At 42.9% G+C, this 234734-nt stretch overlaps 3 protein-coding genes and 1 long non-coding RNA gene across 12 annotated transcripts; 1 reads left to right on the top strand and 3 right to left on the bottom strand.

Moving 5' to 3' along the window:
- Window positions 1-34651: 34651 nt before the first annotated feature.
- LOC133213740 (uncharacterized) lies at window positions 34652-37129 on the bottom strand. Its single transcript, XR_009725866.1, has 2 exons — window positions 37020-37129; window positions 34652-35825 (listed from the first exon to the last, which is right to left on the bottom strand). It is a non-coding gene; the product is annotated as an uncharacterized LOC133213740 (long non-coding RNA).
- NAA30 (N-alpha-acetyltransferase 30, NatC catalytic subunit) lies at window positions 37055-56923 on the top strand. Of its 7 annotated transcripts, none has more exons than XM_061356138.1 (5): window positions 37055-37179; window positions 37470-38384; window positions 45938-46061; window positions 48094-48149; window positions 55056-56923. In XM_061356138.1, exons 2-5 carry the CDS (start codon window positions 37473-37475, stop codon window positions 55191-55193), a joined length of 1230 nt encoding a protein of 409 aa, XP_061212122.1. In that variant the 5' UTR covers window positions 37055-37179; window positions 37470-37472; the 3' UTR covers window positions 55194-56923. The 7 variants fall into 7 exon arrangements, with proteins under 7 accessions (XP_061212122.1, XP_061212140.1, XP_061212151.1 ...); XM_061356156.1 differs by lacking the exon at window positions 55056-56923 and adding an exon at window positions 49607-51250; XM_061356146.1 differs by having other exon boundaries at window positions 37115-37199.
- An 18660-nt stretch (window positions 56924-75583) lies between these two features.
- On the bottom strand, window positions 75584-87130 carry CCDC198 (coiled-coil domain containing 198). 2 transcript variants are annotated; one of them, XM_061356268.1, is made up of 6 exons: window positions 86791-87130; window positions 84269-84345; window positions 80496-80582; window positions 78125-78223; window positions 77498-77663; window positions 75584-76288 (listed from the first exon to the last, which is right to left on the bottom strand). In XM_061356268.1, exons 1-6 carry the CDS (start codon window positions 87005-87007, stop codon window positions 76080-76082), a joined length of 855 nt encoding a protein of 284 aa, XP_061212252.1. In that variant the 5' UTR covers window positions 87008-87130; the 3' UTR covers window positions 75584-76079. The 2 variants fall into 2 exon arrangements, with proteins under 2 accessions (XP_061212252.1, XP_061212259.1); XM_061356275.1 differs by lacking the exon at window positions 80496-80582.
- Window positions 87131-93486: 6356 nt separating this feature from the next.
- SLC35F4 (solute carrier family 35 member F4) lies at window positions 93487-215749 on the bottom strand. 2 transcript variants are annotated; one of them, XM_061356249.1, is made up of 8 exons: window positions 215632-215749; window positions 118757-118945; window positions 114300-114594; window positions 106596-106815; window positions 99249-99374; window positions 97217-97409; window positions 95419-95508; window positions 93487-94431 (listed from the first exon to the last, which is right to left on the bottom strand). In XM_061356249.1, exons 1-8 carry the CDS (start codon window positions 215732-215734, stop codon window positions 94190-94192), a joined length of 1458 nt encoding a protein of 485 aa, XP_061212233.1. In that variant the 5' UTR covers window positions 215735-215749; the 3' UTR covers window positions 93487-94189. The 2 variants fall into 2 exon arrangements, with proteins under 2 accessions (XP_061212233.1, XP_061212239.1); XM_061356255.1 differs by lacking the exon at window positions 118757-118945.
- Between the last annotated feature and the right edge of the window lie 18985 nt (window positions 215750-234734).

The raw sequence follows: 234734 nt of genomic DNA on the forward strand, positions 1-234734 counted from the left end.
CCAGCAGCAGGTCCACCTTGGAGCTGTCTGGCTCTATGGGACATGGAAGAAGCTTCTATCACCTTCTCACAGAAGCCACCCCTGTAGCCCCCCCCATTACCAAAACCTTGCAAGGCAAACCCAGTACAGCATCCCAAGTTACTCAGGTGCAGGGAACAGAGAACAGAGCTTCAATTCCGACTCCAACTGACACCAGTGCTAAAGATCCCTTGGGCACAAGTAGGACCCTGTATGGGCCCATTGCAGGCCACTTAGATAGGTGCATCTCCTTGATTATCTAATTTTTTTCTTCCTTATTTCTGCAAATCTCATGTTGCCCTAAGATGCACTGATCTGCCAGTTTTTGCAGGAATAAGATGGTGATTCATGCAGGGGAATAGGATCTGATAAAAAAAAAGGCTCTGTCCTAAAAATACAAATTCTTTCTCTTGTGAGCAACCTGGCAATAAAGCCACTGTCTCTCTCCACCTATACCCAGACCTGACCACAGTTTCATTGCTTACTGCAGCCCTCCAGGAGACAGGATGACTAGTACCATGCTCCCAAGAGACTTTCAGAAGAAACCAGAATCCTTGGAACTTGAGCTTCTTATGGATCTGCTGAGTGTACAGCCCCAGCAGTCCGTCCCAAGTCAATGGGTTAGAGAGGAGCTGGAAAAAAAAGAGGAACTGTGCTTCTCCCAGGGGAAAGATGACCCACTGTACCCCAAACACCCACAAAGGGCCTTAGAGGCTCTTCCAAAACACTTCCCATTGCTTCCCATAACACACCTGTTTGCTTACATGGCTCATCCTCAACAAATCAAGCCAAATCCTGATGTGGAGATCTCAGCCCTCATGGAGTTTTTTTCAAGGACCCACAACCCACAACAAAACTTAAAATCAGGTATTTTAAGGCAATGGTCTGCCTCCTTTTCTCCTTGCTTTCATGGAGCCTCCTAGAAACCTGATTGAGCTCTGGATAATTTTTTGAAAGCCTGATGGCAACTGTAGCAACATGTAACAGCAAAGAACTAAACCCAACCCATTTTCTCCCCAGTGCAATCAGATGGTCTCTTTTGATTTTCTCTAGAAACATATCTCTTTGGGATCTTCTTTTTCCTTCTTTTTTTTTTTTTTTTTTTTTTTCTAAGTCAAAGTCTGTTTCCCGTTTGGTAGGTGACCTGTTTAATGTTTTCCCTGTGTCTGGGAACTCCTTAGTGTAATTAGTGACCTTTGAACTCCACAACTAATCCTGAGCTATTTTGTATTCCTTACTCATCTTTAAGGCTGGACCTTTCTTTTCTTTTGAGTCCGCTGCCACAATTAAAGAAGAAACAGCTGCATTTCAAAGGGATTCCAATTCCAGAAGCTTAATCGTGATTGACATGTTCTTATTCTAAGCTATAAGAAACTCTAAGAGTCCTTTCTTGGGTTAAAACTTCAATCATTTTCTAAAAAATTATCTCAATATGGATTTTATTCATTTTCTTTGATAACCATTCTTTGCATTTTTTTTTAACTTGAAAGATGCTTTGAGTTTGTGATGAATATGAACTGCACCCACTGAAAGAATGAATGGTGTCAGGCGCAGGCTAGATGCAGAAGTGGCTAAATTCCATTTATTGTCAAAATCTGATTATGAAACCTGACGTCCGCCATATAGCTTGACATCCTTCCATATGCCCGAAAGGTAGGAGAGGTGGAAGTGCTTGCAAATGAACCCCTGGAAGGCTGCGGAGGGAGACGACATAAAGCGCTCTCCAGAAATCTACATTTTTTAACTGTTTTTCACAGTTTTTATACCACAGATTAAAAAGCCATTGCCTTCCAGCCCTGGAAGAGCCCTATCTGTCTCTTCGAGAAATGAATTCTCCATGAAAAGTCACAGCAAAAACAACTGCCATAAACTAGGGATAATTCCTATGGCTTTAAATCACTGCCACAGCTGCACAACAAACCCCAAACAAGGCTGCAGTGCTTAAATCTCTTTCAAGGACTGATCATAGAAAATGATGGCAGCCTGTTGGGTCCCGTTATTTAATTATCTCAGTCTCACTTACATTTGAATTCAGCGTGACCTCCAAAAGATGGGCTTAAAAAGAAAAAAAAAAAAAGGGAAAAGCCTGAAAATCTGTTTGTGTGCATGTTTGCACAGATCCACATGCATGGTGGGCACGCACATCCACGGGCATTACTTGCAGACGCCAGTATAAACCTGTACAAAATGATCCCAAAGAGCCCTTGGTAAGGCAGCCGGCAAGACCTGGTGTTTCTAAGACAAAGGTCAAATAAAAAAAGGATGTTAATAAACAGCTCTCTGGTTTAAAGGGACTTCTTCTTTTTTTTTTTTTTTTTTTTTTTTAAGGATTACATCTTAAATTCCAACAAATCAGATTTAGGAGTTACTGAAAGTGAAATTGATCCATCCCTCAGCCAAACTTTGCTATACTTTCCTGTTCTGACATCATTTAGATAGTTAGCTGTATTATCAGATTAAAACCCATTGTACAGGGCTGCTGAAAGGAAAAGGAGCCAAAAGCTAAACACTGCCTGAATTCTGAACCTTTTAACCTGGTTGAAGTACGTTGGTCCCTGTTATGCAAATACCTTCAATCCTCTGCTAAGTTCAGTGGAAATAATTTTCTTGAATGACAGGTTTATTCAGCAAGGATTCAGTTGGCGATTAATCCCCCTTTGATCTAAGGTATTTCACTTAACTACCAGTTACCTCGTCCTGACAAAGTGCAACCGAGATTAGGGAGATCACTAGAACACGACCAGGGTGTGCGTTTATTTTCCCTAACTGTTCAAAGCAAAGCACCAAGAATGCAATCTATTTTCAACATTTGAAGATGGAAAGTCCTGTCTCCTAAGTTAGAAAGTCAATTGAATACCAAATAGTGTTTGGTCCTAATGGAACGGGACAAGTGGCTGAAACATCGTCTTCAAACCCAAGATATTCCCACTGGCTGTGATTTTTGCTGTGACCTATCCCCAAGCCCTGTTTTCCAGGCAGGTTTTCCCTTGCTCTTACAAAGATGCCTCTTTATTTCAGATTAGCACATGGCACGTGTAAGATCTCTGAAACATTTCAGGCAAGTGATCTGTGGCTGTCTGATATCTGAAGTAATATTTTTTTTTAATTTTTTATTATTCATTCATCAATATGTTGTCTTTTTGCTGAATTATGACATCATTTTGTAGAAACGTAAACTGCAAAATAATGCAGCGACTCAGATGGCACCATGGAAGTGCGGTCCTGATCTGGGGCTTAGCTGGGTCAGCCCGTAAGAAGCTGATTACGGGATTGGGCATAAAGCTGTATTTTGTTATTGCAAGTGGAAAGGTGGAACAATGTCATTTGTGGGATTATTTTTTTTTAAGTGTCTCCCAGGATTTCCACTCTAAACTCTCTGATTTTAAGGGAGTTTTTGGATGTAAATATGCCTGGGAGAGGGGAGAGAAATTATTTTATTTAACTTTACCCGTGCTGAGATATTAGGCAGGTACTTAAATAAATTCCTTGTCCACAGAATCTCTTAAAATCAACATCCTAAAGTGAAACCATGTATATATGTCCTTGAAGAATCAGGGCTGTATTTGGGCATTTCTATGATCCACAGGCAACATTTAAACAACCCTTCAGTTGTGTTACTGGCTTTTCCTTCCCCCCCCCCCCTTATGTTAAATACTTTGAGTTTTAAAAAGCTGCTCTGAAGGGTGAATCCTTCCATGTGAAGGGGCTGTAGCCTGCAATGTGGTGCCTTCCACCCTGGTTGTATCCCCTCCCCATTTACTCCCATTTCCAATGAAAATTCCCAAAGCATTTCCTTGTGGGACTTCTTCCCCCCAAAGGCTCATTGAAGGCCCCCATCGCACTTGATCAGGTCAGTAATACACAAACTAAGAAGGATTTGCACTCGAGACAGTAACAGCTTCTTAAGAGCCATTACAGTGTAGTGGGTTTAAGAAAGAAATCCCTTTTAAGAAATGCCAAAATCTGGAGTAATGTGATAGTCTGTAAAGCTTTAGTATCTTTCTGGTAGATATAATGTTACATGTACTTACAATTTGGTAAAAATAAAAAGGGAGGATTTAAAAACATATTCCATATTTACTGTATTGACTATATGAGCTCTGCAATGAGCCAGTGAAGGAAAGAAACTGAGCTTTGAAAATTAGCCCAACCGTTTTGTGCCTAATGTTATAGCACAACAAATATGACACAACAGCCAGAAGCAATCAAAGCAAAGACCCGTAAGCCCCATGCTGATTTCTGTACTGCCTCACTGGTGATACATAGTTGATGACTCGATTTAGCTAATGATTACGTTAAATTATTTAGGAAAATTGGGTTGTATTTATAGAGATACAGAAAATGGTTCAACTGCATTACTTGTGTTTTAAGCAAAAAGAAAAATGTGGAGGAGGTGTTATTTCTTTGCAGTTGTTGTGTGAATCTGTGTTCATGTATATACAGTGTATAGGTATATAAGTATGTCTTATAAATAAGATGGGATATATCTTAAGGCAAAATATCTGAATGGCATTTATCAGCTTTGTTTGCTGTTTTTCCCAAATTGAGCAGTAGGAAACTGATCAAGTACATAGTATAAGATGATATTATTTTCCAATTACATTAAAAGCTATTTCCTAATTAATCATAGTAATCTGTTGCTTAATTTCTTAAGAAATAGAGTTTTGTTCAAAACCAGAAGGCATCTTCAACAACCCCAGAGTGTGGATAATTTATCTTTTCAGACCTCAGCAGCGTTTCTAGAGAGCAAATACCTTAAACCACTGCACAGAGCTCTGTTTTAAATGTAATGTGCAATAGGTCAACCTCCTAATTTCAATAAAGGGCAGAGATATATTAATAAGGGAAGAACTTTCTTCACTTCAGCAATGCTGCAGTTTTCACAAAAAAGGCTGATATTCTTCGAAGGCCTTTTCTGCCCTCCGGTGGTGGCACTAAACCAGCGCTTCAGCTGCAAAAACCTTCCTTTCAGGAAGAGATGGGTGGCTTCTTTCTTGTCGTTTATTTTATGTTGCTTATATATGTCGTGTGGGCTAACCAGCAGGTCACTGCTTCACTGGTGCAGCTGGCTGCTGTACCTTATATCGTATGAGCCTTGCAAACTACTTTGCTCTGCTGCCTTGGATTCAGCCATCTTGGTCTTCACCCTTTTTCTTTTATTCTTCCATTTACATAGAGTCTGGCTAGGGGTAGCTTAACTTTGGGGATGGAAGAGGATGGGGAATGACTTTGTTACCAAATTTTGGCATTTGCAAATACTTAGGCTCACTCTCAGATTAATGTCACAGCATCTTCCATCTCGTTTGAGCCCAGAGCAGTCCTGGGGCACAGTATCCCTGGGATGATGGTCCAGGTTGGCAGAGGTACATCATTCTGGGAAAACCTCTGATAAATATGACGAGCTATACAAAACTTGGAAATAGAGGCAGGATTATATTTACAAATTGCTATGAAATCACTTTGCCACTTGAAGAACTTCTACAAGGTTTCTTCCATTTTTCAGACACCACACTTGCAAGACTTGAGAGCACAACGTTATGTGCCTTTCACCCCTAAACCTCATTAAAAATGTAATAGCAAGCATTAACTATGATTTTTATTTCCATTTATCTACTTTTTGGCAGGTAAGTTGTGTCCATACTTAACACTCAGCTTAGCTGAAAAGCAGTAGAAACAAGGTCAGACTCCAGTCGGTATTATTGTATTTTTGACACCAGTTGGTGAGCTGAGAATGCAGACTAAGCAATTAGCAAAACAATGCTTTGCATTGCTAAAATAGACACACTTGACCTCAAGCTGCAGAACAAACAAGCAGCATGAAACAACAGCAATCCATTCCTACAAAACCACTTTTTAAATCACTGCACTCCCAATCCTTGCTATAATGCATCAATTATGCTTCTCAATCTCATTTGTTTGTCCAGGGAGTAGGCTGGAGGATAACTGGTGCCAGATGAAGGGAGTTTTATTGTCCGACAGAGTTGAGAAGAGATTCGGAGGCTATCACCACGGGAATAAGTCATCTCTAGACATTTCTTCGCCTTCTCTACAGGTGCACGTATCTGTTTCTGCAGCCGAAGGGAGCTGCTTTCCTACATGAAATCGTAGATCCTCAGGCAAGCTCCTGGTGGCACTTCTAATTCAATTAACTTACTCACTGGAACTACCAGAGAAACTAAATATGACGAGAACAAGAGGAGAAGCTGGGCCAAATTAACAGGATGAGATCCTTTTACAGGCTGGCCAGCAATCCTGATCAGCAGCCCTGAAAAGCAAATTGGAACAAGCAAATTGCTGTTGAAAAATTCTTTCAGCACTCGGCTGTTGCTACTCAGCCAGTCATTGCCGGGAGTCAGAGGTTGAAAAATCCCAGGTTGGTGCTGACAATGGAGGCATTATTATGACAAACATTTACATTTTATTTATTGAAGTGTTGGAGGTAGATTAGTCTCATCTTCAACTGCTCTGGGTGGACTGCATCAATTGTGAAGGAAGACTAGCAGAAACAAGCATTTTATTGTTGGGGGGGGGGGGAATCATTATTTCCCACTCCCAGCCTAATGAATGGAAACTCAGATTTTGAAGATTACACTCAGGAGAGAGCTTTCATCCTCCAAGACTCCTTCTTTTTAGGAAAAAGCACAGTACAGGGGATTTTTCCTTATTCCAAATCAAGTTTTCTTGAAAAATAATGTAATTTTATGCATATATGGCTGACTGGACATGTGCTTTATGCAAAAGTCCTCCTGCTTTCCTTCATGGAGACCAGGGTACACAGCAAACCATCCATTCAAAGTGTCCAATCAAAGTTTTATACAGATGCAAACTAGTGTGTGGATATTGTTTAAGTGGTTGTGTAATTGAATATAGTGATCACATATGCATGGGATATTTGTTAGCTTGTAAAAATAATTGCATGCTCATAGCTGCAATTTCCACTGAACCTTTTGACTTTAAATAAGCAGTGGAAAAAGCAAAGGGAGGGGAAGCTGAGTTGGGGAAGTGGAGACAAGTAGCAAATCATAGGCACATCATGAAACATCCTTCTTCTGACTTACATCCTAAATTTTATTTTATAGATAATAAAGCACCGATGCATCTGTAGAATAAAATGCTGGGGGAAAGAAAAGGGAAACATGCCCAGTTAGAGACCAAGTGATGGTTCCAACTGGAAGAAAAATTACAGCAATTAAAGAAATTAAAGAAAACTTACAGCAATTAAAGAAATTAAAGAAAACTTACAGCAACTAAAGGTGTAAGTTCCTGTCCTTTGTGGCAGTGCTGGCTCTGATGCTAATGGGATTTTTGTTTCTGGGGAGCCCCCTGTCCTTGGATGACCAAGCGGGGGGCACTATCCCATCCCCCCCCAACCCCCCCCCCCCCCCCCAGTCTGATGTAAAAAGCTTGGTGCCTGCTGCTGTAAAGGAACAACATTCTTCACCTCAGCTCTCATGTGACGGAGCACACAGCACACAGCAGCTCTGGTGCAGATGTTTTTTGCAGTAATGACCTGAAATCCAGCTCTGTCCTTGTCAATTATTTGGGAAAAATAAGCCCCAAATCCTTTTACTCTCTCCTGCTGCTTTTGCCTGCTGGCACTAGCCAGGGGTGCACTTGTTCAGGGGAGGATTTTTTCAATTTTTCCATGATTTCCTTCTCTTCTCCTTGACATCTGGGGGCAGAGTCTGGGAAGAAAAGATGAGAGTGAGGGCAGCAGCCAGTCCTTGGGTAGGATTTGTGTGCCGGGTGCTCTTGCCAAGTGAGGCTGCTGGTGACCTACATGTGCAGGCCCTGCCTTTCTCTAGAAAGCTGAGTCTCCATTGGTTTTCTTCCCCAACAGGAGAAGCCACACTTGTCTAGCCTAACTTGGTGTGCGGTCATGGTGTCAGGCAGAGGCTATGGCAACACAGTCATGAAGGCTAAGAGCATTTTGGGAGTGACCTTTTACCTGTATGTCCCAAAGAGGAGCACTCCATGGGCCACAGCATCTCTTCTGCACCACACTCCAGAAGAAGTCCCAGAGCAATCCAGGAAGTGTATCTGACTGTAAAGACATGTGTGTTCACTCTGTCTCCCCTACGCAGAAAAGCCTCGAACAAGCTACAGCAACCCCAACCTATGCTGGAGGTTTGATGCTGCACTCAGCCAGCCCTAAGAGCTGAAATGATAACCAAGATCTGTCTCGATCTCCAAGCTGCACCACATTGAATTCCAATGAGACCACTCTGGTCAGCAAAGCTACTGTTGCAAGACTTGCATGCCCACAAGGAAGTTTTGCTTTGTTTTCCTTCTGATGGCCAAAACTGGCATAAAATATCCTTTCTGTCACTGGCCTTCCATGTTCCCTTTTCCCCTCCTGTGTCTAGGAGTTGGTGTATCCCCAAAGCAAGGACGACCTTTGCTTTGTGTCTTGCAAAACACTACCAGCAAGTTTCACAAAAACACAACCTAAACAGCTTCCTCAATCAAAAATCTACAAATGCTCCTGTCAAAGTCCTGCTAAATTGTATTCTGCACTGGAACTTGGAGCATCATCATGCACTACGGAACTACGGAGAGGAAAGATGTCCACTGGTTTTCTTTTGCAAAAGCATAATCTTTTATGGAAGTAATTTTTCCACCTGTTTTAGACTGGATTAGCAATAAGTCTTTATTTATTCCCAGGGAAGAGGTGTAGGATCCCTTGTAAGCCTAATGCAACCCTAGCAGTGTCATCAGTGAGATTATTGACACCTAGTTCAAAGAGTAAGGTTACTATATTAAATTCTTTGCACCATTTTAATTCCAGTGACTTTATTTAAAGCATTTTCTATCATTTTTATTTCAACTTATTTTTAGCCTTTTTTCACTGTCAAATGTATTGAAGCTGACATAATTATTGCTCTGACTTCCCCAAAGGCATGTATTTACCTACTTGTTAAAAGCCTTTTTCCATGCTGCCATGCTGTTGCTGTGACAAGATGACTTTGAAGGCACAGTAGGTAAAATAATACTGTATATTGCACAGCGACCCCAACAACAAAATGTTAATTTAACCAATAAAGTAACCACATAGTAATTATAATAATCACTATTCCTTATCTCTTAGCAGGGCTAAAAGTGGAATTCAGATTTGCCATGTAGTGCTTGTCAGCACTAAAACTACTACACAAATCACTCAGAGCAGTGAAGTTTTTAGTACCACCACTGACAGAAAGTGAGGAAAGGATTCTCTGGAGGAGACTGGTGTGGTCTCATAGCCATCATCTTCCTCCACCAGCTCCCTCTTGCTACAGCTTTCTATTCTGCTGAGATTTTCTTTGTCAATGAATGGGATATTTGGGAAGACATATGAGATTTTTCCATCTTAGTACTTTGCCAGCTGCTATTAATGTATCCCTCTGCTCCATAGTATGAGGAGTCAAGTAAAAGAGCCCTTTCTAAAGCAATCAAATCCAAGGTATTAACCCTGAGGAACAGGTGAAGAGCAAAACCATCACCCCACAGAGCAAGGGGACCAATCAGTTTGGCCAAGCCCAGCTGATTTCACTTGGACCTACACTTCCTCATGTTCTGTTCTGGGCCTGCAATGCTAGGCCATGGTCATCCTCACCATCCAGACTGGGACAGATTTGGGTAGCATATGGCTTCTTTTACAGGTTTTCATCTTCCTTCCGTCAAAATTGAGGTTCAAGAGCAGCAGTGCTCAGGCAGTTCTCACTCCTGTAGCAAGTCATCCAGGACTGTGACAGCACGTACTCTCTGATGAGGTCTTTGGAAATGAGCCATAGGATTTAGCTATCATTCTTTTCTGCTTCTAAACCTCTCTTCTGGCTTAAAAAGTCCAATTCTTACTGATTCTCCAAGTTCCCCTGATTCTCATTTCCAATGTCACATAAATAAAAGGATGCCAAGTTCTCTTTTAGATTCAGAAACGAGTTACTGAAAACAGTAAATTTGTAGCAATGACAAACATTTAGGAAGGCAGGGAGCTTACAGTGGGAAAGAAAAGGAAAGAGAGATGGAGAGCCTTTCTGTGTTTGTAGGCATGGGAAAGGGATATGACAATGCTGCAAAAACTGTCCCTGTCATTTCACTGAGCAGCAAGATAGAAAAACGGTGGTTCAATGTAGCTTGAGGGATTATGATCTAAAGCTCTACAAGGGAATTAGTATGTCTTAATCCATGGCTGCTCCCCAAAATGGCAAGGCAGGAACCATCTCAGGGTGGTTATCTCAGCCCCAATGAGAAAGAGTCTGGCACTGCAGATCTCACTTCTTGGAGTGGCAGCAAAAGGGCTACTGGCCCCAGCCTGTGCCCATTGTCCCACATAGTGCAGGGAAACCCACAAGCAGACTCAAGAGGTCCAGGGAATGGGCTGTGATTGGGAACTGAGTCCAGCTCAAGTGAAAGGGGCTCATTTCCTGCCCTTACAATCCTGTTCCATGGCAAAGATGGGATGGTCCAGCTGAGCATTAGCTCAGCCTTCAGCAAGGGCAAGTTCAAAAGCCTGTGCTGGGAGAGTGCCACAAACCATTCTGAGATGTAGGGCAAGACTTCTAGTGCAAATAGATTTGCATAGAGTGGACAGGAGACAGCTGCATGCAGAAGACCTTATAGATCTGTCACCACAGTGCCAAGCCTGGACTAATATCTGCTCCTGCTCCAGGTTGTGGCTCCCAGATTGAAGATGCTCACAGCCCTATCAGACAGGAGGCCCTGTTGTACAGGGGCAAATTTGTCTCTCTGAGGGTTTGGATCTGTAAGCGATCTCAGGAAAGTCACAACATCCTCTACAGAGGGGCTTTATGAGGACAACTATGTTACAGGCTGAGCGGCATTGAAATACATTAGCGCCATGAGCCTGTGTGAGGTCTGAAAACAGATTTTTCCCTTCTCACATTTTATGGGATGTGGAAATAGAGCCAATTCACATCCCAGGACAAATACCCCAGCCAGATGCCAATCTGGCTTCTGACTGTGATCCTCAAGCTAATACTAACTTGTCACAGAGGCAACATCAGAGATTAAAAATGTGAAGAGAGGGCCTAAGTCCATGGTAGTGCAGGCTTTAAAATTTGCTCCAGAATTTTTGAAGTAAAAGTCGATCTATGACCTTACAACACACCTGAGGAATCACCATTAAAAATCAGCATACCTAACGCTTGCTACAGGCAGACTTTCAAGATACTACAGTCTTTCCCTTGTCTTAAAAAGCCATTGAAACAACAGTATTTCAGGTAGCATGGTGCAGTCAATCTTGGTAAATATCGAACTGCAGTCCTTAAATTGACCAAATCAGCCCACAAGAAATGATGCAGCTCTTGGTGGGGCTAATAGATGCTGTAAGCCATGGCTCATGTTGTCCTTTTGCAATATTAGCCAAATCCAGCAATATATTTCTTATATTTCCCATTGCTACTTCCAAAGGTGATCTTCCTTCTCCTTCAGCGATATTGCAGGGGCTGGACACCAGAATATTACCTGCAGTTAATCCATCTTTTCCTTTGGCTAATGAAGAAATGTACCAGTAATTCTTTCCTCTGTGTTAAAAGAGAGGGGCTTAAGCCACCTCCGCATGCTTTCTCGTCACCTCAGCGTACCAAAAAGCATTTAACACCAAATCTGCAACACGTATGGCATTTCCCAGGTCTCAGTGGTGAGAAACCTTAATTGTCACCAGCAAATGCCACATTGTATGTTCAGGGGACTAATGGTGAGAAAATGTAACCATGCCTCTTTCTAACTTTCTCATCAGATTAGAGGCATGTACATCACAGGGGTTAATTGTCAGAAACTTTAATTGTTACCCTATGACTCCTGCTTCCCTTGTGTGTTAGTGGCACGCAGTCAGGGCTAATAGTGAGAAAATTTGATTGTAGCTCTACCACACTCTCTTCATTAGGCTAATGGAACATTTTCCTCTCATTTTCTCCCTAGGGTAGCTGTGGGAGTGCTACCTTATAATTGTTGCTCTTACTGTAATTGGCAGTAGTAGGAGGATGTATAATCTCATTGTCTTTCCTGTGCAGTGGTAGATTTATTTATGACCTATTGACAATTCCCAGCCAGCAGCTGCAGCGCAGTGAGTATTGCATTAGCCTTTCCCCCCAGCAAAGGGAAGACTACACAAAGGCTGTTATTAACTAGAAAGAACATGAACTCAAGATGTCCCACAGGACCAAATGTTAACATCACTAACAGCAAACAAAGGAGTTGCTGACCCTGAAGATAAATTGGTATCTTATTCCCAGGAATAAAAACAACCTTTGTGGATTCTCATGGTTTCTGTCATGCCTTGTCTCACCTGCAAAATACAAATGGTTAAATTCATCTGCAGAGCTGTTTCAGCTCACTAACACCAAAGATGGACCAGGCTGTCTTCAGGCAGATGCCACGCCACCCTGCACTATAGTTTGGTGAGAAAATGAGATCTTGATTCAGCAGACCCTGTAAGTGAGAGGGGATATTCCAGCCTCACTTAGCAAAGCGCATAAAGGCGTGCTTAATTTTCAGTTCCTGCTTTGGGATTTTGCTGAACAGGGACCTAAATTGGTTTGGCATGAATAAACCTGGTCCTTCTTTCCAAATGTGATTGTTGGGATCCAGAAGCAGCTTGTAGGTCACAGCTGCTGTTGACAGGTTGCTGAAAGACACAGCTTTCCTGTGGGTGACACCCTGTAAGAGCCTATTTCCATCTGAACTTGTCAGTGATCTTACTTATGTCTCCATGTCCTTCCTACCCAGAAGTTGCTGGTCCTCCTGTCTCCAGCTCCAGAGGAAGGCTCTTTGTATATACTCACAGACCAGCATTTTTTGTAGCAGCAGCCTCAGACCTTTAACAAAGCTGGGGTCAGGGCAAGTTGTGAAGCTCTTCAGGCTGGAGGACCATCCTCCTGCAACAGCCTGTGGACAGGCACTTATCTAACAGGCCAGTAGACCCAGGATCAGTCCCTGAGCCAGTGTTAAACTGTGTTGCAGGAGATACTGTGCTATACTTATGCTTCATAAGCAAGGTGGAAGAAACAAATAAAGCTAAGTAATGGTGTCAGTCAGTGGAGGATCAGAACTTGAATGAAGCTAATACAGACCCCTACCATTATCTGGTCCTCAGTGGGTGAACTGATTCTCCTTTTTCCACCTCTCATTCTCAAGGCTGAGGCAATCAAAGCAACATCTGGAAAATCCCTGTGTCTCAAACTAGGGAATACGTGAAAAGCAAATCTCTCCCCTCCATGTTACTAGCTTTGTTTATTTATTTTTCCATATTCTCTCCACTTTTCAAAAAAGCAAAGAAGAGAACAAATGAAAAAAAAAAAAGAGAGAGAAATAAAAAAAAAACCCAAATTCACTGGCTATGCACAAAGAAAAAGAAGAGGGAGGAAACCACAAGATATTTGCATCCTGATCACGCATTCATGCTTATGACAAGAGTCCAGGTCTATCTGTGCTCTTGGCTTTTCCCAGCCCAGGAAAAGCAGGTTCAGAGCTGATCAAGGGTATTTCCTAGAGGCAGGGTTTTCTCTCACGGGAGGCATTTGCCAGCTGTGCCTCAGAATTTGACCCAGGTAATGAACTTTGCCATTTGCCATGTCGCATGTGAAAGGTATTATGAGAGCCAAACCAGCTTTCCTTTGCTGCTGAACTGCTTTCAGTCTGGAGGGATTGTCTTAGGAAGGCCTTTAACAGTGCAAGCTGTATCACCCACCCTGACATATTTGGAACAGTTCATGGTGGAAGCTCGCCCAAGAAAGGCTGGGATTTTCAAAGGGAACATTGTATATTTGGATAGGATTGGAGATGCCGCCCATCCAGAGATAGAGATGTTGGGCACAGGATTGCCCGTCTTCTGCTGGAGCCTAGCATTAACATAGTGGGAAAACAAAGCATGTAGATGCTCTGCAGGAGTGAAAGCTTGGATTGTCCCATGCGAATGGGAGCTATGGTGGCCCTGAGGAGTCATAGCCTGAAAACATGTTTTCAAAGAGAAACAGGCACATGGCCCATCCAGGAGGAGATGAATGCAGAGCCCATGGTCTTTGCAAACCCCCTTTTTGAACCTTCCATAACCTGACAATGGGACCACCTTGACATATTTCTGGAATCCCACCACCAATCCCACTCCTTGCTCTTTGTCCATGCTCAGGTCCTGAAGTTGACTACTTGCCCTTCCCACCACCATAATAGGGTCCAGTTTTCCCAGTCTGAGCCTCACTGGGTGCCAGTAGAAGTTTGCTTGCACAAGAGGGAAAAAACAGTCCTTATCAGCATGGAATCAGCCCCTACTAATGGCAGCATACACATATTGATAGACATGATGGATTTTTGGTGTCAGGAGAGTGGTTTTGCTTATCTTTCACTGCACACAGATGAGCTTATTAAAGCAAAGTAGGTCAGGTATATGATATAACAGTATGATATATGTAAAAGGAACTGGGAGGTGTTCATTGTGCTGAGGCACTCCACTCCTGACGGATTATTCCTCTTCATAGAAAAAGACTCGACCAGAGCAAAATCTCCCCAATAAAGCCAATCAAAAGCTCCCCACTAACTTCAGTGAGACCAGGATTTCAGCATCATTCACTGTTTTTTGCAGATATTTTAACGAGGCCAAAAAGAGGAATTATTCTTTCTAGATAGTATGGAAAAAAAAAAAAAAATAAAGGCTTGGGTTTTGGCTTTGGTTTTTGTTTGTTTTTTTTAATTAAAAAAAGAAGAAGCCTGTAAATAAAAGGCAGAGCACAGTAATGACTTCAGGAGGAGCATGAGTTTGTTTCCACAAGCTGTAACAGATCATGTCATAATTGCTGTTGCTCTACCAGACCCAGCCTAGCAAACCTGAGATGAGCCAGATGCCCATGTGTTTCAGACTCACACCTGAGAAAAAAAAATAAAAATAACAGGCTTCTGAATCCAGGAAAAATGATTTTGGAGTACGTGAGACTTGTCTGCATTGTGAGCCTCATTCTTCCTGGCACAGCGGCAGAGACATAAGAAACCATATCTGTCCCCTCATCCAGCTGAGGAATAAACAGGTTTACTACTCCTCCATTCTCAGCTGCATCCTCTTCCTGTCCTGCCTGGCCAGAGCATGGATGCTCATATAAGCCTGAAGGCCAGATAGATCCCAGAGCTTCATTTCACTTCGTCGATAAAAGATTCAAGTCTCATTTGGGTATTAGCTAACCCTGACATCTCACTGAGGGCAGCTGGAAGTGGTATCTCCTGCAACTGCTGTTAGATCCAGCAGAAGATGTCTGCTGCCAGCCAGCAGAGATAATCTCCCTCATGCGTGCTTCCCAGCAACACACGCTATCCAACGTTGTCAAATCCATCTGGTTTGCGTGACTGCCTCTTTCTCAATCAGCAGCTTATTTAGAAAAGTCAGTTTGCTAATTGAGAAAAGTTTAATGAATTTTTGGTGTATGAAAGAAAAAAAAAAAAAAACCAAAAGATTACCTTATAATACCAATGTTTCAATTTGAAAAATTCATTACATTTATGTATTGTGTTTTCATGGAAATACCTCTGCCAAAATGTATTATGAAAGAATACAATATTATGGTTCGTGGTTCATGTGGTATCTGAAAAGAATAATTGTATAACGAGTAAAAACAAAGTAAATGTTCCTCTTGAGGTTGTACAATAGAAAACTGAATTAAAACTATCCAGGCTCAAAAACGCAAATAGGCCATGTTTCCCATCAGCAAGACAATAAAAAAAATAATATTCAGAAACCCACCAGGAGACTTGTGTTCAGCTCTGGGGCGCCCAACACAAGAAGGATGTGGACATGTTGGAGCAAGCCCAGAGGAGACCGTGAAGATGCTCAGAGAACTGTAGCACCTCTGCTGTGCAGACAGGCTGAGAGAGCCTTGTTCAGCCTGGAGAAGAGAAGGCTCCAGAGACTTTATAGCAGTTTCCAGTGCCTAAAAGGGCCAACAAGAAAGCTGGAGAGGGGCTTTTTACAGGGGCGTGTTGAGATAGGACAAGGGAGAATGGTTTTAAACTGAAAAAGGGGAGATTTACATTAGATATTAGGAAGATTCGTCTCTGTGAGGGTGCTGAGGCACTGGCACAGGCTGCCCAGAGAAGCTGTGGCTGCCCCATCCCTGGCAGTGTTCAAGGCCAGGTTGGATGGGGGTTGAAGCAACCTGGACTAGTGAGAGGTGTCTCTGCCCATGGCAGAGGATGGAACTGGATGAGCTTTAAGGTCCCTTCCAACTCAAACCATTCTATTATACGTAGAATGATTCTACATATTATCTATGATTCTATGATATTATGATCCAGGGTCTCTCAGATTTTCTGACAGTATCATCACAAGGCACCAGTCCAGTCTTTGTTCAAGCCACTTCTCTGTAACAGCATCCTACAGCTTCACCAAACAATTCAGGGCTAGTTTAGATTTGGATAGCTTATTTCTGGGGGGTGATTTTTAGATTTAACTTTCTCAAATGATCTCTCTAGTGTCAGGGCAGAATGGGAGCAAGATAATACAGGGAAACAACCCCAGAGTCCCTTGGAGAACAACCTGCTGTTGAAGGATGCCTTTGAATGTATTTGCAGCAGATAACTGGCATTGATAATTCAGAGAGGAGAGCTGGGGAAATGGTCTTGAGCCTGTCCTGCAATCATCAGGTCTGAAATGGAGCAGAACTAAGGTACTCCAAATATGCCCTCTGCTCTGGAAACTGCTGCATCTCAGCCTAGCTCCAGCAGCATCTTCCAGGAACAGTGGAATTCAGTGACCCTTCTTTCCATGTGACAAATGATACAGCACCAGGGCAGGACAGTTTGTCCTGTTTACCTGCACAGCTCCTCAGCCCAGACCCAGGAGGGAGAGCTGAGGGAAAGACTTGGAAATGATATAAACTCCCCTCTAAAAGAACAGCAAAGTCATGCCCAGCACCAAGCAGCCAGTGGAAATGGCCACTTGCTGGGGAAGTGCAGGTCCTTCAAACCCCCAGGGCTTATTTGTGGTTATCTGCAAAATACAGATAGGAAGCAACCAGCAGTACTTCCAAGTAGGAATAATGATGAACTAACAGCAATTAAGTCCCAGTTATTTCTCATTTATATATCTCTTTTTCATGTATACATGTAGCTCAGACTGGAAGCATAAGACAGCTTTTCTCACTGATATTGCAGGGAACCCCATCTTTACTACACAGGCTGCTCTGAAAAGCCACAGGTGACACCAAACAGGTCAGAAGGAGGGAGTTCTCCTGACCCTAGGAATTCCCAAAAAGTAGGGGAAAAGGAAGCTTTTTCTCAGACTACAGAGAACGCAGTGTGGTCACTGATGCTGTGTCTCTGAGGGACTCCAGGACCTCAGACCATGCACATCATGGAGACTCCTGGATGGGATCTGCATGTCCTGACAGTGAAGGAATAGAATCCCACAAAACCAAACCAAACCAAACTGACCCAAAAAATACATACACAAAAGCCACAAACAAAACCCCAACACCCCAAAACCACAAAAAATGACCAAAACCCACAAAAAAACACAAACCAAACACCCTCCCCCCCAAAAAAGAAAAAAACAACAACAACAAAAAAAAAACCAAACCCAAAACAACAGAACAACAACAACAACAAAAAAACAACAAAGCACGAAGCAAGGGTGGGGAGGGGAGGGCAGGACAATCGAATTCCAACACCACTTTGGGACTTTCCAGTCTTCGCAGCCAAGTGCCAACAGCTTTTTCGTCACTTGGTACCACCAGGGCTGATGGGCTTCACCCAGGCTGCCTCCTCTCACAAACCCACAGAAAGCAGAGAAGATGCAGGACAGCCAGGACAACTGCCATGGTCACAGGGTACAAGATGGAGAGCATCCAGAGCTGCTCACCTGGGGAGGAGGAGGAGGCACAGCTGCCTGTTCCCAAGATAAATAAAGTCATCCATGAAGTCCTCTATGGGGTAACATGAATCTCAAACATTTAATGAAGTGGGGACCCTCATCCCTCAGTCCAGTAGCTGAGGTATCCCTTTTCCTGGCACCAGGCTCATTCCTGCAGAAGGGCTAATATCTGCAGTGCTAAATTACTAACCATCGCGAGGCACAAACCGTGCTCTGAGCGGAAGTTGGGTAAAAGCACTGATGCAGGTTGTTAAAGCATTTGGGGGGCTATCGCAATAGCCTCCATCATTATGGATGCAGCGGCTGAAGTGTATTAGCTGGTGCCTTCTCGGTGGGGCGAGTTCGGCACCTGCTGCCAGCCTTGGCCTGGAACAGGCAGAACAAACCACAACACCAACCCGGCTCCTGTGGGCTGCTGCGTGCGGAAATGGCCTCACTTAACTGTGCACTAGCTCTCTTCAACCACAAGAGTGTGCCTGGACTACAGTTTTGGGAAACGTTAGCAGTTTCCTATGATGTTAAAACCTTTCTTCATCTGTAGCAGAAGGGTCCTGCTCTACTCTCCTACCCACATGGGATCTCCAAAACCACTGTTGCCTTCCCTGGAAGACACTTCGAGCTGCCTAGCCCCAACTATTACTGCTCCCAGCAACTTGTCCTCCTCTTAGTAAGCATCAGCCATGACACTTTATAGGCTTGAAGAGCTAGGATTTTGAAGCAAGCACTGTCTTTTGCTACATGTTTGGGTAAGAGGTTTCTGCCTCAAGGGCATTTTTTATTTTCAGGCATATAGCACTGGGCATCAGTAATGTTCCTTAAAGCTGTAAACTCCGGAGACGAGTCCCTGTACCTGCAGGGTGGGATACTTCCCACCAGTCTTTAAGGGGTGTCCTAACTGCTAACTTCATCTGAGCTGGTTACTCAAGTTCTTTATTATAATTAGGCATTTCTAGGGCAAGACCCCTGTGAACTGCTTCAGTCAGTAGCTGTAGGATGAGCATGGACTACAGGATCAAAAAGCGTATGTTTTAGGCCATGAAAAGGGAGCCAAGGGTGACCAGTCCAGCTCTAGGTGCTGGCACGTGTAGATGCTGTTTGGTCAGCAAACCTCACCTCCGCTGTCTGAGTATGATACATATTTCTATGACACTTAGAAACATAGAATCATAGAATAGTTAGGGTTGGAAAGGACCTTAAGATCATCAAGTTCCAAACCCCCTGCCATGGGCAGGGACACCTCACACTAAACCATCTCACCCAAGGCTCTGTCCAACATGGCCTTGAACAATGCCAGGGATGGAGCATTCACAAGCCCCCTGGGCAACCCATTCCAGTGCCTCACCACCCTAACAGAAAATAATTTCCTCCTTATATCCAATCTAAACTTCCCCTGTTTAAGTTTTAACCCATTACCCCTTGTCCTATCACTACAGTCCCTAATGAAGAGTCCATCCCCAGCATCCCTATAGGCCCCGTTCAGATACTGGAAGGCTGCTATGAGGTCTCCATGCAGCCTTCCCTTCTCCAGGCTGAACAGCCCCAACTTCTTAGCCAATCTTCATACGAGAGGTGCTCCAGTCCCCTGATCATCCTCGTGGCCCTCCTCTAGACTTGTTCCAACAGTTTCATGTCCTTTTTATGTTGAGGACACCAGAACTGCACACAATACTCCAAGTGAGGTCTGACGAGAGAAGAGTAAAGGAGCAGGATTACCTCCATCAACCTGCTGGTCACGCTCCTTTTGATGCAGCCTAGGATATGGTTGGCTTTCTGGGCTGCAAGTGCACACTGAAGCCGGCTCATGTTCATTTCCTCATCGACCAGCACCTCCAAGTCCTTCTCCGCAGGGCTGCTCTGAATCTCTTCTCTGCCCAACCTGTAGCTGTGCCTGGGGTTGCTCCGACCCACGTGTAGGACCTTGCACTTGGCATGGTTAAACTTCATGAGGTTGGCATCAGCCCACCTCACAAGCGTGTTGAGGTCCCTCTGGATGGCATTCCTTCCCTCCAGCGTATCAGTCAAACATCACAGCTTGGTGTCATCGGCAAACTTGCTGAGGGCTCACTCAATCCCACTGTCCTTGTCAGCGACGAAGATGTTAAACAAGACCGGTCCCAACACGGATCCCTGAGGGACACCACTTGTTACTGGTCTCCAGCTGGACATTGAGCCATTGACCACAACTCTTTGTGTGCGGCCATCCAGCCAGTTCTTTATCCACTGAGTGGTCCATCTATCAAATTGATGTCTCTCCAATTTAGAGACAAGGATGTCATGTGGGACAGTGTCGAACACTTTACACAAGTCCAGGTAGATGACATCAACTGCTCTACCCCTGTCCATCAGTTCCGTAGCCCCATCATAGAAGTCCACCAAATTGGTCAGGCAGGATTTCCCCTTAGTGAAGCCATGCTGGCTATCACAAGGCAGTTGTTGTTTTTCATGTGCCTTAGCATGCCTTCCAGGAGAATCTGCTGCAAGATTTTGTCAGGCACAGAGGTGAGACTGATGGGTCTATAATTCCCCAGGTCATCCATTTTCCCCTTCTTGAAAATGGGGGTTATATTTCCCTTTTTCCAGTCATCGGGAACTTCACCTGACTGCCATGATTTTTCAAATATGATGGCCAGCGGCTTAGCAACTTCATTTGCCAGCTCCTTCGGGACCCGCGGATGGATTTCATCAGGACCCACGGACTTGCGCATGTTCAGATTTTTAAGATGGTCTCGAACCAGTTCCTCTCCTACGGTGGGCCCAAGGTCTTCATTTTCACAGTCCCTGCATCTGCCTTCTAAGACTTGGGTGGTGTGGTCAGAGCCTTTGCCAGTGAAGACCAAGGCAAAGAAGTCATTCAGAACCTCAGCCTTCTCCAAATCCTGTGTAGCTAGTTCTCCTGAGAGCTTCCTGAGGGGTCCTATGTTTTCCCTAGTCTGTTTTTTATTTGCTATGTACCTGTAGAATCCCTTCCTGTTATCCTTAACATCCCTAGCCAAGTTTAATTCTACTGGGCCTTAGCTTTCCTAACCTGGTCCCTAGTTTCCCGGACAACAACCCTGTACTCTTCCCAGGCCGCCTGTCCTTGCTTCCACCTTTTATAATCCTCTTTTTTAATTTGAATTTTCCTCAGCAAAAAAAAAAAACTTGGGGAAAAGGTACCACCTGGGTGATTATTTTATGGGACACCAAACTGATTTGGAAATTCACTCCTGCACTTTGAGACCTGCTTTTCATGCAGGACTGTTCATATCCATATACCACTCACTCATCTGGGAATGACTGCTCTGAACATGGCTTGATCTCAAATAATTTGAGCATCAACTCCAGTTCCTTACTGCAAGTGCTCTTCTTTCCAGTATCCTCTTAATCAGCTTGTGCTGATTATTGCCAGAAGTAGGAGGTGGTGGAGCAGTGAGTCAGTGCTGCAATGGCTTCATGTTCTGCACAGATGGGCAGCCTTCTGCAGCCAATACCAGCTGCAAGGCCCAACACATAGGCAAAAAGTGCTTGTCTGCAGGGGCTTCAGAGTAAAACTCTGTGCCTTTAAATTCACAGTGACATGCCTACCAGACTGATGAAAGTGATTGCTGACCTCCACAATGTTGAGAGTTCTCACAGCACCCATATGGTGGGCTCACACTGAGGATCTGAGGTCTGCTTTGGAGCTGAACGCTCACACATCCATGGGTATTTGGATGGAGTTGTTTGGGAACCACTGTAGGAATCAAGACAAGCTGCCAAATCTTGGCCATGGTGCAAAGCCGACCTCCCTCAAAGCAAAAATGATGGGGAAGATGGATTTGGGTTGGCAGTAGCTCCCTGTCATTTTCCATTTGCAAATGAAGACCAAACTCTGGCAGCAGTTGCCATCTGCATCAGCCTACTTGGAAGCAGCCATTTCTCTGCATGGGGTCCAGGCAAAATAAAACAGCCAACATGAAACATTTGATTCAAAAACTGCTCACAGTGTACCAGGAGCAAAATGACATATTGTGCCTCTGAAGGCCAGAGCACCTCCTGGTCCACTGTCTAAGCTGTCCAAAATGGGACTGGTGGCCTGCCCTATCTGTTCATTTATCTTGACATCACCTTTTCTTACTCATATAGGTGGGAAGACTGAACATAATACACATGCTATGAAAACATAAGAGCAGAGAGTGTTTCAGAAGCTACCTGGTTATTTCATCAGCAGTGGTTTCCTGGCGCTTCATCTACTTGGCTTCTCACATAAGCTCATTTTGAAGAGCTTTTTGTTGCATTAACTCAAGAGAGTCGTTTCTGCAGGCCTTTCATGAGGGGAGGTGGCTGACAGCCTCTATGCATGCACTGAAATGTTTTCTCCCTGTGCTTTGGGGGGCAGCATATTTGGGGAACATATTCTGACCAGGCTTCCCAGCCCCAGTCTGATTCTGCCTTCTCTTTCTCTGCCTAGTGCATTACTTACTTTCTTGAGTTTTGCTGTGAATTGAATTCTTGTTTCCATAGAATTATCAATACTGCCACCCAGATTTCTTTTCTGAGCAGGTAACAGCCGTTAACATCTACTGTTGCATATATACAGTTAGTTTTTTTTTCCAGGCTTATTATTTGGTACTTATCAGCACAGAATTTTCCTGGAGTTCACCCTACAGTCACTAGGTATTGGTATCTATTCTCTTTCCTTGACACAAATCTTTAACTTTGACTATCTCACATAATTGTGTACTACCATCAAGATGGGGCACCTCAGAAACCCCATTTCTTTCTCGTCAGCTCATTAATAGTTTGCCTAGACCTTTAGAGGACCCTGCTTGATAACCTCTCTGTGGTGAAAAATGGTCATTATCTCTATTATCTTTCCTCTTTTCATCTGATAGTAATTCTTGACAGGGCTACCCTCTTACCCCATGAAAATGTCTTCTTAAAAAGAATATTGCAATAAACCTGCTAAAAGCTTTCTGTGGTGACTGATCTTCCCCAGTCTCCAATATTCCCAAGTATCCTAGCATAATATTAGATGATATGTCTTGCCAATTTGCCTGCTGCAGAAAGAAGACCTGACAGTCTGTGGTTGCCAGGACACCCCTTGCATCACCCAGAATCATAACCACACCGAATCAGACTGATTCAAATCACACTTGTGTTTTATCTTGTCCCCAGCACTGGCTGAAGTCAACATCTAGGAAAAATACAGAAACAGGGTGAGCATTAAGTAATGTTTCCTCTGCTACTATCTCAGTCTCCAATAATTTGACCCTTTGGGAACTTCCTGAGCCAAAGGTGCTCAGAGATGGCTAGAAACACTCAGTTGATGCTTTTCTCTGGCCTCTTGGACCCACATAAATCACTGTCATTCACAGTTCCACATTATCTACAGCTTTGTACTACCCCCCTGAGATATATATATATATATATATATATATCTACCTTGTCGATATTCATAAAAGAACCAGAACTGGGATACTTAAGATGGAGTGAGTCATACATTTACACCATGACATAACAATGTTAAAATCTGGTGCCACATTTACCACTTTCCATTCCTCTGCTAAGCATCACTGTGTTCAGGAGATTTTTTTTAGTTACATTTCTGATGCTTATTTTTTCTCTTTATAAGATTCAAATTCAGGAAGTTTGACATTTTCTACCCCAAATGTTTCAGAGGATGCTGGAAAACATCCAGTACTCATTTTATCACTTTATTTTTTGGCCAGATTTCAGTGCAGCCTTTTTGCTTTTGTGCAGAATGAAAAGATCATACAACAGGTTGGTTTTTCATATGCTTTATTGCTTTAAACAATTAGTTTGATTTAGGCTCCTCTTGTGTTTTCTTTTCACAGCCTTTACAATCAATATGTTTACTAGCAAATGAAGACATCATGAATATATGTGTGTATTAGAAGATAAATGCAGAAATTACATTTTGAATTCATTGACATGAAGCATTCACCCCCACAACACAATTTTGAGAGTTTAATCAAGAAACAAAAACTTGTGAACCCAAACAAAACATCTTGACTTTCTCATTTCAATTGCTAAATACTCACCCAGGCTGCACATGAATGAATTATCAACCCAAAATTATGTGCATACATTATTTGGCAAACAAGTCTGAGTAATGAACAAATGTGGGTGAATTGCGGTGTTGAGGAAGAGAAAGTGAGGAATGATTCATGCAACCACCTACTCGTTATGGCAGATTCCCTAGGCTCAAATTAAGTAATAATCAAGGACCCTACAGCTCTGTGGCTGGGGCGAGCTTGGATGCGCTGTGAGCCTGCAGACACAGGATTTGAGAGCTTCTGCATTGCTGGGCCCACATCCTCCAGCACCCAACGCTCATTCACAGCACTGAAGTGCCTGGCCAGTTCTGATACAGACATTCGGTCACCCCCCACGCATCAGGAAATTGCAATTCCTGATCTCGCTTCAAAATACTCTCATGTGTCTCTGTGCCAAAAAATGGTCAATACACAGCCTAAGTCAGACTGACTGCTACCTTGTATTATAAGAGGGTTATCCCACCAGCACAGGTAAAACCTCTCGTGTCATATCCAAGTTTTAGTACTTATGGTGGATACAGAACACACCCTGATGCCTCAGGAGTATAGCTCCTGCAAACTCCACTTTTGGCACATCCCACAGGATAAACCCAGATGAGGACTTGTTTGTGGGAAGCCCTGTCTTCCAGCCTTTGACAGAAAGGGCCACTCTAAATACCCACCCATAAGCCTCCACATTGCTAAACAATGAAGCAGAGGGAGGCAGGGCTTTCACTGCTGTTCCCAGGACATCAGCCTGAACCCTCCCTCCAGTCAACCCACAGTGACACAACCCACAGGCTCAAGCAGTCCCACCATTCTGCCACCCCACCACCACCTACGAAGCTCTTCCCTGTGCTCTCCTAATGGATCTAAAGAGTCTTTGATAATGGGCTTCCCAGTAAGTGGGTTATATTGCAGAATAAATTATCCCTTGCTCTGCTATCTGCTGCGGGATGACTTCCTGCTAAGCCAAGGAGCAAGAAGCACTATTATTGTTATGCATATCCGCAGAGCAGAATAGCCATTACATGCAAGTGTGAAAATGATGCACAGACCAAATCAGATCCAAATCTGTATTGCCAGTTGTGATTACATAAAATGTTTTGGAGTGATTTAGGAGATCTCTACCTCTTGAATAAGGCTGTCTTCTAACCATTTATACAAAGGCATGTTCTTTTTCCATGCAGAATTATTGGTCACTTGAACTTTGAGACTTGCATGGCATTTCTGAAAACCTTGTTCTTGGTGAAGGATCCTGACAAACTTGTACACAGCTTATACTGTGAGTGTGACCTCTAACAAACAGCTGCTCTCCATCCAACCATGCCCACAGCCACACCTCCTCCCTCCTGAACCAACACAACACACAAAGTTCAGGTTCATCGCTTTTCAGCTGCTCTTTGGCCTCACCAAGCATTTCTTCCATAGTTCTGGTGTCTTGGGGAGAAGTGCTGCGCTAGCTGTGTTAGATGGTTTACTCTGTGAATGCACAAAACAAAGCTGGCATCCAGAGACTACCCAGGAAGACAAGGATCAACAAAACATCTTCTCTCCTGAAGCTTTTCTGTAAAACACCTCTCCAGTCAGACTTCTGGCTCCTTAGTCTTCTGCTGAATTACAGGGTGCAATGCACAATGTAGTAGAAGGCAGTATGTGGAGGTTTTCTGTGCAAACACAGGAGTATATAGTTTATTAGCATGGGCGAAATTGAGTTATGTTCTCCTTTTGTGTGTCTTCCTCACATTTTTGGGGTCTGCCCCTGAAAGGCTTTGGCTTTGGTTTTGGCTGATTCAGTCCTTAGATAACATAGATTCTATGTTCAAAGTACTGTGAATAATGTAGAAGCTACTATCCCCATTTTAAAGGAGGAGAGAAAGAAAAGCAGCAGATTAAAACAAGCAGTCATGTAGAGGACAAAGAGCTTAACTCTGTACAAGTTCACTGTTGGTAAATTTATCCTTAAATGTTCTCTGTTTGCTGCAAAGGCTGTAGCTGTTGGTTAGGTTTTTTTTCCAATGCATAACTTTTAAATCAAGACTGGAATTGTAAAAGTTTTGTCCAGAGTTGTGAAAGAGCATCAGTGAAAGATCAGAGTAAAAGCATTTAAAATGGGATTGAGTGTGCCCTCAGCAGGTTTGCCGATGACACCAAGCTGTGTGGTTTGGTTGATATGCTGGAGGGAAGGAATGCCATCCAGAGGGACCTCGACACGCTTTTGAGGTGGGCTGATGCCAACCTCATGAAGTTTAACCATGCCAAGTGCAAGGTCCTACACCTGGGTCGGAGCAATCCCAGGCACAGCTACAGGTTGGGCAGAGAAGAGATTCAGAGCAGCTCTGTGGAGAAGGACTTGGGGGTGCTGGTCGATGAGGAAATGAACATGAGCCAGCTTCAGTGTGCGCTTGCAGCCCAGAAAGCCAACCGTACCCTGGGCCGCATCAAAAGGAGCGTGACCAGCAGGTCGAAGGAGGTGATCCCGCCCCTTTACTCTGCTCTCGTCAGACCTCACTTGGAGTATTGTGTGCAGTTCTGGTGTCCTCAACATAAAAAGGACATGGAACTGTTGGAACAAGTCCAGAGGAGGGCCATGAAGACGATCAGGGGACAGGAGCACCTCTCGTATGAAGACAGGCTGAGAAAGTTGGGACTGTTCAGCCTGGAGAAGAGAAGGCTGCATGGAGACCTCATAGCAGCCTTCCAGTATCTGAAGGGCGCCTATACGGATGCTGGGGAGGGACTCTTCATTAGGGACTGTAGTGATAGGACAAGGGGTAATGGGTTAAAACTTAAACAGGGGAAGTTTAGATTGGATATAAGGAGGAAATTCTTTCCTGTTAGTGTGGTGAGGCACTGGAATGGGTTGCCCAGGGGGGTTGTGAATGCTCCATCCCTGGCAGTGTTGAAGGCCAGGTTGGACGAGGCCTTGGGTGAGATGGTTTAGTGTGAGGTGTCCCTGTCTATGACAGTGGGGTTGGAACTTGAAGATCTTAAGGTCCTTTCCAACCCTAACTATTCTATGATTCTATTCTATGATTTAGAGCATCAAGAGTCCTGTTATTTTCCTTTCAGGGAAAATCTACAGCAAAAAGAGGTTAAACATTCAGCTAAATCTGAATTTTGGTTCTGCTGACCATCAAAACAAATGTAGAAGTGAGATTCACAGGCAACTTCCACTCCAGCCATCCTCCTCCAGATGTTCCTGATTTCCTGAGTATCAGTAGCAGGTGGTACAGGAGATACCGCCATGGTTCAATTGGAGGATATTTTTGAAAGCATTAAAAATTTTCCTTGAACTATTCTGAGCACTGCAGGCAGCACTTTTTTGCCCCAGAAAGGAATGTGGAAACTTGTATTTCCTCACTAAAAGCAAAATACCACTGCCTATCTCTGGCCCTCCATGAGCCGACTAAGCCTCAGTGTAGAATAGGCAGTATGAGTTGAATTCTTGCCCTGGGGAAATCAGAGCTGAGTTATTGTTCAGTAGCATTAGGATTTCATTCAGTGTGAATGGGAGAATAATCAAGGCAAAACTATGAGATCCCAGCCAGCAATATATTTAAACCCACATCTAAGCTTAAGGTCATGAACAGTTGCAAATCAAATACAAGTACTGCATGTACTGGTCTGAAGCAAATAAAAATGGCTTTATGCATGTACAGTAATAAATTTTAAGAAGGATGATTTTTTAAGCTACCTAATTCCCTGCAACATTTTGGAGTTTCTGTTTCTAGTTATCTGAAATACATACACCATGATGAAGAGAGAGTGATAAGATCAGCATTGCTGCAATTCGGTGTGGAACAAGTGGGTGTTTCACTTCCCATCCCAGCTATTCTCCCTCTCTGCCCCCTGAGGGAGTCCTGTTGAAGGGTAAATTTGCCCGTATAGTGTCATATAAGAGAAGTAAGCAACAGTTTCATAAGCCACTTTACACTGAATAATTTTTTTAACACTCATTGTAATGTAACTTTAATGTAATTAAATTAGCAGTCACAAAATACTTTGCTAGTTCAGTTCCCGGCAGCCTGCCAGTGAAGTTAATATAATGAGTGATATGGTGTTAGTTTCCCATTAGATACATGTGACAGTGATGTAAAATCCACTTTTGACAATAAAAGGTTATTATATTGCTGGAATTTTAATTAAAACACAGTATGAAAAGACCTCAAGAACCTTCCCTCATTTATTCACGTGTAACAAAGCAGGATCAGCTGTGTGTTTTTGTTCTTAAAAGCTTTCCACGATAACCCTCTCTAGGAGCCCACTGAGAGATTTCGTTATCTGCACAGTTAACACTTTTCAGAATTCTTTCATTCAGTACTTCATGTCCACCATGTACCTGAAGGAAAGGCGATGGTGTCCAATGTTAGCTGATTCTTTCATAAGCTGAAGAAACCCCAGCATGCTCAATTTTTCATCACATATCCTGTTTCAAGCCCTCCACTCATTGTTGTGTGCTATTCTGCACGCTTCTAAATTAGCCCCCTTGTTGGAGAAAAGCCCAAAGCTGGGCTCCAGCTGGTGCTTCCTGACAGCTAAGGGGAAAGACTGATCTTGGTGCTCTTTTCCAAAGAGCTCCAGCTGTTCCCCAGTTCTACAGCATGTATTTGTGTAGCTGTTTGCTCCTGCCTAAGCCTAGCATCATGTTCTCATCCTTAGCAAAGTGTATTTCTGTATTTCTCATGATCCTTCACAACTCTGGCCCTGTCTTTGCAGCCCATACTTGCATGGCTTTGCCTCCAAATATAAAAAAAAAAAAAAATAAATTCTTCCTAAATCACTAAAATACGGAATAATACAGTAGATCTCACAGAATGCCTCTTACACTTCACTGGTGAGCAACTGAGAATTATTCTCTGAAACACTTTGCACTCAGCCCTTCATAACTTCATATATACCACATTTCCTTGGCTTTCTTATGACAGTGTCCCATCAAAAGTCTAACTAATGTCCAGACTTACAACTTGCACTGATTCTCCTCTGTCTCAAAGCCTCTTTCCCTGACATGTAAGCAAATGAGATTGGTTTGACATGATTTGTTCTTGACAAATCCATGTTGACTGCCACTAATCTCCTTGTTTTCTCTCAAATGCTTACAAATTATTTGAGTATTTGTTCCAGGTTTTTTCAGGAAATTGAAGATAATCTGGTGTGTCTATAATTCCCAGCTCCTCCCTCCAACCTTCCACTTCTTTAATAAGTTTCCATCTCCACCTTCTACATCCTCCACAGTTATTAAAGGTACTTACTCCACCAAATATTTCACATCATAGGCAGTCCATCAGCAGAAGAAAACTAGCAAGTAGCAGAGGACCTTCTAAAACATTAGCATACTTTAATGACTGATATGCTGACTGATATTTTAAATAGCTTTAGGTATATTATTACTGAGTTTTTCAAAGACTGTAGTTCTGGTCTGTTTCTAACGTACAGCTTTCAGCAAGCTCACTTAAAAAGAGAGTCACATGATTTTTTAATATGCTGTAACTACACTCTCCTTTTGCTTCACAGATATAAACCAAACCAAACTGAAGTGGTCAAACTGAGCCTAAAACTTTTGATAGGTGTTATCGCAAGAAAGCCTGCCTGAATTTCCTCCCAGTGTGCTCCTGTCATCCCAGTAAGCGGGATGGGTCAGAGTGGGTGGGTAACCAGTTCGTGAAAGAGGATCAACATATTGACTTCCTCAAGTGAAAATACCTTCTTGTGCAATATGGAGAGCACCAAGCAATGCTGGAAGGAGCAACCAGTTGGATGAGAAAGCCAACCATGCGTAATTCTCACAGAACTTTCCCTTCTGTGTCTGTTTTCAGCTGAGATCTTAGCTACTGACTTGAGCTTTACAGCTGTACATTGAGCTGCTTTCCCGTAATCACGTTTGTAGCTCCCCCGTGAACCTTTCCCTCTCTGCTCCTTTTTGATAAAGGGTTGTGAAGAGAAAAGCTGTCTCCAGCTATTCGCAGTGCAGCACATAATTTTAAATTAATAATTCCCCATTAGCCTCACAGGCCAGATGCTAGGTATAGTGGCATCAATCCTCCCCCATAAAATAATCTCCAAATAAACATCTCTGCCCTTAAGTACATATTCAATAGGTTTCTAAGCACACATCAAACCGGGGTTCAACAGAAAGGCAGGGGAGATTCCCTCTGCTCTTGCCATTGTTTCTTCCAACACTAGGGAGGGTGCTGGTCCTCATAACATTGAGAGAAGTGAGAAGAACCTTGGCAGAGTAGCAAAGACAGAAACTCTTCCAGAAAAGCTCCTTATTAGAAGGAACATTCATAAATGAGGCTACGGTAACACCTTTTACTCCTTCTGCTGAATCATGATTTCTTCCTGCCATTGACAGCAGCAGAGGAAACAGAAGTCAGTTCCCAGTTAGACATCAGACATACATGATTTCACCTGTATTAGGGTAAAAAGGAAAAAAAGAAGGAAAAGAAAAAAGAAAAGGAAAAGGAAAAAGAAAAGGAAAATAAAAAGGAGGGGGAAAGGAAAAGGAAAAGGGAAAAGGAAAAGGAAAAGGAAAAAGGAAAAGGAGAGGAGAAGGAAGGGGAGGGGAAGGCAGGGAAGGGAAGGGGAAAAGTTAAGACCAATAAATTAAATAAATATTGTCCTGATTGACTGATCCCTTACAGGTATCTGGGCTTGGTTTTGTTTTGTTTTAACCTGACAAACCTCTCTCCTTGTCATTTCACACTTGGTTTCAACGTAGCTACAAAGGTGGAGATGGCAATTCTGCTGCTGTACGGATCTTGACACTGCAAGTCCTGAGAAAAATGCTATCCTCCCAGGGACTGCTGTCAGAAGAGATGCAGTAACTTCTGTGATTTCCTCTCGTAGAACCAACTTGGTTTGCGACACAGGGTCACTGCTGCGGGAATTGCAGAGACGCTGGAGTGCTGTACAACACTACCCCCTTGTGATTTCTCTTGTTACAACACTTTCTTAACCGCATTTTTTCCAGACTGACTATTTCACATGGAAGATTCCCTCAGAGCACGAATCCTACTATTAAACAGCCTCTTTCCCCAGTGAGAACTGAACAGTACTATTTGATACATACACAAACATTTTGGTTTTATTGAATACCTCTTTTCCTGTTCCTATAACCTTGTATAATTATTGTATGATTCTGTATTTGCTGTTTCAGGAACTTGAACAGATCTGGTGTTTACACCTCTGCCAGCACATGTTGCATTTCCTCTCTAAATGCAGAGTTCAGTGCAGAAATTTCAGACTTGCATGTACATCTTTTCTATCATCTTGCATTTATTTGAGCTGCAGAAGACCAAAGCCAAGCTGCTTTAGTTGATTGACAGCATCTTTGCCCACACAGTTCATGGCTGGGCTCTGAAGAGATCACAGCTCAGCTACAGCAGCTGATGAAGCCCTGGGGAGATGCCAGTTCAGCTTCTGACCCAGTACAGGTGCACAAGTACAGCATCAAAAGTGCTAAAGCTGTGGACATTTAGCAGCAGCACTGCTTGAGCTGGGTTCACAAATCTCCACATACCAGGCACTTACTCATACCCTACCTCTACTCTTCAAGCATCACTAACAAGACATGGAAATCAGCACAGAGATCCCTGATCTCCATCGTGAGGTGCAGGCGTTCTCTTATACCCAGCTGTCAAAAACCAGCAAAGTTGGATGCTAGTCCAGAAGGTAAGGGGAGGCAGGGTCTAACGTAACAGCAACAGCAAGGCGTACTGGGTGCAAAAGGTGAGGACAGCAGGGCAGCCTCACTGCCAAAGGCACAGCCATCAGTACCCAACAGACATGCTTTTGTGACAGTGATCAGGTTCAGCTGAGAGTCCAGATCACTAGGCAAGTCCATGGCAAAGTTGCAAGAACAAGCAGCCACAGTCATGCTGGTCAGCCATTGACTGCGCTATCTCAAACCTGTCCCTGAGCCCAAATGGGCAAACCCCTGGGAAGGGGGATGTCCCCAGGACAGTAACACTGATGAGGCCTATGAAAAACTCTCCTTTGTCTACTTGAAAACTCAGATTAAAAAAAAACTAAATTATTTTTGACTTGGACAAGTGGAAATGAAAAAGTTTTATTGTTGCTTTGCTGCTGAACTCAAGAGTTTAACAAACACAGTCACTGTTACATGCTGGTTAACTTTTAAAAAGCATCATTGCTGATTAGTGAAGAACAATGGAGAATGTTTTAGTTGAAGGAACTCTACTTCCATGTCAAACACTCATGTCAAAATACTTCCCCTTCTTTGAAAAGAAAAAAAAATAAAAAGAATGCTTCTTTGTTAAGCATTGACCTACTGCTACAGTTTATTGCCCAGATTAAATGCAACTCTAAGGAATCTAAGGAATAAAATTACCTAAAGCTATTTTTTTTTTTTTTTAAGGTGCCAGTTCTGGTTCAGAATGGCTGTTTAAAAAGCAGCTGTTGTTATAATAAAGACAAGAAATAAGACAACTAACAGGCATAGTGGCCATAGGACACCTTCCACCTAACTTCAGAGAGTGATGGTGGGGGTATCTATCTGAGATTAAAGTAATTATGCTGAAGTCCCTTTATTTAATGGGATGATGACACTTCCAAAGCACAATTCACCTGACTTTCTTTAGAAATCTACTTTAGGATGAGCTTAATCCCAATACAGAAGTGCCTTTTTCTCCCCCTTAACATTAAGAGGAATCAAAGGCACCAGCTTAGAGGTGTCTGTCTTACTGTCCTGGGTTTAGCAGTAGCAGTAATTTTTCTCTTTCTTGGTAGCTGGTGCAGTGCTGTGTTTTGACTTTCGGGCTGGGAACAGAGCTGATAAAAATGATGTTTTGGTTTGGCCAAGGACTTTGTGAGCCTCATGCTCTGCCAGGGAGGAGGGAAGCTGGGAGGAAGCAGAGACAGGACACCTGACCCAAACTGACCAAAGAGGTATTCCATACCACAGCACGTCATACCCAGGAGGTAAATGGGAGAGTTACCCAGAAGGGCTAGGGAACTGCAGGGTTGGAGGAGGTATCGGTCGGTGCTTGGTCAGGCTGGGGGGGGATGAGTTATCGGTCACCTGGTGAAGAGGTGTTGTATTCTCTTTCCTTGTTATTTCCTTTATCATTACTATTATTGGTGGTAGCAGTAGTGATTTGTGTTATACCTTAGTTACTAAACTGTTCTTATCTCAACCCGTGGGAGTGGCATTCTTTCTGATTCTCCTCTCTGTCCCTCCAGGAGCAGGGGGAGGGCAAGAAGGGGGGGGCGGGGGGGGAATGAAAAGCTGTCTGGCTGGGGTTAAACCACGACACTTACCTATATCTACCTTTGGTTAAATAGATTCTAGCTACGGACAGTGAACTGTTAAAATCAACATCAGAACTAGTACTTTCTCAGTTTGGAAGTAGTTCAACAGGTACTGGAAGTGGAATACAAAATCTTACTAGTGTGTTAGAGAGCACACAAGAGAGGCTTTTTTCCAATGTACCTGTCACGTTATTGTAGGTAACACAGTGCTTTTATGCTAAGTCAGATCATCTTCACCCTCTCTAACGTTTGCTGGCACTGGATCATCTTCTTAACACAGATATCACCCTAACATATGGCTCAGACACTCTCAATCACACTGCTGCAACACGACAAATGAGAGCAGAATTTCAGTCATCCCTACACGGATGAGACATTTGTTTGTTCTTTCTGTTTGAGCTACCCAAAAGCAGTGAACTTAACAGCACTGCCAGTGGCAGAACAGTCCCAATCAGGTCCTCAGGTGTTCTTTGGTGCCTGAAAAAACACAGAACCCCATTGAAGCCTTGAACAAAACTATGTATGCAAACAACTTTGCAGAGCAGATAGATGCATCTAAAAACAGATCTGCAGAGCAATTGCAGGACACATAAAGCCAGCATGAATAGAGGTAATATGCATTAATCTTGCTGAATGAAGCTTCAGAAAGCTCCAATTTATGGAGCTTTTTAGCTCCATAAATCTAAAAGGATCGAGACTCATTTAATTCTCAAAATTTAAGTATTTCCGTCATGAATTACTTTGACTAAAAACCTTATAATTCACTCACTTTCAATCAGGTATTTTACTCTTTCCCTACTTTACTTCAGAAGTCAGCAATTCGTAAGTGGAAAACTGTAACCACACAGCCTATTTTCTTCCTAATTAAACAGTCCTAATTAAAGGACATGCAGAGTAGTTGCTGGATTTTCCTTTTAATTCCAGACCTGTCACTTACTTGAAAAATAACTGTAGCAAATAAAAATGAGCAAGTCTTACAACAGTCCTGCAAAGTTTTCATGTAAGAAAAGGAAAAACCCACTATGCTGGATTTTGAGGGGCCATGCATGTGTGTTAATAGTTGCGGCTGTTCAGCCTAAAGAGAAGGCTGCATGAAGACCTCATAGCAGCCTTCCAATATCTGAAAGAGGCCTGCAAGGGTGCAACAGAGGGACTCGCCATCAGGGACTGTAGCACTAGGGAAAAAGGTAATGCATTCTAACTGAAACAGTTTCAGCTTAGATGTAAGGAAGAAGTTCTTTACTGTGAGGGTGGTGAGGCACTGGTACAGCTTGCCCAAAGAAGTGATAAATACTCCCATCTCTGGCAGTGCTCAAGGCCAGAATGGACAGAGCCTTGGGTGACATTGTCTAGGGTGAGGCGACCCTGCCCACGGCAGAGGGGTTGGAACTAGATTATTTTAAGGTCCTTTCCATGAATCTCTCATTCTGTGGAGCTGACCATCAAGCAGAGCCCCAGAACCCTTTCCACAGCGCACACCCTCACAGACACAGTGTTTGCATGTTACACAAGAGATTTATTGGCATCTTTGCACAGGGGAAAGCTCCCAGAGGGAATGGACCCTATTAAAGAGGAAGGTCAGTCACTTTCCAAGCAGTAACATTGTGGCCACAGCCAGTGAGAGGAGAAAGCAGGGAGCAAGTCATCTTTGTCACTGCTGTAGTCGTCAACGGCTGCTATCTCAAAACCACTGAGAAGAGAATGCTGCTGCTCTTGGCAGAGGTCCACTGTACAAGGTTCTTCCTTTCCTTGCAGTGTCCTGCACTCTGTCCTTCATCTCCCTCCTGCATGAGGTGGTCCTCATCCGTCCTCAGCTATGAACACTGCAAACACAGCTGTGTGTATGAAGACCACCTTCAATGCTCCTAGAAGAGCTGTGTTGTAAGCTGATGTTATAGTTCCGCAAACTCATGCACTGTCTGCTCATGGGCAGCCAGATCCTGTACCAGATACTGGAAGAGGTTGAATGTCTTGGCTCTTTGCAAGGCTGGGGGCAAGACAATCTCCCCAGGAATCTTCTCATTCCCAAAGAAGAAGTGACTGGCTTCAGCCCACAGAGGGGCTCCAGGCACATGAGCTGCCAGCAGATAGGGTCATCTTCCTGGGGACTCCAGCAATCAGAGGTGCTGCCCCCCTGATGGTTGGTGCCAGCTCCAGGAAGAAACCCTTTGTCAAGAAACTAGACCACTGGCAAGCAACAAGAAGGTTTTCCACCAGTGCCTCCACTAACTCACTCTGGTTTCACAGTTTGTCCACTGACCGTTTGCTGTGCATTGTAACATACATGTCCAAATCTGTTGCCTCAGCAGCATCTTTTTCTTCACCGTCTTCCTCCTCTTTGCTGCTGCTGCCCACCTCATGGCCCCTTTTCCTAAGCCACCAGCAGAGCCAATCAGGAGGAGCAGGATGCCAGCAATCAACCAGAACTGCCAGGTCCACAAGACAGCAAAGAGCAGGGCTCTCCAGGTCACACGATCCTGCTCCTTGCTCCTCTGCTCCTGGATCTTCTGCTCCAGCTCTTGCAGCATCAGAGCCATCTCCTCCATAAGCATCTCCAAACACTGCTGCATGTGGTCATGTGTGGCTTCACCCAGATCATCACAGACCATGAGCATGTTCGAGAATATGCTTTGCAGAACCCAGAGTAAGAGCTTTGTGTGAGCCATGGCCTGCAGGAAAGAGAAGGAATTCAGAGGGGCTGGGAGGGAGGGAAAGAGGAAGGGAGCTGGTGGCGGGGTGAGTGGGCACAGGAGCCACAGATAGCTGGGGACAGGCAGGAGAGGGAACGAGGCAGCTGGGAGGCAGCAAGGCCTGCACCCAGGATCGGTGGCAGCAGCAGTGTGCCCTGTGAGCCTCCATGATGCAGGGTGGACACCCACCTCCAGGGGACCACGTTTCTGCCTCGGCCCTTGTCCAGCCCAGCCTCCCCCCTGCGTGTACACTCACCAATGGCCCAGGTATACAGGGATGCTGGAAAGGGCCTCCTCATCAGCCAATAGGACAAGTGGGAATGCATTCAAACTAAAACAGAGGAAGTTCAGGTTAGATACGAGGAAGCTCTTTGCTTTGGGGTGGTGAAGCACTGGAAGAGGTTGCCCAAAAGTGGTAGATGTTCCATCCCTGGCAGTGTTCAGAGTGAGGGTGAAGAGCCTTGGGCAACATGGTTTAGTGTGAAGTGTTCCTGCCCACACCAGGTGGGTTAGAACTGGACAATCTTAATGTCCTGTCCAACCCAAACCATTCTGTGATTCTATGATTATTGCTGAGGCATCTACTAGTGTGTTCTTAAAACAGAGATTATTTAATGCACAACACCAGAGATACCTTTGTGTTTACTTCTTTCAGCCTTGCCAAGTTTCTGCTGTTATCAGTTGCACAAGAGAATCTAAGGCCTGCCTTTGCCTATTCAGATGAGGAACCACGACTCACACTGCTTTTGAAAGCAAGAGCCGCAACTCCTGCACTTTCCTCTGACCTGCAAGAGTCACCAGAACACTGCTGGCATTGTTCTTGTGGGCAGCACCTCTGTCCAGCTGGGAATGGGTTGATCAAAGCACAAACACCGATGGAAGCGTCTCCTGGGGTGTGAGGGCAGGAGAGGCAGCAAAGGTAGGCGTTCGAGGGCAACGGTGCAGCTGCCGTAGTATTCATAGATTCAACCGGTGAAACCTGCGTTCACCAGCACCGGGGCTGCGGCCTAGGGCGGGCGGAACCCAAGGCCCAAGCCGGACCCCAGTGCCGGTTTCACCCGGGCAGGCTGCGAGCCCCGCAGCACCCGCAGGAGCGGATGCCGCTGAGCCGCGCAGGCTGGGCGGCCGCACGCTGAGGGGCAGCGCTGCCAGCTCCATGTTCCGCCCGCGTACTCCGCGCGGTCGCCCCGCCGTCGCTAAGCCTCACCGCCAAGGGAGGAAGTGTCGTAACATCTGACAGGAAACTTGGCCGCGTGTTACGGCAGCGGCGGCCGCGCTTGGCGGCCGCTGGATGAGCGGAGAGTGGGAGCCGCGGCGCTGAGGAGACGCGGGGGTGAGTGGCCGTGGGGGCAGGTGGGGAGGTCGCGGGGCGGCGGGTGGTCGCCCGGGGCTCATGAGGGACTGGGGAAAGGCCTTTGCAGCGGTGGCGGGGGGAGCGGGGCAGCAGGCAGAGGCGGCGGCGGGGCGGCGAGGCGGGGCCCGGGCACCGTTTCTGCCTTTGTTCGCGCCCCCCCCCCCAACCCCCGTCTCGACTGTGGCCCATGAGGCCGCCGCTTTCTCTTCTCGGCCCCGTCTCGTCTGATGCCCTCCTCCTCGGTGAGTTTGTGTCGGTCTCTCCCGTAGGATATGGCCGAGGTACCGCCGGGGCCTAGCAGCGTACTCTCCCCCCAGGGGGACACGCTCTCCCCCTTCCCCGGAGGAGGAGGAGGAGGGGGGACTGCTTCCTCCTCCTCTTACACCTTTTCTGCTGCCGCCGCCGCCTGTACCGGGGCCCAGGACGAGGAGGCCGAAGAGGAGGAGGAAGAGGAGGGACCCGCGGGCGGACTGGAGCAACAGCGAGGAGGAGGAGAAGGAGGCACCGACGGAGGCAAAGGGGGGCAGCAGCACCGCCACCACCATCATCATCCCCCGCACCACAACCACCAGCTCAACGGCCTCATCAGCCCCGAGCTGCGGCATCTGCGGGCCTCCCTCAAGGGCAAGATCCTCAGCTCGGAGGCAGGGGTAGCTCCGGAGGGGCTGGAGAACAAGCGAGCCAGCAAAACAATGGGCTCTGGACAGCAGCAGCAATCATCACCCCCAACCACAGCACCGTGCTCATCCTCCCTTACCAACCACCTCCCTCCTCAGGGAAGGACTGCACCCTCTCCTCCTCCTTCTCCTCCAGCAGCAGCAGCAGCAAGAGAGGACAGTAGCCAGCCTGCCGCCACAACTACGACTGCTGCTAAGACTGCAGCCGACAGTGGACTGGCAGAAGGGACTGGCTTGGAGGAGGAAGAGCAGGAGGAGGGGAATAAAGGAGGGGAGCAGGAGGAGGCCCTGCTGCTACTCTCCGGGTCCTTAGCAGCAGCTTGTAGTTTGAAAGGCTCGGAAACGGACTCTCAGCCCGAGGAGGACATAACGATACGATACGTCCAATATGAGTCAGAGCTGCAGATGCCCGATATCATGAGACTGATCACCAAAGATCTGTCTGAACCCTACTCCATTTACACATATAGGTATTTTATCCACAACTGGCCACAACTTTGCTTTTTGGTAAGTGCCAGAGGGGGAAGGGAGGGAAGGAATTGGGAGTGGTTTGGAGCTGGGTGGGAGAGGATTGAAAGGTTGACATTTGTGGAAATGCTTCTAATAATCTTTGTGGGTAAGGCCAAGCTTTTTTTGACCTACTGAAGTTTCTTTGTGACTTGTGCATGTATAAGTAAAGCATGCACCTAAAGTTCCTAAGTTGTTAGTTTTAGGTGGTAAGGAAAGGATTTGAGACCAGGGTTAGGATCCAGGAATTCAAGGCTTCTAGTCTTGGTTTTGACATTGACTTTTGTGACCTTTGGTATCTCATTGTATCGTTCTTTCACAGTTCTGAGGTGTGTATTTCAAAAAGAAAGTACTTGGTCTACTAGTGTCTTATGTTGCCTAGTAAATCTTGCACAGTAGTTCTAAAACAGACTTGAGTATGGCTAATATAAATGCTCAGTAATACATGGAGGAACATTGTGAAAGGTTTTGTAGGCTTTTTGATCTGTGACCTTACTTTGTAAAGAGACAAGTACAACTGTATTGCTTTTTACAGGTGAAAGTGTATGCAGCATTCAGAAATTCTTGTGCTGCTTAGATTGTCTTGCTGTACTAACAATGTGTTTAGTTTTATATTCTTCCTATTGCACTATTGTAAAGACTGATCTGGCTGTCACCCTGTCTTCCTAAGTATTTAACAAATCTCATGGAAGATCTCGTGTCTCAGTTCAAAAGCATGCTTTCAGGATGATAATCCATCCAGAGGTATATAAAACTGAGTATGAATTGACCTGAGGAGTACACATGCACAGTGGGAGTTCAGCTGTGTTTGATTTATTCATAGAAAAATGTAGATCTGCAAAACAGAACATTTATGGGAGTGTGTGACACTTACTTGCTGTGGTAAATGATGAAGTCTTCTCTCTTGATGTTTTAATCAAGGCTGGACACCTTGCTGAAAGGTATGATTTAGCCAGAACCAAACCACTCTTCAATTCAGGAGCATCTCTGTGAAATTTTAATAGGATATGAATACAGGAGGTGAGGCTAATGGAATCCATCTGGCCTTAAACTTCCTGAATGTTCTTGGTTTAGGGTTGGGTATAATTTATAGCAGGAATTCTATGATTAATGGGAGGATTTTCAGAACTGTGCCTCTTAAAACCCTGAAGAGGGAATATAGTAGGATTATAGTAAGTTGAGCAAAGCATTACCTTCCAGAACAAAATAGGAGTACAAAAATATTTGCAAACACTGTTTGATGCAAAGTCATGTTTGCCATTATAAAGATGCCAATCAGAGCAGAATGGTATTTTTTTAAGCATAGAGCTATGTGTGACTGATTTACCTCTATTGAAAATAAATGCTTTTGAGCAACAAATGTTCATACTTTCCTCATCAAGTGTGTTGCTGGTAAAGTCGAGGTAATGTTGGATACAGTTAGATCACAATGCATTTTCTTAGATATTAAATCTTTAGGGGTTTTTTGTCAGGGAGTAACTTGAGAATTTTGTAAGGAAACCGCAATGTCAACTTGTTTGATAGAGCAATGTATCAGAAGTGCATTCAAAGAATAAGGTGTCACTCAAAGAAAAGAAGGTATCTTTAAGCTTATTTTGTAGTGACAGCTTCTCTTAGTTTGGTTTGGTATTTTTATTATTGTTGTGTTTTGGGGGAGTTTGTGGTTTTTGTTTTTTTTTGATACCCTTGATGAATCAACAAAGCTTTACTTGAATTCTGTATTTGCCCCCCCTTTTTTTTTTAAGGGTGGAACAATGTACAGTACATAAAACTGTAGAGAAGAATATGTGACTATGAATGACTAAAGCTAGCTGATTGTTATTACTTAATAATTTGAAGGTCTTGCCATACGTTGAGTCAAATTTGATGGACTTTTGTGACTGGTTTTGGTATTTTTAAGGTTTGTTTTTTAGAGATTGTCTTGAAGACTTTCTGTTCTATAAAATTTAATTATTCGTGCTGCTAATGGATTCCTGAACTTCTACTGTTTAATAAGTCTCTTTAAAATATTTATCTTCCGTCAGGGACTGCATATTCCAATTAGCAAGAACAGTGGCAGGATACTGAGCAGAAGCATAGTGCCTGGTCTCACAGAATCATTTTTCTTTAGTGCCTTGTGTCCTCAAACCCTTCTGGTTCCAGGTTTTGATTGCTTTTTGGGAGAGGGGTTACACTGCAATTTTGATTGCTTTTGAAAAATATATCTGTAGGGATCCAGCTAATTCCTTTACTGAATTTCATCATCACCATTTTTAAAATCCTCCAGTGTATGCTCACGTATCTTCACTGCACTGTCATGGGCTCCTTTCACCTTCTCAGCATGTGAGGGGAAAATTCTAACACCATTTAAATTGAAGATGGGATGTGTAATTTCTGTAAATGATCACCAGTTGTTCCTTGCTGACGTTTATTCACTAAGCCTCTTAAACACCATAATTTTCCTATCTAGCATTTTGGCTACCTGACAATGCGGAGCTGTTTTCTGAGGGCATTGTGAACATTATTCCTGGCAATGATTATCTCATGGGTTTGAAACTTGCTGAGTTTTGGCTTGCCTTCTCAAGGTGCACTATTGCTAGAGCAACAGAAAGGGCTGCTTGCATTTCCTTTTTGTTCAACTACCTCTTGTGTTTCTCTGATTTGGGAAGTTAACACAGCCCTCCCACAACCAACACATATTTATGAGTATGTGCATGTATGTATTTTAGGGTCAGGTTTTTGTTCATTTAGGGCTCCAAATAAATTCCTAGCAGGATGTCACGGTGCAAGATACGAGAATGCACAACTGGAGGGAAAGCACAGTACCAACCCTTACTTTTTAGTTACTCCCGTGTTCTGCTGTATCAAACTGCATCCTAACTACACTCAAGTTCATATTCACTTTAAAAGCACCTGCAGATACTAGGAATCTTCAAAACCTCTTCATTTTAACATAAAATTCATCCAAACTGTCTTCCTCGCTTTATGGTAACGAGTTGGGAATACTTGATGATCAGTTCTGATATGTTACACTGCAGCATTACTGACTGAGATGTTGCAAGGTAAAAACCTTATTTGTAAACTGCAACTGTCTACTTAAACTCCGGTTTCACCTGTCTTTGGAAAAGCAGGTTTGTGCTGTGTGCTAGGTATGGGCGCTCTTTAAGTGGCCAGTTTTTACTTATTCTCTGGAGCTCAGTCAGCCCAGTTTCTCTTCTATGCTAACGACTCTTCTGTCAAAAAATGATCCCGGAAAAGGGGATGTTTTGTTTTACATGAAGCATTTTCAAGCCTCACTACAACTTTGTCCCCATATGGATTGTGAACACTTTCTAAAAATTGTAGCTTCCTTTTAAAGTGCTTTGTGGCTTCTAGTCCTGTCAGCATTGAAGTTCTGAAACTTCCATTTAAAACTGATACCTTAAATGTTTCAGAAACTTGTTTTCAAAATACTTTACCGTGGGAGAGGTGAGCTTAGGAAACCTTGCTCTGTGCCAAAGTTCGGGTAAGACAGGACGTAGTAAAAGCAGAGTTCTGGCGGAGTGTTGTAACCTTTCCTGTCATTCACAGTGCTGCACCACTTGACTACCTTTTAAGAAAAAAGTCCGTGCTTCTGGGTTCATAACTTTGCCACTAGCCATAGCAGCATTTATAATTTAAGCTTTCACAAGTTTTAAAGTAACCTATTAATACCATATAAGTGGTTTTAGATGTGTTATAATCCTAAATGACTGCAGTTAAGATCTTGTTTTATACTAATGCTTTTTTTCTTTTTTTCTTTTTTTTTTTTTTTTAATTGGATTTTCTGCAAGAGTAAGTATACTTCATGTTGAAATTAAGACTTGTAAGACATTGCCCCTGTTTTTCAGTTGAGGAAAACTTGGGACATAAAAGAACCAGAAAAGTTAGGAAACTGAGAAGTCTTCCTAGCCTCATGGCAGCCATAGGAAGAAATTCTGTAATATCCGTCCTCAATTTGCAAACTCTCTCTGTATTCCAGTTTCCTCTCAAGAGTGATTGTGGTTTCAGACACAGGCTTGCTGTGCTGCTTCTCACTGTCAGCAGCTTTGTGAAAACTTAAGCCATTGCAGTATGAATATTGAGTACATATGAGTATTGAGTGTGTAACAACAGCTAGTGTAGTTTTCTGGCAGTGCCCTAACATGGGAAGGAATTACTTGTGTCCAGTTTCATAGAGTGGAATCAGAGAAACGTAGTGATTTGCTCAGTATTCTAAAGAGCTCTGACTGAAGTGCCAGACTTTAGCTTAAAACCATTAGCCTAAATGTATCTTCTAATGGCATTCAGTAATATGATCACTAAATGTAAGCCAAAGGATTCATACAGAGCTGTTTCTGTGATACTTTGGAACGGATTTTGGTGCATCTGTGAAAGAGCTGTGTTGCAGTAGTGCAGGTTCTACTGCATTTGAATTGCAAAATATTTCAGGAGTGAGTTGATTGTTTCAATATTCTTCAAATGGGAACAAATGTCACAGGGCCTGGGTATTCAATGCATACTCAGACTGTGGCTGACAGACTTAATGCCATCTTTGCTAATTAAATTAATGCCAGTTGTTTAATTTTGTGAAAAGTGCTGTTCTTGCTGATTTGCAGACATTTCTGTGCTAAGTTTTCTGGTAATGGTTGCCATAGAAAGATATTAAAATCTAGTTTGTGTTAAGTATTTAAATTTACTCATAAGAACAAAGTTGATGCAAATATTGGGTTTGAATTCATATATTTTAATCCTGCTAATGACCTACAATTGAAGTAAATCTTCTAGTACTCCATGGGGCTTATAATACATAATAGTAACTTGGACTGGATTCTGTTTGTAGGAACTTGTATGTTTAGAAGTACTGTCATATACCTGAAATGAAAATTTGGCCCACAGTTGTCTTTTCACAAATGGTGGTGTGTGGGAATTATGTTTTTCCTTCCAACTCTCACTATTTCGGTAGGTTTTTTGGTTTTGTTCTTATTTACACAGTTTAACCTTTTCCAGGGAATTAAATTACAAGCATTGCAGAGAAGTTGTGGGGCCAGAGAAGCTGTGGCTGCTTCATCCCTGGCAGAGTTCAAGGCCAGGCTGGATGGGCTTTGAGCAACCTGGTCTAGTGGAAGGTGTGCCTGCCTGTGGCAGGGGGGTTGGAATTGGTGAGCTTTAAGGCCCCTTCCAACCTGAACTGTTTGATGATTTTAGTTTAATTTCCAGCATTGGATGAGGTTGGAGAGATGGAGAAAGAAGAGGAAAGGGAATACAATGCCTCAAATTGAGGTGGAAATCCAACACTCCTTCTGTAAGCAGAACACCTTAGATTAACTGGCAGATTTACCTTCCTAAAGACAGAGTAACACATTTAAGTACTTGGAGAACTGGTAACAAAGTCATGCTTCACTTAGCTCTCTGCAGCAGTGGTAATACCATTGGGTATTTGCTTCTTTGATCATAAACATAATTCTTTGCTGTCTCGCTTTCTAATTACATGATTCATGAACACAGCTTTTCAGAAAAGTGCCCTAAAGAAGAAAGAGCACAGATACACAATGTCTAGAATGTCACTACGCTTGAACTGTGTAAAAAATATATCTTAAAAATATTCCTTATGGCTGTTACGACCAACAACTTGCACGTGTTCACTGCAGGGCAAAGTATAACTACAGCGTGCTAGTTGGTGGTGTGCGTTTTTTTTTGTGTTTTTTCTTTTTTTAGTGAGGCCTAAGATTACATCTAGGCACTCTGCATAATTATAGCAATGTTACAAAGAGTCTTTCTGATGACACTCTTTATTTAACTCGCTGGTTTTCTCAGGTCTGAGCTGAGATACAAAACTTGCCTTTAGCTGACACTTTACCTGCACAGCTTTAGTATAAGTACAGCTTTTCTTTTCTATGGAATGAACTGTGTTGTAGAATAAATGAAGGACTGTTCAGAGGCTGTATTTCAGTCCATTTAGATAATGCTACAGTTTTTGTTCATTGTTTTAAAAAAATACTGGTTTAGACTGTTCAGGATTGTTCTTGGATACCACTAAAAGTGTGGTTTTCTGCCAAATAAAAACTTAACAATAATTATATTTGACTGATGAGCTTAAACCGTGTTGGAAGTCGTGCTAAAATCTTGCTGTATCATAGCTTCTGAAATGCATCTCGTATGTTTGGGGCTTCTTCATTTCATCTTTGCTACAGCTTCTGGCTGGCAGCTAACCCACCAGCTAATAACCCACCATCCAGGTAGAGGTGCCAGAAGACATTATTCTTCTTGGAATGAAAAAACTGTATCCAAAGTATAATCTGCATGAATTAATCTTCTATCTGTAGAGCCTTAGCCTACAAGCTGTGTACAAAAAGGTTCAGGTGGTTGGAGGCTTACGGAGTGTAAATCACAGATTTTGGAGAAGCAAGTGCTGGGTTCACAGGTGGGCTGCACTGAAGTCTGGCAGTGTGGGCTCTGGCAGGTCCTTTCCATTTGATGTGTGTTAACTGTTGTAAATTTGGATTATTCAGAAGTGCCTGTGCTAGCACATGCTTGTGCCAATCATATGCTGTAGCCCTGGTTTAGTTGCTACTCTTGAGCCCAAGGCTAGTTTCCCCCTGCCGATAGAGGTCTATCAAAATATGTGGATCCATTTATACACCTATACTTACAATTATGAGTTTCCTTTTTATCTCTTGTCAGTCTTTCCTGAACTAACAGTAATTAATTCTCCCCTTGGATGCTGTCGTACTCTTCAGCATTATTCAGTTTTAGTGCTGCGGGTTATAATGTCATTAATCTGATTCTGCCTAACCCTTCAGTTAACACATGACTCAGTTTTTCTTACACTTTTTCTCTAATATATTTCATGGTAAAAGTTTGGTGAACACAGTGGTTGTGCAAGTGGTTTGATAAGTGTTTATTTTTTCTCAGTTTCGGAATGACTATATCTCCTTGACCATGCTTTTTGTAACAATACTATTGGGATCAACTGTCAGTACATAACTCTTAAAGAAGGAAATCTCTGAACAGTTAAAATGTGTGACATTAACTCTGCTTTTTTGTTTGTTCTTTGGGTGTCATATGACTGAAAATGACAGTTTCCAAATCTTAAATGTAGCAACATTTTTCTGTGATCCTTTGTGGCCTTGACATTAAAACCAGACAAAAATTAAGCATTTTATCTACCACAGCCCTTGTAGATGAAAATTTAGGAATGGACTTTTCTTCCTCTGCAGCAGTCCATGTGAAAGGATGATTTATGCCTTAACTTGATATTTTTATTTCCTCCCCCTTCTTTCCTATCACATGTGTTTTTGCTTGTAGACTTTATGGATTAATAATGTGGTTTTCTCCAGGACAATTCATTGGATGTTAATTGACTTGTAACTTTATTTAAATATAATAAAGAAATGAGTCCCTTAACCTTATTTATACTTTTGGAGATGTTTTAAAAGTTTATTTAGTAATTTTTTTTTTATTGCTTTATGCAAATGTTGTGTGTGGCTGTTTCACTTAAAATGAACTGGTTTACTACTTTTGGTAGCACTGTAGATCACAAACTGAGAATGCATACGTGTATGTTTGTCTTTAAGGCCATGGTAGGTGAGGAGTGTGTAGGTGCCATCGTCTGCAAGCTGGATATGCACAAAAAGATGTTCCGCAGAGGTTATATAGCCATGTTAGCAGTGGATTCCAAATACAGAAGAAAAGGAATTGGTAAGAATAGCCTTTTTTGTTACTTCTTACTTACATTCTGTAGTTGGGATAAATGCAGCTGTCGTAAAGGTTTAAGCAGAACTGAACTTCTAGATGTGGTGGGTTTTGTTATCCCTGCCTTACTTGACCGCAGTGGCTCCCCAGTGGCATTATTTTATTAAAATAACCTAAAATGCTCTATGAGATTTACATGTGGAATACAGTTAAGCTTAAACAGAAAGGCAGTTAGAAGCCCCTTACCTCTGTTACCACTGTCAAATAACAGCAGTGGGAATTGCTTTGCTTTTTGTTGTGTGCCTTCATCACTGTATTATGTTGTGCTCAGTCTATCTTTTTTCAGTGGACTTATCCCCTGGCTTTCCCCTATCAATTATGCATATATTGCCCATTGGGGAGAATGTATGTAGCTCATTGTTGTATTAATAAGTGAAGAAAAATAGTTGTGTATTGCTAGTTGAATGACTGAAACAGAGATCTGTTTTGTTGAGAAATTCCATGATAAAAGAAATCGCTTTTGGTAGGGAGTTTGCCTTTCCTCATTAATCAGTTTTACCCTGATGAAGGGATTTTTCTTCTAACACCAGCTATCCTAGTTGGCTTAATTAAAGATCTGTTCTTATGGAACTTATTTTTTTGTGTGTGTGTGTTGGTTATTGAGAAACTACATTTTGTAACTTTTTTTTTTTTTTAATTTAAAATTTAGACGTCTTCTTCAAAACTTAGAAATGTGTTTCACCACTCATTCACTCTGAACAGCTCATACTTTTGTGATTAAAGACAGAAAATTACTTGAAATGGAAAAATGTGGTGAGGCATTGCAGAATGGTACTGTTACGTTTGTTCTCTTCAAAACCCCCCTGATAAAACTCCAAGAAACATGAAGCATTGCATGTTACCATGACTGTTCAAATATGTGTGGATTGTTTTGTTGCAATTCAAAAGCCATTGTTAGTTTCTTCAGTGGAGCAGAGGGAAGAGGATGCTGAGAAATCACTGTCCTTTCCTTTTAGCTGAATCATGAAGGAGCCTGCCATAATTTAAATGCAGATGCTTGGATTCATAAGTAATTAGGAACTAATACTGTCATTATGAAAATCTCTGCAAGATTTTCCCCTAGTTTTAGTTAGTTCATTATTTTAGAATTACATAAATAGACTTTAAAGGCTTGCTTTATTAGCGTTCTGTATGTTGACTTTTTCCTACATTTGCTGCCTTGCTGTTTCTCCATGTATGCTATTAATCTGAAGATTTGTTATAAATGTAGTACAGTGTTGTCATACATTTAATGAATATCCTGATTGATTAAGGTTCTGAAAATATTTTAAAATGTTCTCTAGATTCCTTGGTGTTTTTTTTTTCCTTAGTCGCCTTATAAAAGTGAGGATTATGCAATTTTATGCAATTTAATTCAACGTCATTTTTTTTGTAATAACTTTGAAATCAACTTACAGTTTCACCCCAGTTCTACAGACAGGGATATTACATTTGTAGGAGTGTTGTGAAACAGATAAAAAATAATGATAAAGAATTAAATTAATGCTTGAATGAGGGGAAGGGATGGGCTTCAACCATACTATTGGATACTAGCAAATCCAAATGGGAGTGAGCCACAAGAAAAGTGGTTTCAAAAGCTCTGTTACTAATAGAAGTATTTGGTTTAGTAAGAGGAAATTCCCTTGGACGCTGAATGTCCTTCAAGTACGTGCCAGCAGATTTTGACTTTAAATGCAACGAAAAGGAATGAATCACATCTTGGAAGGCTATATATAACACCATGTTAAACATAGAAGCCTGTTTCTAATATTCTTGTGTTAGAAATATCTTGTGCTTAAGCTGAGTCTCTGGGTAACTTTATGGATTATTTTAATGTTCAAACTTGAGACTGCAACTTGACTTCAACTTCTTTCTTTCTTTCTTTTTTTCCTCCTTGCTTTCCCCAGATAACATGTTGTGTAGGTAGCACACATTAGTCGTATATAAACTAGCATCTTTTGCACTGCAGCTCTTGCACTTACTGAAATCTATATTTCAGGTACAAACTTGGTTAAGAAAGCTATTTATGCTATGGTTGAAGGAGATTGTGATGAGGTAAGATTTTATAATCAAGAACTTTCATAATGTAAATGGTTTGCATTCTCCTATATGTGGATTAAATTCACCAGTTTTTCTTCTACAGGGCGTTTTTAGGTAGGAAATGGGTTGCTAAGAAGCTCTTTCGTTTATGATAAAAGGAAAAATAACTCCAAAAAGGCATGTGGCACAAATGGGGAGAAGGATTTTCTAAATTTATCATAAGTGCTTAAATTCAGTGTTTCATATTTTGTTTTACTTTGTGATGCTGCCTCAGCCTTTGGTTGCAAGCACATTTCCCTCCAAAGACTCTAGTCTAGGGTGCTAATGACCAGTGTAACTTAACCTGTTGTGTGTAATATTTCCGTACTTTCAGAGTACACAAAGATACTGGAATAGTACATGCCGTAGTATTGCGGAATGTGCTTTTATCACAGCAACTCATCAGGCTGTTCTGACAGTGCATAACTATGTTACATAGCACCAACAGAACTCTGTAATGATTCAGTACCTCAGTGAAAACTTGGAAGGAAAGTGAGTGACTGGCTGTCAGACTTTCTTTGTACTGTGTATTGTTACTCTTTCCTTTTAGCAGATTACAGTCCCTACTGTTTACGGCTTGCTTTATTTGGGTTTGATTTTTTTGATTATTTTTTTTTAAACTTGTCTGTTTGAGGGGTTTTGTTTGCTTTTTTTTGGTCTTTTTTTTTTTTGGTTGTTTTGTTGTGGGTTTTTGGTGGTTTGTTTTTTTTTTTTTTGTTTGATGGGGTGGTTGTTTGGGGTTTTTTGTTACTGATACATATATAAAAATATAAAAAGCAGCTAAACTGTCCTTATATGTCATGTTTAACCTGTGAGGAATGCTCCTTATATCCATGCTTCTTTGACTGTCCTTCTTAGCCAGTTGTCTGCCCCTTCAACTTCCATCTCATTGGTACAATGCATCTGTTACTTGTTCCTGATAGATGATTGCTGTGTCATTTCCGTGTGTCATGATTAATCATTCTTTGATCTCGCTGTTACATTGTTTCAGCTTCTCCCTTAATTGTCCTACTGCAGTGTGGCAAAGTTTCTTGTGTAAAACTACAGGTTTTGTCACAGGATTTCTGGCACATACTCATTATTTTTCTGCTTTGTTGTGTTACACCTCTTGCAGCACCCCTGCATGTGCTCTCACTTCATTGTTTGAGATACATGTTCTTCTCTTCAAATTTTTTCATGCCTGTGCTTATTGGTGTCTTTTTATGTTTTTCTCTCTCCCTGCCCCCCCCCCCCGGCCAGTTTTTGTTGTACTAGGGCAGTATAGCGTAATCTGATAGTTCTGCAATTCTTTAAGTTCTTTGCTTTGGCTTCTTGCTTCTCTCATCATATGTAATATGCTTTGCTCTAATCTGTTTTACTACTTGCTACACTGAACTAATAAAAAAAAATAAGTGGGTTTTTTTTTTTTATATTTTTTTGGGGGGGGGGTGTAGGTTCTTACCCCACCCCCCCAAACTTTTCACTGTGGCCTTGAATTAATTTGCCATTGCTAGAGTATTCATGATTTAAAATATTAAAGAAATTGAGGAATAGTATCACACTGTTCACACTGCAGCCGGAGAATCGAAATGTAATTGCCTACTGTTGTTAGAGTAGTGGCAGAACCAGCTATTTCTATTCAAGCTATCAAAGTTGCAATAATTATGATATGATTTATGACTGTATATGTAGTACTCGCATAACTTAATTTCTGAATTGGACTAACAGGTATGCACATAGTGATCTCTCCTGCATCATCTTCTACAGCTGTAATATTTGTCAAAAGAGCCCTTCTTACTGTTTTTTATCTTTGGAAAAATTAAATAAATGTCATAAGGATTGCAGGCTAGTCCGCAGTGAGACCTCATTAACTCTTAGTCACAGATTTTCATCTATGGTGCTGTATAAATGCTTTGTACTAAGAGCAGAGGGCATTTTTCAGAGACTCTTGCTGTCCCACTTTCATCAGAGGTGCTACAATTCAAGCTCCTTAAAGTGTGCGCTGGACGGGTACAGGCATGTTTCAAAGACTGTGTAACTTTGTCGGATGATGATTCCAAACTAATTATGCCTTGCTTCTTGGGGGCTTTTGCATCAGCTGAGCCTGGTGCTGGCACAGCATTTTGAAACAGGAGCCCGTTACACCCAGGCAACATGGAGCACAAGCAGAGTATTTTTCCAACTTTCTACAACAGTTAGCAGAGGCATACCCTCATTGATTTTATATATTTTTGCTGTTTTTATGTACAGCTTATCTACAGCCAAACAGCCAATGTTTTCATGATTTGTTTTTGTTGCCACCAAATGTAGGCTTCTTCCAGATATATATGGTACAAAATAACAATGTTGTTTGCTTAGTACCATGTAGTGGATTGCTGAGTTTTCAGTCATGACCAGAATCTGAAAAATCAAACTAGCCAGCTATAAAAAGTCTGGCTCTGTCTGTTTGGCTCTGTCCAATGGAGCCAAAACATTTGCTTCACCAGATTTTAGAATTTGTTGGGAGAAGAGTTTCTGGCAGTCTAATTGATGCCTAGAGCTGATCAAACATGAAGAAGTGCATCACAGCAATATGTCTTTCTGAGGTGTGTAAATAGTTTAATCGTCTCTGCTACTGTTAAGATATTTTTCTGCATCGCTTAATAAACTCAGAAACATGATGAAAATAATAAGATGCTGCTACTTGATAGAAGATGACCTGGAATTAAAAAAAAAAAAGTTTGCTGCTTTTTGAAACTTTTGTGGAATTGGACTAAAAACGTGAATATGCAGCTGTGGGTATCATCAAAATTTCCAAAGGCTGCTTGGAAACTATTTTCTTCAATCTAATTATGGAATAGGTGCAGTAAATGTATGTAATAATTTGTGGTATATAATCTGATAAGTGCTTTGTTTGGTGTGTTACTTTTCAAAGTAACATTGATTGGACATTTTGAGGTATCGGCATTAAGTCCTGAAAAATAAAGTATTTATACAACACCATAGATAAAAATCTAGAAAATTCAGTACCGATGTGCTGGCATTTCAACGTATGCTGCAATATTTTAGTGGTTTAGGATATATTTTCTTCCTGTAAACTATTTTTGTGGGAATAAACTAAGCCAAGTGATTTTCAGTGCAAGCTTCTGTGGTTAGCCAGCTGCCAAAGAGATGGTTTATGCTATATGCCATCCTTCAAAGACAGGAGGCGTAATCCTTCCTTCCGGGTTGTTTCCCAGCTTGAGGAAGCTGGGGTAAGTAAAGAAGTGAATTGGCTGGAATGGAATTTGCATGGAGGGTAGGAGCTGGCCATGGCTTACATTAGAATAGAAACAAGGGAAGTGATCTGATGTTGGGGGGATGGGGTATGTTTGAACTAGAAATAACCTTCAAGCCTGAAGAAAGTGCTCAACAGCATGCTTTGAGCTGGAGTGTCTGGGGTATAGCATTACAAAACTTGAGGTGTCTTTGCCTTTTTTTTTTTTTTTTTTAACCTTGGCTTTCTCAGGTATTTGTTAATGAATTCTAATACTTGGGGTACTGAACTGGAGGTTTTAAGATTATAATGACCTGAGTTTCCAGTAAGTCACAAGGATGAAGAATATGGGCTGGTTGCATGGAAAATACGAACTACAGAAATAGATCAGGTGAAGGTGAATAGTTTTGCTCCCATGTATTTTTCCTATAGTTTTGCAAGTTGGATTCAGGTTGAGTTTTGTACATTTGCTTAGCTTTTACTGACAAGCAGTTTTTAAAAATTGTAGTGCTTAAGACCTTCACATGGAACTATTCCATACCTTAATCACAATTAGAAAGGAGGAGTTACTCATTCAGGTTTTCTGTCTGTAGCAAATGATTGCTTACAGTTCATTCACTTTGTATTGCTGAAATAATGTGCCATGTAACTGGTAACTCAAATAAGACTCCACAAAGTGGAACTTTTGAGAGCTGTTTTAAGCAAAAGTATGGAATGTGAAAAGGAATTGCAACTTCTCATGAGAATATCCACTGAAACGTCAGAGTGATTTGAAGTGGGTTTGTTTTGTTTTTTTTTTTTTTTTGACCACCCCAGTAGGTGTGTCATTTTAATTCAGTACCATACTAGTAAAAATGACATGTATATTTCAATATAATCCTATTTGAGATAAAATGTTAGGTTTATGAAATTTAAGACTTAAGAGAAAGTAACAGCCTTCAGAAAGTTGCGACTTGTGCAGAAAATGCAGTTAAACCCAGTCAGGCTTTTGCTGTTCTCCAGGGGAGGATATGATTGTGTTATTAGGGGATTTAAGAGGCATATATGTACAACAAAATAGACCCTATGAGACCAGAAATAAATACAATAATTGAGGGTTTGGAGCTTGATTGAAGATCTCGTGCAGGTAGAGGTGCATCCTTTACAAAATGAAGCTAATGAAATTTGGTTAAAATGTGACTGTTTCCTTTTTAGATACTAGAAACATGTCTTTAGACCTTTGAGATAAGAGCAGTATGTTGAGATCAGGGAATTACTTTTCATTCTGCTAAGTCTTCATTAGAAATACAAGAGGAAATCTCTTGCATTTGCTTTTAAGACGAGCATAGACTCAGGAAGTAGGATTCCAGCAAACCTGAATTTCAACATTTGACCACTCCCTTGAATTCAATGATCTGCAGTTTTGGAAGTCTTTTAGCATTGCAAAGTATTTGAGCTTGCAGTCGGATATACACTTGTTATATCACTCTGACAGGTTACTAAACTTAAGAGAGTGAATGCCATTTGTAGCTAAGAGTTCAAATAATAGTCTCCTGCACTGTAGATTTACATGGGTCAGATTTCCTCTTTGGCGTAGTGCTTTGTTTTAATTTGAATTAAGTTGTACAATGTGCACAATTGTGTAGGAAACAGCACTTTTCAGGAAAAATGCTGCACTTCCATAATTTGTTATAAATTGTTACCATTTAAATGGATTAAGGATGTTAAGAGTACTTGATCAAGTCACAAGACTTGATGGTAGTATTCTGTGGAGGGCCGGAGAAAGAAATTCAATCCCTAATTCTTGCCATAAGACTAAGAATTGAATTAGGTTGTCCTAAGTGTGCAGGTACAACGGAGTGTCCTGCTGTAACTTGAGAACTCTGACTATTAATATTTTAATGTGTGACTCTTAGTTCCTTTTCAGAAAATGAACTACTTCTAAGTCTTACATTGTTCATTGGGTTTTTAACTCCAGGTTTACTATTCTTTCAACATTCTTACACTGAGAAGTGCAGGGAGAATTACCTATTGGAATGTGGCTAGAGTGGCTTGAAACTTGAGTAATGCTCAAATATATACATTAAATGGATTTTAAATCTTCTTGAAGGTGACCAGTCTAACTGATGACTGCCTGCCTCTTTTACATTGGCTTAGCCACTCCCCAGGCTGCAGAAAACAAACCTGATGAGGAGAAAAGGGAAAGATTTTCTACCACGTAGCTTGAAGTAGCTCTGCAATGAACTTAGTGAGATGGCCAAATTGGTGAGGGGGAATGGAAGTGTGCACCTGAAGGTAGTAGGGCCAGGGTCCATGAAGTAGGTTGACTTTAAACTGCTCTACAAATACACACTAATATTTTGTTCCTGGTTTTAGGAGTGTGTGTGGAGGGATGTTAACCAGTTTTCCTCCTTCTAATTGAAAGAGAAGGTTGTCCTGGGTTGTAAGATGGAATAGATGACTTTTTTGGACTCAGGGAGCCTTACATATGTAGTCCTGACTACACAGAGTGGGTATCTCTGTGTAAAAATAGTTGTTAGTGGACTTAAAACCAGCAGTAATCACTGGTTTGTTGCAGAAGTTGCTTAGGCTGTATTTTCATTATATGTTCTTTCTGCGCTGTCCATCAGCTCATGTTTAATACCTGAATGTAGTGTCATGGGACTGTATGTAGTCTAGTCAGCTTATTAGTTCAGCCTGGGTTCTTGCGCAACCATGATTTGTCTTTAATAGCAGAATCATTAAGTAACTGCATTGGACAACAATGAAGAGGCAAAACAAGGTTTTGTCATTTGGAGTGGGTGCACAGCTTACCAGTTAACAGCAGAGCTCTGTTCAGTGCATGTGGAGAAACGAGGAGAAAAGAATGCAGAGGAACAGTTCCGCAGTTCTGTAATTAACTTCTTGTTAACACCAGTGTAGGGTTTTTGCCTGTACTTGAGACTTCTGGGACAATTTTGAATCTTTACTTAATTTGGCTACTCTTATACTTCGGTTTGGTCTGAGCTATTTGTGGTAGGTCTTCCTGCAACTAGGGTCTTACCAGCATGGGGAGGGGAAAAATGGGAAAAGGTGCTTTTTCTTCCTGGTGTGCACTCTGATTTGGGTTTGGGATGCTTGTGTTGAGCACAGCTATTGGTTGCAAACGTTGGGTCTGACAGCTAGTCCTAGAATGCTGAAGCTTATATCTGGGTCTGTATCTATTGAATTAGAGGTCACAGATATTAAATGAGTAAACAAGATCTCATGTGCCAAGTTCTTGTGACATGTAAAGGTTTAATTTCTCATTCAAAATCTGAAGTATGTTTTGGACCCTAACATGTTTGGTAGATTGGTTTTGATTTGGGATTTTTTGAGGGGGAGGTGTTGGGAGGTGGGGCTTATTGGTTGGTTGGTAATTAGGCATTAGGTAATGAGTTGAGATACTATTTACAGCAAAGAACTAAAATCTTGATACAAATGAGTAGTTGTTTACAGCTACAATTGTTGATGCACTACTTTTTTTTTACTGTGGGAATGGAGAGGGGTTGCTTCAATAAGTTGATTCCACTCATAACTAATAAATGTACCCTTAAATAAAAACCTTGAAATTAGTTGAGTAATTATGTGATTGCAACTGGTTTCTAATATGATAACTCATTTTTCTTCTTTCTTCTTGTTTGTTTTTTTTTTTTCTTTCTCCCTCAAAGGTTGTATTGGAAACAGAAATCACAAATAAGTCTGCTTTGAAACTTTATGAAAACCTTGGTTTTGTGCGAGACAAGAGGCTGTTCAGATACTATTTAAATGGAGTTGATGCACTGCGTCTTAAACTATGGCTGCGTTAAAAGAAACCATCAAATCAAGAAACTGACGTCCCAACAGCGCAGGGTTGTCCTTTGCATGCAATGCAATTTGTACAAAATTGCTTTGCAGGTGGACTTAGTAGTTTTCATACAGCTCTTAATCTGTCAGTGTCTCATTGAGTGTCGCACATATTTGTTGCACTTTGGCATGGCGCATTTGTTCAGAATTAAAATCGATTGTTTCTGACTTTGAGTTCTTTTGGTACCAGCAAGATGTGCCAGTTGATAACCAACAAATTTTCATTCATTTGCAAGTCTACTGACTGTATTACATACGCAGTGAACATTTTATCAAAGAACCTGTATGTGGAACATGACTTCTGGTTCCAGAAAAAAGCCAATGTAGATTGTAAAATTCTATGAGTATACTAACATTTCATACAAAAATTGCCATAGTTTTCTGGGAAAAGGCTTCAATTTTAGGTTTTATTTTTCAATATTGAATTTTCCATTCTTAAATATTGGTACCTCAGTGATTAGTGAATGAAAAAATGTATTGTAGGGTGGGGTGTGTGTTACAATGAGTAACAGTAACAATTAAATTGCGTCTGCCAGTGCCTGTATAGATAAGTATATTTGTCTTCACCTCTTAAGTTTGGAGTGCATGCTTTTATTCTTTTACTTTCTTCAACTGTCTTTGCAAGAAAATTTCTGCTTTTATTTAAATTCTGGATTTGATAATAAATTATTTCAGATTTTTATAATTTGGATACTTCTCCCAAATTAGGGTTGGGAAGACCCTTCTTTTGTTATAGCAAGAAGTGTAAGCTATTTTGAAAACCTTGAGTAGCTGCTAAAAGAGAACCTGATGTTGCCAGTAAATCTCTGCTGGTCTTGGATGCACTTTTTTCATTAAAAGAGTGAGGGACTTTTGAAAGAATATATAGAAAATTAATGTAAATTGGTATGATTTTATTTAATCAAAATTATTGCTAGAAGCTCAGAAAAACAGCTGTTTTAAGATAGTTGGAACAAATTTTTTTCAGATTCAGAGTGCTTTGCTTCACTGTTCTAAAATGCTTCACTCTTGGTCTTGGAAATAAATTTCAAGCTGTATTGTATGCATTTTTAACTGCTCTAATTTTCTCTAAGCTTTCATGAGCTAAATTATTGGGGGATTTTCACCCTCTAAAATCAAAGCAGAGGGGAAGGACTTCTCTCTTTCTGACATTTGCTCTTGCTCTGTTTTTCTCTATTTTTCTCTTTTCCTTTCTGAAATTGGGCTTACATAGGTTTTACCAACACCCATCAATATTTTCAGTAATTACAGTGTCTAGGCTTTCTTGTTCAGTGTAATTATACAGCCCAGTTCTATGAATGAGTTGGAATTTTTCACTTCGGAAAGCAAAAAAAGGTATTAATTGACTTGTGGAAACACCTATGTAACCTGTGAAAAGGATGAACTCTCAGTGAATCTGCTTTTTTGTAGCTGAGCGTACTCTTCAGATTTGCCTTACTACACTTTTTTTTAATTATTATTATTTTTGAGGTTTGGTTTGAGTCATGGGGTTTTTTTGCTAATTACTGTACACTTAAAAACAAAACCAACAGAACCCCTACCTCCAGTAACATTTGGAAAAGAGCCCTGTGCAGGAAAACTTGCTTTAGAGGGACGCCTTATTTTGCACAGACCGGTTGCACATGGTGATGGACATTTCTTACCACGTACAAATCATGAGTTGTATTTGAAAATAAAAGATTTTTAATGGAAATTGGCCCTTCTGAGTTTCTGATTGCAGACACCATTTATTCTTTTGAGGGGGCTTGTATTCCTCTGTAAAGAAAACATGCTTTAAATGGTGCCCAAGAGAAAATACAATAAACTGGAGACTGCTATTCACAGAACGTGTTGAGTTCAGGATAAAACCCGTATGTTGCCACTGCTGACTTGTGACGTGCTAAAACCTTTTGTTCATGTCATCCCGATCGCCAGGTTTGCCAGTTTTTCTGGGTGGCTTTTCAGGAGGTATTGTTCATAGTTCAGACTTAATTGTCAGTAATGTTAAATCAATCAAAACAGACTTCTGTTCACCATGTTCCAGGTGGAACCATGGCTGCTTTGGCTTGCTTGATCTAAGGGGGCAGATCAGGGAGGTTTCTTACCTTATTAACAGCTGTTGGAATCCTGTCGCACATTGCAAAGGAGGCAAGCTTGTGTGTCTGCTGATGTTTAAAAACTGAAAAGCCGGACAGGCAAGTTTTCTATGGGTTAATATTTAAGCCATGGGTGTCTTCAGATTCAAAAGTTAACTTAAAAGTTAGCTGAAATCACTTTTCACAAAGGCACTGCCAAAATCATTACTTCTAACCAAACTTCAAATACAATTCTGTTTGTTTGTTGTAAGAAGTAATTGTCGCTGTGCATGTTTTGAAAATACTGCGCAAAATAGGTGCATGTTTCTTTTAAAAGAGCACGTTACCTGAAAGGTTCTAATATTGCTGCTGTGTAACACACAGTTCACAATGGGAGATTCTGAAGCTGTATGTGTTGGTTCATATTAAAAGAAACAGATTTATTCTCTGTGTTGCTTGGGGTTTGGATATCAAGTGAGAAGCTTTGAATTTGCAAAGAGATGAAAATAGATTGAAAGTTGATGAAAAGAGATGAAAAGTTGTTGGTTTTTTTTCTCATGTCTGTTGCTAAAACACAGTTCTTTCACCCTCGCCTTTTGCATTGACAAATCTTAACTAAGGAGTTGATCACTTTTATATTTAAATTTGCCCCAATGTTACTGTTGCAGACATGTCAGTATGGATGTTTGTATTGTTTTTTAAGAAATGATCAGGTTCATCACCTTCAAGAAAATAGGCATAACCTAATTGGCATTGCATAGTACGTCGCAAACTGTTTTTCAGGGCACTGCAAGACATCACTAAAACTGAGTGCTATGTTACAAAAATTTCAGGTCTTGTGTAAACATTACAACCTATATTGGAGTTCAGGTAATCAGGTGGGCATCTGAAAATATCAAGTGTATCTCAAAATACTGGACTGCTGTTTTGAGTGGATTATGCTCTTCTATCCCTTTATCATTTTTGATGAGAACAAAAACAGTGGGGTAATGAAATGTACAAGCTGTCTAAATACAATGCAGTCAAATAAATGGTTGTTTATTTCCTTTTTAGTGGGAATTTCTAATGATTGTTTTATTTTGTCTACAAAATATGAATTCATGCTTATTCTTGAGAGAGAAATGGAGGAAAAAAAAATTGCAAGAGTTGTTTACTGCTGCTTGATTTTCATTTCCAGGCCTGTGTTGGAAGCATCTTGAATAGCTTTTACGTAAATATCAGTGTCATAGGTTAGTGGTTTTTTCCATGTCTATTAAGTTAAGACTAATGCACTCGTTCTGGGCTTCCCTGGGAGATAAGAGTGGGGTTTCTTTTATACTTAAGTTGTAATAAGCAAGAGTTCAGAATTGCTTTGCCTTCCTTGCAGATCTGACAACTATATCTCTTAAAAGTCTATGGCGGAGTCTACAGATTTTTTTTTTTTAAATCCTGTATGTTCTGTTCCCTCTACAGTTACATTTAGGCTCCTAAGATTTCCTGGGACTTTGCCAGCAAGCACTGTGCCTCTTCGGCTGTGGGTTTATAAGAGGTATGCAGATGACTGAGAGTTGTAACCAACTTCTGCTAAAAGTTGCTGGTCGCCTGCCAGCAGCACCAGTTCTTTTGTTCTTCCAGCTTTTTTTCTGATTCCTTACAGCTAGGGTACCTAAATACTAGAGTTCATTGCAAATTAAGGCTTCACAAATGTTTTACCACTTCTTACATTTCTTTCTATTTATCCCAGCAGCAGGAAGTGTCGTACATAAATGGAAATTTCTTTCCAGCTTCAGGAACTGAATGCGGAGTGTTGCCTGTAACTTTTTACATAGTCATAAATAACCCTGATGCTTTTTTTTTACTCCACCAATTCCTCCAAGTACTGAATTCCGTGAAGATAAGGGTTAAATTATTTTTCTTGTCTTGCACTGCAGTGTATTTATAGCCCTTGTATATTTACCTAGTATTACATGGGCTGAAATAGATTTGGAGAAGCCTAACATTTCTTTTAATGTGAAATTATAAGAAATATTTTTCTCACAGGGAGTCTAGACTATACAAGACTGGTTAGGTAATACTTTTAGAAATCTGTGGTTTATGTGTTGCCCACCGATGCACACTTTAAACGTGTAATTTCTTTAAATAGGCAGTGCAGAGGGATCCCGAGCTATGACTTGTACGAGGAAAAGAGGAATGTCAATTACATTTGCAGAAAGGTGTTTGGTAAAGAAGTGTTTTTTCTCCTTCTCTTGCTGTCCAGCTCCCTGTGGGACATGGGACTGTGACTACATTTTACTCTTGATCATCACCCTTCATTTTAAGTCTTAAGGGTGGTAGGGTAAAGAAAAGTGACATACGAAAGAGTTTAGAATAGATGAAATATTGATCTTCTTTACTTGATGTCCTCCACAGGAGGACAGTCCCCCTGCAGTGAAGTCTTTGTGAGCCCTCTACGAAGGAAGTTGTGGATGCTTGCAGTTCCTGTGAATTTGGGGAGTGAGGATCTTTTGAGGAGGGCTAAGTATATAAACCATGGGAGGCTCAGGAAGCTTCAGGAGCTGAAAATCCTCAACAGCTGGGAGACCATCCTTCCTTTTCCTAAGGCATCTCCTTGTGGCAACTCTTCCTGTATTCCTATAATATGGCCAATGCTTGAGGTTGGAGACTGGACTGAATGGACTCCTGGTCTAAGCCAAGGTGCCAGTGTGGGACAGAGCAATACTACCACAGCTGGGGAGCTGGCCAGCTCACAGGGACTGCTTTCACTCTGCAGGCATTAGAGGCTGAAAAGGCTCTTGATTTGTAGACTTTGGATCTGGGGCTCTATAGGACAAGTGGTGCTTTTGTGCAGTATTCTTTTGCTCTAATACAGTCCCAGGAAAGGTGCCCTGGCTATAAGTAGAATTTTCTATGTGTTTTTGTACCATGCCAGGGTTCTTTCCTCCTGCCAGCAGAGATGAATGCAACACCCCATTAACAGCCAAGAAGTGCTTTCTCGCCTTGAATTTTTCTCAAGTGTGCCTTGCTAAAAGATGATCTTGCACCTTGCTAGGATTGCATTTGGTGCAGTCCACTGCTGAAACACAGTTGTTTTCTAACCTCTTTCACAGAACATCTGTTATCATTTAGAAAACATTGCTAAATAAAAAAAAACATCCCTTCTGACTCACTGCCAGCAATCCCTATTTACCTAAGATAGGAAAAAGGTCAAATACAATGTGTGATTTATGGTCTGTGCAGTCCTCTGCCAAGGCTTGAGGGCAGGTCACTGCATCCTTTTGTCATATATGTATTACCTATAGGCTTTAGGTTGACAATTTCTGTCTTTTAGGTGATTGTGTAGCAAATTAGAGATTTTGTTGATTTTAAAGACCTGAGTAGAAACAGTGTACTGAAAAGTTTTAATAAGACTATTTTCAGAAATTTTCAGGTCCCTGTGGGGACATGTATTACCCCTCCAATTCAGATTTTGTTAAATCTCAGTATTTTATTTTAAACAAGGATGGAGAAATTTTAAACAAGGATGGAGAATGAATGATTCCCTGAATTTTTAGGCATTCCTTGCAGGTGGCTGGAACCTGTAATCTTGAGATGCAAGATACAGATTTAAATTACACATCTGTACTGACCAGAAGTCCCACCCTGGACCTAAGCAATTCTCCGACAATCAAAACTAAACCCAATAAGCAGCAACATAACAAAAAGTCTAAAATGCCTTTTTTTTTTTTTTTTTTACTTTTCTGAGATGTTTTCCCTGGTTTTAGGACCAGCTCATATGTTGAGGTTTTGGCTTTTCCTTAAAGGATGCAGAAAATTATTTCTGCTGAATGGGATGCTGCTCTCCAGGTGCTGCAGGGGTGGGAGAAGCTGACAAAGACAAAGTAGTGGCTAAAGATAATAAAATGGCAGCTTAATAGTAACTGGTTTCTGCTTTCCGTCTGTAATAAGATACCACCTGCTGCTTTCTTTTTTTGTTTGTAAAATACCAATGAAGGTGTAGGTTGAAAAAGTAGGTAACAGCAGCTTTGCAAAGGTAGGGAAGCTTTATGCAAAGGTAAAGTTATTATTGACACTATCTAGGGGGAGGCCAGACCTGTTGTCCATGAAACACCCTTCCACACAGAACTTTGAAAATACATGTTCTGTCCACGTGAATGTGCTCGTTTCCGTGAGTAATTTAGAGCAGACAAGTAATTGAATACTCTTGTGTTGCCACGGCTCCTTCCCAAGGGGTAGCTGTACTGGAAAAGACTCCTAGTCTAAAGCAAAATTAGTCTTTAATATTGGAAAGAATAAACAAATGAGCCCTCTGATGCAGTTCCTGTGGTTGATGTGTCACTTCTGAATTGCACTAAGTGTGCTTCAACCTCATTGACTCAAAGCATAAGGGCTTGATAGAGGAGCTAATTATATTAAGAGGAAAACCAGGTGCTCTTCAGCCAAATTAAGGATGTCCTTTCCATCTCCCTTCTCCATGCAATGACATGCTGATCTGAGCATCCTGCAGCTTTCCAGGGAATGAGTGGCAGTTTCAGGTGTGCAAAGCTGTCTTTGCCCATTAGAGGCTTGCGCCATGTTAGCAGCTTAATGCTGCTGTTCAGTGATACAATCTGCTAGAAAATGTGATGCTTCCCCTCCAGTTTTTTGCACGCATGACTTGATCCAGAAGCCTTAGGTCCAAAGTCTTGTGGCTTGCACAGAGTGTGTTTTTGCAGTTCTAAGCTGAGTTTGTTGGGGATGAGTGAGCTGGGCCATCTAAAAATGTAAACAGCCTCAAAGAAGTAAATAAATTGGGAAGTGGTTCAAGCTGTAAAACGTGGTTGGAGTCCTTTTCTGCAAATAGCAGAGATTTTTATCTTGCTGCCTGAAAGTGACACTCAAAAAAATTGCTCTCTTGGGGCTGGAAAAGAAGTTCCTCATTACAGAAAACAGGGCTGGATATGATTAAAAAAGAGAAAATGTTCTCCTTGGGGGGTTTTGTTTTATTGAAGTGAAAATTGAAAAGATGGCAATCCCTGAGCAGTCAATGAACCAATGATCACCCACAACGGTTTCATTTGTAAGCTAACAAATGGAATATGCAGAAGGCATCTGCATAGGTGCTACCTACCCTGCACTGAGCAAAGGTGAGACCGTTGTATAATCTCTGTATACTCAATCTTTTATACCTTGCCAAATATGCCAAAAATACATTTATTGAAGTGTCAAACTTCGATGGTTTGGCTCTGGCCATGTAGAAATGGCTTTTCTATCTCTTAACAGGAATTCTGTAGTTCTCTGTGAGAGTATTTTGCCATAAATTATGCGTTCTTGGAAAGTCCTTTGGAAGAAGTACACTCTGAGAACTTTTCCAATGTCAAAATCCCAGGAACACTTTGAAACCTACAGAAAGAAGCCTTTTTTCTTTCACAGTTCCTGGAAGTGACTTCTGTTTATTGGTCACCAGCTAAAGAGCTTAGTAAATACTTCCAAGCATGGAAATAAAAATCAAAGATTTGGAAAAACATCTGTAAAATATCTTTGTGGAGATCTTTTACCAGCTTCAGCCCTCTTCCACCCCTGTTTGAGCTTGGCAGACTTTTAGTTTTCAACCTCTTCTAACACTGAAAGAACATATTACTATGAGTAAGTTTTTTCTGGTAAATAGTTTTCAGGGATCTCTGAATTCCTTTAAGCAGCAAATTCCTGATCCTTGAAATTTAAAGATAATTTTCTGAGGTTTCTTTCAATTGCATCCAGCCCCTAAACTGTCTTCTGTTAATGTGTATCAGAAATCTAGCAGAATTGCTGGGGCTCTTTTACAGTGAATTGGTTCTAAAACATACCCTGTTGTCTTACAGTTCTTTCAGAAGCTAGCCCTGATGCTGTGCAGGGACAGCATTCCTGCAGACAAAGCAGTGAGCATCCACCCTCCCTCATCTGCAGGCAAAGAGCAGGTGATGGTTGTGCATCCACCTGGATGCAGTCAGCATCGGGCAGCAGTTTTAGGGCAGCTTAGGAGAAGAGCTGCAGTCCCCAGACAGGGAGAAAAAGAGGAAAATGAGGCAGCAAAGTCTGAGTGTGCTGGCATCTTTTGGATACACAAATTCTAGAAATCAGAACTGCTGCTGCTTTCGTGGCAAGTGCTGTCATTCCTTGGAGTATGTGGGTTGTCTGAGTCTTGTACAGACAGGAGGCTTGGGATACACCATGAGTGTTTCCTGAGAAAGCCTGTCATTTTCATCCTCCATGGGTTTTTTTCTCCTTGTACAAGAAAGAATGACTCCAAGTAGCGTTAACTTGCTTAAAACACTGGATCATATTTTGGTGGGGAAATGCATGAAAAAACAGAAAGCAAGGATTTGCTAGGAGTTTGTTACGGAGTTACCTTTTATCAGTGTTTAGTTATTAATAGAAGCCTGATGTCAGGGGCTTGTGCCAAAGCAGTTTTTGTAGGGAACTTCATGCAGCCACAGGGATTAATTCATAAAGCTGGTCCTGACACAGGATGGGCCTCTGAATCTTGTGTCCTAGATAAGGCTTGAGGGTTAGAGCACCTTACTTCACCAAACAGAAACTTTTCCTTTAAAATTAGGCTTCAGAGAAAACTAGTGAAATGCAGCTAATGAAACAGTAATAAAGAAAACCATTCTTTAGTGCTCAACTGGAATAGAAGCTACATCAGAAACTGTCTCATCCTGGGCAGATCTCTGAAACCTTTCTGGAACTGACAATAGAATAGGTTCAGTTAGCAATGCTAAAGGCCTGCTGCTTATCACAGCCGTCCTGGCTGTACCCCTGCCTTGTGATGCTGCTCCCCCTTACCCAACACAGATAGCAGAAGGACCCCTGGCCATGAAACTACAGCCACAGTTATACCTCTGGTTATTTTGGCTGTTTTCCCTGTTTCTTGCTATTGTCCAGCAAGAGGTTTCACCAAGGTTCCTGCAGACATGGGCAGTGAAAGTATTGAAGCTGATGGGGGAATAGGGTTGGTTTCAAAGGCTGCATGTGTGAAGGTAATAAATAGGAGAATAAAAAGGAGAGTTTGGCGAGTTATTTTTGCCATATCAGGTGTAGATCCTCTTCAGGTAAGTCAAATCTTCAGAATTCTGCTAGTTTTCTGAACTTCATCCCCAAAGTTTGAATACCACGGTGCCAGCTTACACCTCACACACATTGTTAAAAACTACACCTCAGGCTATGCATGATTTAAATGATGCTTACAGCTCACTTTTCCACAGACTAGCCCAACTTGCTTAGAAATGAATAGAAAATGAGTATGTTCTAAATTTAGAGGCCAAAGGAAAGTTTCGGCTCTCAGATACGGAGCTGTGTGTTTGCCAGTGTCTGACTACTTGGTTACAGCAGACGTATGGGTGAATTTTCAAACTGTTCTTTATTATGGGCTTACATGTTTAAGTTGGATGAATTAGGCTTGTCTGGCTCCCCCAACCATGAGCATGCCAGTATCAGTTTGGTCGTAAACATTTGGATACTGAGCTAAGGGGCTTCAGACCTCCACATCCTTGTTCTGAATTAATGGTGGTTATTTAAAATCTCAGAACCCCGTACAAAGGATTTGTTTAAGAGAAAATTTTCATTCAGAGTGGCCAGGGTTTGTGCCATGTGAACACCTGGACACCTTTTCAAGACCAAATTTACCACAGTTCAAGATTTTTCCTCTTGTGAAAGGCTCTGTAAAGGTTCTAACTGCTTTACAGTCTGCTCGCTTCTACAGCTGTGGCCCACAGCGCTCTTTATCTAGTTTGACAAGTATTACCAGGCTGCTTTCTGAAGATCTGGAGTTTATACAGTGTGTCTGGATTCTGCTGGAAGTCTGCTTTGCTGCTGCCTGCATGATCTAGCTTGTATGTGTTAGGTGAATAATCTGCAGCAGCAATGGTTTTGGCTTGCTGGTGTGACTGATAAGAGCTTTACATAGGAATGAGGCAAGAAAAGGTTGGGATACACAAGTCTAATCTCTCTGCTTGTTTTTTAGTAGGAAATAAGAGAAAGAGCAGGTAGGTGAGGCTGTGCAGGTGCATAAAGCAGTATCACAGGGCAGAGAATGGAGACCAAGGATGCAAGTCCTCTATTTTCATGTGTTTTACACACTAAGTATAAGCCAAACCTGGTTAAATGGATTCTTCCTTGGCAGTAAGTGCTTGGTTACCCACCCCTCAAATTACCCCCACAGGGGTGGGGAAGGGAATAGGGGCTGGGGAGTGATTAGGGAAAGAAGGCAGCAATGGAATCTCAGAGGTGTGGAGCTGATGCATTTGTCACTTTCATGCACAGAGACCATGGGGGCAGGTTCTCTGGCTGGCTTGCTGGGATTTTGCAGATAATCTGCAAGCAAAATGCAGAAAAATGGAAACACCCTGTCTGTTGTAGAGAGTTCAGGAGGGTCTGCACTGAAAGGGCAACACGATTCACCTGAGGGGCTGTATGTGGCCAGAAGGGGATACTTGAACAGGTTGAGAGGCGATGTCCCTAAGTGTAACCAAACACAAACAATTGAACTTTTAGTGTGCAAAAGGCCACCAGACCCTTTGGAAAAAACAGAAAGAGGGTGAAAGGTAGCCCTGGCTCCAGACCATGTGTGTGCCCTCCTCCAAGAAAAATATATCCCTTGGCAAGGATTAACAGCTTGTGATTTATTTCTGCTGGGTTAGTGAACTGAATGAGCTCTCAGAAAGGTTCAGCTAGTGGTGGGAAGGCTAAGAGCAAAGGAAGGGAGAGGTGGACTTCCGTATATTAGCTGTGATGAACTGAGAGAGCAGCTCATGAGTAATTTCCCCCAGAGACAGTTCAGCTCTGAGCTGAATGCTGGCAGCTCTTACTGCCCTCTCAGGGTGTATTCCCATTGAGTAGCTTCCAACTTGGTTACAAAATAACCCAGATTTTACACCCAGATTAAACTCTGCTCTTGTGTACATCTACCCTAGGAACAAAAATGCCTGCCCTTCAGCCTCTGGATTTCCAGCCCGCTCTGATTAACCTTTCTTCCCCTCAGAGTGATGCACTGGCAAGGACTCTCTGCAAAGAGCTGGAAGACAGAGGCAGCTTCTCAAGAAGTTGCCCCCCTGATCTGTGTCCACCACATCCCCTGCCCTGACATGCACATGGCCAAAGAAGTATCATGATCACATCCTTGTACAAGCATGCTGTATGTGCTCTGCCCATCACAGAGAGCCGAGCCTCCTCTGGGATGGTTTGAGCAGCTAGATAAACGTTTTTGTGTTTAAGAGCGGGGAATTAATCACACTTGCCAAATCCTTCTTGGTAAATAAGATTAAGCTTTACCGAAGAAAGCTGAAATTATAAACCCTACTTTTCCATTTGAAAACTCCTTTGTTTCCTTTGAGTAAAGCTTTTTCTTTCTTAAGAACACTTGGAGTTACTGTCTGGTTCTGGGAGATGTATGGTCAGGGCTTCCTCCTCAGAGCCTTTGCAAAGGCGACAGCTTCGTTTCATCTGCTTCAGTCCTGAAATATGGTGGTGCTCAAGTCCCTCAAGAGGACCCTGAAGGAGCTTGAGCCCAAGTCCATGTACTTCACCATGGGGAAAAATGCGTTGGGTTTAAATGACCAAGGAGCTATGACTCTTAAAACCTTAGGAAATGTATCATTGCAACAGAAGGCATTGCAGGTTGGCAGCCTGGGCAGAAGCTGAGCAGCTTCAGATAATGTCACCTTAGGGGATGGGGAAAAAGCCCATATGGTTCTTTCAAACCAAGCTCTGCTCTCCTGATCTTCCATCACATTTAACTCAAGATACCTAACTGTGAGAAAAGGCTTGGTTTCATGTTAACAGGCTTTAATTTGGTGGGTAATGCGCTTGCTTCTCCAGGTATTGAGTTACTGTCTTCTGAAAGCAAAGAAGTTTCTCCTCAAGATTAGGAGCCTCATGGGCATCTATTTTCCTAGTCTCCAAAGTAACACCTTTCTTCTCATGGCAACAGGAAGGCAGTGGTGCTTTCTCTGCAGGGAAAAAAGCATGAGAAGAAAACCTGAGATGATCTTGTTCACATGTTTGGGGGTGGGTGGTTGGTTTATTTTTCTGTCTGGGATCTTTTTGTTTGTCATTTTTAAAAAAGTCATCTTTCCTGGGCTTTTTGAAACACACCACGGGGCTGATAAAGTGCAGCAAACATCCAGTCTCTGGGCATGATTTGTATATTAATGCATGAATTCAGCACTGCTGAATTATACTACACTTGGACATCAAAGCAGGCCATTAGGGAGTGGCTAGAAGATGATAGCCATGGGCCCAGGGAGCTGGCAGGGGTTGCTGGTGGCATTCCCACAGGAGCGGAAGTCCCGGCGGTGAGCAGGGTAAGACTCAACTTTATTCTTGACTCACCGGTGTTGTCTAATAGAAGAATTGCATATGGTTGGCAAAATCTGCCACTGAAAGGAAGTAACTTCAGAGAAAACATTGCCCTAAAAGAATTAAATCATTTTTCTGATGACAGAAGCTGTCTGATGAAGCACTATGGTGCATTGAGTGAAATTTTACAATGTCCTCTTCCCTGATTTTGTGAAAACTTCTTTACAAAAAACACCACAATTTCAAAACCACCAGTCCCATGAACCCCAAAGGCAAAGGACTTCATTCTATACAAACAAGCAAAACAAATAGGTAGGGTTGCCATAGGCAAGTGTCATTTTCTTGGTACAGGGCCTGAATCTGAACACATCTGTGTTAAGAGTAATGATTTTCTTTAGAAAAATTATTACTCTGGTTTGGAACTGATTCACTCCCTGCTCCGGATCTTGGCACCCCTTTCCAGTTCCTGGTGTGAGCACAAAGGCAGGTCTTACTGTGCTCAACTATAACATCAGTTACAGAAACCAGGCACTTCAAAGGTGGGAAATGAAGAGGTAAGACCTCATTCATTTTAACCATTTCCACATCATAACCACTTACGTGTCTTTTTTTGATGATAAATAAAATCCCTTTCCCTCTCTGCCACTATCTAATTTTAACTTGGACTGATACTTAGCAGTCTTCTCTGGGTTTGGTTGTTTCGGGGGGGGGGGGGGGGTGGGTTGGGGTGTTGATACATGCAATAGTTTTTTTTTACTGTTTTGTAGTATTTTCTGACACAGATGAAGACTGTGCTCCCATAATTTTGACATCTCAATCAGAAAACTCATCTGTGTGTTGTATCAGAAGAGCAAAAATGGTGGGTAACCCTGTATTATGAGTAGCTGAACGTCTGTTTTCCCATGGTAAGTGAAGATATATTGCACCAGCTATGACCCAGGCCCTTCAAGTCCCCCATCCAGATGTGACATCTTACTTTGGAGGCCACAGTCCTACAGAGAGGAGACCAAACACCTGATCCTGCAGCTGCAAAATTGTAGGCTCTTACATATTACTTGAAGGAAAGTCTTCTACCACCTTCACAGACCAGCATACCCACCAGGACCACCATCAACCCCTACAGGTGCTCCCATGAGGCCATAAAGCTTGTTTTTGCTCTTGTGCATTGTTAGTGACCTCACTTTGCGTTCACTAGAACCTTTGCCATACCAAGCTTTTTAAGAGGGATGGAAATTCATAGAATCCTAGAATACCAGGTTGGAAGGGACCTCAAGGATCATCTGGTCCAACTTTTCTTAAGTTGTGAGAGAACTGATAAACAGTATTTCAGTATCACCCTCTTGGAGTAAAACCCCAAATAGATTGAAGCTTTGTAGAGCCGCTCTCCTTTGCCTTTAGGCTAATTATGGATTTGCACTCCTCGCTGTTTTCCTGGACATTAGCTGAGATGGAGTAAAACATTAAGTTTGAGATGCCAAAGATTGGGGGCTTTTGCCATGGCATGGTAGGAAGGAAGAAAAGAGTCAGAAAAGAAGAAACCCTCCATCCTTAGAAACTGTACAAAGCTGGCTGCCTTGAAAGCAGTTTCCAAACATTAACTGAGCTGCACAAGATCCCTGCAGGTAGTTAATTAAGTATCATCTTCTTTTGAAAGATGGGAAGGAGGAGAAAAAAAGAAATAAATAAATGAGGGCAGCATATCAAAACCCAGAGCAGCAATGGGCTGTTCCCTTCTCCTCATCCTCAGCTTCAAAAGGGGGCCAGGTGATTTGTTCTTAGTAGGTAACCCTTCATCCAAAAGATGTAGGGTCTGTGGGAAGATTTTAATCTCTGTTGCTTTATGGCCACTTCGAGACCCCCTGCTTACAACTGCAAAGTGGTCCTGGAGAGCCTTGGGAATGAGAAAATGCAAAATAAAGGATAAAGCAGGGGTTACTGCAAAAACTGATTTTAGGAATCAGAGACTTCTTGGTTTTTTTCCTTTTTTTAGCTCTAGCTTTAGCACAATACTTTCTGGCACAGTTTTATGACTTTTTAGTAGCATTTAGCTGGATTGTTGTTACAAATTAGCTTTACAAAGATAGTGACAATAAATTGTTGTGGCTGGAAATTGGGATTTCGATAAAGCAAAACCAGAGAAAAACCCCAAACCAAACCGCTGCTTTTAAGCTTATTTAGTTCTCTTGGGTTTTTTAAGAGTGGCCAACTCTTCGGGAAGAGTGCAACTTTTAAAACGTATTTTGCAAAGACCCACGGACACATTTTGAACAAAAATACTTTTGCTCAGAATAATAAGTATCAAGTTTGGAAAAACACCCAGGACCATGTCAGCACTGTATGCTAATTCCCCATCTGACCTTAAAAAAACAAGCCTTAATTTTATCAGTTCTCATTACACTGAAGCAGTAATGGGCTCATGGTCCCAGTATAGTGCGAGATGTAGCTTCGATAGCTTTTTTTCAAGTCAGAGAAGCACTAGAAGAAAAAGCAGTTCCAGCAAGTCTCCGAAGAGAGGCTTTGTGTAGCAAAAAGCAGTATTTTTATGCCAGCTTAGCTAAACTGAAGGAGGTGGTTTGTGTGTTAAATATAAGGATCACCTGGCTTTTAATCTCACCCCTTTTTTTGTGGTGCAGACAGAAATCACGAGCCATGCTGTTTGCTTTTGTGTGGTGTTTGCAACTGGGAACAAGTGGCTACCAACAAGAGACAAGCAGTTGGTCCTCCGTGTTCAATGAAAGGTGTGCTTCTGCAAGGGGTGACTGCAAAACCAGCACTTTCTTGCTCCTCTCCCAGAACAGTCATTATCTAGCATTTTAATTGACTACCAAGTTAATCGAGTCATTTTGGATGTTAAATCATGTGCTGCATAAAACCTGGTTTGATTAAGCGGGTCATTTGCAGTCTGCCTGAACCACCAGCTGTTGCAGCATGGGTTTCTGGTGTGTCTCAAGATGACTTAGAAGGAACAGGGAAATTCAAGGCTGGATCAGCAACACAGCAGTGTTTTGCTCTACCTCATCATTGAGGGTATGTGTTAGCAAAGCATGCTGCTGATAGGAGGGAAGGAGAAGGAAAGCTGCATGGACGAAAATAGGAGAAGCTCGAGCAGATGAAGGATTCCTCAGATTTGAGGCTTCCCAGGACCAGCACAGGTATCTCAACACTGAGGACACTTTGTAAAGGCTCGTATTTCTGTAAGAGCCATTGGGAGGCCAAGGGAGAGCATGATTGTTAAGGACTGAGGTAAGCCAGCGCAGCTGAGCTTCACTGCAGCTCTGTGTGGGGACAAGAGCTCATCAAAACTGCTGCTGCAGAGATGAGACCTCATTCACTGTCTCTGGCAGGAGACACAAACACATGCACTTGGCTCCCTCATGGAGGCCAAAGTCCACTCTGAGGAATGAGTTAGCACTATTAGCTTTGTGCAATGCTTAAGCCGTCAAAACAGGATTTAAGTGAAGCTTAAGCAATGAGCAGGGTCCTGCAGGGACCTTTTGTCCTCTGATCAGAAGCCCTAAGCAGAGCTAAGGAAGAAGGAAGGTCCCTTGCAAAGTCCCTTGGGAAAGGGTGAAAGCCAGGCAGAGACTTTAGGGGGAGCTGACGGGGAAAAAAATAAATAAACTGAGGAAAGACAGAAGGGGAAGAAACCAAGGCTTTGTTTTGCAAGTGAGATGCATAATTTTTCCCATGTTCCTGCTCTCTGGAATGATGAAATGAGGTGCTCAAGGAATGGTGCAAGGAGCGAGTTACAGCAAGGAACAGCCAATCAAATACTGTGTTGCTCTCCTGTCAGTGTGCCAAGTTCTGTATTTACTCTCAAGTTCACTTTTGCAGCCTGCTCACCCATTGCTGGATGCACTATCAGTCAGAGCCAGTGTGCAATTAAGCTTTTCTGCAGGAATTCACAGGATGAGCCATTCCCACAGCATGTCAGTAGGTGGCAAAAAGCTACAACCCTTGTACCAAGCAAGAAATAACTACATTTCCTACTCGTGCAAGAGGAGGAGGTATGTGTAGGCTGCAATGTCCTGTCAGTGGAGATTGATCATGTTCCCCCCAGACAGAGATCTATGCACCAGCACTGCTGAGAAGGAGGGGGCATCCCAGAAAGTCCAACATCCCATACCAGGAGCAGGTAAAGAGGCTCAGAAGAGACACAGGAGCCGCCTTCCTCCTCTTGAATCATCAGAGGACCCTTGTGTCAACTCCTGACCTTGCTCAGGAATTATTTAAAGAAAGCTGGAAAATGTAAAGGGCTTAATCACTGTTTCCAGCATTGGAAAACAACAGGTTTATGGTTGTGCTATCGCAGATAGATGAAAACATGCCACGGTTGATGTTTTTCAAGCTCATAATAATACTTTAATCTTTACGTACAGCCTGAAATGGAGCTGCTCAAGTAGATGTTCTTATGCACTTTTCTCTCATGGCTTTGTGTAAGCAGATTGGAGCAATCCCAGTTGCCTGTCACACACCTTCCAGTGAGGCGGGGCAGATAAAGGATTTAGTAAGGTTACTGGATACATCCCAGTGGCTTTGACAGTGGTTGGGTTTTTTTTTCTGCTTTTGAATGGGGGTTGGGGGGAAGGGAGGAAGTTACATGATGCTGGACACTTGCATTCCTGAGGAGATCAAATACTCTGAGCACCAGGTGGGACAGAGACCAGGAAGGTTAGAAAATCACATTAATCTACATTACTCAATGAGATCCAGTTACAGCATGGCTGTGTTCAACTTTATTTACCTAACACCTCTCTTAATTAAGTGTGAGTAAATAATTTTTCTGCTCAGGAACAGTAACGGATATTACCGCAACCCTGGCTACTTTTTAAATACAGAGGTGAGGTTCATTGGCATTTCCTCTAATAGGTTTTACATTTAATTGGTGTTGATTTTCTCAGACATAAACCACTGATGCTGTCTTCCACCAACTCAGTTGTTGTCTCCTTCAGGCTGAGCATTATCGTTTTGTTTTAAAATTCAGCAAAACCAGTTCAGCTGATCCTGAGCTGGAGAAACTTGGTTGACTCTGGCCACATTTATACCACCACTAGAAACTTCCTATAACCATTTCACTGGGAAGACCAAATGTATTTATGTTCTGCGGCTGGGATCTACCTCACCTAAATCTCCTCTTTCTTCATGGCTGTGCCATTTACTGATACCCACAGTCACATCAACTGCATACGATCTCCATTCTTTGTCATTTTGGTGAAAACTGGTAATGTGAATTTTCTGAAGGTGCTGAATCATGGCTGAGCAGCTTCTGCCTCAGCACAGATCCTGAGTGGAAACATGTTTAACCTGCAGGATGGGTTCAGCCTTGCATCAGAGCTGGGTGGGTGGTGCAAAATGCTTTGTCAGCCAGCAGGTAGTTCACCCCATCCCAGGATAGACAGCGGAAATATCATCCCCTGAAATACCCCTTACTCCTCCTCTCATGTTCTTAGCTACTAACAGAGTAGGTGTCTGTTTTATATCAGCTTCACAGCCCTTAGGTATCCTTAGATAGGTCAAATACCACTCTACTTCCCTGCTCTGAATCCTTCCCTCTTGGCTCTTTCCCCTCTGACTACAGTGCTCCACACCACCAAAATCAAACCCCATGCAGGTTTCCTTTAAAACTCATTTCACACCTGTGCCTGCCAGCTGGGATGAACCAGTGCTCCAGCCTCTCTTCCTCCCTGTGGAGGCATGCTGGGGTCAAGGTGAGGGGCTCTGCTAAAGCACAGGCACTGGTTTCTGTGGTAGGTGACTTGGGTTGAACCTGTGTGTGCTCAGTTATGCTGAGTGGCAGGTTTCATCCTCTCCATTACAGTTGACTGTAATGACTCAGCCTTCAAATGTTGAGCTAGTATCACGCATTTGGAAGTAGGAGCTATTCAGAGAAAAACAGCTCTGTAAAATCTTCCTTGCTGAGTTGCAGCACACATGTTGTGGGTTTTCTTTCCATCTTCTGTAATTTGCAGAAAAGTCTAAGTTTCACCTTTAGTAATAAAAAACCATCTTCATTTCCAGCCTCTGGAAAGATGTTAGAAAACAAGACAAGAGGGTGAGTTGCTATTTGCCTCTCTGCAGCCTGTAATGAATTAATACAATCGAGAGCAGCACAGTCAAACAATTTTGAGCACCAGAAGTAGGAAGCAGGTTTGCTGATTTTATAGCCTCTATAAGAGCAGATTTTGCACACTGTAAATTGATAAATTAGTGCTCAGAGTCTCATCTCTGCACAGTTTGTGATATGCATCAACTCGTCCACATACAGTTCTCCGTGGGCAGCACTCTTCCCCAAGACCAGCAATGGGATTATTGGAAAACTAATCATCTCTGTCTGAGATAAATTGCATTTCTACCAATTATAGCTTAATTGTTGACAGATGGGAATGCAGAAGGGCGATGTATCACATAGAACAGGTGTATAGACAAGTGCCAGATTAATTGTTCCAGCCCATTAAATCATTGACCTTTTCAGCATACCCTCAACATTGAATTCAAGGCTCTCACAGTATTTTCAGCTCACACACAATGACCATATTTATCAGCGAAGTTCTCAGGAGCATTTTTAAAACATACAGATTCCAGACACAGACTTATTAGCTATGAGCAGTTCTCTTCTTTCTCTTTCTTTGTGTTTGGGTTTGTTTTCTTGACTTTTCAGTGAAATGATACATGGTGACTTCCCCAAAGAGCAGTTTTCTCCATGAAGCATGTAGACATGCTGTAATGGGCTATGCATTTAGGGATGTCAAAAAGAGAGATGAAATCAGGACAGAGAAGCTCAGTGCTGGGCAGCTGTGCTGGAGGCTCCACCTTTGATTTGGGTCTTGGGCTGTTATTTCCAGCTCCTGCTCCACCTAGGATTTTCAATAAAGTTGAGCTAAATACTGTTGAAACTGAGTCAGCCATGGGTGTCTGATTCCCCTAAATATGTGTAAAAATGTGTCTCCTGCTGTTTTGCTGGCTGTATAATCCAGGAAGTTGAGGATGCAGCACATACACATCCAAAACAGCTTTGTGAGAAGTAGCGCAGGTTTGAGACAGTGATGCAGGACATGCTTCATCTGTCCAGAGCTACCCAAGCCCTGAGCTGTCCTCGGTAATTGAGACCGGGCTCCAAATCTAGTTATTCTGAATGTCTTAACTTGTAAACTAAGATGACAAGATTTCCAGCTGAAGCAAATGGAAGTCGCTGTGATGATAATCATGTCTATTACTCCTGGAGTCCCTGCCCTCAGGCAATGAGCTGATCTGAAGTGTTTTAGAAAGACCAAGTGGAAAGCAATTTAGGGAGATAAGCAGGAGGTACGAGGAAGAGTCAACTCTGCAACTTTGAGCAGAAGCAAAATTGATGCTGGGTATCAGGCAGGTCTTTTTTCCAGGACCAGGGCTGGTGGTGGGTTCTCTGCCTCTCTTGTGTAGCACCAGTCCCCTACATATCTGGTTAGCCACGTTAAATTGACGGTGTTGTGTGTAACTGAAATCTCTTTTTATATATGTGCTTGAATGACTTAGTACATTCCACAAACCTGATGCATCTGTCCTGCAGTGGCATTTATGGACCTACAAAGACAACCAGATAGGAGACAGGAGAACTGGGTTTTCTCTCAGATGACAAATGATTTCGTCAGGAAAAGCAAATAATTTTATGAAAAAATGTGACTTAGAAGAGGTGGAAATTGCAGGAATCTCTTTGATAGATCTGTTGCCCTTCATATAACCATCTTTTTCAATATACTTGGAAATGTCAGTTTCAGCTTTTTCACATTCTTGGTGGTGCAGCAGCCTTCACCAGCACCACCAGGGTGTCTGCAGGAGATGCTGGAGGTCCCTCAGTTTCCAATGTTCGCTGCGCCACACTGAACTCCGAACAAAGGAAACAGTGAATGAAAACCAGCTTTTTCAGAAGATTATCCGTAAAACCAGAGGTTGGTACTGAAGAAAGCACCTGTATATCTGTGTCTGGGGCAGGGGAGGAAATAATAATTAAAAAAAAAAAAAGTAAAAAGGAATTTTAGAAATGCAGAATATTTATTTTAGAGACCTCCTAAATCGGTCATTTTACCTTACAATTTGAGCTGGGCTTTTGTGGTTTAGAGAAGTATATAAGGTTGAAAAAAAAAAAAAAGTTAAACAGAAAGGCTGAGTAACCCAAAGGCAAGCAAAACATTTCATTTCAGTTGGAACAATATTTGGGGTTAACCCAGAATTTCTTCCAGCTTCTGCTTAGGTTTTTTGCCAGCCTCCTTCTCCCTCTACCCCACTTCATTGTTGCTCAGTCCAAGCCATTTTTCCCCCAGATAATTTGATTCAGACACATAACCCAGACAGTCATTATTTACTCCCCATTTGTGGTCTCCTCATTTCCAGCTGCCCTTTCCACTGGCCTGAACTACCAGAAATGCTGCTCACTGAGAACATTGTGTCTCCACTCTCAGTCCATCCATCTGGGGGTTTTCAGCACCATCAGAGTTCTTCAGCATGTCCCTCTCACCCCAAGCCATGCCACTAGAAATCCCTATCAAAGAAGTCATCAAAGAGAGAAACTCTCTCTGTCTTGGTTCTCACAAGCGTATGTTTGTGGTAAATCTTCTCTTCCCTTTCCCACTCCTCAGACCCTGTGCTGGAGGTGTCCCAGAACAGATCCCTCATCTGCAGCTCCTTCATTTTCCATCCCTCATCATGCCGCCTGGAGAGTCCTCCATCCCACGTGTTTCCTTAGGGAGAGACAAAAAACAAACCAACAAAAAAACAACTTAAAAGAATCATAATTTTGTAGAAATGCAAGCCCCGTTGCCTGGAGTTTAGCTGGAAATGGCTATGGGCAGCTGGAGGCATGTAAAGAGGATCCTGAGAGATCACTTTAAGACCAGACCCCATGCTCAAGGCTGTTGGTGGACCATGCAGTAATGAGACCAGGAGCAAATTTCTGGCAGCTCTTCCTCAAGCAGTTCATTCCCTTTCTCCTGGTGAGCCCAGTTCCAGCTTCCCAATGTGCCCAAGGTTGCTCTGCCAGAGAAGACTGACTGCAAGGGTCAACACCCAAAATGTATGTAGGTATCCTCCTTCAGTCCTTCCTGCGTTTCAAAGGGGGAGAGACAAGGCTGACTCTTCTCTCAAAAAACAGCCTCACAATGTCCCTGAAGATCACCAACGATCCCAAATCACCCAGGTTTCCCTTTTGCTGCAAGGCAACATCACACTTGATTTCTCCAGAGCAGAGAAAATTTAGATGCAGTCAGTCTGGTGCAATAGAAGAGCAATTCTGAAGCGCTCCTCAGGGCACACTGCAGGCTTGGGCAGGAGGTTTCTCATGCTGGGGCAGAGGGCAGGGGGCAAAACCCATTGTAAGCATTGATCTTCAGGAAGTAATTTTCCTTTTTTTTTTCTCCTTCGCCCCTAGGTGAACATTCATGTTGGTGGAGCTTTAGAGGTTTCCCCCAGCCCATGTGTGTTCACCTATGTGGTGGTGCTGTATATGCTCACATCCTAGGATACTTCCACCTGATGGATAACCTGACTCTCCAAGGATGTGGAGCCCCAGGGACACTCTCTGTCCGCACGCTCAGCTTGCTGTGCAGGGGACATGTGGGACAAGCTCAGACTCTCCTGCCAGTGGGAACCTGCTCCTGAGGAATTTGGCTTTATGCCTCTATGCCTAGTCCACAGCCCTTAATTCACATCTACTCAGGTTCGTTTGGATGCTGTCAGGGAAGCAGCCCAGAGACCTGCATCCTGTTCTGAGGCATCCCAGTGCTTTGCCTTATAAACACATTGCCCAGCATTGTCGTCCCAAATATTTTAAACCTGCATTGTGTCACGGCAGGAGATGGAGCAGTGGAAGCAGCTTCCAAAGGGAAACTTCTCTGATGACATTTAAAAGGCTGGTGATTTTTTTAATCTCCTTGGAAAATTACTCTACTTACCATGGTCATCTCCATGAAAATGCTGATTGTGCTCATCAGGGAAGAGGTCTCGGCTTTCGGTGCTTATGCCTCTCTGGAGACTGTCAAGGACTTTCTTCTGGCTGAATTCCTTCATGTTTTGTTTATTGACGTTTGTCTCCCTGTGGAGATTTCGCTTCAGCTCTGCCTGGGTTTGCAAACGAGTCATGAACACAAGCAGCAGAGGAGTGAACATGTTTTAGCAACTCAACATGGTGTATCATTAGGGGGTTGATACCGAAAATAATTACACAGTCAAGTAGTTTAACCCAAGAAAATGGTGTTTGCCAAACTGGGTACATGACAGAACATGAGCCAAACAGAGATTTTGGTCTCTCCATGATCCACAGCAAAATGAGGGCAAAGCATTGGAAAAATCAGAAGTAACTACAGATCACAGGGGCCCACGGTGATGCTCCCCACCTCCCCTCTGCCTGAGCCACTGGGAAAGCAGCAAAAGATCAAGGTGTCAAGAGTCAAATGAATGACCTTCCCAACATAAATCTTGAAGCCTCCTGGTCTGTAGGAGAGACACTGGGGCTGGGCAGCCCCCCGTCTGAGAGGGGAAGCTCCAGCCTCAGCCTCTCCCCACATCCATCTCAGCATTACCTCTTGGCGCCTGCGGGTCAAGTCCAGCATCTGCAGCTTGTGCAAGTGCTGCCGCCTACCAGGGAGGTGTCTCAGGCTTTGCCCCTTCTTCTCCAGAGTCTATGAGGTATTTAAAAATGCAGATAAATACACCTGCACTTTCTCAAAGGAAAGGAACAGCTCCCAAGCCCACACCCGGCCCCTGAGGCTCTCCCCAGATAAAGGCAGTGAACACTTCCCTGAGTAGCCAAGTTACAGAAATTTATCTCAGATTTCCACTGCACTTCACAATTTATCTCACAGCTCTGGGGCATAATGAAAAGATCTTCATTAAAAAAATGTATACGTGCTTCTGTTCCTGAGGCGTTACCATGTGGAGTCAGCTGCCCAAGGTAATCTCATGAACCAAAAGAAGTAGTCTCTTGCATGTTCAACGTTTCAGAGGCTGTTTATGGCACACCACCCTTGCAGCCCTCTGCTTGATGACCACAAGAGATGGGTGTTCAAATTGTTTAGCCATTTAAAGGACTGGTGTCCTGGGTTCAGCAGTAACAGTCATTTTTTCTCCTTCTTGGTAGCTGGTGCAGCACTGTGTTTTTGACTTTCATAGAATCGTAAAATCATAGAATAGTTAGGGTAGGAAAGGACCTTAAGATCATCAAGTTCCAACCCCCCTGCCATGGGCAGAGACACCTCGCTCTAAACCATACCACCCAAGGCCTCGTCCAACCTGGCCTTGAACACTGCCAGGGATGGAGCATTCACAGCTTCCCTGGGCAACCCATTCCAGTGCCTCACCACCCTAACAGGGAAGAATTTCCTCCTTATATCCAATCTAAACTTCCCCTGTTTAAGTTTTAACCCATTGCCCCTTGTCCTACCACTACAGTCCCTAATGAAAAGTCCCTCCCCAGCATCCCTATAGCCCCCTTCAGATACTGGAAGGCTGCTCTGAGGTCTCCAATCAGCCTTCTCTTCTCCAGGCTCAACAGTCCCAACTTTCTCAGCCTGTCTTCATACAGGAGGTGCTGCAGTCCCATGATCATTCTCGTGGCCTCCTCTGGACTTGTTTCAACAGTTCCATGTCCTTTTTATGTTGAGGACACCAGAACTGCACACAATACTCCAGGTGAGGTCTCACGAGAGCAGAGTAGAGGAGCAGGATCACCTCATTTGACTTGCTGGTCACGCTCCTTTTGATGCAGCCCAGGATACGGTTGGCTTTCTGGGCTGCAAGTGCAGACTGAAGCCGGCTCACGTTCATTTTCTCATTGACCAGCACCCCCAAATCCTCCGCAGAGCTGCTCTGAATCTCTTCTCTGCCCAACCTGTAGCTGTGCCTGGGATTGCTCTGGCCCAGGTGTAGGACCTTGCACTTGGCATGGTTAAACTTCATGAGGTTGTCATCAGCTCACCTCACAAATGTGTCAAGGTCCCTCTGGATGGCATTCCTTCCCTCCAGCATATCAACCGAATCACACAGCTTGGTGTCATCGGCAAACTTGCTGAGGGTGCACTCAATCCCACTGTCCATGTCAGCGACGAAGACATTAAACAAGACCGGTCCCAACACTGATCCCTGAGGGACACCACTAGTTACTGGTCTTTAGCATGGGAACGGCGCTGGTAACACCAAGGTTTTTAGTTGCTGCTCAAATGTTTGCTCTGACCAAGGACTTTCTGAGCCTCATGCTCTGCCAGGGAGGAGGGGAAGCTGGGAGGAAGCAGAGACAGGACACCTGACCCAAACTGACCAAAGAGGTATTCCATACCACAGCATGTTGTGCCCAGGATGTAACTGAGAGTTACCCGGAAGGGCTGGCTCACTGCAGGGTTGGACTAAGTATTGGTCAGTGCTCGGTCGGGCTGGGTATTATCGGTTGGCAGGTGGTATTGTATTCTCTTCCCTTATTATTTCCTTTATCATCATTATTATTGGTGGCAGCAGTAGTGATTTGTGTTACACCTTAGTTACCGGACTGTTCTTATCTCAACCCATGGGAGTTACATTCTTTCGATTCTCCTTCCCATCCCTCTGGGAGTGAGGGAAAGATAAGGGGGGGAGTGAGAGAGAGACTGCATGGCTGATTTATGGCTGACAGGGTTTAAACCACAACAACTGGTCCTCAAACTTTTAGCCTCAAAAATATTTAAGGCCCTGGCCCAGCAGGTGAACCTCATCAGGGAACTGTGATGGAGAAACTTCTCCCTTATTTTGCATCCTTTCACCCACACACCAGTGTTTCAGCCAGCTCCCACGCTCAGCCAGGGACAGGAGTGCAGCCAGTGTGAAACACCAGCTTCTTTTCTTTGGAGTGCCTGAATTCCAAGGGAAAGGAGCCTTCAGTCAGCAGCAGCATCCCCGTGCACAGGGCTCAACTCATGTGCTTACCTTTGGCTTTGGGCTTGCAGCCACTTCTTGCTGGCTCCAGGGCTTTGCAGGAGCAATTGCTTGCAGAGGGCAGGTGGGTTCAAGCCTCTGCAAGTCCAATATTTATAATACTCAGCACTGCTTGTTCCACACAATCATAAAACATGATATGTAACTATGTATCATTTTTCCAGCTCCAGTTCTGGCCCAGCTGCTTGGGATGCAGGAAGAGAGGAAGGAGATTGGCATTTCTAGCAGATGCTCAGTGAGAGGAGCATCTCCTTTGGTCCTTCAGGAATGGGAAAAACTGAGGGCATCTCCTGCATTACGGTCAAAGCAGCAAATACCCAGTTTGACGTTAGTTTCATCCCCGTAGGTATTTCTATACCTATATTGGGTATAGGAGCCCAAGGCTCCAGCCAAGACCAGAGTGAAGACACACCCCAGCTCAGACTGCTTCGTGTCAAAGCTGGAGAGGTATCACAGTATGAAGTCTTCTAACAGGTCATCCAAGGGCAAATCTCAGTTACCCATTTCTATGCAGAACAAAGTGCCTATGCATGGTACAAAGTGCCTTTCGTGGTAGCTAATAGAAGCAGGCAGAGACTTGCTTTACAGATACTCTGAGCATGGGGTTTTACCTTAAGGAGCTAAGTTGCCTCCTTAAGGCGTGCCAAACCACTAGAGGATACTGTGTCATTTCATGGCTAAATATTGCTACTGTCTCCTTCTAGGATGGAAGCTCCATAAAAATTAAGGGGAGCATCATCAAGGACTTCATCAATAAAACCTGACTCTACACTTTATGTGGGACACCATTAACTCAAATATGAACAAGTGTCCAATAAACTGTGACATATCTCTGACAGTCTGCTCCGAACTGCTGCTAAACCCTGAGATATAATTTTGAGGCTTCCTGTAAATCAGTAAAAAAAATGTAGGAGAAAAAAAGTAAGCAGCATCATGTAAAGGGAGAATTCCCCATCACCCCTGAACACCAAGTTCACGTCTCAGCATCAAGAAATTTCACAAAACTGAATATGAAACTTAAAGAATGGCACTAGGTGGCAGCATGTGACACCACAAACTGTGGTCCGGGCTGTGCATCACTCCTAGATGCTACCAAGGCTGCCAGCACCAAGGGTGGCTGAAGGTAAATAAATTCCTTCATCTATTGGCTCATCTGCTGTGCCTGGTGGGGAAGCCAAGTTTCAGGGTTTTGGCTAAAGTTCTGTCCCAGGCTGAAAATTGACTGTTTTCTTTCATCTTTGTGAACCTCATGGGATTTTCCTCTGGAAATACTTTCTGACTGAAATCCTCTATAAGCCCTTGGGAAGGCCATGTCATCCTCGTCTGCTATTTTTTAAAATATTCCCACAGGGAAAAAGGCTTTTCCAGTTGTGTTTACACTCACCAACAGCAATGGCAGAAGCATGGAGTAGGATTAACAGTGTCTGTCCTGCAGTGATCATTATGAGTGTTTTAATAATACATAAATACAGCCATAATGGAAATAAGATCGATGTCTAAAAATTACATGCTGGTAGGAGATTTCTAAAGGAGGCTGTGATTCCACATGACAGTTCTTAGGGTGTAGCTGGGCTCATTCCAGGTGCTGCTGCTTCATCCTCCCCCCAAATCCATGGACACATTATTTAGTAGTTGGTGTCCACCTATGTTCTCTGAAGCCACCAGTCTTGGCCAGAGCTGCCCCCGGGGGGGGGGGCGGGCTGGGGTTAACTGATCCCAACTGGTGACTCTTGTGTTCTTTATTATAGTTTAAAATAACTTAATCACAGCAAGGAAGGCTTGAGCAAGGACCCCTGCCCTGTAGGGTTAGCTTGGTGCTGGTGGAACCCAGGGGAGCCCCAGGGCTGCTCTAAGTTGGGATGACCCAGCTCCTACAGGAGCACTACAGAGAAGCACATGGCCAGCTGGGGCAAATACATCTCTTTTATGGGTTAAACAGCCAAGAAGTGTGTTTGCCTCTGTTTATCCCCAACTGCCCACTGCTAAAGACTCACTCCATCTGCCTAATTAGGCTGAGATCTTAGGGGGGCCTCATCAGCAAGCACAACCTTGGCCCTTAATTGCTAATTGAAAGTCATGCCTAAACGAGAGCATAGGGGGTGGGTTATTTCCAGTATCTGAGTGCTTCCCCAAGCAGAACACCTGCATTTGGAGATGTCTGTTCAAATTGTCCCCTTTCTTTACCTGATTTCAGACCTCTGAGCCCTTGCTCTCAGTTTTTGATCTCACAGACCTATGCTAAGTAGCAGAGAAGAAGCACAGCCAAAAGCCTCAAGCAGGGGCTCTAAAAGAGAAAGATCTAAAGAGTAAAGTGAAGGAGCTGCAGTTCTGGGGCATCTAGAGTGGGGCTTAGCCTCTGTCCCTGATGTCCTCTCCCTAACCCTCTGTGGGTACATAAGGACAAACTCAATCTCAGTCAAACACCAGCAGCTTTGCATCCTCAGTGTTGAAAGGTAAGAGATGGGAAGTTGGAAGGTGTTGCTCTCTGGTTTGGAAGGGTGTGGAGAAGAGATGAAAATTCAGGTGAAGTAGAGAAAGCAATGCATTTCTCTAGGTCTGGGTTTTAAATAATGTGATTTATGGCAGGAGTTGTACAGTCCTGGTAACGCAGCTCCAGCTTAGCACTGCAAGCACATGATGGGGGTTCTCCAAGGCCTCAGCCTCACCCAGGTTTTGTATTGAATAAAAGCATCAAAGTAGGAAAAAGTCAGCATAGAAAATGCATGTAGAGGACTTGTCACTTCTTTTTTTTTTAAATGAAGTAGCAGCTCTAACCCTTGTGAGATGGGACATTAGCTGCACTACTTTGCCTCCTTTGCAGTAAATTATATAAATATAAAGATATTTCTGGAGCTTTAGTGTGTGTGAAAAATTCACATGCCAGGTCAGGTAGTCATGGATTTCAGGGCTTGGAGTCTAAGAGATATGAGAAATGCAGGAAGGCAAAGGGAAAGAGGTCAAGGAGAAATGATCAAGGGTCTTTTAAGTTTGTTTTGGGGGGTGGTTTTTTTTAAATATATAGATATGTGGAGGGTGGGGGTAGTGTGCCATGTATATACCATGCTATTGAGGGGAGAAGGTGAAGGTATGTGTAGGCACACAGCGTGCATAGCAGTTCTCAAAACCTAAAATAATTGCTCTGTACTTTCATGGGCTTCTACTGCAAACCACATCTGTCTGCTTTACCTATCTCTTTGACTTTAAGCTGATGTCAGACCTTGATGGGATGTTTGGCCTGAAGAGCCAAAACCAGCGCTAGTGATGTAAGTTGCATCCCTTCTGCAAAGGGCTTTGTCTTGACCACATTAGCCCCATGAGAGCGCTAACTGGAATGCAGGTACGCAGACACCACAAAGGGAAATAGGTCATTACAGGAGAGGTGACCTCATGGCCAACATGGGGGCATGTGTCCTTGTTGGGTGTCTCCAGAGAGGCAAGACTCATGGAGTCAGGCAAGAGAATTAAGGCAGGGCATTGCTGCACTGATCCCTCTTTGGCTGTTCTTAGAAGACGAAGTCTTCACCTTGTGCTAATGAACCAAAAATAACCTCTCTGTGGTTGGTGTACCTGCTCTGCCCTAGGTATCAAACCTGAGCTGATGGTAAAGCTCATCCAGGGATGGTCATCTGACAGTAAGACCTCCTATTTCCATTTCTGTAGGATATTTGTTTCCCTCACCATGGTGCTGTGACATGTGCCCAAGTCCCCAAGAAAGCCCATATCAGTGGGTCAGAGAAACTCAGAGCTTTTCAAACTCGCCTTACTTGAGGTCTTCGAGGTGGGTGCTGTTTAATGATGCTGGTTTCTCCCTTTTCTGGCACAGTGCTGAAAGAAAGGGGTCCTTAAAGATGAGAGAAGAAACGGATGAAGTTACTTTTGGGTGACCATCAATTGCTAGGCTGTACTTGGCAATAGTTTTCTACACTTTTTTTTTGGTTGGCATGTCCCAGTAAAGTCTCTCTTGGGGTACTCCAGTAACACATGGTATAAATTATTCTATTAGCTGCAGAAATGAAGTGAGCATGTACCTGTGCCTGCTCTTTCTAACAGATGCCTGCCATGTACCTCTCCTACTTCCCTCTACAACTTCTCATGTATCCTATATGAGTCAATAAACATCCTCCGTGTCTCCTGTGGCCGCCCTGAGCCCCTCAGTCCCCTGTGTGACCAAGGGTTCTCCTCTGCTCCTGTGGCCTGTAACCATCAGGTGGCCAAAAAAACCCTCTGAGCATTGCTGTTTCCCCACTGCCTGCCCTTTGAAAGCGTGGAACAGGCAGCAGTTTGGATCTTTTCTTGCTGCTCATTCCCTGAGACTTTATTATTGTTGGTGTTCGGTGGAACTGAGATATCTCTGATGCTGTTACAGACTGTGGCAGAGCTGGGCTACAGCCAGTGGGTTCAGAAGTTAGCAGGTTATGCTCAGACAAGCAGTATGATCACAGGCCCTCAGCTTTGGAAATCAGCCCAAAATAACATGCTACATACCAGTGATCACCTGTTAGTTATTAAAGCAGTGCTTTGGCTGAGGTCTGAATGTGATCTGGGCTTGGGTCTGTTCTGCGCTGGTGCTCTTGGGTGGACAACACTGCCTGTGCAGTGCAGAGTGCATATTTCTTTTACAGAAAACTTTCTCTAACCCACCTATTCTCCAAAAAATTGCCTTGGTGCTTTCAAATGCCATTTTATACACAGACTTGAGTGAGGTGTTGCTGAGCAGCTCCTGCTCCCTTGTGGTGGGAGCCCCAGGGTGGCTGCAGCAGAGAGCTGGGGATAAAGTGCAGGAATTGCATTGTAGTTGATGCCAAATTTAATAGTTCTATTAAAAAGAAAAATATTAATTTTGAGATCACCTTATGGGGGGCTTCGGTGGGTCCTTTGAGTGAGTCTCACAGTGGATTGCCAAGGCAGGGATCCTGGAGAAGTGAGAGGATGTTGGAGGGTGCTGGGGAATGGGAGAAGATGGTGACTCCATCGGATAAATGTTTGCCAGGCTCTGCAGAGCACTGGCAATGATTAACTGCTGAGCGAAGCTGTGGCTGCTCTGTACATGCAAGAATGGGCATCTGAAGTGAAAATTTACAGTGTAGGAGGCTCCTCCAGAGACAAACTTCAGCTGCAGGCAACATGTGCTGAAATACCAGCTTGTGATAAAAAAAGAGGGGTTTTTAAGTTACTGCCTCTCAATCTGCAGGACAAATCAGTGCACAGGGTATTTCTAAAGAAGTAAAATGTAAGGAGGTGTCTCATGGTGCTGGGAACATGTGACACAGCACAGGCAAGGGGCTGCAACTTGGAGAAACTTGTTCTGGTGAGAGGTATGGCTTTGGGGAAGTTATTTCTCCTGGATGATGTGTGACGGTTTATGCTCTGTGTGTTTGGGGTTGTTCTTTAAATTACTCCCCTTTATCTTGCCCATGTGTGTGTCTTGTAGAAGATTTGCCCTTATCCTCTACAGATACAGAACTAGGAGCCAAGTCCTCTCTGTCCCTGAATCTGCTTTGTCCTGGGGCAGGAATGGTTCCTGGCATACCTGCATGATGTCAGCAAGGAGGGACCATTGCCTCACATCACTGTGCTGGCAACACCAAGCCCAAGCTGAAGGTGTTCTTGTGACCTCTGTTTTATTTACCTTTGCACTTTGGTAGCAGTGGATCCTCCCTGATGGAGGAAGAGGGATTTAATACAAGCCAAGATGAAACCCTCATAAGCCAAATAAAACCAATTTTTGGAGCCTTTGCTTATTTAGCCAACAGCTCAAGCTATACATCACTCCAGTACTCTCGAGCATACTCATTTCTGAAAATGAAAAGTAGTAGAAAATTACATTTATCAAGGGAGTTTAAAAGTTTGGAGTTTTTTTGTTGTTTGGAGTTTGTTGGGGGTTTCTTTAATAAAAGTATACTTTTTTATAAGCACTTAGAATCATAGAATCATAGAATAGTTAGGGTTGGAAAGGACCTTAACATCATCAAGTTCCAACCCCCCTGCCATGGGCAGGGACACCTCGCTCTAAACCATATCACCCAAGGCCTCGTCCAACCTGGCCTTGAACACTCCCAGGGATGGAGCATTCACAACCTCCCTGGGCAACCCATTCCAGTGCCTCACCACCCTAACAGGAAAGAATTTCCTCCTTATATCCAATCTAAACTTCCCCTGTTTAAGCATCAATGCACACATGTAACATACCCCCAGCTGCCCTGCAGTGAGCAAACCCACAGCCCCAGCTTGTGCCCCCTGGTTCTCTGCCCTGCACTTTGCAGTAATACGGTGCTGACCTCCTTACCTGCAGAGGCTCGTCCATACCAGGTCTCCCGCAGAGGTGGAAGTTCCTTGTGAATGGTAGGGTTTCCCCACTTCTCTGCAGCCAGGGGGTGTAGGCTGGGCTGTCCCGGCATGCTGGGGTGCCAATATGGGATGGTAAGAACAGGCAGGTCCTCCCCAGTGCGCATTGGTTCCACCTTGGTCACCTTGAGGTGCGCTTTGGAAGAGTTCAGGCCCATTTTGTGAAGCAGTGGCTTGAATGGAGAAGGAAAATCCGCTCACATACTGTCCTCCCTAAACACGGAGGGATCTGTGTGAGCAACTGCAGGGCCCACACCTCCTTCCTAGCTTGGTTAAACATTGACCTGTTCTAGGACATTCCCCTGCATGGATGAGAGGTGGCTGGGGCTGATGGAGAAGCGGAAAGCAGCTCAGAAAGCCGGTGTCAAGCCCCAGGGGAGCTTTGTTTTCTACCTACAAGTGATTTTCAATCAGGGGCACCACCTCAGCTAGCTGTCGGCTGACCTGGAGTTATTTCTATAGGCAGCTGTTTTGATAAATATTAAGATTTTTAAGGAAATTTAATCCTTGGAGCACCAGAAGAGTGAAAGCATCTCCCACTGCATGGAAGAAGTAGCATGGGGATGAGGGCTGGCTGAGGAGCTCCTGACAGCGCTGCTGGAAAAAAAATGCAGCTTTAGCACAAACCCACTTGAAAATGTGGGCCCTAGTGAGCCGTATTATGCACTTGTGGAGCTCCTGCAGGATTTGGGCCAAATGCAGCAGGATCAGTGTGTAAGGGAAAGATCTCTACTTCCGCACTGGCTCCCAAGCTGGGTGAGGGGGTTCAGGTTTTACTCAGAACTGTATGTAGTCATTCATTTCCAAGGTGGAGTGGTTGGAAAATATGTAGGAAGGATTACTTAATGCAACAAGATTAATAGTGCAGGGTGGGTTTTATGGCAGCAGTAGGGTTGTGGGAGGAGGTCAGGACTGTGCTGCAAAAAGACATGGAAACCAGCAAACACAAACAGTGCAAGGGAGACCCCCAAATGGCATCAGAGCTGGGGTTCTTCAGTGGAAGCTTACCTCACTGGGATTTCCTGGACTGATCCTGTATAGGGTTGGAGCAATTATGGCCTCTTTTGCCTTTTCCTCTTGGGAGAGGAGTGCTGGGAGGAGGATTGCACAGGGAAGTGAGGGTTATGGCAGAGCCAAGCATATGTTACTTATGGCCAGTAGGTCCACAGATGAAGCACTTCCCCTTCCTGGAAGTGGGGAGTTGAATGCACATAGCCACTGCAAAACACCACTGGTCAGCAGTGACACTTCCCAGAAGAAATCCTGGGTTCCTGGAGCAACCCAATAGGTCCATGTTTAACCACAAAGTACCAACATCACTTGTGACTTTGCTTTACAATAGGTCACACAGGGCAGGAGGGAGAAGAAGAGCTTAGGTTTCAATTTAGGATTTGCATGTTTGTTTTCTCCTCTTTTTCTAATGAAAATATAAAATCAGTGCCCTGCTTCTCTCCCAAGTTCCTCAATGCTTAATGTCTACTTATCTGTTTTTGATTTTTTTTTTACTCCCTCCTCCCCTGCTGAGAACAGGTCATTCCTGTTAAGCAGCTTGGGAAAACTGTGAATTAAATGCAATGGTGGATATGTCAGAACAGTGGAAAACCCATGTGGATTTCAAGCTAGCATCCATCCTCCTGTATCTGGGTGTTTCACCTGGATGCAGTGCTGCGGCCCTGGCCCTGCTGGAGTACTCTTGGATCCCCCTGTTCCCCATGCTGGTAAACACCCTCTTTTGACCAGGTTTCTTTCCAAGCCATATGGGTTTCCTCACCTGCCACAGCCTGTCATACAGTGATTTAGGGAAGGAGAGTTCAAAGAGACATGTATCCAAGACTGATACTGCTCCAAGCACTTCATCTCTGGGTGAAGAGGCAGCACCTTGATGCTGCATCAGTTAATGACCAGTATTTCTCAGTAAATCCCTAAAAAGCAGTCTTCAAAAATATGCCCTTCCTGCAGGTTGCTGGGGCAAACTGAGAGCAAATTTGGGGTTGAAGAGGGTTCCATAGGGATCCAGTGGTACGGGGAGAGACTTCCAAATATTATTACTTGCAACTGCTGAGCCAGAATTACCCCTTCACACCTTTACCAGAGCTCCCTGGACAGCAGGGTGCTGTGTAGATCCTGGGGGGTTTGCTGGGTGAGCTTTGCATGTGCAGCGATGATTGTGGGTACTGGCATCCTATCAACCTGCTGAGCTCGAGAGTGAGCAGGGGCAGCCCTGCTACAGCACAAAGTGATGCTGTGTTAACCCCTCACTGAAACCTGCCTTTAACACCAACTGATGGATTGGATGAAGGGAAGGATGTGTTGAGGTAGGACAGAATGGCCGATTTCAGCTGGAAAGGACCCACAACGGTCATCTAGTCCAACAGGCTGACCAATTCAGGACTGACCAAGTTAAAGTGTGGTATTAAGGGCGTTGTCCAAATGCTTCTTAAACACTGACAAGTTTGGGGCACCAACCACTTCTCCAGGAAGCCTGTTCTAGTGTTTGACCACCATCTCAGTAAAGAAATGCTTCCTAAAGCCAAGCCAGCCTGAAGATCAGGACTACCTTTATTACTGACCTCCTGGTGATGTGAAACTCATCGGGTTTTTTTTTAACCGAGGTGTTACTTAATGCAGTCTTTTATCTGTATTTAAGGTTTGTTTTGATTCCCAAGTTCTGTGCTGTAGAAACATGGTGATGCAAGGAGCTTTGGTCCCATAGATCTCTGTTAGGGACAGCATGTGGTCCCTACCAGGAGGGTTGGAAACTCTTTCCACCTTTCTCCCATTTCATTAATTGCCTGAAATCCTCCACCAAATTCAGCTGGAACCTGTAAGTGACACTGATCTCACCAGAATTGGATTTTCCAGCAATTTTTTTTCAGTCAAAATGGACGTGTTGACCCCTGAGTGCTCTGATACCCTTGTTTTGAGGAAGATACCAGGAAAAGCTCAAGGGTAGGGCAGTGCCATAACTTGGGCAGAGTTTTTCCCACTGAGAGGCAGAGTTTGTTATTCTTTGCACATGGAACAGTGGTGAATTGAGGATTTGGCATGGGGCACTAGTCTAACATTGAACTGCAACAGTGAACTGCCTCTGCCTTAAAATTTCTCTGCTTTAAAGATAATTTCTCTGCCATAAAATTTAGTTTTAAATTACAAAAAGCACAGGCACAGGAGGAGATGGAAATGGAGCAGCATGGATTTTAGCCAAAATAACACCTGGACTTTATGCCAATCTCTGTTAAGAGATGACCATTAATGATGCAAATAGGCTTGCTGTTTATCATGCTTGCAGCGAGTATAGGGAGCAACAGCATGAAAAAATGGAGCAGTGAAGAGAGGAAAATAATCCAGCACCATTTCACTGTCTGGGATAGATACTAGTGCAGCTAGTGGATCCCATTATTACACATCTGTAAAGTTAACAAATACAGCTTGTTCCTCCCTCTGCTGCTTGTCACTTGTATTAACAGGGGATGTTCATCTTAACTAGCCAAGGCTGACAGTAGCGGTGGTGCTGAGATAACATTGTGGTGCCTGGCTGTCGAGCCCCCTGGAGAGGACATGTGCAGGCAGCGATGCTCGGTATGGGTTATTCGCAGCATGTTTTGTTTTCCTTCCAGGGAGCCAGGCCCTGGTGTGAAGGAGAACCTGATGATGCAGCTGCCAGACAAAACTGCCATTTTCCTTGGGGTGCAAACGAGGCATAGCAACTGAAATGAAACCCTCACATTGCTGGAGATGGTAGAGGGGCTCATCAGAGACACCCACAGCAATGGAACTAACACATCTGATCCGTCACTTGATGGGTGTGATTACTGATTTGCATACTTTTGATGGATTGTCAGCACCATCATGCAAAATAGCCTCCATTTATTGTCTGTTTTCTTGGGTTTTAATGGGTTTTCTCCAGCTGAAAGGCTGAGCTGAGGGACTCTAGGAAAAACAATTACCTTCCTCACTCAATAAGGAAATAAAAACTGCAGGTTGGGCAGCAGGTGAAGGAGGGGGCCATAGGGAATAGCTGAGTGGGATGAACACCCCTGGACAGCATCTGGGCGTGATGCAGTGGAGGGATTAGGTACCTGCTTGCCTTTGGGGATCTGGGGTACTTGTGGCTGCAGTAGCAGACTTTGCCTGGACTTACTGGTGGGGGAAGGATGCAGAAGCAAATCCCTCCTTCCCACCCTCAGCAGGCGCTGGGGGAAGCAAAGTGGCAGCAGAGAGTGTAAAGCCTTCTGTACAACTTTAGTGCTGTTCACTGTGCAGGCAGCAACATGAGGGATGCTTGCTCTGAACAGAAAGCTTGGTTTGGGTTAGATGGTGTCTGTTAAGCCTGATGTGAGGTGGAAGGTGACTGCATGGCTCAGAGCTACACATATTTTCTCCCTGTGGAAATCAAGGGTGATCACTGGTCCCTGGGAAAGGGCCAGGCACAGGGTTTGCTTGTAGAGAGTGTTGAGACATATTAGTTGTTAGCTTAAGTAAGTTTTATATAGAAGTCACTTCTAGAGTTACAGTATTGCGTAGGTTAATATGCTGTTTGCTTAGCTTTGCCTTCTTAGCATGAGTAGCTAGATTTGCTGCAGCCTTAGTCTGCAACCTGTGCACTTTCATATGTGCACTTTCATATAGATACGCTTTTGGTTGGAATAGAGTTAATTTTCTTAGGATTGTTTCCTAGTACAGTGCTGGTTTTAGTATGAGAACATTGGTAATACACTGACGTTTTAGTTGTTGTCGGGTATGTTTATTTGAGGTCTGGAACTTCAGTGTCTCATGCTCTGCTGGCAAGCAGATATACCAGACCCGCAAACCAGGAGATAAGGAGGCCACAACGGTCAGCAGCAACTCAACAAGAAAAGAACGGTTCATGGCTTACCTTCATGGAGACAGAGAAAGAATCCAACAAGGTATTAGGTAACCCCAGACCAAAACCCACCACTGGATTAAAAATGCATGTGAAGGGCACGTGAGCAGCATAATTCGTAAGATTTATTCACGTGCATAAATCGTGAGGGTAGCAGCTTTTGCTGACTGAGAGTGACAGGCTGGCATAGTGACACTCTGTGTCCCTGGCCATGAAACATCTGAAGTAGAAAAAAATAGACTGAAATACAGGTTTTGCATGATGTTCCCTGTTGAATCCTCAGTTAGGTTCCTTGAAGGATCCAGTCCTGGGCTTGAAGATGCGGCCATGAGGCTGCTTGCCAAATTTGTACTCAGCAATGCATACTAACAGGAAATGTTTGTTATTCCCATGTGTTCGGTTTGGCAGAAGCTAAATTTCAGTAAAACACATCTCTAAGACTATCTAGTAATGTAAATGAATATATTGAGTCCAAAAACTGACTTGGGCTCATGCCCAAGCTCCCATGTGCTATTTGTTTTCATCACATCATATCTCCTGTTCAATATAATTCACTTCTTATAGAATATTTTAAATGTCTAACTCCTTTCAAAAGCAGTAGACAAACAGCTGAGCCCATCTTCTTCAGATGGGTTTAGGGCAAAGGGGATGGTTGGTTGGGTTGGTTTTACAGACCTAATTCTGCAGCCATGTAATAGAAGAGCCCACTTTTGGTTGGTTTTGTTTTGGGGTTTTTTGTTAGTTTGGTTCTGTTTTTTTTTTTATATATACCCAAATATTTTGTTAGCTCTACTGGTTGCAAGGAACAGTTTAGACATGAACGTTAAAACCCACCAAATAGAAGAGAGTAAAACAAAAGAAGTGCTTTTGTTGTTATTTACATGAATTTGTTTGCAGCAGTATTCAGCCCTAATGGCCATGAGGACACACCACCCTTCAGCCCCACCACTGCTTTCTCTGCTTCTGGGACGAGTCCAGCCCTAGGGCACTGCTCAGAGAACTGAGCAGCTTGGCTGGTTTGTGTTGACTTTTGAAAGGGTTTTCCACAGTGGAGGTTAAGAAAACGTACTTGTTGGGCCCAGAGCTCTATAAAATAGGAACTTGTCTCAGACATTTCCTTGGGATGCTAGTGGTGCAGGGTGAATAGCTCCTGAGAAGCTTGTTCAGCTGGGAGTGCAGCTTTTCTGGGAGAAGAAGAGCTAAAATAAGACTATTCTTGGCTTTACTGCTACTTACTAAAGGCACCCAAAATCCAGCGACACTGCTAGGAAGTTGGTGTTGGGACAAGGCACAGCTCAGTGTGGCTCTGGAAGGGATGAGGGGCTAGTGCTGGAGCCTGGTTAGGGGAGAGAAGCTGTGGGTGCTTTGGTGGTTCCAGGTTAACAGGATGTTTGCAGCTAAACAATCACAGGCTAGAGCAGACCATGAATGCCATGAGTGGGGTCAGTTCTTTAGCAAAGGCTGGGACAAGGTTTGAAGCTGCTAAGGGCTGATCATAGCCCTTAGATCATAGCTGATCATCCTTCTGGAGCGGAGGGCATGATCAGCACCAGCTCAGTACTCAGTTTGTGTGACTAGGGCTGCTAGAATTCCTACAAATCTACAAACTAGCAAAACTGTTTTCAACTGTTTTACCCAGCAACAACTCACCTTAAACATATGGCTCTCCTATGCTCAGCTATGGAATTCTCTCTTCCAACTGGACTGGGAAGCAAGGTGTCTCAGCAGAGCCTGCCCATACTACTGCCCCCAGTAATATCCTGGGTGTCACATTTGTTGAGACATCAGTCATCAGTACCAAGCCATGAATTCCCACTGCCTGCAGGTACAGTATTCAATAGAGAGGACGCAACCTTGCAGAGCCATGTCTCCGAGCTAATAGCACTGTAGCATGTCCAGGTTATGTGCAACATAGCTTTCATCACATTTCACAATAACACAACGTAACAAAAAATTAATGTTTTACACCTCATAGAATATTTAGCCTGATAATAATTCCTAATATTGACATGAACATTGGCCTCTTGCAGAAGTGGATTCTCAAAAACCCCAGGCGAGGTTTGAAGTGGCTTTCCAAAAGTACTACCTCACTGAAAGGTCATATTATTGAAAGTTAAGTTGACATGTTGAATTCTGAGATTTAGTTGGATATATCCAAGATTTGTATCCTTGAGAATGGCTCTACTTTTGCCAGCAAAAGGAGATAAACAATGTAGACTTGATTCATATTTTAAACGCACCAGTTCAGTAAGGCACAAGCTTAAATGTTTTTTTATTACAAAACATTTTATTGTAGTTATTTACACCCGTTCCTTGATAAGTGTATAAATGTAAACATTTATTATAGATGTACTTCTCTTATCTTACAGTCCATCCCCTCTTCAGAGTAAATGTCATTTTTAAGCATACAAGTAGTGAGGAAATTTTAGCTATATTCACAGAATATACATCTGCGTGCAGTTAAAGTCCACCAGCCCTAAGCTAGTGGTATAGATACTGTACCATTAGCTCTGCTTCTGCTTCTTGTGTGTACGCTGGAGTCTGTGATGTCGTCGGCATGATCCTCACTTTTCTTCTCTTTCAAGCTGTTGATGAACCGCAGGGTTATTTCATCCCATTCCTCAGGGAGCAGCATGAGCAGAAACCCAATGCAAATGATGATGGTGGCTCCCAATCTCACTACGCTGAAGATCATTTTGTGCTTCAACAGATCCACAGCTGTGAAGAAGAAATGACAATGCTTCAAGACTGCAGCAGATTGAACTACAGCATCAGACCAGCCCGGCACATGTCGATAACCTGTGTGTTGCACTCTGGCCATGTCCCTCTCAATCCCCTAGAGTGACCAGCTCCTTGAGTTAAGAACGGCTTTGAACTGGCCATGTAGTACTGGAAGTGCCACATCTCCTCTGTGCCTAACCACCTTCATGTAGACTCCAACAAAGCTTTATAGAGCCGGTCTAAACCTTGAGGTTTTAATTTTTGCTCTGAGAGGGAAGCTACTTTATGTTAACTTTCTATCTACAGCAGGTTACCTCAGTGTAATGTTTCCTTGGGCTGCATAAACTAGTGATGGGGAGAGAGCATTATGCAGGTCAGAAAGCTGGAGTCGATGCCTCTATGCCCAGCCTCCCAGCTCCACACCAGCAACAACAGTGCAGCTGAGCCCTTCAGCAGCCTATTTCAGGTACTGACTGTTTAATAGCTCTGACCTGTATTCCTATAAAAATAGATGTTTCTTTGAAAACATCCTCAAATACCTGAAGTAGCGAGGCTAAGAAGGCGGAGGAGGAGACAGAGGCTATTTAATAAGATATGACTCTGAAGTAAACTTCCACATATACATCCTGCCTTGCTACTGCATGGCAAGTCACCAGCACAGTGCTGAGCTGCAGCAGCAGCATGCTGACCCCACCATTTCTCAGCAGCAAACAGCAGCTTTGGGCTACTGGCTGGGGATCAGCCTTCTCTCTCCTCTGCATGGTATGAATGTACCCTGTCACTCTCAGAGAAAGAGGCAAAACAAAACTCAAATGCTTTCACCATCTGAAACACCCACCATCACCAGGAGTATCTGTAGAAGCCGTAGGAGACCAAACTGCTTTTGAAACTTGTGACAACAGACTCTGACTATGTAGACAATAAACTTCTGTTATCTGCATGCCCATGTGTTTATTTTTCTATTAACAACCATGGTACTTGTACCTGCATTTCCAGGGACGCTGAGCACTGTGCCAATTGAGATCAGAATGGGGTATGTAAGCACGACACCAACATTAACCAGAATATTGAAAGCTAGGGATAAACAGAGAAAGTAATACATGATTTATGGAGAAAAACACTACAGTGAGGCTTTTGTCCTCCACCTTGACCCTATAAGTATGGAAGTATGGTGCATGCTCAGTATGCACACTACAGTGACGTAGTTGTCACAGTGATTAATTTTTAATTTTTTATATTTGAGTGTGAAATGAGGGGCAGTTCTGCATGAGAGAAGAGGGAGGGCTGTATGCCATTTCACTAACTGTAATATCACCGTTATCAAACTGTATTTCACAGCTTTGTCCAAGCTTTAATCAGATACCAACAACCCAGTTTTGCTGCCATAAGCCATCATTTCTCCTACCAGAAGGATGTGACCCCAGCTTCCCCATTTTGGCTGAGGCTTTGCTGTCCTTGTCTTAGTAAGAATTTTCACCGAGGAAAGGCCCCGCCCCTCTCTACCTCAACCACACACCAAAGGTGGTAGCAGCAGGAATTCATGCTCTAAAGGACACTAAATACAATTACCTGATGAAGTTAACTGTGAACTAAGCAGACTGGAGTGAGACCATGGTCTTTCTGCCATACTGAATGCAAAATGAAAGCTGACAGAAGTACAAATGTACACCACCTTTAACTATGGGTTGGGGTTTTTTTATATGACAGCATTCCCAGCCAACTCCAATTTCCTTGAGAGATCAAACTGCAAAAACTTGCTTTTCACACCATTCCCTAGGGTGCTCCTCCAGCTCTTGCAGCCAGGGACTAGTTCTGTCTGCTGAGGCAGGACCACAGGTTCCCCACCCAGACCTGCTGATGAGTCCCCTACATAAAAGGAGGAAGCCTGCCCACTCTGCAAGGTTGTTCCCTCGTGCCTGGGATTATACGCTTGGGTAGATAGCTGGGTGATAAATTATCCCTACTTTTGTCCCTTAGGTGCTCACAGAGCAGCTGCAATTCTGGTTAGAGCAGTTTTAAGGTGCTGTCAGTTGTTAGCCCAACTGCATCTTGGGATGGCTGCATGGATGGGCTATTTACTGGCCAATTGCATCCTTTTTGTTTTCATTTAATACACTTGTAGGGGAGACAAAAACGTCTTCAATTATAAAATAATAAAGGCTTTACTAAAGGAAAGAATGTTGTTACACCTGGAAATTAAAATGTCCCTAGGCTGAATCCAACTATATGTTCTGACAGGCTAGAGGACAGCAACTGCGGCTCTGAAAGAGGGAGCGTTGTGGAAGGGCAGAGGGGAGGTGAAGACCACAGGCAATGAAACAGCATTAGCCTTTGCAGGTTAATGCAAAGCTGTGCGAGCTCTGCCCAGAGCCCTGCAGTACCCACAGAAAGATGCCTCAGTGCTGTGGGTGTCTGTGTCAGTGCACACACTGCATAGAGCACACCAGGAACCAACAGGGTACACACGGCCCTTTGAAACTGGATTTACAGCAATCAATCAAACAGTGAAATACCAGTGAAATTATGGTAGGAATGTAAAGATGAAAACTGGACAATTCATATGACTGCTTCACGTTTGCTCTCTGCTGTTAATGCTAAGGCTTCTTATGAAAATCACAAATCATTTATCAAAGGGTACCTGTTTGCACAGGGCTCGGATTTAATCTATGAGAGAGCTCTGCTGCTTAAAGTGGTGGGGGGAAATGTTTGTGCCTGAGCCTGATTTTGTATTAGGGTAGAAGGGAGAAGAGCTAGAAAAATTAGTCCATTTTTTATCACATACCTAACCAGAGTCCAGCTACTCCACAGAGGTAACCCCACGGCACAGCAGAGAAGGGGGACCAGTACTCCACTTTTGTAAAATACAGTATGATTGGGGTAACAGAGATGAAAATTAAATTGAAGAAGCCCAGGGTAGAAACAAAATGTGCCGCTTCCCCGAAGTTTGCACTTCCAAGAAACATTTTGAACAAAACCTGTAAAGGAGAGAAGAGAGGAGTGTTTTAGATGTCATGCTTGTCAAAATTCTCCTTGCACAGTCTCCATCCCTTGGGGAGATGAGGACACAGTACAGCCCTGACCAGGCCAGTGTGCCACAACCTGGCCCTTTCCTACAGAGGAGTTTTGAACGGGGATCTTTGGTCTGATTTCTGCCCCTTCCTGCATTTTAGCACAGGAGGGTAGCACCTTATTATGTGGAGATATACCATTCTATGATTCTATGGCAGGTGAATCTGTGTAACGAAGCTTAATGCAAAATGCCATGAGGAGCCAGTGTAACTAAGAATGCAAGGACAACACCATGCAACTATGTTATAGGATTTGGGCTGTGCTTGACACTGTTAGGATTTGTGAGGGGACTCCAGTGACTTCCATGGCATGACCCTGCTGAGAGAAGGAAGCCTACCCTCAAGGGACTCACACTTCAGGCTCACAGGCAGCACAAGCCTTCGGGAGGATTTGCCCTATGTGAGCCTAAATTCATACACTTTGAATCACAGAATGGTTTGGGTTGGAAAGGACCTTAAGATCATCTAGTTCCAACTCCCCTGCATGGGCAGGGACACCTCACACTAAACCATGTCACTCAAAGCTCTATCCAACCTGGCCTTGAACACTGCCAGGGATGGAGCATTTACCACTTCTTTGGGCAACCTGTTCCAGTACCTCACCACCCCCACAGTAAAGAACTTCTTCCTTATATCTAAGGTGAGCTTCCATTTTTAAATTGAAACCCTTTCCGCCTTGTCCTACTTCTACAGTCCCTGACAAAGAGTCCCTCTCCGGCATCCTTGTTAGCCCCCCTTCAGATACTGGAAGGCTGCTATGAGGTCTCCATGCAGCCTTCTCTTCTCCAGGCTGAACAGCCCCAACTTTATGAGGTTTTATACGGGAGGTGCTCCAGCCCCCAGTCATCCTCATGGCCCTTCTCTTGATGTGCTCCAACAGCTCCATGTCTTTCATATGTTGAGGACACCAGAACTGCACACAGTGCTCTAAGCGGGGTCTCAAAAGAGCAAAGAGGGGCAGAATCACCTACTTCAATCTGCTGATCACACTTCTTTTGATGCAGACCTGTATACAGCTGACATTATGGTTAAAGTTACAGGTGAATGACTCGTGAATGGTCAGAACAAATTTATTTGAAAGGCAAGCAAAGTCTAAAGCTGGGAGGTGACTTCTTATTGCGCTCCAACCAAGTCTAAACTTCTGCTCTTCTTCACCCTCTCTGAGCTGACAATAAATACAGCCATGTTTAGCCCAACCTCAGACGCTTTCCTGCTTTCTTTATCCCTCACCTTCAAGAGCAGTCAGTACTTTCCAGCAGGGGGCAAAGCCCTGCATCACACGCACCAGGCACACACAGGGGCTCCAAGCCCAGCACGAGCACAGAATATTCAAGACAGCTGCACTGCAGAGCAGGGATGAGCCATCCGTCCCTGCTCAAGGAAAGCAGCACTGCCTGCATTTAGGCTCTCCTCCCTGCTGCAGATGGCAGTCCCCTTCAAAATAGTGTTGATAAACTCTGGTATCAGGAAATGATTAAAACATTATCCAAACTCCTTGCAGCACAGTGATGGAGATTTCATTAAAGGCTCATAAAGTCAAGTCATTCTGAATATTTGGCAGCTAACAACTAATTACCCTCATCATAGATTTCCTGACATTGCAACATCTCCTGGTCACAATATGAATGATGCAGGAGGGATGAATAAAATAAAACACTTATTTTAAAGGAATTCCCTTTGCACTCATGCATTGTTAACATCCAATGTTAAAGAACAGAAGAATACTAATAAACAGTTATGACCTACCTTATACAATGCCGATGTAGAGGCTGATCCAACAGCATACGCTACTCCGATAATTGAATCACCCTGGAAACCATCTGCATATGCCATCATTACAATTCCTGTGATTGCCATTATTGCTGCAACTATCTGCACAGACAAAGCAAAGCAATGTAAAGCTCAGTGCGATTTCATTACACAGAAGGAGATTATCACTGCATGGGGTTTTAATGAGTGTCACTAGCTACTTTCTCTGACTTGAAGCTTTCTTGTTTTCCCTTAAATGGGGAAAATTATGGACATTTGGGAGAGATGTAAAACATAATGAAAGTGTATGCACTGACAGCGATATGGATGTATAGTACTGAAAATTTTCCTGGGACCTACTGAAAGAGCATCCATCATTAAGTATTTTATAAGCTAAACATCCACTTTGGAGATATGACTCCAAGATCAAGAAAAGCTACGACATTATATTCTACCATACAACAAGAGAAATATTTAATGAAATTAAAACATTTAGATGGCCCACCGTCCTGGACATAAGTCCAGGAGAATGACCCTGTATTGTGGAATACCAGTGTACCACTGGGAGCTCTTCCAGGCTGTGCACATCAGCCCTGCCAGCTTGCTTGGACAGGAATGATCACATTTCTTTATGAAGCCTTTATGTTTGTGCTTAGGTTTTTTGTCTCATTTGGAAAAGCCCAGTTTCTAAGCAGATTCAAAGGAAGAGAACAGAAATAATTAACTGTATCTGAAATCCTGGATCTTGACTCCAAGGACCTTGAGAAAGTGGCAGGGATCACAACATGTTTTGTTCTTTGAAAAATTCCCCCTCTCTACCTAATTGCCTTCGGTATGTGCATATACAGTCTGAAGCAAAGACACCAAATAACTTCCATTGACTGCAGAGGAAAATGTGTTTCCTCAGACTTGTGGAAAATCACAGCCCCGGTTTTGAAAGATAGGGGGTTTTATAGAGATGATTATTTTTTAATTAGTATTAAAGATTTTATCATTATTAAAAGGCTCCTCCTGTACTAGAGCTTGGTGTAGAGCAGAAGATGCACAAATGCAAGTACTGATAGCTGTTTCTTACACAATCAACAGCAACATTTAGGGTTCCAAAGCTGTCTTCTTTTCCCAGATAACCATTAAATCACACAACTTCCCAGTGGATAGGCAAGGCAGGCTCTCCCCATTCACAGAATCATAGAACAGTTAGGGTTGGAAAGGACCTTAAGATCACCTAGTTCCAACCCCCCTGCCAAGGGCAGGGATGTCTACAGAGGAACAAACTAATGTGGTTCACCTAGACAGGGCTCACCTCTACAGATACTGCTGTATCAACCATCTCCCAAACTCAGCTGCTGAGCTAGACAGGGCTTTTTATCCCTCCTGCAGCTCTGGTACAACTCTTGAGCTAACACCAATGTGAGATAGACACTTGCTTCCTGGGAAACTCCATTAAACTTCATTTAAGAAATATTTACTACTAAAGAAACTTAAGCTTCACATGCTTCACACCACAGACTTTAAAGGCATCTTAATCAAATCATGTGCATCCTTTTGCAGAGAAGCCTGACTTTCAGATCTCAATAGTTTTACGAGGAATCCCAGAAAACATACTGACACTCATATAAAACAGATGTGAGCCAGACTGAGACACACAAAAATCCCACAAAACAATTTCAACAGAGCCAGTCTATAGAACAAAACCACGATGCAAAGGACACACAAGACAGGGACACGTGCTTGACTCAGGTAAATGTGTCCACACATGGGGGACAATGTGGAACCAAGAATCAACTCCCAAGGTAGAACCAATCCTTGAGACTACAGCTAAAAATACTAGTGCTCCTAAGCCCCATAGGTATCTAGGCCAACATCTTCACTAGGGAACTTATCTCCTGGGTGCAGTTTTTAGTATTTCCCTTTCACTGTTAGCCCTATTTTACTAGTAACTGAGTCACACAGGTACCCCCTCACATTGCAGTTGCAGTGCCGAAGGCAGAGTCACAAACCACAGTGCATGTCTATATAGAATCATAGAATAGTTAGGATAGGAAAGGGCCTTAAGATCATCAAGTTCCAACCCCCCTGCCATGGGCAGGAACACCTCACACTAAACTATCTCACCCAAGGCCTTGTCCAACCTGGTCTTGAACACTGTCAGGGATGGAGCGTTCACAACCTCCCTGTGGAACCTATTCCAGTGCCTCACCACCCTTACAGGAAAGAATTTCCTCCTTATATCCAGTCTAAACTTCCCCTGTTTAAGTTTTAGCCCTTTACCCTTTGTCCTATCACTACAGTCCCTAGTGAACTGGAAGGCTGCTATGAGGTCTCCATGCAGCCTTCTATTCTCCAGGCTGAACAGCCCCAACCTTCTCAGCCTGTCTTCATACAGGGGGTGCTCCAGTCCCCTGATCTGGACTTGTTCCAACAGTTCCATGTCCTTTTTATGTTGAGGACACCAGACCTTCACACAATACGCCAAGTGAGGTCTCAAAAGAGCAGAGCAGAGGGGCAGGATCACCTCCTTTGACCTACTTCTATTTAAAACATCCAAGCTCCAAAATACGATTCAACAAAGCTGCCTAGCTGTTGCCTAAACCTAAAGATGCCATTAATATCTCCAAATTCACCATGAAATGGCACTTGAAACCCAGGTCCCCCAACTTAATGACATGGGATGGAATCATATGTACTCAACAGTCTCTCAGGTGTAACGCAATGGTTTGATGAGATCTGGAAGTGAATTAGCAAGAGAGGATCAGATGGCTTCCCTCCCCTCTTTCTCAGAATAACACATCTTTGCAGTTAGGGCATCCCTGGATGAGGGCTTGAGTCTCTCCATCAAGAGGAGGTACATGGATCCAAGACTGCCATCTCTGGACTTAGGGTTCTCACCATCAAGCTGCTGAGGAGGTCAGGGGAGCAGGTTGCATTTTTCAGTGCCTAAAAGGGAATCTGGCCTTCATTTCTTGTATGAGCTGGAGTGCTGGAAGACATCACCCTCTGTTGTTCTCCCTGCTGAAAATTTAGGGAACATCTGGCACAGGACACACGTGCCATCACCCATACCTTATTCTGATCCCTGAGCTTACATGTTCCTAAGGATCTGTGAGCAAAACAAAGTTAAATTCTCTTAGAAGAATGAGTTTCAGTCCCATTCAGTGGAAAGGGTCCCTACAGAGCTTCTTCCTCCTACTTTTGGTTTACCGAATAATTCACTAGTACTATACTTGTGCAGTACTCCTGTTCTCCTTACAGCTTATCCTAAGGTACAAATACCACAAACGCCCCAGCCTTGAAGCAACACAGAATTACACCAAGGACCTCTCAGACATCAGCATGTTCCCTCCTATGAGTTTCCTGCTACAGCCCTGCTATATTGCCTGGCTAGTTTCATCTCAGGCTGCACTACACATCTTGCCTTGCACATAAATTCAGACGTAGCATTTCAGCTGTTAGCTGCAATATTTCAGCTGTAATATTTCAAGCAATATCTTCTATAAGGCAAAACAGAAAAGTCCAATGTAGTTATCCCCTCTTTCTGAGGGAAAGGATTGAGATTTAACTCTAAGTGCACTCATCGCTCAGTTCCAGCAAGTCCTCTGTATTAATGAAAATGAGTAGATCCATCATCCCCAATAAGGAATTCTTCCTATTGGGAAGAACATCTCCCAGTCTGACTGCATCAAATTTAGAGAACCAGTTTCCTAATTTAATCAAATATTTAGAAAGCCAGGCACTTTTTTTTTTCCTGAAACAACTAAAATGATGGACACATATGGAGCACCATCTGATATTAGATAAAGACCTGACACTAGAAAGCTGCAAGAACATTATTTAAGTTTCAAAGCTTTGCTTGCAAACTATATCACTGCATTAGCACATTTGACCTGCCTAGCAATTGTCGTGTTTGTTTGAGAAACCTGAGAGCACACCCTGCAGGCTTCTGTAAGCTGACAAGAATCAGCAAGGTCACAGTGAAACTAAGGTGGTTGTTGTAGCTGACAGCTCATTAAACAAGGCTTTTAATTCATGGAAGAGGGTAGTAACTTCTTTTCAAGCCTATGAGGCAAGGAATGAAATTAGCCTGCCTCTCCCCATGGCCCTAGAAGAGAGCAAGGCTGACCAACATTTTACTCAGGAACATTTTCCCATGTGGAGCACAGCAGAAAATAAGGTGCTGTAGTACAGAAAGAAACCTGTCTCCAGAGTAGACTCAAGCTTTTCGGGGGCTAAAAGTCCCCAAACCACTCTGCATCTACACAATAGTTAATAATTCAACTTCACAAATGAAACACAACCAAAGGCTCAAACATGCAGACATTTAAGCATGTGGCTAAATCTAAGCAACACAAGTCAACGGAACTACTCCGATACATGAAGTCTTGTAAATATTTGTGCTTGCTCTGAGCCAAAGCTGTCTGGACCTCCACATGTCTCAGTGCAACATTATTCATTTGTGAGATGTTCAGAAGTGTCCAAGCAAAGAAGATTATAGTGCAGGCAGGGATTGTGCTATGTTTCCTTGTGCAGGAAAGTGGATACTTCAAGGTACCTAAGTACTTGCACTATTTTCATAGGTAAATAGCTATACAGTCATTGCTGTATATGTCCTCCTTATATGAATACTCTTTCTCCAGCTGGTATTTTTCTCTCTACGGTTGGGTGCAAGCATCTTCTCAAGATACAGCATCACTGCTCTTGCTGCAGAACACACACTCCAGGTATCCCAGATTCAGTCGGGCTAACGAACCTTTGCATGCAGACCCCAGCAGCCCTTGTGCAGCTAGTCAATGCTTCCACAGGCAAGATTATGCTGTGCCATACCATAAAGTGGCCATCAAGACAGGCTTATCTTTAGACAGCCTACCTGGAAATCCAGTCCCCCAGCCTGTTTTCCAGGCTGTGTGGAAGCAGTGTGCCAGTACACAGCCCGGGGACTAGAGAGCCATCACACAAGAGGACGTGTGGCTACTACTCACCTATGGGTGTCTGCGGGCAGTTCAGAGACCGCCTGCAGCAGCAACAGGCAGACAGGGAGCTGGCGATGCTGGGAATCTGCCACAGAGCCGCTGAGCCTTGACAGCTGCTGGTTCTCAAGCCCAGGCAGATGAAAGCTGCCTTAGGTATACAGGCGCTGGCAGTATCCCCACCTCAACGTGCCGCAGACGTCCCCAACAGCTCTGAAGCTCTGAAATAGCTGCCAGGAGCTGAGCTCCTTTGAAAACTGACTGTGTTCCTGGGTGCTGAGTGCTTTAGCAAAAACACTGGCTCAGAGTATATCATTAAGTCCTTATTTCTTTTTGCCTCCTCACTGTCCAAATAACCTAATTACACTTGCTCTCTGAGAGGCTGAGGTATAAAAGCAGTAGAGGCATTCAAAGTACAAAAGGCTGGGTCTGTGCTGCTTTGCTGGATTTTAGTTCTCAAACACTTCTGTGTGGTTATTAACATCATCAAGTGTTATTCTGGCAGGAAGGCAGCTGGAAAATGCTGCCAAACACCTTTCCAGCAAAGTGCATCCAGGATCTGCCAGCTAGCAGCAAAATCAGTTTCTTTTATGTGCAGAATTTACTGCTCACTTTTTCTGCTAGGCTTTTCCTGTGCAAACCTCACAGTGTTTACAGCATTAATATTACCGCATATTTATAGCAATGGGTCTTTTCAGTCAGTGAAAAACAACTAGTAACTGAAAATAGCTTTAGTATTTTTCACTTAGGCTTCTTTAACAGACTAGGCTAGCAAAATGCAAAAGCAATGCTTGTTCTACAAAGAGGTTGCTTTGAGACAATAAAATAGCTTAAAAGCTACAAAATTTCCTGTATTTTCAGCTGAAATTTGAGACGATCAAGGGGCAGAGAAGGGAAATTACCATTCCTGATAATTTCTGTAGAGAAGAACTGAGGATTTTAAACTCTCTGTATTCTTTTTGTTAGTCATCAGCAGGCTGATGTCGGTCACATTCACCTGATGCTCCCGTATTTTAAGTTGTATCTGAAATAGTTACACCAGTGTCTGTCTTTAGCACTTCAAGATGAAATGTCTATGTCCTTAACTTAAAGGGCACTATGGCTGAGGTCTGTGAATCATGGGTTCACTCCTCAACTTCCCCTAGTCTAGCAGACTCTCCACTGAGCCAGTGCAACAAAACTCTCCTGGTAGATCTCTACCAATGAGCTCTCCTGTGTGATGGCACATGTCCTGAGGTGCTCAGGTACTGTCCCAACCAGCCCATCTCACCAGGAAATTAGGGGAACTTTTTTACTTTAAACAAATTCCTCTTACATTCCAAACCCCCAACACAGTGTTCTGTTCAGTGTGCTGATGGCTGCTGCAAGAGCTAGATCATACGCTTGTCAAACAGGATGCCTTTTCCTTTCATTTCTGAACCCTTCTGTTACACTAGTAATAGTAAAAAGCTACTATGTCCGTTTTAAAAAAAAAAACAAAGTCACTTGGATCACTGTCCTGATGCATTACACTTTTCATGAAAACATCTGTGGGAAATCCAACAGCTGTTGGCCCTTTCTGGTCACATGCATCATACCTGGCCCCAGCCAGTCCCTAATGAAATTCAAGTCTCTTTATAGTTCAATCAGGATTGTACTCAACACGACCATTAGGCCTTCAGCCATTTCAGCAAGGGAGTCTATTACTAGAAGTGGCAGAAATCCTAGCTACTCCTTAGCCAAGGTATAAAGTGAACAGTTTAAATTTATGCATATTAGGAGATTTGTGTATGTAAAATTACAGGAAACATGCTTGCTTTCCCCCAGATACAGGCACACATCGTTTTGTTTGAATTCCTTGCTTTCTTTTTACAGGGTCCACATTACTGCCAGTGAGTCATAAAACACTTTGGATTAATGCAAAATGGCTGCTGCTCCTTTTAAACCAAATTTGGCACATATATATGTGTGTGTAAAAAGTAATAGGTGGCATAAGTAAAATATATTACACATTGAAAGTAGCTATCTACACAAACAAGGAATAAAATTGCTTTGGTTAGAACTTAAGCATTCATTACTAAGCTTAAAGTAGAATTAATTGTACTTCAGCACTGTAACCCAAGACAGAATAGGTTTAATATGAAACTAGAAGTCCTCCTATTCCAGTTTGTCAAATTACACTTAGCTGTAATAGCTTCTTGAAATTCCCCCATTGAATTACTTCTGGAGCCTGAGATCTCTAACTGATCTTCAGGCTGAGGTTTGCATCATAAAATTAAATGAGAAATGGTTTCATGGTATATATATACCGTAATGCAGCAGCACTGTGGCAGCACAATAGCTTATGGATTTAATGAAATCACAAAAACAGGAGAGAGTTGAAAAGCAGGCGTGTTATTACCCTTGCTCCCATGAACCTGTCTTTCAGCACGATCCAAGAAAGCAAGAAGACAAAAGCTTTGTTACAACAGAATAGGGCAGAGACGTCTGTGGCTGTCAGCTTCTTTAAAGCCAGTAAATACAGGTAGTTTGTCAGAGTCCACAGAATAGAAAAGGGAGCAGTTCTTTTAAGAAAGAGTTTCAGCGTCAGACCATCTTCACCAAAAATCCGACTGCATTCCCTATGAAAAGAAAGGAGTTTAAAACTCAGCTAGGATTTTCCTTAGCATTCACACCAGCAGAGCAAAGATTCATTAGACTTTTATCACATTCAATTAAGTGCTTTTCCTAATTACTTCATAAACCCGTAAGAAACTATTGTTTAATTCACACAGAGAAAATAACCTACAATCTTCTTAAAACAGCAATTTCACAAATAGAAAAGAAGTAACTTACCTGGAATAATCACTCTATGCAACAATAATCCCAGGGATTCACACACAGAGATGAAGGTTACCTACAATGCACTGGCAGTTCTCAGACTCTGCCTTCAAGGCCATGAACGCAAGGATTATAACCATAATTTTTTCTCTGTAGCTTGACAATTTTTTCTTGCTTTGCTCCAAAACTTGATTTTATTCGTATTGAAATATATTCTCACGTATGGCCAAGTAAACTTTAAGAATTTCTAAAGATACTCAAAAATGCTGCCAGACACATCACCATGGTAGGAAAGTGAGCACCAGGCAGCAGAACTGAGCCAGTTGAACAAGAGTGTAAGAAAAATAAGGAAAGGGGAGGGAAGGGTATTTAACAGCTTTGTTTTATTACACAGTGCAAAGCTATGTTCGCTTAGAGACATTTCCTTGTGGATTAAATTGCAAACAAAATCTTTAGCTTCCCATTGTCACACAAAACTCCAGTGAGCTGTCTGTGTCTCAGGATTTCATGAAAGGGAAGGGTCAGCCCAGAAGACACTGCTTTCCAGGACAGCACTCCTGAGCAAAGTGGTACTGTGTGGGCTAAGGGGAGACCAAGTACTCAAGCATGCAGCTTGATTAAAGGCACATCACTGCACCCCTTCTGAAACATCGCTACCTTTCCCGAATTGGGAAGGACTTTTTTAGCAACTCCACTGTCTGCATTCTTGGTTTAAGTTATCCCTCAAAATAGTCTTCAAGATATTCCCAGTACACTTCATTTCTTGACATGGTAGGCTCTCTGACATGTCTATTTAAAACATGAGAGGTCCCGCAAGTGAATCCTTCATACAACTGGAACACCAGTGGAGCAAACTAAGGTACCATCAATCTGCAATACATCTTTAAGAGGTAACATTAAGTGACTAATCTAAATGGCATGCCTCGGGGCCGAAAAGTACTCACAGCCAAATATGGCTGCATTTGGAAGACTGCTAATGTACAGAACTAATTAGTAACAAGAGATTACACTGCAATGTGAAGTTGAAAACATTTTTTACTTTTAGGGGTGTGGAGGTGGCTGTGTGATAATTATCTTGATTTGGTTTTGCCTTTAAAGACAATCATTTTCAGGACTCCGAAACCATTTTTAGTAAATCTGGGGAATCCTGCTGTTAAAAGTACTGCATTTTTTCACATATTCAGATTGGACACCATCACTTTCATTTTGAGAAAAGTAGAATAATAACATCTATGCATAACATGAGATCAGCTATGTCTTAACCTAAATGAATCTGTGATTCTTCTTAGTAGCTATTCATTCCCTGTTGCCACTGAAATGACCTGGGTACAAAGCAGCCGTATCTGGCAATAATAAATTCCTTCTTCAAACTCTGTGCCAGGGTGTCCAACAAGATAACACTCAGGCAGGCGGATCTGTTGATTTTCTCATTCATTCTAGTTGCCCTTGACGTTCTCAGAAGTCATCCTGTTCTCCAAAGATCAGAAAAGAAATGTTACACACAGGAAGAGAATAGCTAGTGGTGTGTATCATTTATCTGAGATACAAAGCACATAGTGAAGCAAATAAATTAATGCTTAAGCTTGACTGTAGGCTTTCCTATCACTGATTGCAACAGGAGTTAAAAGGGATGAGTTTCCTTGTGTGAGAACGACTCGCTGGTAGCCCAGACTTGAATGTTTGTTGATATGCAGATACAGCAGTTTACACTTAAAAGATGATTTTCTGCCCTTGAAATTTAGCTGGATGCAAGAGTGTGATTCTGAGCTCAGATTATATCTCATTTCAAGACAGGTGGCCTCTGACCTGGGTGCACCGTGGTTACGTCACCATTACAGGACAACAGAGCCAGCAGGCCCTGTCTCCTGGCAATAACAGATCTGTATTGTGAACCCCAGACCTGTACAAAGCCTGCTCGCTCCTGCAGTGGGAATTCTGCCAGCAATTCTGATGCATTATTTGATTATTACATGGTTGTAAATCTGACCTGTCTCAGAAGTTCTCAGGATTTGTCTTGGAGGAAACAGGCTTTTGTTGTGTTAAAACAAGATAGAAGGATGCTTGGGCTGCTTACAGTAATGCAGAGCACAGTTAAATGCCCTAGTGCCACGCTGACAGCATACAAAGGCAACAGCAAAATTATCCAAGCACATCACTCTGGTGGAGTCTCCAAGGCCAAAGGAAAAGGTCTTCAACAAATGCGCTATGGGAAATTATACCAGTCATCCATAATGGCCCCACTGCCAGAGAGATGATGGGAATAAGCCAATAAACCTGGTGCTTCTACTCCTCCATCCACGGGGAAGGCAGGTGGCTTCCAAAGCCAAAAAGGGTGAGGGGGATGCCAGAATGGGGTAGGTTCTGTTGTCCTGCATGTCTCTGGGATGTCTGCACACAGACAATCTCAGAGCAGAATTAGAAGGATGAACTCCAAACTGTCCTGACTGTGAGTCCTCAGAATAAGGAAGACTCAGTGATTATTACATTATTCTAGATTGGACTCTGTGGGTTGGTCAACTATTTGGGAGAGGCAGTTGTGGCAACCCTGCAATGTCACTTATCTGAGTTCCCAGAAGCAGTGGCAGGGATGAGCATTGATTCACAGCTAGGAAATCTGGAAATGCTTCACAGGTCCCAGACTGTTTAAGCAGACGAAACAAACACCATCACACACAGCAGTGTACAATGATCAGACAAAATGGGTTAGTGGCTCCTCACCTCTCAATTAAAAGAATACAGCAAATACCTGTGACAGGGTCTAATGCTGAGCAAGACAGAGACTTGACAAATTCACCTCTGTGCCTAGGAGAACTCCATGAATAATGCTCAGTGAATGAAGAGATAGGAAGAATACTTTATTTTCCCAGTCATGGCTACAGTAGATTGCCTCAGGCTTTGTGAGGGCTGGTTGCTCAGTGGTTAACTCTGCCTCTTTGGCATGCAACTAAAATTAAACTTGCAGGAGCCATCAGATATGACAGTGATTAAAACTGTGGGGTCAGGAAAGAGGGATCCATGGATATCTCCCCTGTAGGCTGTTGACTCAAAGGCAGAGTCATGCCTAAGGGCAGCTGACCCTGAAACTATGACACAAACTATTTCTAAATGCACAGGAAGTCTATTTAAAACCTGCCCTCTAACATAAATAGCCCTTTTTATTTGCAGGTAGCCCTCAGCCATCAGCTCTGGGCAGTGTGCCATGCTCTCAAGAATTGCAGCACCTCAGGCAGTCATGTAGCTTTGCCTCTGGCACCTATTAAAGAGCTTGTGTCGCATCTTAGTTATTCCGATGGCAGCCCATGCAGAAGAATGCGTTTATTCACCCCTGACACACAGACACCTTTGGAGTGTAATGCAGGCACTGGGTTCAAAACAGCTTACAGAAAACACAGAGCTTACAGATGCTACCTGGGGTAGTGCAAATACAGAGGATGTAATTACATCACCCAGATTAAAACTTGGCAAGGCCACCAGTGACATTATGGTAGCAAGAAGCACCGCAGGATCTATTTTCTGAGCACAAGAAATATGCGGTTTGGTCCTTCTATCTAAATGACGGCATCTACTGCAATAAAATACCTTCCAGCTTCATTTGAGGAGACACATAGAGTAATGGTGGTTAAGCAACTGGTGAATTGTTTTCCAGGACTGACCAAGTCTGAACACTAGGAAGGAGCCTGGACATTTGTATTTGTCTGCTCCAGAGCTGGAGCAAAAGGATAGGGAATTGTGCATGAACTTCTCACATAAGCAGTGTCTGGCTCAGGCAGCAGCACCATAGGAATGCTGTATCCCAACAGGAATAGTTTGAGGGAAGCCCTCGTTTTGGGCACCTTACTGTTGAGCCATTTGGGGTTGAAGCAGCTTCAGGCAACAGAAATCCTCATCTCTCCTCTGAAAAGCCTTTCACAGTGAAGATCTAGATTTGCAGTGTATTCTTGTAAGTGGCTGAGGAAGCTAGACTGAGCTACTGAAGCAACATGGCAAGATTTGGAGGTGAAAAACTTGTAGATGACAGATGACAGCAAGTATCAACTACTTAGAGCTATGTTTTTACTAGAAAACTGACTCTTCCCAACTTGTTCATATTTATTAAACATGCACCTAGCAACACTCAGTGCCAGTCCCTCAAGGCTGCATAGCGCCTGTAGGACTAACCTCAGCTATTACATTGTGCATATACTCTGACAGAAAGCTGCTGTATGTCACAGTGTTTGTCCTTGAGAAGCCAAGACAGCAGATGAGGAGGCAAGATTCACTGACATTGAAAATATTATCCACCTACTCCAAATTATAGCTATATTAGGATCCTATGTCAAGTCTGCGGAGTCTTCTGCTGTGGTAAATACTGGCAGGGTTAGATTTCCTAGTGCTGAGTTTACTGAGCTTCAGATTGTTTTATCCAGAACTAATGCAAGGAGTTTCAAGCTTCTTATGTGGGACATGCCTCTTATCCACAGTACTGAGGGGATACCAAGAGCTGCTTCTTCTGCCTCAAGATGACCAAGATACTTTACTGAAATGTAGCATGGAGGTAATAACCATGAGTTAGTTTCTAAGATCACAAAATGTGATCTCCAAGATAAAGTGTAAAAAGTAAGAAATATACAATTTACAATCTCAAAGATTATAAACCTTTCAGAAAGCAAATCTAGTGTTGAAGACTGAGACTTCTATCTTTCCAAGTGGAACTTAACTAAAGTAACAGTGGCTCTATACAGCATTGCTAGCCTGGGGAAGCAGTCTGCAAGTCACCTGCATGATCACTGATCTCAGCCGGGATACCACAGACAGTGTTCTGATCAACCAGGAACATCTGCTCGACAAAATATCATGTCTTTAAAACTCCTACTGAGTAACTACATCCTCCAGAAACACAAAGAGAAATCACCTCTATACTCTGAGGCAGGCTTGGAATCACTACAGGATGGGCTTTGTTGACCAAGAATTAGCTACTCCACAGAAATAAAATTAGCTAATGAAGCAACAAGAAATCATAAAAAATGCAATAAAATGCTTTGTAACAGCAACTATATCAAGAACACAAACCAAGCAATTATAAAAACAACTCATCCAGCTTTGAAAATAACTCTGTCCTTGGTAGAAGGTTGGGTTAAATAACCTCCAACACCCGTTTTGGACTAAATCTGCCTACAACTCTCTAAATGTAAAAACTACAAATGATGCTTTTCATTTCTTTAAGTCACCAGAAAATCAAGTGCTCATCCTGAAGATCTGCCCTTTCCCATACCTAAACTGAAAGAGTTTGGCTTGTCAAGTCATAACATGGCACAAAGTAGTTGATGCCCATAATAAACTCAGTATTTGCCAGCATTTACCTCATCCCTAGCATGTGAGTTCCCTACAACTCTGGGATAGGAAACCCTCTGGGAAGATGCCCATCAGCTCTAACACTGATCTCCTGTTTCCATTCACAAACCTACTTCACATCTCTCTGTGTGCAGAAATTCTTCTGGGCATGTAAGCATGTGTCCTCAACTTTAAAAGCTGAACTCCTAACAGCTTGGGAAATCTATTAATTATTTAAGCATACTTACATTATGCATTGCCGCAAATGTTTTGCCCCAAATTTTGCTTTGATGGATATATAATCAACCAACTAACTGCAATGAATTGATCTGCAAGGATATTTATTCTCACCTTCTTCCTTATCTGCCGTGCTTTTGCTATTACTTTACCCCATACCCAGAAGCCAAGCTGACACTGTTAATGTTCTCACAAATACTCCAGCAAGAATCTGAATGAAGGCATCATTAACGGACACTAGGATTTTCAGAGAAGCAGTTAATTAAGTGCAACTATTCGATTTCAGTCATGCTGAATTGACAGAAATAAGAATTTAGGACCATATTACATCCCAGATCCTGGCAAAAGCAGCTGAGGGAAGAATTTGGCCCTGCTACACTCCAGCCTGACAGTCACAAATTGAATTAGCCATGCGTTCAATGACAACTGTGCTGAACTTCATCAGCAGGAACAAGTTATGTGCCACACTCTGGTTAATACCTTGCAGAACATACAATTCTGCTGAAGTCAGTAAAATTATTTTCAAAGCAAGTCTGCACTGGAGTAACAGAATTTCGTATCAGTTCAAAATCATCCTGTGAATTTCATCCCTCCGTGGGCAAGGTGTGCCATACCTTGGCAAGCTGAATTTAGTTCCATCTTTTAAAGCAGCTTCTATGGCACTCTCATATTGGTAGAATAATGGAAGTGGAGGAGGAACTGGGAAATGAATTGTCCCATACCATGGTGGTACTTTCAAGCCCTGAGGACAGGTTAGGTATGGCTTTCTTAAGAACTGGCTAGGGTGAAGCTAAGCCAGCTTGGTCCTGCTGCGGTGCTGGTGGCTGGACCTGATGAACCGTTTGGATTCCTCTCTAACCTTGTATTTCTGTGATTCCACAGTGCCTATTGAAGAGGGACTTACGAATTTCCAGCTCTGCAGAATAATGTTATATTTGGTACTATGGGCTCCTTTGCACCTGAAGTTGAAAGTTCAATTACAACATACTGCCATGTAGCATTAGGGAAGGCTGGAGTCAGAGGGATGTCTTCCCCTGGCTCTTGCTACACAGAGGTAGAGGTATTTGCACGTGGAGCCTGATGGAAGAAAGGACAAAGCCTTCACATTATTTCCTCAGGACTGCAGCCACTAGGCTGCTATGCCAACTTACTCCTCAGAGCTACAGGGGGAGGAAAACCAATAGTCTGTAACCTGCTTTAATTCATATCATGCACAAGTGAGAGCAGAGAAGGCTTCTAGGATCCTCTTCCTCTGTGCTATGCAGCAGGAGGAGGAAAGGGAAGTTTTCAGCCTGCTATACTGACCGAGCATAAAGAGCAAGTCATGGTCTCCTGCATGGAAGCCATCTCTTCAGCTTTTTGAGCATCTTTCTTCTCAACTATGAGTTGTTTTGGTTCCCCTTTACGCTACTGTTCTATCATAAATAGAACAGAACAGGTTAATTGCCTGATCCAGACACGCACAAAATATAGAGATATTAGATAGTATAATAGCAAGATTATAAGCAAATTACTGACCTTTTCAACTCAGTAAAAGCCCCCTCTAACAATTAATGATCCATTTATTCAAGCATATATGAGTTATCTTTTAGCTTTTTGTAAGCTATTTATGAATGAGATTTTCTGCAGCATGACCTTTATTCTGCCTTCTGACAACATGGGTCAAACTGAGAAGAGCAGCGACCTCACTCCACAGAGATCAGGCTGATCAAAGGGATATTGCCACAATAAAGCCTACCTGAATTTTCTGATTGGAGACTGCTTTTCCTGTGCAGTTGCAAGGTGCCCAGAATAATAAATGGGAAAAACCATAATGTTCCAATTTGTTGAGAACCAAGTCACAAAAAAAGGACAGTCAAAGGTCTCATACGTGTTTTTGACAAACTGCGTGGTCCCAACCCAGGAAGAAGAGACGGACAAAATGATCAGAAATCTCCAGATAAGCTTGAGGAATGTGGATGTGCAAGACTGGCATCGTGTCTGTCCTTCAGCTTCTTGGCTGCTGCTCTCTGTGTGTGTTTGTGTTCCTTCTTCTCCTGAAGAAAAAAGAATAGAAAAAGAAAAGAGTTGTGCACATTATGAATACATTCAAAACAACTCTTAACAGAATCTCCCCTCTGATCTAGACACCAGACACAAACCATCCCTTGCCTTCTCTCTGTAAGTCCCCTGTGTCCCATGAACACTGGAATCCTGCACAGAGACAGTAATATTGTTTCTGTAACTTCAAGGGGATAGGAACAAAATACAAACACTATACCAAGGCCTGAGGTAATGGTGTTATGGTTAAGCTATGCCACTATTTACTTTATCAGCCCTTCATTCCTTCTGTCAGCCGAACTTCTAGAATAGAGATATAAACCTTGGAGCCAACACTATAAAGTCAATTACTGTGCATGTGTGCAACTTAAAAACTGAGCCTGTACGTCTGAAGTCAGGAGCCAGTTATTATTATTCAAGACTTTAACTCAAGAATCACTTTTTTATTTCCAAGTTGGGATGGGAGAAGAAACAGTTTGGTGGTTTTATATGCCCAAGTGGAGAAAGTTGATATATTTACATTTTCAAAGTTAAAAAAAGGAAACTGGTCAAGACTGAAGCTTAGCATGCCTAGAAATAAATCTCTACACATAAACAAGGAGGAATTGGAAGCTGTCATTTCCTATTTTAGCGCAGGACTTTTCAGATCTAATCTGCAAACCAGCTGCAGATTTCCTAACATAAATGTAGAGAATTTAATCTTAACAACTGGTGGCTTGCTTTCCAGCCACACCTTCCAGAGATGCAACCCGTGAACCCTATTTTGATTTCACAGATCCCAGCTGAAAACACTGAGTTGAACTGCATTGGATACTGAAGACCACTAACACTGTTACCTCATGAGCTCATGTGGCAGCACTGAGATCCAACCATGTATTCCATTAAACCATACCATAATCATAGAATGGGTTGGGTTGGAAGGGAAGTTAAAGACCATCTAGTTCCATACCACATAAGTTGATAGAATAAAGAGAAGCTCCTTTTAAAAATCACAATCTGCAGCTATTCTTAACTATTACTGTCAATTATTAGTTGCATCAACACGTGATGTAATATATATAAGAAACAACGTAATTGTTAAGAGGAGCTATAGATCCACTGCAGTGAGCGCATACGCCATCATACATTCAACTTAAATGTGAAAATCATACCCTTTCAGACTGAGGTTTACTTCTCCTTTGTATTACTGTTCTTGCTACAGCTATAAAGAAGTGGCAAACTAAGGTTCAAAGTTACTACACTAGACCAACACTACATCTAAAAACCAATTCATCATCGCAGGGAGCATATTTGCAATCAAGAATTTTCCTAACCAGGACATGGACCTTTTTGTAATTGCAATTGCATGGTGGGATTTTTTTCCTAAAAATAATCAGCATTTAGTGTCACCATTGTTTAGTGGTGAATCAAGTATTTAAACAAAATTACAGGTTTATTAAAAACATGCAAACACTGGTCTGAAAAGGCAAGCATCACTTTAGCATTGTCTCTGGCTGCTGAGAAAAAAAGCCAGGTATTTTTATGGTACTACTAATGGCTGACATACTCTATTAAAAGGTAAATTACAATTTATTTGCAAGTTAGAATGGCTTAAAAAGAATATATTATGTAACATCCACTTGCAGGTTTTCCTGCTAAGCGAAACTACCATGCAATTAGTCCTTCTTCAGCTAACAGCTAAAATAATCATACAACAATGAAAGACTAAAGCACCTGTATCAATGTTTTCATTTTCCAATTACCAAATAACTATGTAATTGCTCTTACTATGCGTGACACTACCTTTACCATTTCCCTTGGATTTAAGAGTCCGAAATTTGAATGTTAGGGAAAGGCACGGGAAAATACAGCTCTTGCAAGTCCTACCTTGGATTTAAAGACCTATGTAAGTTTTAGCCTGATTAAACACGGTGGAGAGTTTTCTTAAGTGCTTAATGAATGGGTAGGATTCATCCCATGTAAAGTAGTTAGCAAATACTTGTGTGTTCAGGCCAAATATATTGCCTAGGGGCTCTTTATATTTAATGATAATGCAAGTATAGTATAGTGAGAAGGTAGCTGATTTCATTCTCATATATATCTAAGCCCACTGGAGACAGTTTTCTCTTCCTACACTAGATATTTAAATTTAATTTAAGTGAAATTCAGATAGAACCCCAGCCAAAGTGACATAGAGGCTTGACAGTTGCTTTCAAAATCCAAGGGATGTGCACACCTAAATTCTGGCCAAAGAATCAAGAGGGCAATATAAGAAATGTCTTTAAAAGTAATTACAGGGCTTGAACTCAAAGACATGCAGCAAGCAGCCACATAATTCATACTAAATAGGTTTAATGATTTCCAAGTCATGAAGCTGGGGCTGGAGTAAGCTAGAAAGTATCACTTGTGTTCAGATACTGAATGATATGTTAATAAGGAAAAAGAAAGTGATTAGCCAAAGTGGTGGCAGACAGCTTCTTACATTTAGCAAGTAGAAGAAATACCTGGTGTCTGCATTTAGTTTGGTCTGAAACAAACCAACAGACTTATTCTGTCAAGAGCACAGAAACAATCTGAGAACTCAACACAGACGAAATGACAGGGAGAGAATGTAAATGATATTGCAGGTAACAGATTAAGATGACAGTGGTCAATGACAAACTGTGTTGAAAGGCAGCTAACAGAATATATAAATACAACAGAAATATCCCTACATGGTCCTTTTACCTATAATATAATTGTTGCTTGTGATTGATGTCTCTGTGACAGGATGGTAACAGAAAAGCATTTTGCTTTCACTTTTCAGGAGAGTGAGATGAGGAAAACCAAATCCTACAGTTTGTCTTCTGAACACTTTTCACTATTTGCCAGCTACATCTTGGAAAACGGTATTTTTTGTATTAGTTTCCCTACCTGTCAGGTCAGCCCTATCTAGACCTCCCTGATAAGGAAGGGAAGATAAGGATAAAAAGAGAAATTAATAAATGCAAAATAAATGCTTAGAAGAGTATGATGTCAAAGCACTACTCTTTTGTCAATTGGCCTAAAGTCCCTTCTTAGACGGATTCTGATTTTGGATGTACCCTAGTGCCAGCATGCACAGAGTTATTTCAGGCTGATATCTGCAAAAGTTATAATAGATTGGTTTTCTGGTATCTTAGATATCATCTTTACCGCAAGATGCTGCATCATTCACTCCTTGCAGCAACAATCACTTCCAATATTTTTCTGAGGGTTTCCATCAAAGGAGCATTCCTGAGGTATGAGATCCCTCCATTTTCCAACACAAGAAGAAAATGGCTGGCTCTTGCTGCCATCGGTGATGAAATGACAAGAGGAAGGTGGAAGGTTCATCTCCTACAATTCCAGTATTCAAGGGAGATCCAACCTGTTCTTCCTCCCCTTTTTGCTCACAGTATCTACATGGGCAGTCTTCCAAAGAACTTGCATAGTTAAATTATTTCTGTCATTTAATGTCTGTTTCCTTCTCAACAGTACAATTCAGCAGACTCAAAAGCCTGTGTCTGCATATTTTAACTGCTTCTATCCCATCCCTGCTGGTAATGGGTGAATATCACGGAGAGGTCAGTGTACACCATATCTCTAGGGTCACTTGAGCTAAACTTCTGTAGTAAAGTGGGTAACATATTCCTGATGGAAGCCCTGATGTGCAGCTGATCGATGATCTGAACTTTGATAGTCTTCCCTAGATATCCTTCCACCTGTTGCTCCTTCTCTTCCTCTTCATCAGACTGTCCACGGTGTGAGCTGAGATTGCCATTCTCTTTGAGAAGGAACATGGCTGTTTTTTAAGGGTCCTGGTCTCTGGCCAGGCTGAAGCTGAGGAAACATAACCACTTTATAAAAACTAATTTGTGTGTCTGCGTTAATTATCCTTTCAAGATCTTCTGTGCCTAGTGGTCTTATGATTTCTGAGATATCTAACACAGTACAGGTACCTACTGAGGCTCAGGCCTTTTTCTCCCACCTTTGCTTCCTTCCCACCTAACCCCAGTTTGCCCACAGATACCGGAAGGGCTTTCATGTGGCTTTGCTGTTCACAGCACCATAAATAAATGTCAACATGCTCAGACTCTGCACCATCTTTCAAAAGACAGACGAAAGAGGCCTTTTGCAGGCATGCTGTGATGCCGGGAATGCGGCTGTTATGCCTACCTGATCTGCTCTGCCTCTCGACTCTGCTGTGCCGACAGATTCCCGAGGGACTTCGATTCTGCAGCTCAAGAATGGGAGCAGCAGAATCTTCAGCAACAGATAGAGGGGAGAGCTGCCTAGTCATGCCTCTGTGTCTGCTGGGGCAGTTGCCTCCTGGCTTGCATTGGATGACAGATGATCGTGAGGCACCTGAGAAGAAAGAGTTTGCATCAGTTTGGCTGTAAACTCCCTGGAGGAAAGCGGGGCTTTCAAACGCTCTGTCAGTGAAATGCATACAAACGATTCAGCAGGAGAAAGGAAGCACACTGCAAAAATCAAGGCTTCAGCTCTGGTCAGAATAAAGTAAATAAGTAAGTAAATAAATACTTAACTCTCCCCCCGTACAGAAAAAAAAAAAAAAAAAAAGGTGCTGTATGAAAACCAGCCTTTCCCCTGAAGAAACAAGAGCCCTATGATGCAGTATATCCTTAGCCCCACGGCTCCATTTATAGGGTCTGAACAGTCAAAGGGATTTGTACTCACGTGGGCCCCTTCCTGAGCACTGACACTGAATCAGGCAAAAGAAGAGGTCACCATTCTCCCTTAGGGTGGTAAGGAGGGCTGAGGAACCACTACCACACAGTCAGTGCTGAGAGCCTCTCCAGAGGGAAGTTTTCTCTTTCCAGAATGGTCCTTCAGACTCTTGTATGCAATGTAGCCATGGTCACTGATAGATCTTTTTGATAAGGACTTCCGCTAAACCAGAAGTTTTAAGCCTTTACATGCACTGTATCAGAATCTCCACATCTTCAGAGAAGTTGCTTTTCCTTCTTCTGCTAGATGCAGATCACACCAAGATGCTTCATTTCACATGGAGGCTGTATAGAGGCACAAGGCAGCAGAGAAGACCCAGCTCCCAGAATTACCAGTGCTATCAGACGAAAAATCTTCCACTGACACCACATTTTAAGAGTAAGAGCTTGAAGGGCTGGATTAAGAATCAGCAAACAACAGAAAAGAGTGCAGTGCTGGAATATGGCAGAGTGTGCAGGGTGATCTTGCATGAGCTCCCAAATTTATGGAAGGTGTCCGTCTAAGAGGTCAGTCAACACATGAGCATCAAAAGAGTCCTCTTCTCAGTCAGAAAGTCAAGATGACAGGCCATTTTGGTAAATATAAATGTGTGTTCATTGTCAGTGGAGTTCACCCACTGCTTTTTTTGCAACTGCTACTTCAACTGGTGACCATCTTACCTGAACTTATGGAATACACATATACCCAGAGCAGCCACTAACCTTGCCATGACTTGGAAGGATTTAATATGATAATCATACCTATTTCACATTTGAAAGAATACAAAAATAGAGACAAACCCCATGTGTAAGGTGCCAAATGTTGCAACAAATTTGGCAGACATCTCAGAGGGCAACATTCTTCATTGGAACATGATCCATTCCAGAACACTACAAATGCAAATAACTCCAAGCCAAACAAAACCACAGAAGTTCATTCTAAAGCAAGGACTGTATTCAAGATTCCAGAAACTGCATGAGTCAAGGCAACACTCTCTTGCCCAAGGAAGCTAAGGCTTCATATAACTTTCAATGAACTTAAAGCTATTTGATTTGCCATGTCTAACTACAAAGATCGCAAAGGAAGATGCACAGAATATGGTATTACACATAAAAATCCTTTCCTAGCCTATTTATATCCTCCAAGCTCAGTTTTTACCCTTCAGATAGGTAAGTGACTGAACCAGCAGCTAACCCCCTAGAGATGATCTTTCTCAAACATGCTCTTTCCTTCCTCCTCTGTCCAGTAAAAGGGAACTGTGACACAAGGAGGACACCAAAGTCTAGGTTCCACCTTGCCACATAGTCCTATACATTCAGTCAATGCAGTATAGAACCCATAGTCTGCGACGCACAAATGTCAACTTAAAAAAATTAAGAACTCTATGATGTCTAAGCACTGTATTGTCTCCCCAATTTTTGGTGAGCATTACTCTTTACAGAACTTTTTAGAGCCTACTGAATATTTTCAGACCTTTAAAAAGCTATTCACGTCCATATATTCATTTTATATCAATCTAACAATCACACAACTCCCCCCATGACTTTGTTCCACTCATTTCATAACTTGAAGTGTTACTTCTCCCATTTACCAAACAAGGATAACATTACCTACTTCATAAAACTTTGTACACATCTTCCAAGCCACTCTTGAGGTTGAAAAGCACATTAGAAATGGCAGCCCTTGGCCATTCACCCTGCCAGAAGCAGCACAGCACCTCTATTTGACAGCTGAAAGTTAGTTCCAGCCTCCATGAGTACCTCTGAAGCTAAATATTCAAAAAGGCGCTTTGATTTTTCCAGTCCCCAACTTATGGAAGTTTTATTTTCAGAAAGCATTTGCTGACCACCTGTCATTGGAGAAGCAGTCACCAAGTGCCTTGACCAAATAACTGCTCACTTGATATGCATCATTTAAAGAGGTTTCATTTAGTTGAAGCACACATGCTACATCTCAATTCAGATACAATTTAGAACAAGACCAAGATTCATTTTGCACTCAGCAGAAGTCTAGCAGATGAACTGCAGCTAAAATTTCAAGGAAATCTGTTTTTCCTCACATGCAAAAAGAGCTCCAAGTTATTTATATCTGGTACAACAAAGCAACATCAATCTTTTCCTGTGCATTGAGACACTCAGCAGTTGAGAACTAAATTGTGATTCCAGAGATTGCATTTAATCGAAAGTCACTGCTTGATTTACTGAAATCTTCCCTTATATTTGAAAGCAATCACAGCACAGCAATTTATCAATATTTCATTGTTACAGCTAGAAAGCCTGGGCCATCTAATGCTATTGAATCTGAACATATTTTAAGGATACAGTTTGACAGGGAAGGTGAATAGATACATGCTGCACTAACTTAACCAAAACTGGTCCCAGCCAAAAGGAAACCAAACCACCATTTACACAGTACAGCAATGAAACCTTGCATGTGTGCAATGCTACCCCACATGCCAGGAAAGGATGGCAGAACCATTTAACTCCAGTTCTTTGTCTCACACAGCAATTATCAGCTACCAAGCAGGGATCCACTACAGACCCTCCAAATTTAGAGGTATCAAGAGCAGCATTTTCCACTGAACTTCCATATACCTTCATAAACCCCACACTCTTATGGAGACCTCACAGTCTTAAGCAGTGAGACCATGTCTTCTCCAGAGAAGAAAACAGCATGGTGCAATCACAGCTTGCCACATGACACTATGCACTAAAAAGCACCAGAGCAAAGGAGTGACGCAGCTTGGGTTGGATTTCTTTAGCTTATTTTAGATGTCAATCTTAGGATGAGAAAAATAGTGCCCTGGGACTATCTGCATTTCCCTATGAATATAAACAATAACAGAATCACAGAACCATTGAATGGTTTGGGTTGGAAGGGATCTTTAAAGGTCATCTAGTCCAACCCTCCTGCAGTGAGCACAGACATCTTCAACTAGATAAGGTTGCTCAGCACGCCATCCAACCTGAGCCCCCATCACAACCATCCTGAGCAGAGAAATTTAAACTGGGTGGGACTTTTTACCTATTTTACCTGACCTTCTTTTAACCTGACTACTTGATCTAAGAGGTTACACAGATACCTGCAACTCACTTTGTACAGAAGCCTCATCCAGTTTCTGTAGACTGACACAACCAATGCTGAGCATGAACACAGTCTGTGGCTTTAGAAGAGATGAATCTCACGCTGAGAATGAATCGACATTTTGGGCATCATTTAATATTTTAAGGGAATGCTACTGAAAGAGATTGGGAAAACACAGACAAATAGGAGAAACATTGCCAGACTTCCAGATCTTGCTGCTAGATGTGTTTCTTCATCACTTCATGGCTATAATCAATAGACAAAGTGATGAAGGAGTAAAAGAACTGGAAAGGACCACATATGATTATATCAAGCACATCTTAATGAGCCAAATCCATGTGGATGACTTTTAGCTAATGGGCAAAAACAAACCCCTGCTCTTTCCCATTTCTTAAGATTATTTTTAGTTCATTATTCCATTTCAGCAATTCCTTTTCCTTGGCCTCCAAATGTGGATGCTTTATAGAATAAGAAGTAAGGCCATTTTTCTGCACATGGAGACCAAAACGAAACAAGCAAGGGGAGCCCATAGCTTTTCACATGCTTCTAACAAAGTCTGTCCATGTCTTGCACTAATTATTATATACTTATAAGTGTGTTTCTATTTAGCAAGGTAATTGTACTTGAGACTAACCTAAACCACACGATTAATATCACTGAAGTCCATGCCTTTTCACATTCTTGAACACCATTCTGAGTCCCAGCTACAGGAGGAGCCACTGCTGCTGCATTCATTCAAACCAGGAAGCAGCAGCACATACCTTGTCCTGACAACCATTTTCACCATCCATCTGTAAACTATGTGCAGCTCTCTTGCCCCACTGAAAGATGCTGTACATTACTTGTGGCTTTTCATGTATATACAGATTTCCATATGCAACTCATACAGTGAGAAAATACGTCCTCACCTTGGGTAGAAAAAAAATCATTTACTTAATTTGCAAGGGGCTTGGAGAGAAGCGATTATGCTTTGAGGGTCAAGAACTAATCTTTTCAGATTATCTTCATGTATATGACATATTTAGTATGTGACAACATTGCTTGGAATACAATTAAAAAAAACATTCAATTTAATTTGTGACAGCTCTTCTTGTCTCAAACTTGTTACCAAAAATGGATTGAAAGGACTGCAGTAAAGTAATCAATGTTTAAAAAAAAAAAAAAAAAAACAGAAAAAGAAGAAAAAAAGAATCAGTCTGGAAGTAAGTTTTATGGCCAGGCCATCACAGTATTGTTTTATTTTTCATTTCTTTTTTAACCAACTGCCCTGATGGAAATTTAGAACCTCTCAAATAGGCAACTGAATTCCCTTCTAAAAGCCATCCATGCATTCATGACGCTGGATTACCAACACAAAGCGCTGGCTTATTTAGAGATACCTACATTTGGCTTGCTGGTATGTGCAAAAATATATATTCTGTTTTTGATTACACAACTAATCTGATGGTTAAATAGGTGATGTAAATGAGCTGGACAGTTTCTTCATATTATGTTCCCACAATCCTGCAGAGCAATGGTCACCTGTGGCTACCACAGCAGTCACGAGGCAGACCACCTTTTCCAAAACAAATCAGTCAAGGCAACTGCAATTTACCTTTTACTAATTCAGTATTAAAATATTCTTATTTTACTGTGTCCTCAAAATCTCAGCTCTTAATGTGTCATTGTTTTTGTGCTGACAAAATGATGTCTTCATACCACTGCTGCGGAAACAATGGCTGGGTTTTGACAGATGGGTGGAGGTAGAAGCCAGTCTGGTGTTATGTGGAAAGTACGTCAATTGAATGTTCCTGCTAAATTGGGCCCTGGTGAAAGAATTTACAGTATTTCCTCTACACTGTAATGTTACCTGTTAAGAGTGAGCAACCACAGCGATGACGGACTTGCTCACACATCTCAGGCCTCGTGCTTCCATCAGCCTGTGCACATGCTCATGTTGATACCAGTTCATGATCGTGAGGGCTGGAGACTTTTGCAATGAAATTCTGGTCAGTAAGGAGAAGATAATGTGTATTTTGTGGCCAGGGAAATACCAAATGCACATGGCCTTACAGGAAAGGGGACTGAGTTGCACTGCTATTGGTAGAAGTGAAGAGAGCTTGTTCTGTTCATTTTACAAGGATAAAACCTCATTAGGTTGAATTACCCATAGCTTTAATTGGATTGTTTGCTACTGGCAGTACAACAACGGGTGGGGGGGGGGGTTGGGGGCAGGGCTGCACAACACCATCAATCCAACAGTGAGTTAGTCCATAAGCTTCTTTTATTTCAGCCACAGGGACTGCCTGTAAAATGAAATCCTGCCCATCATTACACCGTTGTAAACCCATAGCAAGCCTGTACAATCAACCAGGCTGTCTGGGCGTACACTGACATACCTGAAGGTAACAGCTGACCTGGGAAGTTAAAATTGAAGAGCAAACCCTCCCCCACCTTTAGTGAGTTTAGAATCAGCAGCTTGTCTCAGGACATGAAGCCACAATTTCATTTAATAAAACCAAGCAAACAAGCAGTAGGGACGCTGTCTTTGCAAGCAGTGTGCTACACAAGTTCAAGGAATAAGCATCCCTTGTTCAGGGAAGAAAAATCATTTCACTCTGTCTCATGTATTTGGAGATGATGTTCTCCATTTAAGCACGTCTCTCTGAGACACTGCAATGGTCTCTGTGCATTAAGAGTTATGCACATATGCCTTGCTCATTTACTATTTTCTTGTTCTGCAAGTTTTTATATTTGAAGGGGATGAGAAGGTTACAACATTTTTTTTTGTCTTAGGGAAAAAAAAGTTCAAATTTTAATGAGAAACAAATGACTCAGTGGTGGTGTACAGCATTTCTTTTGTATAATGATTAACTATTGTCAAGAGCAGAAAGCAAAAGAAGCAGATATTTTTGTTGTGGTTTAACAGTGACATCCATCAGCAATTTCTGCCAATTATCCCATCAGTGTATGTACACAGGCATTCACTTCAAATCAGCAGACAGCAACCTGACTTACAAGCAGAAATCTCAACAACTTCCATGTGCCCTCATATCCTTGCAATAAAGTGAACAGAGAGGCAGCAGAGGGAGCAAATAAATTTTACATCCTATAACTAACTTTGTGCCTGATAAGTGGATATGTCACTCTACAACCTTGCACCTCATTACTCATTATCAGATGAGTAGTTCCCGCCTAATTTTCAGAGGAGAAAATCCAAGTTAGTAAAAAAAAAAATCACCCCTGTACACGCTAGTCACGCACTGTGCTTAGGTACTGTCTCTAACCACCACCAACGCACTGCGCTCAAAATCAGAACAGACACTGCAATGGCAGTGCCACACTCTCTCCCTGTTACACCATCCAACATTTGGGGAAAGACCACCCTCACATCTCAGTAGTGATAATACTGTGAGGTTTAACACACACATATTGAAGAGGCAAGGAGCTTCCATTTATGCTCAATAAAGCCATGTCATATGGGTAAATATATACATACATGATTATTCACCTTTTACATGTAAGGGAAGTGGGAAATAGTTGCTAAATAAGTCACTCAAAGGCATCTACTCATGCTGTGGTTGATTCTCATCTCCTCAGATCCCCACAGGTAGTGGCTGATCATCGATGCTGGGGTTCCCATATGCTTGATGCTTGGCTTCTGCATTCAAACCTGACGAACACTTTCAAGTCTGTAAATGCATCTTTTTGCCCATCAACTACATGTTCTTCTTATGAATAACCTGCTCTGAGATGGATGCATTCCAGGGAAACCAGGGAAGATGATGTGCATGGTCTGCATCCAGTGCTGTGTTGTAAAACCTCCGAACGCAAACTGCAGCACAAAATATATTCCAGGATGCAACATCCATTATGTTCAACAGCTGCAACCATTGCAACACAAACAAACAGAAAAAGACCTTTTCAGGAAGCATATAAAAGCTTCAGTGGCTGTAAGCTACCTGCAGATTGCATTCTGGGAAGCCCTAATGCATGAGCATAGTGGCCAGCTGTCTCTGGAGGAAATCCCCATTTGTTTCTTACTGGAGCAAATGGCTCCTCTTTGTGTTGCTCTGGATCAAGATCCTTCCCCAAAACACAATTATTAAAAAACCTGAATCTCTCTTCAAATCTTTGTTCCACTTGTTCATCCATCTACATTTTACTGAAAGTATAGTTAAAAGCATGAAAGTTTTCCTTTTCCCTGGATTTTTTTATTTCTCCTTACTTTAAGCAAGAAGACTTCCCCATTATCACTTCAATGTAACTCAAATTTATCACTGCCTCTGTTTAAGCACTGACGATTCCATTGATTTGACACCAAAAATAATACACCAGGACCAGCATGGGGGTGTCTGAACAGGTCCTGGAAAAAATGTTTGTTTGACAACATCTGTAGTGGAACTGGCAGCTACAGTACGTATTTTGAAACATAATGGCTACATATCTTTTAAAGTTACTGGGCCTGACAAAACACATTTACAGCTTGAAGGAATACAGAAGAAACTGCTGCAAATGAAGAATGATTTTTATATGTTGAAATCAAAACTTCTGTAACTTCTACATAAAACAATCTACATTGATCTACAGAAAAAAAGATTTAAAACATCCATTTGGAGTGGAGTATTTTGGACTTAATTCTGCTGCCAAAAAACATTGCTGGCACCTCCATTTGCCTTGGAAAACAAACGTTATGTCAAAATCTCATACTTAGCTGTGACAAATCTGGAGTTAGAAAACACTCATCCACAGTGAGGGTATGAACATCTCTTCCTTCAGCACAGAAATTTTCACATGCAACTAGCCCCTGCTTATTGCTCCTTCCTTACCCATCTGGACTCTATCCAGAATGAAGCCTGGGAAAGGCAGGACCAGGCATATAAACATAAAAATAGCTGTGTCAAATATTATAAGATCCTTCCACACCATGAACATCTCAGAGGGAAGCTTCCTGGCTAATTGCTGCTGGGGAAAGGCAAGCCAAGCTGCTTCAGCACTGCAGAGAAAGAAGAGGGCAGGGGACTGATCCAGCCCTTGGTGCAGTTCCTGGGAAGACCAGGTGATTTCAGTGAGCTTTGGCTCAGCCTCTGAGGGGATACTTCCACATCAGACTGCTCTGTGAGGAGGCAGCTGGACTGTCAGACACTTTTTTATCCAGGTGAAGCCAATGCATACCTGTCTGAAGGACAACCCTGAGGACCTTACAAGCATTTATCCCCTTATTGCAGCCCTGAAGCAAATATTTTATTTTAAGCTTTTCCTTACATAAACAGTCCCTATGAGAGCATCTCAATAACAACTTCCAAATCAGTCCCTTGAACACACATTTAAAGGAATATCCTTTGCTGCAACAGATGTACATGACTTTCTTTTCCCCGAAATACACCTAACCCAATACCAATTGTCAACTCAAACCAACTGTAGGATTAATTGGCCTGGGGTCAGACCAGCCTTTCACCACTTCAGCACTGACTGAGCAACAGATAAACACAAATAATTTGCTTCAAGGCTGCACACCATCCCATTAAAGAAAACCTCTGTGCAAACTTTGTAAGGAGCTATACCAGATGCACCTTCAATAGTTTCACAATTTACACACTTTACTCCAAAATAAAAGCTTATGAATCTCTATTAAAAAATCCTTTGACAATTAATCCTGTCATTGCTAAAAGTCAGTGACACTTCCAAAAGGAAACAGACATTCTGAATTGAACTCTCATTTTTGCTTTCATTGCAGTAAATCAAGAGCAGCTTCAATGAAAACAGTGAGGCTGCTTTGACATGAAGTTATTGTGAAAGGAGTTTAGACCCAGGATATTCCAGAAATCTCTTATATGAATCTCATTATTACCTAATTATGATATAGCTTTTACTTTCAAGAAACACTGCAATAAATCCAGGCTGGTTTACGGGTCTTTTAAGATCCAAGTGTATAAACAATCAGCACACTGACACACAACTCAATATCAAGATGCTTGTATTTATCTCCTACACAAACTATTTCCTCTCCTTTTTGATGGATGCCTCCAGAGAGTGATTCATTCCAGCTTCCTTAGATACCAATCTTAGGAGATGAATCACCTCTCAGAGGTGTCCAGCTCTCCTGCTGACTCCAGGAAGCTCAAGACAACTTTCTTATTACTTACTGAGGCTGATATTTACATGTGCCTGGATGAGTCCAAATCTGACTGTCTCAGGCTCAGTCTATGACAGCACTTACATGCACTAAGCACATGCTTCACTTTTTCTCCACTGCCCTTGGGGTAACAGCTCCAACAGGTGTCAGCCCTGCCTTTCCAACACGGTACCTTTGGAATAAGTGTCCATACAACTCACCTGGCTCAGGCACTTGTGCACATACAGCCCTCTTGCTATAGCTGGTTCCATGCTTGGGAGTGTGGGATGGCCAGACTGACATGAAGACACATCTTCAAAAGTATCTGGTGGTTGTGATCTCAGCTTGATACAGACCTCATCCTCCAGAACCACTCAAACCAATGTGCCAATCCTTCCTGCAGCTGGCTCTGCTGCATTTCTGTCCACATAAGCAATGTTTCCTGGCCAGTGATCTGCAAATATCTGGGTGCTTCTTTACTGGTGAAGGACTAAAGCAGTACTTGCCTGGATTTCACACCATTATCCAGGAGTCAGCAGTTTCCATGGTTCTACCAGAAGTTACCTAGGAAGCCACAAAACTCAACCACTGAATGACTAAAATACACTGCTCCCTTGCTCTCCTCCCTGGACACAGGCCCAGAGCCCAAGTTTCTGCAGCATTTATTTCACATGCCTTCCCAACGCATGGGAGGAAAAGGAGGGGAAGGCATATTTGGGAATCTGGCTGCCCTACCCCATTAGGATTCTTTGGGAATCCCTCATAAAATCTTTGTTGATCTGTAAAACTGGCTGCACATACTCACATTTAATGTATGGGTCCAGTATTAGTTCAGCTTGATCAGAAGAATGCTTAGCAAGAATACTTCCATATTCAGCCTGTCGTATATGACAAGTGCTGTCATGTAGTCACTTCCAGTCTATTGCCCTTCCCTTCTACAATGACTGTATTTTCCCTCCCTGAAGAAACAGGCAGTGCAATATTTGACACTGCTGCTGAAGCCCAGCATGGGGAGAAGGTTAAGACTGGACTGAAACACCTGACAACAGTTGGACTTGTTAAATTGGAGGCAATCACAGCTTGTGAGTTGTCTTAGACCTTACAGGGTAGGGACAGCCTTTAATACTCTGCATTCACCAACTGCCATGACATGAGTCCAGTCAGTTCTGTGAGCTCTCAGGAAATAAAGAGCAGCAAATCACCCACTTGCCCAGCACAGCAAGACAGCTCACCCAGCTGTAACTCTGCTCCTTTAAAAGCAGGCGATTGTATGAATTATAATACTACACATCCTAAAATCTGGTGCTGTGCAACAGCAACGGATTGACATAAGCAGCAGATCTATCAGCTCCTTCAACTTCCTTTAAGGCATTTTTCCCTTAAGAAAGAAACACCAGGTAACTACCAAGCCTGCAGAATACTCAGTTTCACACATATACTCCCAAGAAAAATGACACAAACTACTGCCTGCTCTATCAAAATCCAGCCCCATCTGAAATTTAAGTCAGTTCGACGCAAGTAGAACGGGAAGTCACGCTCTACTGACAAGCACTGGACCCTGTCTCTTGATTTGTTTTTATCTTGGATGTAGCTGAATGTAACTCACCAAAAGGAATCACATTTTCACTGCTGGTCGGCATAACAAAGCTCAAACCAGAGACGGCAGGCACCCTGTAGTTTTAAGGCTCGAGTGTTTGCAACAACGTACCACACCTGGTGGGAAAAGAGTTCATTTCTGACAGAAGCAGAAACTTCCTGCTCTTTAAAACATCTGACACTGAATATAATGAACTTAAAACAGTGCAGTTAAAGCCTCAGATTTCTACAAATATTTAAAACAAAAACTTGAACTCAAACATTAGGTATATTTTTAGAAAAGCTTTCAACTTTCTGATTTATACTGCACATATATCTGCTGTGTATTTGCAGCATGACAAGCTTCAGATCTGCATCACGCTATAAGCCCAGCTGTATCTCGCGCTGGACAACACCTCCACATTTCCAGTTGCCACAAAAGTGTGATGTGAAGTTGGTATGTACTCTTAAAGAAACAAGACTGTTATGTCCAATTGAGAGTATACAACAAATTTCACAATTTCTTGTGGTTTTTGTATTAAGGAATTGTTTCTAAAACAACCCTTAATTCTGACACTTCAGAAGCTGACACTTCTGAAAATAAGGGGAGGAAAAAAGCAGTTTAAGGGAACAATTGCTATCTGAAGCTGAGGAATAGCAAGCACAAAGAAGTTGGTGCCTCTGTCTTTGAAGCAAAAAGACAAATTAGAGCACAATATTAAAATACTATGGAAAATTCAATAACACTCTATGGACCTAATTTAATATAATTTTAAAAGCCAGAATTGAAGTACACAACTTTATCTGTGGTTCACAGTTCAACATTAGCTTCTTCTTCAGAAATTATTCACATAGCAGCTGAAATCAAGCAACAGAAATAGTACTTACCCCAGATGGTATTAAAGTGCTAAAAATGCTATCTAAGCATTAGTTACTTTATAAATACACATAAACATACACACACACATCCACATTACTTTGCACAGAACAGAGCATGCAAAGTAAATTCCTGCCTAGTGTTAGATATACAGGAAAAAAAAACAACATTTACCATCTGGCACAGGCGAATTTAATTCAGAAACATTGTAAGACGGTAATGGTGCCACTCTTGCTGAATGTTTCTTCATCCTTTGAACTTGCTCTCCTACTCACACACTCACTTCGTCTTTAGTCTGCATTGCTTTTGGTCCCGAATACTATAGTAAACACTCGGCTATGGCTGGTGGCTAGATGTTGTTCTGGAGATGCTGCAGTAGGCTGCGAGTACTGATTTGCTGTTTCCCTGGGAAACCATTTGCAACACATTCAAACAATGCTTGACCTCTGCTAAGACTTTTCTTTCACTCAATTGTTAAGCACAACAGATAAAATATAAATGTATTATCTATATCGCCTCATGAACTTGAAAGCGCAGCAGCCCTTTTGCATGAAAGCCAGGATTTCACATCAGATATCTGCACTGTGTTAGCAAAGCAGACGGGAGATTTCTCAGACAACTGCAAGGGAATTACACGAGGCAATGTTCTGGTTCCTTACACTGTGACAATATATGGATGATTACAGTAATTATTTTAAATAAACTTTGAATAATATAACTCTTATAGAGCCACTAAATCAGGAATGCCTTGGGCAAAAGAACTGGTAGCATACAGGTCTGTATCTGGTAACGAAGCAATGGTATTGCAGGAGCCTCTTCTCTTTTAACACCCTACATAAATTGTCACAACCACAAGATATATATATTGGCCATAACTTTTCCACATTCTTTCCTCACTTCCCTTGAGACAGCTAAGACATTTTAATTCCTCCTTCCCTAATAACTTCTCTTTCCTACTCCCTTGTTATTATTATTATTTGTATTATTGGAAGTTGCTTACTTAAAGCAATGAGAAAGTTTCACTGAGCAACCCACTGACAACCTGTACAATTTCTGCAACTCTTAGAAAATCCATCCACTTGCGTAACCCAGCAGTGTGCTGGAAGCTTTCTTGGCTAGGAGCTGATTGCCAACACCTCTTAAGAGCCCTGGCTTCAGAGCTCTTCACCAAGAGAACTACTATCAAGGTTTACCCAAGAATTTGTAGGTTGAAAGCTTTACCATTGATATTCAAGGTATCTGCTGTAGGAACTACGGGAAACAAAAAGGAAAAGGACAGAAAGGCAACTTAGCTCTAGCAGAATCTGCTAGCAAAGCTCTGGAATTTTAAAGGGCCACCTTTCATCTAGCCTTTGTGTAACTGAGAGCGGGTATTCCTGACCTGGGACTTGGTCCCTCATCCCCTACTATACCACCAAACAGGAAGATATATATTGGCTGTAAAGAAAAGCATAAAGTTATTTGAAAAGGATCAAGAATCACTGACCTAGAATGCCCTGTGCTGAACTTTCTAAAGCAGCCTTCTGAGATCTCATGTGTTTTAGACAGTAACAAGTACCATGCTCAGGGTATGTGTGAAGTACTGTTCCCTCCACTCACCTGCGAAGAGTCATATGGAAGAGAAGAGTGGAGGAAGCAGAGTCCTGGCTAGACTATCCTTCAAATGCAGCCACAGAAAATCTGGCACTTGAGGAGAACTGACCTGTAGCATCCTAATGGATGAGGCAACTCATGACTACACTGTGCCCACAGTAAGAAGTTATTACTGAGTCTCTGGGCAACTAAGCCAGCAGCATAGGACATTAAACACATCAGCTTGCCCTGTACGTCCTTTAATGCTGCTTTCTTACTTCTCTTTATTATTAAGATATGGTGACATATATGGTGACTAAGGAAGAGACAGTGATTGATCTTATGGAAGGGAACCAGAAAGTACCTCATCACCCCCTCTCCCAAGGACATTCCGCACTATGGAAGAAGTATGGGAAAGATAAATGTTTACAGATGCATGGTTTTCCACCCAACATCTCCTGGAAAGACTGGAGCTATCCTTTAGGATCTTCATTATATCCCTTGTGACAGATAAGGCTCTCCACCATGACAATTTTTTCAAAGCATCACACTGCATTACATGAAGCTAACCAGCTTTTACTGCTCATCTGCATGCAGAGGATTTCCAGCACTGTATAACAATCACTATTCCAAAGAAAATTATCTTCACAATTTGCAGAAGAAATTTTATTCTCCCCTTCAAAGAGCTGAGAGTCAGCAGACTTTGTGTTAGAGTAATCACCAGTCAAGTAATTACTGCTTCTACAATCACAAGGCTATTAATATGTGTCTAGTCCGTCAGCATTTATAAAATATAAACAACATAATAACATAACACAGATTGTTTTTAGAAAACCATTTCTGCAAATAGGAGCTTATAATGGAATTATTAATGGACCTTAGCAATGGTGAGAATGAAACACATGAGACAATGTCAAGCAATTCAAGACATTTCTTTCAGATGATTTCAAAGTTAATGGCAGAACATGACTGCATCTAAAAGTTGCTGCACTTTTTTTAAAGGAAAACCAGCCACTGTTTCAAAACTTTAACTCAGAAGCCATATCCAAATTCACAAAGCATTTTTTCAAGTATCTAGCCCAGCCATCTCTGCTTTGTACAACAGGTACAAGAGAAATGAAGCAGATACAAAACTGTTTTAAAAACATATGTGATTGGTCCCTAGAACTCTCATCAAAGATTGAAGCTTGAAAAGCATCAGCTTCTTTGGCTACACAAGCAAGAGCTTTGGCCATCTGTTTCTGTGCCTACTATAAATAGCAGACTGAATTTCTGTAGGAGATGCTATTCATATAGGTCCTCTAATCATTCTTATGTACTAAGTGTACATGAGAAGAAAATAGTAAAATAATACAGAGTGGAAGTGAGAGAAGCAAGCTCTGTCCCTTTCTTCTGAGCTACACCAGACTCGAATCCACCCACAAGTGGAATGTAAATTTACCAAATTTACCAGAATAGCATGATATTTACTCCACAGACTACAGGTCCACATGGAATCTGTGGTCCTGTGCCATCCCACTCATCTCATGTTTATGTAAGGCACCACAGTGGGAAAATATGCTTCCCTCCCCCCTTCTATATTTAAACAGTAAAATAGTTTCCAGCTTGCTCTTGAAGCTCTGTGCTTTCAGTCTGCAACATGTTAAATTTCTGGCTCACGATTTCCCTGACCATGAGCCCCAGATCACTATCAACTACCGCCCAGCATGCTTGCTTGGCAATCTAGCTCCATGTCAAAAGCCCCTCTCCAGGTTTCTTGTTGGTCCCTTTAGGCACTGGAAGCTGCTATAAGGTCTCCCCAGAGACTTCTCCTCTCTCTCCAGGCTGAAAAACCCCTGCTCTCAGCCTGTCTCCATAGCAGACAACCCCCAATTTCGTAACCTCCTCTGGACTCACTACAACATGTCCATGTCCTTTTTATGTTGAGGGCCCCAGGCATGAATGCAGGACAGCAGAAGGGGTCTCATGAGAGAAGAGTAGAGGGGCAGGATCACCTCCTTCGACCTGCTGGTCACGCTTCTTTTGATGCAGCCCAGTATACGGTTGGATTTCTGGGCGGCAAGCACACACTGCTGGTTCATGTTTAGTTTCTCATCAACCAACATCCCCAAGTCCTTCCCCTCAGGGCTGCTGTCAATCCAGCCTCTGCCCCACCTGTATTTGTGCTTGTGGATTTGTGTATTGCATATTTGTAGATATTAATCCAGACAAGAGTACAGAGAAGCTGTGAGTTTGCCAACTCACTAACCAGACAGCAAAGCAGCACTGGAAGTGGAGTCAGAAAGTGCTGAATTGCATTCACTAACAAGTACTTCACACTTGCAGCAAGAAGGGGCTGATGCTGTCAAAACATACACTGTTCTCTTAGTTTAAATCATGTCTGGTTTCAGTAGTTATAGTATATATTACATATGTTAAATATGTATACATCTTTAAATACATGCATTATAATGTTAAATATGCATTCATAGATATTTAAGGAAGCCACTGCAAAAGTAAAGGCTATTTATTTACTTTTCTTCACTGGAGCTGCAACCTACATCAAAAGCTGTAGGTGTACCTTACATGTCAGCCCCACACATATGCATATTTGCTTAGAATAAACCACACTGTAGCCACAGACGTACTCAGTTTCTACCGATAAAACTGGTATGAGAGAGTAAAATCGTTTGGAAGTTTACCTTATGGTAAGATACAGAGGATAGGGTCCCCATGAAGGACACTACACCATCTCACATTGCTCTAGTGTCTATAGTCCTCCTCAATGAACAAATTGAACTGTCAGGTTCAGTTTAGGGAGCTATTTTCCTCAATGGGAAACAATTAACAAACAAAATTACAATAATATAATCTCAACATGGAAAGACTAAGTATCTAATCAAGAGAAGATGACAAGTGTACTGCAGCTCCAAGGACACAGAATCATCTCATCTAAAGGAAAACAGCTGCCTAAGTACATGAAATACTGAATTTTCACGTTGATAATGGGATTTATCTCATTTTCAACACCAAAGTCAGCTACAGCAAAGATTTTTTAAGGTGATTGGTGTGAAACTGATAGCTTTAGAAGACAACTTGCCTGGTCTTTCTTAGATGTCTATGATAAACTGAGATTAGTAACCCTCTGAAAGCACCCGCTTCTTCCCACTGACTGATGGTGGTGAGGTGCCTTGCTCACACCTGGTCATCTGGCTTTTAGAGACCTTAATTAGGGCAGATACTCCCAGTGGGAAACAGTTCATGTGAACGTCCGATAAAGACATGACAGGACTTTCTTTGACTCTAGTTGATTTTGGAACAGTGTTCAGATGCAAATCTCTATGTAGTCTTGGTTTTGAACACCACTATTTACAAGATCCATATGACATACACCACTTTGCATACATTCCTGCAGCTGACAGGTCAGTCCATTCCCAGTCACTAGACTCATATAAGACTCTCATAAACACAACTTTTATAGGCTCTTTCAGGTTAAGCATGTGTTTTAAGATGACAAGCTAAAAGTTCATTACCAAGCTCATTTTATCCTGTTGGAATATAAATTAGATGCAAGATGCAGAAGAGACAGATAGTCAAACAGCAAAACAGACATATCTCACAAAAGGGATTTTTATGTATACCGAAGTCAAGGCTTTAGTTCGAACTTTTACCTTACTTGCCCTAGTTTCAGCTGGGATAGAGTTAATTTTCTTTCTAGTAGCTCATGCAGTGCTGTGTTTTGCCTTTAGTCTGAGAATAATGTTGTTAACACACTAATGTTTTAGTTGTTGCTCATCAAGTACTTTTCATGCTCTGCAAATGAGGAGGAGCACAAGAAGCTGGGAGGAAGCAGAGACCGGACACCTGACCCAAACTAGCTAAAGGGGTATTCCATACCACAGGACATCATGCCCAGTATAGGAACTGGGGGGAGTCACCTGAAAGGGACTGATCACTGCTTGGGTTGGGTTGGGCATGAGACAAAGGGTGGTGAGTGATTGTATTGTGTATCACTTGGTTTTGGGGTATTTTTTCGTTTGTTTGTTTTGGGGATATTTTGGGGAGGGGAGGGAGTGGTTTTGGGTTTTGTGGGGTTTATTCCTTTCTTATTATATTATTACTATAATTTACTTTAACTTCAATTATTAAACTGTTCTTATCGCAACCCAGGATTTTACCTTTTTCCCCTCAGTTCTCCTCCCCATCCCGAGAGAGCAGCTTCATAGTATTTAGCTGCCAGCTTGGCTTAAACCATGACAGAACTGTGTATCTCTCTGCTGTGCCCAGTCACACCTATAGATTTTAAAGAATCAAATCCTGAATTCTTTATTTTGTGTTAACTCTCACTGACTTTAACACTTTTGAATACTCCTTTTCAGCAACCCACATTAGCTCTACCAGCCAGGTGAGCAATCTTACAATGGCAATTTCAGCCTGGGAGCCACTGCTCCCAGCCATCACTTTGCTTGTGGTAAAGACTGCCTTAACCTCAACTTCCCTGATAAACAGGTACAATTTGTTTGAGAACATGCATATTGATGGCACACTAGTCTCATACAATTTTTTTCACTGAGGCAGAAGCTGAATTTTACCCAGATTTTATGGTATTCTGCAGATTCCAGGAAGCAAAGTACTCATTGCCTGCTAAAGTCTCACCTAATAACTGCAAAAACTACCTAATAAATCTGAAGAGATTTAATCCCCTTGGGATCTGGATCTTTATATACTGACCTCTAGTTCATCTTAACATGGGTTGCTATTTTCAGTAAATCAGCCCAGGAATTGACTTTTTAATGCCCAGTCTGCTTTTATAACAGAAAGAAAACACAATGTTAGTTATTTTTAGGTAATAGTATTTTCCCAAGTAGGCAATTTCCACAAATAAGATTAATGGCACCAGCTAAATATCCACTCCAAGCTGGTGATATGAGGATTTGCAGTGGTACTCAGCTGTCATCCAGAACAGGAAAGATTCTCCTTGCTGCCAAAGGCAAAAGCTTTTTCAGTCCTCCATGTCCCACCATACCTCAAGGAGCTGCTAACCAGCTGGCAGCTCAGCTGCTGCTGGCTTCCACACCACTGCAAAACCAGTTCAAAAGCACTCAGACCACTGACAGGCAGTTGTGTGTTGGCTACTAGAAACCAGATCCTGCATACACCTGAAAAGCTCCTAATAGTTTTGATGTTACCAAGTGGGCAAGATGTTACACACCATCACAATGTTATGCTGCTAACTAAGAAACCCAAAATATCTGATTATTCCCCCCCCCCACCCCGGAGAAGTACTCAACCTACTTGAAAGTACTAACACTTTGTATTGCACTTCTTTTGGAAAGCTGTTTAATTTGCTATGTGATTTTATAGACCTGACAATTAATTAACCAAAAAATTAACCCATTTCCTCTTCAAGAGGAACACACAGAAATCTCACCTGTAGCATGCACAGACCTCATCTGAGAAACCAGAATGCATCAGACTCCCTGCAATACGTTCTACCTCCTTCAGGTGGAAGGAGCTGTTCGCTTAAGAAGCAGCACTGGGAAAATCACATGGCTACAAGATCATGCCATGAGCTTTTGACAAACTACCTGGGGAGCCTTCAGCTACCCAGAGTTTGGGCATCCCCCAACATGAGTCACCTGAATTTCAAACTCTTTCTAAGTGTAAGAGATGAGAAAAAAGGTTCCTGCTTCAGCCTGGACATTCCAAAACTCCCTGACAATAAAATATAGCACAAGTAGGCACTCAACATAGAGTCTGTTCAACACTAAATAAAAGATCAGGCATCAGTTTTAATATCCAATATAGTCTTTCCAGACAGAACAATAAAATCAGACACCCCACACTTACATTGTTGGTTGTGGGGTTTTGGTTTTTTTTTCTACTTTCTCCTGAGGAAAACAGCTTAGATGTAATTGCATGTCGGATAATTATTTGCTTTACTAACATTTTATTAACAAAGCTGCCAGAAGTGAAATAAGCTGTCTCTATTTTCTGGCTCGGTGACTAGGAAGTGCCTCTTCTTTACCACACGAGAGCATTTGAGTTGAGAAAACTTCCACTTTGTGTTTGTCATCATGACTATCGATCACATCAGTGAGACACTAAATCACTTCTCATATTTGCTACCTGTTGGGTAGGTAGCAATTAATTATATCGTTTAGGGTTTTTTTTCAATACTGTAAACATTCTAGCATAGCAGGCCAGAAATCCAGGGCTGGCTAGTCCCAAATGTAGCTACCAGCATGTTCTAACCTAGGAAGATACTGTGGCAGTGGTAGGAGCTTACACAATTCAACAGTGCAACCCCTACCACCCCAGATGGTGCCACAAAGTTCCTTGCATGAAGAAATGTAAACAATTTTTAGGGCAAATTACAGCATGAGATAATGTTTGTTGTCACATTACTGGTGCTGCATTACATTTCACAGCCCCTCTAATTTTAAAGAGCTGGGTGCAGAGTTCACAGAGGTGAAAAGGACTAAAGCAATCAGAGGTCTAAAAAAACCACAGGCTATGTGTGAAGCTAGAAAGAACTGGGGTCAAACAACTTATAGATGACAGAGGGGACACAGCAAGTCATCTTCATGTGTGTAAAAGGTTTCCGCACAAAAGAAAGGATTATGTTGACAGGAGCAGGAGCAAGAGACTAATTACATTAATGGAAATTTCAGTGGGACAGGCCAACTGTTAAACAAGGAGAACAGTGAACCACTAAATGAGATGGCATCAGATAAAAAATTCCCATTGCTGGAGGGTTTGCAGAGCAGGCTGCCCAGCATGGATGAAGTGGAGTTGAGTGCATCAGAGCTTGAGGACAGAGTAGGTACTTTTCTACCATTAAATGACTGCGATAAATAATGTTACTTCTCAATGATGAGCAAATGCCCATGAAGTACTAAGCATTCTTAGAAATATCAGTCTTTCAATGTGACTACATTTGGGTACTTAAGCCCTCCTGAAAGTAAAGGCTTCACATTTCATTTAGCTTGGCCATTCATTCACTCAACCTGTATTAATCAAGCAATCCTGAGCTAACAATAAAAAGGTGCTAATAATAGCTTTGCTAATAATAAAAACTAGGGTGAAGGAAACATACTGTAATCCCAGAGTGAGTGTTAAAGTAGAATGCTCTGCCAAATTCCCAAATAAGCATCTTCTCACTGCAATCAAATCACTGCAAGTGGGTTTTTCCAACCCGTATACCACAGGTAACTCAGGATGACTGTTAAGGACAGGCATGAAATGTTAAAAGACCAAGCCTGCCACCAGCAAGTACTACTTCTTATTTGGACTTCTGTGCCTTATTTGGAAGGAATTTAGATCTCAAAGTCAAAATACCTTGACACTCAGTAGCATCAGACAATGGATTTTAGAAGATTCCAGAGGCAGATGTTAAGTCTGATGAACAAGTCCTATGGCACCAATGGCATCAAGGCTTCACAGGGATAAAACACGAATAAGCCACACGGTGTCACAGCTTGCCTTCAGGGGCCGATGTTGAACACAGTGTTGCAGATTTTAAACGATAACATAGTGACCAAGTCCTGATTCAATGGGTGATTATGGTTTAAAGCCTTACAGTAAGATTGATTTCCAGTAGCGCGGAGAGTTAATCATAAAATCTACCCTTGGTTTCTGCTGTTTTATTTTAAAGCATTTTTATTTTCCATTCTAAGCGCTCATCTGATGACAGGGTGGCTTTGCTTCTGCAAAGTCCCAGCTACATTTATTTACTGATAATGAAACAACAGCCCCAAATCTCAGTTACAAGATATCAACCTTACTCCACCACAGCAAGTCCTCGGAGTTAACAGTTAAGTAACTGTGGTTTTACAACCACAGGCTCAGCACAAAACATCTCCCAGCACTCCCAGAGCTCTTCTGAAAGCAGTGATCACTGCTGTGTGTCAAAGTCCATCTGCATTCAACAGCAGAGATACCAGGGAGGATGCTCAGGATACTGGATACTGGCATAGCTCATCCAGCAGAAGAGAGATTCCACATGAGTTTAATTCCCTCTCTTTCCCCCCCCTAGAATCTGGGTCCACATTCTGTGGGGGAGAGAAACCCCAAAAAAAACCCAACAAATTGAAAAAACACCCATGCCAAATTCAGCTGGTACTCATCTGAAAAATAACCAGTGCTGAAGTTCAAGAGAGTTCTTTTGAATAGTAGCAACTTCTTGAATTTACTAGCAGAAATGTTCTATAAATTCTTTTTTGGGGGGAAAAAATGAAAAAAAAAAGTAAAATCCTTGCACTATAGAAATTAAAAATTTTGGTACTAAGAAATCTCAAACTTTTTGTGAGTACTCTTGTTTAATCTTCGTATAATCCTCCCTAATACCTTTCAGTGTAAATCTCTGTTATGTGCAACATCTTATTAGTAAGACAATGAAGATAATAGAAGAAAAGTCTCCTGAGCAGCATTAGGGGATTAAGAAAGGATTAAAGAGTTGTGACACAATGAAAATGTCAGATCTGTGTATTTACCATAATTAGTCTTGTTTCTAATAGTTTCCCTGGGTCAGTTACTCAAATCCCAGGAGTGTCCCCCAGATCTGCTCCCAGTGTGACAAGTGGTGGCAGGACCCAGCCACTGTCTCATGACTGGGATTATTCCAATGTAAGAAGAGGGACATGGGCTCTGTTCTTGACATATATGAAACACCAAGTGCATATGCATCAGAAAATGGCTAGTAAGAGTGAAACAGGCTCTTCATAGGGAAATCTGCTTTACATTTCCTTAGGATGACAACAAATTTTAGTAATGTAATTTTATGGTTACCTGAAGGGCCTCCTTCGCAGAGAGAAATTGGTAGCTCCCATGCAGAGCAAACCTCTTTCAGGGATACTTCAACAGCTCGCCTCCCCACACATATCCTCACCATGGGCTGGGGAAGCAGACACACCACTGCAGGTACATGTCCTGGGGCCCAGCCCCATGTAAAGCTCCTGCAGCTGGTAGAAATGGGAGTTATTTTTATGAGTAGTCTCCTCAGGTCCTCACTCACTTCCAGAACTCACTGATCATTCAAAACAAGGTTGTTCAAAGCAAAATTACTCCAGTGAAGGGCATTCCTGAGATCTCTGCCACCTTCCAGTTGTGAGGAAGAGACATACTCCTGCTTTCACTGGTGGCCCAAGCAAAGCTTTGCAAGAGCTGAGGTCTGGACTAATGGGGGCCAACAGTCACCAACAGATGTGATTTGCTCTTTACTTAAAAGATCAGTGTCTCTGCCCTTTAAAAATCTATTTGTAATCTGAAATAAATTCTTACTCAATACTTAAAAGTAAGCCTACTTACTGCAACAGAGCACAGTATTGATCTGGCGCTGGTTTAACTTGTCAGAGGTAAATTAGAGCCCACAGCAGGACTCTATTAAGTTACTGGAAACCCCATCTCCTCTTTAGGGAACATGCTGTGCTATCAGCACTCAGTCCCTGAAACAATTAATCTGGAACCCAAGCGCTCTCTTACATCCCCTTCTGGCTAGTGGCATCTTCAAGCCCAAGATAACCCTGTGTTTACACCTGTGTGTCAGGACTGCTCATTAATGGGTAGGAACAGTCAGATCTGGTCAGAGCAAATAAAGGCCAGGTCCTTGAAAGACTCAGTTGTGAGGGGCACAGCTTTCTATCAGCCACAGTGGCACACTTCACGGCTTATTTCTAACACCTCAACATTCATGTTAAATACCTTAGTAGGGGTTGCCCTGCTTTTCCAAAACATTTCAGCATCTGGAATCCATGTCAATGAAAAGTGGGTTTTTGGACCTTTTCCCCCAGTGATTCTCTTTATTTTGCTCTAGCCTTGCAACAAATCAGACCACAACAGCTGATTTCTAGCATTTCTGAGTAGGCGCCACATCAGTGTACAAAAAGTGCCTCCCAGTAAGTGCTACCCAGGGAATAGAGGGGTCATAATTAATCCTAGCTCTTAAAATTATATCTCCCAGTGCCATGTGAACCACACACAGCAAGCACTGGCCACCCACTTACCTTAACACACAGCTGAAGTGTTCAGCCTCTCAGAGAGTGGGTGCATTGGCTGGCACTCAGGGGTGCTGTGGGCTCAGCTCCCTGGCACATTCCCAGCTCTCCTGGGCTCAGCCTCCAGCATACACAGTGCCTTGGTCCTCTGCAAGCTGGCACTATAAAACCAGGCTGACCCAGCACACCTGTGACTAAACCAGTAACTTTCAGGGATTAAAAATTCACGAGCCCAAAACCAGGCAGCAGTGCACTGGTGAGGAAGTGTGACCTTGCAAAGAAAACACCCCTATCATCAGGAGATTAAAAAGGCCACAAAATTGGGGTACATCATAGGATGCTTCAAGGTCAGCTTCCCAAGACTCAAGCTAGGGATCAACAGATTCAAATAAACACTGACATCCAGACGGACCTTGACATGCTTGTGAGGTGGGCTGATGCAACCTCATGAGGTTTAGCCATGACAAGTGCAAGGTCCTACACCTGGGTCGGAGCAATCCCAGACACAGCTACAGGCTGGGCAGAGAAGAGATTCAGAGCAGCCCTGTGGAGAAGGACTTGGGGGTGCTGGTCGATGAGAAAATGAACATGCACCAGCAGTGTGCGCTTGCAGCCCAGAAAGCCAACCGTATCCTAAGCTGCATCAAAAGGAGTGTGACCAGCAGGTCAAAAGAGGTGATCCTGCCCCTCTGCTCTTGTGAGACCTCACCTGGAGTATTGTGTGCAGTTCTGGTGTCCTCAACATAAAAAGGACATGGAACTGTTGGAACAAGTCCAGAGGAGGGCCACAAGAATGATCAGGGGACTGGAACACCTCCCATATGAAGATAGGCTGAGAAAGTTGGGGCTGTTCGGCCTGGAGAAGAGAAGGCTGCGTGGAGACCTCAGAGCAGCCTTCCAGTATCTGAAGGGGGCCTATAGGGGTGCTGAGGAGGGACTCTTCATTAGGGACTGTAGTGATAGGACAAGGGGTAATGGGTTAAAACTTTAACAGGGGAAGTTTAGATTGGATATAAGGAGGAAATTCTTTACTGTTATGGTGGTGACATGGTTTAGTGTGAGGTGTTCCTGTCCATGGTAGGGGGTTGGAACTAGATGATCTTAAGGTCCTTTCCAACCTGAACTATTCTATGATTTTACAAGAACAAAAACCCACTGCTAGGTGTGGGGTCCTTCCCTCTGGTGTGCTGGTACTGGGGAGGGAGTCACCACCAAGCTGCAGCAGTACCAGTGCTGCTAGTTTCTCCATGGGGGCCTTTTTGCAGCTGGATCTGGGGATCCAGCAGAAAGGAACTTTTGTGAGCAGGGATCCAGGGATAATAGGAATTCAGAGTTATGGTGCAGAGGCCCTGGCAGAGAACACCCGCTCTTCTTACAGATGTATCTTGACTGAAAGAAAACTTGCATTAGTTTTTCTATGCAATTAGTTTTTCTATGCACATAAAACACCTGCAGGCCTCCCTCTAAGAGAGTTTAGTATAAAGGCAGTTTCCTGGGAAGAGCTCAGTTGGACTACAACCCTTTTTTCCTCTCCCCACCAAAACTGCAAGAGACTTGGAGATGAAGGGGAAAAAACCCAAACCAACCCAACAACAACAAAAAAAAAAAACCCAACAGATTTCCATGTGTTATGCTCACCCAAGCCTCTCCAGCTTGCAGGCTTGCAATGATTCAGGTCTGCATTCACTGGGCATACAAACAGCTCCACCAATGCAGAGTATCTAGTGAACTTCCCCTGGGGAAACCCATGTCCCCTGTATTGCTTGACCTCCCTTACAAGTGGAGCTAGCCTGACCACCCTCACACTACTGTCTCATTGGAACAGGAGCTCTTCCCTCATGGATTGTCCCACACTGGTATTCTGAACCAGTTTTACTCTGCAATATGCCATCCAGGATGGCTTTCCCTGCTCCAAGGAACCCTATTTCAGAAGAGCTTCTCCAGCTATTGTCTCCTGGGGTTTGTAACAGAAGAAAAACTCAGCATTAACTTAACTAATTACTTCAGAAGGAGATCACAGAGGGTTTCATTCCACTTGTTCTTTTCTATCTCCTTTCTCTTTTAGATATATTCCCATGCCACCTGCTCTCCTGTTGTGGGATTCTGGGTGTTTATTACAAATCTGCTGAATGCCAAAAGCCACAAAAAGTGTAAAAGAAGAGAGACACAGGACAGATTACCCAATACAAGGATTTTATGAACATTAGCAAGTTGGTCTTCAAAGCAACGTGCAGTAGTGCCATAGCAAATCAAGTTTTGGGCTTATTTTCTTCGGCCTATGAGCATGCCTGTGCCATTGTGTATCTATATATAGACGGCGGATATGTATTTAGCCACATATATACACACACATGTACATGTAGACTGTGTGCTCTGTCACTGCAGCACTGTGAGGCCAGCTGGCATCAAGAACACCAGCCAGCAGCCCAGCCCAGCCATCCCTTGCCATTTCTGGAGCAATGCAGCATCTCTCGCCTGAGCAGCCAGGGAAGAGGGATGTACTGGCTCACACAACCACTCTGCCTGTCACAGTGCAAGGAACACGCAGAGGGTTCAAGCCAAGCCCATTCAAGCAGCAGTGCCAGTCAGCCCTGGGGCTGGCTTCTGCTGTAAAAAACACCCACGCGTAGCTAGGATAAGCCTGGACAGTTGAGATTTCCCTGCCTAGCTCCCCAGAGCTATGGGTTGGTTCTGAGCTAGGCTCTGACATGGGCAAAAGGAAAGTTAGGTTTAACATGGTCTCCAAATGACCTTGTGATGGTTTTATTGAGGTGAGGAGCTGAAAAACAAAATAGAAACAAATGGCAAAGCATGCACGGGCCAGGGATGAGGCCAGACCAACCCTTTGGCATCATGGCCTAAGTGTGTAAACTGATCTTGAAACTTAGTCCTCATTCCTTTCAGAGGATCACAAGGTACTGAACTCCAGGCTCAGGGAGCTCTCCATCCCCACCAGACCAGGTACCACCATGAAGGATCCCAGAAGGATGCAGCAGGAGAGGCTGGCAATGGAGGGACTGCAGCATGGAGGCAGCTCTGGGAAGGCACTAGGTGTCAGAAGGATTGAGAAAGCAGCTATAGGGATAAAGGCAAAAGGCAGTTCAGAGGCAACAGCCCAGGAGGAGAAGCAAGGAGGCAGTAAGGAGGGAGCAGTACTGTAAGTAAGCTTGAAGACCCTGGTGCTGTGACTTCACACAGTGCTGATAGGAGACCAGCTCTCTAAAATAAAACTTCTGGAAGTTACAATTCCTCCTCTTCCTGTAACCCCTGCTTCCTTAAGTAGCTATTTAAACACTACACTCTTCCCAAAGACAGAAAAGCTGTGCTGGGAGAGGGCATGGAAAACACAGACTGCAGCAGCTGCTCTTCCTCCAGCAAAGCTCCGAGTGGTGGAGCAAGATGGCAAGTACTTGCCCTGGCATATGAGCGCAAAGAAGCCTTTGGAGGGGAAGTTGGAGGCTCTTGAGCCAACGAAGAAAACCTCTTTTGGATGCTTTACATGCAAAAATCTTCCTGCTTGATACTCTACCTATGTTTCCGTTTTATAGAGCAGAGCCCTGGGTTACATAGTTGTAGAAATGAGAAGTACAGCAATCACATCCTCCACAGCTTTTATCGTCTTTTAACCGTACCTTCCTAACTAGAGGCTCAGTTTAATTACAAAGCCTGTGCTAAGCACAGCTGCCAACAACACAGTCAAAAGCCCAAACCTATTTTCATGGTGGCAGGTGAAGCAGCTACCTCTCTCTGCATCATCAACCTATGAAACTAGGACTTCCTCTGTCATTCGTTTGTTGCTCCAGCTGCAGCTCCCTCTCACTCTGCTTGCAGGCAATCCACACCTCAGAGGGGTTTTCTAAAACAGAAAGCCAATTAAAAGACAAAACCAGTATCTTCACTCCTATGAGGTTTGGCTATTTCTCCCACTTGCAGAGCCTCTGTTTTCCAACTTGCCCAAGAGCAAGCAGACCCCATAAGGAGCTTCCAGCAGAACAAATGGCATCATCGCCCTTGACAATTCTCTTGCATGGCTATAGCAGCCATGGAGTCCACTTCCTTATGGTCTTCCTACTGAATTTTCAGATCTTCATAAAATAGAAAAGATTAATTGTTCCCAACACCTTCCTGCTTAGCAGCCTCATAAAGTTGAAGACTAGGGCAAGCTGCAGAGCAGCAAAGCAATACATCCTTTGCTTCTCAGCAGTGTGTTCTGAGTCCATAGCACAGCTCAAAAAAAGCATGAAAAACACTGGGCAAGGTCCCCAGCACCAACTCAATCCATCTTAGCTTTAACATGTGGTAGCTACACTGGCCAAAGGGGCAGCCCCAGGAGCCAAAGCACGTCACATGCGTGTGCTGGCTGCCTGTACCCACAACAAAGGCAACAGCAGCTGTTCAGATGGCATTAGTGAATGCCTCCATCCTGGGAAAGACAGGTACCTAGCTACTATTTTCACCAGCAGTAATAGATGTATTGAGGTTATTTCATGGCAACATACCGGCTCCTTGATACAGGAAGCAATCCATATGATAATCTGCACCTCAGAAGTATTTTCCTTTGCATTAGCTAAATCGTTGCTAAATTAGCTAAATCAAGCTTTTAGTGTGAGGTGTCCCTGCCCATGGCAGGGGGGTTGGAACTAGATGATCTTAAGGTCCTTTCCAACCCTAACTATTCTATGATTCTAAGGTTCTACTGGGGTAATGCCAGTGTGTTACAGACTCTTAAAACACAAACTGTGTTATTCAGTGAGCAGTACCCTAGCAGAGTGCATTTTCAGGTGTACAACCAAGCTGCCCCTGTTCAATGTATGTCAAAAAAAAAAGAAAAAAAGATCAGGAAAACTATCTGTGGCCATTTGTAGTTGCACTTGTTAGTGTGGTAACTCCATGTTATAGTTAGTATAGTTAGTATACACTCAGCTGGACAATCTTAATTTGATCTGAAGATGAACCCAAGAGTTGCCATGATATATACACAGCTGTATGTGCCTAAATTACAGATTTTATTTTCTTCTAAAAAAAATTCACATTCAGTTCCCTGACTGAATCCCTTTTGCACACCCTTGGACAGCAACAATTCCAGTAACTCTTGCGAGAACAGAGCTAGCACCACATTAGGATACTTTGTTTAAAAGTTCTGTGGTTAATCTCCAGCCATAACTCACCAGCAACATTTCTGCAGCAGATCTACAGACAATCCCACTCCAACAATGTTCAGATCAGGGCAACAGTTCCAGCTTTTGACAAATGCCTACAACCACATTTCACAAAAGCCAAAGTGAAATGATGGTTGTGAATTCAAGGACTTGGAATGTTTCACCATGTGGATGTAAGCAAGTCTATGGTCACTCACTGAGAATTTCTTATTATCCCTTTTATATGGAAGGAGCGTCCCTCCCCAAAATCCCCACTTCACTCTGCTGCTAGGTAAGGGACTGACCTGGGGCAAGCTTCCAAACTTTCCATTAGTTAGTCTCTCTACCAATAACGCGGTGGTGGAGATCAGACTCATCCATCCGTGTTCAGGACCCAAATATAAACGTGACCTGATTTCCAGGAGTCCTAAGCATCACAAATTCCCACTGAAATCAAGGATAAGAACAAGATTCAGCACCCCAGAAAACGAGAACATGTACACTCTGAGGCGGCTAGGCACAGATTTAGAAGAGCGTTTGAAAATCTGGCCTGCTAATTTTACTTTCCAACAAAATGCTTATTTATAGCTCAGACTGTATCAAGTATAGCACGTAGTATCCACCCAGGAACTGGGGTGAAAGGAAAGAATGAGGACAAAAATGCAAGAGGTATTTAAAAAGCTCTAAAGAAGAGAAGGAGAGGAAAAGCAGCAATTTTGTTCAAGCAGATATACACTGGATGTTTGAAAAGAGACACAGCCCAACACACAGGGCAGGGAACAGACTGATGGTCAAGGCATGCTGTTGGTGTTCAGAGCTACAGATCATCTGATAACTTGAGCAAGGCTGTTATCCAGTTTTTGCATTCCCTGGCAAAACTCACCTTCTGGATATTTGCAGCCCTCCTTTACTGATCCATAATCAGATACCAAAAAGCCTACAAAGTACAGCAGAAATAAATAGCTTGTATTTTTTTTCCCCAAATCACGCCTTAAAAAGGAAGAATTAAATACAGATAAGCAGGTAACTTCATAATGCCCAAAGTCAGCTTGGAGGAAGCCACTGAGACAATGACTCTTACCTCTGGGGAAGTGCTCTAACTGCTACACACGTATGTATGCTGCTTCTCCATCCTGGCATGATTTTGAAGCAAAGCATTCTGCCATGTGTAAAGCACACTGCTGTGAGATGAGCAGGTATATCCCTTTTTTGATCTGAAGATGTTGTCTGGCCTTACATCAGAGACAGCAGAGTACCAAGCAGCAGTGATAGCCCTGGACTTGCCCTGTAGCTGATCTGAAGCCTCTCAGAAATTCTGCTGATGAACTGGCACTTACAGAACTAGGCAAGGGTTTGGAGGAAGCCCTGCTCAGGTCTCACATCCTAAATCCCCCATAAATCTTATTTCCAGGTTGAAGCATAAGCAACATACTACACACAGCCCAAAGCATAGCCCACATATATCAGCAGGGGGACAAATTTCGGCTCCCATTTGAAAGACTATCATCTGCCTCCAGGGCCATCCTTTCCTTTGTAAGACAAAGGCAGAGAAAACACATAAAGCAAATTTTCAAGGATTGACTATTTATCACATGGAATTATAACCAGGTGTAATTTAAAATCAGCAGGTATGAATAAGCAATGAAGTTCAACATCCGAATAGCAACTAATTCCCTGCATGTAATTCACATGTCCACAATGGTACCAGAATCAGGAACAACCATCTAATTTTTTATCTGTATTCTCTTAGCCTTACTTAGGGGTAACTAGCAGCAAAGTAAGCCTAGAAGTACAAACACAACAGATGTCTGGTCTGTCTTTCCAGAGCCTACTATACGCCCAAATTTCTTTTCCTGCCCATTCATGTCTCTTTATGGCTGGGTGAGTACTGCTGTATCTCAGCAGGGTCCACAGCTCCCTCTTGTGTCATTAATACATTCCTGGTACGTACACCCATGAACTCTATGGCCATCCTTTGCATTCGGACACCTCACCTCTAAGCACAAACTCACCCCACTTACATCATAAAATCACTGGAAACCTGCAGTGCCTGCGGCTCAAGCTGCAGTCTATTTTCATGCCTCCTTCTTGCACATGGCACTTTCCAGGCAGCAAGGTCATAGATCAATATCTCAAGGCAGTGTCAAATGGAGCTGAGCGAGCTTCCCACACCACAGTCTGGGCAGAAACTGTACCTAGATATATTTGCAGGAAGACAAGAAAAGTCTGCAGTGACATACTGCTGTAATCTGCACCTGATGAAGTGTTTGGGTTTGAGGTTTCAAAGTACATTCGAAGGCAATCTGGGAAAAATGTTTCTTACATTTTATGAGCCTAAATTACTATTTATTCCAAAGAAAAAAGCAATTTAAAGAAATAAAAAAATTAAGAGTCAGGAACAAATTCAGAGAGAAAGAAATCAAATAGAGAAGGTGCCCCAGAACAGCCTTATTTTTAGAATCATAGAATCATAGAATAGTTAGGGTTGGAAAGGACCTTAAGATAATCAAGTTCCAACCCCCCTGCCATTTTAGGGAAATGTGCTAAGCATCCTGCTTTTTGCAGTAGAGAGCTGTCAGATTGCCCTACCACAGCTACATTAAGACAGTGTATTTTCCCCAGCACTCTCCCGGATGAGGCTTTTCACACACTGTCCCTTTCTAGTATCTCTTCAGATACAGAGGAAGTGAAAGGACCAGTATGCCAAGATACTTTTCCATCCATTTTTGCCCATTGCCTCTCAGTTTATATCACCAATTACATGTTACCATTATGTATTAAATGGAATTAGCTTGTTGTTGAAAGGCAGCAACAGAAGGAAAATGGATTTATATGCTGTGCTGTTCTCTGCTAAGCAGCTTGACTGACAGATGTTACCAGGTATTAGTCACCATCATATGAATCTAACTGAATCATGTGGCCATGCAGGTAATGAATCCTGTTGGAGGAACTGCATCTCAAGGTGATTCCATCACAGAAGTAGTAGTGATCACCATTCCAAATACCTTCGAAAGAATGCAAAGCCATGGCAAAACCAACAAAGCGTCTCCCACAACGCTGCTAATAGAGCACATCTGGGATGACAGGACAGGGCATGTGATAGGAGCACAACTCCATTGTGCAATTTCATTCCCCACTCACCCCTGGGAGGTTACACTGTCATTGCCCATAGATGTTGTTTCCTTTCCATGCCTGCTTTATTGCTTGTCTTCTGCCATCTAACTCCTCAACCTCCTGAATGGCAACCTTCCAGTTGGCTCCAGATACCTAAAGGACGTATACACAGGGCACAGGTACCTACCCCACCTAAGCACCAGTGCTAAGATGGGAAACTCTTGAGAGGAAAGGTTTGAGTCCATGAGACACGTAACTCTTGGATGCATCTCTTGCCTTCACATAAACAAGTCTCTCCTTCACTCTGTCCCCTGTGATGAGATGAGCCTGTCTCCAGATGAAAGAAAAAAACAAAACAAAACAACAAAAGAAGACTTAATTAATGAGGCTAAATTTCAACTGATATTAAGCTACTTTATTTCGCTGCATCCTCCAGAAGCTCTTCTCAAAGCGATATTATTCTTGCCAACTCTTCATTACCACAAGCTGTTTGTTACAGTTCTGGAGCGCCTGGAAATTTCATCCTGTACTCAGGGGTTTACCACCTTCCAATATTGCACCTTTTTAAGCCAATATTTCTAACACTGGCATTCTGCCTGGAGGTGAATTTCTTTAGAGAAAGTATAATCTGCTCGGTATTTTCTCTATGATAATCAGCATACATAGTGGTACCTTCTGACAACATATTTAATGCAAAATTGTGCTCTTTGCTTTGCTTTAAAAGGAAATCTGTCACAGAAAACAGATAGGGTTTTCAGTGAAAGTAAAATCAAGGCCTTGAATTGAACATCAAGAGATGGAGGTGCTCTCCAGCTCTCTCCCTTAGAGTGTATGTAGTTCATCCCTGCACAGTAGCACAACAGAAGCAAAGTGATACACACTCAGAAAACTACTCAAGTGGGAAAACACTGCTACTCCCCTGGGAAAGCTAGAAGTAACTTCAAGATTTTATATGAAATTTTACCCTTAAATTGTAATTTTACCTTTAAAGTGGAACTTTCTGGGTACACATGCAGCATTTTGGGTTGCTGCCTTTAAAATGTATGATCATGAAAAGAAATGGATGTAAACAGGGAGACACAGCTACAATTTGCTCTGGGAATCTTAACTGAAATCCCCAATTTTGCTGCAATTAAAATCTTAAATTGACTTAGAGGGAGGCTGTGTTTTTTCTCAGTCATTTTAATGGAAGATTCTGACTTTTACTCTCAGGAGGTTAGGTCATTATTTACCCTTCCTTTTCCCTTTAGAAAATTTTTAAGGTTAAATTTTATTTTACTTCCTTTGCACAGTGCCTAGTCTTAGCAAGAAAACTGACATAAATGGATAGCTAGTGTTAACTATTCATGCACCATGTTAAAATCCCTTGAGTATTTACCTGACATTGAAAATAAAGTTCAGTTACTGCCAGATGTAGGACTTTTCATTGACCATTTACCCACTAGAAATACGGTACGGAAATTGCTGGCTCTGAGGCCGTATGCAGACACAGACCGTGTGATTCAGAGCATGCAAGAAACACTGGATTTGCACCTGAAGGGTAGAACACCAACACTACAACTCATCTAGACCAGCTTTGCTGAAGGTTGAGAGCCAGCCTTTGGGAAATAGTGTTACGGTTTGAGCAAATCTTTATGGAAGTTAAATTTGTACCACTAAATTTGGATGTTTGGAAAAACCTCCAAAGTAAATGAGCATAGCCTCTGTAATATGATTTTTTTAAGTAGTGATATTAGTTTGACAGACATCACACTTCATGCTTCAATCTCGGCTCTTGCAAATCACCACAAAAGTGATGTGAAACACACTTACCTTGCCTCTGCTTTCTGCCAGCTCTCCGAGATACATGTGGTGGTGGCTACCAGTGCTGAGAGGACATGAAGCTAAATGGCTTAACAGATGAACCAACCTTTGCAATTCTTCTATAATCCACCCCCTAACTGCAGCCCAGAACCAGACCAAGCCTGTAAGGAATCTTGAGGGCAATGCCTGTAATATAATTCTGTGCAACAGACCATAGAAATAAAAGTATTCTTCAAAGCTACAGCTTTGAATCACATGAAACAGAACTAACAAGTCAGAGGTTACTCAATCCATTTCTTTAGCACAGTGAAGGATACACTCAGTCTTGCAGGAGGAGGATGTGTGCTATTTAAACCCTCCAGTAATAGCTCCACAATCTGCTCCAGAGATTCTGTACCCTGAAGAGATAACATAATTCTGCCTGACTGCAGTTTAAGCCTTTTACTCCTAGTCATGTTCCCAGTGGCCACCACAACTAATGCAAATTGATCACCTCATTCTGGGAGAGTCTGCAAGCTTTTCAAGCTTTACTGTCTGCTCCAGCATGCTTCTGTGCATGAGATTAGAGCTATGGTAATTTTCTCACATGTGGCCATGGGCAGGTTATAGCTATTTTCCTGACAGCAGCAAGGGAGAGATTTTCAGCTGCACTGCCAGCAGCACTGAAACAGATACGTGCAATGGTCACACTGTGAGTTTTGAGGGCAAAATCCAGGAGGGAAACTGCTGCCCTTACATAAGCAAATACAGTACTAAAGTTTGACAAATGTAGCTCAGCTCATAAATTAATTGATGAAGGAGGGACACATACTGAGCAAGATTTACACAACTCAAAGATAGATTTTCTTGCACATAAGAGGCCCTGCAGCTGGCGCTTAGTCTGTTCTGGTTAGAAATAGAGAGAATCACCAATGTTTTAAGGGATAAGGGTTGTGAGGTTTCCCAGTAATTCTCTTTGCCATCCAGCAGTGCCCATCCAAACATCTCTGGACAGTCCCACTGAGGCCACCTGTAGAAAGTGCCCTAAAGCTGTGTGGGTCCCTCCATCAGCACTGCCCAGCACAAGGCAGCTCACACCATCCCATGAGGAACTCTCCTTTTATCAGTCATGGAGGGAGACAAGTTCTTCTAGATGATCCCTTTCAGATCAGGTCTGGAAAAGAATCCTGTCCTCACTTGCTTGTGTGTGTCTCATTAACAGCATTAAGACTCCCCTCTTCTTGAAAAGTCAGTTCTCAAAGACACCCTTATTTCCTTGCCAGCACAGTTCTCAAAAACCTGTTAGACTAGCCTAACAGTCTCTAACACCCCTCCTCACCAACTCCATGATAATATATGTGTGTTTAACAAATAAATCCCACAAGGCTATGCAACTTCCCATTTGACTTCTTCAAGGAAAAGATCAAAGTGTTATGTTCTGATTACTGGAGGGTAATGCTTCACTCTGCCTTTCATCTTTAAGGTTCGAAGGGACCCTGCAGTGCTGCTGCGCTGACACAGATACCCGATTATGGAAAGCCTCCATCTGATGGCAATCTGATCAGAGAGCTTTCCTGTGCAGCAAGGACTCAGCTGAGCTCAGCTCTTTAAGACATTGACTCTCCATGTAGGAAACCAGATACCTGGGTAGTAAATGGTTCAAACTACTCACTGTTGTTCTAGGCACAGACACGGACAGTCACATTACCTAAACCAGGTATCTGTTACAAGCAGCCTACATGAGACTGCAAGCCTGTGTGTGTGAACTGGGACAATTCAGCCAGCAAGCGTGCATATGGTATTTATCCACCACATAGGGGTGCAGGAAAAAAAAGAATAAAATCAGACAACTAATTCCTGAGAACTGTTCCAAGATCCACCAGCAGAGAAAGTCAGAAAAACAGCCCAGCATCATCACAGCTCAGACCCTTGGGAAGGAATGGAATGCTGGTAGGTTTATAGAGATCAAGGTGCCGATAAAAGTTATAAAATATGATATACCTTTTATTTGAAAATACAACTACTGAATGATGTTAACTATGTTTGTCAATCAACTAATGTACATACTTCCCTATTATTTACCATTGTTCTAAATGATCTTAACAGTCAGCACAGTCTCTTGCTGACTCTTTAGGCATTTTGGAAACCAGACTCTTGTCTTTTTTCCTCCAGTTTTCGAGAGCAACGAGCACTGGTGCTTACAAGCCCTCTAAAAGCCACCATCTCTGGCAGTCCTGACCTCTGCTTCAGGGGCCTTTCAGTCACTGAGACTCTTTTGTTTCACTCATCTCTAAGAAAGTTATGCATCAGGAGTGTAGGAAACAGTGCCAAACTAGAAAAATGTGATGCTTCACAAGCTTTTTAAACAGGTGTAACAAATAGCAGTTGATAAAGTGTGGAAAACAAGACTCTAGTCCAGGATAGTTTTAGTTATTTAAGTTTTGTTCCTGTGCAGAATAAAAGTAAAAAATAAAAAAATTAAAAAAAAAAAAAACAAAAAGAAAAAAAGCTGCCCCACAAAAAAAAAGATGGCAGTTCTAGTGTTCACCTTGCTGGGTTTAGGACTTGGCTGCAGTTATCTTCTTTTTCTGACAGCCAATGTACCACAGCAGGCAACATGCTCCTAGACAAAACATAACTTGTCTTCACATTTCATTTTCCAGGAAACTGTGGGAGTGGGAGAGATGATCTAAGAGCCTCACTACAATTTACACATCAGTCAGAACCACAGCCAAGCTATCCTGATGCTCTCTAGCCTGCTACAGGAGAGGAGGGCTTTGTGCCCAAGATGCCTGTTTTGAAGTAACCTCAGAGGATAACACAGGTAGCACAACAGCACCACAAGTGCTGCAACCCCAAGTGAGCAGAGTAAACCTTGGCTTGCACACAATGTACAAAACAATACCATTAAAACTTGAACCCACAGTCCCTTGTTTTCTTAGAAATCACGATGGGCACAGTGCTTTAGGGCAACCAATGTCAAGGCCAAAATTTGTCTACAGGAAAGAACCATGAAGTTCCACTTCATTACTGTTTGTATTACAGGAGCTGACCCTGATTGTAGTTGCCACTGCAAGCATACTAAGAGCTGGCTCCTGACCCAAAGAGGTTGTTTGCAAAGAGATACAAGAGAAATGCTCAAGATGATAGAGAAAGGGGGTATAATTGTCTTAATTTCAGAGGAGGGAAGTGATACTGTCAGGAAATTAAGCTTCATACACCCCCAAAGATATCCATATACTTTATTCTTACCAGCTGAGGTACCAAGCAGAGTTGCACACTGTACACTGAAAGGATGAAAGGGACCAAAACTGAACTGAGACTTCAGCTGCTGCCCAGTGACTTCATCACCTGTCCTATTCTTTCTCCTGATCTAGTGTCTCAAAAACACCCCAAACCCTCAAACCCGCAAAAACCAACCCACTAAACAAAACCAAAACACACAACACCAAACCAAATAAAAACAACCAATAAACCTCACCAAACCCCCCTAATCCCCATACTAACCAGTCCCAGTAAGAGATTTACAGTTTAAAGGTCAGTGTGAAACTTAAAATTGCCTGAACAAGGCAACTACAGTAACAGCCAAGTGAATCCTGTAAAGACTTGAAAGAAAACTAACCTGACCCTCAGTACTGCTCTCTGGTGCACTTCATGTCAGGAAAGAGATAAACTGCTTCTCTCTTCTCCCTTATCCATACACCCTTTGTTAAAGTAATAGAGAGCCCATGCTCCCTAGGAGACTCCAGAAACTCTAACTACAACATTCAATTCCAAAGAAAGTCCAAATACAAACACCTTGTCCGGGGGGGGGGGAAGGAAAAAAAAAAAAAGATCATTGAAATCATGCAATTACACTAATTAGGAGCATATCGGTAGGTAGCTTTGAAGCAAGAATCTTTTACCAGTATTCTCATGGGACATTTCCTATGCCAGGCTTTGTTAGAAACACAGACGATTTGGGATTTCACACATTGTGAAAGCTGAAATGGGTCTGATTTTCAGAAGATACTGGGACTTCGCCTCTGAAAAAGGAATAGTCTGTAAGGTGAAACATCCCAAAATCACCAGGCAGTTTGAAAACTATTGCCCACATTCAGTCCTCTGCTGTCTGCAAAGCCATAATTAGCATGTTTCCACTCCCATGACCACGGGGAACAGGACTCATCTGTGCCCCAGCCTCACATACCAACTGCAGAGTGCTGAGAACACTCATCCAGCCCTGCCAGACCTAGAATGGCAGGCAATACAGCCAGGGCAGGAAGAAGCAGCAGAAACCTCCAAACCGCTCTCTTGTTCCACTCCTAGGTCCCAGAGTGCCAGCTTGCAGCTAAAACTGAATATATTTTTAAATCCACTTGCTTGACTCAAAACCTCATGGATCAGTGCTTCAGTAAGGAAAATCACTGCAGTTGAGGTATATGTGTATTCAAACCCTCTTCTTTATTCATTTTGGTACTTAACTCAGTAAGAGCTAGTACCTTCTGTGTCAATCTAACAGCCTGAGCAGCCTCCTGCACATCATATATACATTGTTTTGATGCTTAATGCCAGGGAGCAGGGACTATAGATGCTAACCAGAAGGGAGAGCTTCATTTTTTGCTGTTTGCAGATATTGCAAGATGACATGAAAAACCGATAGGGAAGTGCAGAGGAATTAAGGTTTCAACTGCTTTGAGGGACAAGGGACAGAGAGAGGAGGATCACTGGCTCAGGTGTTTGGGAGAGGGATGGAGCCGAACAACTCAGCTCACCAGTTAGGGAGAGATAATTGTCAGGAACGGAGCTGGAGGAGTTCTATGATGGCCCATGTCCAGGCCATGCTCTGCTTTGCAGAGTCAGAGCTCATTTCGCAGTTTTCCTTCTCTCTTACCTCCCTCCCCTTATGCTTCAGTTGTCAAAGTTTCCTTCATGGCAGAACTTGATGCCAAGGTTTTCAAAATCAATGTTGCCTCAAGTTACACACCTCAGACCATGTTCTGCCAGCAACCAAGGGTGCCTACTGAAATTACTAACAGACTCTGCTTTGTCTTCAGCACCTGTTTACCAGTTCCAGAGGCTCAGGTAAGGTACCTGAGCTCAACAAACCTGGAATATTTCAAGTGATATTTTTTCCCCGTTCTTTTATACCTGTGGAAGCACAACCAAGCATAGTAAAAGCAGGCTGACATGTCACCGCATCAGCTCCTCTCCATGCTGTTGATCCACCATAGCATTGACTCTAGCAGGTAAAAGAAGGAAGAAGATTTTATGGTGATTATCCTGAAAATAAGAACCAGCATATTTAGGATCTTATTACACAGTGGTGGATCCAGCTGTAGAGATATGTGAGTTTGCATTTAGCAAGGCTCAGACCTGTGTTAGCTCCACTTGGGGATCACTGTGTTGCATATTCATTGGCATTGTGCATCTGGTCGGCAAAGACTACAGCTTTACTTCAAGAATACAGATGCTATCTCAAAGAGCACAAGATCGCTTACTCTCTTAAGAAAGCTACTGGGGTATTGGAGGTTTTAAGGGGTATATTACTATTTTTTTAGAGGGGGTGGGTAATTTTTTTTCTTCCCCCCTGTTATGGGAATGCCATTTGGGTATGTGCCTACCATTACAACTGACCAAATCCACCAGGTCTCTGGTTCAACACCTTTCATATACAGTACATCCTGCTCTGGACAAACTCTGAACTCCAAAGCATACACAGACTGTATGACCATGTTTTATATTTATCTGTCTGACAAGCGACCACCCCACTGTGGTAGCTACAGTCAAAAAAACTTAACTGAAAATACTTTCTCCCTCTGATTCAAAGTAGTTTTTATCAAGGGAGAAAGTATTTCACAGCAAGGTTTCCTCAGGATACCTGATGAAAAGCAGGAGTTTCAGGTCACTTCTGCTGACATGGAGTGAAAAAGTCAGGAAAACTGACTTTTTAACACAACTGCTTTCTGGGGGCTTCTGTTCCCAGAGGCGGTAAGAACAGAGAGATGAAGCAGAACATCTGGTCAGTCCTGAGAATACTTCCGTTTGCCTTTAAGTATTAGGTGATGGGTTACAGGACTTGCTGCAGAGTCTTGGAGACACAACAGGAGATCTGAGAAATGAGCAGAATGGATGTGGCTGTTTAGAGGATGCCTCCCTCATGCAAAGTGCAGCAGAGGTTAAAATGTGAGGGCACTTTGCAAGAAGTTGTCTTATAGAGGCAATGAAGAACAGTGCCGCAGAGCAAAGACAGGCAGGAGATCACAGACAGGACATGGATAGGTCTGCAGGGTCCTTACAAAGGCAGGCACATCATCTGTATCTGAGGCAGTGGAAAAGAAAGGAGCTAAAAGAACAAAGGTACGGCAGCGACAGCACTCCAGGGCAGCGAGCAAGCAGCGCTTGGAATGGTATAAAGGAGGCAGAGGGGAATGGGTACACAGGGATTCATCAAGTCTGCCCCTGAATTCAGCTCACTTTCCATCTGAGTTCAAGCAGCTAGGAATGGCATGACAGCAGCTTCTGCAATTGGATTTTCTTATTCATGCAGTCTCCCTGTACCTCCCTCCACTTGCAGAGCTATAGCAATGATGGATTTCAGCTCTAGGCATATCATTCATGACTAAGGTTAACCACCTTCTGTACTATTACTATTTCCATCTCATGTGCTGCTCACATTGGCAGAACGCGACCTTTCTGCTCCATAGCACTGTATTCTTTCATATGTATTCCCCTATCTGGCATCTGGTGACAAGTTTACAAACATTTTTCTCTAACAAATCTGAAGCAGAACCCAGCTGAAGAGAAACTGCAGGTCTGATCTGGTGTGCCTTCTTTTCTATACAGCAGTTAAAGCTTGTTCTAGTGTCTGACCGCAACTCTGAAGAGATAAATAGTGACAACTCTTAAACCGCAGTGCAGAGCCCCTCCACAGACTCTGACCGTGGCTCTGGCTGCTTGGTACACCTCTGCTGTCACAGAACAGCCACGGAGTGGCAGACGAGTTATCCTGGGAGCACATCAAAACACCCTCAGATGGCTGACAGCTTCACAGCAACTGTCTGCAGCACACATCTTCCTGCCCTCAGCACAAGGAGCCCAGGCAAGGAGTCAGCATTGCAGCCTTGCTGTGCTCCCCAGAGCTAAAGAGGATCAGCAGCAGTTCTGGGACAACTTTAGGTTTTGCAAATCTGCTGGACTAGCCTTGTACAATCCCTCTCTACAGATGACAGCATCTAACCATCCTGTACTTTACTCCTAAAGGCTATACAAAACAACTCCCTGTAATTAAACAGCAGTGAATTACCACATGGAGGTCAGTGTTGCGGGCTGCATACAACAAACTTCCATTTAGCTGACATTCAGCAACTGTGCTCTTTAGAGAGCAAAAGACAAGGTGATTACCAAATAGTACTCATAGGCAAGGTCAGCAGCTCTGTGAAGGCTGGTTGCTCCCCACCATACTATAGAACAATGTTGGGTTTGCCTTAGTACTGTGGTCCTGGTGAATAGCATTTTATCTCCCGCTTCATCCCACAGTACCTCCTTCAGCATAGATCCACTGCCAGCTGCACAAAGCCAGTCCATTTGTATTGTGCTTAAGACACATGTGGCTCAAAAGCCACAGGTCGAGCATACCAATTGCAGGATTCAGCATAAAACCCTGCACAGAAATGAGCCTCTTTTCCCTATTAACACTGAAGGTGATTTGCACATACTAGCCCATAACCCATATACCCTGGCTTTCCACCTGGCATCAGCAGAAAGAGCTTGCTTCAAATAAAAGCCAAGTTACCTTCTGGGAAATATATGTGTCATAATATGCAGGAGCCAGAAACAGACACTTCAGTGGAAGAGAAACTGCCTCTGGGACCAGCCAGCTGTTGTCAGTCCCCTGCTCTATCTCTACTGCAGTTAGGACAGAATCATAGAATAGTTAGGGTTGGAAAGGACTTTAAGATCATCTAGTTCCAACCCCTCTGCCATAGGCAGGGATACCTCACACCAAACCATGTCACCCAAGGCTCTGTTCAACCTGGCCTTGAACACCGTCAGGGATGGAGCATTCACAGCTTCCTTGGGCAGCCCATTTCAGTGCCTCATCAGAGTTCTCTGCTTACCCACTAGTACTTCTGTCCTCAGCTGTCCCACAGTAATAGGAACAGCCCGGAATGCGCTACTCACCCAACAAACTTGATTACATGCTTTAAATCATGAACTATAAATACTAGAGAAGATGCATGAAATCTTACCTAGCTCGCATTTCAGCACTTGTCTCTCAATGGGATTTTAATAGAAGCCTGAACTTCTCTCTTCAAGTCATGCAAAGAGAATGAGAGAATGCAGGCTGCTCATTTCAACACAATTATCAGAAAAAACACAAGCAAAGAGCCAGATTGCAAGTGTCAAAACAAGTGACTGGTTTTGAATTATGGGGAAAAGTTCATTCTAATGATCCCAGAAGCGTACATACTTATGGTAAAAAAAAAAAAAAAAAGGCAACAAAAGCATTCTCCAACTTCCCTTCATTTCATGGGGTGACAGCAGATGCAATATGCCTACAAAGTGTATTCCTCTCAGCCCAGCCCAATGAGATGGCAGTCCACTTACAAAAGGTACCTTGGTCTTCAGGGTAAGGGAGCTCGTGAGGATTTTGTTTAGTATCTGCCTCTGCTACAGACACCCTCATGACTTTGTTCTGATGTATTCATCTCTCTGCTCTCTGCAACTTCCTTATCCGCTTGAATTGGATGCTCATGGGGCAGGATCTGTCTAAAATTCAAGTACATAAACTCAGTTCAGCACAGCACACTTCACATTGCAGAGACAGGCTCTCAGGTGCTACCATAACAGGAAGAAGAGTAAATATCTGCTGCAATTCTTCAGTACTGTGGGATTTAAGCCTGTCAGATACTGACACAAAAGCAGGTCTAAAAAACTGGAAATCCCACAGGCTGCTCAGCTGATAGGCTCCAAAAAATGATCTCCTGTCCCTGTGGGAAGTCACAGAGTTAACAGTTCCAAAAGTTATTCCAAAACTAGAGAGGACCCTGGGAACTGAAAACATCACTGGAAGCTGTACCCAGAGATCAGAGCTGGGTTTGGTTCAGGAGCTGTGTATGAGGCCTGGGGAGCTAAACTGAGTTGACCAGTGCTTCCCATGGGAAGGACCTGGCTCTTGCTGAAGGGTCACATCACGCTGCTGCCACAGGAGTAATCTCAAAACCCATGCCTGAAAAACAGCCTGTCCCTGGTCAGTCCCATGCCAAGGAAGAGGAAACTACCCTGAGCATCAGAGAGACTTCAGGATAACACAGATCCTGGGATTTGAGAAGTGACTCCATGACCACTGACGGCAAGGTCACTCATATATCTGGGACCAAGTAATGCCCAGATGGAAAAGTCAGCCCCTTGCACAGATCATTTTTTGAGGTCAGGGTCTTACTCAAGGTAGGTCATGAACCTGAGGGCCTTGAAACCAAGGCCAACAAGATAGAGAAGCTTGAAAGTGAGGAAGAGAGTCTAAGCAGGGGGAGATTAGAAAATCTGATGCCTTGTCTCCACTGGGACAGAAAAGGGGGTCCTCTATTGCATACCACAGCAGAGCCACAAGACAGGAGGAAGGGAACAGATCACAGAGTAAGACCAGGACCTGCTTTACAGGGTACAATTTACAGACACAATTCCAGCACCTTCTGTGTTGTTTCTTGGGAGCCTAGTAGCTTCTCAGATTAGGAACTGGTCTGGGCTCATATGGCTCTGCAAAAATAATAATTATTTTTCAAAATCATTTAAATCGCTGGAAGACTTTTTTATTCTTCTTTCTACACATTTTTACCTAATTTATTCACTTTTCAAGCAAACAGTACACTGCTTTTGAAAACAGAACTTCAGAACATATTTAATTTATTGATTAATAATGGGGTAAATTAATCTTTACTTACTTTTTGCTTAATGACCCAGCAAAGGCCTTGGAATTTGGCTTAATAACAGTTCTGCAAGATACTTCAGCTGATGAATTACAGCATAATAATTAACATCCTTGCAGTTGTCAGGCACAAAGCCCAATGATGTAAAAAGCCTGTGCATACACAGGATAAAAAGGATTCCAGTAGCCCAGTTTCATGTGTTTACTGCTGTCATATTGTAGATGATATTTGATGTATCTGTAAGATATCCTAAGACTATTCTTGCTTTCAGTTACAGAAGTTGTAAATATATTTAAGCTCCAGAATATCAACACCAGATTTAATACAAACTGTTAGGAAACAAGCCTTCACTTAAACATTTTTGTCTCAAGAACCCATTAAAGATAACAATTCAAATTTTGCTTCCAGAAGAAACTTCTTAGCATAAATCAGAGAGCTGTTCTCAGCTCTACAATTCTCTAACCATAGTTCAGCCTGACCTAAGCCAGAGCAATTTAAAGTAGATAAATGGCTGCTCTAAACTATGTGACCCGGCAAAACTCTTTGGAGAGTACCTACTGGCTCAGTGCTTGTGTGCACTCCCTGTAGGTCCTACCTAAACTGCACACTGTGCAATGTTTTACTCCTTCTAGCTTTTAACCAAAAGTTTATTATTATAGAAGGCTCAATTTTCAAAAGAAAGAATAATTTGATCTGGAAAGAGAGAAAAAGTATTACACACTTGGACAAAGCCACCTGAAAACACAGCCTGTAATCTAGTTCTCTACACATGGCATGAGCAAACTGTGAAAGGAGAAGTCAAGCCACTGGTGTAATTGGCCACCTTGACTCAACAGCAGTACACATCCTCCTCAGCAGCAGTGCAGCTAGCAATTGCGTGCACCTGCATCCACCTTTGCCTGAAGAAAGGTTTAATTGAAGACTGCAATCTCTGGAAAACAATTAAAATGGAAGCTTTGCAGCCCCTCAAGCTGCCAGTCCTCATGATACCAAAGTCTCTTTGACTGCCAGGACGTCTAGCCAACATGGAAGCAACTGCTGAATTCTTGCTTGACTTACAAATACAACTATATTGGCATCAGCAGGAATCACAAACTTCCAAGGGCAGAGCGTAAACTTTCCCAGCCTCCACCATGTACCTGATGCCGCTTTGTTTTAGCTATTACTAAAATTTATTCATACTGGATAGCAAGCAACTCCTTCATTAAAAGGATCAAGTTTGGCAAAATTAAGCCAATTTTGAATGTTTCAAGACTGAGCTTGAATAGGCCCCTCGATTTCTTAAAAGAAGTCTTAGGAATGAAAAGGATGTTTCAGCAGAGAAGATGATCCAGTTTTGGTAGCACTTGCTTCACTGAGCACACTTAAAGAGAACATTTAATCAATCCATTTAACATAAAGTGACTGTTTGCTTACACATGCAGAATTGAGAGCACTTTGTTCCTAGGCTTGAGTGGTAGAACTTCAACCTGACAATAAAAAAACATCACAGTGATTTAATGACCACATTATTCTGGCCAACGCAGCAGTTTGCTTACATTCTGTCTGTAAAAGCAAAGCAGATGCTCCTAGTCTTCCTTGTAGTGATTTTTAAAAGCAGAGGTTTTAAATGTACCACATGGTAGGCTTCAGGCCCAGGAGGAGCTTTGAAGAAAAGACAGTTTTACAAACCCGACCTCGATGACTGTGGCCAGGAAATGGATGCAAAAGAACAAAGGTGAGGAAGGGAAGAGATAATGGAGGTTACAAGGAAAGAAAAGCAGAGATTCACTAATAGGCATGTGAGAAACAGTGGAAATTAGCATGCAAGAATACGGAAGAGGCAAACCAGAAAGGAGGAAAAACACTGAGGAGAATTGATTGAAGAACAAGAGCTTGAGCAGAAGCTTTGCCTGCTAAAATCAGAGGCAAAACAGTTAAGAGCTAGCAGGGCAAGAGTTTTGATATCAGTTACAGTACCTGTATGCTCTTCCAAGCCACCCAGCATTGCACAGCAAACAGCAATCCCATCAAGCCTCAAGACACTGATCTGCCACTGCCCTGTATATGTTGTAATATATCCCCTTCCAGGGTGATATTGCAGGCAGTATTCATACACCCCCAAAAAGATACTGTAAGAGAGATTCTTCAGGAAGAAGATTTGGTACAACCATACGCTTCACCATACAGATTTTACAGTAACAGCTCTCAAGCCACCATTCCTTAGAACATGTAAAGAAAGCCGAATTTTTAAGCCTCTCTCCTCAAGGGCAGTAAGTTCTGAAAAAGGGTTTGCTGTGCCCTGGTGCGCTCCAGAAGGTTCCAGCAACCTTATGATCCAGTGCCTTTCCCAAAAAATTTAAGGAGTTTTTCATGAGTTTATTGCTCTGTTCTCACCCCTCCTGATCCCAGTCCACAGGGACAAAGCAGCATTCAATCACCAGCACTGGTCCACGTTACAAAGCAGCACAGAACATCCAGAGATCACCTCCTTCCTACCCTGAGCACAGAAAGTTCTTACACCAGAGCTAGCTGGCCAACCTTCAGCCAGGTCTCTCCCAGCCTATGACTCACACCACACCATCTATCTGTCTGGAAGATGTAAGGATGTTGTCTCCTTATGAGAGCCACATCCTGCCCTGGGGGAACAGTCAGCTGAAGCAAAGCTCCAGCTCTCATGAGAGAAAGCTGTGATGAAGGGTGGACAAAGGCGTTTGTCCAGACAACACCTCATGCTCTGAGGGTACCCTGGCTCAGTGTCCCCAGCAAGCCCAAGAGAGCTCTCTACATATCTGCCAGAAGGGAAGGGCAGGACAGACAGATGAATGACAACTAGCAGGGACTCTCCTGCTGCCAGGGTACAGGACCAAGCCGTAGATCCACTGAGGAAAATCTTCACATCTTCTAATGAGGTCTCAGAGGAGACTAGTGGTGACTATCTTTTGGGAGATTATTCTGCAGGTTGTAGACCAGCTGAAATGCTGCAGTTTGAAGGCTTTCCAGAGCTCTAAGGCATCAAGTGGCTTTGGCCTAAAGGGCTTAGTGTCTTTGAAGAGAATTATTTTGGCAAGAAGCTTTGTAAGAAGGGCAAACTAAAGACCCAAAGGCATATCCCAAAGAACTGGTGACATGCCAGATCAGAGACCTCACAGCTCTATCAGGTACACAGCAAGAAGTCCACAGAGAATACTGTGGCTCAGGTGTATGTTGGGTTCAAAGTAGAAATAATCACCAAGCCACAGACACCAACAGTTAAACTCAGAAAAAACTGCAAAATGCTTTCATGCTACAGCACAACAAATGACAGGACTCCTTTTTTAAGAAGATGCTACTTTGCCAGCGGCAGGCTTATCACCTGCAATTAACTATAAAGATTAGTGTAAGGTGGGCTGCTAACATCATCACACAAATCCTTCCTCAGAGATATGCTGTAACAGAATACAATTTCTCAACCCAAGATAGGAAGAACAGACAGCCGCCTTTGCATAGACATTAGCTAAAATGATGGCTTAATCTTTCTTTTGGACTTCTTAAACCCATGCTTCTCTTCAACAATCCGGAAGGCAAAGTTAAATGCAGATAAGATCACTGCCAGCATAGGCAAGACCAGTGGAAAGGAAAAGCCACAAACCCTTGAAAATGTCTCAATTACAAATACCTGAGAAGTATTCAGCCAGTTAAGGAGGTGCAGATTACTGCTGGCACAGAGAAACATCAGAAACCTTTCCAGGCTGCCAGCAGAGTTCTTTGAGTTTATATTGAAAAGTTACAGAAAGGGACAAACCAGGGTCTCTTGGCCATGACCAGAGTCACAAACAGGTTTAGCAGCAATTTTGATTTCCCATCTTAACCAGTGGGAGCAGAGAGAGGCAAGCTCATATTGCAGCTTCAGCCACTGAAGGATGAGACACCATCACCAAACCAAAGCAGAGAAAGACCCAAGTCCACCAGGAACAAAAGCAGATAGACTTAGTTGAACTTGGTCATAGACAGAGATTACCAGCCCACAATCGCTTCCGATCTAAATGAGTGTGGCACGTAAAAAGGAGACATGTTGCATCATCTTTTCAGAAAGCCTAAGGGTATTTTCAAGGTCACATGAGGAGCTTATGGAACAGCAGAGAACTAAAACCAGCCCTCAGACCCATTTTCAGTCTTTACCCCTATATCATGCTTTGTTTCTGAGCAAAGGCTCAGCTCAAGAGAGTCAAGATCATTTGCAAGCTCTAAATAGAGGATAGAGCATGGAAAATAACTTTCAGTGTTGACAGTATTGTTCCTATTTAGCTAACAAGTATTGATTCTTTTTCCCCTCAGCCACTCCAATGCAGATGAAAGGAGCACAGATTTCATTCTGGTTTAATTCTCTGAATCCAATCAGTGCTACTGATGCTGACACCAGACTCTGAGGACTGATCACCCATGTACTATTTAAAGTCAGATAGGTGCTTACATCTTATTTTATTTGGGACCAGTGGGAACTGTATGTTATGCAAAAAGTTTTAGCTTTTCTTTCCCCTTCTCTCCCCCTTTCTTTTAACTGTTGACAAAGGTCTCCCATGTGAAGGTACAGATCTCTAAAAAACCAAGCTGTTCTCAGAGGAAGAGAACAGATGATGCCTTGTTCTACAGATTTATCCGTCATCTACACAAGAGCAGAAACCTTGCTTTCGTTTCTGCCACTGTTCCATCTCTCCACGAAATTCTGAAAAAAGCTATTATCGTCCATGAATCACCTTGTAAAGCTCTTTCCCTGTCATTTCAAGCTGAAGGAACTCAAGTGGTCACACACAAGTTTTTCCATCTGTGACTGAAAAACAGAAAGCAGTTGGGGAACAATTAGTTTATGTATCATTTATTCCTACCCTGTAGTTAGGCCTTTCCCTTCTTAATTCGGACACAGTGAGCACTCAAGCATTTCCCTGCAGTTTCACCAACTGTCCAAGGTACCTGCTGTGAACATCTGAGAGCTGCTGTGACTGTTGCTATCACAGTCTTTACTGGGCTGCTTAGCTCAGCTGTGCTATCAGTTTGCCGCAGCAGTGACTGCTCTGGGACACAGTTAAGATGAACCGCAGCACCTTGTGAATCCATTTTCCACATCCAGCCCAGCCAGACTGCAGAGATCTGGTACATGCCCTAGGGACAGTTTGACAAGGTGCTGGTTTTGGCAGAAGAGCCAGTTTCAAGTGTTTACATCCCTTGCCTTCTTGCACATTTATACGTACCATGCTTCCACTTCCAGCTGCTTTCTCCCCTTCAGCTGCACCACACTTGTGGGCCCACTTCATTAACTGGATCACTGAACTGGCCAGGATTAAAACAGTGCCAAGCCCAATCAGAATTTTCACTTCTTGCTTCCAGCTGGGAGGGGATCTATTTTGAGTACATCTCCCACCTGAACCTTCAGTTAGCCCAGTGACCTGACACATCTGAGTTGCTCCGCTATTCCAAGTTCACAAGGCCCAGCCCTCAGAAGTTCAAGGCTGAACTGGTCTTTGGTTCACGAACGGGTCTTTGAAAGCTACTTGCACCCAGCTGGCCACATGCAGTCCTGAAAGTGTGAAATGCAGCTGAAGAGGGAAAAAAAAAATAAAAGGGAAAAGAAAAAAAAAATGACAGGCTGAGAGAGCTGGGGTTGTTCAACCTGGAGAAGGCGCTGGGGAAACCTTAGAGCAGCCTTCCAGTACCTAAAGGGGTTAACAGAAAGCTGGAGAGGTACTTTTGACAAGGGCCTGTAGGGACAGGACAAGGGGGAATGGCTTTAAACTGACAGAGGGCAGATTTAGATCAGATATTAGAAGTTCTTCCCTGTGAGGGTGCTGAGGCAGTGGCAAAGGACGCCCAGAGAAGCTGTGGCTGCCCCATCACTGGTGGTGTTCAAGGGCAGGTTGGATGGGACCTGGAGCAACCTGGTCTAGTGGAAGGTGTCCCTGCCCATGGCAGGGGGGTTGGAACTGGATGAGCTTTAAGGGCCTTTCCAACCCAAATCATTTTGTGGTTCTGTGAAAAATATTCTAGATCCACCAATGCATCTTACCTACTTATAAAGGAAGGGAGGAAACATTGCTTATAGATTAGAATATTTGAAGGCACACAGTTCTCATGAGGCAAGATTCCTCTGCAGTCACAGGGCCTCTTTATGAATAGGACACTGTAGACATTGACTGGACATTACCAGTGCTGAGACCAGCGACAAACTCTGTATACAAGAAATCTGCTAGAAACACCAGCCTACTGGAAAGCCAAACATCTGTTCACATAAAATACTTCTGCTTCTAGGGATAAACCCTCCCCAGAAGAAAAACAAAAACTCCTGTCAGGACATGTGCAAAGCATCTCCAAAGTCTTACAGATCTTCAGAGCTTAAATAAAAGGTGAAAAGTTAACCTTTAAAAATCATCCTCCCAGCATTAAGCTACTTGCACCCATTATCACTTCTCTTTAGCCTGTTTTATGGCATTCCTAATGGATCTACCAAAAAAAAAACCCAAAACCCAACAGTTAAAACTCCGTAACATTTAAAACCCTGTGCACAACGGCGATTATCATTGCCTTGGGCAAATCAATACAAGACCAATCCTACCATGTCAAACTAAAGGTCCATCTAGGCAAGGGCCAACAGTGATGCCTAACAGGAAGCCTACTACCACTCTGAGCACAGCTTTAGAATGCAGCTCTATATCAAGAATCGAAATTTATATTGTTTTGACTTGAACCATTCAAAAGCAGCACAGCATCATCATGACATGATTCCATTTGTCTCTTCCAAGCTCTGCTAAATAACTAATTCCTCAGCAGAACAGCAGAGATGAAGAATGCAAATAAAAGGCACAAACCAGAGAGCCCTAACAGCTTCTCCCAACACAGTATTCAACTTGCTCCTCAGAGAGCAAACAAACCAAGGTTCCAGTTTTACTTACCCCCCCCACAAAGCAGCATGAGCCATGCTACAGTATGGGCTTCAAGTGGCTGCCTTCCAGGCCTACGTTCTGAATCCAAAGGAGTGTCACTGTGCCCAAATATCCTCCTGAATTTTCATCCACCCTATCATTCCCACTAATCACATTACCAGTGAAATTCCAACACAGGTAGCGAATGTAAAAGCCAGCCCTTCTTCAGAGCAAGTGATATTTAGGGCTTTCAGGATACCTGAGAAAGTCTTGCAAACAAGATGCCATCATTTGGGAGGAGGGACACCAATTCCAAAGCAGATACAGTTAGATTAATCACAACTAAGTATTAATGCAAATGACATTACAGAGGACTATACAGATTCCTTCCCTGGCTGCAATTTCACTCAACATCACCCATTATCAAACAGAGGTGAAGGTGGAAGCAGACTGAAGGGGTCACAGGCAAAGCAATGAGATGTCCATGACAACCTGATGAGTCATTATCCTTTAAGTCTCACATCACAACCATCACCCTCACGTGCCATAGACAACAACAGCACTTCTCATTGAGCCCTTTGCTGACCTGTGAATGTATGCATATACAAGCAGGGCTCAAGACAGAGAGAACATCCCTAATCACACATAGGGCAGCTCTGTAGTGAAGAGATCAGCTGTCTGTACAACAACTTTAAAGCACCAAGTCAACAGTGCTCTGGACTGTTACAGCAGGGCTCAGAACAAGCCCTGATGTAGACACAGGGAAGGCCAGCATCATTGGCTAGCCCTCTCTCTAGCCCTTCTCCCCAGGCTTACACAGACATTCCTGCACACAAGACCTGTTCCCAAATCCACAGGAATGGTGTCCGTCTTTTTGCTATAATGATTCAGAATCGAGATAGTTCAGGACCAACAGCATCTTTGCTTTTCTTCCTGGACATAAGAACCACCTGCTTCTTCATAACATCACTATTTCCTCACTACACACACATACAAGCCACAAAAAGCTTAGGCACATAAAACTATCAGGGAAAGAACTGTGACAGAGTAAAACAAACCATTTGGGAAAACCAGAAGTGAATCCAACAGTAATCCCACTTTCCTGCAGTTTTGCCTCCTGCAGTTACTTCAGTATCTAAGGTGATGCAAACTCAGACTGAAGCATTTCTTGTCATCAGAAAGTGGATAAGGACAAAATGCTTCTTCTTTCTCTGATGTCTAGTAAGGGTTGAGCTCACTCTTGTAAACCTTCCTAGAGCCAGGTGCTAAGGAATTCTTTTCTTGCATTGCCTGCTGTATGCACAGAACTAACAAAAAGACAATCTCTTTGAATTTTAATTGAAAATTCTGCAGGGAGTGAGATTAACACCACACACAACACAATGACAGCAACATTACTGACTCATAGCCGGAGAAAGTGAAGTTGTAAGAAGTATTGCAACTAGTGTCTGAAATACACAAATGAATAGCCAGCATGTATAAAACAAGATTCCAAAGAAAAGCAGTATGAAAGGGTTAAAGGCCAAAACAGTATCTATTAACTGCAAAACGAATGTGCATGAACCAACACCAGGTAGCTTCCCCCATATATAATCCTTGAAGACATGTCAGAATTGGCCTCCACCTTCTTATTATTTGGAAGCAGCAAAACAAGACAAGGGAAAGCGACTAACACTACTTGAGCAATATTACAGGTCTCAAAGTAAAAATACTCATTAGTCTCAGGAGAGAAGTTGAAGCTGGCAAGTGAAACAGCATTTTCTGTCCCTGATGAATCCCAAAGCACAGAGCAATATCAAGCTCATTCAGCAACATTGTTCATTTGAGATAAGTCCATGTTTTAATAAGCTGAAAACCTTCTGCAGGCAAAGCTTTTTAGGGAGGAATGCCGTCTTTCATTAACCAAATTGACATATTGCCATTAAATCTGACACATAAGCACTTACAGCTACACTAAGGGCCAGGGTTATTTTTAAAAAGTATCACTGACCAGAAGAAGTTTATCCAGCAAGCCACAAATATCTTCAGGCAAAATGGCTCACTTCAAAGAACAAATTCAGCTGGAGAAGTTCCTGTATTTCAGAGTATTAGCCTTCCAGAGTATTCATTCCTTAGTGATTAATTAGCTTATTAAGGGCTTAGTGAATCATAGAATCATAGAATAGTTAGGGTTGGAAAGGACCTAAAGATCATCAAGTTCCAACCCCCCTGCCATGGGCAGGGACACCTCGCTCTAAACCATATCACCCAAGGCCTCGTCCAACCTGGCCTTGAACACTGCCAGGGATGGAGCATTCACAACCTCCCTGGGCAACCTATTGCAGTGCCTCACCACCCTAACAGGAAAGAGTTTTCTCCTTATATCCAATCTAAAGTTCCCCTGTTTAAGTTTTAACCCATTACCCCTTGTCCTATCACTACAGTCCCTAATGAAGAGTCCATCCCCAGCATCCCTATGGGCCCCCTTCAGATACTGGAAGGCTGCTATGAGGTCTCCATGCAGCCTTCTCTTCTCCAGGCTGAACAGCCCCAACTTTCTCAGCCGATCTTCATATGGGAGGTGCTCCAGTCCCCTGATTATTTGCATCAGCCCACCTCACAAGCATGTCAAGATCCCTCCGGATGGCTTTCCTTTCCTCCAGTGTATTAACCAAACCACACAGCTTGGTGTCATCTGAAGACTTGCTGAGGATGCACTCAAATCCACTGTCCATGTCACTGACAAAGATGTTGAACACCACCGGTCCCAACACCGATCCCTCAGGGACAATACTCATTACTGGTCTCCAGCTGGACATTGAGCCATTGACAACTCTTTGCATCCTTTATCCATCAAGTGGTCTACCTATCAAGTTGATGTCTCTCCAATTTAGAGACATGGATGTCGTGTGGGACAGCGTCGAATGCTTTGCACAAGCCCAGATAGATGACATCAACTGCTCTACCACTGTCCATCAGTTCCGTAGCCCATCATAGGGGGCCAACAAATTGGTCAGGCAGGATTTCCCCTTAGTGAAGCCATACTGGCTGTCACCAAGCACCTTGTTGTTTTTCATGTGCCTTAGCATGCCTTCCAGGAGAATCTGCTCCAAGATTTTGCCAGGCACAGAGGTGAGACTGACTGCTCTGTAATTCCCTGGGTCATCCATTTTCACCTTTTTGAAAATGGGGGTTATATTTCCCTTTTTCCAGTCATCGGGAACTTCACCTGACTGCCATGATTTTTCAAATATGATGAACAGTGGCTTAGCAACTTCATTCGCCAGCTCCTTCAGGACCCACAGATGGATTTCATCAGGTCCCATGGACTTGTGTACATTCAGGTTCTTAAGATGATCTTGAATCAGATCCTCTCCTACAGTGGGCCTAGGGTCTTCATTCTCACAGTTCCTGCGTCTGCCTTCCAAGACTTGGGTGGTGCGGTCAGAGCCTTTGCCAGTGAAGATCAAGGCAAGGAGTCAGCCTTCTCCAAATCCAGGGCAGCCAGTTCTCCCTATGGAGAGGGCCCACGTTGTCCCTAATGTGTCTTTTATTTGCAATGTACCTACAGAATCCCTTCCTGTTACCTTTCACATTCCTAAGCAAATTTAATTCTAACTGGGCCTTAGCTTTCCTAACCTGGTCCCTAGCTTCCCGGACAACATCCCTGTATTCTTCCCAGGCTGCCTGTCCTTGCTTCATCTTTTATAAGCCTTTTTTTTTCCTTCGAAGTTTCCTCAGCAGCTCCTTATCCATCCAATGAGGTCTCCTGGCTCTCCTGCTGCACTTCCTTCAAGTTGGGATGCAACACTCCTGAGCTTGCAGTAGGTGATCCTTGAATATCAACCAACAGTCTTGGGCTCCCCTGCCCTCTAGGGCTATATGCCATGGAACCTTATTAAGTAGGTTCCTGAAGAGGCCGAAGTCTGCTCTCTTGAAGCCCAGGCAGTGAGCTTGCTGCATGCTCTTCTCACTGTCCTGAGGATCTCAAATTCGATCATCTCATGATCTCTACAACCAAGGCTTCCCTGAAGCGTCACATTTCCAACCAGCCCTTCCCTGTTGGTGAGCATGAGGTCAAGCATGGCACCTCTCCTTGTTGGCTCCTCTATTACTTGCAGAAGGAAGTTGTCTTCCACACAGTCAAGGAACCTCCTGGATTGCTTGTGCCAGGCCACTCTCTGCAGCTACCTGAAGGCCTGAAAGAAGGCTGTATCAAGGTGGGGGTTGGTCTCTTCTCCCAAGTAGTAAGTGATAGAACAAGGAAATGGCTTTATGCTGCACCAGGGGAGGTTTAGACTGCATATTAGGAAAAATGGCTTCATCAAAGGGTTATCAATCATTGGTACAGGCTGTCCATACCTGGAAACATTTAAAGTCAGGCTAGACAGAGCTTTTAGCAACATCATCTAATTGAAGAGGTGCCTGCTCATTGCAGGAAGGCTGGACTAGATGCTTTTTAAAGGACACTTCCAACCCAAACCATTCTGTGATTGTCTGACTAACAGCATGAAGGACCATTTCTTCTACCAGACACAGGCCAGCACCTGCTCTTGAGAACTACTGCAATTAAAAACTAAATCAAAGTTAAAAAAAAAACAAACAAAAAAAAAAAAATAAAAATCTTATCAGTCTACACATAAGGTAGGAGAGAAACCACAATGTCCAGCATTACATGGTCATGGTCCAATACCAGTGCTGTACAACCACCACAGACATTTCCTTTACAATGGATCTGCCTGTGCTCTACTAATCCAGAACTGGCCTCTTTAGCAGCTGGCAGTAAAAAGAAAGTGCTAAGTCATCTATTTCCAGATTTGGAGATGATGAAAAGCACTTGAAATGCTCAGCACTTCTGCAATAATTATAACAAGCACAGTACTTGTTTTGGGAAAGTATAATGTATTCTGGTGAGCAGAATCACATCAAAGAGGAAGCCTTCAGACACTTCAAGGAACAGAATATGAAGACATATATAGAGAGATATAATTATCACCACAGTCACAAGTCCCTCTTAGGCAAGGATTATAGGAAGGAGCAGCAGATGAGTGAATCACAGTGGACATATAGCTGAGGCTACACATTGGTGTAACCTAAGTTCTTGCTACTTAGATATGGTGCAAGCTGGGCTGGCACAGCAGTATTTCCCCTGGGACACTTCTCCACAGCTGTCTGCTTCTGCTAAAATGCTCAAAGATGGTCAGCAGCTCCAACACAACTAATCACAGCCTTTTCAAAGCTCTCCCTCAAAATCTTCCTATTTCTTCCTCCCACCCTCCATTTTCCTACACCTGGCTAATCAGTTATCTCTGCACATCTGTTTAGAAGATACCTCCACCCCACCACCTAGTGGATGTGAGTGAATGTGAGATAAAAACTCATGTCTGCATTTTGCCTCTGACTATAACTCCAGTCTGGCCTGTTGCAACAGAAAGGTGGCTAAAATAATAAAAAAAAAAATCAAAAGGATTCAGCTAATGTAGCTGCTGGCTAAGCTAGATTTGGGATTTGCCAGAATCTATGAAATATGAGGATGTAGCCTCCATTTGGAGGTACAAGAAAGAAAAAAAGCTGGTGCACTTGGAAAAAAAAAAAGTAACACAAACTAAAATGTATTTGAAAACCTTATTTTTTTTGTTTTTCTGCCTTTTGACTTTCAGTCATTGCTGCATATGCTCAAGTTCACTTGGCTTTGTCTAGCATAGGAGTAAGCAAATATGGAACAGTAGAGCCAGCAAAGCCTAGCTCCTGAGGATTTCCCACTCCACACTGGCCTCTTGCATGAGTTTTCTGAATTCCAATAGTAATTCATTACTCATGGAACTTAGAGGATCTTAATATTAATCATTAATTGTTATTCCAATAAGAATAATTTGTAAGATCGAACAACCCCAAGATCTATACTTACCTTGCTTCAAATGGAGTAACAGGTTCACAAGTTGCTGAGTAAGAACAAAGAGAACTACACCAACACATGACCTGATCCATCTCCCAAGTAATCATGCTAAAATACAGCAAAGAAAGGAATTCTTAAAATGTTTTTTATCCACCTGAAGCCAGGATTTATTGAAAACACTGTGTAGTTTCTCAGATGCATTTTCTCTGCAACATTTTGGTAGCAGTAACCTGTTATTTTCAGAGAAGAAGATTAAGGACTGAGGTCATTTGCAGAACACTAAGGCTGGCAGCTTTATCTTGTTAGCTAACCACAGAAGTCCTTCTCCTGGTAGTGTGCAAGCATGCAAGTACTAAAAATGTACAGCTGAGATAGTGCAATGTTTGAGGAAGGGGAATGTGGGCTACAATAGCTATTGCACATTTCCATAGACAATAAGCTCATCTACCCCTAGCTCCTTCCTCCAGATACTCAGGGGGGTTTCTTTAGGCTTTTCATTCAAGTATTCTTTTTTATTCCATAAAACTTCAGCCACAGAGAAGATGAGATGACAATGGCACTGTCCCAAGCTTGGTGCAGCAGAGATAGATGTATTTCTCCCTTCTGCCCCACCAGCAGCTCTGTTGTTTCCAAAGGGTTTAGAGCAAGGAGGTGTGTGACCAGCTCCAAGATGAATTGCACCTCTCACCTTCACCTAATGGCTCTCCAAAGGGCAGGAAGGCAAATCCTGCTCCCCAGACTGATGCCAGCATTCTTATTAAAATTTTGCACATCCTTTTTCTGGAAGACCGAGATGCTCGTGCAATGTGGTTGTGAGACCTGCTTGATTAGTGCAGTTAGAGGTGTATTTTGTACTGTGACTACTACTAGGAAAGGTTTCTCCATGCCCCCAACTACCTGTATGTGCTCTTCCCTTCCGCAGTGATCCTGTTTTTGCTTCCAGCCACCCAGTTTCAGCTCTCCCCTGTACATCTCAGTGTTTAAAATTGCTAGTCTGCAGAGAAGAAAGACATAAAAAGAATATTCATGGTGCTTTCCCCTCCCTCTTCTGTGTTTGCTTTCTGCCATTTCAGTAAGTTAAATCAGTGTAGTGCTCCAGATCGTGTACAATCTGACTTGCACGTTTCAGTGCTATACACTGATAAGACAGCAAAAACAAGCTCGAGGTCAGGATCTTTAATTGTTTTTTCCACACGAACCAGCTGAAGATGAGAACTGTCCCTTTAAGCCAAGATGTGCCCTGGAGACTCTTGAAGCACCACGTGGACAAGGAGAAGCAGGGCTGCAAGCTGGATCCCTCAAAATCCCTCAGAATTTGCCTGGAGAATGCACTTGTGACAGGAAAATTTGCCTGCCCATTTTATCCTCTGTCATTCAAAAGCCCCTCAAGCCCTCATCGTCAAACACAGGCAATGAAAAGCCTGTCCTGGCTGGTAACATATGCAGCATGACATTCCCACCCTTCTGTACCTTCCACTAGAGCAGCAGAGACCCTGGAGCAATAACAGGTGCTTGCATTAGAAACAAACATCAATGTGCATTTCTGCTGATCCCAACTCAGCTGCCGCAGCATCCCACAGCAGAAGCAGCTGTGAGAAAGGGCAGAGGAAGAGAATGGAGTTCAAATCTGCACACAGTAAATAAAAGAAACCTGTATGTTTTCTGCAGTAACAGGTCCTCCTTCATCCTGTTCTTCGCTATGCGAAGAGATCAACAGCATCTTCTGGGTCACCTGAAACAATGCTTGTCCACAAGGCTCTTTTACTCCACCTGCCTCAACAAAGATATCACAGAAGACTGTACTGGAAGTGACCTCAGGAGTCCTTTATCCTCTCTCAGCCTTAAGGCAGACTCTGCTGTATTCACCCTTGCTGACAAACTGTCACCCATCAGTCAGCCTCTCTGTTTCATACATTTTTCACTACTGAGTCTTGGGAAAGTCTCTCCTGATAAAAAGCCAAACTCCCTTGCATTATCTTAAGCCAAATTACTTCTTACCCTATCCACAACAGTCCTGGAGAACAGTCTGCTCCTGTCTTTCACACATTTTAAAGCTCATACATGTTTCTCGGTACTACCTCACCTGGACTCAAAAACCCTGTAGGTCTTATTCACCAGCACTCTCAGCTGGTGAATCCATAAATATTCTTGGACAGTGGTGCCAAAAAGTGAGCCTAATGCTCCCCAAAAATTTCACAGCACTCCCCCAGTGTAAAATGATTATACCACACAGCTGACATGTGATGCTCTGTCTGCACAGCAGAACACAGGACAACTTTGCTCATGACAGCCACGAACCACATACAATGGCACATCACCAATCTCTCTGGTAGATGCTGGATCTTCCAGAGCTCACACAAGCAGACAGACCAGCCCATACTAATTCCTGAATATGTTGTATGTATTCAGAAAGCTTTGAGCTGCATAGATATGTCAGTTTAACCTAATGGGAGGTGTCTGTAAAGGAGAGATGTGGAAAGGGAAGAAAGATTCAGCCAGCCAACACTTAGCAGACAGACAGGGCAGGTTGTTAATGGACAGTTTCCACACTCTCACCCTGGATGGTGCTGCCTTCTCCAACCTGCTACTAAACTGCTTTGCTGAGTGCTCACAGGAAACCACTGAGGTATGGGTCTTTTATAAACCTGCTACAGAATAGCAGGAAGCGTCTGTTTGGAAGGTAACAGTTAGCATTTGACCTTGTGCCTGGAAATGCATTAGGATACCAAACAAAGCAAGGCTGAAACATCCATGGGACTGCCTTGTTGACTGTTGGCTTGAAAGAGTTCTTTGCCTTTGTGCCCCAGTGGTAACACAGGAAGGCTGCATGGTCACAGGAGAAAATGCAGGGATGTGACCTGATGGGGGCAAGGATGCTTAAAGACCCTGGGGTCACTGAGGTTGAGACTATGTCAGGAGGACTGAAGACAGTCTTACTCTGAATGCCAGCACCCAGAGACCAGGACTGGGATAAGCATGTGCCTGGTCCTGTGATCAGCACATTGGGCGTGCCTGTATTCACTGGTAAAAAAAACACACAAGAAGGGAAAACAGAGAGTGATGACCTTTAGCTATGTTGAAACTCCTTTGTCAGGTAACCCATACACAGAATTTTATACATTTACATGGCAGCACCACCTGAAAGATGGACAGAAAGTATAAGAAAAAGTAATTTTTCCTGCATGAATTCTTACATCTCAGTCCAAAAGGTGTTAAGAGAAGTCTAAATCCCTGCCCTGCCTCAGATTGCCTGGGTAACCTTGAGCAAATTACTTCAGTTATCCGAGGTGAAACTCCTCATCTGTAAGGTCACAATGGCAGAGCTGACTCCATGGCATACCCTCGAACAATCCAGAAGGACAATGAGTCATTGTAGTAACAGAGGCCAGATTTGATAGATGATATCTCCACAGCATCAAAACAGCCACAATGATTACTGGTATATCATCACATTCCTAAGATAAACGAGGGTCTCATCAGAGAAGATAAATGACCACTTCAATAGCAAGCCAATTCTTCTAGGAGGAAAAGCAAATCAAGATTTTTCACTTCCTCACTTCAGCCTCTCCATCAATAAATAAGTCTTCTAATTGGGAAGCTGCAGAAGCAACTTTTGACCCAATGCCATAAATTGGCTTTCAAATCAACAAAGCAACAATATTCCCTTCCAAAGTCATCAAAACAGACAAGCCTTGGGTAAAGCCATGTACTTCATTAGCATTACAGAACCAGCTGGATGACTGACAGCAGGAGCTGCTCATTGGCAGTGCCATTTTTGGGTCTGTTACCAACAGAGATGCAGTCCCTATGTGGAATCATCAGCATGCACACACACACACCCCCAGATGCCAGTGAGATCCAAGGAGCTTATTTTCTCAAAGACACATATCTGGAACCAGGCCAGACCAGCTGGAGCATCTGCTTTGTGTTTGCATTACTTTACAGCATCTTTCCACTGGTACTTTGCTGCAGAGATCCAAACAATTAAAATGCTTCAAGCTCGTGTCTCTTGTTCTACCTGTCTTATCTTGGCTCTCTGATTATCATGGAAATAATCACAACAAAAATTGGAACAGAGACCCAAACTCTGCTCTCAGTGAAATCATCTGAGGCTCAGAATCAACTATGGGCTTGAGAGCTTTGCTGTACTGGGCCCTAAATAACAGAGGTGGGAAGGAAACAGAGCACATAGCTACTATAGCACCATGAAAAGCTAAGTGAGACTTTGCATGAATAACTCAGACAAGACAGAGAATCCAAACATAACCACCACATTCTTAATCAAATCAAAAAAAACACTGCAGAGCATGACAACACTGTAGCAACACAGAGAAGCACAGGAACAAGAGTGCTGTGAGCACTGCACACCACACCTGCCAACAAGCTTCCACCTCAGCAACCAGTGCCATGAAAGCACCCTGAGAGACATCCTCTCTCTGCTCCTTGAGAAACATGAACAGAACAAGTGAAAGGAGCCAGACGTTTTCTAGTTTATCAACTGGGGGGCAGGGGGGAGAGGGGTGGGGAGCGGAGGAAGGAAGGGAAGGAAGATAACAATTTGCTCATTTTACTCTCTCTTGGATGACAAAGTCACAAGTTAAAAAAAAAAAAAATAAAAGAAGAAACTACATTTTAGCTCTCAAAGAAAGGTACAACTGAAGCATCTCTTTTCCTACCTTCATCTTTCAAGAGCTTCCAAGTTATTTTCACCCCACAAAAGTCCTACTTCCCATCCACCACTGACCAGCAGCTGGTCCACTCCTCTGATGCAAAGCACATCATCCTTGAGAGTCCTGAGGCACTTCAGATTTGAGGATTCCTTATCCTTGCCTCATTTCTGAGGAGAAGCAAATTAGGCAAATGTGGCCAGCCATGGTAAAGGTGACTTGAGATGCAAAGCAGAGGACTTATACAGATGAAGCTATAACAGAGTCTTCAAGCAGGCAGGATGTAGCTACCTACTAGGGAGTATCAGACAGGACAAGGACTTCAGAGGTGACCTTTGCATCCATCAAGATGAAAATGAAATCACAAGGGGAAGCCATGGGACAGGAAAGTAAATTCTGCTGAAGTAGCAATTCCCATGAGGGACATCCCTACCAGATCCTCTGGACAATACTCATAGCCTTTTAAGGCTACAGCATTTCCAAATGCGGATGCTTGTGGCAGGGTTTTCAAAGTAGCACTGAGCCATAATTTCAACAGGGGTTCAAAGGCAGCCTAGCAGGGATTTGCTAAGCTCAAATATAAAACAAACTGTGAAGACAGCTGGCTTCTGCCTCTGAGGACACCTAAGCCACGCCCTGACATCACCAGAGCCAAGGCTGCCATGTACAAACTACCCCAGCATGTATAAAGAATGGGTATCAGGGAACAGGTTTGTCGCTTGGTTTGTCAAAATAGTTGAGAATAAGGAAAAACGGAAATAAATTCTGAAACAAACACCTCCTCTCCTTCCACAAACCCACAGAAATTTCTTCACAACTAGCAAAACAGTATGTCCAATATACTGTAACAACAGCTCCTCAGTGGGGCCCTTGCAATAATAAATTCAAAACACACAATCCCCTGAGCAAAGAGAACACACATCATTAATGGCAAACTTACACACTAGATGCAATTCAAACTAGACTGCACTGTGTTTAAATAAAAGGAGGTCATCTTTATTCCCAGCTATGGAGTTCTCTTATTATTAATTTTGCTTTATTAGCAGCATGGGACAAATGAGAAATAAAGTCCTGTTTCGATGTGAGCCTTGCACATTGCAGGGGATGCCAGCACAAAGGCAAGAGGCCAAGTGACTGCCAAGGAATCAAGAACTAGGGGAGATGACTTCAGCCTGTTAGATGTGCAAAGGGGAGTTAATTAACTGAGGGAGTATGGTCTGGGGAATAGAGCAGTGGCTGGGGATGCATCTGCCCCCAGGCTCTGCTGCTGGCTGGCCTGCACCAGGGAGGCAAAGCCTTTTGCATCCTTTTTCATCCCTGCCCTTTCCAAGCAGCTATGGAGACTGAGGAGATCCCCTCTTTTCTACAGGAAGAGTTGAAGCTATGTCCCCAGTCTTTGGAATAGCAGAAAATTAGCTAAGTAAAATAACAAAGCATCAAACACTAAATGCAGGGAAATCCTAGGCGGGAAAGCACCTTTTTCCAGCCCCATCACTTAAGAACTCACAACAGTAGTGAGCAGTTACAAAACATTAGAAGAACAAACACCCTGGTGGGCTGAGATGAGGAACACGAAACCTCATCTCCACAGGTACTAAGTTACAAGCAGACAGAACTGTGACTTTGAATAAAAGAGCCAACTCAGCTTCCTCTGGAGCTCCAGTACTGCCATGCCAGCATGAATTTTAATAAAAGCAATGTAAATGTAGTCTTTTTGCCCCTTGAAATGTTGCTGTACATAGAATGACACTCAGAAGCCTTAAATAACAGTCTATTCAAGCATTACAATGAGCTATTTTGCCCACATAAGTAGGCACTCTATTCCAGCAACCTGACAGCAATTCAGAGAGCTGCCTTTTCCTACTGTGAGCCAAAAAGTCACCCCACACACTGACAAACTGATTTGTCAGGTCTACTACTACTACAATATATATTTTTTTTTGGCCTGTTAGTCTGTGTCCTCGTCACCAAATAACTCAAAGAGCATCTTTCTTTAGTTAGTTAGTTTTCAGGAATGACCTCTCTCTCATCTGTCACAGCACCAATTTAAATTGAGATCAGTGTGAGACATCAAAGATAGTGTAAATATATGGTGTCCCTTGTAGATGCTGATGCACCATAATGCAAACCAGCCCCTAACCAGCAGGGAAAGTTGAAAGAAATCTCCTTCCTTTGAGGCAGCAATTACCATGACATCCCTTGTTGCTTTGATGAATCCATGCACAGCCACTTTCAGACACACAAGGCAGGGCTGGAAGGACTAACTGACCAGAGAAACTGTCCTGTTCCTTCATATGCAATAAGCATGCACAGTGAATTCAGGTACAGACCAGAGTCAAAGAGGCTTTATAAAGACCCTGCATTGCCCATTACAGCTGTAAGAAAGGTCTATACTACACAGATGCATCTTTATAAGCTTATTCAATTTTATTATATTTAAATTAGGGCATAACCACACTGATTTCACAGTTAAGGCAGGAACTAACATTAAGACATATTTATTTCTAACTTGACTCAGACAGCCTTCTTCATCACTGCATGCCTTTCTAATGCAAATAGAACTTGGCTTGCAAAGTCTACCAAATCAGGCACAGCAAAACAGAGGCAAGATTCCCTTTTGCACAAACATGCTACCCTCCAAGAGCTGTGCCTCAAAGAGGTCAACGTGGAAAACCCAGAGCTGCCTTATTTACAGCTCCTGTGTGAAGGCCAGTATTTGAGAATATAGAGTTTCAGGGGTTAAAGGAAGAAATTAGCAGTTTCCAAGAAAAGTATTGTCTGGTTTTGCTTCCTGCTGACATGTTTCATTTGTGAGATTTATGTGTCAGCTGACTGCAGTAAAATGGTGCTGAGTGACACGAGACAAGTTGGCATTACCCTGATTGGGAGCGTACTGAAAATAGAGAGTAAAGGAAAGGATAAGAAAGCATCTCTGAGCAGAACGTGAATAACTTCTCCCCCTCAGATCAGGCACACCAGCAATCTCCACCCAGAATGGCTAAGTGAGATAGGATATAAAAAAGCCTGCACCTTTATGTAACCTATCTAATTTTTCTCAGCATCCCTTGGGCTCCTTCCAGTACCAGTATTGATTGCAACAGAAACAGGAAAAAAAACTTCTCTTGACTTTACCCCAAAATATGTAGAGAGAGGAAGTGTTGCAAAGGCAAACAATACTGTAGGGAAACAAATTCTTAGAAAGGAAACTCCTCAAATAAGAAACTGAAATTAATCAAGCAACGCTGCAACTGGAGTCCATCAGCAACAAAAGGGACGGGACTCTCTCACCACAAAGGTCACCTGTACTGACCACTGCCAAGGACAGGCAAAAAGTAGACCCATCTTGAAAGGAGTCCTGGCACCCCCACTTTCTGTGAAGCAGCAGATTTCAGGACAGAGCTGGCTTTTGGGTATCATCACAGATCCGCTTCAGAGACCTGAAGCTAAACAGCTTGCTCTCCTGTCCATGTTTTTCACAACCATGTAGCCTTGGGAGCTTTCAAGCTGTCTTGTGACGGATGGCCTTGTGCCCAACATGGGGTTTCTGGAGGACAACAGGAGCCATGCTGTTTTCACCTGGACAGCTGCAAACCTAGAGAAGGGATAATACAAAAGGGATGGTTGTGACTGTGTCTCCTGCCCCTTCTACGCTGTGCTTCATGCCGTAAAGGCAGGAGCACTCAGATTTCTAACTTCTTCATGCCTCTGAAACAGAATCCTTCACATAGGTGAATCAGCTTCATGGATTCAGCAATGTATAGTAGTACCATACCTTGTGGCAGTACTACCACAAGGCTACCTTGTGGCATAGTAGCCACTGCTCTCAGTGTATCCTGCTCCAACATACATAAATCAACCAAAACAGGCTTAGGAATGTGGTTGGGTCTCAGTTTAACCTCTTTTGGTTAAAGACATACCAAATACAACCAAAAAGAGGGTTGCCTAGACTGAGCTGGAAAATACCACTCAAACATCGGTCCATGCACCTCAGACCCATCTTTTCCTGAAAAGTGAGCTAACAGATCATTCCTTTCCTTTTAATGTTTTGAAGACAGATGCCACATATGATCTCAGTCCTCTGTCTTGTACTGAACAAGACAGTGCTTTCAGTGCTTGAGCTCATACCATGTACTTGACTGAGCCACAGAAGGCGTCACACATCTCCTTTCAGAAAGGCATCGGGGTGACCTTGACAGGACAGAGAAACTGTGATACTGATCCAGATGACTGGCCCAAATTTTAGTTTCCAACAGCTGGGGTGTGATTCTCATTTGCTGAACAAGAAACAGATCACAGCTTTTGCTGAAGATAAGCCTTGCCAAAGGCTGCCAAGCTGGGAGGTGTACTCCAGCTCCTTCAGATCACTACATTTTCCCGCAACAAAACACTTGAAGGAAAGATTTCTTCCAGTTTCAGGCCCAATGTTAGCACATATTTAATTCCCATTAACCTGCAGAATGTTTTGGCACAGCATACACCTTTATAATTCAGCTCCTCTGCTCCCCTACAAGCTGTCCAGGGGGTGACTACATGGCACAAAGAGCGTGGTTCAGCAGGCAACTTACAGCTATATTTTCCCCTCTGGTCACAAGCCATCTGCATGCATAGGACCCAGGATTATCACTTCCCTAACCACCACCCAGGTTTCTCCCCTCCTTTATAGGCAAGTCTGATGTCATTGCCTACAGTACATTCTGCAAGCGTAAGAGCTGCCCAGAAAACAGACATCACAATTTTCACAGTAAGTGGTGTGTTTTTTTTCCACTGAGAAAACTGAGAGCCTACAACATTTATCCTGACAAAAGAGGGAGAGGGGCCCCTGCAGGGAGCCCCATCCTGCACTCTAGCAACCCAGAGAGGGGCCTTATCTCTTCCTTGACAGGCTCTTCAATTACTGGAGTAGAAAAGCAGACTCCCTCTGCTCTCATAGGAGACATCACCTCACCCTAGAACGGCCATCATCCCAAAGCTGGAAACACTAAGCAGGACTTGGAAGACCACTATATAAATTACAATGACAGAGGTTGGAGGGGACCTCCACGTGCTTGTCCAGCCTCCTGCTCAGGACAGGACTATTTCCTATTTCAGCACGTACCTGCTCTCTATGTGGATTTTCTTCCTGCAGCATGCATCCATTACCTCTTGTCCTTCTGCTGTACACCCCTGAAAAGTCTGATTCCATCTTCCATATAACGCATCTTTAACTGACTGAAAAACACAACTACATGCGGTGCCCTGGCCCCCTGACTACTTTGGTGGCCTTCACTGCACTTTTCTCCAGTCCAACAATCTCTTGAACCACGGGACAGAGGTTGCAGTCCAGATGTGGCTTCACCAGTGCTGAGACAAAGGAATTTATCACTTCCCTTAGTCTGCTGGTTACACTCCAGCTAACGCAGCCCAGTAGGTTATTAGCTTTCAACACAAGAGGACACACCGACTCATATTCAAGGTGTTCTCCCCAAGAATCCTGGGTCTTGCTCTGCTCTGCTACTACCTACCCAGCCTGCACCAATGCAGCAAGTTGCTCCATCCTAGATGCAGGACTTTGCTTCTGTCCTCGTTGAAAATTCCTTTAAATTACAAGTTTTGAGCCCTACATGCCACCAGCACAGCCCTAGCCCTGGGGTACTGCTCATTCCCTTTGACTGGAATTTCTTCTTTGACCTGAAAGGTATTCCTCATTTGTCAATTCAGATGACACGTTACCACAAGAATGACAGCCTTCCAACAAATTGCCATCTTCTGGCATCTGTCAGCTGGAAAATTTCCAGCTTGGTGTTAATGGGATAAAGCCACTGCTTGCATCCAAGATCTGTCCTGCCTCAGTTGGCTGCTCTTCACACTGCACTGCTTGTTGCCCAGAACATATTGATAAAAAGGCATACCGATACAGGCTGGAAAAGAAGGCAAAGTAGTAGCATTCGGTCAACTTCCAGGACAGATTCCAGATACAAACTAATGTCTTAAATAGTGATGGATGACAACCAAGTAGAGCCATCTTCTGATTGTTCATGCACTGACTAAAAAAACAGTACCAGTAATAAAAAATAGTAATAATCTGAACTTGGCTTAAGCTGTGTGGTCTTACATGAACACTTTGGGGGAAAGTGGGAGAAGACACCAAGGGGGTTGGGTTTTTATCTGTACAATATATACCTAAAATTCTGATTCTGAGAACTTTCTCAAAACGTCCGTATCTGGCTTTCAATCAGTCACAGAAACAGATGGAACACTGCTCCATTTTCAGCAATATGTCCCCATTAAAAAAAAAAAAAAAAAAAAGCAACAACAATAACAGTTTGGGAAACCATCAATTCAACCACTTCCTTCCATAGAAGCTCACTGGAGGGTCTTAATCCCTCCTGTGTGTAATGGACCAGTGCTAAGAGCAATAGACCAAGGACTGGAAGCACTGAAGGTAATTAATAACCGTGCTGCTGCATCTTTGTTGTGTCAGCAGAGAAAAAGAATGACATGAACTCTGTATTTTCTAGACAGGCATGGGAAACTTCTGAACACACAAGGGCTGTGGAATTCAGTAGTAATTAGTGGAAATTTTAGATTCTGGTCAATTTAAAGGGCCTTCGGCACATCTCACCTCCTCCCTGTACTTTATGAGCCCTGAGAGAAAACTGTCGTTGTCTAAACAATTCTATGATTCTATAAGCTGAGAGTGCACATCAATAAATTTAATCTTAAAGTAGAGGACAGTCATGTTTTAACATTTTTGCCACCTATAAGTAGGATGTGATGACTATGAGCAGCTAATCTAAAAGAAGTTCCTCAGTTTCAGGGTAATATCCAGTATATGCTCACATTCATGACAGGATCAGATACTTAGCAAGCATAGGAACTTCTGAGTTAAGACTGCAAATCCAAACCTCTGTTGGATATGCAGTTTTGTGTACCAGCATAACTTAACTCTGCCATGGCAATCATACCAAGCATTCCACATGAGAAGAATGACACTTCTGAATGTGACAGCAGAATAAAATAAATTGGAATGTTTGGTTTAGACTGCCTTAGTTCTCCAGCTCCCCTCCCCTCTTCCTGCCTGCCCTAGTGTCATATACACAGTAGCAACAGCAGTAATAATCCTGTGGCCAATGAGCCACAACAGTTTACCAAACACAGCACTATACTCAAAGCCTGGAATTGAAGTATTTCACTCAAGGTCAGCTGAAGAAATCTGAAACATTTAGGTGGCTTTAGGAACAAGAATCCTAGCAAGAGCACAACTGTTTCTGAATCCCCTTGAGCTGATTGAGTATTTAGATAACTAAGAAGCACAGACAGATGCCAAACCCTTCCCATAAGCAGAATCCTGGTATTTGGGCAAAACTATCACATGACACTCACGTTTGCCATAGGTGGAGGAGGCACTGGCACTGCTGGCAGGGAACCTCAGGAGAGAATCATTAAGCTCCATTTCACTCTGAGAAGTCAGATACTGCATTGTCCCACACAAGCAGGGTAAATGTGTCCCAGCAAATGTAAAGCTGGGGTGCACATCTGATAGCTTGTCCTCTGCCTGAAGAGCTGATTTGCTCTAGGAAAACCCCAAGGGTAGACATGGACAGGAATAACCACTGCAGGAAAGCGTACCAGAGGCTGAGCTGGCACAGAAGAGCATCAGGTCTGCACAATACAAAGTACAAATGACTCAGCTATGCTCATGAGCATGGGAAAGGTCCTAAAGTCATTTGAGACATTTTGGAATGAATGACAGTCCTTCATTCCATTAAAACCAGCACATCCCACACTGCACCTGCAGCAGCACTGTGTCCTTCATCATGCAGTAAAAAGGCTCCTAAGCAAAATTGGACATGCATTTGTTCTGGTATCAAAAGCAGGAAATTACAAGTCGCACAGTGGCAGGACCAGGGCAAAGCCTGCTGAATGGATCACGGGAAAACACCGTTACCCTCTGCAAAGTTATCCATGCTTCAGCAAAGTATTCAGTGGAATTATTTAAGGATGGAAATTACTAAATATTCTATGAAGACCTTGGATTATTGTACTGTTGTGTTGTGCCAACAAGAGGGAAATAATCAGAAAATATACCCTTAAAGTAAAATGAGTACTGTGCTCTTACCTGCCCGATTACTACACCTCCAAGTAGTCAAAACCGGATACAATTTTGCTGTTCCTTACAATGAAACAGTTCAGTCAAAAATAACAGCTTGTGCTCCAACCCAATATGATGAATCCAACAATGCACACACCAGGCAGTCTACTTCACCGCTGTTTTAAAAAAAAACAAACTTCACAGATTCTCTTTTTTTCCCCTCCCCTGATATGCCAGCATATTGGTAACTATTTAGGATTATATCAGTGCTCATTCCATTAAGCAATCCATTTCACAAAGCATCTATGATTTAGACATACAGTTCTGCAACAGGCTTGATGCTACTCTGTATTTCCTTGGAAATAAGAGGCCAGAAGAACAAGACGCACAGACTGGGAAGTTCCCATAAACTTTAATGCCTATGCAATCCGAGGACTGAGATCTTGGGAGTAATTCTCTGGTGGCATTAGCAGGCAAATTCTGCAAAAACTCCATGAAACTGCTTAAAGGGAATTTGCATTTACCGGAGCAACTGCGATCCACCAGAAGCACATTCCTATCATCCAGGTGTGAAGTCCAGATGTTGCACCACACATCATGGCAACAAGCAGCTCATATTTATATTACCAACAGGAAGGTGAACACTGAAGTGTACTGTTAACTGCTTTCTTCTTTGCCTTCACTTCATACCACAACCAGCCCAAACATTCCCACCAGGTTTTGGATCTGCCTCGATTTCAGAGCAGATCCTGACAACAGGCATCATCTGCCGCATGCAATATCTGGCTACACCAGAGGAAGCAGCTTGGTTATCACTGGTCAGCCAGAACAGTGAAATAGGTCTGAGGAAAGCAATCTCTGAAATAAATGCCAGGCCACAAGGGAGTAATTTAATTCCTGTTCACTGCTGCTTGTATCTTTTTCCCATTTTTCAAATGTTCAATACCAAATCAAACTCATTGAGAGGTGGTGTTGGGTCAATGTATATTACTGTATATCTGAGTCAGGTCCTTCTGAAGACAACCATAAAGTTAGCATTAAAGGGTCAAGCACAGCAAAGCTTTTTATTTGATTTATATATATATTTTATATTACTATATTTTATTTCATTTAATTGCAAGGCAAGAGTCACTCCTCCAAATTCAGTTATTTTCTAGAAAATACGCCTGGTTTTTACAAGCACAGCTAGGCAAATCACAAAGGTTCACGCTGACTTTAGTATCTGTTTTACAGGCTGCAGATTATCTGCATGAAGCATTTAAAGGATCTTCCTCAAGAAAGAAACAAAGTTTGATACACATTTTGCTAGCATTCCAGAAAAAGCAGAACCACCTCACTGAGGAAAAGTTGTCTATGTAAGGCATCAATTCCTGCCTTACATATTCTTACTCTATAATAAAGATGTTGAGAGCCAAAAATCCAGCAACTGCAGTAATAGAATGCAAGAAAAATTACTGTAACTAGCAGATAATTTGATCCAAATTTGAATTTCCTTTCTTGCAAAAGCACAGTTAAATGCTAGCAGAAGAAACAAAAAAAAACCAAACAAACAAAAAAAACACCCTTAAATCTATTTAATACACTCCAAATCATTTTACACCATTAAAAAAACAAAATTCCAGGAAGTTAGCTGCGAGGAGACTGAAACAGAACCTTTGCCTACATGAACCAAAACTGACAGCAATACTGTTAAGGAAAAAAGCACTGCAGAAAACTAAAGCAATAGTCTTAATTTACTGCTGAATCTTTCAGTTCTGTTCCTTCCCTTGCCTTCCTTGGAAAGTGCATGTTTTATTTATGATTAGACGAACTTATCCCTGAAGGGCATGTCTCACCAAGCTGATCTTTTAGGGGACAAAGTAAATTTAATATGAACTTTCTCTGCTACAAATTGTCAGAATGTTAAATGAGCCCATATATTTCTATCAGGTTCTCTTATTCAGTTGCTGTGTCGCAGTTATAAAGGAAGGAGCAGGCTCTGCTGCTAGAATGAGGAATGGCTTATTTTCAGTGGATTCCTCCTTTCACCATCAAAGACTTCTTACAGACAAAATAATAATAGAATCCAGAAAGACAAGAAAAGCTTCTTTTACTGATAAATTAATCCAAAGCTCTGCAAAAGAGCTGAGAAAAATAGTTAAAAAGCCATGTACTTGCTTTTGTCTAATTTCATCCTACACATAATTTCAAGAGACAGATCATTGTCATAGGTATTCAACAAATCTTTAAAGTAATAAACAGACCAAAAATAACCCATGCATTGGCATACACACCTCTAATGCTAAAAAGATGACCTCTTGCTTGTAGAAGCTTACAAGCACTCACGGTTCTTTATTCAGCTGACCTGGAACCCTTTCTAGAAGTTACCCTAGAGTTCCTGGAACAATTTGGGAATACGAGCCTTGAACGATGCATGCAGAAAAGGCACATTCCTGTTCCACCACTGGACATCACACATTAGATGTCTCCTAACCCCAGCTTGCACATTACCAGTAAGAGCAGTGGACATGGTCTCTTGGGCAAGCTCAGACTTTTATTAAGCTCAAATGTACAGTCTTAACATGTGATTAGATGGAGAGTGAGTAAGCTTCACTGGAGGATGGACATTTGGTTTAATTTACACAGTTTGTACCTGTTGTAGCAAAACTCTTTACCACCAAGAACCATACCTAAACACACATTACAAGGTTTTCAGTTCTTTTGCTCCACATCAACAAGATGAATATAAAAGGAAGGATGACAGTATGTTCTAAGTACTTCATTTGTTTCCTGCCTCCAACAGATGAAAGCAATCCTACCACTGGCTGATGACTAAGTAGTTTAAGGAAAAAACAAAAAAACCCCCAAACAAACAAACAAACAAAAAAAAAAATCCCAAACCAACCAAACAACCAAAAACAAACCAAAAAAAACCTCCCAAAAGAGCCAAGGATTAGTCCTGTGAAGCTGGCCATTCTGCAGCTAATCAAATCCTATTCACTCTAATTTGATCATTTTTAGACTTTGCATGGAAGATTTTCCTCAAGCCATCTAAAAAAATTCCTTTTTACTTTTTCATTGTCATGCTGTTTGTAGGAAGAGAATACATTTACATACAAAGAGCAAACTATCTCCAGATTTTCCAGCAACCATCACATGCTGTTTGCATGGAAAATCCTCTAAAAGAAGAGAGGGGGATTGAGAACACCTGCTCATGACCAAAGTACAAACTGGTTTTAGTTATTGCTCCTCAAGTGTTTGTTCATTCCATTATAGAACTTTTACCACTTGTAAATTATATGCTAATTAAACACTGATCATTAACCAGTTCTTTATTAAAAAGCAACTGTTCACACATGGAAATGGTGGAGACATTGAAAGGTCCCTTCCCACCAACTTCTTACTCAGAGTGGCACCAAGTCCAGTCAGGTACCAGATCAGGTCAGCCATGGCTTTACGCAGCTGAATCTTGAAAACAAGAATGGAGATCCTTCTAGTGCTCGGGACAGCCCTCTCCAGTACAGCCCCACCTCTAGTGAAAATTCCCAGAATGAACCTCCTAAGCTGTATCTTGAAGGACACTGTCACTTAACATATCATTTGTATTACACTGCAGTTTGCCTCTGTCACCTGTGCAACACCCTTTCCAATAGACTGCTAGGGTTCGCTGTCATGTCTACCTCCAGCTGAGGCAGCAAGATGCACAAGACCAATTTTGGAGATTCTCAAAATACAAGACAGTAGCTTGTAGCTGATGGATTGGCTTCGCGAGCGAAGATTTGGGAAGGGCTTTAACCATGCTTACTACAAGCACGATGACCAAGGGCATGTGGGATATGCAAATCTGGGAAAAAGGGTGCTGAGGCAATCAGGAAGTAGCTACTGCAAAGGTTAATACCAATGTAACACTGGTCAAACAGAACAAGCCCACAGAGCACCAAGTTTCTTCGGGTTCCTTAGCTTTGAAGAAGTTTTGAGCAACAGAGGGCAGTGGTGGAGCGAAATGACCCAAAATCAGACCAAAGCAAAAGTTTGTATGGCCACATAAAGACTCTAAAACACACTCTCAAGAATGAAAAGTCCCAGTTCAGCATGGACTCAATGCAGTTTGAGTCTAGAGCTAGTCTAGGTCATGCTTTGCCAAAAAAGGTTGGACCAAATGATCCTTGAGGTCCCTTCCACCCTGGGATTCTATGATGCAATCCTAGTAGCTATCTTTCAGCTATCATATCTGGGGCAGATGAACACCATTTAGTTAATGAAGCTTCAAAGCTTGGCAGCATGGATTAAGCAAGCAAGATGTTAGAGATGATCCTATTCCTATGCCTCCTGGTGACAGGTTTGTGATTGTGCCCTATTCTCCTTCCTAGTCTCACCCTCTAGTGCATCAGTAGAGGGGATGCTGTTTTGTATATAGACATTGTCTGTTCCTGTGTTCTGTGTGCACAGCAGGACTGGAGTCTTCAGGCACTTCTATATAACAAGTAAATTCATTAACAACAAAACGTCCCCAAGATTGCATGAAAAGCACCAGGTATTTTTCCTTCAGTAAGTTACTGCTATTGCATTAAGTGCAAATTTCTTTTTTCTCTCTTAAAAAGAACATTTCCTAGGCTTTGAAGCATGAAATAAGTAACCCCCATAGAGAATGCTATTTTTAGCTTTCAGGAGCACACGATATGCCAATGGCTTCTGTCAAGATCATCAGTCTTGCAAATTTAAATTGACTGAAGTAATAACAGTGCTTGGCAAACATGCCCAGTTGAAATGTATAAAAGGCCAAAACTTCTAATCAGACAGCATGAAGTAAATGCAGTCCCCTATAAAACTTCTAACCAATTCATATTAGCAGTACTGGAAAAAGCTTACTGTGCTGCATAAGTACAAAGCATTTTTAGTCCTATTTTTTTAATTTTACCATAACCAGTTACTTTTTTTGTCATCACTGTCCTTTCTTTCCAACTATTTATACAAATCAGTCTCATCTACATTAAAAACTAATTAACTCAGCATCACACAATAATTTCTACTACACACAAACAGCTGGATACTTGCATTATTCGTATCTTGGATGGATGTGTAATGCAGTAAGCAAAATAGGCAAAAATATATGATTAAATACTTTTACAAGCTTGGATTTGTACTGCTCAAAGACAGAACAGCCAGAGAAAAAGTTCAGAAACCCTCCTGGTGCTAGAATAAGCTTGCACACTACAAAACAGTTTGCATTTGCTCACATGACTAAAAATAATTGTATTCCCTTTTTCATTGATTGATACCTATAAATACTCACTTTGAGCTTGAAATGACTTTCCCCTAAGCAGAAACTGACCAATTCATGTCAAACACAGGAAGCCAGCAGCTAGGCACAGCGTCCAAGTTCATAGCAATCTTGAGGCATAAATTTTCATGTTCCCTTGTTAAGATGCAAAGACCCTGAGTCCAGATACCACCAGAGACTCTCCTGACTCTCCAAGGATTGCTCATAGCTTAAAGAAAAATTAACTGACTGATATACTATGGTTTTAACACACAAGCATTAAAATTACATTACATATATAACATTGTTTATAAATGAAATGATAGACTATATTATAATACATGTTTGTGTATAATGTAATACAAAAATTAAGGAGGTCAGATTAGGCAACCTTAACTGTCCCTTCTGGCCTTAAAAATACCTATCAGGCACAAGCCTTTAAGAACACATACACAGAACCAGCTGATCCAGCTGCCAGGCAAACTCAGACAAGGGAATCTGACCAAATAAGCAGCTCCCTGGTTTAAACGTCACTAAAATCTAAGGATGCCATTGGTGGTAGCAGACAATCAAAGCTCATGATTCACAGCAAACAGACTGCCTCCAAAAGAATTGTTATATAAATATGTTTGCTTATGATACCGCTGGGTAAAACCCAGCGACCTTGGAGGTCTTTATCAGCTTGCATTTCTGCAAACAGGACCCAGTAGGACAGTCCTGCAGCAAGTGAGCACCAGAAGTGGTAAAGTTAAGCAGTTTACACCAAAGGTATTTTAAAATTCTTCTTTCATTTTTTCACACATTTTTCATTTTTCACACTATTTTCATTTTACAACACAAGGCACACACCTGTAGGAGGCCTCTGGAGCCAAAATGCTACGGAAGAGAATTCCTTGAGAAGTGGCTCAAAAGTACAGCTGTTCTCAAAAAAATCTCAGAGGATCAATGATATCTTAAGGCTCCACTACTTGTTCATTTCACGTGTTACCAAAACCTCTTCCCACACGTGCCTTCCAACCAGACACATCTGGAAATGCAGATGCATTAGATCTGGGTGTACTGGATCTGGATGGACTAGAAGGGAAATCCCACAGAGGAGAAAATACAGCACTAATTAATCACGTTTTCTTCAAGTGCATGGCAGATTAATGAGGAGTAAAATCATTAACAGCCATCCACAGAACTGGAAGAGTGCAGTATACTTCTCATTTCTCCACACTAGCCACCCCAGGAGGTTCATCTGTAAGTACACAAAAATCGCAAGTGCTATTCTAACTTGTGTTATGTTTGACTCACTCAACACCTCCCTCCTCCCCCCAAACATTTACACCAATTTGATTTTTATTCTGCTCCTTTTTAAGCAAAACAACAACAACAACTCAGACAGTACAGAGAGATGACTGTTGTTCAAAGGCAATTTAAATTCCAAGTTACCACAAAGCACTCAAACTGATCTGTTTCAGGGGTCTCCAAGGACTGGATGCTCTGATCCTGGTTACGTCAGTGAAAACCTGAAATGAATTTCTATGCTGTAAAGGAGTTATTCATAAACAGTTTATTTAGACTGAACTCAAACTCACAAATGGCCACATTTCACACCTCAGAGGGGAAGGTGACAGCTTAACAAGGAAGTATTAAAAAAAGCATTTTCAACTTGAGCAAACTCTGTGTATTCTGCATTTAAAAACCACCCTGACTGTCCACAGGAGCTTGTGTGTCAGATGCTCAGAATCTGTGCTATAAATAGACTCCAGCAGTCTCCTGAAAAGCATCAAGACATGAGAATTGTCAAACACAGACAGAGCACCTAAATATTTAGTGATCTAATTTTGATTTTACACAAGGTATACACTGGTGTAATGCCACAATATTTTTTATGGAAAGAGGATCCATCTAGACACAAGATTAGTACCCTATACTTATTTCTATTTTTAATCGTTGTGATTAATTATTAATTTTACATGGCATGTTTAAGATAAGAACATTATTGCTGCTCTAAGAAAACGAACAGAGTAGGTTTTCTTGTTTTTTCCAGATAAAAGAAAATAACAAAGGAACAATCTTCTCAAACTTCACACAACAGTCCTGTCTTCCTGTTATCATTAAATTAATAGTGTTGCTACCACTTTGAAACAGTATATAATATTTAAGATTATTAGTCACCTGTTTGCTTTTTTACAAAAAACTCAAACATACTCAACAAAGCAGCAGCCAAACTTGAACATATCCCAGGCAGGCTGCTCTCCCAGTTTGATTCCTTCTAGTTTGCAAGATAGGATCTGCAGAATCTATCACTGAAGAAGGCAAAAGAAACAGCTACAGGCATAGTGCTGATGGATGAATACCTGCAAAGAAGTACATGCCAAGATTAAAATTAACTCATTTTATGCACCAGTAAGTACAATCCATTTGCAAGCAGTTTCAAATGAGACAAAACACAACAATGGGAAAAAGAGACCAAGGCCCTGACTCAAAGGCAACATTCCATTAATTGCAATAGTTTTGCCTAACTCAGGACTACAGCCTTAGATCCCTAATTACAGCTGAACAACCAACTCACAAATAACTCTGCCAGCAAACCAGTGCCTCCCTCTAAGTCATATAACAGACAGCAAGATTTTTCTTTTCATTATCTGCTTTTCCATTTCCCCATGACACTGTGAATGCCACTAGCTCCAGGAAATGGAAAAGCCACAACCTGGTTCGCCACTGACATGCTGAACTCAAGCTTCGCAGCTCAAGCTAACAGAAAAACTTGATGGTTCTGGAGAAGATAATCAGTGAGCAGCTGACTCACGGCAGCCTCTCCATAAAATGCAAAATGAGACTGGGGCACTCATTGCCAGAGGTTGCTACAGAGGCCAAAAGCCAAAAAGTTTTAAGTTTTAGTTCTTGAAGTGAGGGACAGCCTGACTTTGGGAGTGGATGACAGAAAAAGATTACTTCATACATGTCCTGTTTCATTTCCTACAGCATCTCTTAGTGGCTGTGCTAAAAGAGGAGCTCTTGCTAAATGGACTTCTGGTTAAAGCACAAAGATTTTCTTATCTGCCGCACTAGATTAAGAGCCAAGTTATTCAGAATTATTTCTCAGATGCCAGTTCCAGGAGCTCCACAACTACTTCAAGCTCTTGGCTTTAAAAAATACCCCAGATTTCTTCGGGGTGGGAGGTGTTTACCAAAAAATATCTGACAGTTTGATCAAAAAATATCACATGCACCAGACCACTGCTACAGTCTTCGAAGATACAGGAACAGTAGTTTTAAGACAGATAAGTTGTACAAGGATTTTGATGCTTAAACCAAAGTTAGGCCACCAAGAGTACAACACTTCATAGGAGACATACAAAACACTAGGGAGAAAATAAAAAATAAAAATCTTTAAAATACTAGTGAGTCTCACACAAACAAGAGACACACTGATATTTTATGAGCTAAAAAATATCAGTTTCAGCAACCAGTATGGTCATGACCTATTCAGCCAGGGCTTGCTATGTGAGAAGTGATGAAGAATGTAGCTTGTTGGGACTTTCCTGTGGGCAGCTATAGGGAGACACTTCCTCCCAGATACCATTTCTAATGATGTAGCACTGGAAAGGAGATTCACCTACCCAAGGTGGGAACTAACATACACTGTGACAGATCTGCCAACAGCCTGCTCTGACCTTACCATAGTCACTGCTCCCTGTTCAGATGTTTTTTACAGCCTACTTACAAATAATTCATATTTTTCAGCCATGGGCTAGATGTCAGTTTTGAATTCCAGCCCCTTTACCCTTCAGACCTCTCATGGATACAGCTGCAAGTCTTGGTCCAATTAAACAGCCTTTTTTTCCACTCTGTGATAGAGTAGGAAATGTTTGGCTGCTGTATCCAGCTGCTGTTTTAATGGATATTCTTGAATACCCAAGACCACAGGTCAAAAGGCAGTAGGCTACCATACGGTGGTGAGGCACTGGAACAGGTTGCCCAGAGAAGCTGTGGTTGACCCATCCCTGGAAGTGTTCAAGGCCAGGTTAGATGGGGCTTGGAGCAACCTGGTCTAGTGGAAGGCATCCCTGCGTATAGCAGGGAGGTTGAAACTAAATGATCTTTAAAGGTCCTTTCCAACCCAAACCATTCTGTGATCCTAGATACCCTGGAATGGACAAACTCCTAAAGACATTTACTACATATCCGTTTATCAGGACCATTAAACACATTTTTTTTCTGGCATTTAAACATTTTCTGTTTCACTATTCATTTTGCCTCCTATAATTTGTTGTGTAGGTGAATTTTTCAACCCGTGCAAAGGTCAGGATAATGTCTGCAAAGCACTTAAATCTAATTGCAAATGATACCTGAATTTTTGCATGTCCTATACCACATCTAACAATGTCACCATCTGTGAACAATATACCAAGATGTCTTCATTTGCAGAATGCTGACAAAATACTGAAGACAAAAATCAGAAATTAAGTTACAAAGGTCACTTCAAAGTCACTGATAACTTTGCCAAAAATTTTGCCTCATCTGCCCAACTGTGGCCTTGATCATCTCATAAATATAGGGGAAAACTAGAATTTCATCTTAACATATCCATTTTAAGTTAACAGAGTAATGAAATACTTCATCTTAAACTTACCTCAGCAGTCATTGTTCTGCAGAACAGTAAATTCTGAAGAGTAATGAGGTGGCATTGAACTAAGGTCTGTCTGGAACTTCTGTATCTAGAGGAATGCATTTGACAGCAACAATTTGCTCTGGTATATCCAGGAAAACAGCACTGGTCTCAGTTCTGGGAACTTCATTTAAAAATGTCACAGGGACTTTTGATGGGTAAAAGAAATTCTGAAGAGTGGAAAAGCACAAACTTGAATAAAAAAAAGAAATATGAGCAGCTGGAAATAATAGGCATCCTACGTCCTCCATTCCCACAAAAATACCAGATCAAATTATCAAACAGGCTACACATCAGAAAACCAGGAAAATGACAGTCAGAGGTTAGTCAAGACTAAATCCCATCAGACTAATGACATTTCCTCTGACAGAATAACGGGTTTGTGAATAGCTAAGGACAGGAGACAGTACACGTCTTAACACCAGTATGGCTGATGGTACCACTCAGCATCACAAGTCAGGGAAATGATTTCACTGGGTAGAAAAGTATTCAAGAGCCAAACCCAGGCCTGGTATCCGTGGCTCACTGTCAAACAGAAGGATGCTCAGTGAGGGTTATTTTCATAATAGGGAACTTAAGCATTATGTCTAAAATTATATTGAACAGGAAGGCTGCAAGTACTTTGCAGGAAGAACTGAAATGGGGTAATGGGTTAAAACTTAAACAGGGGAAGTTTAGATTAGATATAAGGAGGGAATTATTTCCTGTTAGGGTGGTGAGGCACTGGAATAGGTTGCCCAGGGAGGTTGTGAATGCTCCATCCCTGGCAGTGTTCAAGGCCAGGTGGGACGAGGCCTTGGGTGATATGGTTTAGAGCGAGGTGTCCCTGTCCATGGCAGTGGGGTTTGGAACTTGGTGATCTTAAGGTCCTTTCCAACCATAACTATTCTATGATTCCATTAAATTATTTTAACAGTATGGAGAAATCACCTGGAAAAATAATTATTTGCAAAAGTGAAAGGTTATCCCCACCTAAGTGGAGAACCAGTTGTACAGACACATTTCAGGGAATAGCTGCAGTTTTCTAGAAGAGGACAGGACTTTACAGGAAACCCCATGCTGAAGCTACATCACTTTATATACTGCAGACAAAAAGATGCAGACGTGAGATGGTTAACCCACAATACACTAAGGATGTGAAGTAATTCTCTTCAAGGCTGAACTGGTAGGACCTCGACTGAAGACCTATGTCCAATTTAAGGAACCAAATTTTAAGGAAGGTACAAGCTTGCTTGATAGATTCCAGAAGAAAAAGAAGATAGGAAAATTTTCTAGAAAGTATGACTACACAGAAAGAGTGTACGAATGTGGTTTGGTTAGAAAAGATGAAGGAAGCAAGAAGAAAAGGCCCTGAGATCTAAAGGGTATTGCTGCAGAGGAGACCAGTCACAAGGTAACCAAGACAAATACTGGGTATGAACTACACCAAAATGATTTAGCCATGAGGAAACAACAGCAAACGGAGCACTGAAACAGACTGCCTGGAAGGGGAAGCAATCCACACCACCAATGTTTTTAAAATGCATTAGACATAGAATGGTAGAATAGTTAGGGTTGGAAAGGACCTTAAGATCATCAAGTTCCAACTTCCCTGCTATGGCCAGGAATACACCTCATGCTAGACCATGTCACCCAAGGCTCTGTCCAACCTGGCCTTGAACATCACCAGGGATGGAGCATTCACAGCCTTCCTGGGCAACCCATTCCAGTGCCTCACCACCCTAACAGGAAAGAATTTCCTCCTTATATCCAATCTAAACTTCCCCTGTTTAAGTTTGAACCCGTTACACCTTGTCCTATCAGTATTGTCCCTAATGAAGTGTCCCTCCCCAGCATCCCTATAGGCCCCCTTCAGATACTGGAAGGCTGTTATGAGATCTCCACGTAGCCTTCTCTTCTCCAGGCTGAACAGCCCCAACTCTGTCAGACTATCTTCATACAGGAGGTGCTCCAGTCCCCTGATCACCCTCGTGGCCCTCCTCTGAACTTGTTCCAACAGTTCCATGTCCTTTTTATGTTGAGGACACCAGAACTGTACACAATACTCCAAGTGAGTCTCACGAGAGAGAGAGAGAGAGGAGGTCTCACCTCCTTCGACCTGCTGGTCACGCTCCTTTTGATGCAGCCCAGGATACGGTTGGCTTTCTGGGCTGCGAGCACACACTGAAGCCGGCTCATGTTCTTTTTCTCATGGACCAGCACCCCCAAATCCTTCTCCACAGGGCTGCTCTGAATCTCTTCTCTGCCCAACCTGTAGCTGTGCCTGGGATTGCATTGTATCCATTAAGAGTTACATATGTGACCCTGCTCATAAAGATACTAGTTATTTATCCATACGTCTGCCAGTTCTGCAATCCCATTAGATGATCACTGCTCAACCTGCTGAGATCACCAACAATTTTTTTTAATAAGTGTCAAAATCCTAAACATCACAGTCCAACAAAAATTCCCTGACTCTGGAATCTGGATCAATGACAAAAATTGTCAAAGACCATCTCAGGTTCTGCCATTCTTAGCCATGTAACTTCTTTTGAGGAACAAATCATTATTCAGCCTGGGTAACATCCCACTTGAGAAAGATGATCACAGCAGACTGACTCACAATTTGGATGACCGTCCATGAGTTTGCAGATTTTTAGGACTACTTTTGTGGTTTTACACTTGCATTCAGTCTCTACAATTACTTTTAAATATTCTGCTGTAATGGAATAATTAGAGGCAATTATGGAAGATCAGAGAACAAGCAGGTACAATATACTGTCAGCTACTCCTGACAGTTCATGATGTGGAGCTTCATCAAAGTGTCTAGAACACACTGCCAGCCCACTGCAGAAATGCCCACAACTCTCTGGCAGATAGCACTGAAGAGATAGGCTGCTTTCAGGTCTCTTCTGATTGGGCAGACATAGATGCCTTTGCATCTCCACCCCTGGAAGATCCTTCCAAGGGCAAAGAGCTAAGCTTCTGATTCTGAGCCACATGGAACATTATGGGTACACTGATGAAGAACATATAGAGTGTAAATAAGTTGCTACTTATATCTGTAACAATCAAAATATCACCAAATAATTCTTAAAATCTATAAAGTCAGCTAGTGATGTGGTCCCATCACCTGTTTTTATTTCTGTCTTTATAAGAACCCTAATCATCCTGACTGTCCTTACATTAAATTACTACTCTGTTCAGAACTGGAAGGAAGAAACAGTTCTTTCTCAGATATGCCATGCAAATGATTTTCCCTGTTCTCAACACTCCTCTCTCACGCTAGAACTGACAAATTATACATGATCACAGTTAACGTACAACTTTTTTCCTCCTGGCTAGTAACGGACACATTTGCAAAATTCAGTCAAGAAACTGGTAAATGCTGACACACCTGCTTCTCAACCTCTTCTTTCTGTCAGCAACTTCTGTCCCCATTCAGAGCCCACCACACACAACAGGGCTTATTAGGTCTAGCATAGCTCAGAGTTGTGACGCCACCATGGTTTTAACTGGGAGCTGTCCGACATCCACACGAATCAGCATGAACTGAGAAAATCCACCTCTACCCGAAGATTAAACGTACATGAAGAGCTAAATACTTTGGCTCTTGCCAACAAAGCAAACCCATCAATCACAGAACCCCTAGGACCCCAACACAAAGCCTGCTCCAGAATCTGATCTTGGAACAGGAAAATGGAGAAAGCCAAAGTGACTGGAACAAAATGCCTTCGGGTTACTTTTTTTCAAACTCTCTAGGCTTCTCTGCAGCCTCTACAAAGCACAGAAAGGCAACTCTAATTATCTGTCCAGCTGAAAGAGTCAATTCCCAGTTCCCATCAGCACAGGATCTACTAGGCAGCTCCAATCCAGCCCTCTGTGGCACTGAAAGGACAGCAAGCAGCACAGTGAAACAGCACAGTGTTTGACCCAGCTCCATGCATGTGGCTCCCAATTGCTCTTGTTACGCAGTTTACATTTAAATTGCACAGAAGTGGGATTTGTATAAGTGAAACATTTGTTTCACTGATAGATTTCAGCATCTCTATTCTCAGAGTTCTTTTATTAGCACTTTCAACATGCTTTTCCCTCTCATGCTCCCAGAGGTCAAAACCCAGCCCAGAGGACCTGGCTGTGGCACTTGGATGTTGAAACTGCTCAGCCTCTGCCCTAAACAGTCTCTCTGCAAACCAAGAAGGCAAAAAAAGGAGAAAACTTCACAAACCACTTTCCATAGGTTTGTATATATTAATTCATTATCAGCCACTTATTCGCACTTATGCTTATGAAAGCAAGACTGAACTTTGTATTTTACCTCTGAAGCAGAGCGGAGTCCTCCAGTCTGGCAGCATTACATAAATTTCACACCAGTGGGGAGAGTCTAATAGATTTTGTAGGTCAGTGCTTCTGGCAGATATTTCTCTGAAGACTGTGTTTTGAGTTCAAGGGAAAAAAAAAAACCCAACACTATCTTTCAACTAGATTTTCGCAGGCAAAGTCCAGTAAGTTAATAAGAGTGTGTGTGCGGGGGAAACAGAAAGAGGAAAGAGCTCAATTGATTTGTTGTGAGCTCATCTAAAAGTGTTTCAAAATTCAGGGCATACAAGGACAAAATAGAAAAAAAAATACTGTAGCAGAGAACAACTCAAAAATAGCAGCAGTGGCTAAGAACAGTTCTTCAAAGGGATGTCAGACTTTACAATACTTTGTGCAGCAGCTGTAACTAAAAAGGCTTCGTGTTGTCACTACATGACAGTATTAAAAAACAGCATTCATTTCTTTGGGGAAAAAAATAAATAACAAAACCACATACAGCAGAATAATAAAATGCAACCATAGGAAGGTTGTATTAAATCCTGTTTATAAATCCTTGGGGCACTGTTCATTGTTCAGTGTGGTCATCACAATGTCATACTCTAACTTTCAATACAGGTCAGGAATGTTGTAACTGGCAATGCAACGGAAGGCACAGGTGACAAAAATAATTTCTACGAATTTGGCCTTTAAAATAAACAAAATTGGTGGCATTTCCTTGTTGCCTTTTTTAAATCTAAGAGTTACACTGAGTATTAAATTTGCTAACAGGCAAACTTTTATGCTGTACATATGGTACTCTTGTGCAGCAATGTTTTCCCTCCCTAGGCTCTTAAGGAACCAATATGTTTGAAATGATGGCAGAAGCTTCTATCTCACTAACTGCAAGAGCAAGGGAAACTTACTTTTTGTTCTCTGGGTACACAGAATCATCGAATAGTTAGGGTTGGAAAGGACCTTAAGATCATCAAGTTCCAACCCCCCTGCCATGGGCAGGGACACCTCGCACTAAACCGTATTACCCAAGGCCTCGACTAACAACATCTTTGCAAACTAGATAAAATATTAAGTATTATCTCTACATTACGCCAGCACAGAAACAGAGGGCCAACAGTCAGCCACCAGTTTTTTTGCAAGCACAAAATTAACCTTGGATTTATTATTTCAAATAAGAGGAAATGATCATCATGAATATTTTATAACATTTTCTGTAGCCTTAATGAAACAACTACATTCTCTCCATTTTTTTAAAACTGCAAAGGGTTCACAACCATTGTCTGCAATTCTCTACAGACCTGTACCTGTAGCTGTGGTTCTGGAAATTAATCTTTTTTCATTGAATTTCAGACAAAACCCTAAAATTGTCCTATAAAAAAATTTGTGTTTTTCATGCCTCATCCCAAAGCCCCAGACAAAGGGAGGTGCACCCTGTGAGACTCCTGGCGTCCTGGTATAGCCTACAGAAGTAGACCAATAGTATGAAGCCATCACTTATCCACCCAGGCTAGTATCCCACCCATATGCTGGAAGGAATTATAAAATAAAAGATGCGTTATCTTCACAGGATGCTTATTCACAGTGAACTAGTCAATGCTTTGTTTTCTTCCTCCTCCTCTGTCTCCACATATATTGGGGGGGAAGAATGGGGGAACCTGACTCCAAGACTTCATGGGAGTTACCCTCATTCATCAACTGAAAAGCTGTGTCCAAAGAACCAGCAGCAAGAGACAAGCAATTCTACAACAGTAAAATGGTCAGTCATTTCCCTACATAACTGTGCCTACTGGTCCCATTCTTCAGTGCCTTAAAAAAAACTAAACAGGGTGAGTGAGTAGGGACAGAGGGATGATGCTCACAGGAGACTTCTTTCTGTAAGAAACAAGGTTAGAAGGAAAAAAAAAATCAACAGATCAGTTACAAGACATTTTGTAACCTGCACATCCAGGAACAAGGTGCAAAGTTCTAACAGGGCATACAAGGATGTGTTTGACAAGGAGCAAGTGCTTACATTAGGCAAAACAACATCAACTTTAAAAAAAAATGATTCTGCGATAAAAGAGAGACCCAGTAGCAATTCCAAAGAGAGGAACCTGAACACTTACAGACCTATTGCAATGCAAAGGGCTATTCTTTCCTTCTTAAATTGTCCCTTTTACTCCCTTCCAGACCTTAACAGTCTGCTACAAAAATATCATAAACTATGGAGTACAAATGATATCAAAGGCTGCTCTCATAGGGAAGCTGGGAACAGGAATCACATATTTTTCAGTTGGGGAATACATAAATACAATTTTTGTTCATAGTCTATAAAAAAAGTCTCAACACATCAAAAGCACCAAATGTATTTCCTTTCTGATCTTCCCTTCAACCAGCCTACTCTGATGCCACAGACACAGGGAGTGCAGGGAAGCTGGTAGGATGAAAAGGGAAAGTCAGGACCAAGAACAGCTCAAGCCACTGAAACAACAAGGAAAGCATAAATACAGCAGAAGACCCAGTACGTACATACTCAGTTCAAACTGTGCTGTTACTGCAGCTGGCTTTCAGAGACTTGCTTTTGAATACCTGAATGTGACCACAACCCTCAAATAATGACCTGTGAATCTTGCCTTTATGTGTATGGGGGATATTTGGCAATTCAGACTGCTCTAAACTACAGTACCTGCCCACAGTCCCAAGTAGGGAAACTGAAAAAGTTGGGCAACATTAACAAAATGAGAGGACTTGCTTTATACTGCCACATGCTATCCATTACCCAAAGGGAGGATGTGAAGTGCTGCATCATTAAACCACCAGAGGATTCTTCTGCTCTTTAGCCAGGTAACACATCACTAGGGCTGCTTCACAAACATCCTCAGCTGTAAACATCCCACATCCAGGAGCAGCTTCAGAACTACAGCAAATCTGAACCCAGGCAACTGAGGTCTGTCTGTCCCTTACTATTATTTGTATGACAAATCTGAGATCCCAGCTAAAATAAGAGACTAAAACCCACATCTGTTAACAGTGTGCACAGCAATAGTGACAGATTTCTTCTACACTCCATTCCCTTACACAGGGCAAATCTGAGCTGTACCTTCCATTTTGTTTGTCTCCTTAAAGCTACAGACTGTAAGGAATGTCTTATGTCCACAAAGTGCTGTGAAACTTCATTACACTGTACAGATGTTTTACACCAATGATAATTAAGGGACACATTTTCAAAGTGCCTGTAAAAGTTACTCACACAAAATTTCACTGTGGCTAAATCACATGTAGATGCTCACCAGAGTAGTGTTTCCAGGTGTCTGCCTTAGAAACTTTGGCTCTCAAAAAAGCTACTGCTGCATCCACGCACACTGCAAATACGTAAGTTTAAGCAAGTTCTCTAGAGTCTGCCCACATAGACACATCTTTTCTTGTAGCTCACTTCTCTAAGCTCAGAGCCAAGTACACCTGTCTTCACGAGGATGCTCAAAATACACTTCAAAGCAGATGTGCACAGACCCTAGCTAGAAATAGAGTTGCCCTAATTTGATCCAATTAATCTCCTTTCCAACACTGAATGAATGTAAATAAACAAGATGCACTGGAAAACACAGCTAAGCAGCTTCTTCACTGCTTTTGCCTACCTCAGCGCATCTACAGGTGAAGTACAACCTCAGCCTTTTAAGTCAACCCTCTAAAGAACCAGTGAGGTCTGCATTGGAGCACAGATGGCCTTTAGAAGGCACATTCCTGCACCCACACCTCCATGAAGACACTAGGTCAGACAACAGTTGTGCACTTAACTACAAACTGAAGTCAGTCCAATGCACCCTGCAAGCATCAAGCTTTGTGGCACACAAGCACAGATAAATCCATGGCCACTGCCAAAGGGTCCACCCAAGAAGGGTGACAGAAGGCAGGCCTTGCACTGGATGAATCATCCTGACAGGGCACATATGGCTCAGCACACCAACAGCCCAACTAAGTCTGAGCTGAAAAATGTCTTTTGTTCCTTCCTCCAAGGTTCTTCTGTCAATGCATGTGAAAAGTGTCATTTCAGTGACATTTCAGACACTTCACCAGTCTGTTTTTTTTTTTTTCCTCAGAAGAAATGTTCTAAAAATGTTTAAAATTTTCTTCTTACCTAATTCCTCATTTTTTCCATTCCATGCCACCTTGGAAAGAAGCAAGAACTGACAGAAAATTAGAAAACTTCATCAGATGTGTTATTCTTTCCCATTCACACACACACAAAAAAAAAGCTCAGTTCAGTCATTTTCCACCTGCTCTTTGTGTGCAGCCTCACTGAGTACTGAGAATTGAGTAAGTACTTTGTCACATGTAGGACCAATCTTCCTCAGCTGGAAGTCCAAATGCAGTACAGAACATCCCATCACCCCACCCCCTCCATGAGTTTACCTGCCTATTGTCCACATTGTCAGCACTGAAGAATTTCCTATAGTGGAGCACCACAAAGCATCCCACTTGACACAAGTTGATACAAATTCTAACCCCTATAGTATATCGCACAACAAGTTATTTCTGTCATTGTGGAGAAAAATCCCAATCTGCAGCCACACAATCTCAGGGCTGCAAACTCCACATGGCAAGCTTTGCATAGGAAAGGACTAAACCTCCCAGGATTTAGGCATATAAAAGGGTCATAACAACTGCACTATAACAACTATGCCATCTTACTTCAAGATGCTGAATATATACAACACTGTGCAAACTAATGCAATCACTTTTCTGTCTCAGAGCACTCTGACAGTGAACATGTGTTCCAGCCCTGTTTCACACTTCTCTTACACAGGCATAGCAGCACGTGATGTCAGTATTGTCCTTAGACATTCAGGCATATGATGCCCATTAGCTGGAATGGATGTGCACAGTTGTGTTTCCATGAATCATATGAAAAACTGGTTCCCAGTAGGAAGCTATTTTTAGTGAAGTGCACAGCATCTCCAACTACCCCATTAATAATAAAGGTATGTGTTAGCCCTCACCAAAAACATTCCCCAGAAGACTAAGCCTCTGCAGGAAGAGAGATAGCTGTATATTGTTTCAGCAAGCAATTACTCAAGACCTACTGCTTTAGTGCCATGAACAGCCACTTCCCAGTCATAATGCAAGCACAATATGCCTAAACCAGGAAGGAATAAAATTGAAAATGTTGCCAGGTTGGCTGAAGCTACAATTTCTTTCTCAGTCTGTATGGAGAGATCACTACCACACCTATGACCGGTCTAGTAGTGGATTTGGTGGAATCATTTTGGTGGGGTCATACTGACCCATGAACTGCCATGCTGGTGCTTGCCCCTCTCTTCCTCCCTCTGAAAAATGCAACTGAAACTTAAATGAGACTCAGAACAGTTATGGGAGCTCTTCTTACATCAGACAAAATAGACTGGACAGCTTTGAGACAAGGAAAAGCTTTAAAATTGCCAGAAACAGCAGGAAACATGTACCACCCTAGACCTGAATCCTGCTCAGACGTGAGAGACCTTAAGGCCTTAGGCTCTTAAGTAACCAGAACAGGAGCAAATCAGCTTCTACTTCCTTGCCTCTACAAAAGAAGAGAGACCTTTCTCACTCCCTTGCTCTGCTACCCCTTATCCAGCCCAACCAAATGCAGGAAAGGGCAAGTCCATTTTATCAAGAATATTTGCAAAGGAAGTCTAGGAAGATTCAGTATGTTTTCAAAGTAATAACAGAAAGATCTTTGTGTAGCAGATACAGCAAAAGCCTGTGACTTGAGCACATGCCTCAAGCTTTTGAATAAATTCACTGTTGCTACTCAAAGTGCCTGGGATACTCTCACTTACAGCTCTATCATCACTGAGCCATACCCTGGGTATTAGCTAGGCATAATATTACAGATTCTAGCTTTACGCAATGAAATCTGCCATTCTGCCAAGGACCAGCCCAAATTACAGGCCACCAGGGAGTCCCACTTCACCTTACTGCAAGAAAGAAAGATTTTCAGTCTCACTAAGTAAAGCTGGTTCACTTGGTGAATAATTTAACCAATCAGTTAAGCACTTCACTTCCCCCTCTCCATGCCCCCATTCTCACATTTCCCACAAAGAGACACTGACTTTTTTTTTGCAGGAATTTTCATTATTCAGCATTGTGATCATCCAGCAGGAGGTCTGTGTGGAAAAATGCTGGCCACCAGTTGTTCAGCAAACAGCAAGCTGCAAATTCACTTTCACAGGTGAATTCCCATGCAGGCAGCTGAGCAAAGCCAATCAATTTCCAAATGTGCAGAAGAAATAATTGCAAACTTTAAAAACCACTAATAAAAAACAGGAATGCAAGCATTGGAAGGATAAAAGTTTGCCAGAACTATCTGCCACTTTGGAATATTATTTTACCACATTTAACCAAGACCAGATATGCAGCTGCGTACCTGACTAGAGAAGACAGTGCAAGGGAAAGAGTGCTGAAACAACAGTCAAAATGAAGGATCTCTCTTCTGGGCTGAACAGAAGAGTACCAGGAGCTCATACCCAGATCATTTCTTGCTAAGTTATATGCAGCAGCAACTCTTTTGGGAAAAAGGAAGTCCTTCTGTGAGTAGGGCTGCAGCAAATGAGCATGAGAGGGCAGAGGAAATGAAAAGCAGGCAGAAAGCGCACACAAAAAGTTACCAAGTTATTGGAAGCACATCCACCAACCTTAAAACACCAGGCCAGGTTCAGCACAAGACCTGCTATGCAGTCATCAGCAAAGGAAGAGACTGTTCCATCAAACATTACGGCTTGTTCTATGCAATCTCTGGCAAATTAATATTCCTCCCCCCCACCTTACTGTCTCAATTTTCCCTGCCAAATAGGAGTAATTTTTCTCAAAATCTTGGCAAACTTTTTTATTAGACATCTTTAAACCTTGGGAAATAATTCTTATTTAAATACGTAAGACTGGGAGAGAATTTTTGGCCATTAATTTCAGCCTTCTGCTAATTTCCAGCCTTAATTTATTCATGGCCTGTTCATACCCATTTGTCTGTGTGCCAACATGCTGTTTCAGTTTAAACAACTTTCCTACATTTCCCCATTCATTCTCCCAAGTTGTATTTGGAGGACCAGCCACATTCCCATCTTGGCCAGCCTGAGCAAGCTAAGCTCTATCAATCCTCTCTTGGAAGGATATGCTCTTCAATGCCCTGGTCACCATAGTGTCCTTCCCAATTTAAATTCATCCCTCCTGCCCACAGTTGTTCAGAATTAGACCCATATGCCATGGCATACTCAGATACCATGATTTCACAGCTCAGCTACCCAGAGATGTAACCCAAAAAGACCAAATCAGTCCCTGACAAAAGGCTGAGGACCAAACCAGTTTCCTCTCCTGCCAGCTACTGAGATCCCTCATCTTCCAAAATGCTCTGGATTCCCATGTGAAGGAGAGGTTCCACTCTCTAGCTACAAGTGCAGCGCTGCCATGTTGTTCCTTCCAGCGCAAACAGAAATCCACATAAAGCCCAACCATACTCCGTTGAAGAATACATACCTAGTCTCTCTAAAATTAGTGGGCAAAGGAGTATTTATAAAATCTGTTTTGCTGAAATAAATTACTTCACAAGTTATTGTTACCAGTGCTGATGCACAGCATAGTTTTGGGTTTTTTTTTTCCTGAACAGAATGACAAACCTCAAGGAGAAGCATCCTATAGCATCCTGTGCTATGACATCCCGTTGTGCCCCCAGAGCTGTTGGGGAAAAAGACTGTTAAATCTACAGTTTGTGATCCAGCCCCCACTGCAGCACACCCCCCTAAAAGAAGAGCTGGGACTAACTCTGCTACAGAAAACCCCTGTACAGTAGAGAATGGAAGGGCTTTGAAATAAAGCTTGTTCCAACCTGCTTAGACCTGCATCTGGAATCCTTGCAACACAAACACTATCAGGGGGCACAGGGAGAGCTGCCACAACTGGTAAAAGCCAAAGCATCCTCGAGACTTCAACTCATACAGAAGTCGACTCAGACACCACTGCCTCCCTCCTAGACCCCCTCAAACACAGCTGCCCGAAACCAGCCTCATCCACCAAAGATTTCAAAGCACCTTTCCTCAGCTGCTCCTTTCCCAGTCTCTCCTGTTGTGTGTGCTCTGCATGGAGAAACTGCAGTCTCTGCAAACTGCTGGAGAAGCAGCTGGGTGCCTCCAGGAAACAGACCAAGACTTTGTTCCTCTTGCTGGAACTGACAAGCCACCAGGAGGGCATGGTGTTCAGTAAGCACAGAGATGATCTGGGTTTGCCATGTGATTCATACTGCAGCAGAGCTGCTGGCACAGCTGCTGTAAATTCCTTCAGTGTTTCAGAGTTAGACTTCCCCTCCACAGCCCTTTACTCTCCTCAGAGAGCAAGACAGCCAAATTGCCAAACCACTGATGCTGGCTCAGCATAACTTAATCCCAGCCTTATTAAGCAAAGCAATTAAGCATGGACTTAACTTTAAACGCATTGTCAAAGCCCAGTGGCGTAGTACAAGTTCAGACTTAAGCAGATGCTTAAAATCAGATTGCTGACTTGAGGCTTAACTTTCCAAATGAAGCCATGAAACCTTGCTTGAGCTCTTCTAGGGAAGTATGAAAACATAAAGGTTATTCTCTACAGTGACAGTGATACCATTAAGGACAAGTTCAATATTCCTTCACAGATGATGCCAAGCACCACCAAGGATACACACAGCTATAAGAGCTTCCCAGGTCCCTGGCAGTCACATCTGACCATGTAGCTGCAAAGAGGGGTGGCCACCCAGTATCAACACAATGTGCCCAGTATCACAGTCAACAGTCCTGCTTCTGCACAGACATGAAACACCACCCTCTGCTTGTAGGAGCTTATGGAACTACAGGGTTTCAGAGCAGGTCTGAAGGAGAGGAGGAAGGAGCTTCAAGCAGCGTGGAAGAATGTACAAAGGAACTGGTTTAAAAGCCTAGCAAGAGCCTGCTGGAGACTGGCATTCATGAGCTGCGGTGGTGGGAATCAAACCCTCCAGACATGAATGCATATTAAAAGAAGCTCTCCAAGCATGATGAACAAGGGGTAATGGGTTAAAACTTAAACAGGGGAAGTTTAGATTGGATATAAGGAGGAAATTCTTTCCTGTTAGGGTGGTGAGGCACTGCAATAGGTTGCCCAGGGAGGTTGTGAATGCTCCATCCCTGGCAGTGTTCAAGGCCAGGTTGGACGAGGCCTTGGGTGATATGGTTTAGAGCGAGGTGTCCCTGCCCATGTCAGGGGGGTTGGAACTTGATGATCTTAAGGTCCTTTCCAACCCTAACTATTCTATGATTCTATGATGTGCCATTTGAAGAGCTAGGAGCACAAGTGCAGCCACTGCATTTTCAGTAGTTAATGCTGTGCTCACACAGATGTGAGAAAACAGCATTACAGAAACGCAGATCTGCAATGCTGAGAGCCAGGACAAGACAGAAGACTGTGGACAGTGGAAAGACCTCCATCAAAAAGTTATTACACAGGCAGACACTGCTTGACTTCGAGGTGGACTTGGTGAATCTGGTGAAGATTAGAGATGACAAACTTTGGAGCAGTTTTAATTCGGTGGAAGGCACAGAAAAGGTGTTAGGACAGACTTGGAGGAGAGGAACTTTGCAGTGTGAAAGTAAAATAGCTTGCAGTACTGAGATGAAAGGCAGATGGAGTGGCAGTTGGAAAGAATGAAAAAAGAAAGAAAAAACAACCAAACAAACAACAAAAACCCCACCATACATACTCTTCAGACTGGAGACATTAAACATGATTGCACTACCAGCAAAAAGTCAGAGAAGAAGCTATGGCAAATATCAGAAGAGGAAAAAGGGTTTCCCACTGTTTATATCGACAGAAAAGCTTGACCAGATCAAATCAGAATGCACGTGTTGAAATATGAAGCCAAGGGGTCCCTAACATGTGAGCAACATCTGCAACCCCAGGTCGAAGGCTGGAGTATCTTATCCTCTCCACACCATGCCCTGGGAAAGAAATTATGTAGTAACTCTGAAGAAACATACTGGAAGAGAAACATAGCCCCTCTTCCTTCCCACAGAAGCCAGAGGCCTCATACATACTTTGTACATTTTAAATGCAGGAACTGAGGGAATCAAGCCTTGCATCCAAAGGTATAGGGTGAATAGGAATAGAAAGAGCTCTTTCCATCTCAGCACCAGGTGATGGTGGTGGTGAAACTCATGACACCTTGCTCCAGCTCCTGGGACTTATTATTCAGGATGTGGGTTGGGTTTTTTTTGCAACACACATGAATGGAAGTATCCGACCAAAATACATATTTTTGCTTAATCAGATTATTTGGGGGGGGGGGAGGGGGGAGGTATTTTCCTTCTCTTAACACCTTTTTTTTAAGGATAAATAAAATCATAAAAGTAGCTTATTTAAAATTAACAAAAGATTCATCATATGTACACTCTCATCTGAAGTAGGTTAGTGCACACAAATACACAATATGAAGCAAAAGTCACTAGAAAATACTGCAGTTCTTTGTAATAACAGCTGTTGACACCACAGTCCTCCAAGGTAAGATTCCATGACCATTTGTGACCAGTCCTTAGCCTTCACACACAGAGACCTAGACATGATCTCCTGTTAAACCATGGAATACATGCCTATCCACCGAGGGAGGGATGTAAATCACCAGCACAATTTACAGAGCCTTGGGTCCCCCCAAGAGTGAGCAGAACAGCAGCCACCACCACTTGCCTTTACCTTTCCTCAAGAAGAGAATCCTTCCTGTCCCTAGCTTGGCACCACAGGCTGTGGACAAAAAGGAGCCTCAAGAAACGCAGTGACCATCAGCAGGCTATTATCAACCAAATAACTCCCCCTCTGGTGCTCACTGATCACACCCAAGTGGTTCCCAAGAAGCAGACAGCACAAGACCATTCTGGGGACAAGGGCTCATCCTTAGCAGCCCTCTTTCCCAGGTACCCTTCAAACCGAAGCATGAACAAGGTGACTGCGTAAGCAGATGATTGCACATGACAAGACAATAGCTCCTCTGCCCCTGAGGACAGTAGGGACACAACCTACCTGACATTTTGAGCACACTACATGCCACCAGCATGCTGCTCTCAACCAAAAGGCACTGACCACCATTGTTCAGTTGCACTAAAACTGTATTGTGACAGTGGTGAAAAAAATCACACCCTTGCCAAAATAAACTGAGATACTAAGTACACTAATAATTAGCTGTACAAGACTCCTACCTTGAGTGTTTACATTTTGACAGCGCTGTAGCTGTATTCTAGAATTAGCTAAGAGAACTGACAGTCAACAGTATTTCAAAGCAACACTACCTGAAGACAATACTCCAGCATAGACACAGGAATGGAGATAGAAATCCAAGCCAGGATCTCCGAGAGTGGTTCTCCCTGCCTCAGTGTCAAGAGTCTGTACATTCAAGATGCCTGAAGGATGCCTGTTTTTCCACAGGTAGGGGGAGAACATCTTTGTGACACATTAAAGCACTTCGTAAAGCCAAAACACAGCCACAAGGATAATGCATTCACCAAATGCAAGCACACCAATAATTATTGTGATGGTTCCAAAACTCATGAGACTGCTTTAAAAAGTGTTCAAAGCTTAGAAGGGGCATGTGCTTTTCATTTACCCAAGGGCATTTACATATTGGGATACCTCTGGGCTACACACTTGCAGTTTTTCTCTTTAAGCACGATGATAAAAAAAATTTGCTTACTTTCTTTGAACAGCAAAACATACTCTACTTTTTGTTTTGCCTCAGTTGTCAAAGGTACAAAGGGGTAGGAGATTTGTAATAAAATCCCAAGAGTCAGCACTTTTGAAAGCTTTGTCCTCTCCTGGCATGCTTGATGTGATTTTAAGCAGAAGCAATTTGTAGCACCTGCAGAAGCTGGTCCTGGATTAGGAAAACTTTTCTTTGTGCGGGCAGTGCTCTTCTGCCTCCCTGATGCACCTGTGCAGAGCACATACTTGCACTGCAACACTAAATTCAGGTCTACGTGTTGATAGAGAGTGGGAGCATTGCTGAAGACTGAAAAATTGCATTCTGTCACTGAAGCAAACTTGCTGCAAAGTATTAATCCAGTATCCTCATCCTTCTCTGGTAAATCACACTGTAGAGATCCTCTGGAGCCACTGCAGAATTTGGGACAAAGGGTCCACCTGGCTCAGACCTAAACAGTCCATGAACTGTCATGCGGCCATTCCTCCAGATTGTTCTGAGTTTCTTCCCAACTCCAGCCAAACCACTGACCTCACCAAATGACCACAACACCTGCCATGCTGTTAGCATGCTATGAGTAACAGCTGAATAAAATCAGTGGGCTTGGCCGTTTGCTTTTTCAGCTGACCATTACACAAAGGAATTTTTTATTATTTTTTTTCTTTTAAGTAGTTTCAATGCACAACTTTCCTCTGTCATAAAAAGCCCACAGACACATTTGACTGACATTAAGTTTTTTTTCATTTTGGTTTTGGGTTATTGTATTAGAGCTGGAGAGTACCACACTGCCTGTTCTGGAAAGCAGTTCACCTCCTCTGATTCCAAGGGGAGTTTAAATACACAGAAGAAAGACTGCTCCTTAGTGTTCACCTTACTAAGGTGTGGGGGGTTTGCCCCTGTATTCCCCCACACCCAAATTGCCTCCATTCCCCTTCCTTTTAGTAAGCTGTTACAAATCATAGCTTCTGAAACTGCAAAGCAACTACTGAATAATAAAATCCTAATGCATCCATTTCCTCAATGACAAAAATGAATTATTTCTTTCATTAGGCTAACTTTCCCCATTAAATAGCTCTACAGAGCACTGGGACACCCACAGTTTCAGCAAACACCACTGCTCCTAATAAAAAACTTCAAAAGCAAAAATAGTGAATTTCTGCAAGGACCAGCTGCTTTAACTGCAGCTGCTATAGGAGAAAAACAAACAAACAACTGAAAAACCCAACCAAACCAGCACCAAGCCCCTAAACCACAGGGGTCTCGTATTAAAATGGCACGAGGGAAAACCCCTAAGTAATGCCCCACTTTTGTGGAATAATCTAATTAGGACGATGAAGATCAATTAAGGGAGAAAGCTCCAAAACCCAGGAGCTTCACGCTGAAGCTCTCCCCCCTCCCGGGGTGGACCCACCGGGACCGAAACTTTCCCGGTGCAGCGCGTAGCACCCAGTGAGCAAACCCACCCCTACCGTCAGTGGTGGGCAGGGAGGGCTGGAAATAACAAATAAACCCCAAATGACAGCCAAAGGTCCCCGCACCCCTCCCGAGGGCTGGCTGCAGGATGGAGCCGAAGTTTAGCGGCGTAACGCCATGGCCCCCCGTTACAACCGCGCTCCGGCGCGGCCGCATCGGCACCCCCCCAGCCGCGGAGCCAGCGGCTCGCCCAGCTTCTCATCAGGTAGCTGGGCAGGGAGCACCCTCTGACCCCCCACACCGAGGGGTGGGGAGGGCATTTTGGGGAACCACGGGCACCCGCAGGGGACTGCTGCTACCACCTTCACTCACACACACACATATACACTAAGGGCCGAGAAAGGTGGGAGGGTGCCTTACTTTTTTGGCTGGAGTAGCCCGGGTAATATCCATAGTAGCCCGTGATCCGCAAGATCCTGTCCTCGATGGTGGCCACGCCGTTGGGTGCTGCCTTCCCATCCATAGAGGGCGGGAGCGGCGCACGGGGCGGTCGGGCGGGACGCCGAGTGGAGCCGACCCGGGCTGGCAGGAGGAGGAGGAGGAGGAGGAGGAGGAGGAAGGCGGTGCGGTGCGGACACGGCCGCTGCAGCTTGCGGGGCCGCCCGGGCGCTCAGCTCTGACTCCGCCGCCTGGTGCAGGACAGGCTCCGCAGCGCGGCGGCCCGCGCCCAGCCCGGCCTCCCCCCGCCCAGCCCCGGGAGGGAAGCGGCGATGGCGGGGGGGGGAACCGCAGCTCAGTCGTTATTTAAAGGCAGTGCGGGGAGCAGGAGGAGGTGCCGGCGGCGGGCAGGCTGAGCTCCTTGTGGGCCGAGGCTGAGAGCTGGCTGCGCACACGCTGCGGGGCTCTCTCCTCAGAGCAGTGGCCCGGCCGAGGTGGCTGCGGGCTATGTCAGTGTCACCCTGTTCGTGCCGAGTCCCCGATGTCCCGAGGGCTGATGACTGCCCAGGGGATGCGGTTGTCTGTGCAGCTGAGGGGGGGGGGGGGTTACTCCAGTTTGCTGGATGGTCAGCGCTTCCCCATGCAGTGGTAGATGGGGGCTTGATGTGGGGGAGGAAGGTGTCCTGAGCTGGTACCAGTGAACCACAGGCCTGTTTGATAGCAGTGATAGGATAAAAGGGGATGGCTTTAAACGAAAAGAGGCAGATTCAGATTAGGTATTAGGAAGAAGTTCTTCACTGTGAGGGGCTGAGGCCCTGGCACAGGTTGCCCAGGGGAGCTGTGGCTGTCCCATCCCTCGTAGTGTTCAAGGCCAGGTTGGACAGGGCTTTGAACAACCTGCCCATGACAAGGGAGTTGGAACTAGATGATCCTTAAGGTCTCTTCCAACCCAAACCATTCTATGATGAAGGGATACCTGCCCTCTGCCACCTGGGCAGGTTGTCCACTTGCTCTAAGCTTACAGTATATGATGTTCTCTAAATCCTTGCCTGCATTTGGGAAAAAAAAAAAAAAAAAAAAAGGCGAGAAATTCATCATTTGGCTTTGTAACTCAAAAGCTAACTCTCTTTGGTAATAATTAGGCTTTGAATTACTTGACTTTTTCCCCTGCTGGTCCTTGCTATACTTCTCTATTCTAAACTAAAAAGACCATTGGTAACCAGCCTTTTTTACCTCCAAGATGTATTTCTATCTAGTAATCAAGTCACTTTTGCCCAGCCCTCTCGCTCTGTGGCTTTGTCATACCTTATCTTCATCTACTCTTTTTCATTCCACTGTTTCCATTAACTGGACATTTCATATCCCGTACTTCCTTCTCTTCTATTCAGACTCATTTCTCCCTTATGTGCTTAGCTAAGTAAGTTGATGGCACAAAACAGCCTTTTATGAGCACAAATAATAGATTTCATAAAAATAGTTGTTGCTTTGGTTTTGCGTGGGGAATCATTAGCTAGTTAGTGTTCAGACAGTGCATTGAAAATCAACATTTTCTGGTGTATGAATGCATATATAATAAATGCACATTTAACTTAAGATATTAAATGCTCTTTTGATCTTTAAATCTTGTCTTCTGCCATGCTGCTAGGTAATACTAAAGGCAGTTACAAATCAGTGATAAATGAACCGCCTATAACTCAGGATTTCGAGGCATAGCTCAATTCACAGCTTCCCCATCCACTTTTTGGCTAGCTATGAAATAAGATTAGTGACTTTTAATGTTTTTAAATATATTGATTTTTTCATATTTGTCCAACAGAAGCACAGATTCCTGCACGCCGAATTTACGCCAACTGACAACAGACATCTTCTTTTTACTTCTCATGTATGGAGTGTTACAAGCAGCCTGTACCCAGGCATGGGACAGAAGCAGCTGTGAGCCAGACCATGCATTAGTTGGCTTTGAGAGGTTCTGGGTCAGAGGAGCAGATAAAGCTCTAACCCCTTCTGCAAGATTAAAATTATCTGTCCTAGTTAGGGAAGCAGAGTTGATGCAAAAATCACTTGCCTGGTGTGTTGTTTGCAATCTCTGAATAAACCACAAGTGTCCCCCCCCTTCCCAATTTCACCTCCAGTGGGAGTTGGTGTTACGAGAATGTTGCCACCATTGATCTCAGCTTCAAAGTCAAATTTTGGGACTTAAAAGTGTTACTTTGAAGAGAAGGAAAGGAATTACTGGTTCATTTGAAGGTTAAACTAATGGGCCCAGAAACAACTCTAAGCTTCAAATTCTTTACAAAGACCTTAGTTCTGGCTTAATTTTTCATCTCTTCCTTTTATCCCTAGGCTTTCAAGGACATGCTGTGCATGTTTAAACATCACTAAACGATAATAGAAGCAAAGCCATTCTTGAAATTGCTCCTGACTATGGTTCCCTTCCAACATTCCTCTATGCAGTTTATGCACAGTGGCACCTCCTGTCTCTTTGAAAGTGTATAATGAATTGAAAGTATTGTTTCTGAATTCTTATTATGCTGACAAATTTTCTCTTAAGAAAAGATTGTTTTTTCTGCAATTAGTCTTTTTGCAAGTTGTGGTTAAAGAAGCGCAGAGGAAACCTAGCCGAGTAAGATGTACGAACTACCATTTGTTACCAAAAAATACACACTTAGATGATGAGGGGCACATGGGGACTTACTTGTTTCATCTTTTCCAGATAAAAGGCCCATCAAAGTCACTAGTTGCTAACATGATTTTCTTAGTTTAATTTTGATACTGATAATGATTTTGTTACTACTTAGTACTTTTGTTACTACTTAGTATGCTAACATGATTTTGCAGAAAGATTTGTTGTATTTACTACCACTCAGTGACTAAATTCTAAGGGTTGATCCAGGAAAGAGCTCTAAAAACATCAATTTAAACTGGAGCTGCTTGTACAGCTTGAATTTCCCCTAGACTCTACAAATGGATGTCTTTCTCTAGAGAAAGGAAGACTTACACCATTAAGAGCCACAGAATTTGGCCACAGTTTTTTTTAAAAAAACCTATTTAATTCCAGGCCATATGTTTGCAAAACTAACGTCTTGAGCGAGAGAACGATAAAAATGTCTCCTGATCATCTTGCTGATGCTGCAGACTGAGAGTCCCAGTGTCTTTTTTGCTGCTCACAGCTTTCCCAGACAGCCTCAAATAGAAAGGAGCAAGAGTCTGGGTGTATTTCACAGCTGCCTTTTAAATCCCACTGAACAGTGCAGCCATGAAACAGTGAGTATCGTCACATGAGTAGAGCCTGAGGAAGCAAAACTTTCCTTACCTGTTTTCTGACCACATTGACTCTGGTTCTTTCTTCGTGAGGCAAAAACCATCTTTTTCTTCTTTTCAGCTCCTTACCTACAGGCAGCTTTGGTCTGTCAGTGCCCATTACTTTCTGAATGCAACTTACTATGAGCCTCTGAACATGTGAAATGTTTAATGACAAGTGACTCTTTCAAATGAAAAAGTAATTTTAATTTGATCATTCCAAATTAACTGTTTTAATACCAATATACGGGGGGGGGGGGGGGTGAGGGTGTTTGTTTGGTTTTGGTTGGCTGGTTGGGTTGGTTTGGGTTTGGTTTGGTTGTTTTAACAAAAATGCTCACTTTGGACTGCAGCTTAGCAAGAATTTTTAAAAAGTCATGGCAAATAGGACTTCACTCATGTCATTCATTTGGAGAAAATTATTCTGCATGTTACGGTCCCAGTTCTTCTCTCACACAAGTCATGCTGTTGTAAAACTAGCATACACATGAAGAAGCTGAGTCCATAGACAGGGAAAAGAAAGTGTGTAGGATCTGAAGTTCCTCTAATTGTCCTCTTAAGTGTCACCTATGAAAGTCACTGGAGCATAACCAGTTCCTGCTCACTCTGCCTCACACACAGCAGGGATGAAAGATGGACCAGTCTCTCTGCTGACATCAAGGTCAGAAAGGACTCATTGACAATATGAAACCATTTAGTGTAAAGATGCCTGAAGCTGGCAGCTTGGTTTTAAGAGCTTTTCCCCTCTGTTTGAAAACTGGGGAGATTCCAGCTTGGAACAAAATTTGAAGTCCAGTTCCAAAATATTTCAGAGCATCACCAGATATTAAAAGGTTTTGATTTGGCAATGAGCTAGGCATCTTTTTTTATGCAAGTTGATTTCATTGACGGGAGGCAGATCAACCATCAGTTCTCTCTTAAACTAAGACACAAAGATGATATTAAGGATGGAGGGGAAAGCTGCCAGAAAAATAACAAAAAGGAATGTTGAAGAAAGAGAAATGGGAAAGTGTGGGAAAGGAAAGAAGAGGAATAAACAGAATTCTGAAAAAGGAGAGGGCTCTCAAGCAAGATGTGTCCATGCAGACACTGGAACAGTGACAGTCTGAGCTAGAAAAAAAATGCTTTCCTGATGTCAAACCAGGCTATGGTTTTCACTCCTGGAAGGGGAACACCTTACTCACAGCCTTTTGAGCTCGCCTGTGCTGTGAGTCCACAGCAGGTTAGGGGGCAAGAGGAGACACCACCAGAGCTGAGTGCACCCATTCCACAGACTGTGCCTGAAGAAATGGCTTAGGCACACTTTTTCTTGCTGTGCACCTGTAGCCCTGACAGCAGCACAGCTTTAAACAGTCCATGCTACAAAGCAATATGTATGAATATGTCCATGCTCTGATCCGCTTGGGGCACTAGAAGACAGGGCAGTAGTTAGCATTTGCCCCCAGGATGCATAAAATTGCAAGCCCCCAGCTCTGTACATTTATTGTAACTAAAGCTAGCAAAAAAGAAGCTTTCAGAGCATTCATCATTTTTGTTTCCAAATAGTGAAGACAGGAGGTTATTCCTCTGAGCCCATGCTTTAAAACACTTGCTGGAAATGTTTGTTTAGCAGTAGCACTGCCAATTTATTGATGCCTCTTCAAAGAGAGGGGAAACAGACAGAGAAAAGACTCAGTCCAAATTGTAATTTTGCAATTATTTGCTCCCTACCGGTCATTCAAACCACCTTTGCTCTGTGCCAATGACAAAAAAAAAAAAGAAGAGTAACTTGCAGAACTCCATACAAACACAAATAACATGTAGCTCTTGTGTTCTGCATCACTTAAGACAGACTGAGACCCATTTTTGCATATTATTGACCATGCCTTTTGTCTTTTTAGTTTGATGGCTAAAGTTGAGCTGATAGATTGGTTTATACCCATTGCTCTACTTTTTCAAATCCCACTTATTCAGCAAGATCTGAGAATGATAAATGGCCACAACTAGGTTCTTCGCACTGTTTTTCATTGAGCTATGACCATCCATGTACACCAGCAGATCTTTCTTGGGAGCAGCGAGATTTGGGGTGAACAAAGTCTGACTGGACTTGTAGATCCCAGCCTTATTGCAATTGGAGGGATAGTGCAAGGAAATCATTATTTGTAGAGAAAGCAAGGTATTTTGGCAATAAATCCATGATGGTTCCAAGGAACCATTTTCCTTCCAGAGCCTGTACTTCTTCCAGGATTTGATTTCTGAACAGTCTTCAGCATTCAGGAGGTGTGGAGGAATTGGAGTTCTACACAGTAACTCAGGACCCAGCTGTGATGAGACCTAAATTTTTTAGCATCTGGTAACATTTTGTGTACTTCTCCCTGTTCCTGGATTTGAAGGCTGGTGTAACTCAAAAGTGAACAGGCTGATTCCCTGACATGGAAGTGTCCAGGTGCCTGGCAGTTGCGACAATACCAAGCTCACGTCGTGGTGTCAGAAATCTCCTCTGCCCTGTGATCTCTTATTCTAGTTTTTCAGTTACTTTTGACATCAGCCTGGCAGGACCCACAATGAGCACCATTCTGTGTAACACACACAAGAAATCTGCAACACTGCAACACAGTTTTACAAAACAGCTTTCTTCCTGATAATAAAGTTCAGGCTCTTTCAATAACCTCTGCACCTATAAAGTTTCATTAGGGACTGTAGTGATAGGACAAGGGGTAATGGGTTAAAACTTAAACAGGAGAAGTTTAGATTGGATATAAGGGGAAATTCTTTCCTGTTAGGGTGGTGAGGCACTGGAATGGGTTGCCCAGGGAGGTTGTGAATGCTCCATCCCTGGCAGTGTTCAACGCCAGGTTGGACGAGGCCTTGGGTGATATGGTTTAGAGCAAGGTGTCCCTGCCCATGCCAGGGGGGGTTGGAATTTGATGATCTTAAGGTCCTTTACAACCCTAAATATTCTATGATTCTAAAGTTTCCCAGAAGGTGTTTTGAGAAGATTAAGAGTTCATGAAAACTGGCATAACCCCCCCCCCCCCCCCAAATCTCTACTATCTCCTGGTGGCAGAGATTTGCTCTCCTTGCACACAGAAAAGATACTGATGGAGTGAGGCCTGATCATCTGACACCATTGTAAAGATTTTGCTGTCTTTAGATATATTCTATAACCCCTTAAAACTCATAGGGATACATAAGGTATTACCTGATCAGCAGCTGTCTAGTCTATCCTCAGCTTTTCCTTCTGACACTTCTCCATGCCTACATTGCAACTCGTTTAAGCTACTCCACACTTTGGCCAGTTAAGCCAAGACAAAAAGTCCTCCTCTACTTCCATTCTTTTGACATATTTTGTGCTGCTAGAGAAAGCAGCAGACTCAGTCCCAAAAGAATGGAGGTTAAAAGAAACAATGTGGTTAAGCACAAGCAATAAAAGTAGTCCTGACCCCTGTCCTTCGCTTGTCCTTCAGATCAGTACTTTATAGAAGGATGGATGTTCAGCTCCTTCTCGTGTCCTAGGCTGAATTTGTACCTGGTGCCTAAAGAGAGGAGAAGCCTTGTTGACCATCTCCTGCTCAGGAGTGATCAGCTAGATGATACAGGTGTGTGTACCATTTGGATTCTCCACTCCCAGCTCCCAATAGAAGAGCTCACAGCTACATGCCAAGGATGCTTTTTATGCAGTCTTCCATCACACAGGTTGTTGCACTTTCACTCCAGAAGGCTTCTTAATATGTCCTCTCCACTTCTTAAGGCAAGTCAGGGCTCAATTCATTGACCTTACATCAACAACATCTGGTGTCATTTAAGTTGATATGGGGCATCTGAGAAAACTGCACAGCACTGGCAGGTATAACAGTGGATCTAAGGAGGTGGTATATTTCTGCTTCAGCAGCTGGAGGCTGTGAAGTGTTTCATAGCACATCCCAAATGGCTCTGAAGTTCTGTGCACATCAAGCCCTCAGTGACACTACTAAATAACTGTGTGACTTGGGAAAAAAGTTATCCTGATGCTTCTAAAAGCAGGGATATTTCATCCTGAGTTACGTGTACTTCTAGGAGACAGAAGCACAGACTGGTGCATTGTCTCCAGGCTGATGGATTCGCTTACTGCATGCTCTGAATTATCTGAATTTCACCTGAGTAGGTGTAGGGCAGCACAACTTAACAGAGACTAACAGCAAGCACTCAGATTAGCCAAGTAAGTGTGCCCGTGTGTGTGCATATGTCCCTTGCTGGCCAATCAGAAAGATAAATTATGTGGATAAAGTAAGGCCTCCCAGGCTTAGGACAGTACCTTTAGCTGTGCTCTGCTTTCCCTGCTAGCCTCAGGAAGCTGAGAATATCACCTTTTGGAAGAGCACAACTGCAAACTGAGCCTTTTTACTTTTGGGAATGAGGTTTTTATGGTGTGAACTGTCTGTGAAGGTGAGGTTTTTATCCTTTTCTTTCCATCTGTTTGCCATGCTGGGCTAAGTCAAGCAGATTGTAATTGGTGTTCACTGCCCAGCCTTAGCACGCTGACTTTGTCAGGTCACCAAGCAGTGTTGACATCCCTAGCCGCTCTCCAGAAGGACCTCAGGAATTCAGATTCCCTGGATTTCCTGCAGTCAGGTTTCTGATGGTTTTGTACCTTTATCAAGGACAGATCTGGTTAGAGCTCCACAAGCCCTCCTGTTTGGGCTCATATCTGGCATGTTTATAGCCCAGCAGTGTGAACTTTCTTCTGCCCCATAAGTGAATATATAGGATTTGTAATCTGCTGCTTGATGCTGCATATGTAGTCCCTGCAGCAGCACTGCATCGCACCCAAAGAGCCTGCTAAAGGAGCCCAGCCACATTCCCCCAGACTGCAGTGAACTTGACCCAGCCTCCTTATCCAGGTCTCATCACATACTGCAGCCCCGTTACCCAGAGTTTTCAGTCATATGCCTCAAATCTTGAATCTTTCATGAGAGGACATTAAAAACAAAACTGGAAGGGTCTGGCTAATACCCTAAAAACATTGGGAGCTTTTTCCATAATATTTGCTGCAGTGCATATTTGGAGACTTTATTTTTCTGCCTTTCATAACCATGGAAGAAAACTTACATCAACTACACTTTCTCTAAAGGATCAGTGGGTGAAGCCTGGTTTTTAACATCTGATTTCTTTCTGCAAACCCCTTGGATGAGACATATATGTGGGAAAAAGATATCTGGTGTCCCGCTCCCTCTGCTGGTACAATTTTTTAACCATTACTTTGTACCACAGGCTCCACTCAGTTTAAATGCTCCAACGCCTAACCTGGCTCTGCTCCTTGAAGATCTATCACTGCATGCAAGAAGAAAGCTTGGAGGGACAGCAGGCATCTCCTGCAAACAGTTTTCTAATTAAATCCGTGTTGTTCCCAGATGGCATTGCATGTTTTATGGCTGCCTCTGAGCTTTCTTCTTGAGCTCTGCTATTTGGAGATTCATTTCTGTGTCCATAGAGAGACCTGCTGCTACCCAGACTTTTCTGCTGGCATTTTTCCTGCTTCCATAAGCATTTCAAAACTCATATGTATTACCACATCTCTTCTTTCAAGATCACCTAGCCTGCTGTTTGTTTTATTTTAGTGCTTCAGCCATTAGAGGTAGGATCCCAGTGTGCACATCTCATTCTCCCCTTCTCATTGACATTGTATTTAAGAGCTTTTGAGACTATTAACAAGCATTTCATAATCCTTTCAGTCTGGCGTTCTTATTTTTAATAAAGCCTTTTATCCCATGTTTGTCAAATGTCACACATCTATTTAAAATCAAGTAGAAAATGAGTTCCATTGCCTGTTACCACTAAATACAAGTAGGGATATCTGTTCCAGAGACTTGGACCACATGCACATCTCCAGATCCTAGTGTGCCAGAGGATTACTCCCGTCCTCAAGAACCCCAGGAATCATAAAACCATTTAAAGCTGCACTTGAAACAGCATCTCAAGAGGTCGTTGCCGCCAAGTCTTCCTCATTGGTTGGAAACCAGCTCTACTTATAGCCACTGTAACAAAAGAGTCCACAACAGAAAGTCCATCCAACCCAGAGCACCAGGGAATCAGTCCTAGATCATGTTGTTAAAAAATCATTTACATTCTCCCTCTTTTCCACAATGCCCATTTCCAATTCTAGTTTCTTCAGTTTTGTTATGCAAGATATAATTGAATGTGGTCTATAGGGCCAGAAGGACAGTGGCAATATGGTTCTTCATTTTACCAATCCCACATATTGCATTGAAGTAATTTAAGTATGGTCTTCATGTTTACATCTTCAGAGTTTGACTTCTGTATCTAGTGGGGCTTGAAAAATATCAGCACAGACCAATGTATTCTGCATCCAGAGCAAGTTGTTATATTGAAATACTGACCAAGATCAAAACTATTTGCCATTCATCACATATATTATTAAATCTTTCATCAGGAGCAGAGCCAGCTGTTAATAAATTTAGCTAACTATACTATTTTGAAATTGTAGTGCTTTCTCCCATTTTCCAAATTGTTTCAGTGTCTGGTGGTGATTAATTTTCTGCTGCTCCCTTTTGCACTACTTGAATCTTTACAAGAACAAAGCGTTTTTCTTTACTTAAAAGTAAGAAATGCTCCATTCATATCAAACACTGCTGGCAGCATCAGTTTTTAGTGACAAAAATAGTACTTGAGGTGGCACTGACACCTACTTCAAAGAATACCACACAGCACTGTCTCTGTAGAGGTATTTTATTTTATTTTGTTTTATTTAATTTAATTAAATTCTATTTTGTTTTTTTTTTTCTTTTTATTTTACAGCCCAATGCAATTTGGCAGAATTCACACAGCACAGCAGGAAATCTTCTCCTGTCACAGCCAGGATGGTGTTAGGTTTCCATTTGAGGGGTAACATGGAAGTAGCATAATTTCTAAAAGAACAAGGCTGTGACTATTTCACTGTTGAAATTTAGAGCAGTAATAACCATTTCCTGTCATTTTGTATGAAGAATAAGACTTCCAGTCATTTTCCTTTGTAATAAATTACCTCCCTGCTAGCTGTTTGATTGTGGTATAAATCAAATATTTTGATTTCAAAGAGAGATGCCATGTGCATCTGATTCTTCTGTTGCTGCCTCACAGTTTATTACATTGAAAACAGAGGCCATTAATGTTGAGGTTACAAGGACAAGCACCGAAAAGTTCAGAAACACCAGACTACAGGTTGTCTGTGCCATCGAGACTGTGCTGGATGGGTTTTTAGCAGCTGTTGAGATCATGCCCCATACCCAAACTGCTGTTATGAGATGGTTCTGGCAAGCTCCCCTTCCCTGTACAGCTGCCACACTTCTGAAAGCTATATTATTTATCTCTAGTTCAAATGATTGCTCTTCCTCCTCACCCTGTCCTTACCCCATGACTTGCACAGAGATGCATCCCCATTCTTCCTACCACACACTTACCCTGTCAGATCTCTAGGACTTACTAAGTATTACAACCTCAGAGCTAGCTTTTACATATCTCCCTGTATTCAAGGCCATATTCCATGACTGCATATTATTTCTCCTGCAAGTCTCTTACCTCTTGGAGGTGTTGACACAGTGAGGACACCAAATCACTATTTTTCAACACTCATTAGCCTGTGTAAGGGCTGAGCCCTTATATTCTGCATAGCACCAAAACTCTGCACCGAATAGAACATGAATAATTCCTTGTGGGACTTTTCTGGGACACTCATCACAGGAGAAACCGGGAGTTTTGCAAACAAAGTGCAAAAGTCACTTTTTTTTACTTCATCTTCACAACGTCAAAAGGCCTTGCTGCCCTCATTTTACTTGCAGGGAAGTAAACACAGAGACAAAGGCACCGATTTTCTGGATACTTAACTGTGGTCTATCACTTTATATATTTAAAACACAGCTTCCAGTGGCTTCAGTTCCATGCTTGGGGAGCTCAAGATACCTGTAAATCAGGACTAGCAGGTGTTCGAGTTGACCTCACAAAATAAATCACCGATGATCATTAACCACATTGGAAAATGTGGGATAAGAACCTTGCCCATCGTTCCTCCTCCTGCTTAGGTTGCCTTGCTATGGCACGCTTGGCAATGAAACACTAACAAAGTTTTTTTCTTTCTTAGAGCAAATATCAATTGCATTAACAGAGCTGCAGCCCACTGCTTAGTGCATGTATTGTACTGTTCACCTGGGAGAGCATTCGCTTGATGAGATACAGGAGGAAAACTAGAGGCAAAACAATATGCTACAGACAAAGATGTAGCATGATTGTGTTAAAAAAAAACAGCAACAACAAAACCAACACAAAACACAAACACAACCAGTCACTTTGGAAGCAGCCTCAAAATGCTGCTTAAGAGATTACAAAAATATCAAACCCAACCCAGCTGAATCTGTAATATGCAAAATTATTATAGCAGCTGAGGGAACACTCATGGCTTTCAGCACTTTTATTTCCCTTGCAGTGTAAGCAATGATCAATGCCAGTTGTGTACCAAAGGTCTGGACTGGCTCTCCTCCTGCCCCTTCTCCACTCTGAGCCAGCCTGTCTTGCCCTTCTCCCTTCTGGACCTACTTATCTTTTCAGGACATCGACTGCTGTTCCTGTGCTTTTCCAACACTGAACCAGAGAATCCAGCTTTTTGCTGACTTGATCACAAGTTGTGCTCATAGCCTTGTACCTGAAAGAATTTATCTTTCTACAAGCCTTGTGCAAGTCAGTTTCGAGGAAAACTTGTCAGAAAGGATGAGAAGAATTATCTCACCTTCCTTTAGCTATGGTATGGTCCAAAACATACCCATTTACCCTAAACTGAACCTTTACATTTCCACTGTAATTAATGGAGAAGGATAATGAATTCCAGAGGATGCTTCATCCCATCCTAGTCCAAATGCCTCAGACAGGTGGCATGACATTTTTTCTTGCAACTGCTAAGCTGTATTTAAAAGGACTTTTCTTCCCTGATATTTTGAATCTCTATAGCCTTTTCTATAAAGTTCCTTGCATTAAAATGCATATTGTGAAAGGAAATCTGTTTTGTTACCTTAAAACCTCCCACTTGTCCCCTTAGTCTCTTCATAGTGAGAAACAATGTTTAATATCTCCCATATTTGTTTCTGATTTGTTATTTATTCCTACATAATACTCCCTCCCATGCTGTTTGCCCTTTAGAGCGCTGCTGAATCTAGAAGTGTTTTCAAAGATGCTGCCACAGTTTGAAGATCTCTTTTCTGGATGGTAGCAGCTAACTTAAAGCATCCTCTTATGGATGTTTTGTAGCAATATATTCCTCTGTATTTACTACCTTTGAATTTCAGCTAGCATTTTGCCACCTCATTAGTATCTAAAGATCTTTTATTTACCATTTGCACTTGCTCTGCATTTTTACCACCCATCATGCCTTGAAGACACCCTTAATAGAAGCCTACCTTTTAGGATCATATACTAATAGACACTTCAAAGAAGATAAAGCAAAAAACTTTCCAAACAAAAATCTGAAAGCTACGCAATACTTCCCATGACTTGTGACTCAGGGGAAACATCTGGCTGCCAGTGTGACTTTAGGCCAGATTTTAGCTCCTCGTGCCTCAGGCTTCCTCAGCTGTACAACAAAGATGAATTTATACTGCATGGCAGAGGCCAGAAAGCTTCCCCCAGCCATTTCCACCTTCCACCTCACAGGCTGCCAGAGCTCATGCGTGTTCTCAGAATGGTACCCTGTCCCCCTGAGATTTCTCCTGGTGACAATATCAAAGTGACTTGTCCAAATAGATGCTCTCATCATGGGAAAAAAAATAATAATACTCAATTTATTAACTATCTTAAAAGTTTATTCTCCTTTAGGAGTAGCTTATAGGTCTGCAAATCCTTTTAAATGGTTTGAAGCATGGTAAAGTGAAGGTTAATCAGCTTTCCTTCAAGCCAAATACTCCCTCCAGCCTCATCCCCAATGTGTTACACATGGTACAAGTACAAAACATCACTGCTAGCTACCTGTAATAAAATCATAATTCCATATTTACTGTATAAACATGTCCAATATTTTTTATGTAGACTCTTTTTAAGAGGTATCTCATCATTTGTGAGCCTTCCATTCATAGCTCAATTCTACGATGAAGTGAGGTAGACACTCCAACCTACTACATTTAGAAGTGTTTAGTTTGAGCTGTTAGAAGGTAGAGATTGTTAGTGGTGAGGGCAGATGATAATTTATACTCACTACAGGTTTTCATTTGAGATCTACAAGGGGTAAGCTAACTACTCCAGCAGCCTGGACAGCAAGGGTGATGCTGCATGAACAGGACATGTGAAGGCAGAAGAGACCACTGGATCTTCAGGACAGATCCTTGTCTAGCTGACACTTGGTATTGCTCAGTAAGAAATCTTGTGCCAACCACCACTGAGGCTCCTAGCAGCTGATCCATGAAGCAGCTTTAACGTCAGCAGCCAGAGACTGTCAGTTCCAGTCTGCTGGCCACAGGATGTGCCCTGCAAGCAGCAGATGAACAGCAGCATTAAGGTGATCAAAACCAGCAGCCAAAAGGACAAGACTCAAATACTAGACAGTGGTTGCTCTACTGAATACAGTACTTCTGTACAACAAGAGGAGAAAGGGCCTTTGAGCCTTTGAGCTCCATCTTAACCCTGATTTTTTTTGAGTGATCAAAGCTTCCTTGTCATACTGCAAGCAGGAGCTGCGCTCTGTTTTGCTTGCATCAGGTGATATGCAGACAGCAAGGCACAGATGTGAGGCTATGTTTCTTACCTGAAACATGGTGTGACAAGAAGAGGAATGATCGCAGGATCATAACAGAAAGTGGCACTCAGAGAGCTGTGACAGAACCAGACAGTTTCTTTGCTACACCCAGACAGTGAGTCTTGCCTCTGCTTCAGCAGCTTCCTGCACTACGTGTGAGGGCTGGATTCAAAAAGACTCATCAGTAACTCAATCCTGGCCATGCTGCCATCATACAAAATCCTCATTATGGCACGAAGCTCCAAGGGTCACTACAGAGCACATAGGAAGAGCTGATGCCAAGAGACGGATGCTCAGAAACCAGACGTATGGTGCAAGGCTGTGCAGAGACTGAGCAAGCTTGGGCCTTGGAAGCAGACCAGACACATTAGTTCAGTGCTTTGCCCACCTTAATTAGCCCAATTTATCATACAGCTGCATTCAGTGTATGTGCAAGCTTCACTTAATGGCTTTGCAGTATACTTCATGCATGGGGAAAAATCAAAGGACCTCAACCAGTCATAAGCAAAAAGAGATCGAATTAAAGGAATTAAACAACTAACCTGTTCAAGGATAAACCACAATCCATGTAGGCTATTAGGACATGACCTTTTCCTGCCTGGGGTTAATCTGTTGCTTCTAACAGAGAATAAACTCCAAATCAAAAGCAGGCAACAGGCTACTCAAGTGGGCTTGGGCATGAAAATAATCTCCCATGATGTGGTGTGGGGGCTGACACTTGTATCTCCCATGTCCAAAGCATGCTGACCACCAGGACAGTGACTCTTGGCCAGTCTCTTTTCTTGGAGCCCTTCTTTACAAATTAGTAAATATTTACAGGACCATAACTTTAGTGTGTTTCTGATCTCAACTGGAAGACTTTATAGAGAAATTGTGAGTAGACATAAAAATGGCAACTACTTGGAAGAGTATTTCTTTATAGAGGGTTACTGGCCCTCACCAGTTAATGCTGGTCAGCATGGGTTAATTGCTCTTCCAGTTAATTAACACCAGTTAATACTGGCCAGCATCAGTTAATTGCTCCTCTTCCTTCTCCAAATGTGACTCTGCCAAATGAAATCCACCACAGAAACTGTGCAGAGTTAAAGAGTTTAGCTTACAACCGCAAGAAAACATTCCAGCACTGTTTGGGGAATGATGGAAAACATAAGTAATAAGAAAGGAACAAGCTATATTATAGCACAGTGCTATATGCTTTATAAATGGAGGGAGTTTGTAAGTCTCTCTGCAATAAGCATCAAAATTTCTATCAGCACAAGAAAACAAACTTACACACAAAACTTTAGTCATAGTTGAATGAGGTACTTAAGGCAACAGGCTGGACACCTGTGGTGGGTTGACCCTGGCTGACCACCAAAACCACTTTATCACTCCCCTCCTCAGCTGAAGAGCAGAGAGAAAATACAATGAAGGCTCATGGGTTGAGAACAGGGAGAAATCACTCACTGATTACTGTCATGGGCAAAACAGACTTGACATGGGGAAACTAGTTTAATTTATTACCAATCAAACCAGAGTAAGGTGAGAAATAAATCAAAATCTTGAAAACACCCTACCCTCCCCCCCCCCCCCACCTTCTTCTCAGTCTTAACTTCACTCCTGAATTCACTACCTGCTTCCCCCCAGCAGCGCAGGGGAATGGGGAATGGGGGTTCTGGTCAGGTCATCACACATTGTCTCTGCTGCTTCTCCCTCCTCAGGGGAGGACTCCTCACATTCTTCCCCTGCTCCAGCATGGGGTCCCTCCTCTCCACAGGACACAGTCCTCCACTAATTTCTTCAATGTGAGTCTTTCCCATGGGCTGCAGTTCTTCATGAACTGCTCCAGCATGGGTCCCTTCCATTGGGTGCATCATTCAGGCACAGACTGCTCCAGCACGGGTTCCTTCCATGGGGTGCATCCTTCAGGCACAGACTGCTCCAGCGTGGGTCACTTCCATGGGGTTCATTCTTCAGGAACAAACCGGCCGTGGTCGTTGTGGGGGATTTTAACTTCCCTGATGTTTGCTGGAAGGACTACTCGGCAACCCATCCACAGTCCAGGAGGTTCCTCCAGTGTATGGATGATAACTTCCTCATGCAAATGGTGGATGAGCCAACCAGGAGAGGTGCGCTGCTGGATCTCATCCTCACTAACAAGGAGGGTCTGGTTGAAGGAGTGAAGGTTGAGGGCTGCCTTGGTTGCAGCGACCACGAGATGGTAGAATTCAGGATCTTGTGTGGTAGGGTCAGTAGAATAGCAAGTAGAATCGCAACCCTGGACTTTAGCAGGGCAAACTTTGGCCTCTTCAACCGATTGCTAGGGGAAATCCCATGGGCTAGGCTGCTTGAAGGGAAAGGGGCCCAAGATAGTTGGTTGACGATCAAGGACTGCTTTTTCCGAGCTCAAGATCAGAGCATCCCGACATGTAGGAAGTCAAGGAAGAGGGTCAGGAGACCTGCGTGGCTAAATAGGGAATTGCTCGGTATGCTCAAGTGGAAGAGGAGAGTTTACAGGTCATGGAAAGAAGGGCTGGCCACTTGGGAAGAATATAAGGCTGCTGCTAGAGGATGTAGGAAAGCTGCTAGGATGACTAAGGCCTCCTTGGAATTAAAGCTGGCGAGAGGGGTCAAGGACAGCAGAAAGAGCTTTTTCAAATACATGGCAGATAAAACTAACACCAGAGGCAATGTAGGCCCGCTGATGAACGGGACGGGTGCCCTGGTGACAGAAGATACAGAGATGGCAGAGTTACTGAATGACTTCTTTGTCTCTTGTCTACTCTGCTGGAGGCAGTCCTGAAGAGCCCTGTACCGCTGAGACCTCAGATGAAGACAGGTCAACGGAGCGGTCTGCCTTAGTTGATGAGGAATGGGTTAGAGACCAGTTGAGCAATCTGGACATCCATAAATCCATGGGTCCAGATGGGATGCACCCGCGGGTGCTGAGGGAACTGGCAGAAGTCATTGCTAGACCGCTCTCCATCATCTTTACTAAGTCTTGGGAAACGGGAGAGGTGCCTGAGGACTGGAGGAAAGCAAATGTCACTCCTGTCTTCAAAAAGGGCAAGAAGGAGGACCCGGGTAACTATAGACCAGTCAGCCTCACCTCCATTCCTGGGAAAGTGATGGAACACCTTATCCTTGGTGCCATCTTAAGGCATATCAAGGATAAGAGGGTTATGAGGGGCAGTCAACATGGCTTCACCAAGGGGAAGTCCTGCTTGACCAATCTTGTAGCCTTTTATGAGGAAATAACACGGTGGATGGATGATGGCAGAGGGGTGGATGTGGTCCACCTTGACTTCAGCAAAGCGTTTGACACGGTCTCCCACAGCATCCTCGCAGCTAAACTGAGGAAGTGTGGTCTGGATGATCGGGTAGTGAGGTGGACTGTGAACTGGCTTAAGGAGAGAAGCCAGAGAGTTGTAGTCTATGGGGCGGAGTCTAGTTGGAGGCCTGTATCTAGTGGAGTGCCTCAAGGGTCAGTACTGGGACCAGTATTATTTAATATACTCATCAATGATTTAGATGAGGGAATTGAGTGTACTATCAGCAAGTTTGCTGATGACACTAAGCTGGGAGGAGTGGCTGACACGCCAGAAGGCTGTGATGCCATTCAGCGAGACCTGGACAGGCTGGAGAGTTGGGCAGGGAGTAACTTGATGAAATCTAACAAGGGAAAGTGTAGAGTCCTGCATCTGGGCAGGAACAACCCCAGGTTCCAGTATAGGCTGGGGAACGACCTGTTAGAGAGCAGTGTAGGGGAGAGGGACCTGGGGGTCCTGGTGGACGACAGGGTGACCATGAGCCGGCACTGTGCCCTTGTGGCCAAGAAGGCCAATGGCATCGTGGGGTGTATTAGAAGGGGGGTGGTTAGTAGGTCGAGAGAGGTCCTCCTTCCCCTCTACTCTGCCCTGGTGAGACATCATCTGGAGTGTTGTGTCCAGTTCTGGGCCCCTCAGTTTAAGAAGGACAGGGACCTGCTGGAGAGAGTCCAGCGCAGGGCAACTAAGATGATTAAGGGAGTGGAGCATCTCCCTTATGAGGAAAGACTGAGGGAGCTGGGTCTCTATAGTTTGGAGAAGAGGAGATTGAGGGGTGACCTTATTAGTGTATATAAATATATAAAGGGGGAGTGTCACGAGGATGGAGCCAGGCTCTTCTCAGTGGCAAACAATGATAGGACAAGGGGTAATGGGTACAAACTGGAACACAAGAGGTTCCACTTAAACTTGAGAAGAAACTTCTTCTCAGTGAGGGTGACAGAACACTGGAACAGGCTGCCCAGGGAGGTTGTGGAGTCTCCTTCTCTGGAGACATTCAAGACCCGCCTGGACATGTTCCTGTGTAACCTTATCTAGGTGTTCCTGCTCTGGCAGGGGGATTGGACTAGATGATCTTTTGAGGTCCGTTCCAATCTCTAACATATTGTGATACTGTGATACTGTGAAACTGCTCCAGTGTGGGTCCATCTCAGGGTCACAAGTCCTGCAGCAAATCTGCTCCAGTGTGGGCTCCTCTCTCCACAGGGACACAGGTCCTTCCAGGAGCCTACTCCAGTGCAGGCTTCCCAGTGGAGTCACAGCTTCCTTCAAGCATCGCCCTGCTTCATCATGGGGTCCGCCCTGGGCTGCAGGTGGAGATATGCTCCACGATGGACCATTGTGTGCTGCGGGAGCACAGCCAGCCTCACCATGGGCTGCAGGGGAATCTGTACAAGAGTGCCTGGAGAACCTCCTGCCCTTCTTCACTGACCTGGGTGTCTGCAGGGCTGTATCTCTCACACATTCTCACTCCTCTCTCCCAGCTGCAATTGCTTCTGTGCAGTATTTTTTCCCCCTTCCACCATCACTGATGGGCTCAGCCTTGTCCAGCAGCAGGTCCATCTTGGAGCTGTCTGGCATTGACTCTATTGGACATGGGGGAAGCTTCTCACAGAATCCACCCCTGTAGCCCGCCTACTACCAAAACCTTGTATGCAAACCCAGTACAGCACCGCAGGTGGGACCTCAACTCTCTCCTCTTACCAAGCAATTGTGTGCTTTTCACTATGCCAGGGAGCACGCCTTCACTGTAT

Source organism: Neopsephotus bourkii, unplaced genomic scaffold (assembly GCF_033783945.1).
Source record: "Neopsephotus bourkii isolate Nb327-2 ecotype Australia unplaced genomic scaffold, CSIRO-AGI_Nbou_v1 NB_95, whole genome shotgun sequence".
In the NCBI taxonomy this organism is placed as follows: domain Eukaryota; kingdom Metazoa; phylum Chordata; class Aves; order Psittaciformes; family Psittacidae; genus Neopsephotus; species Neopsephotus bourkii.

Coding starts and splice junctions, on each gene's coding strand:
- NAA30 (XM_061356138.1), top strand. CDS start 37,473: ATGGCCGAGGTACCGCCGGGGCCTAGCAGCGTACTCTCCCCCCAGGGG. Junction 38,385..45,937: donor GGCCACAACTTTGCTTTTTG/GTAAGTGCCAGA, acceptor TTTGTCTTTAAG/GCCATGGTAGGTGAGGAGTG. Junction 46,062..48,093: donor ATACAGAAGAAAAGGAATTG/GTAAGAATAGCC, acceptor TCTATATTTCAG/GTACAAACTTGGTTAAGAAA.
- CCDC198 (XM_061356268.1), bottom strand. CDS start 87,007: ATGGGCCTGAACTCTTCCAAAGCGCACCTCAAGGTGACCAAGGTGGAA. Junction 78,224..80,495: donor CTGCAAGCCCAAAGCCAAAG/GTAAGCACATGA, acceptor AATACCTCATAG/ACTCTGGAGAAGAAGGGGCA. Junction 77,664..78,124: donor TGACCCGCAGGCGCCAAGAG/GTAATGCTGAGA, acceptor TTGCAAACCCAG/GCAGAGCTGAAGCGAAATCT.
- SLC35F4 (XM_061356249.1), bottom strand. CDS start 215,734: ATGGATGGGAAGGCAGCACCCAACGGCGTGGCCACCATCGAGGACAGG. Junction 114,595..118,756: donor CGAGAGGCAGAGCAGATCAG/GTAGGCATAACA, acceptor TTTCTTCAGGAG/AAGAAGGAACACAAACACAC. Junction 106,816..114,299: donor TCTCCAATCAGAAAATTCAG/GTAGGCTTTATT, acceptor TTCTTTTCATAG/GGAATGCAGTCGGATTTTTG.